Source organism: Callospermophilus lateralis, chromosome 7 (genome assembly GCF_048772815.1).
Source record: "Callospermophilus lateralis isolate mCalLat2 chromosome 7, mCalLat2.hap1, whole genome shotgun sequence".
Lineage (NCBI taxonomy): Eukaryota > Metazoa > Chordata > Mammalia > Rodentia > Sciuridae > Callospermophilus > Callospermophilus lateralis.
This window is the reverse complement of record NC_135311.1, coordinates 70,171,323-70,459,680: the sequence shown is the minus strand read 5'-3', so window position 1 is coordinate 70,459,680 and position 288,358 is coordinate 70,171,323. Positions and strand designations below refer to the sequence as shown.

At 39.2% G+C, this 288,358-nt stretch overlaps 5 protein-coding genes, 1 long non-coding RNA gene and 4 pseudogenes across 23 annotated transcripts in view; 7 read left to right on the top strand and 3 right to left on the bottom strand.

Moving 5' to 3' along the window:
• LOC143405210 (guanylate-binding protein 7-like) overlaps window positions 1–6,836 on the top strand; it is a 30,157-nt gene extending 23,321 nt beyond the window's left edge. The window contains exon 11 of the mRNA XM_076863604.1: window positions 6,304–6,836. Within this exon, the coding sequence (XP_076719719.1) occupies window positions 6,304–6,531 (228 nt within the window). The 3' untranslated portion in view covers window positions 6,532–6,836. The remainder of the gene's footprint in view (window positions 1–6,303) is intronic.
• A 14,480-nt stretch (window positions 6,837–21,316) lies between these two features.
• On the top strand, window positions 21,317–28,085 carry LOC143404417 (guanylate-binding protein 5-like; annotated as a pseudogene).
• A 19,886-nt stretch (window positions 28,086–47,971) lies between these two features.
• On the top strand, window positions 47,972–48,579 carry LOC143641969 (COMM domain-containing protein 2 pseudogene; annotated as a pseudogene).
• Window positions 48,580–63,974: 15,395 nt separating this feature from the next.
• Window positions 63,975–73,534, bottom strand: LOC143403873 (uncharacterized). Its single transcript, XR_013091900.1, has 3 exons — window positions 72,974–73,534; window positions 71,908–72,160; window positions 63,975–64,619 (listed from the first exon to the last, which is right to left on the bottom strand). It is a non-coding gene; the product is annotated as an uncharacterized LOC143403873 (long non-coding RNA).
• Window positions 73,535–91,881: 18,347 nt separating this feature from the next.
• On the top strand, window positions 91,882–111,474 carry LOC143404414 (rho GTPase-activating protein 29-like). Its single transcript, XM_076862564.2, has 10 exons — window positions 91,882–91,960; window positions 98,904–99,043; window positions 99,785–99,973; window positions 100,245–100,382; window positions 103,428–103,660; window positions 106,351–106,666; window positions 106,793–106,901; window positions 109,203–110,049; window positions 111,039–111,163; window positions 111,293–111,474. The coding sequence occupies exons 1-10, from the start codon at window positions 91,882–91,884 to the stop codon at window positions 111,472–111,474; spliced, it is 2,358 nt and encodes a 785-aa protein (XP_076718679.2).
• LOC143405204 (volume-regulated anion channel subunit LRRC8B-like) lies at window positions 94,010–270,903 on the bottom strand. Of its 18 annotated transcripts, none has more exons than XM_076863579.1 (10): window positions 270,647–270,903; window positions 248,331–248,387; window positions 231,929–231,983; window positions 222,146–222,247; window positions 217,250–219,414; window positions 205,050–205,143; window positions 201,897–201,970; window positions 197,420–197,595; window positions 165,968–166,170; window positions 164,580–164,682 (listed from the first exon to the last, which is right to left on the bottom strand). In XM_076863579.1, the coding sequence occupies exons 5-8, from the start codon at window positions 219,386–219,388 to the stop codon at window positions 197,590–197,592; spliced, it is 2,313 nt and encodes a 770-aa protein (XP_076719694.1). In that variant the 5' UTR covers window positions 219,389–219,414; window positions 222,146–222,247; window positions 231,929–231,983; window positions 248,331–248,387; window positions 270,647–270,903; the 3' UTR covers window positions 164,580–164,682; window positions 165,968–166,170; window positions 197,420–197,589. The 18 variants fall into 18 exon arrangements, with proteins under 18 accessions (XP_076719698.1, XP_076719700.1, XP_076719705.1 ...); XM_076863587.1 differs by having other exon boundaries at window positions 270,724–270,903; XM_076863583.1 differs by lacking the exons at window positions 164,580–164,682; window positions 165,968–166,170 and adding an exon at window positions 94,010–94,537.
• LOC143404413 (COMM domain-containing protein 2 pseudogene) lies at window positions 111,537–122,630 on the top strand (annotated as a pseudogene).
• On the bottom strand, window positions 129,010–131,959 carry LOC143404412 (PRELI domain containing protein 3B pseudogene; annotated as a pseudogene).
• LOC143405207 (guanylate-binding protein 7-like) lies at window positions 136,697–166,808 on the top strand. The gene is made up of 11 exons (XM_076863599.1): window positions 136,697–136,791; window positions 147,214–147,409; window positions 148,782–148,909; window positions 150,688–150,797; window positions 150,984–151,180; window positions 152,819–153,064; window positions 155,069–155,349; window positions 156,686–156,898; window positions 158,514–158,616; window positions 158,946–159,139; window positions 166,298–166,808. The coding sequence occupies exons 2-11, from the start codon at window positions 147,220–147,222 to the stop codon at window positions 166,523–166,525; spliced, it is 1,890 nt and encodes a 629-aa protein (XP_076719714.1). The 5' UTR covers window positions 136,697–136,791; window positions 147,214–147,219; the 3' UTR covers window positions 166,526–166,808.
• Window positions 182,897–209,276, top strand: LOC143405208 (guanylate-binding protein 5-like). The gene is given in 8 exon segments (XM_076863600.1): window positions 182,897–183,196; window positions 184,402–184,511; window positions 184,767–184,960; window positions 185,377–185,619; window positions 186,771–187,054; window positions 187,920–188,132; window positions 188,988–189,090; window positions 208,746–209,276. Coding segments are annotated over 8 exon segments (1,680 nt in total). The 3' UTR covers window positions 208,979–209,276.
• Window positions 270,904–288,358: the final 17,455 nt, after the last annotated feature.

The following is a 288,358-nucleotide window of genomic DNA, read 5'->3' as shown; positions in this document are numbered from 1 at the left end:
GGTAAATTCTAAGTTTACTTTAGGGAAACCTCCAAACCATTTTCCATAGTAGCTGTACTAATTCACATTCCTGCCAACCACATGTAAGTGCTCCTATTTCTCCAAATCCGGAACTTGCCATTATTATTAATATTAATAATAATTATTATTTATTTTGACAATTGGCATTCTAATCAGAAGGAGATATAGTCTGAGAGTAGTTTTGATTTGAATTTCCCTGATAACTAAAGATATTAGTACTTTGTAACATATTTATTTGCCATTTGTATTTCTCCTGTTGAGAATTATCTGTTTAGGATATTTGCCCATTTCTAATTGTATTACTTAGGTTTTTTATTGTTGTTGTTAAGATTTTTAAAGTTATTAATCCTATGTCAGAAGAATAGGTGTCAAAGATTTTCATGTAAGGTGCCTCTTTAGTGTTCTTATTTGCTGTGCAGAAATTTTTTAATTTGTTGTAATCTCATTTGTTAATTCTTGCTTTTGTTTCCTTTGTTTTTGTGATCCTATCTAAAACACCATTGCCTGTGCCAATATCTTAAAGTGCTTCTGCTGTTTTCGTCTTGTAGTTCCTGAATTTCAGGTTTTATACTTTAGTCTTTGATCCATTTGGGGTTCTTTAGTGTACAGGGTGAGAGATAGGGGTCATTTTCAGTCTCCTACATGTGGATATTCAGTTTCCCAGTGCCATTTGTTGAAGAGTCTGTCCTTCCTCCGTTGTCTCAGTTTTGGGTACCCTCATTGAGAATCAGTGAGGGGAAGGTGTGTGGATTCATTTCTGGTCCTCTGTTCTATTAACTGGTCTACAAGTTTGTTTACATGCCAATATGGTGTGGTCTTTGTTGCTATGGCTCTGTAGTACCTCTTGAAATCAGGTATTGTGATGCCTCCAGCTTTGCTCTTTTTGCCCAATATTGCTTTGCCTATTCAGGGTCTTTGTGCTATCATATAAATTTAAATTTTTTTATCTGAAGAATGTCATTCATATTTTGATGACCACTGAATCTGTAGATCACTTTGCTTGTCAAAGCATATTAAGTCCTATTACACAAATGCTAAGGTTGCATCACCAGAATGAAGATAAAGCTACAAACACTTCTCTGATTTGGTCAATGGAGGTGATATGGCTAAATTAGTGAAAATAGCTAGTAACCTTTTGGCTGCTATAGAAGGAAGAAATTTTTATAATCCTCAAGTTAATAATACAGTTTGTTTATAGTTTGAGTCAGCAAGGCAGGATAGTATTGATGGTGTGAAGCTATAGGCAATGATTAAGGCTGTGGTTCCTGTAGAATTTCATGATGTTTGAATAAGAATAACTACAATTGTTATTAATACTATATGATTTATAGGTTATTAAGTAATTAATGACTTTTGATCTGATGTAAGAAATAAATTTTGTTATAATTAGACCTCATAAAGATGATATAAAAAATGGATAGGCTAGATGATCTGTTAGTGGATTTAGAACTGTAGTGATTCATATTATACCATAATCTCCTAGTATCCACAATACACCCAAAAGGACCACAGATCTGGTTATTGGAGTCTCTGTTATGCTTTTGATAGTCACAGGTGGAGGCCAGAGTGTGTTTTTATGTAAAAGCTTTTATACACATTAATTACAAAATGTTATTAGATCAGTTGTGTGGATGTGGTTTAGCTTTGCAAATTTAGTCAGCTTTTTGCTGCTATGACTAAAGAGCCTGACCAAAACAATTGTAGAGAAGGAAAGGCTTATTTGAGGGCTCACAGTTTCAGAGGTCTTAGTCCAAAGAAGGCCAATTCCATCCCTCAGGGCTTGAGGTGAGGCAAAATATCAGGGCAGAAGAGTGTGGCAGAGGGAAACATCTCATATGCTGATCAGGAAGCAGAGAGAGGTTTCCACTTTCCAGATACAAATATGTACCCCAAAGCCACACCCCAATTCCCACCTCCTCCAGCCACACCCTACCACTTCAGTTACTACTCAGTTAATCCCTATCAGGGGATTAAGACTCTTACAACCCAGTAATTTCTCCTCTGAACCTTCTTGCATTGTCTCACCTGTGAGCTTTTTGGGGACACCTCACATTCAAATCATAACACTTTGTGATGGTCAGCTAAAAACTTTAGTGATTCTACTGTATTTTGAGTGTAGATTAATGCTATAGGAAGTTGTGGAGAGCAACAGATATGTACAATAGAAAATAAAGTCTTGCATTTAATTGTTCTGTTTGATTTCTTCACTGGATAATATGATTAAAGTTGGGATTAATGTTGCTTTGAAGAGCATACAAAATATAGTGGCTGTGAATGTTACAATTGAAAATATTTCTAAGGAGATTAATATTGCAACATAAAGTTTTTGTAGAATTGATTATTTAGTTGATATTGACATGCTAGAATTATTAGGGATAGAATTCAGGTTGCTACTATTAATAGGGTGAGTGATAATGAGTAAGAAAAATAATTTGGTGAAAAAATTAAATTCTGCAGAATTAATTGAGAAGAAATAAACTCCTGGATATTTTTTGGGGGGTGAGTAGTGTGGATTGAATTCAGGGGCATTCAACCACTAAGCCACATCCCCAGCTCTTTTTTGTATTTTATTTAGAGACAGTGTCTCATTGAGTGGCTTAGCACCTCACCATTGCTGATATATATTTATCCAAAAATTAATAAATAAAACAAATGGGGTGGGGGAATGAGAAGAGAAGGTAGACAAACAACTATGAGATACCAAAGATAGAGAAAAGTATGACCAAAGTACAAGAAGAACCATAGCTCAAATACCTCCAATGAACATGACTATAGATTTAATTTAATTTCCTGGGAGGGGGGTTGTCAATATGCACTGGATACTACTCCTCTATTTTCTTTCAGTATTTTCTTTGCTATTTTGAATGGGATTGTTTTCCTGATTTCTTTCTCATCAAATTCATTATTGATGTATAGAAGAGTTACTGATTTTGCATATTGATTTTGTATCTTACTACCTTCCTGAATTAGTTTATTGGTTACAAAAGTTTTTTTGGTAGAGTCTTTAGGTTTTTGTATGTATAGAATCATATTATTGGTACATAGAGATGCCTTTTTCCTTTCCTGTTTGTACCTTTTATTTCTTCCTCTTGTCTAATTGCAATGGCTAAATTTTCTAGCACTGTATTGAGTGAGAGCACTGAGAGGGTATACCCTTGTCTTGTTCCTGATCTTAGAGGAAATACTTTCAGTTTTCTTCCATTCAGTATGATGTTGGCAATGGATTTGTTACATACGACCTTTATTATGTTGAGGTATGATCCTTCTATATCTCATTTATTCAGAGATGTTATCATGTAGGTGTATTGAATTTTATCAAAGACACTTTCTGCATCTGTTGAGATGATCATGTAATTTTAAAATTTTATTTATGTGATGCATTACATGTATTGATTAGATATGTTGAACCATTCTTGAATCCCTGAAATGAAAGTCAACTTAATCATCATGTATGAACATTTTATTGTGTTGTTGAATTCAGTTTGCAAGTATTTTATTGAAGATTTTGCATGTGTGTTTATCGGGGATAATGATGTATATTTTCTTCTCTTCTTGGTGTGTCCTTGTAGGGTTTGGTAGCAGTGTAATGGTGTTCTCAAAGGATGAGTCTGGAAGGCTCCCTCTTTTCACTACAGTGGAATAATTTTGTGAATCATTGTTGTTAGGTCTTTAAAAGTTTGGTAAAATTCAACAGTGAAACCATGCAGTCTTGAGTTATTATTTTTGGAGAAGTCTTCTAAACTGAATCGGTTTTGTTACTTGTTATTTCTCTATTTAGGTTTTTGTATCTTCTTGTTTTTTGTTTGTTTGTTTTGTTTTGTTTTCACCAGAGATTGAACCCTCGGGCACTTAGCCACTGAGCCACATCCTCAGCCCTTGTTTTTATTTTAAAATTTGAGACAGGCTCTAACTTGCTTAGAACCTTGCTAAGTTGTTGAGGCTGAACTTGAACTTGGAATTCTCCTGCCTCAGCCTCCCAAGCCACTGAAATTATAGGCATGTGCCACATACCCACCTTTGGTTCAATTGTGGCAGATTGCATGTGACCAGAAAGTTCTTCTTTTCTTCTAGATTTTCCCAATTTATTATCTTATATCTATAGGTCTCACAAGAGTGAAGCTATTCTGGTAATTCAGCCAGGAGTTGTGTGGACATAGTGTATGCATTTCTATGTTTTCTATTACAGTGGGATTGATTATTTCTATCAAGTGATGGGGGTTTATATTGGCTCTGTTTTTTTTTTTAATATGATTCTGATACAGATGCTCCAGTCATGGTACAGGGCAGGAAGCTCTTGTCCTCTGATTAAATACTGGTGCATGTCTAGGTGGTTCATGGGGAGAAGTGGGGGCCAGAATCACAGTTCTCCTCTAGTGGCATTCACATCTAGTCTTATCAACAATGCATGTTCTGACAAGTTGCAGGTGCAGCCAATGCAGAAATAATGCATAAGAATGATGTCAGCAAAAGTTCTGTAACTCTTCTCTTCACTATTGTGGAGTGTCTTCCCAGGAGTGGGAACTCAGAGCCTCCCTACCCGTACCCACTTGAAGTGTCTGTCAGGTTTCAAGTCTGTCAAAGCTGGAGCTGGATACAATTCCTCTCAACTGGCCTGAGAATGCAGCTCATCAACCAGGCAGCCATGCAATTTGTGTAAGGCCCTGAGCTTAATCCAAAAATAAAGTAAAATAATAAAAATCACAAAAATAAAGACAAGGAGAACAACAAGGAGAAAAGAGAAAATATTACTTAAATAAAAAATTAAATTTTAATAAAAAATAAAACTAACAAGTTAAAAATAAAACTAACAAGAAAAGTTAAATAAAAGATAAAAATAAATAATACCAAATGAAAAAAAAAAAAACAAAAGAAAAGTTTGTGTTTTTTTTTTTTTTTTGAAAAGAAGAAAACAAATCCTTCCACTTGAGATGCTTGGAAAAGTAAGAAAGGTGTGTTATTGCAGCCTATTTTAAGTCAGCTTCTCTGCTAATCTTAGAGTGTGCTTCCCAGGGGTGGGTTTTTTTCATTCCTCCCCACCATTCTTTCACTTGTGGTAGCCACCAAGGAGCCACAGGCAGTGAGACCCATGAAGCTAACTGAAAATCCTTTTAGCTAGATGCAGGCCAGAGCTAGATGCTGTGTAAGATGGGTTTTGCCAGGCCTAGATTCCCTTTGGCATGTCTCAGGCTGTGTGTCTTGAGGTAGGGCATATTTCCGAGCAAAGTATCTCAGGCAGGTAATTGGGAATGAAGGTGTCAGGGGCAGACTGGACACTAGAACAATACAGTTTTGTGATGGGAAGGGAACAGTGGGATCCACATAATCTGCCGTCGTAATCCTGGCATCTTCAGGCCTGGTAGCCATGAGAGACCACTTGCAACTACTCAGTCCCTTTTTTCAGAGGACAGGTTCCCTGGTCAGAGGATTGTAGAGGGTGACAGCCTCTGCTCCCCTTAGCTTCACAGCCTGCATTCCCACAGAATGGGACTCTTAGTGAGTTTGTGTCAGAGCCAGTCCCCTGAGCCAAGGCCCTCTCAAAAAACAGTCACCCACTGAAGCAATGCAGTGGAAAGTCCATGCAGTCCTAGAGATGGGAATATGCCCCTCCTGAGCAGGGAAAACTCAATGGGACCCTTCTCAAGTTGACTCTTGGCTTCAGCACCCTGAGGGTTTGTTGGGAGATGGAACAAACCTAAAGTGTAGACCTCAGGTCTCTTACTTATTTAAATTGTATGTCTACAACATATTGACCTGTGCACCAGTGGAGCTGGCTGGGACTCTTTCCCCTTTATTCCCATTGAGAGAAGATCCCAATACCTGACCTCAGTGATGGGCAGTAGGTACTGGGGCATTCTGTTTCTCTTGCTATGCTGTTATCCCAAGATTCTGTGTTTTCACCAGGTCCCCATCTCTCTGCTGCTGAACTCTAGCGCTCTCCCAGGGCCACTCACCTCCACATGCAGTTCCACAACTATTGCTTTTTTTCTAGTCCACAGAGGAGAAGGCAAGCACTGGGTGCATCTATTCTGACATCATATGGCTCAGGACAGTCTCTGGGCTTGAACAAAACATCTCTCCAACATAGCCCGGTGGTGCTGAGGAAATCTCACAAATGTATGAACCATGGATTGTCCCATTATCCAAGTCCAAATGTCTAGAGACATCAAAAACATTCTAAGGTGGTAGAGAAATGAACACATGATTAACTGCTGAAGTTGTTCAACACAAAACTCTGTCTGTTAGCAATGGGATTTTCAAAAGTGGATTTCTTCTCTTTCACAGGTCCAAGAAAAACTTCTGACTGAAGGATTTCAAAAGGAAGCTGAGAAGCTAAGAAAAGAGATAGATCGAGTACGAGATGAACTAGATGACATCAACACCAAAAAATCCTCAATTGTCTCACAGATCCTTGATTTTGTTTCCTCTGTGATAAGGGTAGGAACTTCTGCTGAAACACTCTTGGATATAGTGAGGAATATATGTGATCTATTACTAAGGCACTTCTCCTAAGAAAATGATAAAATGAAATTTTAAATTTTAATTACACAACACTGTTGTTCAATATTTAAGTAAACAATATAAAGAAATGGGAAACAAATAAGGAGATAATGAAATTGTTAGTAGAAAAGTTTTGAGTAAAGCAAAGACAAATGCCAAGATGAAGAAAACATTTGCAGTTTGATTTTAGACATGATGATATTATAACTAAAGATGAGCTCTTGTGAGAAGAGACCAACAACTACATTTCTAAATCAGCAGAGATATGATAAAAATTTTTACTTTACTGATAATACAATTTGTGCAAAATGAAATTAGGAAGTTTGTGTTTCACTTCATTTATGGGTAAGAAAGGGTAATTTTTCCAGGACCCTGAGCTAACAAGGGTTTGGTGTAATCAGTGGCCTACATTAAAAATTAGAATACAGATATCTTATATACTTATTTACCCAAGATGAAATGGGCATTGTTAATGATATGCTGTAATGACAAAAGACTGAAAAACAAAACTTTGAAGTCCCTCAGTCACTGATGTTTGATTTTAAATGTCTCCCAAAAGCTCATGTTTGAAATCATGATACCCAAACCAGTACAGTTTGAAGGTGGAGTTTTAGGCAATGATGAGAGAATTAATCCATTTGATGGGTTAATAATTTAAATGAACTCCTATTAACCGTAGGTAGGTTGTGCATGCCTGGAGGAAATAGGTCATTGAGGTTGTGTCCTTAGGGATTATATCTTATCCCTGGCTCCTTGAGTGTCCTCTGTCATTCTCTCTCTTTGTTTCCTGGCTACCATGAGCTGAGCAGCTTTCCTCTGCTATTTCCTTTCCATCATTTCCATCTCAGGCCTAGAGTAATAGAGTTGACTGACCACAGACCGGACCTCTAAAACTCTGACCAAAATAAACTTTCTCTCTCTCTCTAAGTTGTTCTTGTTAGATGTAGCCATAGTGCCATAGAGCTGACTGACACAATCAGGTATTGATAACGTAAACCTTGGGACATACTTTCAGAAGAATACTCTGCATTTTCACTGATATGAAAGGCAAAGCTTTATTGGTATTGATATGAGATCTTCTCCAAGATATATAATAAGTGAAAAACAAGATGCTAAAAGTGTATATACATATTATCACTGAATTAAGAATATAGTGTATGTGCACACATGTTATTGTCTACCTCTGGAAAAACACAAAAGAAACTAGTATCCATGGTCACAATAGATTGGGACTTAGATAGCTGAAGTAAGAAATAAGAAAACAACCAACTTTATATTGTATATTCTTCCACAACTTTAACACTTTAGGTGAATTTGTCACCTATTCAAACAAATAAATACAAATTAAAAGGCTCCCAGGACAGGATGAAAGCTTTTAATACTACTAGAAATAGTATAAGTAGGCCCAACAGGAATAATTTACTCACAAGAACAGGGAACTAGAAAGCCCAAGACCTGCATCTTGATTTTGTTTTCATTATGGCCTTTCAATTGTCCTTAAAAGTTTATTCACCAGTATATGTTCAGATACAACTCCCCTAAGATATTAAACTGGAATGGCCTTTAAATTTCCTCCCAGATTTATAAAGATGGTGAATTAAAAGGGAAAAATTTCTTCAGGTTAACTCAGTATTTCAGGAATTCTTTTCAGCTGTGTAATGCTTAAGACTTCCAGCCAGAATGAATTGTGTGTTAGTCTACAATTTTGCTAAATACCAGGTATTGGCTGATTAATCACATTCGTTTTAATCATTAATCACATATCCAATAGGGCACCAACTGATGAGGTCCTCACCCTGTTCCTCAGTCTCTAGTGCTCTCAAAATGAAGGACACAATTGTAGGAAGTAGTGCTGAAAAAACTCATTGAAGCAAAGGGACCTGTACCCTAGTGTGAAACTGCTGCCTATTTCTCTGATGAACTGGACACCCCATGAGCCCTGAGTTCTTAAAATTTCTCACTCGTAGTAACTACCCAAGAATGGCATAAAAGTAGGATGTTTAAAATAGTAAACAAAGTATTCATGCAAACCTCATTCCTGTCATAGTCCTTCTATCATGCTGAAATAAAACCACACATTTTATATGAGGATCAAATTCTGACAGAGGAATCTGCTTAGTGTCCACAGAGCCACAAGACTGCAACATTGCAAATACTCTTTATTTGTTCCTTCCCTCTAATGTCTTAAGAACACATCTGTGCTTTCTTTAGGATCTTAAAGTAATGGTCAGTCACCTTTCAGTTTCCCCAATAAAAACCACTGATAACAGAAGTTCTATCACTGAACCAGTCCCCAGGAACCTGCTGCTGTCAGTGAAGGGAATACGCTGAATAGTGCACACTGGGATAGTCTGGTGAGGGCAATGAGGGGGTAGGCTAGAGTTCTGGTGTTCCATCACGTCTTCTCAATACACATGACCAGCAAAGGAAAGTGTAACCTCAATAAGGAAATGTTGGCATGAAATTATATCTATTTATATATCATGAAGAAGTCAAAAGGGAGGTGATAAAACAATGAAAGCAGAGAAAAGTGATTCTCTGCCCAGTGTAAATTTAGTCATAAGTCATCACCTGTTGGGTTAATATTTATATACACCACGAATAAGTTTCCAGGGAAAAGATCTCTCACATTCTTGAAAATCAACACATATTTGTTGAAATTTTGAATGTATAATGGATTTATCTCAAGGACCTTCTCGACAACTTTTTTAGGAAGACCAGTGCACAGCCACTCCTCCTCCACATGGTATTTGGGCCACTTCTAAAACTCCTTGTTCCTGTTCTCAGATAGTGTCCACAGCCTGCCTTGCTAGGGCCACCTTCTCACCTATTGGTGCCAAGTCTGAACAACCCAGATTAAATCCGTGTCTTCAGGAAACTCCTCTTGTGGACTAGAAGTTAGGGCTGGGAACTTGGAAATACAAAGAAATGGAGAAGACCTGTGTCCTAGAGAACTGGAAATAACACAAAGAAGCAGGAAAGCTGAGGAGAGAGTTGCAGGGTCTCCTTCTGGCCTCCTCAGTCTCAGATTACATTCTGTCACACAAGCATATATTCCTCAGAGGGAGGAAGTAAGAACATGTAACCAAGCTGCCAGCATCCCAGTGAGAGGCCTCTGGGAAGCAAAGTCTCACTAGGAAGGGGTCACAGGGAGGTACTCAGGGAGGTTTTCCAGCTTGGAATAAAAACCAGAAATAAGATCTCCTGTAGTGAGGGAAGCAGGCAGCATTTCCAGTCCCAGAAACATGGCCTGACTTTTGTGGGTTTCTAGGACTGCCATAGCTTACTATGTCATATTCATGAAGGAGAACAGGAGCCTATTTACTTCTCTTAAACAATCACATCCTTTAAGAACAAATCAACACCAAAAGCAGTAGAACACAGGAAATAATTAAAATCAGAGCTGAAATCAATGAAATCAAAACAAAAGAAACAATTTTAAAAAATTGACAAAACAAAAAGTTGGTTCTTTGAAAAAATAAATGAAATAGATAAACCCATGGCCATGCTAACAAAGAGAAGGAGAAAGAAAACTCAAATTACTAACATACAAGATGAAGAAGGAAATATCAAAATGGACGTGTCTAAAATACAGAAGACAATTAGAAGGTATCTTGAAAATTTATATTACAAAAAAATAGAAAATATCGAAGATGTCAACAAATTTCTAGGGACATGACTTACCCAAACTGAATGAGGAGGTCATACATGATTTAAACAGATCAATTTCAAGCAATAAATAGAAAACACCATTAACAGCCTACCAACCAAGAAAAGCCCAGGACCAGATGGATTCTCAGCAGAGTTCTACAAGACATTCAAAGAAGATTTAACACCAATACTCCTCTAAATATTCTATGAAATAGAAAAGGATGGAACCCTTCTAAACTCATTCTATGAGGCTAATATCACCCTGATACCCAAACCAGACAAAGACACATAAAGGAAAAAATCTTCAGACCAACATCCCTGATGAACATAGATGAAAAATTCTCAATAAAATTCTGGGAAATTGCATACAGAAACATATTAAAAAGATAGTGCACTACAATAAGTGGGCTTTATCCCAGGAATGCAAGATTGGTTCAACATATGGAAATCAATAAAAATAATTCATCAAATTAGTAGAGTTAAAAACAAGAATCATATGGTCATCTCAATAGGTGCAGAAAAAAAACATTTGACAAAATACAGCACACCTTCATGTTCAAAACTTGAAAAAATAGGGATAGTAGGAACATATCTCAACATTGTAAAAGCTATCTGTGCTAAACCCAATGCCAGCATCATTCTAAATGGAGAAATATTGAAAGCATTCCCTCTGAACAAAAATCAACTCAAAGTGGATCAAAGACTTAGCCACTAGAACAGAGACCCTGAACCTAACAGAAGAAAAAGTAGGCCCAAATCGTCACCATGTCAGCCTAGGATCTGACTTCCTTAACAGATTCCTAAAGCACAAGAAGTAAAATCAAGAACCAATTAATGGGATGGCTTCAAATTAAAAATCTTCTCATCAAAGGAAATAATCAATAATGTGAGGATACAGTCTACAGATTGTGAGAAAATCTTTAACACATATACTTCCAATAAAACATTAATCTCTAGGATATAAAAAGAACTCAAAAAACTTAACACCAAAACACACACACACACACACACACACACACACACACACACACAAATAACCCAATCAACAAAATCGCTAAGGAACTGAAAAGACACTTCACAATAGAAGAAATACAATCAATCAACAAACATATGAACAGATTATGCTAAGCAAAGCTAGCCAATCCTTAAAAAACAAATGCCAAATGTCTTCTTTGATATAAAGAGAGCAACTAAGAACATAACAGGAAGGATTAGCATGAGAAAAAGACTAACATTAAACAAAGACGAGAGGGGGGAGAGAAAGGGAGAGAGAAGGGAAAGCATATGGAAAAAGTAGGAGACCTTCAATGTTACACAATATTATAAGAGGTTGTGAGGGGAAAGGAGGAGGGAAAAAGGGAGAGAATTAAACAACAGCAGAGGAGGTAGAGAGGGAAGATGGGAGGGGAGGGGAGGGGAGGGGGGATAATAGGGGATAGGAATGGTAGCAGAACACAACAGTCACTAATATGCCATTATGTAAAAATGTGAGTGTGTAACCAATGTGATTCTGCAATTTGTATTTGGGGAAAAAATGGGAATTCATAAATCGAGTCAAATGTATGAAAGATGATATATCATGAACTCTGTAATGTTTTGAACAATCAATAAAAAAACCCAAACATATGAAAAAGTGTTCAACTTGTCTAGCAATTAGAGAAATGCAAATCAAAATTACACTAAAATTTCATCTCATTCCTGTCAGAATAGCCATCATCAAGAATACAGGCAACACTAAATGTTGGTGAGGATGTGGGGAAAAAGCACACTCATACATTGCTGGTGGGACTGCAAATTGGTGCAACCACTATGGAAAGCAGTATAGAGATTCTCAGAAAACTTGGAATGGAACCACCCTTTGGCCCAACTATACCACTCCTTGGTTTATACACAAAGGCCTTAAAATCAGCATACTACAGTAATGTAGCCATATCAATGTTTATAGCAGCTCAATTAATATATAGATAGCTAAACTATGGAACCAACCTAGGTGTCTTTCAATAGATGAATGGATAAAGAAAATGTGATGTGATATATATATATTATATTTTTTTCCAATGGAATTTTATTCAGCTTTAAAGAAGAATGAAATTATTGCATTTATCAGTTAATGCATGGAGTTGAAGAATATCATGCTAGGTAAAATAAGCCAATTCCAAAAAAAACAAAGGCTGAATGTTTTGTCTAATATGTAGATGCTAATTCACAATAAGGTCGGGGGCACTAGTGTTAGATTAGATATAGAAAAGTGAAAGGAGGGGAGAGTAGGAGATGTGGGGATAGGAAAGATTGTAAAATGTCACAGACATTATTACTGTATGTATATATGTGACTGCATGACCAATATGATTCTACAACATGTACACACAGAAAAATGAGAAATTATATCTCATCTATGTATGCTATATTGAAATGCATAAATACATTCTACTGTCATGTATAACTAATTAAAACTAAAAAAAAGAAATCAATATTATAGCAAGATTATTGTCAGACATAAAACTGCAATGGAGAACTAGGTTTGCTCAGCTGTATCTACAATAGCATAGGCACCAAGGAAATGTGTAACCTTTTAGCTAATGGATAGCTATAACCTCTTCAAAAATAATCACACATTCTAAATAGATCTAGGGTGACTTTCAGTTTATAGTTTTTCAATGTATCTGATATCTGCTGGATTGTCCATTTTTCATTCCCCAGCACATATTTCTCTTTATTCTAACAGATTTATTTATGTGGATGCTATTTAAGTTTACAAATCATCTTAATATGTTGAATTTAGGTGGGTGAATACCTGGAAAAAAAAACATGAGTTTATTAAGTAGAAGGAAATTCTTTAAATAGTTTTTGGTCTTTGGAATTCATAGCAAAAAAATATACACAATTTTATCAAAAGTTTTCTTTAATGAATAAAGTATCATCCGATCCTTGTTAATTGTTGTTCTTATTATCCTTTTTTGTTGCTCCTCTTCATGCAGTGCTATATCAGCAGGCATAAACCAGAGATTGATATATGACCATTAACTAATTAAGTCATTTAGTAAACATCTGTTCTAGCAGTGTGTAACTGTGACCAAAAGACCTTCAATGTAGAGGGGGGGGAAAGTAGCTCTGAGCCTGAGATGAGGCAGAACATCATGGTGGAAGGACTCGGTGAAGGAAAACAGGATATGGCAAAGAGGAAGGAAAGAGAGAGAGAGAGAGAGAGAGAGAGAGAGAGAGAGAGAGAGAGAGAACGAACAAAATTCAAACCCCAAGTACATACCCCAGTGACCTACAACCTCCATCCATACCCTACATGCCTACAGTTACCACTTAGTTATCATACCATTGGTTTGGATTAATCCATTGATTAGGTTATACCTCTCATAATCTAATCATGTCACCTCTGAACATTCTCATGTTGTCTCACACGTGAGCTTTTGTGGGACACCTCATTCTAAACCATAACATCACTTAATAATTCATGAGCGATTCTTGTTTCTATGGATATCAGCTATAAATTTCTTTGCCTTGGAAAATGCTTCCTACTATTTTATTTCCAGAGATACATCATTGCTATGAGTTTGATTTGCACTGAGGCATTGAATGAATTTGTAAAAATAGATCTGTAAGAACAAATAACTCCAAAGAACAAGAATCACCAGTCAAAATTCTATAGCTGCCTTATCCCAAGACTGTGCTCACTGCAACTCCATTTTCTCTCTTTCTCAGGTGAAAGTCCCAAAGCTAAAAATTCCAACATATCTATGGAGAATACCAGGCATATATTTTTTTTCTTTTTTTTTTAAGAGAGAGAGAGAGAGAGAGAGAGAGAGAGAGAGAGAGAGAGAGAATTTTAATATTTATTTTTTTTTTTTTAGTATCGGCGGACACAACATCTTTGTTTGTATGTGGTGCTGAGGATTGAACCTGGGCTGCACGCATGCCAGGCGAGCGCACTACCACTTGAGCCACATCCCCAGCCCCAGGCATATATTTTCAAATTGGATGTTTTATCTTTGACCAGACAAAATATGAAAAGGAGTTCCTATCCCATACTGAGGACATGTTGGAAAAGTAACTAAAATTCCTTAATTCTAGGAACAATAAAAAAATATTTCTGTTCTTAGATCTTCACCAACCCAAGGACCAAGACCCTCAGGGAAGGAGTCAAGGTCACTGGGAATGGTGAGTCTCCACTTCTCATCCTAACCAGTGGGTGGACAGAGACATTAGGGGGCACACAGGTGGCTCTGAGGTGTTCCACCTGCTGGGTGCTGTGCTCCCAATTGCCAGCATCTCTGTTTGGTCCAGAGGTGTCTGTGAGGCCAAATTCTTGCCAAAGCTTAATAAGTGCATAAGTTTAATGCCTTATTTACATAATTAAGAGGACCCATCCAACCATGTGGTTGACACATCTGTTGGGGAGAGGAAGCACTTTACATAAGGGTAGATTTGGTGGTCAGCTATTGTTAACGGTAGGAGTAGGGTAGCTAAGAAAGAGCAATTGTGGTTAAAGCTGTCAGAGGCAGTGACAGGATGTTCTACAGGTCTGACGTTTCCTTCTGACAAATCATGATATTCTCCTCCCTCTTCTCCTTCTCTGAGGCCCTTATGCTGTCTATCTATGGGTGTTCCTGCCTCATGGAGGCAGAGGCACTGCTGTGGGGTTGCCTCTTCCACCTTTCTCCTTCTGTCCTCAGACACCAATTTTGTGATTGTGCCCTGACAGGAATTGAAAAAATAAAAAAGATGTTTCTTAAGGTGCAATTTCCATCTTAAAAAATATTTATTACCTGTTGATTAAAAATAATAGGCTGATTAATTTAAAAAGAATAGAAGAAAGTGGGTGGTGGCTACAATAAAATGAGCAAATGTTGAAAGAAAGTGATTGTTCCTTGTATTAACAACATTCAATACTACATACATTTGATAAAGCTGGTTGTATATGGAATAATTAACTTTCATCTTTCTGATCAACTCTCAAGTATCACTACTAAATGGTCAAAGTTTATTTATCCTGAACTGTTTCTAAATAAATGATCCAAACAATTGAACAAAAAACCGCTACATAAATTACTTTTGAGTTCAGTTTTTTGCTCCATTTTCTTTGTGAGAATGAAACAATATGCCCTCAGTTTGTTTTAAATTTCTTCCCTGAAGTAGCAACAGAAAAGTGGAAAGAGGAAATGGAGCAGACTGGCAGCTTTATCTTGACCACACTGACCTGCACAGGAGCCGGGCAGGAAATGCTCACTTACACTTAATCCCTAGTTTCTGAGCAGAAAACCCTTAGTTTCTGATTCATTGAATCTGAGGGATGGGGAGGCAAGGGAGAAAATAGACTGATAGCCTGATCTGCAGAGTTCAGCTGCTGGCTTTAGTTGTTATTACTTTAAAGCTATCATCATTGTAACTGTGGCTTTTAACTCTGTATTTTATTGTCCACATTATTTAAGAGACAGTGTTGTTTCAAAAAATGATTAGTTCATGTTTTTAGGCACATAAGTTATGAAGGTATAATTTTGTGATATCAATAACTAAAAGGGGTGAGGAAGAACCTCTTGAAGATAAAATCTTTTGTATATTATTAAAATGAAGCTGGTATAAGTTTCTATTAGAGTTTTATGGATTTAAGATATTAAATATAAGCTGAGGGTGGCAGCACATGCCTATAATCCCAGCGGTTCAGGAGGCTGAGGCAGGAGGATCATGAGTTCAAAGCCAGCCTTGACAAAATTGAAGAGCTAAGTAACTCAGGTGAAACCTTGTCTCTAAATAAAATACAAAATAGGGTTAGGGATGTGGCATGGTGGTTGTATGCCCCTGAGTTCCATCCTTGGTACCAAGAAAAAAAAAGATATTAAACATAATCCCTATGGTAAATATTACATGTGAATACTGGTCCTACTATTAGGATTAGTATAGTCACCCTAATATCAACAAAATTCACTTTGAATCAAAAGAAGTAGAAGAGATACAAGAATAATACATACCAATAAATATTCTAATACAGAAAAAAGATATAAAATTATAAACATTTGTATCACTAATAATGGGTGTTCTCAGGTGTTGAAGTCAAAATGGACAAAACTAAAGTGAACATAGGCAGTTCTACAGTAACTGGAGAATTCAGTACCAAGGGATAAATAGACATATTCTCCATGGACTCGATCATGAATTTCTGATCCACTGACAACATCCTATGTTTCTGCTGGAGTATAAGAATGGTTCTTAGGGTAAAGTTAGGCAGCATTTCTCCGAAAGGTCTTAGTAATGTTCCAATACATCTAAATCTACAGCTGTCATCCAATAGATCGCTTGTAAACTTACTATTGAATCATACTGCAAACAATGAGTGAGATTTTTTTTTATTGGCAGACTTAACCAACCATGATTTATGTGAGCAGATAGTACATGATAGGAGGAAGGAAGAGTATGCTTGGTTCTCAAGGATTTATTGGGAGTCTGTTGTTATTTCTGTGGTTGGTTTAAATGTATTGGAAACAAGCACAGACTAACTGAAACAGAAACAGATTTTTTAGGATCCCTTGTAAGTACAAAGGAAGAACTGATGGCTAAGTATGAATAATCTAGAATGGGTAGAAGAGGGGAAGATCTTGAATATCAATTTTGATCATAAAATCCATGGCAATAATGAGGGCTATAGGTTAGACTTTCCTGTTGTGGGTACCTAAAAAAAAAATTATGAGAAGCCATCCATTTGAAGAAGTCTTGAAGAAAGGAGTGGATTTTCTGTGAGATATGAGGGGATCTTGGAAAATAGGAAATGGTTTTCACAGATGCTGTGGGTGCCCCACCCAGCTTCCCTTACCACTTACCCTTTCAGCACATTCCACTGGTGTCTTACAACAAATATTTCAGATCCCAGCAATGCCAGGGAGTCAAGCTGCCAGGATCATGCTGCAGATATTGAAGGAAGCAGGAGGAAAAAGCTCCCATCCTAAGGGCCAGATTCCCAGGCAGATTTTACCTGGTTTCCTGGAGTTAGCTAATGGGACTAACCTCGTGGTTCACACAAAAGGAACCACTGGCTCTTGCCCCATTCCTTGGCTTTATTCCCTTCCAGTTTTTATTCCTTATCTCCTACTCTGCTTTGTAGCATTACCTTCCAAGCAAATCCCTCAGTCTCAAATCCTTGACTCTGGAAGGAAACCTCAGGCAACACAGCCCAAGAACCCCTGTGTTTATTCTAAATTACAGATAAAACCAATGGTCCTATATGACTGTTGTCAGAATAAAAAGAGATCTAATTATGAAAAAGAAGTAATGATGCTGATGGCAATTATGACACAGCACAAACCAGAAGGACTCCAGGAAGTGCTCTGGTTTGAACCTTAAGGTCTGTTTATCAGTAGCTCTGTGGTTTTGAACGGGTTACTGAACTTCTGAGGGCTCTAGCTGTTTTAAAATGGAGGGAATTTTTACTGGGAGAGTTGACATAGGGTACTCCATCTAAACTAGTGAGCCCTGTGCATGGAGTATAGCAAATGTTTAGAAAATAACTTCCTTCTCTGCATTCATTGTGTACTAATGCCAGGACCTTTGTCTTTTCCTATCAATTGAAGTCTCAGTTTCAATTGAACCTACCATAAAAGCAATAAACTAACTACTACATGGGTGCACTTCACATTTCAGTTTACCAGACCTACCAAAGTATGTTCTTCCCAGTTGGAGATAAATATCATCTTATCTCAAGCTACTTCAAATAACACACCCTTGGAAAACTCACAAAAGAGCTCAAATTTCTCCTTCAGTTACACTATCTATCCAAACCTTCCACCAGAGGATGCTCAGAATATCCCTTTTGCTACTACTTAGTCACTAAATGTGTTCTGTGGTTTCAGTTATCTGTAGAGAAGTTTGGTAAACCCCTTCTGACTTTTGGCATGCTTACATTTTATATTCAAGTTATCTTCAGGGAGGTGGGAGCTGGGAAAGAATGGAAATCCCCAGGATTGGGGGAAGAGCTCATCAGAATTCATCACAGCTAAACTAAAGTTCAGCTGTTGGGACTAATCTTACCAAGTGCTCCTGGAAGCAGCTTTTCTACTGGCTCCAAAAGATCTTTGCTCCAGATTTTACAGGTAAGGTAAGGACATGGACAAGGGTGGGAAGAGATTTGCAAGGTTCTGGTAGATCTTAAAACATTTTATCCAGTATAGCGTGGCATTCTGCCTGACATGCTACATAATGGATCTAGTAAAGACTAAATTGTGGTGTAGCCACATAGACAGCAGAATTCATTAAGTGTCTGCTAAGTTTGTTTCCTGCTGAATCAGACACAATAGCAGTGGGGAGTAACTGAGGGTTCAAAATGTCTTAGTACTGTTTTTCTTCTTCTGCCACCTTATGTCCTATCATATAATTGTCACTAAGTGACATTTGTCTTTACTAACACCTGGTTTTGCTGTTTAAACTGTAGCCTGAATATTTTAAGAGGTTTTCATTATTTTCATGAGGGAGCAATAAATGAAAACGTCAACCAACATAAATATTTGCTGGCATTGTTAAGGACAAAAAATGAAAAAAGAAAATAAAAAGAAAAAATTGAAACCCAGAGTGAACAATGAAGCAGTTTCTTGAAAAGAGCAATATATTTTTATCATATTGGCTTGCCCCCTAAACCCCAATGCCATCCATTCCTGCAATCTCCTTAGTCCCTTTTGTGTTGGTTCCTATTTTTTCTACTCCAGTGTCTCTGCTGTTAGGATCACTTAATTCAACAGCTCCATATTGCTGTCCTCTGGGATGCATTCTTTCCAACTGTGGTAGAGGCCCGTGACTTTTATAAATGTACAAGATGCGAGAGTGGATCAAAACACATAGAAAACAAATGCACATTTGGGCTTATGGTGGATTAGATTTAATTTCCAAACTCAATATTGGTCTAGCAATTTTGTCACTCCTTGGAACTCCTTCCTCCTCTCAACTTCTTTCCATAGCACATGCTAATGAGTCTCATGTTTGTTTGATTTCCACATATCTCTTTGATCAGTGCCTTTTCCTTTCCCTCTAAACTTTGAACAAAACTACACAAAATAAATCAAAAGCAAACATAATAAAAACAGCAACAATAAAACATAAAACCCAAGCTAGACTAACATGGATTTAAAAAAGAATTGTTTTCTTCCAGAAAAATCTATCAACAACATTTCTTAGCATGTTCTTTTATTTCTTGGCATTTTTCTTCTTTGAATTTTTTCTCTCTCTCCTGCAAACCTCTTTTTTAAAAATAATAGCTGTACTGATATAAATACAGAGTCATTTACTTCCACTTTAGGAAATATTACTTCCACTTTAGGCTTAAAGAATTGAGTGAAATGCCAATGTGATAGCCAGTTACAGGGCTGAGAGATTGAAAATTAAATTTAACTCACTACAAATCCAAATGTGCATTTGTTTTCTATGTGCTTTTTAAAAATATTTTTTAGTTGTCAATGGACCTTTATTTTTTACTTATTTATGTGTGGTGCTGAGAATCAAACCCAGTGCCTCACACATGCTAGGCAAGTGCTCTACCACTGAGCCACACCCTAAGCCCTGATTTCTATGTGTTTTGGTCCACTCTTACATTGTTTTCATTTATAAAATTCTTGGGCTCTACTAGAGTGGGAGAGAATGCATCCCAGAGGCACACGCAGACTGAGATGTAAATTGCAGAGCAGCAGTTATGAGTGTGGCTTGAACACTATAAATACTCAAAGATGTGCTAGAGATTTGGTCTTCTAAAAGCACTAAAGATGTTATGCAGAGAACACCTGGGAACAATATATAAAGCACTATTATTAATACACATGCTAATGCTATTCACAAGAAAGTCCAAAACCTTAAAGCTGTTAGCTCCCACATTAGTAAATTCACTCGAAAGCATGAGAGTTTGTAAGCTCAGAATATCTGTATACAGATTTAGTTATATAACTTCTGTTTTTATAGCTAATTAGTGTAGATTATAATTGGGAGTTGCCACATTTTTCTAATCTAAATATTATTCTCGCATCTGCTACATGTAAATCAGGCAGCCAGAATTCTACTAATCTAAGGTGCCAATATTGCAATAGCAGTACATTAAAATGGAAAGACACCTGGCATCTGAGCTTCTAAATTCATCATAAAATTGCCCCTTTCTGCAGTACAAGCATTCCCTGACTTCCATGCCCTGGAGCTGTGCCATGTGTGAAGGCAATTTGTGACTTCCTACTATTGTTTCCAAGCAGCAGTTTCTGTTTTGTCTTTCATCTAGAGGATTGACAGGGCTTTGGCTATGAGAAAGGGAGAGAATGGATCTTTATGGTTGTCAACAACAACAACAAAGAAGTTCACAGCTTATATAGTCTGCTACAACAAGAGTCCAGAAGTATTCATTTAAGATGTCCATGAAAATAAAGTCAAACAGATAGTGAATTTTTAGTTTTGTAAAATGGCAGAAAACTCAAGAAGAATTTTAACAGCATGACAAGTCAGAAAAGCAAGAATTTGCTTAAAAATATTTTACCAGAGACTCCTCAGATTACAGGAGCTAAAGAACAGAAGTAGAAATTGGTTAAAATTAATAAAAGAAGTTTTGTCTTCCACTCATATAGCCAGTCATAAAATCATCATGCTTTGAACATTTGTTTCAATAAAGGGATTCATTGACTAAGTTAAAAGCACTTCAAAAGTACAGCTTTAAGAAATAAGCACCTGCAATTTATTTTTAATGCTAGATAATGGCTTAGAATTAATGCAATTCACTTTGGACCTGGACTTAATAAGAGAAATACAAAAATTTATATTTGGCAAATAATCAAGCTAGGGACATTAAAAAAAGGAATATAAGTAAACCAAAATCCAGGGGAAGGAGTTAGATACAAAGAGCCAGTAGGTAAGATTCAGGAAATAAATTTTTCTATGTCCACCAAATATTTAAGAATAAGCAAGGTAACTGATAGCAGGCCTAGGACTGACTGACTTTACCATGGTGCTCTTGATTATCTTTTTTTATATTTTTTTATATTTTGTTTTTTAATGTCTTCAGAAAGAGGCCATGCTGGGGAACAGTTATGTTTTCAGGTTCCGTAAGCAAAATGGCTTTCTCTGCTTAAAGACTAGAAATTGCTGCTCATCCCACCTCTTCCCTTGAAGACTAAGTAATATCCCAGACATGGCCTCAGAGACCTACATGCCCGGCCCTGTGTACCTCATCGAGGACATGGAGGGGCAGCTAGTGGTCAAGCAGGAAGCCCTGCAGATCCTGTCGGCCATCACGCAGCCCATGGTGGTGGTGGCCATCATGGGCGTCTGCAGCACAGGCAAATCCTACCTGATGAACCAGCTGGCTGGGAAGAAAAAGGGTGAGTGCCACCAACAGAGCTCTGCTGAGCCTTCTGTCCACCACACTATGGGCGTCCAGCATGGGGATGGACGGGGAAAAGATAGTGCCAAGGAGGGACAGTGAAAACCAGTGTTTGGGCCACATCTGGGTCTTTTAATTGGAGAGATAAAAGGCAGGTTTCTGTCCCTGACATATAACTTTTTAAAAATGTCGATCTTAATGTCTTTCAGGGAGAAACACAATATATTCCCATCATACAGAATGAGATCAATGAAATAATTTCCATATTTATTTATATATGACAGCGGAATGCATTACAATTCTTATTACACATACAGAGCACAATTTTTCATAGCTCTGGTTGTAGACAATGTACATTCACACCAATTCCTGTCTTCATACGTGTACTTTGGATAATAAGATGGTCCATATGCATAATTATAAACTTTAAAAAATTCACTTGCATATTATTATAAAAACCATAAAAATTTTCCACTTACAGAATTTGACTTTATTTCCCCATTTCTCTATTGTAATGAAGATCGTATTTTCTGCTGTTTCCTTATTATGCTTTCCTTAAACCCTAACTCAATCATCAAGAAAATACAAAAATACACAAATCCCCTTCTCTGTGACAACCCCTGCACTCCCCTCTGCAGGCTTCTCTGTGGGCTCCACGGTGCAGTCTCACACCAAGGGAATCTGGATGTGGTGTCTGCCTCATCCTGAGAAGCCAGGCCACACCTTAGTTCTGCTGGACACCGAAGGCCTGTGTGATGTAGAGAAGGTAAGGACAGAAGATTCTTTTATGATTAAACTCCTTATCACTGAACATGCTTTGTACAAGGAGTTTTTCATTTTGTTTTTATAAATTTGTACTTTTACTTGACTGGACTATATTGCCCCTCATTTTTTTGTTTCTATTTTCAATAGTGTTTGGAAGTCTGAAGTGAGAAAATATATTTATAATGCAGAATGAGTATTAGAACTACATTGATGTTTTTGCTTAGTAGTTCCCAGGTATATAAAAATGGTGCAAATAAACTCACTTTACAAGCTTATATGGTTAGTAGTGGGCACAGGATGAGATGAACTTCTGTTCAAATCAGGGCTCTGGCACTTTTCGCTTTCTGACCTTGACAAGAAGAGTGAGTCTCCCTAAATTTTTAATATTCTTTTTGGTCTTATCCAACTCATCATAGGAGAAGTAGACACATGGATCTTTTTTACTGCATAGGTCTTTTCTAGTTATATTCTAATAAGTATTTAGGAACAAGTTCACAGAAGAAAATGAATTAGATTTGTACAACTTGACCATTCCATAAAGATACCTATCATAACTAATTACAAGCTACTCAAGCAAAGTCACTAAACTCAGACTTGAGAAGAGATGTACATAGTTGACTCTCATGAGCTGGTTTTTGCAACTAACCAAACTTTCTCTTGAACGTCCACTGTTTGCTTTTTATGTTTTGATTTTGATTTTTACATTTGATTTACCTACCAAGATGCAAAGATAGTAATCAAAAATTTCAGCTTCAGTTTCCTTACAAAATGGAGATATTAATAATGAGTTCATCCCACAGCATTAAAATTAGAAAAGATCAGTAATGTGAACTCCCTTGTGGATAATAATTATTTAATAAAATAGATATATGTATTGTTCACATAGGCTGATTTTGTTTTAGTACCAGGAAAACCTTGATTTTAACTATTCTGGTTACCCCATTGACTATTAATTTTGCATTTTTCTATCAGTGACTATAAGTGGGACTCTGGAGTTAGAAATTTATGCTTTAGGGTAAAATTATCAATGAGAAAACTATGGAAGTTCATGTGTTTGATCACTTGTGTTTTCCCTGCTTAACACTTGTATATCAGAATCTTATTTTCAATGATAGTTCATTTGGAAATGCCATTTGACATGACATCTTCAACAAGTCCAAGATCAAGACATTTCCAGGAGGCATCAAGGTCAATGGACCTTGTGAGTATCTCTTTAAGGATTTCCCTTCTATTCAACATAATGTGTAACATGTAACAAGGTCCTTGGGTCAACATTGCATAAACAATTACCACTGTGCAAATCATATGCACCATGTTTACAAAAGCTATAATGAATCCAAAAAGTATTTCTAATATTTGTTTTAGTAATGCCTATAAGGTTACATGAAATAGGAACATGATGAAGTTAGATATTTTATCTTTCAGTCTTCCCCTGTTCATTTAGATTACTCCCTGTAGATTGACAGCATTTGTTCAACAAATAAATTCAATGCATGTGGTGTGTCACAATTTTGGTAGATATAGTGACACATACCTGTTCCCTGTGAAAATGGAACTTGGTTGCTACAAGTATTGAACTAAGGTCCAGTATTGAACTAGACCCTCTAAAGATATCCAATCAGACTTCTTGCTCTACCTTTACCTAACAACTTCAGGTTTCATAACTTTGTAAATGATTGTTGTATTATTGAGGGAAGTAGAACAAATGACAAAGAAGGAAAACCAGGAAGTTCCAACACAGAATAAGGGACAATTGATCTAAATTGTATAATTTGCTTCTTTTCAGAGAATGGTATGATAACTTAAATACTTTTTAAAAAATGAGAGAAGAGGAAATTTTGAAGAAAATGGAAACCCAAGGCAGAGGGAAATAAAAGGAGGATTAAAGAGGCAAAAAAAATCCAATCACATGAATGTGCATGATTTTATAAGATCATCTGCTTATTTCTCTATGGAGAAGGATTAAAATCATACAATCATATATCTTGGGGCTGCGGTTGTGGCTCAGCGGTAGAGAGCTTGCCTAGCATGTGTGTCGCCCTAGGTTCGATTCTCAGCACCACATACAAATAAGTAAAAAAAAAAAAATTATCAACAACTAATAAAAATATTTTTTTTAAAATCATACGATCATATATCATATATCTAGACATTTTCCCTTTTTTCTTCTTTAGCCCCTATTTCTTTTCCCAAAGAAGGAAAAACCTGTCTTCTTAATCTCACGATTTCCTAAAGAAAGTTATCTACTGGTCAGAAAGTTGTTGAATGAATGTTATCAGAATTAATTGACATTAATTAGTCAATTAGTCAATTGTTTCATTTACTTTTAAAGCAAATAACACCAGTATCTCTTCCTCTGGGCAGGTTTAGAGAACCTGGTGCTGACCTATGTCAACGCTATCAACAGTGGAGATCTGCCCTGCATGGAGAACCCATTCCTGACCCTGGCCCAGAGAGAGAATGCAGCTGCAATAAAAAGGGTACTTGCCCACTATGACCAGCTGATGGGCCAGAAAGTGCAGCTGCCCACAGAGACCCTCCAGGAGCTGCTGGACCTGCACAGAGCCAGTGAGAGAGAGGCCATAGAAATCGTCAAAAAGAACTGTTTCAAGGATGAGGACCAAAGTTTCCAGAAGGAATTACAGGTAATTGTGTGTGTTTTATTCTAATTCATGTGCTTTATGGTGAACAGAAGGAAAAATATTATTGTGAATAACACAATAAGACTTTTTTAAGAAAAAAATTCCTATTAGACTAGAAAACAATGATATTTGCCTATGTGTACATATTGTCACTTTTCATTTGTAAACAAAATGTAAATACCTGGGCCCTTTAGAGTCTGAAGTTTTCCTCTATGCACACAGCTCAACTTTACCTTGTTACACCCAAGAGCTAAATTTGAATTGATTTTATTCCTTTAAAACATTGTATTTATAGGGGATAATATTGGCCAAAATATGTTATATTCTTTGCATGTTTAAATACATAAAAACAAATCCCATCATTATATACAACTACAATGCAGCAATAAAAATGTGAAAAGAAAAAAATAATTGTATTTACAAAGTCATGTTTTATCTTTTTATTAAGCAGAGAGAATTATCATTTGGATCTGCTAAAGTATGAGCTATCTACGATTAATAGAGCAATTTGACATCATTCCAGCTAATTATTCACTTCTACTTCTTAAAGGTAGAAAAATACTGAAACCAGAAATGCTAAAAAAAGTAGGCTGCATTTAAAATGAGGATTTGAGTTTAGAGGTCTGTGGACATAAGATCACATCTAAAGCAGAAATGCAAGAGAGGGGTTTCAGGAAATTTCACACCCAAAAGTAAATGCCATATTTTATAGACTATCATTCTTGTAACTATTTCAGGTTTGCTGGGAAGGGTATAGTCTTGCTTATATTCATTGAAGTTTCTTAAATAAATAATCTCTTTAAAAATAAATTTCAGAAAGACTGAGGTGTTGCTAATATCTCCATGGGTTCTTTCCCTTTGAAGACCCTACTAGATGCGAAGCAGAATGACATTTGTAAGCAGTGAGAAAGCCTCTTCGGATTGTTGCTCAGCTTTACTTCAGGATATTTTTGGTCCTCTGGAAGAAGCAGTGAAACAGGGGCTTTATTCTAAGCCAGGAGGCCATAATCTCTACCTTCAGAAGACAAAGGAGCTAATGACAAAGTATCATCAATAGCCCAGGAAAGGAATACAGGTATTTCCCAGGATTCTATCTATTAATTATGTGAAATGCTGAGGTGCCTGTTTAAAAAAGCCATTGAGGACAGGACATGCACACAGGAACAGAGGTGCAGTTTATGTCTCTGCCTCAGAGTTACTCTGTAACTGAATGAGCATGCCTGGGAATTATGTACCTGGTGTTGGTATTTTAGCACAGGATGTGGGTGTGCTAATGATAGCTGCGGAATTAACCTGAACCATCACCATAATCACCAGAAGTCTATTGCAAACATGAGTACTGACTGCAACAAAGGGACCATTTTTGGCTCTACAGAACAGAATTCCAATTATTATTACTTATTTAAGAAAAACTATAATTGGTTTATATATCTAAAATCAGAAGTTTTTAATATGAATACTTTCCAGAGTTCAAACAGTGTCCTCAGTGGTCCTCCTTTCTTTTTCCTTTCCAACCTCTGCTTCATTATTCCGCTTCATTTTCCTGATTATTGGCTTCATTTTCAACTAGACTTGCCCCACATGACTACCAGGAAGATACAACTGATACAATTCCTCTTAGTGCCTCAATCCTCTGGGAACAGAATATGTGTTTCACAGCCTCCTTACCAGTATTTAAAACACTCAAGTTGCAGTATTTTTCCTTCTGTGAATGAGTTCTTTTCATCAAGTGGCCTTGGGTGCTCTGATTGGCCCAGCCAGGTTCTTTTTTTTCTTTTCTTTTCTTTTTTCTTTTTTTTTTTTTTTTAGAGAGAGAGAGAGAGAGAGAGAGAGAGAGAGAAGTTTAATATTTATTTTTTTTTTTAGTTATTGGCGGACACAACATCTTTGTTTGTATGTGGTGCTGAGGATCGAACCCGGGCCACACGCATGCCAGGCAAGCGCGCTACCGCTTGAGCCACATCCCCAGCCCCCCAGCCAGGTTCTGAACCCCACCTATGGAGAGGCTTGATGCACCTCTCCATCAGGTGCAGGCAGAGCGCCTTCTAAGAGGAAAAGATGATTGATAGAACAAGAAATATAATTGTATCACATCGCTAAACACAATTTCTAGATCTTACTGTGTGTTTTTGGGGTTCCTAGGCTGAGGAAGCTCTACAAAAGTATTTAAAGTCCAAAGAGTCTGTGCGTAACGCTGTTCTACAGACAGACCATGCTCTCACAGCCAAGGAAAAGGAGATGGAAGGTGAGAAGAGAACAGAAGTAATGCAAGAAAGACAAGAAATGTTCAGAAATTTGAAATTCATGTGTCCTGGCCTAGCTGAGATCATTCACCTAGAGCAAGACAAAGAGGCTTCTTGTCCCCACAGGTGGTATCTGAGTATGGCAGGATTAGTTGCAGTATGGTTATCTGGAAGGAAAAACAATGGCAGGAATTTTCTGTGTGGGTTGGAACAATAAGGATTGAGAACTGAGAACCGGAGGCCCAAAGGAGGGACAGAGCTGTCCTAGAAGGTTTATCCTTTTCCTTGTTCTCCTCAGAGGCACGTGTGAAAGCAGGGCTGAAGCAGAAAGTGTGGAGGTGATTCGTAGGCAGATGCAACAAATGATGGAGGAGAAGGAGAGACTCCATCAGCAGCAAATAAGTCAAATGGAAATAGAAATAGCAAACATTTTGGCACAGCAACACAGGAATGTGGCACGTCAGCTCCAGGTATTGAATCAGTTGTTTCAGCCTAGGGTTGTGTTTCTGTCCTTTCTCTATAAGAATGAGAGCATGAAACAGTGAGGGGAGATGAAGAGTACTAGGGTGGTTCAGGGCAGGAACTGTGGAATCAGACTGCTGGATGTGCATCCAAGCTCCACTGTTACCAAATACATGGTGTAAGCAAGTTATCTATGTCGTCTGTGCCTGTTTTCCTGTTGCATAGAATAGAAATGGGGGTTAGACATATTTGTGAGGTTATTGTGATAAGCAAGTGCTTTAATATTTGGATTTAGAATGGTGAGTGGAATAGAATAAGAATATAAATTATTAAATCTATAGCAATGCATTTCCGTCCCACATTGATTAGCCTTTTCTGTTAATTTGTTAATGGCTCTGGAAAATCCTTTGCCCTGATTATACCTGTTACATCAATTTCATCTTGCATTTTGTCTTTGCTGTTGTCCTTGCCTCGGTCATCTCTGGTTCTTATGGCCTTGAACTTGCAGTGCTTGTTTCACCAAGTCCTGTAGTTTATCATCACTCAATAAGCAGGAGTTCTCCTCTCCCAAGCACTGTACAAAGCCCTCTGTATGCATTCTCTCATCTATTTACTGTGAAGCAGAACTGTGGTGTCCCCAGTTTTATATGAGGTTAGCGATGCCCCAAGGGGATAACTAAATGTGAGTATCTCACACCCTTGTGAAGCTTTGAAGCTGCCTTTCCCATTAGTGGTATCCTCAGTGTTGATGCTCCCTAGATTCTTTGGCAAATTCCTGTGGGAACACCTCATAAGATAGACAACATCCCAACATTTTCTCTGGCTTACCATGGAACCTGTGGGTACCAGTTTTTCAGTAACTACCCCAGGGTATTTTGGGGATTGTAGCTCTTTTCTGAAAGGCATTATGGGCAAACTCTGGTGTTTGATCCCCTCATTCTTTTCTTGTACTTCTCCCTCCAAAGTTTGGTGACCTGGACCATTTCCCTCATCTAAGGCTCAGACACCTTGCCTGACTGCACATCACCTAGATATTCTGTTTTTGTGTCAGTTTTTTCTCTTACAAACACCGTTAATTTTTCCTAAAAATGGAAAAGAGGATTCGGAAAGAGGATTGAAGTCAAGTTGTGACTAAGATTAATCAAGGAAACTGGGTAGCATAGGTGAAAGGGGAGCCTTGGGATGGAATTCTACAGACCCCAACATTTCAGGGACTGGATGTTTCTGGAACTAGAGAAAGAGGAATGTGACTAACTATAGAAGTAGAATGGACCTACCTAAATGGAAAAGAAAAACATGGAAATGCCTATTGTTTCTGTGCATTAAAGGTAGTAAGGACAAGTCAGTGGTGTAGCAATCAGAATGAAGCTGACCTTGCTTTTTGCTGTTTTATTGTTTTTATTTATTACTTCTCAGGCAAGTGGTGACATGATCCCTCAAGCTCAAATTACCAGGTTTCATGATCAGATCCAGCATCTCCACCGTGCTAGTGATTCATGTATCATTCTCTAACATACTGAAAACATTAGAGCTTCCTCTTCCTATTTCTTTTCACTGAAGATGAGAAACTAGAAAATGTGGGACAATGAACATTTAAACAATCCCAAAGCCTTTTGCCTAATCTTTCAGTTTATCTCTAGGTATGACAAGTTACCTAGGTGTTGTTAAACACAGTCAAATGGACATCTCTAGAGGATGAAAGGAAATACTACTGTAAAATTGTGTCATGTGCTTTAGGGCTAAAGAGAAAGCCTTTTCCTTCGCATTCATCCTCACCTGAGTTAGTTCATACTCAGAGAATTATATAATAGAAAACATTGGTCTTAATATTTGTGTATTATTTGAAATCCTTTAGACCTCATAAATAATAGGCATAAGTAATGTGTAATGTGCCAAAATTCTGATGATGCTCATTTAGTTTTATACTTTCTATATGTGAAAGTTAAATCATCATAACCTTTGCAGTCTTTTGTGAGAGCCTGTTGATTATTTAAAAATATTGATTAAATGAATGTATCTGTTAGTATGTAGTTTTAACTATAAAATATTTTTAAGCCATAAATCTATTATGGTTTTAACTCTTTTTAAAAATGTTTCACAGTATTTAAAATTCTATGGGGAAATCTTCTAAATTTTCATCAGGAGATTAGGAATTTCTTTAAAAACTAGAATTAAAATATACTTTGCTATGCCTTTCTATTTGTTTTGTTTAACTCCAATAAAAGTTTTAAAAATTGTCGGAATACTCCACAAAGTTACATTTCTTTATCCCTTATTACCACTTAATTATATAAAGAATTTCCAGTGGGGAGATATTAGAAGTGCATCATTTATTTTTTAGTTGCTCAAAATGTGTTTTACTTATATACAGAAGAAAAACACATTAGTGTTAATATCTGTACTTTTTCTTCTGTTCTTTGAGAATTTTATTTCTCTAAACTTCTTGTATCAGCAAAAGTCTGTTCAGCTATATTTCTGGACTTGACCTCAACTCCACAAGGTACCAGCACACTGGCTGAGCATTTATTTAGCAATACTCTATAGATACCTTTGTGAGCTATGCAGACCACAAAACAGAAAACAACATATATTTTACACCTGAGGAAATGGCATAGTCGGAAAGAACAACTTTCTATATCATTACTATTTATCTTCAACACACTTTTAAACCTGGGTCATGGCATAATTAATCTACTTATCCAAAGTTCCTACCATTTATATTGTTAGTCTAGACCACACTACAAATAATCTGACATCTAGCTCACTAACTCTTCTCTAGTATCTCCCCACCAAATAAGGGGTCTTCCCCTTACAAAATTCTAGAGGTGCAAGTTGCTTCCACCAGTGGTCCACAAACTTTCCTTCCCACCAGCTTCCTTGGCTCCCATGTGTCCCCACATACTCTGTCATCTAGAACAGAACTGTGTTATTGGATACAAAATGACAAGAAAAGGCACTGAAAGATGAACAGGGACAGTTTTTTAGAACTACTAAGAACTAGACTATGTTTTCTGACCCCACTGATCTTATTATTATGAAATTAAATGACTAAATTATTTAGGTATAATGAGAAGTGAGGAAATAGATTCTCTCCTGGAGTCTCCATATGAATCACAAACCTGCTAATGCCTGAGATTAGCCTCGCAGACTTCTGATTTCCAGAATTGTAGAGTATAAGCTTATATTTTTTAAAATATTATTTTAGTTGTAGATGGATATGATACCTTTATTTATTTATTTTTATGTGGTACTAAGGATCTAACCCAGTGCATCACCCATGCGAGGTGAGGGCCCGACCATTAAGCCACAACCCCGGCCCTTGCTCTTATTGTTTCTTTCTTTCTTTTTGTTGTAACATATTTATTTTTATTTTTTGTAGTTTTAGATGGATACAGTACTTTTATTTTATTTATGTATATTAATGTGATGCTAAGGATCGAACTCAAGGTCTCACAAGTGCTAGGCAAGTGCTCTACCACTGAGCTACAACACCAGCCCTTTCTAGCATATTTTAAGAGATAATTTTACTGAGCATCCTTAGTAAATGTTTATTTCAAACATTTCTCAAGTTCTATGTTGTCATATAATAGAAGCTTCTATACCACATGTGTCATTTTCTCTGAGCATTTTAATTTATTATTACTGAAATGTTTTTTAGAAACTCAGATCTTACTCTTATTGTTTTGAGTCACTTAGTTGGTGGTCATTTGTTACAACAGCAATAGTAAACATGTACAACTTCTTTATTCCTTAGCATGGTAAGTAGTTAGTAATAGCAGCTAATATTTTTTCAGGATTCACCATGTGCCAGTTGTGGTCCTTGTAATAACACATCTATTGCTCACAAAATCTTATGAACATGAAGTATTGCTTTATTGTAATTATCATTACTTAAAACATTTTTATGTTTATTAGTGGGACTATTATTAAAGTTATTAAATTTAAGGCACTGAAGATAATTAAGTCATCTCAAGGCAATACCACAGGAGCCTTTTGAGTCTGGACCCCACATTAATAACCATTTTGGTATTGTCTTTCTTGTCCTGCTTAATAAAACAATAGTAAGTAATATGTTAAAATTTAGAGAGAATTACTGAAAGAATGAAAACCAAAAGCACAGTGTGAAAACAACATAAAAGTACTCAACACAAAAAAGAAGATACATTGTTAAAAATAAAGGTTAAAAATGTGGTAATGACTCTTGAATGTATAGATCACCAATGGAACAGAATAGAAAGTCCAAAATAAACTCTATAGAAAGCATGGAGAGTAAAGGTGGACTTTTAAATAGAAAGAGACAACTGCATGGCAAACTTAGAAAGAGACCAAATCAGAACCAGATCTCACATTCTACACTGAAACAACAACAACAAAAAAGTTTAAAGTGTAACCATATAAACTGTATTTAAGAAAACCAAGGTTGTATTCTTTATGAACCTATAGAAGAGGGCCTTTCTATGAGTCAAAAGTATCTTGAACCTTCTCTTGATCCTATATCTTAATCAGTTATAACACAATGCCTTCATCCTTTTCAAAGCAAGATTCTGATGAACTATATTCCCTTCTCTGTTTTTCAAAATTATGAAATATGACACATTTAGAGGAGTACATTAAATATAAAGCATATAAATTATAAAAAATCACACCCCAGAAACATAAATTGAGCATTGCTAAAACCCCAAAGGAGTGTATTTCAATCTCTGACTACCCTACTAGAGACAACCAGTATCACAACTTTTGAATTCCTCATGGATTATATCATATACAAATGATGTCTGAAATAACATAACTTAGTTTGACCTTCTTTCTAGATAAATCAGATTTTATTGCATGTCTTCTTTTGTACTTTGCTTTATTTGCAAAAAGATATCAATAAGATTCTTCTATTTCATTGTGTGGTTGAAAATGTATATATTGTATATAATAAAATCACTTTGTTTATTATACTATTGATAAATATATAAATTCTCAGGTTTATCTTTTCTGAAATATTATTCAGTTGATTTTGAAATATGTATGTGTGTGTGTGTGTATGTGTGTGTGTGTGTGTATACATGCACAATTCCCTTGTGTAACACCCCTAGGAATGGACTTCCTAGGTTAGAGGAAGTGAATCTTGTCCTTCTACATCAGGTTTGCCATGACTTCAGAGTCTTTGTTGCATAGTATGATGGTTTCCACACCAAAATTGCTCACATTTTGAAGTACAGGGGCTGTACTGTATATGGTAATGTGTTGTATCTTATTGAGACATTAATTTGCATTTCTCTCAAATGAATTAGGTGCAACACTTCTTCATGTTTTTCCACTAGTTCTTTTTCATGTTTTGTGATGTCTTTTTCTATCATAGTCTGTCTTTTTCTTGATTTTTAGGCGTTCCTTAAATACAAAGGATATGAGTTTCCTGTGTGTTATATGATTTGTCAATGTCATTTCTCATTCTGTGATTAGCTTTAACACCTTTTATGGAATTTTTGTGAAAAGAATTTTTGACTGTAGTCAACAACATTTTACTTTATGGTAGGAGGGATATATGTGTGATTGCCTGTGTGTATCTTCACATCTATCGGCATGGTGCTCCTTATCTATTTATTTTTCTAAATGTGTGTCATTTGACCTTTCATATGTATCTGTATAAATTTCTGCAAAAACTTAAGATCTATGTAGTGTGAATTATGGGTTCAAAGTATTTTTCTGAAAAAGGATGATCTATTTTCCCAAAACAATTTAAACAGAAGATAGTCTTTGTCTCCAAACTCATGAAAGAATTGTAAGTTTGATAACAATATATGACTGTTTATTTTGCAACTCTCCCAATTCTTTGGGCCTGTTGACCCACTCAAGCACAAATATAATTATGTATTACAAACTAAAGAATTATAAGAATTATGTCTTATTTCTACTGTGCTCAGTCTTTCTACAATGTTCATCAAAAATTTCTTGGCTGTACTTAAACATTTGCATTTATATATAAATTTTTGGATCATTCTGTACCTCCCTGAAAAAAAATCATATTTTTTTCTTGGATTACATTGAATCCATTAATATTTGTTTTCATTGTTTTTATAATTTGTAAAACTCTGTATTTACAATTAATAGACAAGTAAAACAAAGGCTAGTAGAATAGAGAAAGAGAGGGGAGGGGAAGTGTGAGGGGAGATGGAGATCATGAACTGAAAGGGATTTTCATTCATGTTTGAGTTTATCAGGATGAACCCAGAAACTATGTGTAACCATTAAGCTCTAATAAAAAATAAAATAAACTCTGTATTTACATTTATTTACAAACATTTTCACTAGGTAAAGAATTTGGAATTGCCATTTTCTATTCAATATCTTAGAGATGATTTTCTATTTTATCTCACTTATAGAGTTTCCATAAATAACTGCTCCTATTTTTATTTTTAATTCCTCATATGTAACATTTTCTCTAGTTGCCTCCAAAATGCTTACTTTATATTAGATTTTATTATGTTGTCTATGATGTGCATGAGTGTGTTTTCCTTAAAGTTATTCTGGTCCGGTTCTCTGAACTTGTGGACCTGTGGTTTGTTGTCTTTGAGTAGTTTCAGAAAGCTCTCAGCCATGTTCTCTTCCCTTTCCATTTTGTCTTTTGGAATCTCAATCATATTTACAGTAAACTCTTTGACATTGCTTTTGGGGATGCCCCAAGCTACTGGGAACTCAGCTGTCATTGATTGTACTCCTGAATCTCTTTGTGCTGCTGTTTAGTTAATTTCTATTAACCTTTTTCAAGGGCTCTGATTCTTCTCTCTGTTATGTTCATGTGTAGTATTTTGTTGAGCCCACTGAAGAATTCTTCATCACTAATATTGTGATTTGTGGTTTACAGAGTTTCCACCTGACTGTTAACAATTTCCACTTTCCTGCTGCAAATCCACATCTGTTCATGTATATTGATCACCTTTCTGCTAGAATCCTTAAACATCATACATATATAATTCATCATAATATATAATTCTATATATGTTGCTTGCTTCAGCTCTTTAAAATCAATAGTTTTAACTTCATTTTCCCATGTGTCTCACAATTTTTTAAATCGTTCATTGCTGAAGAAATAGTTGAGAATTGTATGATAATATTTGTAATGGAAATAGAAATACCTCTTTTGTATTAAGATGTTTGGGGCAAGCATGGGTTCAGTGTCATCATACTTCAGTTGGATTTGAGTTTGGTTTTTATGGATAGCTACCTTGAAAGTACCACAAGCCTGAACTTTCATCAGTGACGTTCTGCAAGGACACTGATCTTTATGTAAGGTCTAGTGTGCTAGAAAGTATGTCTCAATATTGCTGTGACATTTCAGTTTTAGCAGACTCTGCATAGCTATCTCACATGGATATCAAAAAAGTGATGCTATTCCTGTCTGAGCATATTCTCCAGACACCAAATTGAGTACATGTAAAAACAACAACAAACAAACAAAGAAAACTACAAATTAAAGCAAAACTGTTTCTAAAGAAGATACTACATTTATTTCGGGGGTTCAACTAATGGAACAGAGAAGAACTTTATTTCAGTTAAATAAAGTCTCATTAAACTATCAGTTTAGGAAACTATTTCAACAAGCTTTCCTTAATCAATATTTTAACTTTTATGAGACTTATTGAATATCATTTTAAGAGATGTTCTTTCTTGCAACAGCTTGAAATCATGGAGCGAGAAGAATGATGCCAAATTTGCTTTTTTCTTCCGTTATCAAATAATGATCATAAATCTTCCTTAAGGTCAGAAAGAACAAATAAACCTGAGTATCTTCTTTTCTAGAGTCATGTTTTCATACCTGCATGAACAAAATGAAAACAAACAAAATATATAAGAGAGAGAGAAAGAGAGACAGACAAAAAGACACTGACATTTTAGATCCCATTAATAGAGAGAGGACTGTTGCTATTTAGGCTTGCAACAATGTGCATGTCTACTAGGTATGTCCCTCTCTGTCTCAGTAACTATAAGGCCACTGTACTTAGCCCAGCTTTGATTCATCTCCAGAAATTGCCAAGTTTAATTTCAGGATTAAAAAATTCTCTATCAGATAAGGATGCAAATATCTCAGAGTTATACTAAACGTTTGCCTTTAAATATTCTGTGACTATATTTTACATGAGGAGTTCATGGCAACCTAGATAGAGGTTATATTTTTTTCTAACTACACTGCAAGCTGGTATGGCCAAAGAGAGTAAATATAGATTATTTGTACATCTGTGTCACAGAATTTGAGTCTGCACTCCACAAATTCCTCTTTCCCCTCTTTCTGTCTGAATCTTGCAGATGAGTAAAATGGCTTCTTGGGAACAGAATCAAGGGATGTCAGGAGCCAGCCTCCCTGGATGGTCCTGTGGTGCAGGGCTTACCCTCAAGCCAAAGGGGAAGGGACATAACATATTTTCCAAGCTGTAGCAACAGCCTCTTGATGAGCTCTCTCTTTCTCCATTATCTCCTCTTTATGCTTTCTTTGCTCCTGCTATCAGAGTGACAGTAGTGAAAAATAAAGGCTGAAGCATGCCTCTGAAAGACAGTCCATAGTCCAGGTGGCCACTGATCTTTCAGCCTCATCTTCAGTAAGCCCACCACCTGCAGTGACACAGGTTAACCTGAACCATTTACTTTTTGTCATTATATACTCTCTCTCATTCCATTTCTTTGCTCTAAAATAAATGTTCTACAATATCTTATATATTATATCTTATATAATATATTATAATATAATCCATGTTTTATATATCATATTAATATTAATTATACTAATATAATAATTGTATTATTATCTTATTAATAATAGAAATTATATTATTATATAATTACATTACAATGATATGCAATATAATATAAATTAATATAAATCTAAATATATTATATGATATATAATAAATATGTTATATATAATAAAATAATATTTATACATTTAATTTATATATTATTTTATTATATGTGTATATAATATATATGTATTTCATATATTATATATAATTTATATTAAATTCATATGAATCATAAACATTTTGATATGTAATATATAATTTATATAATATATATACTTATATATTTATATATTAATATATACAATTTATATATAAATATATAAGTACATTATGTAAATATATTATATAAATTATATATAATATATTATGAATATATAATATATTTATATATTAATATACATAAAATTTATATATATTATATATTTTTATTATATGTATATATGATAAAATAAATGTATTATATATAATATAATATAAATTAGAATGTTATATAAATATATTGTATTTAATTTATATTATATATGTATTATATAATATGCAATATATTTATATAATATTATAATTTAAATTATATAGTTAAATTATGTCTTATTTGACTTTAGATGATTTTAATACATTTGATAGTTTTTAACCCCTTAACTTTTTCTGTGTAAATTTTTATTTTATGACATTTTTAACCTTTTTTATATTTTTTATAATGGTCTTAAAAAAGGCGTGCTTCAGATATTTTTAATTTCAATGCATTTTCTCTTGACATTATGAGGGTTTGGTTAAAACCATTCCTTTGGATGTATGCCTGTAATCCCAGTAACTTGGGAGGCTGAGACAGGTGGGATCTCAAGTAGAAAGTCAGCCTTAGCAATGGCAAAACTCTTAGCAACGCTGTCTTTAAATAAAATTCATAATAAGACTGGGGATGCGGCTCAATGGTTGAGTGTCCCTTAGTTCAATTTCCAGTACCCCCAAAAAATATCCTTTTGTATGAAATGTTTTGACTTATAAATCACTTTACATACTTTTTCTACCTGGAATATCAACCAGTGAAAACGTATATGTCATTAGAATTGAGCAATAATTTATTTAAGTTCATTTTGAGAGTATAGTAAGTCACATTGTTTGCAATTTGAGAGATGTAGATGACTGAATGTGTTTCACTTATAAAATACCCAGTTTTTATAAAATAGTCCATTCCTGTTATTTTCTGGGTTTCATCATCTTGCCTAAAATATGATGTAAAAGGGACAAAAATAAAATAGCATTCTTGGTATGTGTGAACTATATTGTGAGTCAATGTTGTTGTATGATCATATATACTTGATAAAAATTATATGTACAGATTTATACACACATTATTATATGTAAATTATTTCAAGTACAATAAGTTATTGTGGCTTCTCTGAAATTTTTGCCTCTTGGAGTATGATACTTTAAGATTATTAACTATTGACTCAGTGGTCAACACATGGGCTCACCACTTGACTATAATATGAAATGGGTTTTAGGGCATGTTGTCTTATAGTTCTTCATAACATTAAGGACTAAGGAGAAATGAACAAAAGGCCTTTTTAATGCTAAAGCCATTTTTTAGCCTTCTTTATACAAAGTACAAGAATCATATTGGTTTGAAAACTTAAAAATAAAATCAGAGCTAACATTTATTGAGCTTTGTGTATTTAGACTTTACCAAGTTGAAATTTCACAGCAACCTCTAATGGGTAAGTAAGCATTTTATAATTCCTGTGTTACAGATGAGGAAACTGAGGCTTAGCTAAGTGACATGCTTTTAGTTTTCAGAGATGCAGCAAGCAGAATTGAATCTCAAATACAGGGTTGTGAAATTTTGATTAGTGCTTCTTTTTTGGGGTACCAGAGAGCCACATCCACAACCCTATTTTGTTTTTTATTTAGAGTAGGGTCTCACTGAATTTCTTAGCACCTTGCTTTTGCTTTTGCTGAGGCTGGCTTTGAACTTGCAATTCTCCTGCCTCAGCCTCCCAGTGGGATTACAGGCATGAGCCACTGTGCCTGGCTGGTAAGTGCTCTTAATGAATGTGATTACTAAATAATAGCAGGAAACACTGAACAGAATAGAAAATGCATCTTTCGATGTTTTTATTGTAAAATACACTTACAATTTGCCATTTAGACCATTTTGAAGTGTACAGTTAAGTAACACTATGTATATTCACATTGTCCAAGGTGGCGTGTATTGCTGCATCATCAGTTGACAGAAAGCAGAAGGGGGGAAAGGGATGTGAATGATGTGTGAAGCCTCTTATATAAGGGCATTCATTCTGTTAAAAAATATAGAGCTCCATGACCTAATCACACGTTTTGACTTATAAATCACATTACATACTTTTTCTACCTGTACTATCAACCAGTGAAAACGTATATGTCATTAGAATTGAGACATAATTTATTTAAGTTGATTTTGAGAGCATAGTAAGTCTCATTTTCCCTTTTGCTGCTGTCACAATAGTGATTGTCACAACATATACATTTGGGAAGAACATATTCAGACCATAGCAACCATGTTTAATACACTGTAAAGACAAATCCTTCTGGGGAAAGAATGTTGGTTTAAATCATGTGGAAAGTCCTTTCTAACTCTGAACCTAAGACTGTAGGGTAAATAGACCTTGATTCTAGTGGGCTGTTTCCAAATATGTGTCCATACATGGCAGTGCCCTGTGCTGATGCAGTTTGCATCCTGAGGTTTCAGCTACCAGCCAGGGATCACTGCACTGTGGCCCTGGTTCCCATCTCCATCTTGCTACTAACATGAACTGATGTCACTATTGGATTGTAGGATTTAAGGACTGTTGTGTAGTTTAAAGCTTTAGGTTGTTGATATTTAATGACAATAATTAAACAAACATTGAATGACAATTTACTATACACCATCACCATGCTAGATAACAGAGACAAGACAATCTTTAAAAACACTTTCTGGGCTGGAATAAAGCTCAGTTAAGTGCTTGCCTAACATGTGCAAGGCTCTGCATTCAATTTCCAGTACTAACAACAACAAAAAACCTTTCTGTATTTGTGGAACTTACAACTAAATACTATCAGGAATTGGCAGCTAACTCTCAGTGGACTCTATTTTCACATTTGAAAAAGTCAGATTTGTTTAAGTACCATGTTTTCAAGAAAAAAATAGCAGAATGTCCTGTAAATAAAGTCTGAGAATAGGACTAAACTTTTAAATTGAAGCTAAAATTATGTAACTTGTACTATTTCTAAAAGATTATTTCCCATTTGTAAAATTCTTATCTTCCCCTTGGAACTGGAGATTGAACCCTGGGGAGCTTAACCGCTGAGTCACAATCAGAGATCTTATTTTTTTGAGACAGGATCTCACCAATTTATTGAGACTGGCTTTGAGCTTATGATCCTCCTGCCTCACACTCCCAAGCCACTGGGATTAAAGGCATGGACCTCCCATTTCTAAAATTGTAATAATTATATTTGTGCACCCAGCTTTCTTTCAGGAGACTTTAATTGAAAACTCTCCTGAAGGCTGGGATGTGTTTCAGTGGTAAAGCACTTTTCTTGCATGCTGAGGCCCTGGGATTGAGCCCCAGTGCTAGAGAGAAGGAAGAAAAGAAGGAAGGAAGGAAGGAAGGGAGGAAGGAAGGAAGGAAGGAAGGAAGGAAGGAAAAAAGGAAGGAATGAATGGGGGAAGGAGAGAAAGGGAGAAAGAGAAAGGGAAAAGTGAGGGAGGGAGGGAGGAAAAAGGAATGGAAGGAAGGAAGGAACAAAGAATGAAGGCAGGCAAGAAAAAAGATCAGGAAAAGAAAATTATAATGAACACCAATTAAAAGGTCTTCTGCTAACCTACATATTAGTCATTCAATAGAGGAACCAAAGCCCTTGTATGACTATTTAAATTAATTAAATTCTACAAAATCAAATTTCAGTATCTCAGTCCCACTACTTATTTCAAGAACTCAGTAACCACATGGGCTCATGGGCTGGTGGCTATTATACCTGACAGTGCAGTGCAGATACTGTACATTTCTGTCATGGCAGAAAGGTCTATTGGACAACACTGATAAAGAGGAAGCATCACATCAAGATACTGGTATTGTGGATGTGTTAAAGAATATTCAATAAAATTAAACACCATACATGTTAAAAAAAAACACTTAGCAAATTGTGACCTACAAGAGGAAATCCTGAAACTAAAAAAAAAAAAAAAAAAGGACCTTCTTAACAAACCAGTCAAATTGGCAGCATCTCATTCATGATGTTGGCAAAATAACATCATTTGGAAAATAGCCTCTTTGCTGTGTATATACAAAAAAGCATCATAATGAGTTTAAAAGTCCCAAATCTTGTATACAAATCTGGGTTGATTATCAATTGAATGTTACAAATAGAAAACCAACCAGGAAAACAGGTTCATCTAATGCATAATAGCACAGCACTAAAATAACAGACTGAAAATTCTTCCATGAAACAAAACCACTGAGGGGTGTGTTAACACAGTGAAAGTTCTTTCTTGACTAACTGCTCAACAGGAGTGAAACTAGACTTTTGAAATTAATAAGGAATTTTCTAACTTTTTTTGACTGTTGTCTGCCTTTAGTGAATATACATATGTAAATATGCTTTTTTTTAACTATATTTCACTCAATTTTTTCTACTATAATTTTGTTGTAAGAGTTCATACACACTGATTTAAAAAACTACTTCTTGCTACTGCAGCTCTAGATACTAGTAGAGCTTTATTCCAATTGATACATGAAAATAGGGTCCTATATGATATCTTTGACCTTCAATCTGGTATCAGTAATCATAAAGTCTAAAAACCCCTGCACTGAAGTTTAGTAATTCCTATTTATTACATGCTAGGCATTATACAAAGTGCTTAATTCCATTTATTTTATTTACTTCTGTAACAACTGTGTGTTAGGAAGTAGGTAGTATTAATCCTGTAGCCTAACAGGCTGATCTTAGTTTAATAATGTGCTCCAAATTGTGCTCCCAATGAGTCCTTCAGTCAGAATTTGAACCCAGCTAGCTTCCATTAATTTTATTATCCCAAGATCAAGAGCTCCTAATGAAAAATATTAAGAAAAGATAAGTTAAAATTTTTAATTTTGACTGCTTATTACATACCAAGTAATTCTAAGCCTCTTCCTTAGTAGATCATTAAGACCACATGCCAACATATCTCCACATAGGAGTCAGTCTTCACAGAGGAAGGCAGGTAGGGCTAGTGCAATGGACTTGTCCAGGGAACAACTGGAGCAGGAGCTGAGCCAGCACCCAGGCACCTGGCTGCAGAGCCTGCACTCTTCATGGTGCTAGAAGTTCTGCAGGACTGTAAATATGTTCTGGTGTTTACCATCCAACCACAATTGCTCAGCTCCCTTCTATCAATGTGGAGAAGGGCCCAGGACAGCAAATCACATGAGCAGTGCCTGGGAACCAGGGAAGAGAGGCCAGCAGCCTCAGGTGAAGAAGGAGGTCAGATGAGATGATGACCTGCAAATGATCCTGGTGTGCACCTGTCTGCAAACCACTGGCCAAGGATGTGGGAGAAGGAGCAGGTGGCAGGGATGAGGACCATGGGCTATGAACAGGGCCATTGGAAAGCCATCAGACCACTGGCAAGGCACACAGTTCCACTATCTAAGGATATATAGTACACAATAAGAAATGTTGATCTTAACCAGGTGATGGTGAAGTGTACTGAGAATTTATTAGGTGAGTTACTATTCTAAGCACTTTTCATCTCAACAAACTCAAAGGAACTCCTAGTTGATCTACATAAGAGTCGGCCCTTTCTCATTCTATGATTGCAAGAAGAGTTTCTGGTGCTATTTAGTCCAGGGCCAGTGCAGATGGTGTGAACAGTTTGGTCACGTGGGAAAATCCTCAGGGAGTTTAAATTAAAGACACAGACACCATTTTACCTTTAAACCAGCTCTGGGATGGCTTCTTGAACCCTCAGCCTCAAGCCCCCCAGGGAGGCAGTGAGGTTTAACTGAAGAGGAGAGACAGAGTGAGAGAGAGAGAGAGAGAGAGAGAGAGAGAGAGAGAGAGAGAGAGAACACTAAGGATAGGGCTTTTATTGGGGAACAAAAAATTCTGGGGAAAATTTTATCCAATGAAGGTCAAGCGGGGGGCAATGTGGCAAGGTCAGGTGTGATGATTGGGTCTTTGAGGCAGTGGTGAGACATGCCTCCACATCACACGGAAAAGCTCTCAAACCCAAAAAGGGTGGGGAGAGCTCTGCCACATTAAAAGTGTCTGAGCACCTCACACCTAGCCAGGGAGTAAACTCAGTCAGTTCAAGGATGGACTCCCACAGTGCTGCACTTTGAAGGGAAGGGAAACAAAAATATATAATGACTCCTCTCTAGGGAGCAGAGTGGCTCAGCAACTCAGCAGCTTGGGGGTCACCCAGTTCCAGGAATGGGGGTGGGTCCAGAAAACTCACCCAGTTCCAGAACTGCAGGGTTCTGGGAGATCACTCCATTGTAGGGTCTAGGATTCCTATCCAGTTCCAGGACTGCAGAATCTTGGCAGGCCTGCCACCCCCAGCAGCACAGGCATCCAAACTAAAGGTTACTCCAGTGAATTCCCTAGGATACCAAATAAAACACCCAGGACAGCTCCTCTGCCTCAAGCTCTCCAAATGGGAGAGCAAGGAATCTCACGAGGGGCTGGTGAGAGTGAGCATGTCCAAGAGTGGACTTTTACCAGGGAGACCCTCATTCTTTAGAAAATTTCATCCAAATAAGGTCAAGAGGGGCAGGGTTACAAGGACAAGTAAGGTAATTTGACCCCTGGGTTATAGGAAGGCATGCCTAAGCATGAAGACACATTCTGCTACTTCCAGGATCAGGGCAGCCATGTAGGGCCACTTTGAATGTGGCCAGATCACTGCAAGTGACTGACAGAGCTGCAACCAATCAGGGAAGGAAAATGCAACAGCCCCCCACAGAGGCCTATCCAGTTCTAGGAGTGGAAGGTCTAGGAAGATCACACAGTTCCAGCATTGCAGGGTCCTCGGTCTTACCCAGGGTTGTAGGGTTTTCTGACCTGTAGGTGAGGATGCAGCTCAGCCAATGCTGTTTTCTGAACCCACGACACTACATTCATCTCAGTCCTTGCAAGTCTGGCTGCTCTGCTAGGTCCCAAGAAGTGATGTGAAACTTCAGTCAGACGTAGGTTATGACTGCTGTGGGCACTCAGATGCCTCTTCCAGGAGGCAGCCTACAGTCCCAGTCCAGGCCCTGAGGGGCAGGATGCACCAGGGTCTGGGAGCACTGATGTGTGGCTTCACTGCAGGCTGGCCCCATGGGGTAGGCTATGACAGGGGCTGAGCTCAGGAGTGGCAGGCCACCAAGTGTGGGTGGTTTAGCAGTGCTAAGTCTCAGGGAAGGTGGGGTGCCATGGCTGTTTGTCACCTGAGCAAGACACAATCCAGCAGTATTTCCAGTCCCCAGGTGTCATGATCTAATAGCTGTGCTGGCCACAGGAGTGGGGTACACCGTCACCACCTTCTCTTCTGGGAGCTCAGATGTGTGGACTCCAGGCAGTCCCCTCAGGAGAGCTGAGTGGCATGAGAATACAAGAGTCATAGTAGTGAGTATGGAAGGTGTCCAAGGTTTGGGTGGGAGCTTCTGGGGTCCTCTTGCTTGATTAGTCCACACAGGGAGGAAGCTCCCTTGTTCTGAGCTGCTCCTGGCTGTTGATGGCGTGTCAGAAACTAAGTGTGTCCTATACTCTGTGTGAACCTCCCAGGATCCCATGCTCTATCTGGCTTCTGGTGATCCTTAGATGTGCTCTGGGGCTCTCTTCACTTACCCTCACCAAAATGCATTGCTTATTTTGGGAGTTGTCTTTATGGGAGGAAGGATGGTAGGACTTCTAGTCAGACTTCTTGCTAGCATCTCTCCTCCCTAGAAATGTTTATTTAAAATCAGAATAATCATACCCGGTATCACCATGTTTAATCAAATTTGTATTGGAGATCCTCATGAGTAAAATATAATGAGAATAAAAGAAAGTAGAAGAATGGAATACTAAAATATAGAAAGCTTAAACTTGCATTATTTTCAAATGATGACGATTTTTTTAATATATTGTTTATTTTTTAAATAGAAATTGTCAAGGTTCCTGAATAAAAGCTTGAGATATAAAAGCAAAATTAAAGTTTTATATTCCAGTGGCAAATGATTAGAAATCGTGATTGAACAGGATATACTATTTACAATAGTATCAGAGACTGAAATTGCCTAAATAATCAAATAATAGACTTAAGACTTCTGTAGACAAATTATAAAATTTTATTAGGGGATATGCAAAAGAACATAAATACATAAAGGCATATACTACATTTGTCAACATAAGACTTTGTCTAGGTCATTTTTAAAAGTATTTTTAAGGTGTCCAGGTGCAGTGGCACACACATGTAATGACAGCAGCTCAGGAGGCAGAGACAGGAGGATCATGAGTTCAAAGCTAGCCTCAGCAAAAACAGGCACTAAGCAATTCAGTGAGACCGTGTCTCTGAAATAAAATACAAAATAGGGCTGGGGATGTGTGGCTCCATGGTAGAGTGCCCCTAAATTCAATCCCCAGTACATCCTCCCTGCCAAAAAAAAAGTATTTTGAAGGCTAAAACACCATGAAATCTAAAGAGGAACCTGGAGTGGTTCTGGCCTATCAATTAACTATTAAGCTATTATTATTATAAATTAAGCTATTGTCATTATAAAGTTGTTCTGATTAAAATAGTAAAATGCTGGTGCAGATGTAGAAATTACATTAAGTGCAAAACTTTACTTTGATGTAACAGCAACCTCCTATCAATTAGACATTCCATTTTGCATGAAAACACAGAGGCTCACAAAACAACACAGCATTCTAGAATCACAGTCTTTGAAGAATTTAAAAATGTTCAGTAAAATGAAAGGAAATTCATTGCAAAATTACACACTAGGGTAGTGAGCAAGAAGAATGCAGAGTGGAAGCAATATAAAATGTAAATATTTGAATGTTCTATTCCTCATGACATACCCACTCCCATGCACACATTAGGCTTTCTTGGTAACAGTGTAAGAGGTTAGTTGTGAGGACCAGACTGAAGGGAAGCAAGGCTTCTCAGCAGAGGGAGTTTTCTGAGAGCCATGCACTCTTGCTCTTTTGGGAGATGCAGGGGCAACACTATTGGTCAAAGCCACAATTCTCTCTTTTTTAATTTTTAATTTGTTTTAATTAGTTATACATGACAGTAGAATGCACTTTTATACTTTGATATATCATACGTAGATGGGATACAATTTCTCTTTTTCTGAGTGTACATATTGTAGATTCACATTGGTCATACAGTCACATATATATAAAGTAATAATGTCTGTTTCATTCTACTATCTTTCTTATCCCCATATCCCCTGCCTTCCCCTCCTTTCACTTCCCTCTACCTAAGGTAATGCTATATTTTTTTTGTAGAATTACAATTCTTAATACACATATATACCACAATTTTTGTATTTCTTTTTGTATATAAAGTATGTTGACACCCAATTCAAGTCTTCATACATCACATTTCACCATCCTTGCTAATCCCCTGCCCCCTCCCTTTCTCTCCCACCCCTTTACCCTGTTTCCCCCATGCTCTCCCTCCCAACCCCACCATGAGTCAACCTTATTTTATCAGAGGAAACATTCAGTATTTGTTTCTGGGGGATTGACTAACTTCACTTAGTATTATCTTCTCCAGTGCCATCCATTTACATGCAAATGCCATGGTTTGTTCTTTTTTAATACTGAGTAAAATTCCATTGTGTATATATGCCATGTTTTTTTATCCATTCATCCACTGAAGGACATCTAGGTTGACTCACATCTATTTCATTCTACTATATTTCTTATCCCCACATCCCTGCATTTCCCTCCTTTAGCTATTGTGAATTGTGCTGCTATAAACATTAATGTAGTTGTGTCCCTGTAGTATGCTGTTTTTAAGTCCTTTGGATATAGTCCGAGGACAGGAATAGCTGGGTCAAATGGTGGTTCCATACCTCCATACTGTTTTCTATATTGGCTGCATCAATTTCCAGTCCCACCAGCAAGGTATGAGTGTACCTTTCCCCCCACATCCTCACAAACACTTATTGTTGTTTGTCTTCATAATAGCTGCCATTCTGACTGGAGTGAGATGATAACTTAGAGTGGTTTTGATTTGCATTTCTCTGATTGCTAGAGATGATGAGCATTTTTCTTATATTTATTGATTGATTGTATATCCTCTTCTGAGAAGTGTCTGTTCAGGTCCTTAGCCCATTTGTTGATTGGGTTATTTGTTTTTTTGGTGTTTAGCTTTTTGAGTTCTTTATGTACCCTAGAGATTTGTGCACTATCTGATATGTGAGGTGTAAAGATTTGCTCCCAGGATGTAGGCTCTCTGTTCACCTCACAGATTGTTTCTTTTACTGAAAAGAAACTTTTTAGTTTGATTCCATCCCTTTTACTGATTCTTGGTTTTAATTCCTGTACAGTAAGAGTCTTATTAAGGAAATTGGGGCCTAATCCCACATAATAAGATTAAGGCCTATTTTTTCTTCTATTAGACACAGAGTCTCTCACAACTCTCTCTACAATACTGAGTAAGTGGCAATTATTTTACATGGAAGACTTTTCATATGGTAAGAATAGATGTCATGAAAGAAAGAGAGCTGTCCATTGGTAGGGGACAGGTCTCTGCTTCGTGGCTACTTAGTGTTGAGTGGGTTCTATAAGCAGTGTTCTGATACTCCTACATTAAAAAAAATTATGTCCAAAATATATTCTTCCCAAGGAAAGCTATATCACACAGATTACTATTATTACCCTTCTATACAAGTGGATGTCTTATGATTATATTTTTTCTTTTTACTCTGTAGTGGAAGGAAACATTCTCAACCGATGTAGCAAGAATCATGTATCAATACAATAAAAACACAAGTTTATCAACACATTCTTAAGAATCCCAGAAACAGAACTGTCCACATGGACAACTTGGATTCATGATGGAGATGGCATCATAGAGAAGTAGGAAAAAAGAGAATTACTTAACAAAAGGGACTGGAGAACTGACATTCCACAAATAAAATACACACTTGCATTCCTACATCATTCCATATGTATTGTCAACTCTAGATATATTAACCATGTTAATATTTTAAAAGGAAATTTTAAAATGATTAGTGGAAAATATTGTGGGTAGCTTTTAAAACTTGATCTTATAAAATATTTCCTAAGATTGCACACATAAAAACATATGATCACATGAGAAAAGATTAATAATTTGAGCACATAAAATTAAAAACATCTGGGGCTGGGGCTGGGGCTGGAGCTCAGCGGTGGAGTGCTTGCCTACCATGTGCAAGGTGCTGGGTTTGATTCTCAGTACCATATAAAAATAAATAAATAAAATAAAAGTATCGTGTCCAACTATAACTAAAAATATTTTTTTAAAAAATTAAAGACATCTGTATGTCCAAAGATGTCTTAAACAGGAAGACCAGGGTGCTGCTGGGTGGAAAAGGGTGCCCAGCGAAGATGCTGCTGGACTTGTTGGAAGAGCATAAGGAGCACCTGGCCTTCCTGCCAAAGTGGTGGTGGAGTTTGGGTGGATCAGGGTGGAGTTCCTGAGGCAAGGGACCATCCCCAAGGTCTATGAGGGTGCCGCCAGGAAGCTCAACATGAGCAGTAACACTGTCCAGCATGGTGTGGAAGGGTTGACCTACCTGCTCACTGAGAGCTCCAAGCTCATGATTTCTGAAGTGGGTTTCCAAGACTCTGTTTTTGTTCTGGGATTCTCTGAAGAACTGAACAAATTATTGCTTCAGCTTTACCTGGACAACAGAAAAGAGATCAGGACTATTCTGGGTGAATTGGCACCCAGCCTTCCCAGTTATCACAGCCTTGAGTGGCGACTAGATGTACAGCCTGCAAGCAGAAGTCTCAGGCAACAGATAAAGCCAGCAGTGACTATAAAACTACACCTCAATCAGAATGGAGACCACAACAACAAAGTTCTGCAGACAGCCTCAGCCACCCTACTTCATCTAGTTCAGCAACTGTAACAATCCTTGGACGAGATGAAAACCAACCACTGTAGGAGAGTAGTTCACAACTTCAAGTGGTACCAAGTGTTAAGGTCCTAATGCCTTTGACTCATTTGTGAATGGATGACATTCAGGAATTACTTTTCAGAATTAACTTTTATTAATTGGTGTTGATAAATGCATCTAGATTCCATGAAATTCCTTTTCCTATTCCAGGATATTGAGGTCATGATCAGAAGCTAAAGTCAAGTTCCTTTTCTGATGCTAAATGTGGTCAGCTTCTTGACAGATTGAAATGTAATTTTGTATTTTAAATGTGTAAATAGGATTGAATCAACTAGAAATAAATCTATACTGTTCATATCTTCTGTATATATGAGCAATACCCTGTTTTGGGTACATTTTTGTCTGCTTAACTAGTATTTTCCTCTTTATTGATCAATTTTGAGAATAAAATTTACAGCTAATTTCTTTCCTATTCAGAGTATTTCTAAATAGTACAATATTTCTGACTTTTAAAAGCATCTCATGATGTTACTAGCTACAGAATAATGTAAAGTGAGTATGAGTTTTTTTTAAATTATATGCCCATATTGTTATAGGAAGTTCATGAATTTTTCTGTGAATGTAAAGGTCAGTAGTTTTTTACCATATTGCTGAAGTTTGACTTATGATTCATTGACTTAAGTAGTACTCAATTTTGTGTGATTGTTAATAATATTTTCACAAGGATTAATTTTTCCTATATACCAAAAGCAACTAAGAGACACACTGTCATTTACATTTATAAATAATGGATACAAGAATAATGTAATCAATGCTTGATTATCTGGGGTAGAAAGATGTCTTAAACTAAAAATGTTTTGAAATTTAAGAATATATTTTTAATATAACTGATAGAGGTTTCAATATAACTAACACACTTGAAAGTTGAAAATATGTAAAGATAACCTACAAATTGGTAAGAAAAATATAATTAATCTAGTTAAAAATGACCAAAATATATGACCAGAAATTTTACAAAGGAAGACAAATGACTATCAAACACAGAAAAGGAATATAACATTATCAATGACAATAAATATAGACCTCATAATGAAATAGCTTCTGAAGGTTTTATTGCCAACAGCTAAGAGACCATGAGAAAGTGCCTGGACACCTCCAAGGAGACTAGACCAAGGGCATCTCACATGTGACCGACACTTGTGGCAACTGATGCTGCTTCTAGGAAGAGAGCTGGGTGTGATCCCTGGGCTCACCTCTCATATGCCCTGTGACCAGCAGCCACATTCCCTGCACATATACCAGGTACAGTCCCACACAAGGGAGGCCTGTGCCTAAAGCTCGTAGCAATGAGGTTCAGAGCAGCAAAAACCTGGAGATCTCTCAAAAGTGCATAAGCAGGAGAGTGATCAATGCAACCAGGTACATCCACAGGCTGACTCCAGTCAAAACCAGTGAGCACAGTGGGTGAGTTTAAGGACCACCACTCTTTGATGCCTATTTTTATGTGTCCAGCTGGCAAGGTTATGGTCCCCAGTTGTTTGGTTAAGCATCAGTCTAGATGTGGAAAAATACTTCTTAGCTGTGATTGACATTGACTTTGAGTAACATAGGCCACCCTTTATAGTGTAGGTGGGCCTCATCTAATCAGTTGACGGCCTTAAGTGCAAGAACTGAGGTTCCTGAAGCAGAAAGGATTCTTCTCAAGGTAGCAAAATAGAAGACTCATCTGAGTTGTCAACCTGCTAACTTATGGAATTGACTCGAGATTGCAACATCTACTTTTTCCTAAATTTCCGGCCTGCTGACAAGTGCCATGGATTTCTGATTGTCTGTTCCCATAATATGAAACAACACATCAAAACTAATCTCTCTCCCATTCTCTCTCTCCTTATCTCTTCCCAGACTACACAGAATGTAGATACATTCAACAGAATATTTTTGTTAAATTAAAGGATCACTTATATGCTATACATTTATATGCATTTGTACACACAAACAAACACATACACATATAATGTTAGGAATACTAGCAGCTTCCATAAAACTTCAAAGAATGTGAGAGAATAAGGACTCCTAAAGGTGGAAGGAGGCAGGGGAAAGTGTATACTTTCATGAAAGTTGTTACACTTGAATTTTCAAGGTAGGTTTATGGGAAATAACTAAAAACTTAATAAAAGTAGGCCAGTATGGACAATGTAAGTGTGTTATCAATGTGAGTTATGGGCAATTGAATCTTTGCCATCTGAGATCTTTTGAAACATGAGAAAATTAGTAATCAATGTTTCAATGATGTGCATGGATTTCTGGTGGCAGTGGATGGGGGTGGAAGAGGAAAACAAAGGCCACATGCTGAGGAGAGGCACATTCCCACACCTGTGCTCATTTTTCAGTCATCTGACCAGCAAACAGAACTGTGGAATCTTGGCTGTCCCTGGAGTCACCTGGGAAGTTCTTAGTGCCTGGATCTCACCCCCAGACATCCACATTTATTGGCCTTAGAATGAGTTTAGGAAAGGACATATCTGAAGGCTCACCAAGGGGTTCTCAGTGCAGGTCTGAGACTCCCTGCGGGACAGGATGCTCTCAGGCTGCAGGTGTCTGAGCTCTGATTTAAAGTTAGTTTCAAGCAGGTGAAGAGCACAACCAGATCTGCTTTGTACAAAGAGTACAGGGCAGAGGGTAGAGGACAGATGAGCAAGAGGACAGACTGGCAGTCGCAAGGCAGTTTGATGCCCTTTTTGGTGGCTTTGGAGAAAGGTGAGGCATTTGGAAGCAAATGTGCTGACTGTGATGTGTGGAGACCAAGAGGGGAAGCTGCTCAGTGGTGTCTGGTGGGACCCAGGATTTCAAGCTGGTGATTAGGTAGGTTGTGATAAGTAGTGATGGTGAGCAGACTGGAACCCCTGGTCCTTTGATGTGCCAGCTTTGCAGAGCCTGGGAACCCTTTGCTGCAGAAAAATCTTTGTTAATCATTGGATGGCTTGAGAGAAGGTTAAAATCAATGAGTGATTATGGGCATGGTGACATATTCCTGTAATCCCATCAGCTCAGGAGGTTGAGGCAGAAGGATCCTGAGTTCAAAGCCAACCTCAGCAAAAGTGAGATGCTAAGCAACTCAGTGAGACCCTGTCTCTAAATAAAATACAAAAAAGGACAGGAATGTGGCTCAGTGGTTGAGTGACCCTGATTTCAATCCCTGGTACCCTTACTCCAATTTTTTTTTTTTTTTTTTTTTTTTTTTTTTTTTTTTTACAATAAAAGCAATGGGTGATCTGTGCCTTTCCTCCCAGAGGACTGTTCAGGAAACTTTGCTTCTCATTCTCTGGTTCCTTGTGCCATGTCTGTTGGTGGCACAGCTTTTCTAGAGAGCAGGATTGATGGTTACTATGGAACCCACAGACTTCTCATGAGTTGTTCCATGGGGCCAGTTGCACTCACCTCTGTCTTCAAGTTTCCAAAATGCTGGTATAGTCCCATGAACATCTTCTTGGTTTTATTTTATCTGTTTTTAAACAAAAAGTGAGGATCTATTGAATTTCACCTAAAGTAATTAGCAAATAACATTTTTCCCCTTAGTTCACAGTGTCACAGCAAACCATCTAAAAGGTATTCATGAGCAGAGTAATGTTAATATTAATAAACCTAATGATGATTTAAAAGCAAATTGAAAATTTAATCTTTCATTAATTCATGACATAGTTATAGAAAGCCTAGTTATTATGACTTCAATAAAAGTTCTTTTGGAGATTATCACACTTTATTTGGAAAGAAACAGAAGGGCAAAAGTTTCTAAATCTAACTTGCAGTTCAAATCTTCCAATTCCTCCTCCTTTTCTGGAGGCAGGGTGAGGTTAAAGACTTCCTTTCACTCTTTTCTGCTTTCTTGTTATGGACTTCCCATCTCCTCCTGGCTGATGATTTATTTGAGTTTCTTAGGATGGAGGAGGCATAATCCAGGGGGTGGGAAACAACCTTCAAGAGCTGCAGCTTGACTAGACAGCACTGGACAGGTACCCAGGTGAAGAGCTGCAAGTGCTGGGTCAGGGGGCCCCCCGTAGCCCCAGACACAAATGTTTGCAAATTAAGCTCAGAAATACATCAGGAGTTTTTAAGGGAGTAAAAGCATCTCTGGTTTGTGAGATCACATGAGGAGAAGATGGTTGCCTGGGCCACTGCTCTGTCAGGTCACTGGCTCTGGAATAGAGCTCAGAACAGAAAAGGTCAGAGCCCAGTCAGAGGTTGCTAGAAGATATCCATGCATGACCTGCCTTAGATGGAACAAATGCTTGGAAACATTTACAGATAATGCTAGTTTTAGAAAACTCACATTTGCAATAGTTTACATACATAAGAGGTTCTTAAATGCATTGATTTTAATCAGAAAAGTTCGGAAACTATGTAAATGTCACCTACATAAAATTGGTACTATAAATTTTCATATGTGTCAATACTGGAATAGCCAGGAAACAAAATGCCATGGAACTCTAGGTACCCTAATACAAAGGATCTTGAAGATAAATTTTTATGTAAAAACAAAGTCCAAAATAGTATATATGGTTGACCACTATTAAAAGTGAAATTATCATCTGCAAATATACATTATACAAATAAAATGTCTTTTGAAGTTTTAATGAGAAGCTAATGTCATTGGCTCCTTTTGGGAAGAAATGATTGGAATCAGAGCTTCAAGGGACACATACCATTCATTACCTACTCCATCTTTGGAAGATCATAAATAAAGCTTGTATCTCATTCATTTTGAAAAAAATTATAAATTTTAGTGATAGTGATAATAATGAAAGTAGATTTGACCATTATATGATGAAACATCTCATTATTTCTGCAAATAACATCAGCCAGCTCAATTTTTATTCCATCCAAGCCATCATCCTATAGGATGGTGCTGCCCGTGCTTAGGGAGGGTCTTCACTTCAGTTTGATATCCCACATGCCAAACATTCCTAGACACACCCTTATTGACACACCCAGAAGCCTTTTAATTTTTGAGGTCTCTTAATCCAATCAAGTTGACAATTCAAATTAAGCATTACAAATATTAAGTAAATAATTGAACTAAGAATAAAATCTAAAACTCTAGTACATATATGAACAAATCTGAGCAGAATTCTTAAAAAAAGTTGATAATGTAATAAAATTATCTATCTTAAGACATCATTTCTTCTGAATCATAGAAATCTATATGAAAAGCTAACAAAATGATGACAATGGTGATGATTATAGCCAGAAATTTGACACTGACTTAAAGCTCACCTTTATGAGTTTGTGTTCTGATTTGTTTTACACATTCATAATGCAGAGAAAAAAAAACTCATATGAGATCCTGAGTGAGGTCAATACAAGTACTTTTAATCATAATTGCATCTGGTCAGTGAGTAAACAGGTAACTGCATTGACCCTAGCCATGTGCTCCTGGCACTAGGGAAGACTTGGGAAGGTGCTGAGGGAAAGTGGCTACACTTTTGGTGTTCTTGTATGTCTCAGTTCAGAAATAAGACATCAAATGAATTATACCAATAGCAAGAATTTGAATTGCTCCTAAGCATTGTAAAGGATTAGCACAGTGTGCCAGGAGTCAGTGTAGAAACAAAGTGTAGAACCAGTTGAGGCTAATCAGTTGGTGATCTTTCCATCAGGAAATGAGTTAAAATGAATTTTTACTGAGCACAAAATTAGGATGGAAATGAGGGATGTGAATTCCAGACAAAAAAGGGTCTGTGCACAAATTCCTCAGTGGGGAAGAACTTGATGTGTTTGGCCCTGCAGGAAGGGCCAGATGGTGAAGCTGAGACAAAGGAAGATGAGAAGAGGAGCAGGCAGGAGTCCAGCTGGGTAGGGTTTTGCAAGCCTTGACAGGGAGACTCGACTTGATTCTTGCTGTAATGGGAGACTTAAAAATTCATTCTCAAAGACTTTTAAGAATGGTGACATGACTTAATTTGTGTTTTGACAACTCCCCATGACTGCAGCAGGTAGAATGAATTGGAGATGGTAAAAAGTGATAGTTCCTGGCCAGGCCATCAGTGCTTATAAAAATTCCACCAATTTAGCTTATAAAATGACCTGCCTATTTGTAGAAACACTTGAAAGAGTAAATGTCGTATGCTTGTTCTTGAACAACAATAAAGTGTTGGAACTCTTAAACATGTTTTCCCTTTTTCTCCCTCCAAATTGCCCACAGTATTGTTGCACAGAACTGTTCCCTGTGAGGACAAAAGACAGGGTTTTACCCCTCCTCACTCCACCAAAACCTCAGGAGGCAGGGTGGCAGGAAAATAATTTTTATTCAAGCCCCGTTTTGATGGAAGACAGAGGAAACCTTTACATTTCAAATTATCATCTTCAGAAAACTCAAGGGAAAGGGAAGCTTTTATAAGAGAAGTATTGGCAAAGTGGGACACGGCAGTAATAGATTGTAATAGTAATAGAATGTAGATTTAGCTAGGCAGTGTTATGGAACATGTGTATTTGGGGTTGTTTCTGTTCTGAGTCCGAGGAGGTTGGCAAGTTAAAACAACTTGGAGCTTTAATTTTCAGTAAGATAAAGTTGCCCTTACTTTCAGGGAGATATATATATATATATATATATATATATATATATATATATATATATAAAGCAGCCTAAATATGTTTTAATGGGCAACTGTTATATTTATTCATTTTCATGTAACAAGCCATTCAAGCATACATAAACACACAGATGTAAAAAATGTAAAAAATATTGTGTGACAAAAGGATTTTAAAGTGGAATGCATGTAAAAGACAAACTAAGGATTTTCAAATGGGTAATAAACATATGAAAAGATGTTCAATTGTATGATTCATTAATACCATTATATGTTACCACTACACATCTGCTAATAAAAATACAGCTGACTGCGAGAGCTCTCTCTCATCCAGTGAGGAGGTCCACAGAACAGGGTAGAGGAAAGTGTGGCTGCGGAGTCACTAATCAAGACCTCCAGAGACCAAGCATGAAGCAGGTCTGATTTTATCCCACAGTTACCATGTATAAATACTCAGGCAGTAGCTAAGCAGATTACAGGCAGCCACCAATGCAATGTCTGCTAACTATCCTTGCAGTGACCAATCCAGGAGTGGGTGGTGGAGCAAGCTCAAGGACTGCAACACATGGCCTCATGCCCAGGGCTGTGCCTACAGGGTAAGTGGCCAGCCGCTCACATGCCTAGCATGAGGGGAGTGGCCTGCCACTAAGATGCCCTTAACATATGCCATGTATGCAGTACTCCATGCACTTGTCCCCAGAGCTGAAAATGTCAGAGTCTGATGAAGTTTTGGAGAACCTGAAATGCTCACACACTGCTAGTGCAAAGACTAGATAGCACAGCTCTGAAACTCTTTGGAGTATCTGCTTGTACTGAACACGTGCCTTTCTGCAGTGTATATATTAGAAGTATGTGCCTGCCTGCGAACTAAGTAGAAAGTACAGGAATTTTCATAATAGTTTTTTTCCCTTATAATTCTCAAACACTAGATACTACTGAAATGTTTATCAGCACTTGCATGGATAAATATTTTGATATACCCACAGCTGGAGTACTTAATATCAATGGGAGTAAGTGATCCTCTAGCCATGCACAAAAATGTAGACTAATGTCACAAACAGAATATTGAAAAACTCTGAATACTAAAGGGTACATAGTTAGCTATTTTATTTAGATAAGGTGCTAAAGCAGGTAGTGCTGCACTCCCATCAAATCTCTTTAATTTGCATAAGCAGCAATAATGATAATAAATAGTCACATCATTATGTTGACTTGAAGTGATTGTATTTATAAGGATTAAAGGTGAAAAAATGGAAAATAACAGTTCTGTGAGAATTCTTCATGCACTTTGGCTTTGAGTCATAATCTGTCATCTGTTGTAAGCAAGTTCATGTACACCTCAGGATGCATGAGACTCTTGTTAGATCTCCTTAATAATAAAAATTAATTCGTTGAATGATTCAAGAATCAAGTTCTATCTCGTGCATTTCTTCAATTGTAGTGAGGCAATTTCACGCTCATGGTGTTCTGATACAATATAAAGTTCCCTACTTTGGACACTTCTGCAATCCCTTCTCCATTCCCTACTTAGTTTCCAGGATGTCCCTCTGGAATCAATTCTCCATGGTCCCTCTGGGCTTCGATAGTCCTCACAGCATTTCCTTCTTACAGAAACTCTTCAGGACTGGGTGGTAGGTGGGTCTGGGCAGAAACCCATTAAAAGTTCAAAGAATAGAGAGCAAACCTCTCTCCAAAATTACCTAGAATATTAGGGAAGCAGGAGAGTTGACAAGACAGTGTCACATGGTCCCCTCTGGCCTGCTCAAAGTCACAAGGGCAGCAACATGGCGGGAAGGTAACCAACACAGGAGGCTCTGCTACATTTGGGTGATCCTGACACCAGTACAAACAGTACTGACAGCTCCTGAGAGGAACCTGGAATTCTTGGCACTCAACTGCTTTGAGGAAATATGGAGGTTTTCAGAAAAAAAAATGGCTATGCTGAGTTTTCAAATTCCTAATAGTTTTGGCAAGTATTGTTTTTTTAGTTTAGATTGCTTATCATCTGCCTATAACACTTTGCTGTCTCTCCATATTCACAAGCCAGCCCTGAGCGCCAGCACCAGTTTCTTAGGACATTTCCCCTCCTGAGTTAGGCTTGAGAAGACACACCTGAGAGATCATCCCGTGTCTCAGGTGAGCTCCAGCTGTCCATGGCTTGTCAGAGCTTCCACATCTTTCTTGAGCTTGATCCTTGTTTCAGAATTTCTCTTCAGGTAACATGTTTAATATCTGATGCCCTTACAGGCTTGTAACTGCGCCTTGTTAAGTCAGCCTTTCTCCTGGCAATGGGGGTGCAAGTTAGAATCCCTGGGGGAGTGGGGCATGAGTCCTAAGTGCACTGATTGGGCTCCAGACTACTCTGGATTGTTTCCCAGTGTCCCTGACATCTGCCCCTGGGAGCTCTCTAGCTCTTCACCTTAGTCTTTTGTGAAGACATCTGCTGTGCTGAGTAACCTCATGGCCTATTGTGAGATGTTGGGTTCTTGTGGTGATATTTGTAGCTTCTGGTGCTTAGAAGTTAGGGACCTTGGACTCCCGACTCCACAAATTTGACAACCTGGTTTTCAGTCGCAAGAGCTTCAGATTAAATTTTGCCAATGTTGTGTTCATAAAATATGACAGGGAGGCGAAAATGTTCAAACAGTACATCTGTAGCCTAGAGAGGTGCTTCCTATGAAGCAAGACTCAGTTCAGCCTGGGGACTGTGAGACTGTCTATGGTGGGATCCTCTATGGAGTGAGTAGAGATGGGTCAGGGTTTGTAGTTTTGGATTGTGCACAGCTGGCATGATCAGATCTGTGCCTGCCGTGCCTCCTGCCTTTTCACATCATATATATATTTTTGGCCTTGAAACCTTATCAAGTGCTTGGTTTTTGCTCACACCATGAGGGTGAGAACAACTAATCATCTAAGCAGCCTTTCATATCAGCCCATCTCAATGTCAGTAATTCAGATGTACCCAGGTATGACCTGCTGTGTGTCCGAGTATTGAATGTAGCCAGTGTCTATGGAATACTTTTTAGCATATAAATGACCAATTGCATTGCAACATATGATATATAAAACTTGCCCAAAAACTATTACTTGAAAGAAATAACTTTTTTGAATTTTTCTATGAGAAATCTTAAGTTTATTACTTTTCGATTCCATATTCAGACAAAAATTAAAATATATGTCTTCAAGGAACATTATTTCCTTTGGAAATTCAGGTTATCCACTAGTCTTATGAATTCAGTTCTCTAGTAGATTAACACAATAAAGATGCTTTGATTATCTGCTTGTTTCTAATTGTTAGTATAGTAGAAGATTTTCTGAGTCATTTTTATATCCTTTGCATATAAAGATGGCAATTTGTTGCTTCTTTGTGTTTTGTCAATTCCATTAATATTCATCAGACACCAAGATTTTGATGTTTTGATTCTCTCTTTTGCATATTTGTTTTCTTGTTCATTAAAATTTTCTCTCAGATTTAATTTTTTTCTCCTACTTTTGGCCTAGTTTTCATAGTCCTTGATTGATAGTGGCTTTTAGATAGCCTTTTGCTTTAATCCTGTGGAGAGCAGCCTGTGTCCTTCTGTGAGTTCATCCATGATGAACAGAACACGGTTTTCAGGCTGTGCCCAGCTCTGAATCACTCCATTTTGTGCAGTGGTGGTTTGCCATGATGTGTTGTTCCATTTTGAGCCCAAGTGCCAACATAGAATGACTCCTAGTTTTTGCAAGTAAACAACCACAAGTTGCCTAGCACCACTATAAAGTACAAACGTATTTTTTTTGACTTATAAGCTGGAGTGGAGGTGTGTAGTCCATTTGGACTGCTGTTTATTAGCCACCCATAGACTGGCTAATAAACAGATACGTAAGTTCAAGATCAAGTTATCAGCAGACTTCATACTCAACGAGTGCTCACTTCCTCACAGACTGTTGCCTGGTTTCTTTAATATGATTTTGATGCACCCATGAATCCATGTACTTCTGATTTAATTTTATTCAGAATTCTGTATGGAAACTACTTAAAGTCTGTGCTTCTATGGAAGGGCTGTGACATCTGTGGTTTTGTGGTTCCCTCATCAAGCTTTGAGTAGTGTGATAGTAAACAAGAATTCCCACCTGAGAATTTCCACCAAACTCCAAAGCTGAGTACAGGCACTAAGATAAATGAATGAATAAACATAAAGAAAATAAAATTAAAAAAAAATCACAATTTCTAAACAGTGATGTTGGCTAATCTTTTGTAGAGTTGTCTTACTGGACACTGAAACATGAAAAAGTTCATTTCAGTTGTAAGTCTCATTCCATCAATTTAAGAAATCATTTTAACAATTCTGTCCTTCCCCCAATATTATATACTTCTGATAGGCTTACAGAATGTTTTTTTTTAATTTTAATTTTTTATTATTAGTTGTTCAAAACATTACAAAGCTCTTGACATATCATATTTCATACATTTGATTCAAGTGGGTTATGAACTCCTATTTTTACCCCGTATACAGATTGCAGAATCACATCAGTTATACATCCACATTTTAACATAGTGTCTGTTGTATTCTGCTACCTTTCCTATCCTCTACTATTCCCCCTTCCCTCCTCTCCCCTCCCATCTTCTCTTTCTACCCCATCTACTGTAATTCATTTCTCTCCCTTGTTTTTTTCCACTTTCCCCTCACTTCCTCTTATATGTAATTTTGTATAACAATGAGGGTCTCCTTCCATTTTCATGCAATTTCCCTTCTCTCTCCCTTTCCCTCCCACTTCTCATCCCTGTTTAATGTTAATCTTCTTCTCATGCTCTTCCTCCCTGCTCTGTTCTTAGTTGCTCTCCTTATATCAAAGAAGACATTTGGCATTTGTTTTTTAGGGATTGGCTAGCTTCACTTAGCATAATCTGCTCTAGTGCCATTCATTTCCCTGCAAATGCCATGATTTTGTCATTTTCTAGTGCTGAGTAATACTCCATTGTGTGTAAATGCCACATTTTAAAAAATCCATTCATCTATTGAAGGGCATCTAGGTTGGTTCCACAGTCTAGCTATTGTGAATTGTGCTGCTATGAACATTGATGTAGCAGTATCCCTATAGTACGCTCTTTTAAGGTCTTTAGGGAATAGTCCGAGAAGAGGGATAGCTGGGTCAAATGGTGGTTCCATTCCCAGCTTTCCAAGGAATCTCCATACTGCTTTCCAAATTGACCGCACCAATTTGTCCTTTTACCCCTGTGGGAATGATCTGAACTCCCATCTCTGGAGTTAGTACTGTTCTGGCAGAGGCGCAGGTGTCCAATCCTGCGCTTCCTCTGGTTTGTCTAGTGAGGGATTTAATGGACAATGTGTCCTGGGCACTACCCTGATGGGGTTGCTGGGTTCCTCCAGTGCTCTGTATATTTGTGGTCTTGGGCCCCGGAGCACTGGGCCCCCCTGTCCATTTTTTGGCAATGGAGCCTGATGCCTTTCTGCACGATATCGTGGATAGACACCTGGTCCTTCTTCGTTTTTTGATAATGGAGTACCCTCTATGGTGGTTTGAGAATGGCATTCATTAGCCCAATGTCTCCCTCTATGGCATTTTGGGCAAATACCCAGTATTCTACTCCTTTGATACCTAGTTTTGTTAAATCCTCCTCCTATGGGGCAATTCCTTTTAAAATATCCTGTTTGTTCACAATTGTAGCATGTTTTTGGCCTGGCATCTAAAACCTGTTGTACTGCAGCTGCCACGACTTGCCCTTGTTCGTTAATGTCTCTACATAATTTAATATATGTGTTTAATTATCTTCATGTTTCCATGGTCTAATGACTTCTCTGCACTAACGATTCGCTTGCTCATAAGCCAGTTGTTATTAATGGCATTGCTTGTTCTGTATTCCCCAAAACTCTGGTAGCTGTTTGAATAAGCATATCTACAAATTCAGTGTAAGGTTCATTAGCTCCTTGTATTACCTTAGATAATTGACCTTGTAAACTTCCATGTCCTTGTAAAGTCTTCCATGCCCTAACCGCATCTACAGCAATTTATATGTATACGCCAGGATCATATGCAGTTTGTTGCTGCTGATCCTCATAAGGTCCGTTTCCTAACAACATATCTAGATTCTCTGAGGATAACCAGCTGCTGCATTTCGCCTAGCCAACAACTTGCAAAATTCCTCATTGGCAACCTTCCATAACAGGTATTGTCCTCCATTTAGCACAGCTTTACACATATTAGCCCAATCTGCTGGCGTCATGTTCAAGTTGGTAATGGATTCGACCAAGCTTACAGTGAAGGGTGCTTGAGGACCATAGGTTGTTACAGCCTCTTTTAGCTGCTTCACTTTTTTGAAATTTAAAGCATGGTGAATTTGCTGCCCTCCTGCCTGCTCAAATACAGGGCATGTTAATACTTGAGATCCTGTCTCAGGATCCCAACTATCAACTGCGGGGGTTGTTGGGGGCCTCCCAGCATATGGAGGTGGTGCTGTTGGTTGGACACTTATGCCCTCTGGTGATAGGAAGGTGTTAGTAGCAGTCTCCTGTAGAGGTGGCTCTGTTGGTTGGACACTTACATCCTCTGGTGATAGAAAGGTGTTAGTAGCAGTCTCCTGTTGTAACTTTTCCCCTGATGGCATTTTCTGCTCTAAACTATCTTCCTCTGACTAGCTTGAGAGACCTTCTCTTTCACTTGAATCTTTTCCTCTGTCTGACTAACTTGAGAGACCTTCTCTTTTACTTGAATCAATATGTCTTCTCCTTCCTCTACCATTGTCTGAAGGCTTTGGACTAAGCAAACCAGATACGAACGTCCACAATGGCAATGTGCCAACTGGCAGAGTCCCTGGGCTTTTCTTTTCTATTCCTTTTAAATCTTCACCATGATGGTTCCAACTCCTCCTTAAAAAGCCATGGGCTACATTTTTGTATTCTATCAACGTATGCCCTGACTGCTCTTGATTTTACTGGAATGCCTCCTTCCTCTAACAATTTACTTAACACTCTTTCGGTTTGTTTTTTACTAATTTCTGTTTTTTTACATATTTCTACTATAATACAACCCAACAAGATGATGCCAAACAAAACCAAGACAGAATGAAATAAAAATGGAACAACACAAAACCATTATAGCCTTTCTATCCTCCTGACATGTGCATCCATCCTTTCTCCCTATCTGTTCCTCAGACGCAAATAGTTTTTCCTCAGATGTGAGCGGTTTTTCTTCCGTCTCACTCATCTCCAGGGACAGGCAACTTAAAACAAAAGTGAAATAAAACAAAAGAAGAATCTTAAAATGGCTACCCATCCTCTTTCCCTGCCCTCAGGGGCAAACAGTTTACCTTATCACTTACCCTCAGTCGTTCCCTGTGCGGCCCACCAAATGCTGCAGTCTGGCTGAGCACAATTCAGGAGCCACTTGTCAAAAGAAACGAACTTTATTTTTAGAACACACACGCCAAACCACACAGCTCTTCAGGAAAACCTTCAGAGCCCAAGTGCCACCACCGGCTTCCCACAAGCCTCTCAACCTCCCCCACTCCTCCTGCTCTTGAGGCCGATTGGCTGGGTCACATGGGCAGAGCCAAAAAAAGTCCCCCAATGAGCAGCTCCATGGTCTGAAAGGGCAGGGAAACAACCCAATGAGCATCACTGCAGAGGAGCCAATCAGTTGGCAGCTAGAAGTTTGCTGGGGCTGCTGTGAGCCAATCATCAGCTGGCAGCTGGAAGTTTGCTGGGGCCCCTTCAGCTGTGGCTTTCAACATGCATTTCTAGGATTACTGTTTGATTTTTTTTTTAAATCCCTATCTCCTGGTATAGTTGATTTTTTGCTTCTTGAATCTGCTTACGTAATTCATTTTCAAAGTATTCTTTCATTGTTTGGACTTGCTGTCTAATGACTTCTTTAAGATTCCATTCCACCTGAGTCAGGTATGCCTTGAGTTCTTTCTCTGTCCATTTTTCTATGCTCTAGGTTCTCCTGTAAATTTAAGTTGTCCTGCATTGTTTGTAATCCTTTTTCCCTTGTTTTTTCATGGTGTTCACGTTACTTTCCAGCTTTGTTTAACTGCTGTGTTTCTGTTTTCTCCTATAAAATTGTTTTGGTTTTGTATACCTCTGTGGTCTCTCCTTTGTGGTGGGAGACTATGTCTAGAGATGTTGGGCTTTATTGTAATTTAAAGCTGATTCATTTGATTCATAAAAGGCTTATGGATTCTGTAGGCATATAGTGATCTGTTGTTTGGTCTTAGGACTTTATGTTTAGGTTGGGTGCTATGATGGTATGAAGGTTAGTATGTCTTGGCTACTTTGGAAGATTGCTCGACTGAAGGGGGATATTAACAGGTGAATGGATCGGGGTATTTGGTAATACCTAGGTACTTAGGAGACCTATAGACAGCCTCGGAACTTTCACCTATTTGCATTTAGAAAATTACATGTAATGAAAGTCATAAAGCTTGGGATGAAAGTTAGGGGGAAGGGGAAGGAAGGAGTCCTTAGAGAGAAAGAGGGAGAGAAAGATAGGTAGAATAAAGGAGAATGAAAAGAACGATAAAAATTGAAAAGGGGGAAAAAAAAGAAATGAAGTCTTAGAGTTCTATTTTCTTCTCTTTCAGTAGGCAGAGCTGTGCCCTCCGAGCTAAGCTTCTGCCCTCTATATGCTGGCAGCAATCCCTGTAAGGCGGCTCCTCTTCCACTACTGGGTGTGTCTCCAATCCTGTTAGTCCAGAGCTGTTTCTCTTCTCCAGCCTCTCCCCCCTTCCTCCTGCCAGCCAGCCAGGCCCCGCTTACACCCTCAGTTTAATTTGTCCGTACCCCTTTGGTGGCCACACCCCTGGGAACTGGCGGCTAAGGCCTTGGGTGTCGCCGCTGGTGGTAGGGGGAGTTGGGGGTCGGGAGTGAAAGAATTCCCCACACAAAGACACTTTGCCGGGAGAATTCCAATTTTATTGCAAAAGGCTGTGTGCTTATATAGATCTAAGGGGAGATGGCAGGGCTTAGATAAATGTCAGGCCACCCGTTTATTGGCAAGGTCTTCCAGATATCAGCTTCGGAGCCCAGGAATTAGTTCTTATTGGGGCAAAGGTTCCCCGCCAGCGAGATTTGAAACTGGTGCCGGCGGGAGAGTTCACACGGGCGGGAACTTTTCGCGCCACTGCAGAAAAGGGGACGGTAGGAAGAGGAGGTTGTTAGGCGCCATGTTGGGGTTTTTCTCTGGGGTGCGACTGCCGTTTATACTTTTCCCAACATTCCTCCCTTTTTGTTTTCTTAGGAATTGGGGCGTCGTTGGTCAGATCCGGCTGCTTCCTGCTGTGTGGGGGCGGCATGGGGCCTAGAAAGGGAAATGGAGGAATGTTCGGGGGGCAGGTCTGGGGATATCAGGGCAGCCAGAGATAAAACCCAGTGGCTATAGACAGCTACTTCGTAGAGATGAAGTCTATGAAAGTTCCCTGAAGCCACAAGTCATCGATGGCATCGAACCAGTCCTGGATGGAGGAGATTGTTGTTATCAGCCACTGGTCCTGTAACAGAGACTCTAGGAAATACTGGAAGTGTTGCCTTGAAATGGTGTCACCAGCACCTGAAGAAGATAAGAGCAAGTAAAAACAGGATGAAGATAAAAATTAAAGCAAAGGTCAATTTTTGGAAGAAGTTCCATGTCAGGGGACTGACAGAGAAGAGGCCAAGGGCCATGAGGAGGCTTAAAAGGACATAAAGACTCAAGAATCCAGGGTGGCAGATTAAGAGGTTCTCTGGACTCATTGTCTCCTGCTGTCTGATGTCCATTGCATTCCATCATGCCTGGTAGTGAGCTTCAGCACTGAGTGAGCTGTTCTCTTGAAGATGTTGGGGGTTCATTGGTCATCAGAGGCTGGTAGTGCCTAAGCAGAAGCTGGTTGAAAGTTTGATTAGAAATTTTCTGCAACTGGGTTTGAAGGAACTTCATTATGCAGGGCAAGAGAGCGCAAAAAAGGAGCATCCCAATAAGGGGCCCCAAGAGAGGTAGCAAGTACGTGGCGAGAGAGGATTGGAAGAACTCCGTTATGGGATTAGAGGAGGTGGGTGTGAACAATTGGGTTGATAATTCCTGCAATTTAACAACACTCTTTTCTATTAGCCCAGACTCATTAACGTAGTAGCAACTTTCCTCTCTGAGGAACAGGCATGTACCCCATTTTTCTGCAGTGAGAAGATCAATCGCCCATCGTTCTGTAAAGCCACTGGGCCAATGAAGTAACCTTCCGCTGCAAGGAGCCCAGAGACTCAGCAGTGGTATTGAGCGCTTCTTGCAGTTTTTGTTGAAGGTCATGGATGCCCATAGAGCATGACCTATAGCTCCACCAGAGAGTCTGAGACTCGCCACTGTGGTTGTTAAAGTGAGGCCTACCAGAACCAGCAGAAAGACTGTCCTACGGGTGCGGGAAGGTAGGGCCAACTGTCAGAATTCGGTGGGAGTATACAAAGATAGCTGAGGAACTACAGTAACCAAGAAACAGGTGCCAGATACATTGATCATTGAGGTACTTAAAGATCCGTTACACTAGAGGAAATGTCCAGGTTGCATAAATGCAGGGCTCGATGGGGTGCTATAGCTCAAGGAACAAATGGGTAAAGGATTTATTGTTGGCAGGTGGAAACAGATGAAAGGAAATGAAGTATTGGTGGAATAACTTTCCCATAGTGGGATACGTGTCACATGTAGGGGTTGTCCTTTCTTAGAGAAATTGTAGGTTTTTGCTAAAATATTTCCTGCCGCTAATGGGACTGCTGCTAGAAGTGGATGACTAAGTGAAGCACAGAGGAAGCACTGAGAAGTAGGCACAGAAAGAGGGGTGGAGTTTAATAATCGAAGAGTTTGGTGTAGCAAATTGAGCCATGTGGGAGGCGGGCCTGAGGGGGTTGAAGGTTCTGAATCCTCTTTGGATGATCTATGGATAAGATCTCGAAGTTTTGATTCTGATTCCTTGATGTGTTCGACTACCTGGATGGTTGCCTTAGGTGGTGTTATCAGGGAGTGGCCAACAGTCATCCACCCTGTGGGTCTAGCTGAGATTGTTCAAGCATAGACAGCAAATTCAACATAGTCCCAACTTTTGGCCTTGGGGTCAGGTATATCTAAAGTATACCATCCATTGTTATCGGATGAAGAGCCCTTATGCCATTTTAGGTAACTAAAAGTCCATCCTTCAGGGTAGCCAAGTGAGTGGTAAGAATAGCTACTGCATTCATCATGGAGCCTGTATGACCAATAGGGGCATCCATTATATATCTCAGGCCACCAATGGCAATAGTCTTTGGTTTGATCAAAAAGGAAGCAAATGAAAGGCCAGTTCCAGCTACCAGGAATGAAGGTCCTTGGAGGTGACAATTTTAGGGAAATAGAGGTGCAGCTGTGGATGAAGCAAGTAGTTACACCCACTATGCGGACATTCTGCATGCCATGTTCTGAGTATTGTTCCTGAAGAGTGAATTGGTACATGGCAGGAGAGGAGGGTAAAGTCCTGACAGAGCACAGGAAACAAGCAGAGCACAAAAAACAATCAGAGAGAGAAGACTAGGGTGTTGGGAAAGCTCATTGTGCCTTCTTTAAAGGAATTGGGCTGCAGGGAACACCGTGTGAGCCGCAAATTAAAGGGGTGAGATGGGTGTGGAGAGCAGGAGTAAAGGGGAGGTTCAGGAGGTGACTCTTGGAGTTCCTCTGGGGTGGTCCTGTCGTCAGCAGGTGGGGCCTCCTGGTGATATGTCTTCAACCTAGAAATGTGAATCCAGGGAGTGAGATGGTTGTCTGGTACAGCGAGTTTGGTGTGCTGGGGGTACAGAGAATGACAGGATAGGGGCCTTCCCATTTTGGGGCAAGAGGCCCTTTCTCCTCTGGGGTATTATAAATAGACTAAACTCCCAGATGTTAAGAGAGGAGTGTTTGGAGAGGAGACTGGGTCCAGAAGAAGCCAGTCCTGATATTTCCAGAGTTCTGAGTGGAGATGAAACAAGAGAGGCAAAGACAAATCTCCTGTGAGAGATCCTTGTGAAATGACCAACCCAGGTGGTATAAGAGGTCTTCCATACTTTATCTCAAAGGAAGACAGTAAAGATGGTTTCTTATGGAGAGCTCTGATTTGAAGCAAAGCCAAGGGAAGGAGTTTGACCCAGTCTAAGTTTAATTCCATTGTCAATTTGGTAAGGACTTCCTTCAGAGTTCGATTTACCTTTCCACTTTCCCTGAAGCCTGGGGGTGATATGGACAGTGGAAATGCCACTTGAAGGAGAGGGCTTGAGAGACCTTTTGTGTGATCCTAGAAATAAACTCAGGGCCATTATCGGATTGTAAGGAAGTGGGCATACCAAACATGGGGATGATGTCTGTCAGTAAGATTGAAGCTACAGTGGAAGCCTTTTTATTGGAAGTGGGAAATGCCTTAACCCAACCAGAGAAAGTGTCTACAAAGACAAGGAGGTATTTAGTGTGCGCTGTACTGCAGGCATGTTAGTGAAATCTACCTGCCAGTCAGCAGCAGGAATATGTCCCCGGGCTTGGTGGGAGGAAAACGGTTTAGGCCTTAAAAGAGTATGAGGGTTGGTCCGCTGACAGATCTGACAATTAGAGGCTATATTCTGTAGCATGGCTTTGTCAGAGGGGGTGAGGGAGAAGAAGCTCTGTAAAAAGAGGGTCAAAGACTGAGAATTGGAATGGAATAGAGTATGGAGAAACTTGAAAAGATCCTTGTTCTTACTGGAAGAAGTAGGGGCTTCAGATGAGCTGTCTAAAGTGGCCATTATATGTCCCCCAGGGGGGTCATAATTGGAAGTGGTAGCAGCCATCCATGCTGCCTGGTCAGCTTTGGTGTTGCCCTCAGTGATAAGAGAGTCGTCCTTCTGATGGGACCTACAATGGACAACTCCCAAATGGGTGGGTAAGTGGGAGGCCTCTATCAGATTGATTATAAGAGCAGAAATAGTGATTGCATTACCTTTGGTGGTAAGTAGGCCTCGCTCCTTCTATATTGCAGCATGGGATAATGGAATATGGAAGACATATTTTGAGTCAGTATAAAGGGTGAGGGATTTGCCTTGTGCTAGAAGGCAGGCACAAGTGGCCACTACAAGTTTGGCCTGCTCGTTGGTAGTTCCTGAAGGCAGAGCTTTGGCCTCTATAATCTCAGTGGCTGAAACTACATATCCAGAGTAATGAGTGCCGTTTTGGCTAAAGGAGCTGCCGTCAGTGAACCAGATAAGGTCAGGCTTGGTGAGTGGTCCCTCAGAAATGGAAGAATGACAGGGGAGGAAATCATCCAAGGTTTCCAAGCAATTATGAGCTGGTGTGTCAGGTTTGGGGGTCATTGGGAGCAGGGAGGCAGGATTCAGTGCAGGGCAGGGGAGGAACGTAATTATTAGGGTTTTCCAGAAAGGAAGTGAGGAGCGACAGGACTCTGGATGGAGGAAGGGTTTGAAGGCCCTTATAAGCTAAAAGATCCTTCAAATGATGTGGGGAGTGGATAGTTAAAGGGGCCCCAAAAGTCATCTTAGAGGCTTCTTTGTGTAAAATTTGTCCAGCAGCCAGAGCTCTTAAGCAAGGGGCCCACCCACGGATGGTAGGGTATAGTTGCTTGGACAAATATGCCACAGGTACAAATGTAGGCCCATAGTTTTGACCTAAGACCCCAAGTGCTTGCCCCCCTTTTTCATGGACATATAGATGAAATGGTCTTGAAAGGTCGGGAAGGTGAAGGGCAGGTGCCTTTAAGAGGAGTTGCTGAAGCCTGCAGAATTGGTAGCATTGGGAGGAGGCAAGAGATTCACTAGGGGGTCCCTTTGCTAGGTCACACAGGGGTTTGGCTAGAGGAGTGTAATTTTGGATCCAGGCCCTAAAATAACCTGCTAGTCCTAGGAATGATAGTATTTCGGCTTTCGTATGAGGCACTGGAAGATTAGAGAGGAGTTGCCTCCTATCCAGTGTTATTTCCTTTTTCCCAGGTGCCAGGCGAAAACCAAGGTAGGTGACAGTAGACTGGGAAACCTGGGCCTTGTGGGGAGACACCCTATATCCCTTGTCCGATAGGAAATTAAGAAGCTGGGCAGTGTGGGATTGAGAAGAAGGTCATCGACATATTGAAGGAGAGTAGAGTCAGGACAGGTAGAGTGAAAGGATGTGAGGTCTTGGGCAAGAACTTGGCCAAAGAGATGAGGACTATCCCTGAATCCCAGTGGGAGGACGGTCCAGGTAAGATGACGAGAATGGCGGGTGCGAGGATCAGTCCATGTAAAAGCAAAGATGTCCTGAGATTCTGAGGACAAGGGAATAGAAAAGAAGGCATCTTTTAAATCTAGGACTGAGAAGTGGGTAGTAGTGTCAGGGATCTGAGAGAGGAGGGTGTAGGGGTTGGGCACTAGCGGGTGGATGGGGACCACAGAGGAGCTGACGAGGCGAAGGTCTTGAACCAGCCTGTAGGACCCTTTAGGTTTCTTAACTGCCAGAATGGGGGTGTTGAAAGGAGAGTGTGTAGGCCTAAGATACCCTTTTCGTATTAAATTCTGGATGTTGGATTCTAATCCGAGGAGGGCTGTGATTGTGAGTGGATATTGTGGTTGACTAATATATCTTGAAGGGTCCTATAAGACAATATGAATAGGACTGCCTTTAGCCATAGAGGGTGTAGTTGTGTCCCAAACCTCAGGGTTAACTGGTTTAGATAGTTGTGGAAGAATGCGTAAAGGAGGTGTATCTGCCCCTAGAAACATCATGAGGAAATGAGAGGTGGGAGAGATGTGGGGTGACATGTGAATGGTGACTTTCAATAGTGAGAGTATGTCCCTTCCCAGAAGGGGAATGGGGCAATGGCTCATAATTAGAAAGGAGTGTGTGAAGGACAAAAGGGATCCCTGCATATAACATGATAAGGGGGGGGGTCCAAGGGAAAATCTGTTTACCTCCTACCCCAACAATAGGAGTTTTTAAGGGTGTGGTAGGACCCCAATATTCCCTCAAGACCAAAAAAGTGGTACCAGTATCCAAGAGGAAGGTAATGAATTGTCCATCCACCAGGAAGGTGACCCTAGGCTCTTGCTTCTTGATGGTAATAGTCGGAAGGGAAGGCCCAGGGCGCCGTCAATCCTCCTCTGCCAAGCCCAGGAGAGGCTGGGGTTGCGGGGTGGCTGACCAACCCTCCCTCCGGGTTGTTGGGCAGTCTGCCCCCCAGTGCCCCCTTTGATGGCATTTTGGGCAGGGTGTGGAGGGTGTCCTCGGCGAAGGACAAGCCCTGGCCAAATGTCCCTCCTTACCACATTTGAAGCAAGCTCCAGGGGGTGTCTTATTAGGATGGTGTGGTGATGACCTTCTCTGAATGACCTGGGCCAACATTTGGAATTTGGCGTTTTCAGCCCTCTGCCTACAGCATTCGCTTTTGTCCTCTCTACCATGAAAAACCTTGAAAGTGGCCACGAGGATTTCAGTCTGAGGAGTAGCAGGGCCCTGTTCAAGCTTCTTAAGCTTGACTTTAATGTCAGGGTAGCTTTGGGCCAGGAAATATGTCATTAAGAGATGACGGCCATCAGGGGTTTCTGGGTCGAGGTTTGTGTACTGTTGGAGGGCCTTGGTTAGTCTATCCAGGAATTATTAAGGTGTTTCTTCCTTCTTTTGAATGACCTCCTGCACCTTTTGAAAATTAACGGCCTTGCGGGTGGCCTTGTTCAGGCCCGCCAAGAGGCAGGATGCAAAAAGTTCATGAGAGTGTAAGCCTCCAGGGGTGTTGTAATCCGATAGAGGATCCTGCTCTGGGACATCATGAGGGCCCGTGGGGTGGTTGGGATTGGTCCTATGATTTTCATCAGCATGGGCTTGGGGTAACTCCCAAACCCGTCGCCTTTCCTCGGGGAGAAGTATATTGGCCAAGATGTCATGATGAGTGAGGCTATATGCTTGCAGGACCCATTGAAACTCCCGAATGTAAGTGGTAGGGTCGGTGGTGAATGAGCCTGACTTCCTCTCTAGCTGAGTAATGTCTGACATGGAGAAGGGCATGTGGACTCTGATGACACCTTCAGGACCAGCTACCTCATGAAGGGGTACGATTGTCATGGGGGTGGGAATAAGTTCCTTAGACCTGGTAACAGGAGGACTGAAAGAGGCAGTCAGCAGCGGACAGGAAGAAGAGGGAGGGGAAGGGGATGTCTCTGCGGAGGAGGAGATGGAGTGGGCAGAAGAGGGCAGAGGGGAGGGGGATGAAACGGAAGGCTGAGGATCCGTGGAATAAGGCAGAGGAAGAGGAGGGTATAGCGGGAGAGAAGAGGCGGATGGGGCTGGAGGATAAAGTGGGGGTTCATCTGCTGGGTCGAATGAGGAAGAATCTGCCAAGTCAGGAGTAGAAGTAGGGGAAGGGAGGGGTTTGCAAGCAAGGAGGACTTGAGAGGGAGAACAGGAGGAGCAGAGAGCAGGGTGCTGTGCGAGAAGGCTAAAACCTTCAACGCAGGGAATTTCCCTCCACTTTTTCAGGCGCCGGCAATAGTTAAAAAGGTCCCGGAGGATGTTTGGATCTAAGGAGCCTTCTGGAGGCCAATGATTGCCATTATCCAGTGGATATGTAGGCCAATCTTGGGTACAGAATTTGATCAGAAGTTTCGGCTTGATGTCTGGTGTGAGGGAGAGTGTGGCCAGATTTTTTATTAGACATTTGAGAAGTGAGGCTTCAGGTACAGATGAAGAGGCACCCATAGTCACAGGGAGAGATGGAAGAGAGAGAGAGAGAGCGAGAGAGAATAAGAGTAAGCAAGAGAGACAAAGGGAAAACCTGGGCTGGAATGGCTTCCTGGAAGCTCAGGGTGAACGGGGGTCAAGTGGGCATCCCCAAAATGACCGGCCGCCATGAGGGCACTACCTGGTCGTCACCAGTGAAGTGCGATCTGTGAGACCCAATAGGGTCGGAGCCACGGGCAACCTGACGTCAGGAAAGTTTTTGACTGCAGCGAAAAGAGTCAGCAATGAAAGAAGAAACAGAGCTCCAGCTCTGGCAGAACGTAGCTCCGGGCCGGAAGTTCAGCTTCGAGCAGAAAAGCAGCTCAGGCGGGACACAGCAGCTCCGGCAGGATGTAGCTCCCGCAGGACACAGCAGCTTTGGCGGGACGCAGCTCCTGTGGAGGAGAAAAAAACCCAGAGATCCTCTCGTGTAAACCCAGAATCCTCATGCCCCAAAAGGAAGCGGATCGCCAGAGGGTCCACTGCGACTGGTGAAGGTCTTAGTGGGGTGGGTTTCCTCCTCCCTACCAGGCATCAGGAGTGTGCCAGATGATCACGATTACAGTCCCTGCATAAGCCCGAAGGGAGTTGGTGAGCTGGGAAGGGGAAACTTATCTAGACCAGATCAGTGGTGAGTGCAGGGAGCCAGCGTCTGAAAGAGCGGACCAGGGCGGAGTGTCTCAGCGGAGCCGGGTCGGGGCTCTTGTTAGAAAGAGCTCACTCGTATCTGAGTTAGGGCACCAAAAATGAAAGAATTCCTCACACAAAGACACTTCGCTGGGAGAATTCCAATTTTATTGCAAAAGGCTGTGTGCTTATATAGATCCAAGGGGAGATGGCAGGGCTTAGATAAATGGCAGGCCACCTGTTTATTGGCAAGTTCTTCCAGATATCAGCTTCAGAGCCCAGGAATTAGTTCTTATTGGGGCTAAGGTTCCCCGCCAGTGAGATTTGAAATTGGCGCCAGTGGGAGAGTTCACATGGGCGGGAACTTTTCGCACCACTGCAGAAAAGGGGAAGGTAGGAAGAGGAGGTTGTTAGGCGCCATGTTGGGGTTTTTCTCTGGGGTGCAGCTGCCGTTTATACTTTTCCCAACAGGGAGTCCCCTCTGCTTCCCTCGGTCCCTACAGTCACGCCCAGGGAGCTCTGGGGCAAGATTTTTGAGGTTTCCCAGCTGTATGTATCTGGTGGGGGTGGGAGTCACACACCTGCTAAAGCCGATTCCACTGGGAAGGGATCCTGTCTGTGAACTCTGGTGACGTCAGCTCTCTGCTATGGCGGGCCCCAGATTCCTTGCCAGAGTGTCTGATGGGAGGGGTGGGTCTGGCCTGTCTCTGGTCTGTCCCAGTCTCAGTTTCAGTCCTGGTCCGCTGTTTCATGAAGGCTTGGTTAGCAACTTCTTCATAGGTCTCTACGCCACACAGGGTATCCCACAGTGCTGAAATGCCTCCTGTCGCTGCTGGTCACTAGGCAGCGGTGGCTCGGACCTCCTCGCAGAGTGGCCGAGATTCACCCGTCCAGGGCAAGCTGTCACCTCAAATAATCCCAAATTCCCCAGCTAGGTCTCACTTCAGCGAAATTTTGCTGCGAGTTTCTCAGCAGGTGGAATCCGAACGTTCTGATGTGTCTCTCTGTCTGCATGGCTGAGGAGGTACTGAAAGCGCTGCCTCCCTGCCGGCCGCCATGTTGAGTCTTCTCCAGAATGTTTTTTTTAAAGGTATTTTTCCTTGCAAAAGTTACCCACCATAAAATCTAGGAGATAGGCTCCAAATGTGTTTTTCTTCTATATTAAAAAGAGTAATAACTAGACTCTTCCACCAAAATATATCTAATAAATAATAGCTTTAAAATATGATAAATACTAATAAAATAACAATGCTACAAATTTTAATTTAAAGACTAAAATAACAAGTTTTATATTCTTCATTTCTACAATTGTATCTTTTAAAAACTCATGAACAAAATAAAAAAAGAAAAATAAGAGCAAAAGACAGAAGGAGAGAGAGGGAGAGAGAGACAAAGAGAAAGAGAGAAAGACATTTGATCGATTTGCTGAGAGAGAATTTTTTTTCCTCTGGAGTTTGACTTTTTAATCATTGGTCTCATTGTCTCAGGAAGTCCAGGCCACTGAATAGGTCAGCAGGTTCAATTCTACTAATGGTTAATTTCTTTTCAAGATTATAGGAATACCTGGGTTTTTTTTTTTTTTTTTTTTTGTGTGTGTGTGTTGTTCTATATAGAGTTATGACAGAACTTACAGTTTTATATATTGTTTGCCTCTATTTTATGAAATCAGCTTCTGGCAACAAAAGTAGAGAGTATTTTTGTCTAGCTGTTCTTGCACCTAGATGGATTCTGGTGATTAAGTTTATACAGGAGATTTCATCAGAATTACTTTTATGTTACTTTGTAGGTCTTGTTGATAGAACTCGGAGACATTATTCAAGCCTTAGTTGCTCTTTTCCCATCCTACTTATTCAGGATACCAGATGTAGCAGTTGTCAATCTTTGATCTTGCAGATGAATGCAGTGCCTTAGTGTGAGAGTAACAACAGGAAGGCAGGAATCTGAATCTCTGAATGACCATGTGAAGTAATGCTTTCACTCATGTCTAAGGATTGGGGTTAACGTATCTTTCAAGTTGTATCAACAGACCACCAAATGATTTGCATCTCCAGTGCCATCAATTTATTCTATCTCCCTCCCATAAGAGAGAAGGAACTCCAACACAGCTAAGTACCTCTTAGCCTTGATAGTCTCTTTCTGAGTGTGCAACAAACCCATGACTGGGTCCCCAGTGATTTTTCTACTTCATCCTCAGTGAGCCTGTTTCACTGGCTACGTTGGATGGAGGCTTGTTTCCCAGGATTAGCCCCTACTACTCTGTATTTTCTGCTCTAAAATATATTTTCTTCAAGATCTTTTTGCTAAACTCTGAGTAATTTTTCAAGATCCATTTGAAGAATAAAAATGAAAGCTCTACTTAAAGAATGGAAATGTCACTTCTGTGAAGCCACCTATTATATTTACAAGTAAAACTAAGTGTTGCTTGGGTAGGAACCACATACACTGTATTTTTATCATCATTTTGATATCCATTGATTTTTGCTATATTTTATTAGATTGTCCCCATCAATATACAAACTGATTGAAATAATAATCTTGTTTTCTTTCCATCTTTAAACATCCAATAGCAGTGAGCTCCACATTTGTATTATCTGTATGAGTAATTGTACTCCTAAATGTTGCAGGCAAAAGAAATATGGTTCAATTAAAACAAAACAAAACAAAGATTATTTATGAAAACTGATAAAACTCATTTCACAAAATAATAGTATATTTTAACTGTGAAATTAGGAGGTGCTAGTAATAAGCTCATATAAACATAAAATTTTAAATATGTGATTGGTAGCACTTCAGGACACATCAAGGAAAAATGAGAAGATTCAAAATTATCATTTTGAAGTTTATCTTCTGATATTGTATTCAAAGTAACAATGTTGGATAATTGTTATTTTAGATGAAATTATAAAAATAGAGCTGTGACTTCTAGCTATCAGTACTTAGTTTTGTCATGTTATTGTCAAAAAATAAATTCTACACAAATATACTGCTGAAAATGAGAGGGACACTCTTGATGTCTTTTTGAAGAGCTCAGAGCATTCTAGGTAGAGAAATTAGCCAATGAAACACCCACATCTGTTTTAAGAACACAGTGTCTATTTATTTGCACCTAGAACCGTGAAGGCAGCATATATAGGCAAAGAGTAATCTGATTATATAATTTTGTCCTATGGTTTAACACACCAGACTTCCTCCCTTAAGTTAATACATTTTTAGTTGTTTAAATTATTACTCATACTAAAATTTAAATGTGAGAGGAAGTTACTTAATCCAAGATAAATACAACAAACAGATTATATTTGTGGCATTTGTCAGCTTTAGAAAATTGCTTATGGTTATGATTCTTTGCTAATTTTCAATAAATAGACCCCATTTTTCTTTCTTTTTTCTTTTTCTTTTTTTGTTGGAGATTGACCCCAGAGTCTAACACTGCAGCCCTCTACCACTGAACTCTCTTCTCCTATAGACATCACTAATCACTTTTATTTTGTGTTTTTGTCTTTTACTTAAAGCAAAGATCCAAAATATATACATTCTAGGTCTTCAAGACTTAGATCCAATCTAGTGAATACATTGGAAGACTATGTTTCAAAGGAACAGTAATTATATCTGGAATGTGAAGTTGGAGGACATATATCCATCTATCTATGCACACACACTACACATATATAATTTTATTGCTAATGAAGAAATGCTGATACTCATGAGAATACTTAAAAAAACTGAGTGAGAGGGAGAGCAAGTGATGAGGGAGTAAAAATTTAAAACAAACAAAAAATTATTTTCCCTCCCAGAAAAGTACAGCTGAGAGAGAGAGGGTATTAAAATACTCAGTCTCGGGTCACTGTTTTGACTTTCCTGCCTGTTGTTCTACATCTATTGTGGGGCCAATGACACCTAAGCCACCTGGGGAGGAGGGATATGCCTTGGCTTTTGAAGCCAAAGTCCTTGTGTGGAGAAACAGGGCACAGTCTGCCTGGCCTCAGCCACTCACTGAGTTTCCAGCCAGGGGCAAAAATGTATAAAACAGTCAAATCCTTGAAAAGATCTTGTGTTTTGGATTGCAATTCTCTTTGTCTCAAATCAGTCATCCCTTAACTAGCTGGCTATAAATCAGATTTGTTTTCCAGTTTTTGAAAATCCTGGTTTTAGAAATAGCCAGACACAGAACTTGTGGGAATCAGGGTGCCTGAACACTTGTCCCCAGACTTTGTTGCCCTGGCCAAGTAAATCTTCTCCTAAGCTGGCCTTCCATTCATTAACAATATTGAAACCCCAAGTACACATTCAACACTTGGGGTGCAGAGCCCATATTGGAGGGTGGGTGAAGGCAGCTGAAGGACAGCGCAGGTGGCAGGAGGTTGCAGCCTATGTTACACTGAGCTGCACTGGGTTGTGATTCTTGGTTTTGTAAAGAGGTAACTGCATAGTGAAAGCACACGCCCTGCGTTTCCTTCCTGTGCTGCAGCTTCTCTGACATCCACCTTGGACTACCCCAAAGAATTTCTGCATAAACGATTCAGCAGTGCTTCACATCCTCATCTGCGGAAAGATGGGTTTTTTAAAACCAGGGACTGAAATCCAGCAGCCTAGCCTTATTTAATCAATTTATTAAATTAACTTATGAATTTGAATCTTCTCTCTTTTTCTTTTGTTAGTTTGGTAAGGGCTTATGAATCTTGTTTATCTTTTCAAAGAATGAACTCTTTGTTTCATTGATCCTTTTATATTTTTTAAAAACTTTCAATTTCATTTATTGTAGCTCTGATCTTATGTTTTTCTTCCCCTTTACAGATTTTGGAATTGGTGTGTTCTTTTTCAAAGGCCTTAAGGTGCATCATTAAATTGTTTATTTCAGATTTTCTTATGTGGGCACTCATAGCTACAAACTTTTCTCTTAGAATTGCCTTCATATTGTTCCAGAGGTTCTGGTATGTTGTATCAGTATTCTCATTTGCTTCTGAGAACTTTCTAATTTCTTCCTTATTTCTTCTATCACACATTCATCATTCAAAAGTGTATCATTCAAGTCAGTTGCAGTGTATACGCCTGTAATCCCAGTGGCTCAGAAGGCTAAGGCAGGAGGATTGCAAGTTAAAAGCCAGCCTCAGCAATTTAAGAAGGCTCTAAGCAGTTCAGTGAGACCCTATTTCAACATAAAATATTAAAAGGGCTGGGGATGTGGCTCAGTGATAAGCATCACTGAGTTCAATACCAAATCCAGTCTCCCCCAACAACAATAAAAACAACAACAACAACAACAAAAACTAAGTGTATCATAAATAAAATACAAAAAAGGGCTAGGATATGGCTCAGTGGTTGAGTGACCCTGAGTTTAATCCCTGGTACCCTTACTCCAAAAAAATTTTTTTTAAATAAAAGCAATGGGTGACCTGTGCGTTTCCTCTCAGAGGGCTATTCAGGAAACTTTGCTTCTCATTCTCTGGTTCCTTGTGCCATGTCTGTTGGTGGCACAGCTTTTCTAGAGAGCAGGATTGATGGTTACTATGAAACCCACAGACTTCTCATGAGTTGTTCCATGGGGCCAGTTGCACTCATCTCTGTCTTCAGGTTTCCAAAATGCTGGTGCAGTCCCATGAACATCTTCTTGGTTTTATTTTATCTGTTTTTAAACAAAAAGTGAGGATCTATTGAATTGTCACCTAAAGTAATTAGCAAATAACATTTTCCCCTTAGTTCACAGTGTCACAGCAAACCATCTAAAAGGTATTCATGAGCAGAGTAATGTTAATATTAATAAACCTAATGATGATTTAAAAGCAAATTAAAAATTTAATCTTTCATTAATTCATGACATAGTTATAGAAAGCCTAGTTATCATGACTTCAATAAAAGGTCTCTTAGAATTTATCACATTTTATTTGGAAAGAAACTGAAGAGCAAAAGTTTCTAAATCTAACTTGCAGTTCAAATCTTCCAATTCCTCCTCCTTTTCTGGAGGCAGAGTGAGGCTTAAAGACTTCCTTTCACTCTTTTCTGCTTTCTTGTTATGGACTTCCCATCTCCTCCTGGCTGATGATTTATTTGAGTTTCTTAGGATGGAGGAGGAATAATCCAGGGGGTGGAAAACAACCTTCAAGAGCTGCACCTTGACTAGACAGCACATGGACAGGTACCCGGGTGAAGAGCTGCAAGTGCTGGGTTCAGAACCTCCCGCAGCCTCAGGCACAAATGTTTGCCAAATTAAGCTCTGAAATATGTCAGGATTTTTTAAGGGAGTTGGGAGTAGAGGAAAAGCATCTCTGGTTTGTGAGATCACATGAGGAGAAGATGGTTGCCTGGGCCGCTGCTCTGTCAGGTCACTGGCTCTGGAATAGAGCTCAGAACAGAAAAGGTCAGAGCCCAGTCAGAGGTTGCCCTGCCTCTCGCCTCCCTGTAACTGTGCTTTGGCAGCCTGCACCTTCTGATGGACTCAGCGCAAGTATCTGCAGCTGCTCAGTCTGCCAGAAGAGCTGTATGAAGACAGGCCTGTCAGGAGGTGTCAGGAGTAGTAGGGATGAGAGCCTGGGCCTGGCTCCAGCACAGGAGTGAGTCTGAGGTGCACCAGGTTGTAGAGACGGCTGCATGGCAGCCTGGCAAAATTCAACTGTCCTGACCTCTGAAGGTAAGGAGGACCCCACATTGCTTTTGGGACAATGCTACATACCACTTTTAAATATGTTTAAAAGGAACTGGCTTCAGAGTTATCACCAGACCCTGCTCACGATATTCAATGAGAGGCCAGCACATGTTTCCAGAAGGTAAGACAGAAATACCCAATGAGATCCGACTCCTCACACAGCATCCTCCTCACCATCTCTCCTGTACAATAAAAGGTGTGAAGGTCGTTACACCTCTCAGCACTGGGCTGGGGACACATGGTCTGGAATGTTAGAGCGGCATTTATGATCATTAGAAATAATCAAGTCCAGACCAAGGAAAAGGTCTAAGAGAATGTTCAATAATTTATAGCTAAATGACTTTGGGACCTCAAGGTAGAATATCCAGGTGGTTCTTAAAGGACTCATAAATACTCAATTTAAAGGGGGAAATATTAACATGGAGGTTTATGATCAGAGCATTGAAATTACATTGATCATCTCTACTCTGGCTCTAAAAATAAAAATGGAAGAATAATCCAGCTACCTAAGCAAGAAGGCTGCAAGCCATGTCTTGCATGGTAAAGTAACATCTGCCATTGGCACAGCTCAGGGACCTTGCTCCAGGAGACCTTCCTGGAAACGCCCCCAAGGGCTCTCAATCGACCCAGCCTCTAGCCCCAACTCTGCCTGTCAGTGGTGAGTGTGTGCATCATTTGCTGTTATATTCTGTTTCTTTGAGGCAGAGAGGACACATATCAGAGTGAGAGAGGTTGATGGAGACAACTTCTCAGGAAGAGATCTGCCCATGAGCTGGAATGGGACCTTCCAAAGTTCTGGTTGTCCTGGGGCTGGCATGGAGAATGCAAAACAAGAGGTGATCTGAGGGTCTTTGGTGAGGGTTTATAGTACAGAGGGGTGGACCACAATGAGAAACGGAGAAGTGTGAGGCCTTCCTAGGGAAGCAGAGTGCCCAGGCCTCTCCTTAGATACCTGCAGCTCCTGATAGGGTTAAGGAATACCAAGCTGGTTCTGACACCTCCTAGAATGGAAATGACAGAAAAACTCACAATTCCTGCCCTACCTACCTTAGGATCTGTTGGAAAAATGCAGTAAGATCAGTTTTTACTGGAAAGAGATGAATTCTAGATAGGGCAGAGGGGTGGGAGGGAAAGGGAAGGGGCAAGGGATTAACAAGGATGGGGAATGTGATGGACATCATTACCCAAAGTACATGTATGAAGACATGAATTGGTGTCAACATGCTTTATATACAACCAGAGATATGAAAAATTATGCTGTATATGTATAATAAGAATTGTAATGCATTCCACTGTCATTTATTTTTTAAAAAGTCAATAAAAATAAATTTTAAAAAATGAGAAGCTAAAAAGGAGATTAATAATAATGAAATAAAATAAAATAAATAATTATAATAATTTCCCTGAAAAAAAAAAAAAAAAGATCATCCTGGAAACTAAAAAGTGCAGTCCAAATGCAAGCTCCACAAAACACACATGAACCTTGATTAATTACTTCCTGAATGGACAAAGCCAACAAATGGGTGGTGGTGCAGAGGAGAGAAAAATCACTTCCCAGCAACTAAAAAGAATGAATCACTGCCTCTCCTAAGACATTCACTGGCCATATTGGGTGGATTGGTACATTAGTTAAGAATACAGCCTGGGGCTCTCACTTGACTTCACACTCAGCTTTCTTACTCTCTGTGCCTCAGTTTCCTCATCTACAAAATAAGGCGATTGTGATATTTCCTATTGAAGATTTTCTGTCATGATCCTAGGATGTAAAATGCTCCATAAAAGAAACACTGAAAGGAAAAACAGGGCTAGAAAAAGAACCTAGAGGTGGAGTTATTGTTTTAGACAGGGCTTCCAAGGTCAGGAGACTGAACAATGCCTCAGGGAAAGATCTACACAGGGAGCTCAAGAATTGAGCCCCAAGGCAAACTGACTTAGGAGGTTAGGAAAATAGCAAAGAAGTTGCCTTTTACCTAAGATTGCACAGCCAATTGGGTTGGAAAGAAGCAGGACAAGAGTCCTTGCCATTGTGCTGAGCATACTCCTTTGCAAAATGCTTGAGCCTCAGTGGGTGTGGGGCGCCATCAGCCTTCCCCCTCTTCACATGCAGGAAGGCGGCCTTGCCCAGCTTCAGGCGCTGCCATGCAGACAGTGCCTCCATCCTCTTCTTCTGGGTCTCTATGGCCCTGTGCTTCTCCTCCAGCGTCATGTGCAGCTGCACCAGCTCAGATGCCAGGAGGCTGGCAGGATCCCAGCTGTGCCTACCTGGGCTCTGCTCTTTCTTCTTCCACAGCGTCAGAGGGGCTGGGCAGCTTTCGGATGCATCTGCTGTGGTCTTCTGGGAGCTGCTGGTACTGGACTTGCTTTCACAGCTGTTGCGCCTCTGGAGCTTCCTCTGAGCAAAACTCAGAGGAAATTCAGAGCTGACAGCCCATGATCCACAACAACCCTCATCTGCCACTGGCCCTGGTTCCACCCCCATGAGCACTGCGCAGTGGCTGGTCTCTGGGGGACTTGGCAGTGCATGGCGGGGAGGGGCTTCTGTGGCCAGGGTGGTCTTGGAGGTGGCTTGATAGGGCAACCAAGGGCAATGCGTGGGGGATGAAGGAAGCGAGCTCTGGCCCTCTCTTGCCATGCATTTGGCGGGAGTCTGAGTCCTGGACCCTGGAGGAAGCACGGGGATGAGTGTGGGATGGAGGTGGTCGCTCTGGCGCTGCACTGGGCTGGGGACTGCAGAGATGGCTGCTGACCAATTGCCATCCAGGGTCAGAGTAGCCACAGCATCGCGCGGTGGTCCCGGAGGTGTGGCAGCTGCGGGTGGGGCGGGGCCTGAATCAGAGTGCTTCACAGCTGACAGCCTGTGATCCACAACCGCCCTCATCTGCTGCTGGCCCTGGTTCCACCACCATGTGCACTGCACAGTGCCTGGACTCTGGGGGACTTGGTAGTGCATGGCGGGGAGGGGCTTCTGTGGCCAGGGTTTTCTTGGAGGTGGCTTGATAGGGCAACCAAGGGCAATGCGTGGGGGATGGAGGCAGCTAGCTCTGGCCCTCTCTTGCCATGCGTTTGGCGGGAGTCTGAGTCCTGGACACTGGAGGAAGCACGGGGATGAGTGTGGGATGGAGGTGGTCGCTCTGGCGCTGCACTGGGCTGGGGACTGCAGAGATGGCTGCTGACCAATTGCCATCCAGGGTCAGAGCAGCCACAGCATAGCGCAGTGGTCTGGGAGTTGTGACAGCTGCGGGCGGGGCTGGGCCTGAATCAGAGTGCTTCACAGATGACAGCCTGTGATCCACAACCGCCATGTGGGATGGAGGTGGTCGCTCTGGCGCTGCACTGGGCAGGGGACTGCAGAGATGGCTGCTGATCAATTGCCATCCAGGGTCAGAGCATCCACAGTGTCGCGTGGTGGTCCAGGAGGTGTGACAGCTGCGGGCGGGGCGGGGCCTGAAAAGAGTGCTTCACAGCTGACAGCCTGTGATCCACAACCGCCCTCATCTGCTGCTGGCCCTGGTTCCACTCCCATGAGCGCTGCACAGTGCCTGGTCTCTGGGGGACTTGGCAGTGCATGGCGGGGAGGGGCTTCTGTGGCCAGGGTTGTCTTGGAGGTGGCTTGATAGGGCAACCAAGGGCAATGCGTGGGGGATGGAGGCAGCGAGCTCTGGCCCTCTCTTGCCAAGCATTTGGCGGGAGTCTGAGTCCTGGACACTGGAGGAAGCATGGGGATGAGTGTGGGATGGAGGTGGTCGCTCTGGCGTCGTGTGGTGGTCCGAGAGGTATGGCAGCTGTGGGCGGGGCGGGGCCTGAATCAGAGTGCTTCACAGCTGACAGCCTGTGATCCACAACCGCTGTGTGGGATGGAGGTGGTCGCTCTGGCGCTGCACTGGGCTGGGGACTGCAGAGATGGCTCCTGACCAATTGCCATCCAGGGTCAGAGCAGCCACAGCTTAGCGCCCTGGTCCAGGAGGTGTGGCAGCTGCGGGTGGGGCGGGGCCTGAATCAGAGTGCTTCACAGCTGACAGCCTGTGATCCACAACTGCTGTGTGGGATGGAGGTGGTCGCTCTGGCGCTGAACTGGGCTGGGGACTGCAGAGATGGCTGCTGACCAATTGCCATCCAGGGTCAGAGCAGCCACAGCTTAGCGCCCTGGTCCGGGAGGTGTGGCAGCTGCGGGCGGGGCGGGGCCTGAATCAGAGTGCTTCACAGCTGACAGCCTGTGCTCCACAACCGCCCTCATCTGCTGCTGGCCCTGGTTCCACCCCCATGAGTGCTGCACAGTGCCTGGTCTCTGGGGGACTTGGCAGTGCATGGCGGGGAGGGGCTTCTGTGGCCAGGGTGGTCTTGGAGGTGGCTTGATAGGGCAACCAACTGCAATGCGTGGGGGATGGAGGCAGCGAGCTCTGGCCCTCTCTTGCCAAGCATTTGGCGGGAGTCTGAGTCCTGGACACTGGAGGAAGCATGGGGATGAGTGTGGGATGGAGGTGGTAGCTCTGGCATCACGCAGTGGTCCGGGAGGTGTGGCAGCTGCGGGCGGGGCGGGGCCTGAATCAGAGTGCTTCACAGCTGACAGCCTGTGCTCCACAACCGCCCTATCTGCTGCTGGCCCTGGTTCCACCTCCATGAGCGCTGCACAGTGCCTGGTCTCTGGGGGACTTGGCAGTGCATGGCGGGGAGGGGCTTCTGTGGCCAGGGTGGTCTTGGAGGTGGCTTGATAGGGCAACCAAGGGCAATGCGTGGGGGATGGAGGCAGCGAGCTCTGGCCCTCTCTTGCCAAGCATTTGGCGGGAGTCTGAGTCCTGGACACTGGAGGAAGAATGGGGATGAGTGTGGGATGGAGGTGGTCGCTCTGGCATCGCTCCATAGTCCGGGAGGTGTGGCAGCTGCGGGCGGGGCGGGGCCTGAATCAGAGTGCTTCACAGCTGACAACCTGTGCTCCACAACCGCCCTCATCTGCTGCTGGCCCTGGTTCCACCCCCATGAGCGCTGCACAGTACCTGGTCTCTGGGGGATTTGGCAGTGCTTGGCGCGAGGGGCTTCTGTGGCCAGGGTGGTCATGGAGGTGGCTTGATAGGGCAACCAACTGCAATGCGTGGGGGATGGAGGCAGCGAGCTCTGGCCCTCTCTTGCCAAGCATTTGGCGGGAGTCTGAGTCCTGACACTGGAGGAAGCAGGGGGATGAGTGTGGGATGGAGGTGGTCTCTCTGGCGTAGCGCGGTGGTCCGGGAGGTGTGGCAGCTGTGGGCGGGGCGGGGCCTGAATCAGAGTGCTTCACAGCTGACAGCGTGTGATCCACAACCGCCATGTGGGATGGAGGTGGTCGCTCTGGCGCTGCACTGGGCAGGGGACTGCAGAGATGGCTGCTGATCAATTGCCATCCAGGGTCAGAGCAGCCACAGCATCGCGTGGTGGTCCTGGAGGTGTGACAGCTGCGGGCGGGGCGGGGCCTGAGTCAGAGTGCTTCACAGCTGACAGCCTGTGATCCACAACCGCCCTCATCTGCTGCTGGCCCTGGTTCCACTCCCATGAGCGCTGCACAGTGCCTGGTCTCTGGGGGACTTGGCAGTGCATGGCGGGGAGGGGCTTCTGTGGCCAGGGTTGTCTTGGAGGTGGCTTGATAGGGCAACCAAGGGCAATGCGTGGGGGATGGAGGCAGGGAGCTCTGGCCCTCTCTTGCCAAGCATATGGCGCGAGTCTGAGTCCTGGACAGTGGAGGAAGCATGGGGATGAGTGTGGGATGGAGGTGGTCGCTCTGGCGTCCTGTGGTGGTGCGGGAGGTGTGGCAGCTGCGGGCGGGGCGGGGCCTGAACCAGAGAGCTTCACAGCTGACAGCCTGTGATCCACAACCGCTGTGTGGGAATGGAGGTGGTCGCTCTGGCGCTGCACTGGGCTGGGGACTGCAGAGATGGCTCCTGACCAATAGCCGTCCAGGGTCAGAGCAGTCACAGCGTCCCTCAGTGGTCCGGGAGGTGTGGCAGCTGCGGGTGGGGCGGGGCCTGAATCAGAGTGCTTCACAGCTGACAGCCTGTGATCCACAACCGCTGTGTGGGATGGAGGTGGTTGCTCTGGCGCTGCAGTGGGCTGGGGACTGCAGAGATGGCTGCTGACCAATTGCCATCCAGGGTCAGAGCAGCCACAGCTTAGCGCCCTGGTCCCGGAGGTGTGGCAGCTGCGGGCGGGGCGGGGCCTGAATCAGAGTGCTTCACAGCTGACAGCCTGTCATCCACAACTGCCCTCATCTGCTGCTTGCCCTGGTTCCACCCCCATGAGCGCTGCACAGTGCCTGGTCTCTGGGGGACTTGGCAGTGCATGGCGGAGAGGGGCTTCTGTGGCCAGGGTGGTCTTGGAGGTGGCTTGATAGGGCAACCAACTGCAATGCCTGGGGGATGGAGGCAGCGAGCTCTGGCCCTCTCTTGCCAAGCATTTGGCGGGAGTCTGAATCCTGGACACTGGAGGAAGCATGGGGATGAGTGTGGGATGGAGATGGTGGCTCTGGCATCGCGTGGTGGTCCGGGAGGTGTGGCAGCTGCGGGCGGGGCGGGGCCTGAATCAGAGTGCTTCACAGCTGACAGCCTGTGCTCCACAACCGCCATGTGGGATGGAGGTGGTCGCTCTGGCGCTGCACTGGGCAGGGGACTGCAGAGATGGCTGCTGATCAATTGCCATCCAGGGTCAGAGCAGCCACAGCTTCGCGTGGTGGTCCGGAAGGTGTGACAGCTGCGGGCGGGGCGGGGCCTGAATCAGAGTGCTTCACAGCTGACAGCCTGTGATCCATAACCGCTGTGTGGGATGGAGGTGGTAGCTCTGGCGCTGCACTGGGCTGGGGACTGCAGAGATGGCTCCTGACCAATTGCCATCCAGGGTCAGAGCAGCCACAGCTTAGCGCCCTGGTCCAGGAGGTGTGGCAGCTGCGGGTGGGGCGGGGCCTGAATCAGAGTGCTTCACAGCTGACAGCCTGTGATCCACAACTGCTGTGTGGGATGGAGGTGGTCGCTCTGGCGCTGCACTGGGCTGGGGACTGCAGAGATGGCTGCTGACCAATTGCCATCCAGGGTCAGAGCAGCCACAGCTTAGAGCCCTGGTCCAGGAGGTGTGGCAGCTGCGGGCGGGGCGGGGCCTGAATCAGAGTGCTTCACAGCTGACAGCCTGTGCTCCACAACCGCCCTCATCTGCTGCTGGCCCTGGTTCCACCCCCATGAGCGCTGCACAGTGCCTGGTCTCTGGGGGACTTGGCAGTGCATGGTGGGGAGGGGCTTCTGTGGCCAGGGTGGTCTTGGAGGTGGCTTGATAGGGCAACCAACTGCAATGCGTGGGGGATGGAGGCAGCGAGCTCTGGCCCTCTCTTGCCAAGCATTTGGCGGGAGTCTGAGTCCTGGACACTGGAGGAAGCATGGGGATGAGTGTGGGATGGAGGTGGTCGCTCTGGCACCGCGCGGTGGTCCGGGAGGTGTGGCAGCTGCGGGCGGGGCGGGGCCTGAATCAGAGTGCTTCACAGCTGACAGCCTGTGCTCCACAACCGCCCTCATCTGCTGCTGGCCCTGGTTCCACCCCCATGAGCGCTGCGCAGTGCCTGGTCTCCGGGGGATTTGGCAGTGCTTGGCGGGAGGGGCTTCTGTGGCCAGGGTGGTCTTGGAGGTGGCTTGATAGGGCAACCAACTGCAATGCATGGGGGATGGAGGCAGCGAGCTCTGACCCTCTCTTGCCAAGCATTTGGCGGGAGTCTGAGTCCTGACACTGGAGGAAGCAGGGGGATGAGTGTGGGATGGAGGTAGTCTCTCTGGCATTGCGCGGTGGTCCGGGAGGTGTGGCAGCTGTGGGCGGGGCGGGGCCTGAATCAGAGTGCTTCACAGCTGACAGCCTGTGCTCCACAACCGCCATGTGGGATGGAGGTGGTCGCTCTGGCGCTGCACTGGGCAGGGGACTGCAGAGATGGCTGCTGATCAATTGCCATCCAGGGTCAGAGCAGCCACAGCGTCGCGTGGTGGTCCGGGAGGTGTGACAGCTGCGGGCGGGGCGGGGCCTGAATCAGAGTGCTTCACAGCTGACAGCCTGTGATCCACAACCGCCCTCATCTGCTGCTGGCCCTGGTTCCACTCCCATGAGCGCTGCACAGTGCCTGGTCTCTGGGGGACTTGGCAGTGCATGGCGGGGAGGGACTTCTGTGGCCAGGGTTGTCTTGGAGGTGGCTTGATAGGGCAACCAAGGGCAATGCGTGGGGGATGGAGGCAGGGATCTCTGGCCCTCTCTTGCCAAGCATATGGCGCGAGTCTGAGTCCTGGACACTGGAGGAAGCATGGGGATGAGTGTGGGATGGAGGTGGTCGCTCTGGCGTCCTGTGGTGGTCCGGGAGGTGTGGCAGCTGTGGGCGGGGCGGGGCCTGAATCAGAGAGCTTCACAGCTGACAGCCTGTGATCCACAACCGCTGTGTGGGAATGGAGGTGGTCGCTCTGGGGCTGCACTGGGCTGGGGACTGCAGAGTTGGCTGCTGACCAATTGCCATCCAGGGTCAGAGCAGCCACAGCTTAGTGCCCTGGTCCAGGAGGTGTGGCAGCTGCGGGCGGGGCGGGGCCTGAATCAGAGTGCTTCACAGCTGACAGCCTGTGCTCCACAACCGCCCTCATGTGCTGCTGGCCCTGGATCCACCCCCATGAGCACTGCACAGTGCCTGGTCTCTGGGGGACTTGGCAGTGCATGGCGGGGAGGGGCTTCTGTGGCCAGGGTGGTCTTGGAGGTGGCTTTATAGGGCAACCAAGGGCAATGCGTGGGGGATGGAGGCAGTGAGCTCTGGCCCTCTCTTGCCAAGCATTTGGCGGGAGTTTGAGTCCTGGACACTGGAGGAAGCATGGGGATGAGTGTGGGATGGAGGTGGTACCTCTGGCATCACACAGTGGTCCGGGAGGTGTGGCAGCTGCGGGCGGGGCGGGGCCTGAATCAGAGTGCTTCACAGCTGACAGCCTGTGCTCCACAACCGCCCTATCTGCTGCTGGCCCTGGTTCCACCTCCATGAGCGCTGCACAGTGCCTGGTCTCTGGGGGACTTGGCAGTGCATGGCGGGGAGGGGCTTCTGTGGCCAGGGTGGTCTTGGAGGTGGCTTGATAGGGCAACCAAGGGCAATGCGTGGGGGATGGAGGCAGGGATCTCTGGCCCTCTCTTGCCAAGCATATGGCGCGAGTCTGAGTCCTGGACACTGGAGGAAGCATGGGGATGAGTGTGGGATGGAGGTGGTCGCTCTGGCGTCCTGTGGTGGTCCGGGAGGTGTGGCAGCTGTGGGCGGGGCGGGGCCTGAATCAGAGAGCTTCACAGCTGACAGCCTGTGATCCACAACCACTGTGTGGGAATGGAGGTGGTCGCTCTGGCGCTGCACTGGGCTGGGGACTGCAGAGTTGGCTGCTGACCAATTGCCATCCAGGGTCAGAGCAGCCACAGCTTAGTGCCCTGGTCCAGGAGGTGTGGCAGCTGCGGGCGGGGCGGGGCCTGAATCAGAGTGCTTCACAGCTGACAGCCTGTGCTCCACAACCGCCCTCATGTGCTGCTGGCCCTGGATCCACCCCCATGAGCACTGCACAGTGCCTGGTCTCTGGGGGACTTGGCAGTGCATGGCGGGGAGGGGCTTCTGTGGCCAGGGTGGTCTTGGAGGTGGCTTTATAGGGCAACCAAGGGCAATGCGTGGGGGATGGAGGCAGCGAGCTCTGGCCCTCTCTTGCCAAGCATTTGGCGGGAGTCTGAGTCCTGGACACTGGAGGAAGCATGGGATGAGTGTGGGATGGAGGTGGTCGCTCTGGCATCCCGCGGTGGTCCGGGAGGTGTGGCAGCTGCGGGCGGGGCGGGGCCTGAATCAGAGTGCTTCACAGCTGACAGCCTGTGCTCCACAACCGCCATGTGGGATGGAGGTGGTCGCTCTGGCGCTGCACTGGACAGGGGACTGCAGAGATGGCTGCTGATCAATTGCCATCCAGGGTCAGAGCAGCCACAGCTTCGCATGGTGGTCCAGGAGGTGTGACAGCTGCGGGCGGGGCGGGGCCTGAATCAGAGTGCTTCACAGCTGACAGCCTGTGATCCACAACCGCCCTCATCTGCTGCTGGCCCTGGTTCCACTCCCATGAGCGCTGCACAGTGCCTGGTCTCTGGGGGACTTGGCAGTGCATGGCGGGGAGGGGCTTCTGTGGCCAGGGTTGTCTTGGAGGTGGCTTGATAGGGCAACCAAGGGCAATGCGTGGGGGATGGAGGCAGGGAGCTCTGGCCCTCGCTTGCCAAGCATATGGCGCGAGTCTGAGTCCTGGACACTGGAGGAAGCATGGGGATGAGTGTGGGATGGAGGTGGTCGCTCTGGCGTCATGTGGTGGTCCGAGAGGTGAGGCAGCTGTGGGCGGGGCGGGGCCTGAATCAGAGTGCTTCACAGCTGACAGCCTGTGATCCACAACCGCTGTGTGGGATGGAGGTGGTCGCTCTGGCGCTGCACTGGGCTGGGGACTGCAGAGATGGCTGCTGACCAATTGCCATCCAGGGTCAGAGCAGCCACAGCTTAGCGCCCTGGTCCAGGAGGTGTGGCAGCTGCGGGTGGGGCGGGGCCTGAATCAGAGTGCTTCACAGCTGACAGCCTGTGATCCACAACTGCTGTGTGGGATGGAGGTGGTGGCTCTGGCGCTGCACCTGGCTGGGGACTGCAGAGATGGCTGCTGACCAATTGCCATCCAGGGTCAGAGCAGCCACAGCTTAGAGCCCTGGTCCAGGAGGTGTGGCAGCTGCGGGCGGGGCGGGGCCTGAATCAGAGTGCTTCACAGCTGACAGCCTGTGCTCCACAACCGCCCTCATCTGCTGCTGGCCCTGGTTCCACCCCCATGAGCGCTGCACAGTGCCTGGTCTCTGGGGGAATTGGCAGTGCATGGCGGGGAGGGGCTTCTGTGGCCAGGGTGGTCTTGGAGGTGGCTTGATAGGGCAACAAACTGCAATGCGTGGGGGACGGAGGCAGCGAGGTCTGGCCCTCTCGCCAAGCATTTGGCGGGAGTCTGAGTCCTGGACACTGGAGGAAGCATGGGGATGAGTGTGGGATGGAGGTGGTCGCTCTGGCATCGCGCGGTGGTCCGGGAGGTGTGGCAGCTGCGGGCGGGGCGGGGCCTGAATCAGAGTGCTTCACAGCTGACAGCCTGTGATCCACAACCGCCATGTGGGATGGAGGTGGTCGCTCTGGCGCTTCACTGGGCAGGGGACTGCAGAGATGGCTGCTGACCAATTGCCATCCAGGGTCAGAGCAGCCACAGCATCCCACAGTGGTCCAAGAGGTGTGACAGCTGCCGGCGGGGCGGGGCCTGAATCAGAGTGCTTCACAGCTGACAGCCTGTGATCCACAACCGCCCTCATCTGCTGCTGGCCCTGGTTCCACTCCCATGAGCGCTGCACAGTGCCTGGTCTCTGGGGGACTTGGCAGTGCATGGCGGGGAGGGGCTTCTGTGGCCAGGGTTGTCTTGGAGGTGGCTTGATAGGGCAACCAAGGGCAACGCGTGGGGATGGAGGCAGCGAGCTCTGGCCCTCTCTTGCCAAGCATATGGCGCGAGTCTGAGTCCTGGACACTGGAGGAAGCATGGGGATGAGTGTGGGATGGATGTGGTCGCTCTGGCGTCGTGCGGTGGTCCGGGAGGTGTGGAAGCTGTGGGCGGGGCGGGGCCTGAATCAGAGTGCTTCACAGCTGACAGCCTGTGATCCACAACCGCTGTGTGGGATGGAGGTGGTCGCTCTGGCGCTGCACTGGGCTGGGGACTGCAGAGATGGCTCTTGACCAATAGCCATCCAGGGTCAGAGCAGCCACAGCGTCCCTCAGTGGTCCGGGAGGTGTGGCAGCTGCGGGTGGGGCGGGGCCTGAATCAGAGTGCTTCACAGCTGACAGCCTGTGATCCACAACCGCTGTGTGGGATGGAGGTGGTTGCTCTGGCGCTGCAGTGGGCTGGGGACTGCAGAGATGGCTGCTGACCAATTGCCATCCAGGGTCAGAGCAGCCACAGCTTAGCGCCCTGTTCCGGGAGGTGTGTCAGCTGCGGGCGGGGCGGGGCCTGAATCAGAGTGCTTCACAGCTGACAGCCTGTGATCCACAACCGCCCTCATCTGCTGCTGGCCCTGGTTTCACCCCCATGAGCGCTGCACAGTGCCTGGTCTCTGTGGGACTTGGCAGTGCATGGCGGGGAGGGGCTTCTGTGGCCAGGGTGGTCCTGGAGGTGGCTTGATAGGGCAACCAAGGGCAATGCGTGGGGGATGGAGGCAGCGAGCTCTGGCCCTCTCTTGCCATGCATTTGGCGGGAGTCTGAGTCCTGGACACTCGAGGAAGCACGGGGATGAGTGTGGGATGGAGGTGGTCGCTCTGGCGCTGCACTGGGCTGGGGACTGCAGAGATGGCTCCTGACCAATAGCCATCCAGGGTCAGAGCAGCCACAGCGTCCCTCAGTGGTCCGGGAGGTGTGGCTGCTGCGGGTGGGGCGGGGCCTGAATCAGAGTGCTTCACAGCTGACAGCCTGTGATCCACAACCGCCCTCATCTGCTGCTGGCCCTGGTTTCACCCCCATGAGCGCTGCACAGTGCCTGGTCTCTGGGGGACTTGGCAGTGCAGGCGGGGAGGGGCTTCTGTGGCCAGGGTGGTCCTGGAGGTGGCTTGATAGGGCAACCAAGGGCAATGCGTGGGGGATGGAGGCAGCGAGCTCTGGCCCTCTCTTGCCATGCATTTCACGGGAGTCTGAGTCCTGGACTCTGGAGGAAGCACGGGGATGAGTGTGGGATGGAGTTGGTCGCTCTGGCGCTGCACTGGGCTGGGGACTGCAGAGATGGCTGCTGACCAATTGCCTTTCAGGGTCAGAGCGGCCACAGTGGCTCGCGATGGTCCTGGAGGGGAGGCAGCTTCAGGCGGGCGGGGTCTTCCGCGAGGATGGAACATTGAGATGGGCGCCCACGAGAGGTAGACGTCAGGAGTGGGCACTATGGGAACCGGAACACTGTGGTCCTTGGTGATCAGTTAGCAGTTGGAGCAGGATAACGACGCTGAGGCAGCTGAGGACCACAGCGATACTCACGGGTTAACTTGACTTTTCCTTCTTGCTTTTCGGGTCTTCACAATCGTCTTTCCCACTGGGATCTTTTTGTAAGTGTGGGTACATTTCCTGAAATTTCATTCTGATGAGTACCTTGGTAAAGAAACTAACAAGTGCTGTTCCCTTTTTACTTTTTCTTTACACACTTCACCTCATCTAGGCCTTTGTTGATGACTACTTTGAGCAGGGAAGGGGGCCTAAAGTTGCAGGGACTCCGTCTTTGCCTTTCTTTCTGACTGTATCTCTATCCTATCTCTTTTCTGTCCTTCCCTTATTACTGTCCCTTCTGTTTCCATTCACCTTTTTTCAACCATGACCTCAGCACAGAAAGTTAGGGTCTAAATTGGAATTGATAAGCTGGGAGATCCCAACTGCTACAAGGAGGGTATGTCCCTGTGAGTATGTGTCCAGGATTCCCCAAGACCCTGTCGGTGATAAAAATCTGGTGTTCCAGAGGTGGCCCCCCTTCTGAGGAAACCAGTGGACCAGGACTGTCCTTTTCTTTGAGTCAGACAGGTGCTGGTTTATTTGACTTTTTCACTACTGTCCCTGTCTTACAGACCAAGGAGAGGGTTCCACACTGAGTCCTTTGGATCTTTGACATCCACTGAGTTCTTTGGATCTTTTGGGGAAAGGGAGGAGTGTTAGGTGTTTTGTGAATATTCCAAGGCTATTTCTAAACAGCAGGCAGCTTTTTGTTCTAAATCAGTTTTGTTCTTTTCCTCTTTGGGTTCACTTCACCTCCTTATTGAGTTTGGGTGTAGGGGTCTCCCTCTTCATGGAAAAGAATTCAAAATTAGATGTGGAGGTGAGTATTTAGGATGAGTAAATAAATCACAGCACATTATACATATATACATGTGTGTCTTTGAAATTTAGATCCTTTTCCCTGCAGTGAGTTCTTTAATCAGTTTGCCAGAAATGCCTACATAGAAATGCTAACCTATTGTAAGACTTGTGAAAGTGAGGAATAGTGACACTTAAGCCTCATTAGGTTGACAATACCTATAGATCTGGTCTCATGCAGACTGAATTTGAAGAAAGCCCAATGGGCCCCGGTAGAAAAGTTTCAGCCCCCAAGTTGGCAGGATATTGAAGTTTGGCTGAGTTGAAGAATCACTATATTCAGTGAATGTAGGGTAACACCAGACCACTCCACCTCCCCAAAATAGAACAACCTCTCAATTATCATCCCCTTCACCTCCCACCTGTAAAAGCCCTTGACCTAGGAATGTGGGCATTTACAACTGCTCTTTGTCCCAGGGAGTTAGTACTACCATTGAACAAAGATGATTCCCAGAAGGGATTCTGGAAGGATTTTGATTCCTATGTATTTTAATTTATTCAGATTCTGAAAATTAATCAGAATCTCACTTTATGCTAGACAGACTCCCTGTAGAACCTTTCCATTTAATGAGTGGCAGAATACAATAACCAAAAACTAGAGCCAAAAAATGATTATTTTCAATGGAGGGAATGAAGTGGTATTTTTGTGTGAGCTTGAAAGTAAAGGGTAATTTTAATAAGCACAGAAGGGGGGGGGGTCTTCCTGCACAGAATTGCTGGTCATCTCTAATGTCTACCAGGATCTCACTGCTTTGACAGTGCAGCCATTTGCTCAGAGACACTGAGAAATCTGAAAGAGAGCTCTGTAGGTTGCCAGTATGTGCAGGTTCTCAAATCAAGCCAGAACCACTTGATCTGAGACAACAAGTCACAGACAATAGCTCTGCTTTGAAGATTTGAAGAGTAGTTGGTTTGCTGTTTCTTTTAAATTTCCCATTCATTTTCATCATGGTGATGAGACGCACACACAAAAATAATTCATGTGTGTAAAGAATACAGGGGATTGATAAAGGTTGGGAGCATATTTTATTAATTGTCTTTATGATTACATGATAAGGAATTGAGCCACCTTGTTCATAGAGCAGATTTTCGGCAATAATGCCTCCCTTGATAAGAGTTTTATTTTTCTTGAAGAAAGTTTCAGGGTGTATTGCTGAGAAAGTTTTCAAATGTCACAGTCTTCCTTTTTATTTTATTTGTTGTGGTGTTACATATTGAACCAGGGCTTCAGGCACACTAGGCAAGCACTCTACCACTGAACTACACTCTAGCCCCACAGTCTTCCTTTGAAAGGAAGAGGTCGGAGCTATTTAACATGTTTATAGAAGTGTTAGGGAAGGGCAAGTTCAGTTTCAACTTCAGGGTGTATGCAGACAGAACCTTCCATAATTTTACTTATAATATATATTTTCTAATATTCATTGAGTACCACCATGATGTCACATTTGTGCTTAGCATGTTAGAATGAATGGCTGGCTTCCACAGGACATTCAGGGGACTTTAGGATTGGTTGAGCCTTGCTGGAGAGAAATGGGAAGGAGAGTGATGGAGCTTATGGGGATGATCTTGAGATAGCCCAGAGTAGATCTGAAGGTAGACTAAAAAAACAAAAACAAGTTTTCATAATGGGAAATTTCAAGCAGGCATCAAAGTAGGCCAAACAGTATACTCTGTGAATACAACCTCAGTTTCAAAAATTATCAACACCTGAACAGTTATTTATCTCTACTACCATTATATTTAATAATCCTTAAAAGCAATTATACACAATACATCAACATGGCTGTGTTCCCAAAACATCCTTTATTTACAAAAATAGACAGCTGCCCTTCATAACCCTGAATTCAAAGACGGATAGTGTTAGGTTGTATGTTTAGGTGTGTGGTTTCTGTTCATTTTAGAGTTGACTGAAATAAGGTTTGATGTTCATCCCTTGCATTATGGATATCTGTTATTTCAGCACCATTTATTGAAAGACCACGGAATTACTTTGGCATCTCTGACAGAAATCGGTTGACTGGGATCCAAGGTGGCAGAGTAGAGGAGATCCTGCTTCAGGCTGCTCTGTGCCTGAATCAGAGAAAGCTATCAGGTGGCTTCTCCTGCTCGGGGTCTTGCCTTGAGGGAACACAACATCTCAGTTCATGTGACAGGACCCCATCCAGCGGATTTTCACAGAATCCACCAGAGCTGCGAACACCAAGCAGAACTCAGAGCCTCTGTGTTCAGGTGAGACTCCAGGCTTCAGTCCCAAAGCCCACAGTTTGAGCACAGGCGCGACTCTCAAGTGGGGGAGCAGAGACACCAACTAAGCACCTCGGTGGAGTGGCAGAACTCCAGGGGATGCTCTGCTCCCACGCAGGTCCCCAGACCACGCTCTAGGCACAGCACAAGGACATCCCAGCTCCCCCCACCTCACCAGACACCCCGACTGGGAAAAGGACTGACTTGACCTTTCTCACCATCTTTGGTGGGTGTGGTTACCAGCTGGATCTGTGACTGAACAGGTACCTGGGTTCCAAATCCACTCCCCCAGCTGTAATAACTCGGTATAGAAACTATCAGCACAAAATCAGCTCTCAGTTGAACAGGAGTGCAGTGCCACCGGGACACTGCCCACTTGGTGCAATCCTAAGTTGGAGGGTGTGAGGTCCCCCAGATGAGACCTGATAAGCAAGAGAGGGGAGGGGGCTAAAACCTAGGAGCAACTCAGAGAGACCAAGATTAGGGAAGCCCAGACAAGAGAGGGAGAGCTTTAGTCTTCTCACACTGGTTACCTACACCACACTGAGGGCAGAGAACCAAGCTTGGAATAGACAACTCTACCTACTAAAAGAGAAGAAAAGGGAACTCTGAGAGTATTTTGTTGTTTGTTTGTTTTGTTTTTTGTTTTCTTCTCTTCCATATTATCCTCTTTCTTTCTCCTCTACCCCTCCTCCTCTGGTCCCCACAACCCCAACATATAACCAAGAACTTTGCATGAAATAGAACTGAGTCACCAGAATAATATAATATAAAGGAATTGCATAAGCCACCCCTCTTTTTTTTTACTTCTCTCTCTCTCTTTTCTCTTTTTTACTTCCTTTTTATTTTTCTTCCTCCCTCTCTTTCTCTTTCAACCTCCTAATTTTTACTATTTTTACTTCTTGTAATTTTCTAAACACATATACATGTTTGTTTTTATGCATTCTACTGTCCTCCCACATACTTGTCTCCCCTAAATTACCTCCTGTCTATTCCCCTGCTACTAACTCTCTTGATTAGAGTTCTCCTCCAAATTTCTAAGTTTTATTAATCCATTGCCCTCACATCTTTTGCCCTTAACATAAAGTCAGATACCTGACCTCTAGTTCTCTGTCCACCACCAGAAGAAAGTGTACATCTTCTATGAAACTACTGATTATATTTTAAATTATAATTGAATCTAGAATAACTAGACATTGAGACTAACTATGAATGTCTTAATAGCAGTAATTTACACATAGGTGATGTACTGTTTATTTTGGGAATGTCAACATTGTCTCTCCCCACAAAGAAGGGATCTTGGAATATACAAGAGCACTACAAATCTATAGGGTAAAAAGAATAACACACCAGTCCCACAGAGCAGGAACGAAATACCAGCAACATGAAAAGACAAGGGAAGAAAATACCACAAACAATTGAAGACAATGCATCATTAGAAGAATAATTAGAAACAGCAGAAAAAGTGACAGAAAAAGATTTCAGGATTTACATTATTCAGATGTTTTGGAATCTCAAAAAAGACATTAGACAACAAATACAGATAGTGAAAGATCACTTTGACAATGAGCTACATAAACAAATCCAAGAAACAAAAGATGACCTCTACAGGGAGATTGAGGACTGAGGAGATATATATATATATATATATATATATATATATATATATATATATATATATATATATATATATAATTACTTGAAATGAAAGAAATATGAACCAAATTTAAAACACAAATGAGAGCATCACCAGCAGAAATACAACTTAGAAGATAGGACATCACGAAGACAAAGTATATTATCTTGAAAAGAATGTAGACAGCACAGCAAAAATGATAAGAAACCATGAGCAGAAAACCCAAGAAATATGGCATAGCATAAAAAGTCCAAATTTAAGAGTCATTGGGATAGAGGAAGGCACAGAGTTCAAAACCAAAGGAATGTGCAAGCTATTCAATGAAATAATATCAGAAATACTTCCAGACATGAAGGATGAAATGGAAATCCAAATCCAAGAAGCCTGCAGGACACTGAATGTGCAAAATCACAACAGACCCATACCAAGACACATTATAATGAAAATTCTCAATATACAGAAATAGGAGAGAATTTTAAGAGCCACAAGAGAAGTGAATCAGATTACACATAGAAGTAAACCAATTAGGTTAACAGCAGATTTTTCAACATATTCCCTGAGAACTAGAAGATCCTGGAACAACATATTTCAAACTGGAAAGATAATGGGTTCCAACCAAAAATCTTGTATCAGGGAGAGAAATGAATTACAGTAGATGGGGTTCGGAAGAGAAGATGGGAGCTAAACTGTGGAGCCAACCTAGATGTCCTTCAGTGGATGAATGGACAAAAAAATGTGGCATTTATACACAATGTAATACTACTCAGCATGATAAAAGAACAAAATCATGGCATTTGCAGGTAAATGGATGGTGTTGGAGAAGATAATGCTAAATGAAGTCAGCCAATTCCTAAAAAACAATGCCAAATATTTTCTCTGCTATAAGTGGGGTGACTTATAGTTGAGTTGGGAGGAACAGCATGGGAGGATGAGATTAATTCTAGGGAGGGGTGGGAGGGAAAGAGAGGAGGAAGGGGATTAGCAAGGATGGTGGAATGTGTTGGACATCATTTTACAAAGTACATATATGAAGATTTGAAATGGGTGTCAACATACCTTATATACAAACAGAGATATGAAAAATTGTGGCATATATGTGTATTAAGAATTGTAATGCAAAAAATAGAACATATATACTGGCATAAACTGAAGTGAACATACTTTATATCCAGAGATAAAAGAAATTGTGCTCTGTATGTGTAATAAGAATTGAAATGCAATCCAGTGTTGTCATGTATTTAAAAAAATTAAATGAATTTTAAAAAAAGAAATAGCTTCACTAAATACAAGAGAGTCTACTTTGGATTCTATTTTATTCTGTTGATTTGCATGTCTCTTCCTAGGCCAAAAGCACACTGGCTTGAATCCTGTAGCTCTACAGTGAGTTGTAAAGTCAAGCAGTCTAGATTCTCTAAAATTTCTTTGGCTCTCCAATATCTTTAACATTTTCATATAAACTTTAGAATCAACTTGTTAATTTCTGTATAAAAACATGCAGGGTTCTTCCAAAATCCTATGTACTCAGCAATAAAAGAGAATAAAATCATGGCATTTTCAGATAAATGCATGGTGTGGGAGAAGATAATGCTCTGTGAATCTAAGCAAGCCCAAAGAAACAAATGCCAAATGTTCTCTCTGATATAAGGAGGCTGACTCATAGTGGGGTAGGGAGGGGGAACAAGGGAGGACTCTGAAACAGAGGGATGCGAGGGGAAGGGAGAGAACATGGGGTTAGAAATGATGGTGGAATGAGAAGGTCATCATTATGCCAAATACATGTATGAAGACATGAATTGGTATGAATATACTTTGTATATGACCAGAGATGTGAACTATTGTGCTCTACATGTGTAATATGAATTGTAATACATTCCACTGTCATAAGTAAATAAAAAAAGAAAAAAAAATGTGTGTTTTATAAGAGATCAATAAATGAGATGCTTTTTTATGTTAGAAATTCAAAATAATAGCTTTTTGTAATATATAAGTAATCTCAAAGTCTAAAAATTATTCCATGTACAATATCATGTGGTATATGTTTTTGTCATTTTACCCTTCTTACATACTAACATTTCTGTTGTAAGGACCCAGCTCCCTTGGAAGATTTCAGCAATCATTAATGGCAAAAGCAGCTGCCACCCATAAGTTCAAAAAATGGAGATATCCAGCAAGATGTAGATACTGTGAACACATTGTCATATTTCAAGGTCTTAAATGCCAAGAGGTAAGATCTTTTTGGAATCACAATTTTTTCTTTTGCTATATACTTTTTTGTTATGATTTTACTTATTTAGAGATGTGTGTGTCCACACACAAACACACATTTAAATATATATAAATTTGTTGTTTGTACTCCTGGGAACTAAATTTAGGGTCTTGCACATGCCATATTTTTAGAGAGAGAAAAGAGAAAGAGAGAGGAAGAGAGACACACACACACACACACACACACACAGAGAGAGAGAGAGAGAGAGAGAGAGAGGAGAGAGAGAGAGAGAGAGATTTTTAATATTTATTTTTCAGTTTTCGGTGGACACAATATCTTTTTTTAAATTTTATTTTTATGTAGTGCTGAGGATCCAACCCAGCACCCTGCGCACACCAGGGGAGCGCATTACCGCTTGAGCCACATCCCCAGCCCATACACTCTTTCTTAAAATTGTGCTTTGAAATGGGCTCTTGCAAGATTGGTCTGGCCTTTAACTTGTGAAATTCCTGTTTCAACCCCTCAAGTAGCTGGAATCATGGGCACATGCCATCACACCTAGCTTGCCAGTACATGTTTAATAAAGTCCCACAGTTTATTTTTGTAGTTTTCTTATTTGTTTTCCTGTTAAATGTAATTCACAAACCACAAATAGTATTTTTTCACTTATTTTTGTCGTTATTAGTCGGCCTGTATTTTGCTTAGTTGTGAATAATTTTAAGGTGAGTCAATCAGTTTTCAAATATCATTTTCTTATAGTGTCTTCTTATCTGCCATAAAAAATGCATGGCAAACTTAACCATCGTTTGCGGACATCGTAAACTTCGGGGGAAAATACACCTATTTGGAGCAGAATTGTCCTGTGTTGCCAAAAAGGAGCCAGATGGCATTCCTTTCATAATCAAAATGTGTACTTCAGAAATCGAAAGGACTGCCTTGAGTTTACAAGTATGTTGTTTACTCTTAAAACTCTAAAAACATAAATGCCTTTGTGATTTGATTTAATGAAAAAGAGATTTTAAGAAAATCAGCACTCTCCATTTGTAATAACTAAATTTATTCACATTTATTTGGAAAATGTTAATTTATTTGACTTCAACTTGTATTTTTTAAATACTAATAAAAATTGAAGTAGATACATCAACTCTGTCTAGATGTCTGCATTTAGCCCTTTGTACTAAAGTGAAATATTGCATTCTGTTTTTCTTTTCTCTTCAAGGGCATCTATAGAGTCAGTGGCAACAAGGCAAAAATCGCAATCCTGTGTCGAGCTCTGGAAAGTGGAAGGCATTTAGTAGATCTGTCCGAATTTTCTTCACACGATATATGTGAAGTGTTAAAATTTTACCTACAAAAGGTTAAAGTTTTATTCTAAACCTACCATCAAATGCAAAGAGCAAAAATATTTTATATTGAATATTTTTCATTGGTATAGACTATGTCATCACCCCCCTCATTATTCTAAGATTTTATAATGATGTACTTTGATGTGGATATATTTCCATCCAGTATTCTGGCCACTCCATGAGCTCCGTCAGTTGTGAGCACTTTAGTTCTTGGAACTTTTCTTGATTTTTATTGCCATTCTCCCACCCTTGTACTTGAAGCTCTTCTTTGGAGATGTGTGTGTGTACCATACACAAACACACATATAAATATTTATAAATTTGTTATTTGTACTCGTGGGGATTAAAAATTCAGGGTCTTGCACTTGCTTGGCAAGCATACTTGTTCTCCAGTTCCCTTACCTTTTCTTTATTGTTCTTTTTTTCTTCAAAAACTTTCTAAGACATTTCCTTGTCTTTTTCTTCTTGAATAAGTAAATTACTCCATTTGTGAGATCATGTTTTAATATTCAAGAAGTCTGATTTTCTATTCTTTTGATCACATTTTTTAAATGATTATATGATGCTCTTTTATTGTGGATGTTCATAGATTTTTCTCATTAAGGGTTCTTTTCTCTATTTGGCCTCTAACCTCTGTAGAAATACAATCTGACCCTCATATATAACATTAAATTTTCTATAGCAACATAAAAATTAAAAATAAAAAAGTGATTTTTAACATTTCATTTAACATTTTGAATATCTAGTTTTTCAAATTATGAGGTATTTTGTTTATTTATGTATTTGTATTGCAGCTCTTTTTCTTTGAAATCTGGTATCTATTTTTCATTTAGAACACATCTCAATTTAGATCAGTTGCATTTCCAGTACTCTTTCACCATATCTGACTAGTTGCCAGCATATTGACAGCATCATTTTAGAACTTCATTTTGTTCTTTTTCCATCCATTTTGATTTTTGTCTTTCATGGTGGCTAGTTACATGAGTTTGGACTTGAAATCACTTTGGAAGCACTTGAACACATCAAGGCTTTTTAAAAACTTTGAACTTTACTATAAAGTGGTCTAGGTGGACTGTTTGGTATATGCCTAACTACATGTCTCTAGTTCCCTGTTCTGGCACTGGTGTGATCCTCCTGGGAAGGCATTTTTTCTAATTGTAGATGAACACAATACTTTTAATTAATTTATTTATTTTTATGTGGTGCTGAGGATCCAACCTAGTGCCTCACACATGCCAGATGAGTGCCCTACCATGAGGCACAACCCCAGTCCCCCAGGAAAGGGTTTTTTCCTTGCCTAGAGATGCAGTACCAATACTGTGGAAGCCAGGGTTACTAAGACTGTAGGATCTGTGCTTTCAGTGTGCATATAGCCAACATATCCCCGTTTGAAAACAGTTACCTCTGTGGTCCTTATGTTTGGCATTGCCTCGATTCAGAGAGCCTCTGTATCCCATTGCCCAGAGAAAAATTTTCCAGTTTTAGAAAGGAGATTGCCCTAGTACATGGAGTGGAGACAGGATTCTATAGAGAGCTAAGCTTTCTCCGCTGGCCCACCTGCAACCTAAGCCAAGATCAGAGGACCTGGTAGTGATTGTCCACATCCCTTTAGGATTCTGAAAATCATGTTGAGTGACAAAGAGTCAGTTCTCTTGGAAATGCTGCATCAGGACTTATTCATCTGCTCTTCTACTTGTGAATTGTTGCTTTTTGTTTTCTCTATTTTCCTAGTCCTTATGAGCCTACTGTATTTTAGTGGAATTGCAGGAGGGAAAGAAATTAAGTATAAATTGCTGGGTCTACAATGTTAGCCCAGGAAAGCATTGATAACCCTTTAATCACATTCTACAGATTCCTCAACTGAGAAATGGAGGTTGATACCTTTGAATGACTGGAAGTCTCATAATGTGTCATCCTTAACCTTGTTTAGTTAGTCAGGGAAAGGAGATGAATTGGGTCCAATACAATAAACTTGCATTCTGTTGAGGAATTTTATATGTCTAAGACTTTCATTTGGCAAAGTGTGCTCAATTCTTGCAATAGTGTTAGAGAGTAGCCTTTATCTGACTCATTGACCTAAAGCTCCAAGAGGTGATGTGACTTGCTTCAGATCCCAGAGTGGTTGAAGATAGAAACTGATCACAGGGCAACACCTTAACTTCCCACAGATACTATAGGACATCAGGTAGCCAACGATTCACTGAATTTTTTATTGTAGGTCAGTAGAAACATTAAAATTCATTTTGGCAGTGGATATTTGTTGTAAGAACTTCTTTTGACCTATTCATGGCAAATCAGCCTGTTTGAAAGTTTCATGAGATGTTGACAGTCTGTTTTTGTAGGTCATATTATCTTGTGCTGATCTTCATTCTTGCCTAAGTAAAATCTGTGCCCTTTAGCACTTTGATATTTTTACCCCTTACTCATAAAATCCATGGGTTTCTGATTCATTTTATAGATTCTGTTCACTATTCTATGTTTGTTCCAGTAAAACAGCTGAAGATTATATATTTGGGGGGCAGATGTGAATAGAAGAGTTTTAAAATCCCATAATGAAGCTTAAAGCTTAAACTTCATTTAAAGTTTAGAATTTCACTCATTATCCATTAATTTGTTATTAACATAAATATAATTTATAGTCAAGATTTTGATTTGCTTTCTAAGTCACTTCTCTACCAAACATATATATTATATTTAATGGGCAGGGATGAAGCTCAGTACTAGAGTGCTTGCATAGCATGCTTGAGGTCCTAGGTTCAATCCCCAATACTGAAAATGATATCAATAAATACAGATTGACTTTAGAAAATTTTGTTAATCTAAAGGGGACATGCTAAATTATTTGAGTAATTCTCACTTATAGTTGACTTTAACAAAGAAAACAGGCAGAAGATTTTTTCAAAATATTTATTTTTTGGTTGTAGCGGGATGCAATACCTTTATTTTATGTAGTGCTGAGGATCAAACCCAGGCCCCTGCATGTGCTAGGCAAACACTCTACCTCTGAGCCACAACCTCAGCCCAAAGGTATTTTTAATATAATTTTGTTTCTTTAGCTACCAGAGCCATTGGTTTTATTCCAATGGTACCAGGAATTTATGCAGCTTGCAAATGTCATCCAACAAATTAACCAAGAACAGGACACCAAAAGGGACAACTCTGAAGACAATACATCTCCAAATATGTGTACAGATATCAACCAAATTTTTCTCAAAACCAAGGACCTTGTAAGAAAATTGCCACCGTTCAATTTTAACACTCTACATTACCTTATCATCCATCTTAAGAGGTAAGAATTTTTATACCATCTTAGCCATTTTTAATTCAACAGGGCAATAGTATTCAGTACATTTACATTGTTATGATTTTCAAAATGATTTTTAGGATGTTTTTATTATGTTTTGGGAGAGGGAGACATTGAATACATGTTCATGCAGCAAACATGGTTCCCTCAGATGCTTCCTGTGTGCCAGGCTCTGGCTGGGGAAACTAGGGTGGAAATATAGGGTTTCTGCTATTTGTGGGTTTATCCTCTTGGGGTACAGGTCTGTATATAACCACAGTTCACCATCATTCTTTTTCTAGTAGCTTGTAGGCATGCAGAGGAAGTTTTGTGGGTAGGAATAGAGCAGAAGAGGCAAAAGGCCTTGTGTCTGATTTTAAGAACTGAGTGGTGATTTGGTATTGAATGTGCAGAAGAGCATATGAGGCAGAGAGAAATGACATGGAGACACAAGAAAGCATTTTGCATTTAGAAAATTTGATTTCATTAGGCTACAATATAGCAAGCAGTAGCAGGAACTGTGCTAGCCTTCCTAGAGACTTGATAAAAAATCTTACCTACCTGGCAGATTAGTTGACCAAGGTGTTTCTATGCCCACTAAAGACCTTGGAATCAGGAATTTCACATATTCAGATTTGCCTGCTAGACCTTTCTGACAGTAATTAAGATCTCCTTTTTAAATTTCTTTTTAAATTTATTTTTTGTGGCTGGAATTGTGGCTCAGCAGTAGAGATTGTGCAAGGCCCTGGGTTGGAACCTCAGTCCCACATACAAATAAATAAATAAAATAAAAATTTAAAAAAATTTATTAGTTCAAATCAGTTATACATGACAGCAGAATGCTTTTCAATCCATTGTACACAAATGGAGCACAAATTTTCATTTCTCTGTACATGATGTAGAGTCATACCACATGTGCCGTCATACATGTACTTAGGGTAATGATGTTTGTCTCATTCCACCATCTTTCCTACCCCATACCCCTCCTCTTCCTTCCCTCTCCTGAGCCCAATCAATGTTCCTCCATCCCCAGGAACCCAATTATGTATCAACATTTATTTATCAGAGAGAATTTTGGCCTTTGATTTTGGGGGATTGGCTTACTTCATGATATTCACCAACTCCATCCATTTACCTATAAATGCCATTATTTTATTCCCTTGTAATGCTGAGTAATAGTCCATTGTGTATATATACCACAGTTTTTTTTAACTATTCATATCTTGAAGGGCTTCAAATTATTCCATGAAATAGAAAAGGAGGAAACCCTTCCAAACTCATTCTGTGAAGCTAGTATCATCCTGATACCCAAACCAGCCAGAGACACATCAAGGAAAGAAAATTTCAGACCCATATCTACACGATGAACATAGATGCAAAAATTCTTAATAAAATTCTGGCAAATCACATACAAAAACATATGAAAAAAAAAAAACAATGCACCATGATCAAGTTGTGTATTCCAGGGATGAAAGGTTGGTTCAACATACAGAAATCAATAAATGTAATTCATCACATCAATAAACCTAAAGAGAAGAAACCTATGATTATATCAATTGATGCAGAGAAAGCATTTGACAAAATACAGTACCTTTTCATGTTCAAACTATTAGAAAAACTAGGGGTAGTAGGAATATACCTCAACATAGTAAAAGCTCTCTATTTTAAACCTAAGGCTAACATCATTCTAAATGAACAAAAATTGGAAGCATTCCATCTAAAAATTGTTCAACATAATCCTTGCCACTCTAGCCAGAGCAATTAGGTGAAAGAAATTCAAGGGAATACAAATAGGAAAAGAAGAACTTAAATTACCATTTTTGCCAACGACATATTTTATACTTGGAGGATCCAAAAAACTCCACCAGAAAACTTCTAAAATAATAAATGAATTTGGCAAAGTAGCAGGATATAAAATTAATACCCATAAATCAAATGCATTTCTATACATCAGTGGTGAATCCTCTGAAAGACAAATAGCAAAGCTACTTTACCCATAGATGAATCTAGTATCATCCTGATAGCTAAACCAGGCAGAGACAGATTTCTTTGGATAGTCATAGAAATATCAACCTGAGAGTGTTTGAAGTAAAACCAGAACATTGATAGTGGCAATAGAACAGAGAGGTGTTCAGGAGAGAGAACCATCCAGGCTAGAAAACTAGCTGTGGGCAGCTGGGAGTGTGGCTAGTGATAGAACACTTGCCTAGCACATGTGAGACACTGGGTTTGATACTCAGCACTGCATAAAAATAAATAAATAAAATAAAGGTATTGTGTCCATCTCTAGGTAAAAATTATTTTTTTAAAAAAGAAAACTAACTGGGCAGTGAGAGAGAAATTGACAGTGCTGTTTCAGTTTCCAGTTCTTATACTGGAACGGGGAGTATATCCCACATACAATGATGGAGCAATTTTTAGAGGTGTTTTTCTTCCTTCTGCTACTGAGTTCAGTAGTTCCTTCTACTTACATGCATTTTATCCTAATATAGTACTCTGAAACTCAGTTTGGTGTGTGGTAAGTATCATAATGAAACAAAGGATTCTTTCCCTGGACCCACCAAACTTGACCCTTGACAAACGTTTTGTAGTCTTCTATAGCCCGAGTTTTCTCCAACCTTCTCAAGTCATAGTAAAATAACATTAAAGACATCTATTAGGCAAATCTCATACACTTTATGTGTTCTTCTTTTCAGGGTTGCAGACCATTCGGAAGAAAACCTGATGAACTCAAAAAACTTGGGGGTGGTATTTGGACCCTGTGTCATGAGGCCCAGGCCTTCAACCACTCCTGGTACCATCTCCTCCTCTCTTGTTGCATATACCAATCAGGCCCTGTTGGTAGAATTCCTCATTACCAATGCAGAGATGATCTTTGATGGATCCCTAGAGCCACAAAGTGTTTCATCTAGTACTGACGTTGTTGCACCTCGGGTGGATAAAAGCCCTCCTTGCAAACCCGTAATATCAACAGAACATTCCACAAAGTCACAATATTTTTCTATGAAGCAAGTGAGTTTTGACCATTACAGAATTGCATTAAATTTGTGATGTTTATGTTAACAAGTTAATAGTCTTTGAACTGTTTGTTTTGAGATGTGTTTTGCTTTTAGTTTAAAACTTTTCTTGTTTCAATAGGATATTCACACTGCAGATATTGAAATTAAAAATTATGAATTGGCTACATCATTTGAGGAATCAGAACGCAAGCAAAATGCATTGGAAAAATGGGATGCATGTCTCATTGGTGAGTGGTCATGTAACATATATCCTTGCATATTTCAAACCTTGCCAAGAAGTCGTGATTAAAAACCAAGGTGAGGGCTGGGCTTGTAGCTCAGTGGTAAAACGCTTGCCTCGGCATGTGTGTGGCCATGAGTTGGATCCTCAGTACCATATAAAACAAATAAATAAAGATAAAAATATTGTGTCCATCTACAATACTCATCCTTTAAAAAAAACAAGGGGTATTAAGTTGAGGTAAGTTCCAACTTCAAGGTTTTATTAGTTAACTTTTCTAGCCATTGAGAAAGTTTAGTGAATGTCATTTAAATGAATATCATGCTTTGTTTCTCTCTTGTAAAAAGATATCTTGAAATTCATAAATTATTTTTGTTCTCTCTCTGAGATTTGTTTTCACCTTCACTTCTTTGTCATCAATTAAAGTCAAAACAGAAAAAAGCTGGACTCCTGAAACTCAAAAAAAAAAAAAAAATAGACTCCTAAAGTTTTTTGATGTCCCTTTACCTGTGGCCTAACTTTAGCACATTAAGCACACATGTCTTCCATTTTCTTGGCTCCAGTCTTTTTGTTCACTGTTTTTAATCATTTTATTTCAGTGTATCATTTCTGGTAAGGGGGTTGAAAACCTTCCATTCCTTACTGCTCTAGTAGAGCTTAATCTGAATTTTTCAATATATAGTCATAAATGTTAAATTTGATATATAAAATTAATGAAATATCAATAAGTGTAGCCTGAGAAAGTCTGAAAACAAAGAGTCCATTTCCTCTCTGCAAAGAAAAACACTGGACTCACTGATTCCATTTATCTGATTTGATCTTATCAGCACTTCTGTGCTATGAACCTTGGCCTCATTTAAGCCATAGTTAACAGTCTCAGGAAGGGAAATAATGCCAAGGGTCATGTCCTTAAATTATTGTTGATTCAGGATTTGAACCTCATCCTGTCTCATTCCTAAATGTAACCTTGTTTTGCTGTCCAATGAAATTGGATTTCCAGATAGGTATAGTAATAACAATAAATAATTTTAAAATATTTGAAATTTTCATTACATACCAGGTAATTCTGAACCTTTTATTTAGAAGATCATTAACAACACATGCCAACATATCTCCACATAGGAGTTTGTCTTGACAGAAGAAGGCAGGTAGGGCTAGTGCATTAGGCTTGCCCAGGGCAGAACTGGAGCAGGAGCTGAGACAGCACCCAGGCAGCTAGAAGTGGTGCTAGAAGTTCTGCAGGACTGTAAATTTGTTTTGGTGGTTGCCATCCAACCACAATGGCTCAGCTCCCTTCTATCAATGTGGAGAAGGGCCCAGGACAGCAAATCACAGGAGCACTGCCTGAGAACCAGGGAAGAGAGGCCAGCAGCCTCAGGTGAGGAAGGAGGTCAGATGAGATGATGACCTGCGATCATCATCAAGTGATGCTGCTGTGCACCTGTCTTCAAACCACTGCCCAAGGATGTGGGAGAAGGACCAGGTGGCAGGGATGAGGACTGTGGGCTATGAACAGGGCTGTTGGAAAGCCATCAGACCAGTGGCAAGGCACACAATTGTCTGATGTTTCTCAGCAGGGAGAAGAGGATCATGGCCAGAGGGCTGCACCTTTCTAGTAACAGGAGCTTCTAAGGCACATGCAGCAAAGACAGAGTGGGAGATGCTAGGGTTGTAGGTGAGAAAACAGGGACCTTGGGACCAGACTAGAGGAGAAAGAGAAGAAGGTAAGTTTGGAGTCTCCAGAACCAGTAGCACAATGGCAATTCTGACAGCTCTTCAACCTTCCTTTGTGCAGAGGATGTTGCCATGTATTAGTGGATCAGCTGGGAGAGCATCCAAGTTCTCTCTGGTGTGTTGCCCTCAGTATGGACAGAATGTAGCTGGAGAGCAGATTAAGTGACAGGCAAAGTCCTTGGGATTCAGGACATGGAGTTTGTTGGTGTACAGAATAGTGTTACTGTTCTAGAGTTACCATTGTCTGCCTGTTGAAATCAGGAAAGTCTTAACACAGAAAATATTCATTCATGGGTAGTATATTAAAACAAGTAACTACAGGAAGTGTTTTTTTTTATTTTATGTGCTTTGTGACTATTTATACTATTAAGATAAATTTTAAAAAGTAATGCTTTAATTAAAAATGTGCCTTTAATATTGTATGGATTTTTAATTCCTCTGCATAGATGACTGAGAAAATAGTGTTGGAAAAATATGTAAGTCTCTGTTGTTTGAGAGAATGCCCATTCATAATAACCACACTTCCTTATTAACCAAGCTTCATGAAGTTAAAAAAAAATCTCTTCTTTTTCAGATCACAAAGAACTTGAATCATCATCACAAAAGATGGACAATATATGTAAAACCATGAAACCACTTAGTCTGAAATCTGATGTGACAACAAATGATATACAGAGGCCTATGCCAAGCACCAAGATCAGATGTTGCTGTTTGCCTGTAGATAGATTCCATCTTGCAAGCTCTCCTAATGAGAAAAACAGGAGAAATGTGGGAAATGTCAATTCAGACAAGTTTTGCCAGAATCTTACCTTTGAAGGACTTAATATAAAAGATACCTCTACTACTGTTGGCTCCCAAATTAATGGTTTTGATCAGCAGATTTCAGAAAAAACTCAGGAACAACAATGTGAACTAAAGAACTTAATTGGCATGAGTGCAGTGATTGTTCCAAGTGTACTCCAGGAAAAAGTGACAATGAGCATCAATGATAGTGGTGACCATTCCAATGGTGCCACACAGCCCAACACGCCAGCCAGTTCAGCAAGAGAGGCACCAGTGAGACTGTCTTCTCATTCTCACCGTCTTGCTCCTGCAAGAGCACCCAGAATACTGCAGCCCCATCTCGGGACAACATTTTACAAACCACCTATCCTGACCAGCAAAGTCAGGGGGACTGAGGAGAGACCAGCTTCACCTTCAGCAGCAGTGCCTCCTAGCACAGCTCTTACTCCCCTGAGTCATGTGGAGACATCTGTTCCAGAGGCAGACAGCACATCAGCTTATGCTTTGAAACCAGCTGCTGAGCCTAAAGAGAACTGTGAGGAGGTTGGCCTGCCTGACATGAATCCAATGTGCCAGGGACTCAGGCTAAAACAAATGGAAGAGGTACAAGACCTTGAATTTGAAATGCCACAGTTTGTGTAGGTTGTCAAAATTCAGTTTTTCTTTTTCTTGTTTCATTTTATTATTGTGTTTATTTTATGAAAGAATGTTGTAACAGAACCACTTTTGTATAGGATTTTCAAAGTTTATATTTTGCCTTTTGGCCTTGTATTGTGTTTGCTAGTCATATAGAATGATAGTGTTTTAGTCATATAGAATGATAGTGCCTCACTGGTATTGTCTTTAAATTCTGTGTTTTTGAAGTTTTGCATAAAATAAGTATTATAATTTAAAATTTAAAATAATTTTCTCTATAAAATGATTCATGTAAATGCATCTTTAATGTATAATATTGTTCTCAACAAAGAGGGGCAGTAGGGAAAAATGAGCTTTATTTTGGAGCAAACCTGGTGCTGACTCATAAAATGCTTCTGAATGCAAGTGCCTGAAAAATCTTGATTGGGTATGAATATATTTTTTTCCCACATAATGTTCTAGTGCATCTTTGACCACTTGTGTTGTTCACTTAACTTTTTAAATATTTACATAGTGGCCTAAAAGCTTGTGAATCTGTGTTTACTAGAATTCTACTTGTCAATTTTTACATATGGTAATTAATACAATTGTAGAAAGAAAATGCACTTCAATACTAAAAAGTTTGAGACATTGGCAGAGACAACACAGACGAACAGAGTTGAGGCATCTTGAGTTTAAGAGACCTGTAACCTCACTGCTGTCAGCTTCAGCCTATTGCTGGATTGCCTGCGACTTCTGGCTGTCTGCTGACGAGAGCAAGTGGCCAACAGCTAGGGCAAGATAAAGCTCTCTCTGGTGGCTGTGGTTCTGCTGCTGCTCTGCGCAGCATGGCTGAGCAGGATGACAAGAAAAGGACATGGGTACCATGGTCGTCATCGACCTGGGGACCACTTACTCCTGCTTCAGGGCGTTCAAGAATGGCCAGTGGAGATCATCTCCAATGATCAGGGAAAGTGCATCAGGCCTTATTATGTGGCCTTCACCCCTGAAGAAGAACATCTGATCCTCGATACAGTCAAGAATCAGCTCAGAACACTGTGGTACCCACCAAGAAGTCTCAGATCTTTTCTACAGCTTCTGATAATCAACCTACTGTTGCAATCAAGGTCTATGAAGGTAAAGGACCCCTGAAAAAAGACAACCACCTTCTGGGTACATTTGATCTAACTGGAATTCCTCCTGTGGGGTCCCCCAGATTGAAGTCACTTTTGAGATAGATGTGAATGTTATTTTTGGGGGCGACAGCTGAAGACAAAGGTAAAGAGAACAAAAATAAGATTACAATTACCAATGACCAAAATTGCCTGACACCTGAAGAAATTGAAAAGATGGTTAATGATGTTGAGAAGTTTGCTGAGGAAGACAAAAGATGCAAGGAGTGCCTTGATGAATTGGAAATGACTTGGAAAGCTATGCCTACTCTCTAAAGTATCAGATTGGAGATAAAGAAAAGTTGGGAGGCAAACTTTCCTCTGAAAATAAGGAGACCATGGAAAAAGCTGTAGAGGAAAAGATTGAATGGCTGGAAAGCCACCAAGAAGCTGACATTGAAGACTTCAAAACTAAAAAGGAACTAGAAGAAATTGTTCAGCCAATTATCAGCAAATTCTATGGAAGTGTAGGCCCTCCCCCAACTGGTGAAGAGGCTACAGCAGAAAGAGACGAGTTGAAGACACTGATCTGCTAGTGCTGTAATATTGTAAATACTGGTCTCAGAACTTTCCTTAGGAGAAAACCAAGAGAACTTAAGTCTCAAATGTAATTGGAATCTTCACCTCAGAGTGGAGTTGAAAATGCTATAGCCCAAGTGGCTGTTTACTGCTTTCCATTAGCAGTTGCTCACATGTTTTGGGGAAGAGAGAGAGGAGGAATTGGCTATCTTAAAAAACTGGATATAAAAATGTGGGTCAGGATGTGTGTTCACCTCAGAAATGTTCTATTTAACGATTGGGTCATGCACATCTGGTGTAGGAACTTTTTTCTACCATAAGTGACACCAATAAATGTTATTTAAAAATAAAATACTAAAAGTTTGGAACTGTCATAAAATAAAAATTTGTACAGATAAAGCTAAGGGATAAATCACTATCAGAAGCATTAAAACCATCTAAAGCCAAATAACTAAACTATATAATTTAAATTATAATATATTTATATATTATATATTATGTATTATTTATTATATACTACATATCATAGATTTACATATATCTATTTGATATAAGTTGTTTATATATAATTATAATATAATCCATGTTTTATATATCATATTAATATTAATTATACTAATATAATAATTGTATTATTATCTTATTAATAATAGAAATTATATTATTATATAATTACATTACAATGATATGTAATATAATATAAATTAATATAAATCTAAATATATTATATGATATATAATAAATATGTTATATATAATAAAATAATATTTATACATTTAACTTATATATTTTTTTATTATATGTGTATATAATATATATGTATTTCATATTATATAAAATTTATATTAAATACATATGAATCATAAACATTTTGATATGTAATATATAATTTATATAATACATATACTTATATATTTATATATTAATATATATAATTTACATATAAATATATAAGTACATTATGTAAATATATTATATAAATTATATATAATATATTATGAATATATAATATATTTATATATTAATATACATAAAATTTATATATAATATATTTTTATTATATGTATATATGATAAAATAAATGTATTATATATAATATAAATTAGAATGTTATATAAATATATTGTATTTAATTTATATTATATATGTATTATATAATATGCAATATATTTATATAATATTATAATTTAAATTATATAAATTATGTCTTATTTGACTTTAGATGATTTTAATACTTTTGATAGTTTTTAACCCCTTAACTTTATCTGTATAAATTTTTATTTTATGACATTTTTAACCCTTTTTGTATTTTTTACAATGGTCTTAAAAAATGCATGCTTCAGATATTTTTAATTTCAATGCATTTTCTCCTGACATTATGAGGGTTTGGTTAAAACCATTCCTTTGGATGTATGCCTGCAATCCCAGTAGCTTGGGAGGCTGAGACAGGTGGGATCTCAAGTAGAAAGTCAGCCTTAACAATGGCAAAACTCTTAGCAATCCTGTCTTTAAATAAAGTTCATAAAAAGAGTGGGGATGCGGCTCAATGATTGAGTGTCCCTTAGTTCAATTTCCAGTTACCCCCCCCAATCCTTTTGTATGAAATGTTTTGACTTATAAATCACTTTACATACTTTTTCTACCTGGACTATCAACTAGTGAAAACGTATATGTCATTAGAATTGAGCAATAATTTATTTAAGTTCATTTTGAGTGTATAGTAAGTCACATTGTTTGCAATTTCAGAGATGTAGATGACTGAATGTGTTTCACTTATAAAATACCCAGTTTTTATAAACTAGTCCATTCCTGTTATTTTCTGGGTTTCATCATCTTGCCTAAAATATGATGTAAAAGGGACAAAAATAAAAGAGCATTCTTGGTATGTGTGAACTATATTGTGAGTCAATGTTTTTGTATGATCATATTATACTTGATAAAAATTATATGTACAGGTTTATACACACATTATTATATGTAAATTATTTCAAGTACAATAAGTTATTGTGGCTTCTCTGAAATTTTTGCCTCTTGGAGTATGGTACTTTAAGATTATTAACTATTGACTCAGTGGTCAACACATGGGCTCACCACTTAACTATAATATGAAATGTGTTTTAGGGCATGTAATCTTATAGTTCTCCATAACATTAAGGACTAAGGAGAAATGAACAAATGGACTTTTTAATGCTAAAGCCAGTTTTTAGCCTTCTTTATACAAAGTACAAGAATCATATTGGTTTGAAAACTTAAAAATAAAATCAGAGTTAACATTTATTGAGCTTTGTGTATTTAGACTTTACCAAGTTGAAATTTCACAGCAACCTCTAATGGGTAAGTAAGCATTTTATAATTCCTGTGTTACAGATGAGGAAACTGAGGCTTAGCTAAGTGACATGCTTTTAGTTTTCAGAGATGCAGCAAGCAGAATTGAATCTCAAATACAGGCTTGTGAAATTTTGATTAGTGCTTCTTTTTTTGGGTACCAGAGAGCCACATCCACAACCCTATTTTGTTTTTTATTTAGAGTAGGGTCTCACTGAATTTCTTAGCACCTTGCTTTTGCTTTTGCTGAGGCTGGCTTTGAACTTGCAATTCTCCTGCCTCAGCCTCCCAGTGGGATTACAGGCATGAGCCACTGTGCCTGGCTGGTTAGTACTCTTAATGAATGTGATTACTAAATAATAGCAGGAAACACTGAACAATAGAAAATGCATCTTTCGATGTTTTTATTGTAAAATACACTTACAATTTGCCATTTAGACCATTTTGAAGTGTACAGTTAAGTAACACTAAGTATATTCACATTGTCCAAGGTGGAGTGTATTGCTGCGTCATCAGTTGACAGAAAGCAGAAGGGAGGAAAGGGATGTGAATGATGTGTGAAGCCTCTTACATAAGGGCATTCATTCTATTAAAAAATATAGAGCTCCATGACCTAATCACACGTTTTGACTTATAAATCACATTACATACTTTTTCTACCTGTACTATCAACCAGTGAAAACGTATATGTCATTAGAATTGAGAAATAATTTTTTTAAGTTGATTTTGAGAGCATAGTAAGTCTCATTTTCCCTTTTGCTGCTGTCACAATAGTGATTGTCACAACATATACATTTGGGAAGAACATATTCAGACCATAGCAACCATGTATAATACACTGTAAAGAGAAATCCTTCTGGGGAAAGAATGTTGGTTTAAATCATGTGGAAAGTCCTTTCTAACTCTGAACCTAAGACTGTAGGGTAAATAGACCTTGATTCTAGTGGGCTGTTTCCAAATATGTGTCCATACATGGCAGTGCCCTGTGCTGATGCAGCTTGCATCCTGAGGTTTCAGCTACCAGCCAGGGATCACTGCACTGTGGCCCTGGTTCCCATCTCCATCTTGCTACTAACATGAACTGATGTCACTATTGGATTGTAGGATTTAAGGACTGTTGTGTAGTTTAAAGCTTTAGGTTGTTGATATTTAATTACAATAATTAAACATTTAATGACAATTTACTATACACCATCACCATGCTAGATAACAGAGACAAGACAATCTTTAAAAACACTTTCTGGGCTGGAATAAAGCTCAGTTAAGTGCTTGCCTAACATGTGCAAGGCTCTGCGTTCAATTTCCAGTACTAAAAACAAACAAAAAACCTTTTTGTATTTGTGGAACTTACAACTAAATACTATCAGGAATTGGCAGCTAACTCTCAGTGGATTCTATTTTCACATTTGAAAAAGTCAGATTTGTTTAAGTACCATGTTTTCAAGAAAAAAAAAATAGCAGAATGTCCTGTAAATAAAGTCTGAGAATAGGACTAAACTTTTAAATTGAAGCTAAAATATGTAACTTGTACTATTTCAAAAACATTATTTCCCATTTGTAAAATTCTTATCTTCCCCTTGGAACTGCAGAGTGAACCCTGGGGAGCTTAACCGCTGAGTCACATTCAGAGATCTTATTTTTTGAGACAGGATCTCACTAATTTATTGAGACTGGCTTTGAGCTTATGATCCTCCTGCCTCACACTCCCAAGCCACTGGGATTAAAGGCATGGATGGACCTCCCATTACTAAAATTGTAATTATTATATTTGTGCACCCAGCTTTCTTTCAGGAGACTTCAATTGAAAATTCTCCTGAAGGCTGGGATGTGTTTAAGTGGTAAAGCACTTTCCTTGCATGCTGAGGCCCTGGGATTGAGCTCCAGTGCTAGAGAGAAGGAAGGAAGGAAGGAAGGAAGGAAGGAAGGAAGGAAGGAAGGAAGGAAAAAAGGAAGGAAGAAATGGGGGAAGGAGAGAAAGGAGAAAAAGGGAAAAGTGAGGGAGAGAGGGAGGAAAAAGGAATGGAAGGAAGGAAGGAACAAAGAAAGGAAGGCAGGCAAGGAAAAAGATCAGGAAAAGAAAATTATAATGAACACCAATTAAAAGGTCTTCTGCTAACCTACATATTAGTCATTCAATACAGGAACCAAAGCCCTTGTATGACTATTTGAATTAATTAAAATTCTACAAAATCAAATTTCACTATCTCAGTCCCACCACTTATTTCAAGAACTCAGTAACCACATGGGCTCATGGGCTGGTGGCTATTATACCTGACAGTGCAGTGCAGATACTGTACACTTCTGTCATGGCAGAAAGGTCTATTGGACAACACTGATAAAGAGGAAGCATCACATCAAGATACTGGTATTGTGGATGTGTTAAAGAATATTCAATAAAATTAAACACCATACATTTAAAAAAAAAAAAACACTTAGCAAATTGTGACCTACAAGAGGAAATCCTGAAACTAAAAAAAAAAAAAGGACCTTCTTAACAAACCAGTCAAATTGGCAGCATCTCATTCATGATGTTGGCAAAATAACATCATTTGGAAAATAGCCTCTTTGTTGTGTATATACAAAAAAGCATCGTAATGAGTTTAAAAGTCCCAAATCTTGTATACAAATCTGGGTTGATTATCAATTGAATGTTACAAATAGAAAACCAACCAGGAAAACTAGTTCATCTAATGCATAATAGCACAGCACTAAAATAACAGACTGGAAATTCTTCCATGAAACAAAGCCACTGTGTTAACATAGTGAAAGTTCTTTCTTGACTAACTGCTCAACAGGGGTCAAACTAGACTTTTGAAATTCATAAGGAATTTTCTAACTTTTTTTGACGTTGTCTGCCTTTAGTGAATATACATATGTGAATATGCTTTTTTAAACTATATTTCACTCAATTTTTTCTAGTATAATTTTGTTGTAAGAGTTCATAAACACTGATTTAAAAAACTACTTCTTGCTACTGCAGTTCTAGATACTAGTAGAGCTAAATTCCAATTGATACATTAAAATAGGGTCCTATATGATATCTTTGATCTTAAATCTGGTATCAGTAATCATAAAGTCTAAAAACCCCTGCACTGAAGTTTAGTAATTCCTATTTATTACATGCTAGGCATTATACAAAGTGCTTAATTCCATTTATTTTATTTACTTCTGTAATAACTGTGTGTTAGGAAGTAGGTAGTATTAATCCTATAGCCTAACAGGCTGATCTTAGTTTAATAATGTGCTCCAAATTGTGCTCCCAATGAGTCCTTCAGTCAGAATTTGAACCCAGCTAGCTTCCATTAATTTTACTATCCCAAGATCTAGAACTCCTAATGAGGAATATTAAGAAAAGATAAGTTAAAATTTTTAATTTTGACTACTTATTACATACCAAGTAATTCTAAGCCTCTTCCTTAGTAGATCATTAAGACCACATGCCAACATATCTCCACATAGGAATCAGTCTTCACAGAGGAAGGCAGGTAGGGCTAGTGCAATGGACTTGTCCAGGGAAGAACTGGAGCAGGAGCTGAGCCAGCACCCAGGCAGCTGGCTGCAGAGCCTGCACTCTTCATGGTGCTAGAAGTTCTGCAGGACTGTAAATATGTTCTGGTGTTTACCATCCAACCACAATGGCTCAGCTCCTTTCTATCAATGTGGAGAAGGGCCCAGGACAGCAAATCACATGAGCAGTGCCTGGGAACCAGAAAAGAGAGGCCAGCAGCCTCAGGTGAAGAAGGAGGTCAGATGAGATGATGACCTGCAAATGATCCTGGTGTGCACCTGTCTGCAAACCACTGCCCAAGGATGTGGGAGAAGGAGCAGGTGGCAGGGATGAGGACCATGGGCTATGAACAGGGCCATTGGAAAGCCATCAGACCACTGGCAAGGCACACAGTTCCACTATCTAAGGATATATAGTACACAATAAGAAATGTTGATCTTAACCAGGTGATGGTGAAGTGTACTGAGAATTTATTAGGTGAGTTACTGTTCTAAGCACTTTTCATCTCAACAAACTCAAAGGAACTCCTAGTTGACCTACCTAAGAGTCGGCCCTTACTCATTCTATGATTGCAAGAAGAGTTTGTGGTGCTATTTAGTCCAGGGCCAGTGCAGATGGTGTGAACAGTTTGGTCACGTGGGAAAATCCTCAGGGAGTTTAAATTAAAGACACAGACACCATTTACCTTTAAACCAGCTCTGGGATGGCTCCTTGAACCCTCAGCCTCAAGCCCCCCAGGGAGGCAGTGAGGTTTAACTGAAGAGGAGAGAGAGAGAGAGAGAGAGAGAGAGAGAGTGAGTGAGAGAGAGAGAGAGAGAGAGAGAGAGAGAGAGAGAGAACACTAGGGATAGGGCTTTTATTGGGGAACGAAAAATTCTGGGGAAAATTTCATCCATTGAAGGTCAAGCGGGGGGTGGGGCAATGTGGCAATGTCAGGTGCGATGATTGGGTCTTTGATGCAGTGGTGAGACATGCCTCCACACCACACGGAAAAGCTCTCAAACCCAAGAAGGGTGGAGAGAGCTCTGCCACACTAAAAGTGTCTGAGCACCTCACACCTAGCCAGGGAGTAAACTCAGTTCAAGGATGGACTCCCACAGTGCTGCACTTTGAAGGGAAGGGAAACAAAAATATATAATGACTCCTCTCTAGGGAGCGGAGTGGCTCAGCAGCTCAGCAGCTTGGGGGTCACCCAGTTCCAGGAATGGGGGAGGGTCCAGAAAACTCACCCAGTTCCTGAACTGCAGGGTTCTGGGAGATCACTCCATTGTAGGGTCTAGGATTCCTATCCAGTTCCAGGACTGCAGAATCTTGGGAGGCCTGCCGCCCCCAGCAGCACAGGCATCCAAACTAAAGGTTACTCCAGTGAATTCCCTAGGATACCAAATAAAACACCCAGGACAGCTCCTCTGCCTCAAGCTCTCCAAATGGGAGAGCAAGGAATCTCACGAGGGGCTGGTGAGAGTGAGCATGTCCAAGAGTGGACTTTTACCAGGGAGACCCTCATTCTTTAGAAAATTCCATCCAAATAAGGTCAAGAGGGGCAGGGTTACAAGGACAAGTAAGGTAATTTGACCCCTGGGGTTATAGGAAGGCATGCCTAAGCATGAAGACACATTCTGCTACTTCCAGGATCAGGGCAGCCATGTAGGGCCACTTTGAATGTGGCCAGATCACTGCAAGTGACTGACAGAGCTGCAACCAATCAGGGAAGGAAAATGCAACAGCCCCCCACAGAGGCCTATCTAGTTCTAGGAGTGGAAGGTCTAGGAAGATCACACAGTTCCAGCATTGCAGGGTCCTCGGTCTTACCCAGGGTTGTAGGGTTTTCTGACCTGTAGGGTGAGGATGCAGCTCAGCCAATGCTGTTTTCTGAACCCATGGCACTACGTTCATCTCAGCCCTTGCAAGTCTGGCTGCTCTGCTAGGTCCCAAGAAGTGATGTGGAACTTCAGTCAGATGTAGGTTATGACTGCTGTGGGCACTCAGATGCCTCTTCCAGGAGGCAGCCTACAGTCCCAGTCCAGGCCCTGAGGGGCAGGATGCACCAGGGTCTGGGAGCACTGATGTGTGGCTTCACTGCAGGCTGGCCCCATGGGGTAGGCTATGACAGGGGCTGAGCTCAGGAGTGGCAGGCCACCAAGTGTGGGTGGTTTAGCAGTGCTAAGTCTCAGGGAAGGTGGGGTGCCATGGCTGTTTTTCCCCTGAGCAAGACACAATCCAGCAGTATTTCCAGTCCCCAGGTGTCATGGTCTAATAGCTGTGCTGGCCACAGGAGTGGGGTACACCGTCACCTCCTTCTCTTCTGGGAGCTCAGATGTGTGGACTCCAGGCAGTCCCCTCAGGAGAGCTGAGTGGCATGAGAATACAAGAGTCCTAGTAGTGAGTATGGAAGGTGTCCAAGGTTTGGGTGGGAGCTGCTGGGGTCCTCTTGCTTGATTAGTCCACACAGGGAGAAGGCTCCCTTGTTCTGAGCTGCTCCTGGCTGTTGATGGTGTGTCAGACACTAAGTCTGTCCTATATTCTGTGTGAACATCCCAGGATCCCATGCTCTATCTGGCTTCTGGTGATCCTTAGATGTGCTCTGGGGCTCTCTTCACTTACCCTCACCAAAATGCATTGCTTATTTTGGGAGTTGTCTTTGTGGGAGGAAGGATGGTAGGACTTCTAGTCAGACTTCTTGCTAGCATCTCTGCTCCCTAGAAATGTTTACTTTAAAATCAGAATAATCATACCCGTTATCACCATGTTTAATCAAATTTGTATTGGAGATCCTCATGAGTAAAATATAATGAGAATAAAAGAAAGTAGAAGAATGGAATACTAAAATATAGAAAGCTTAAACTTGCATTATTTTCAAATGATGACGATTTTTTAAATATATTTTTTGTTTTTTAAATTTTAGATGGACCCAATATCTTTATTTTATTTTTTTAATGTGGTGCTGAGGATCGAACCCAGTGCCTCCCGCATGCCAGGTGAGCGCACTACCACTTGAGCCACATCCCCAGTCCAAACTATTTATATTTTGAAAAAAAAAAAGGAATCTCCAGAAAGATTATTGGAAATACCTATAGAAATTGTCAGGGATTTTTTCTTATATTTATTGATTGATTGTATATCCTCTTCTGAGAAGTGTCTGTTCAGGTTCTTAGCCCATTTGTTGGTTGGGTTATTTATTTATTTATTTATTTATTTATTTATTTATTTATTTATTTATTTTTTGGTGTTTAGCTTTTTGAGTTCTTTATGTACCCTACAGATTAGTGCACTATCTGATATGTGAGGTGTAAAGATTTGCTCCCAGGGAGTAGGCTTTCTGTTCACCTCACAGATTGTTTTTTTTTTTTTGCTGAAAAGAAACTTTTTAGTTTGATTCCATCCCATTTATTGATTCTTGGTTTTAATTCTTATACAGTAAGACTCTTATTAAGGAAGTTGGGGCCTAATCCCACATGATGAAGATTAAGGCCTATATTTTCTTCTGTTAGATGCAGAGTCTCTCACAACTCTCTTTACAATACTGAGTAAGTGGCAATTATTTTAATTGGGTAGGCTTTTCATAGGGTCAGAATAGATGTCATGAAAAAGAGAGAGCTGTCCATCAGTAGGGGACAGGTCTCTGCTTCATGACTACTTAGTGTTGAGTGGGTTCTATAAGCAGTGTTCTGATACTTCCACATTAAAAAAAAATTTATGTCCAACATACATTCTTCCCAAGGAAAGCTCTATCACACAGATTACTATATTACCCTTCTATACAAGTAGATGTCTTATGATCATATTTTTTCTTATTACTCTGTAGTGGAAGGAAACATTCTCAACTAATCTAGCAAGAATCATTTATCAATAGAATAAAAACACAAGTTTATCAACACATTCTTAAGAATCCCAGAAACAGAACTGTCCATATGGACAACTTGGATTCATGATGGAGATGGCATCATAGAGAAGTAGGAAAAGAGAGTATTACTTAACAAATGGGACTGGAGAACTGACATTCCACAAATAAAATACACACTTGCATTCCTACATCATTCCATATGCATGGTCAACTCTAGATATATTAACCATGCTAATATTTTAAAAGGAAATTTAAAAATGATTAGTGGAAAATATTGTGGATAGCTTTTAAAACTTGGTCTTAAAAATACTTTCTAAGAACGCACGCACACATGAAAACACATGATCAGAAAGGATTGAGCAGAAAGGATTCTTCTCAAGATTGCAACATAAAAGATTAGCAATTTGAGCACATAAAATTAAAAACATCTGGGGCTGGGGAGCTCAGCGGTGGAGTGCTTGCCTACCATGTGCAAGGCGCTGGGTTTGATACTCAGCACCACATAAAAATAAATAAATAAAAAAAATTATTGTGTCCAACTATAACTAAAAAATACTTTTTAAAAAAATTAAAGACATCTGTATGTCCAAAGACGTCTTAAACAGGAAGACCAGGGTGCTGCTGGGTGAAAAAGGGTGCCCAGCGAAGATGCTGCTGGACTTTGTCAGAAGAGCATAAGGAGCACCTGGCCTTCCTGACGAAGTGGTGGTGGAGTTTGGGTGGATCGGGCTGGAGTTCCTGAGGCGAGGGACCATCTCCAAGGTCTATGAGGGTGCCGCCAGGAAGCTCAACGTGAGCAGCAACACTGTCCAGCATGCTGTGGAAGGGTTGACCTACCTGCTCACCGAGAGCTCCAAGCTCATGATTTCTGAAGTGGATTTCCAAGACTCTGTTTTTGTTCTGGGATTCTCTGAAGAACTGAACAAATTATTGCTTCAGCTTTACCTGGACAACAGAAAAGAGATCAGGACTAATCTGGGTGAATTGGCACCCAGCCTTCCCAGTTACCACAGCCTTGAGTGGCGACTACATGTACAGCTTGCAAGCAGAAGTCTCAGGCAACAGATAAAGCCAGCAGTGACTATAAAACTACACCTAAATCAGAATGGAGACCACAACAACAAAGTTCTGCAGACAGCCTCAGCCACCCTACTTCATTTAGTTCAGCAACTGTAACAATCCTTGGACTAGATGAAAACCAAGCACTGTAGGAGAGTAGTTCACAACTTCAAGTAGTACCAAGTGATAAGGTCCTAATGCCTTTGACTCATTCGTGAATGGATGACATTCAGGAATTACTTTTCAGAATTAATTTTTATTAATCAGTGTTGATAAATGCATCTAGATTCCAGAAATTCCTTTTCCTATTCCAGGATATTGAGGTCATGATCAGAAGCTAAAGTCAAGTTCCTTTTCTGGTGCTAAATGTGGTCAGCTTCTTGACAGATTGAAAAGTAATTTTGTATTTTAAATGTGTAAATAGGATTTAATCAACCAGAAATGAATCTATACTGTTCATATCTTCTGTATATATGAGCAATACCCTGTTTTTTGGTACATTTTTGCCTGCTCAACTAGTATTTTCCTCGTTGTTGATCAATTTTGAGAATAAACTTTACAGCTAATTCCTTTCCTATTCAGAGTATTTCTAAATAGTACAATATTTCTGACTTTTAAAAGCATCTCATGATGTTACTAGCTACAGAATAATGTAAAGTGAGTATGAGTTTTTTAAATTATATGCCCATATTGTCATAGGAAGTTCATACATTTATCTTTGAATGTAAAGATAAGTAGTTTTTAACCATATTGCTGAAGTTTGACTTATGGTTCATTGACTTAAGTAGTACTCAATGTTGTGTGATTGTTAGTAATATTTTCGCATGGATTATTTTTTCCCATATACCCAAAGCAACTAAGACACACACTGTCCTTTACATTTATAAATAATGGATATAAAAATAATGCAATCAATGCTTGATTATCTGGGGAAAAAAAGATGTCTTAAACTAAAAATGTTTAGAAATTTAAGAATATATTTTCAATATAACTGATAGAGTTTCAATATAACTAACACACTTGAAAATTAAAAATATGTAAAGATAACCTACAAATTGGCAAGAAAAATATAATTAATCTAGTTAAAAATGACCAAAATATATGACCAGAAATTTTACAAAGGAATACAAATGACAATCAAACACAGAAAAGGAATGTAACATTATCAATGACAATAAATATAGACCTCATAATGAAATAGCTTCTGAAGGTTTTATTGCCAACAGCTAAGAGACCATGAGAAAGTGCCTGGACACCTCCAAGGAGACTAGACCAAGGGCATCTCACATGTGATTGACACTTGTGGCAACTGATGCTGCTTCTAGGAAGAGAGCTGGGTGTGATCCCTGGGCTGACCTCTCATATGCCCTGTGACCAGCAGCCACATTCCCAGCACATATAACAGGGACAGTCCCACACTGTCCACAGGGAGGCCTGTGCCTAAAGCTCGTAGCAATGAGGTTCAGAGCAGCAAAAACCTAGAGACGTCTCAAAAGTGCATAAGCAGGAGAGTGAGAAAGGCAACCAGGTATATCCACAGGCTGACTCCAGTCAAAACCAGTGAGCACAGTGGGTGAGTTTAAGGACCACCACTCTTTGATGGCTATTTTTATGTGTCCAGCTGGCAAGGTTATGGTCTCCAGTTGTTTGGTTAAGCATCAGTCTAGATGTGGAAAAATACTTCTTAGCTGTGATTGACATTGACTTTGAGTAACATAGGCCACCCTTTATAGTGTGGGTAGGCCTCATCTAATCAGTTGACAGCCTTAAGAGCAAGAACTGAGGTTCCTGAAGCAGAAAGGATTCTTCTCAAGGCTGCAACAAAGAAGACTCACCTGAGTTTCCAACCTGCTAACTTATGGAATTGACTTGAGATTGCAGCATTTACTTTTTCCTAAATTTCCAGCCTGCTGACAAGTGCCATGGATTTCAGATTGTCTGCTCCCATAATATGAAACAACACATCAAAACTAATCTCTCTCCCATTCTCTCTCTCCTTATCTCTTCCAAGACTACACAGCATGCAGATACATTCAACAGAATATTTTTGTTAAATTAAAGGATCACTAAAATGTTATACATTTATATGCATTTGTACACACACACACAAACACATACACATACACATATAATGTTAGGAATACTAACAGTTGCAATAAAACTTCAAAGAAAGTGAGAGAATAAGGACTCCTAAAGGTGAAAGGAGGCAGGGGAAAGCATATACTTCCATGAAAGTTGTTCCACTTGAATTTTTAAGGTAGGTATATGAGAAATAACTAAAAACTTAATAAAAGCAGGCCAGTATGGACAATGTAAGTGTGTTATCAATGTGAGTTATGGGAAATTGAATCTTTGGCATCTGAGATCTTTTGAAACATGATAAAATTAGCAATGGATGTTTCAATGATATGCATGGATTTCTGGTGGCAGTGGATGGAGGTGGAAGAGGAAAACAAAGGCCACATGCTGAGGAGAGGCACTTTCCCTGTGCTCATTTTTTAGTCCTCTGACCAGCAAACAGGACTGTGGAATCTTGGCTGGCCCTGGAGTCACCTGGGAAGTTCTTAGTGCCTGGATCTCACCCCCAGACGTCCACATTTATTGGCCTTAGAATGAGTTTAGGCAAGGACATATCTGAAGGCTCACCAAGGGGTTCTCGGTGCAGGTCTGGGACTCCCTGTGGGACAGGATGCTCTCAGGCTGCAGGTGTCTGAGCTCTGATTTAAAGTTAGTTTCAAGCAAGTGAAGAGCACAAACAGATCTCCTTTGTACAAAGAGTACAGGGCAGAGAGTAGAGGACAGATGAGCAAGACGACAGGCTGGCAGTCGCAAGGCAGTTGGACGCCCTTCTTTTTGGCTTTGGAAAAAGGTGAGGCATTTGGAAGCAAATGTGCTGACTATGGTATGTGGAGACCAAGAGGGGAAGCTGCTCAGTGGTGTCTGGTGGGACCCAGGATTTCAAGCCGGTGATTAGGTAGGTTGTGATAAGTAGTGATGGTGAGCAGACTGGAACCCCTGGCCCTTTGATGTGCCAGCTTTGCAGTGCCTGGGAACTCTTTGCTGCAGAAAAATATTTGTTAATCATTGGATGGCTTGAGAGAAGGTTAAAAGCAATGAGTGATTATGGGCATGGTGACATATTCCTGTAATCCCATCGGCTCAGGAGTTGAGGCAGAAGGATCCTGAGTTCAAAGCCAGCCTCAGCAAAAGTGATATGCTAAGCAACTCAGTGAGAGCCTGTGTCTAAATACGTTCAATATCCATGCATTTATATAGTTTCCCAAGGTTTTTCAGTGTAGATTTTAATTTCATTCTACTATGATCAAAAAAAAAGATGCAAGGAATTATATAATTTTTTTGTATTTTATAAGTGTTTCTTTGTAGTATCAAATATGGTGTATTTTTGGAGAAATTTCCTTGAGCTACTGAGAAGAAAATGAATTCAGCTGTTGTTGGATGAAATACTCTATAGATGTCTGTTAAGTCCATTTGTTTTATAATTTTTTCAAATTCAAAGTGTCATTACTGAGCACATGTCTGGATGACCTATTTATTGGTGAGAAAGGTGTGTTGAAATCATTCTATATTTTTGTACTGGAGTCTATGTGAAGCTTCAATTTGAGTTGTGTCTCATTCATGTAATTGGCTGCATCCATATTTGGAGCATAAATATTTATTATTGTTATATCATCTTGTTGGATTGTTCTCTTTACCAGCACAAAGTGACCTTCCTTGCCTTTTCTGATTAACTATGGCTTGAATTCAGCTTTGCCAGATATGAGAGTAGCTACTACTCCTTGTTTTCATATTCCATGTGCATGATATATAAATTTCAACCCTTTCACTTTCAGCTTATGACTGTCTTTGCCAGTAAAGTGGATGTCTTGCAAAAAAACATAGTTGTGTCCTCTTTTTATATCCATTCTGCAAGCCTATGTCTTTTAGTGTGATAGTTAAGATTATTTATAGTCAATGAAATTATAGAGAGTTGTTTATTGACTCCTGCCTCTTTGATTTATTTCTAGTGTTTAATGTGATCCTGTTTCTCATGTACTTGGCTGTTTTTGAAATTATATTTGTTCACTTGTGAGCTCTGGAGTTTGCTTTCTATTTGAGTGGAGTATTTTCTTTCTTTTTTCCAGTTCATTTCCCTGTTTTTTTTTTTTAATTTTACCATCTTTCTTTTGTTCTATTTTGGATATATGTAACTGCAGAGTATATTTTAACATAGTATACATTCATGAAGTATAACTTATTCTTCACTAGGATTCCATCCTTGTGGTTATACACAATGTGGAATTTCACTGGTCGTATATTCATATATATAACATAGGAAAGCTATGTCCAGTTTATTCTACTGTCTTTCCTCTTCCCAGCCCACTCCCTCGCTTCATTCTTCTTTGTCTAATCCAATGAACTTCTATTCCTGACTCCCCCCCTCACCCCACTACCCCTGTCCCCGCCTTTGTATTATTCAACATCCACATATCAGAGAGAAAATTTAGCCTTTGGTTTTTTGGGGATTGTCTTATTTCACTGAGCATGAGAGTCTCCCGATCCACCCATTTATCTGCAAAAGTCATAAAGTAATTCTTTTTATGGCTGAGTAATATTTCATTGTATATAGATACCATATTTTCTTTATCCAATTATCTACTGAAGGGCATCTAGGTTGGTTCCACAGTTTAGCTAATGTGAATTGAGCTGGTATAAACTTTGATGTGGCTACATCACTGTTGTATGGAATTCTTCTTCTTCTTCTTCTCCTTCTCCTCCTCCTCCTCCTCCTCCTCCTCCTCCTCCTCCTCCTCCTCCTTCTTCTTCTTCGTGCTGGAAATTGAACTCAGGACCTTGTGAATGCTAGACAAGTACTCTACCAACTGAACTATATCCCAGCCCCTATATGCTATTTTTAAGTACTTTGGGTATATACCAAGGAGTGGGATAATTGGGTCAAATGGTGGTTCCATTCCAAGTTTTCTGAGCAATCTCCATACTGCTTCCAGAGTGGTTGCAACAATTTGCAGTCCCACCAGCAATATATGAGTGTACCTTTTCTCCCACATCCCTGACAATATTTATTGTTACTTGTATTCTTGATAATTGCCATTCTGACTGAATTGAAAAGAAATCTCAATCTAGTTTTAATTTGCATTTCTCTAATTGCTAAAATGTTGAACATTTTTTCATATATTTGTTGACCTACTATATTTCTTCTTCTGTGAAGTGTCTGCCAGTTTCTTTGCCCACTTTTTGATTGGGTAATTTTTTTGTGTGTGTGTTAGGTTTTTTGAATTATTTATATATCCTGGAGATTAATGCTCTATCTGAGGGGCAGGGGGCCATTTTGTAGACTCTCTCTTCACATTCTTGATTGTTTCTTTTGCTATGAAGAGGCTTTTTAGTTTGATACCATACCATTTATTGATTCTTGATTTTACATCTTGGGTTTTAGGAGTCTTGTTGAACAAGTTGGTTTCTAAGCTGACATGATGGAGATTTGGGCCTACGTTTTTTTTTTTTTCTAGTAAGCACAGGGTCTCTGGCCTAATGCCTGGTTCTTAATCCACTTTGAGTTGAGTTTTGTGTAGGGTGAGAGATTGGGGTTTTGTTTTATTCTGCTACATATAAATTTACAGTTTCTAAAGACACCATTAAAAGCCTACCAACAAAGAAAAACCCAGGGTCAGTCAAATTTTCAGCTGAGTCCTACCATCTTCCAAGAACTAATACAAATTCTCCTCAAATTCCAAGAACTAATACAAATTCTCCTCAAATTATTCTATGAAATAGAAAAGGAGGGAACTCTTCCAAACTCATTCTGTAATGTTAGCCTCACCCTTATACCCAAACCAAACTGACACATCAAGGAAAGAAAACTTCAGACTAATATCCTGATGAACATAAATGCAAAAATTCCCAATAAAATTCTGACATATCACATACAAAAACATATTAAAAAGACAGTGCACTATGATTAAGTGGGGTTCATCCCAGGGATGCAAGGTTGCTTCAATATATGGAAATCAATAAATGTAATTAAACACATTAATAGACTTAAAGACAGGAGTCACATGTTTATCTCAATAGATGCAGAAAAAGCACTTGACAAAATACAGCATTCATTCATGTTAAAAAAAGTAGAAAAACTTGGATAGTAGGATATATCTCAATATTGTAAAAGCTATACCTGTTAAAACCAAGGCCATCATTATTCTAAACTGAGAAAAATTGAAAGCATTCCCTCTGAAAACTGGAACAAGACTGAGATGACCTCTTATATCACTTCTTTTTTTTTTCAGGTAATGACTTTATTTTTTTAGTTAACATAACCAGCCCACGGTACAGCATGCTAAATCATAAAGTACAAGTCCAAGGAAGGTATTACCTTTACTAAGTTACAAAACTTTGGCAAATCAACACAGTACTGTATAATACAATAAAATATTATTTATGCTGGAGTCATATATTAGACTTAGTGATGGTTTTTACTCCAAAAACATCATTTAAATACCAAATCAAAACACTGTGGTTTTTAGCAGAGCACATTATTTTATACAATTTAATGTCTTTTAAAACTACACAAATTCTCATTTTAGAGTCAGTTCCCCCATGCAGTCTGTGCTAGTCTGTATTAGCAAGGTGAGTGTGTGTGTATGAGGAGAGGCTCTGTTTGCTTGGCTCTGGGGTTGGTCCAAAGTCAGGTACAGTTCCAATGCCTGAAAAGTGTTAAAATTCTATTTTAAGGAGACTCAATGTCAATACCCATTTCTCCGGAGTACTTTAAAAAAAAATTGTTAAATTTCACATAAATACTAGAACTCTAGAAATTAGTCATTTCAAGCCACAATAACCTCAGATGATCCCTTGGATTTTAAAAGTCCTGTATCTTTTAGTTTTGATCAAAAGTCACATAGCCTTACTCCAGATTATTAGAAAAAAAAAATTCTACCTAAAATACAGTTGTACTTTTTAAATAACAAATAAATACACTGTCTGCTTGGAGAGACCTGGGGATTTGATATTCTATACTGACTTTATCATTTTTCTACAAATGCTGCCCCTGCCATTGGTGTCCTTATGCTTCCTCTTTCTGAAGCTGTCAACTCTTCAATCTCAGCATTTAATTTGTGTATTACCCATTCCATTGCTTCTCGGCCTTTACTAGCATTAGAAGATATTGTGGTCGCCATCAGTCCTTCCAAGTAACTGCTAAGGCTAACTCCCTGCACAGAGATGATGGCTTCCTGAGTCAAAATAGTCTTTTCTGGGTCTTGAGGATGTGGTTTGTAGATAAGTCTCTCATCCACTGAAACCATATTTGTAAAGGAAATATTAGTCGATTTAAGTTCCATTGTTTTCTCTACAGGATCAACTACAGAATGTTCTTGCACATATGTTTTGGTTCTTGCTGAACCAATAAGAGACTTCACGATGGAAGGCAGTCCCCACTCTGTGCTAAGAAGTCTGTGGCTGTGCAGCTTTCCAGAGGGATCTATATGTCTGTCCAGCACATCAACTCCAACCACACTCGGGTTCATAGGGTTTGGGTATCTGCATTGCAGCTGTTGTAACAGTTTCCCATGGGTGGCTGAAAATAACAATGGGAAGTTCCTGAGAGGCTGGAGATCAAGGTACAGATCTGGTCGCCATGAACGTGTATCAGCTGGCACCTTGACTGAGCAGCTCAGACTATTTGGAGAAGAGGCAGAGCAGAGCTGCTTGCTGCTCCTCCTCCTGGAACATGGAGAGCATTTATTTGAGTATGCCTATCTTCTAGAAGGTAGGTCCCAGAACTTTCATCTAATCTTTAAGAGGTTCGAAGACGTGCTCCGAGGTCCAGATCTTCATGGTGCCAGCGGCCTGAGTCCTGTCCGGGAGACTCTAGGGGACAATGAGGCCACACTACCCAGCCCCACCCACCCCCAGTGGCCGCGCAGCGCGCAGGCGCCGTGGGGCCGGCGGGAGGACGTCCCAATGCAGGGCCCCGTGCCTTATCCCCTTTATATCACTTCTATTCAACAGAGTCCTTGAAATTCTAGGCAAAGTAATTATACAGAAGAAAGAAGTTAAAGGGGTATGATTAGGAAAAGAAAAGCTCAAACTGTCTCTATTAACTGATGACATGATTCTATATTTAGAACCCCTCCACACACCAAAAAAACAATCTCCACCAGAAAATGTCTAGAACTCATAAATGAATCCAGCAAAGTAGTAGGATATAAAATTAACACCCACAAAGCAATTGCATTCCTATACTAATGATGAATCAGTTTAAAAAGAAATTAGAAATGTTATTTCATTCACAATAACCCAAAATCAAACCAAACCAAAAAAAAAAAAAAAAAAAAAAAAAAAAAAAAACCCTTGGGTATCACTCTAACCAAAGAAGTGAAAGATCTGTACAATGAAATCTACAAAAGACCAAAGAAAGAAATTGAAGAAGAATTTAGAAGATGAATTTAGAAGATGTTCTTGGATAGGCAGAATTGATATTATCAAAATGGCATATTATCAACAGTGCTATACAGATTCAATGCAATTCTCTTTAAGGTTCTGATGACATTCATCACAGAAATAGAAAAAGCAGTCATGATATTCATTTGGAAAAATAAGTGGACTATCTCCTTATAAAAGTTCTGTAGTACTGAGTTAGTAGCCATGAATTCTTTTAGCTTCTTCTTATCTTGGAAAGTGTTTATTTTTCTTTAGTTTTTGAAGAATTGCTTTGTTTTATGTAACAGTCTAGGCTGACAGTTATTTTCTTCCAGGACTTAGAACACATCCTTCCAAATCTACCTGTTGAGTTTGCTGAGGAATCAGATGGCTTGATTCTAAAAGTGACCTGATGTTTTTATTTTGAAGTTGAAAAATTCTATTCTTGTTCAGTATATTTTATCATAATGTATTGTGGAAAAGTTATTTTCTTTCTTTGTTTCTTTCTTTCCTTCCTTCCTATCTTCCTTCCTTCCTTCCTTCCTTCCTTCCTTCCTTCTTTCTTTCTTTCTTTCTTTCCATATCATGGAATTTTACCCAGGGATGCTTAACTTCTGAGTCCATCTCCAGCTCTTTATGTTTATTTTTTAAATTTTGAGACAGGGTCTTGCTAAGTTACATAGGGACTTACTAAGTTGCTGAGGCTGTCTTTGAACTTGTGATCCTCTTTCCTCAGCCTCCCGAGCCACTGGGATTATACGTGTGTGCCACAAGTGAGAGCTTCTTTTTATGATCTTATATATTTGTGGTTCTCAAGTATCTGGCTGTTCATCTCATTTCCAAGATTTGGAACATTTTCTGTTAGTATCTTCCTGAAGAGGTTGACCTTTCTATTCACCTATATCTCACACCCCAATTCAATTCCAAATATTCTTAAATCTGATCTCATAATGTGCTTAAGAGTTCTTTTGAATTATTATCATGGTGACTTATTTTCCTTTCTTTAATACTGTCTGAATGTTCAATGCTGTCCACTTTACCTTCCAGCTTTGAGATGTTGTCTTCAGCATGATCTACTCTCACTCAGTTGTTTTTTGTTTTCTTAGAATTTATTGATCATTTTAATAATTATTCTTTTGAATTCTTTATCGGGTACTTCATCCACTTCAATACCTTTGTAGTCAGTTGCTGGTGAATTGTGACCTTTAGAAGTTATCATTTTACCTTGTTTTTTTTTTTCATGTTTCTTGTATACCTGTATTGTGTTTTATGCATCTTTTGTGATGAATTTCTTCTCTATTATTCTATGTGGACCTTTTTAGGTCACAGACTTTTCCTAATAAAATGTCCAAGAGTGATCTAGTTTGAGACCCTCTCATAGGTATGGTATCTACAACTTTTGTGTTACTTCTTTTCTGTTTTTGTTGTAAGAGTGGATGTCCATTCATACCTGAGGCCTAGTCATTAGTTTGTATTTTTGTTTTTTCTATCCTTTTAAATAAGATATAGCTGAATCTTGAGTGCTTTTAATTTGTGTGTAGAGCAAGATCCAATGATTTTTTTTTTTTGGCTGAATTCAATTCAGAAGCAGAGTCTGTACCCTATGAACTTGTAGTGTTCCTTTAGATTCCTAGGACCTTACATAAAAGGGGAAAACCAACAGTATGAACATCCAAAGCAAATAATAAACATCCAAAGCAAATAATAAACAGCATTAAAATAAATACCCAACATGTATGGTGACTTCTACAACACTAGCTACCACCAGAACAGGAATAATGAAGCCAGCAGTTGTCAACAGTAAAATAAATAAGAAACTGTGAACTAAATCTGGTATTAAAGTGAACAGCAGGCTTCAATTGCAACAACTTGAATGCTGGGGGCAGGAGTTATGTAATACTAATCATTCTGAAAAATGGTGAAAACACACTTCAAAACAAAATTGCACGTGGCTGGATACATTTCCAGGAGAGGATGAAAGCATTTAATACTACTAGCAATAGCATAAGTCAGATCAACAGGAAAAGTCTGCTCACGAGAATAGGAAACTAGAAAGCATGAGACTTGCACCCCAATACCTACACATTAGTGGAAAATTTCTGCCTGTTATCTCTGAGGGACTGGACACTCATGTGCTTTGTATTCTTCAAGCTTCCCACTTACAGTAGCTACCCAGGAATGACATCACTATCGTTAGTTCTTAGCAAAACTATGAGGTTTACCATAGGAAATACATGCCATAATCATGCAAACCTCACTTCTACCAGAGTTCTTCTCTCAGTCCAGGCTAGTTCTGAAATACAGCTTTTCAATTTTTTATTATTATTATTCCTAGAGCTACGAAGTTGGGTTCCTCCTGACAAACTCATGCATGCATGGAAATCTGTTTCAGTTCTTTCCCTCCTCTTTCCCTTCCTGTCCTCACTTCCCTCTCCCATTCTCTTTTCTCTACTAGGCTTTCTTTTGCTCATCTATTAATTTGTATTTGTGTTATCTTTCTCTTCCCCTTTCCTTTATTTTACTCTGGCTTCCACATATGAGAGAAAAATTAAGACTTTCGAATTTCTGAGCTTGGCAAATTTCACTTAGCATAAAATTCTCCATTCCTATCCATTTACCAGCAAATGCTATTATTTCATTCATTTTCTTTTGGCTGAGTAGAACTCAGTTGCATATATATACCAGTATTCCTTAATATATACCAGTATTCCTTAATATATACCAGTATTCCTTAATCCATTCATCTATCAAGAGGCATCTGGATGAATTCCATAATTTAGCTATCATGAATTGTGCTGCTATAAACAGTGATGTGGCTGTGTTGCTGTAGTATGCAGATAAACCATACACTTTATATGAGGATCAAATTCTCACTGAGAAGGATAGCTACAGTGTAAGAGGGATCTGCATGTTGTCCACAGAGTCACAAGACGACAACATTGTGAACTCTCCTTATTTCCTCCTTCCACTGAGGTCCTAAAAGCATGCCTCTGCTTTCCTCAGGATTTTAAAGTAATGTTTAGTTGCCTTCTAGTTTTCCCACCCCAAAAGCACTGGCAAGGACTGGAGTGTTGCTACATTGAAAGAGAGCATGACTGGCATATGCGTGTTCTGTTTCCAGCATCACAAAAGGGAAAATCAAACAAACAACTCTCTCTCTCTCTCTCTCTCTCTTCACTGGCAACAGAAAGCCTGTGGATAACCAGTCACCAAGAACCTGCTTCTGTCAATCAGAAAAATGCCCTGAATACTGCACATCTGGATGCTCTGTTAAGGGCAAAGAGCACCAAGAGTGCCCTATCACCTCTCCCCAACATACATGACCATCAGTGGAATATGAAACCATCAATAAGGAAAAGTTGGTATGAAATTGTAGCTATTTCATGATACAATAATGAAGGACTCAGGAGTGAGGTAAATAACAATAAAAGCAAAGTAATTTTTCTCCCCTCAGTTAAGTTAGGGCATAAGTTATCATCTGGTTTGTGTGTGTGTGTGTGTGTGTGTGTGTGTGTGTGTGTGTGTGTGTTTGTGTGTGTGTGTGTGTGTGTATGAATACTTACATGTGTTTGTATGTATGTATCTATCTCAAATAGTTTTCCAAGCAAAATGATCTCCCCTGCATTTGAAGATTAATAAATAGTTGTTGAATTTTTGAAGGTACAACAGATCTATTTCAAATACCTTCTCAACAATTTTGTAGGAAGAAAAATGCACACCCAATCCTCTATATGGTATTTAGCCATTTCTAAAACCCCTTGTGCATGTTCTCAGACCATATCCACAGCTAAACTCGCTAGTGCCACCTTCTCATGTGTTGGGCTGAGTTTGAACAATCCAGAATAAACCAGTCCTTTGGGAAACTCTCCTGTTGTGGAGTAGAAGTTAGGGCTGGGAAATCATTAAAAATATAAAGCAATGTAGCTGACCTCTGTCCCAGAGAACTGGAAATAATGTGAGGAAACAGGTTAGTTGAGGAGACAGTTGCACGGTTGCTAAGAGCCATAGCCAAGTAGTATGATGCATGGCATTTTTGGTTGACAGGTGAAACCAGCAAGCCATTGAGATGATATGATTATGTTAAGATCTGCATTCTTATGGATATTAGACCCCTGCTAAGGGACTCCTAGAGAGTTCCCATTGGTTGGGGAAGTGCGGTAGGAGGAAATTCCGGAGGAGGGACTTCCTGTTGGGGTCGGGAGAACGCTGCGTGTGTCGGTTGGCAATTTTCCCAGGAGTGTACGGGGCATTGGTGGCAGTTTCAAAAATAAAGTTTGTTCCTGCTTGAGTGGCTCATGATTTTGTGTCCAGCCAGACTGTGGCACACGGTCTCCTTCTGGACTCCTCAGTCTCAGATTACATTCTGTCACAGAAGTATACATCCTTCAGAGGGAGGAACTAAGAACATATAACCAAGCTGCCTAATCCCAGTGAGAGCCCTCTGTGAAGCAAAGCCTCACTCAAGGGGGATTTAGGAAGGTTCTAAGGCAAGTTCTCTGCCTCAAAGTGAGATCAAGAGCTGCCTCCTTTCTGGAGAGAGGAAGTGGGCAGCAGCTCTAAACCCTGGAACATGGCACAACTACACAGGCTTGTAAGTCATGGTCATGAAAGTGAACAGGCACCTGCTTGCTTCTCATAAACAACCATGTCCTTTCAAGCTGATTGGTGTCATTGCTTCTATCATATCCTTTGCAAATTCTTCAAGCCTTTCTCGTTTTTTACAGAGAGCAATGATTCCTGTGCTAAATCATCTGCTATTAAGGTGATCACTTCAGATCAGGCCAATTCATCTGCTCATTGACCACCTCATCCCTGTAGTTTGAATCAGTTGTTAACAGCTATAGCACAGCACTTATTCTGTGCAATGGACTGACTGTTTACGTTGCTCCAAATGCACATGTTGAAACCTGATCCCCAGTGTGATGGTACTAGGAAGGGAGGCCATGGGAAGTGTTCAAAACATGAGTGTGGTGCAATCAAGAATGAGATTTAGTGCCCTCCTGAAGGCACTAATTCTGTACCCAAGACAACAGAGTTTTTTCCTTCCACCATATGAGGATGTAGCTAGGAGCCACCATCTGTGGACCTGAAGGTGAGCCCCATCAGACACTGCATCTGCCAATGAGTTGATCTTGAACTTCCTGGACTCTAGAACTATGAGAAAGAATTACCTATTGCACAAACAAACCAAGACACTCTATGGTATTTTGTTCTAGCCACCAGAAAGGAAGGACTAAGGTCCCTCAAAATAATTTAAAGTATATTTTCACATGGACAAAATAAGAATTTAGGCTTATCTTATTTGCTCACCAGGAAGACAAAACCCAAAAACATCTTTATTGTCTCCCACAACTATACCAAATGAGTCTAGATTCTTTCTATATGGAGGGAATGAATATAATTTATCTTTCCAGAGTACACTTTCCTATGGGATCCGAGACACTCTGTGTGTATAGAAGTTTATTTATGAATATTATTGTTGCAAGCAGTCTCTTCCAATTGGAAGGTTCTAGTTCAGAAATTGTGTCAAATCTTCCTCTCAGTGATTGCTTTCATGATTGTTGAGCAAATGCTTCGAATTCAGTACTTTCAGTTTCCTCTTCCTAGATTTTTGCATAGTTTGCTTTATTATTTAAACGTTTTCTCATTGGGCCACTGGAAGAATTGGAATTCAGTACTTTCAGTTTCCTATTCCTAGTTTTTTTGCATAGTTTGCTTTATTATTTAAGTGTTTCCTCATTGGGTCACTGGAAGAAGTCTATAAAGTCCCAGGAAGTCAGCGCAGTAGGTTATAAAGCAAAGTAACAGGTGAAACAGAAGGGAAGGAGCTCATCAGCACTCATCACCTCCTGAAAGTAGCCTTCTTCCCAAAGTATCCTTCTCTAAAGGATCCTTGCTCCAGGTGAGACTGGGACACAGTTTACGAGGTGAATTCCTTCTTTCTGAAATGAGCATCTCCCAAGAGAGGCTGCTCCTGAGCCAGATGTGGGATAGGAGCTCACTTATAATCCTGGGGATATCAGGAGGCACCTGTCCATTAAGTGCCCACTGCTCTTCCTGTGTTGAATCTGGCTCCAGCAAAGGTGGAGCCCACAGAGGGAACTGGGAAGGTTTTAAGATTGTCATTTCTTTCTTGACACTTAAATTATCTAATAAAATTAAAATGAAATCTTGCTTTATTGATTATTTTCATAGCTCTAGGTAGATAAAATTTAACAACTTGGAATTTGCCTAAAGAGGCCATTGTCCCAAATTTGGGAACTTTTAAAATCTTGTGCAGACATTTTTTCTGGGCCAGTCACTGACTGGTTCTCATTTTGTGGTGTAGTGCCTTATGCTATATAATTGATTAGACTATCAGCTTCGTGGTAATCTCGGTGGGGAATTGTAAGAGGAAATGGGTTCTGATCAGAGAAAAATTAATGGCTTTTTTGTGGTGGGGCTGGGGGGAAGACTTGGGAAGCTAGACTGAGGCAGAACTGGCATCATATTGATTAAAATGGAACAAGTCAGAAGTAACCAACATTTTCAAGTTAAAGAATGAAAACTTGGGTGCTTATGCTAAATATTTGTTTGTATCTCAAAGAATTTACTCATTTCATTGGGAACTCTTTGAGTAACAGGGATTGTGATGCTGACAAAAAAATAAGTAAGTTAATTCATTAATAATGGAAAAAAAATTAATTTCTAATATATTTTAGATGTATTAAAATTTATAAATACATTCTAGATGTAATTTTTAATACATTCTCAATGTATTCCCATGAATGGGAATACAGTGGTAAGATGAAGTGACATTTTTTCCAACTAAATCTTTTTGAAAACTCTGATTTCCCCTCTCCTTTTTTGGTACTGGGGATTGAATCTGGGAAGTTTTACCAGTGAGCTACATCCCCAGTCCTTTTTGACTTTTATTTTGAGACAGCGTCTCACTATGCTTAAAGCTCTGACTTATAGAACCGTGGTGTTTCACGTAGTCCAAAAATAAACACATACTGAAAATTAATGAATACACCAACATATGAAGAAGGCCCAAATGAAACAGAAACAGTAATGAGTGAATCTGAGTGTGCTACAAATGAATTGAGCACACCTCAGAAAGTGAAAAAGTGGAAGAAATTGTCTAAGCAACTTTGGAATATAGTGTTCTGACCATGTGCGTAAGTCTAAAGACAAAAAAAGAACTGTCTGCTAAAAAATGCATTCTAGTTAGTAAATGTATGTTTTTTTGTAGAGTTCTGAATCATCAACTTTAAAATTACTTTCCGTGTGTGCTAGATTGGAGCAAATAGGTAAATTTATTGTGTATAAAGATAAGCAGCCCTCTCATAGTCAGAAAAATGAGTTGAAAATGAAGAAGGGGAAAGGTTGAATGAATTCAGTTCTCTTTCTCTTGGAGAAGAAATCTAAATAAAAACACATTATCCCCACATGAGCTTAAGAACTTAGGCTTCTTTCACCATTCTGAGACAGGAATTTGGGAATAAAGGGTGAGATACCAAGTCTCAAATGAACTACTGAGATGCAAAAAGTGCCCAGGAAAAATCATAAGTCCTGAACACATGCCCTTGGCTCATGCCATTGAGCCATGCCCTTGTACCATGAGGGCAGAGAAAACTGGCACAAATGTATATAGATCACGCTGGTTTCAGCTCTAATCCAGTCTCTAGAACTGGGCCTCTAAAAATATTAGCACCCCACACCCACTAAAAATATTAGCACTCCCCTCTGGAGAGAGCCTTCACTCTCCCTTGAATGTGCATTCCTTCCTTTACCCCAAAGGCCTCTCTCTTGAGATTGTCCCCATTCTCCCTTGAATATTGATCTACACTGGCAGGGACTGAAATAAATAGATAAATTTTTTTCCCATTTAAAAATGTTTTAAATCCAACAAGATAGTAATTAAAATAATAAATGATAAATTAATAATAGATGTTAAAATATAATAAATACTAGCAAAATAACAATAATAAAAATTTAAAGGCAAAAGAATTAACTAGTCTTATATTTTATTTCTCTAGAATTAAATCTTTTTAAGCTTGTGAAAAAAATATAAAAGTAAAATAAGAGCAGAGCGAGGGGGAAAGAGAGAAAGAGAGTTAGAGAGAGAGAGAGAGAGAGAGAGAGAGAGAGAGAGAGAGAGACAGACACTTTGATCCATTTGTTGGGTGCCCATATCTCACTTTACATCACCAATCTTTGCATCTGAGGAAGTTAAGGCCACTTTATTAGGTCAGCAGTTTCAATTCCTTTCAGGATTTTAAAAATATCTTTTTCTGATACTGTTGTGCATACTTGACAGTTATGACAGAATATTCAGCTTTAAATATTGTATGGTTCTATTTTATAAGATGAGCCCAGGCAGAAATTGGATTTTTTCTAGCTGCTCTTGCAACTGAGTTGTCCTGGTGATTATATTTATACATGAGATTTCATCAGAATTACTTTTATGTTACTCTGTAGGTCTTATCTAGAGAACTCTGAGCCATTATTTAAGCAGTATCTCTTTTCTGTTCCTGTTTACTCAGGATACCAGATGTTGGTAGAAGTCAATCTTTGATCTTGCAGATGAATGCAGTGCTTTAGTATGTAGGAAACAAGGGGGAGGCAGGAATCTGAATCTCTGAATGACCATGTGAAGCAAAGCTTCCACTCATGTCTAAGGTGGAAGGGTTAAACATATCTTTCAAGTTGTATCAATAGCTCTTTAAGCAATCTGTGTCACCAATGCCATAACCTTATTCTCTGTTTCTTCCTCCTATCAGAAAGAAGGAACTCCAACACAGCTGAGTACCTAGTAGTCTTGAAAGTCTCTTCCTGTGTGTGCAACAAAGCCCAAGACTGGGGTCCCCAATGATTTTTCTACTTTATCCTCAGTAAGACTGTTCCACTGGCTGCATTGGACCCAGGCTGTTTCCCAGCCTTTAGCTCCTACCATGGTGTATCTCCTGTTCTAAAATATATTTTCTCCAAAATCGTTTTGCAGAACTCCAATTTTTAGATCCAATAGAAATGTCTCTTCTGTGAAGCCAGCTATAATGCTTACAAATAAAACTATTACTTGGGTAGAGACCACACCTTATTTGAATCAACATTTTAACATCCATTGCTTCTTGCTATATTTCACAATTTTTTTTCCTATCAAGACAGACTGGCTGAAGGAAGAAACTTGTTTTGTTCATCATTAAGTATTCAATAGCAATAGGCCCCACATTGCTATTGACTGAATGATTATATGTCATTTAAGTATTGAAGAAAAAAATAGCATTGCTCATTTAAAAATAAAAAAAACAAGTAAAGACAATTGATGAAAATTGACCAACTAATTTCACAAACAATAGTAAATTTTAACTGGGAAGTTAGGAAGTGCTAGAAATGAGCCATAAAACCACAAGTATTCCAATAAAAACACTATCTATAGCGTTGCATAACATAGTGAAGAAAATGAGGGGTTTTGAAAAATTCACTTTGAAATTTATTCTTGTACTGTATTCAAGCAATAGTTGTGAATAACTGTTATTTTAGCAATTTATTTTGATGATGCTATACAAATGGACATCTAGCTGTTGGTACTTAGTTTCTGTCATGTTATTGTCAAAGATTCCATTCTATTCAAATATGAAAATGGGGTGGATACTCTTGATGACTTTTCTAGCAACATAAAACTTTCTAGGCAAAGAAAAATACCCAATGAAACTAAGTTGACAGCAATTCTAATAACCCAGTGCCTAGTTATATGCATTCAGAAGGCAGCATGTATAGCAAAAGATGTAATGTAATGTAATATATAATCTTATATATTTTGATTACATATGATTTTTTTCCTATAGTTTAACATAGTGGAATGATTTAAATTACTACATTGTTTTCTGAATGATTGCTCATACTGAAACTTAAATACGAGAGGAAGTGCCTTAATTAAAGATCAAAAACAATAAGTAGAGATGATATTTGCAGCATTTGTCAGCATTTTTTTTTCTGTACTGGAGATTGAGCTCAGGAGCACTTAATCACTGAGCCACATTCCCAACCCTTTTTATTTTTTGAGATAGGGTCTCACTAAGTTGCTTAGGACTTGCTTAATTGCTGAGGCTGACTTCAAACTTGTGATCTTTCTGTGTCAGTCTCCCAAGCCACTGGGATTACAGATGTGTACCACCACATCTGGTGCATTTGTTAGCTTTTAATTGTTCATGGTTCTGAATCTATTAATTTTCAATAGATAATCACTTTTGTGTGTTCAATAGATAATCACTTTTTGTGTGTGTGTGCTAAGAATTGAACCCAGAGCCTAACACTCTAGTCCTCTAACAATGAACCAACACCCACAGCCCCAGTAATCACTTTTGAATTAATATTTTGTCATGTTTACTTAAATAAAACACCCCAAATATATGAATTCCAGGTTCCCGTTGTCTAGATTTACTCTAGTGAAAAAATTGGTAGAATAAGCTTGGAAATAATAGGAATGAATTTGGAATGTAAAGTTGGAGACAACATACACATGTATGATTTTAGTCTTAATGAAAAGTACTGATAACACTAGATAATAATAACAAGAAGAGAGAGAGAGAGAGAGAGAGAGAGAGAGAGAGAGAGAGAGAGATGAGCAAGAGATGAGCAAGTAAAAATTTAAAATAAACATCAATCCTTACCCTACTAAAATAGTACCACTGAGGTAGGATGTTGAAATGCTCTAGTCTTTGGTCACTGTGGTGACATTCCTGCCTGCTGTTCTATATCTATTGTGGAGATCAAGGATCCCTAGGCCAACTGGGGAGAAGGGACACACCCAGGGTGTTGAAATCAAAGTCCAGGTGTGCAGCAACAGAGGATGGTTCACTTGGCTTCAGCCATTCACTCCAATTTCCATTTTGGTTAAAAATGCAATGAAAAGCCCCCCAAACAGTTGTATCCTTGAACAAAATCACATACTTTTGATTTTGATTCTCTTCACCCTGACCTTAACTAGAGACCAAAATCCAGCACTCTGGTAGACAGGTGGCTGTGGAGTAGCTTCCTCCTGTCCACTCCCATTCTCTAATGTTTCCTGACTGTACTCTGTTGACCACTGGGAAAACAGTGAGAAAGATGATCTTTAAGAGAAAATACTGATCTGAAGAGATTGTAATTATCTGTCTTTTAATCAACAGTTAAACTAATTATTATTAAGGTTTGGATTATATGTGTCCCCTAAAAGCTCATGTGTGAGATAATACAAGAAAGGTTAGAGGTAAATGATTAGGTTATGAGAGCTCTAACCTAATTGGGGCATTAATACAATTGAATGGATTAACTGAGTGGTATCTGTATGCAGGTAGGGTGTGGCTGAAGAAGTCAGGTCTCTTGGGATGTGCCTGTGGGTTTGTTGCTGGTGAGCAGAGGTTGCTCTTTGCTACCTGGTATCATGACCTGAGCTGCTTTCCTCCTCACACCTTTCTGCTATGATGTTCTGTTCCAGGTGTCTATGGACTGAGACCTTTTGAAAGTGTGAATGTCAAACAAACTTTTCCTCCTCTAAAGTTGTTTTTGTCAGGTCTTTTGGTCACAGTGGTGAAAAAGCTGATGAAAACAATTACTAAATGATTTAAACCTGTGGTTTCTCTCAATGTGTCATCCAAGCAACCAAACAGACACAAAAATTACTTTCACTTTCAAGTTCAGTTTTTCACTCTGTTTTCCTTTGTGAGAATGAAAAATAATCCTCAGTATGTTTTCATCTTCTATAAAATAACATCAGAAAATAGGATGGAGGAAAGAGAACAAGATGAGTGGACAACAATTGGTAGCCTTTTTGGATCACACTGCCCTGAACAGAGATAGAGCAGAAATGCTTATTCAAGGACTTTCTTTTACATATAATTTAGTCTTGAGCTTAAGTTCCTTAATTTCTGACTTAAAGTGGCATATGAGAAATGGGGAGGTGAGGGAGAAGATAGTCTGATGGCCTGGATTGCAGGGTGCAGTTGCTAGATTTAGTTGTTGTTAGTCTAAAAGCTAGTCTCACTGCTAGTTTGGAAGTAACAGTGAGATGGGAGGCTCCTCCCCTAAGATCAGGAACAAAACAAGGATGCTCTCTTTTTTCACTTCTTTCCAACATAGTACTGGAAAGAACTAGCTAGAGAAAATAAGCAAGAAAAAGAAAGAAAAGACATCCAAATTGGAAAGGAAAAATTAAACTTTTCTGTTCCTAAGTAATGAGATGTAGAAAACTCTGGTAATTTCATAAAAATTTCTGCAAAGTGGCAGCCTCTAAAATCAACACTCAAATATTAGATGCACTCCTATATATTAACAATGAATATTCTGCACAAGGAAATTTTAGAAATACAATTTCATTTACAATAGCTTAAAAAATTGAAATAAAAAACAGAACAAAATATTGCTGAAAGAAATAAAAGAAGACATAAGATAATAGGCAACCTAGAGAATGGGAAACAATATTTGTAAATCGTATATCTAATTAAGGATTAATATTCAAACTATACAGTGAACTTCTAAATCCAGCAGTGCAAAACTAACCTGAAGCAAAAATGGCAGTGGATTTGAATTAACATTTCTCCAAAGACAATATATAAATATACAATGAGAACATGAAAAGAGACCCAGGATAACAAATTATTATGAAAACATAAATCAATACTACCATGAGAAACCACCTTATACTCAGTAGGAAGGTTATTCACATAGAATATAAGGATTAGGGATGTAGCTCAATGATAGAGCACTTGCCTATCATGAGTGAGGTCCTGGGTACAATCCCCACCCCCCACCCCTCACCCCGTTAATGAAATAAGTAAGTTAATAATAAAAGTTAATAAAGGGAGACAAACACACATATACACAATAACCAGTGTTGAGAGGAATATGGAGAAACTGAAATGCTTCTGAGCTCTTGGTGGGAATGTGAAAGGATATAACTGCTGTGAATAATGATAATGATGGTTCCTTAGAAAATTAAAAAATGTAATTATCATATAATTTATCAATTCCACTTGTGACTATATTCCCACAAGTATTGAAAGCAGGGTCTCAAAGAGACATTTGTTCACCAATGTTCGGAGCAGAATTATTTGTAATGTGTAAAACACAGAAGCCACTAGTTATTCATAATTATGCATGAATCAATAAGCAAATCGTGGTATATGTATTTGATAGAATATTATTTAGTCTTTTAAATGAAGAATATTCTGACATATATTACAAATATGAATAAGGTCATTGTGCCAAGTGGCTTATTTGCCAGTCACAAAAAGATAGTTGGTGATTCCTTATTTGAACTATTTTGAAACTTCAAGTATTATAAAATCATAGAAACAGAAAATAGAATGTAGTAGCCTAGGGATGGGTAACAGAGATGTGGGATTATATTGTTTAATGGATACAGAGTATTAGTTGTGCAAAATGAAAACCATCTTGTAGATGGATAGTGGTTTTGGTGCAAAAACGGCATAAAGATATTTGAAACCACCGAGCTGTACATTTAACAAGGTTTTATGTTGTTAATTCTACCACAATTGAGAAAATGGAAAAAAGGAAAATTTTAGTTTTCCTCAAGGACCTTCCTGATCAAATAGGACCTCACAAAGATGGTGGTTTGCAAATACAGAGAAAAAAGAGTTTGTCCCTAGTATTTTATCACTATTATCATTGGAAAAGATTGTTTCTTATTTATACTGGTGGAAAAATTAAGTACCTACATCTATTCCCTTTAGGTCAAAGTAGTCAAAACTGAGGTTTTTCTTTTTCTTTTCCATAGATTTATTTTCTTTAGGGATATCAGGATTAATCTAAGGTAATCCAATGTGTATCAATGTGTATGTACCCCATGTGTGGTGACTTTTTTACACACATTGATTCTTTTTTGGGCGTGGGAATGGAGAATCAAATTCAGGGCACTCACTCAACCACTGAGGCACATCCCCTCCCTTTCTTATATTTTATTTAGAGGCAGGGTCTCACGGAATTGCTTAGTGCCTTGGTGTTGCTGAAGTTGGCTTTGAACTCATGATCCTCCTGCCTCACCCTACCAAGCTACTGGGATTACAGGTGTGTGCCACCATGCCTGACCACACATTGATTCTTAAGTTTGGGAATCTGGGTTTTACAACCACTCTGAGTGATACTCTTATGTCTTACATTTTGAAAAAGACTTTCTGAGCAAGAGTGAAAAACATTATTCTGATAATGTGAAGCTACAATTTGTGGTTCTTTAATAATAGAGGCATGACAGGCCTGGTTTTTATAAATAAATTCTGCTATCAAATTCATATCATTTTGCAGTCCCCTTAATCTGCTCCTTGAAAAAAGGAAAGCAAATCCAGAATTCTAATGTGGCCAAAAGGAGTTCTTATTTTCCATATGCACAGAGCCTAAAGGTTCTAACAAAATAAACATAAACAAAAACAATGTTTTCAGCCTACTAATGTCTCATTCCAATGAAAATTTTTTTTACACTGTATGTCTCTTTAACTTACATTTACAGAATATTTTGAAATACATTATCTGGTAGATCAATCTTCATGGTAGATTTTACAGATTCATCTTTTTTAAAATTAATTAATTAATTAAATTTACAATAGAATGCATTTTGACATATTGTGCACAAATGGAGATTAATTTTATCAAAACCAACAATCTGTTGATTAAATAATGTTACAATAAAGGTTACATCATTCCGTTTAAATCTCAAAACAAACTTGAGGTAGGAAGAATTTTTTTTTTTAACCTGTAACCCTCATAAAATGACGAATGTGTTTTGTTTTCATTCCTTGACACCCAGCTAGCTTAAGCTCTTTGCTCAAGTTATATGGGTAGATGTGTTAGTCAGTTTTCCAGTACTATAACACAAATCTGCGATGATCAGCACACAAGAGAAAAGGTTTCTTTTGGCTCACAGTTTTGGAGTTTCCAGTCAATGTCAATTGGTTTCATTTATTTGGGTCTATGATGACACTAGCATAACACATCATAGCAAGAGTGTGTGGCAGAGCAATACTATCCTCCTTGTGGCCAAGAAGCAGTAGAGAAAAAAGAGGAAGTGGCTGAAATCTGCAGTTATTTTCAAAAGCACTCCCCCAGTGACTTGAAGACCTACCATGAGGCATCACATGTTCAAGGTTCTACCATCTACCCACAGTGCTACCTTGGGGACCAAGCTTTAACACATGGGCCTTTGAGGCACATTCAACATACAAACTGTAGCAGTAGTAAACTGTAGAGCTGAAAAATTTTGAAAGTCATAGATACATGCTGAATATTTAGCATTTAAAATATAAATATATTTGAGTGACTTCAACAGAATGTTCTTACATATTATTACAATAAAAAATTGGTTATATCATAGAAAGCCACTGATATACAAAGCTAAATAAATGCTTGCCAAGAGATTCATGCAATAATAGAACTTTTAATGCTTAATAAGCTCTAATTAAATCTTTGTTTTAAAAAAATAATTCTGAATTATAGAGAAAGTTTAAGACTACTGAAAGTTCAGATATTCCTTCTCTTAGATTCATTCCTGGTGATATTTTGGACATCATTTATATACTTTTGTTTTACAAATGGAAGCATAGTTTTTCTATTTTCATTCCTATTCCAATTTTTAGTTGACAAATAGCAGAGAACAAGACCTCTCATGTGTGCAGGCCTGTTTCTGGTATGCAGGCCTGACTCTACAGGAATAAGTGGAGTTCATTCCATCACACTAATGGATCAGAGCATCATGCTGTTGGTAAATGAGTGTCAATGGAAAGCCCCTGTATGTTACTGATTAAGGAGCACAGGAAGCAATGTTGTTGAGAAAGATCATTCTGCCAGATGAGTGGTCACAAAGCATGGTGTAGGGAAGTGACATTCCTGGCTTCAAACGTTGGGACTCCCACTATTCACTAGATATGACGAAGCAAACTCCTCAGTCTTTTTGAACTTCATCTTGTACATATGCAAACTGAGTATAAATAGCATTAACTTTCAAAATTCCTGTAAACATCAATGAGCTCAGGTATGTAAAACATATGTGACAGCTTTGTATAGACTGTCAATGCATGATAAACATTGCTTGAATTTTATTTTTATTATGGAAGTAAAACCTTGGACTGGTATCTAACTACTTCATTACTTCAAATTTTTTTATTCATTACTTTTAACTTCAGATTTCTAGTAGAGGAAGCCCTATGCAAATGATATCCTACATTTTGTGCCATAGAAAAATATGGAAATCCTCTGAGCTTCCTCCTGTCATAACATGTTTGATTAAACTTCAGGGGTTGGGGGAACTAATTTGCGATCTTATTTCTACAGTGAGGCCCTTTTATTTTTGTAGATCACCATGACGTCTGGACCAATTATGTTGGTCCCAGTGTGTCTGGTAGAAAACAACAATGAGCAGCTAAGAGTGAACCAGAAAGCCTTGAAGATTCTTCGCAAGATTTCTCAGCCTGTGGTGGTTGTGGCTATTGTAGGGCCTTATCGCACAGGAAAGTCCTACTTGATGAACCGTCTTGCTGGAGAAAACCTTGGTGAGTGAGGTCCCTCGGCAGGGCTGTTTACTTCAATCCAGCTCTATCTCAGTTTGTCACTGCATCTTCAGGATAACAAGGAGGGAGATTCTGAATCTCCTCTCCAACAAATCTAATTCTTTCCAGCAAAATTGCAGCCTTGTCAATGTATCCAATGCTTTTATTTACATCTGTCATTTCAGCTTCCTGTAAAAGGGATATCCTTCATTTCTAGCAGCTTAGGACCTGAGCTCTTACAATGACCTTCACCCATCCATGGTTTTCCTTTTTCTGATATCTTATTCTTATTAACTTGATGCTCTCTCTGAATTATGTATCTCATCATGGCTGCCATATCACTGTTTTTTTTTAAAACTCTATCTCAAGCAAAATTATATTGTCTCAATTTCCTTTTTATACTTTCTTCCCACTTTTCAATCAACTCCTCTCTTTTCTTAAAACCCAACATTCCACTGAATTGCTCTTTCTCTTTCAATATATACCAATGACCCTGTCTTTTCTGATTCAAATTATGTTTCTTTTTATCCATCCTGGACCCTTGCTTAGCATCACTTCTCCTGTTTCACCAGCTTGCTCCTAAAAACTCTTTCCTTTCTTATTATCTCTATACCACACACTCTTGGTTTCTTTCTATCTCTGAGTCTCCATCTCCATCTTTTCAAGGTACTCACAGGGTTTAGCCTCCGAAGGGCAGGTATTTCAGCCTCATTCAGTCCTATTGTATCTCCTGGAGCTTTAACTTATCTATAGTACCTGGAAAATAATAGTTACTTAATAAGTAATTGTTGACTAAATTTCTTTGTTTATTCCTCAGATGATTAAAAGGACTTGATCTAATTACAATACCATCACTAGCTTAACTTCCTTTTGAAGTCAGGGTGGTTGGACAGCTAAGAATCAAAGCATCTTTGTGTGTAGTGTAACTTCTTTCATCCAGTGCACTGGTGGGCCACACCAACAGGAAGGCACATTTTCTTACAATGGGAAGAGGAATTAGAAATTATGAACAAACCAAACTTTAAAATGTGGGAGAAGCTTACAGAGAAAAATATGAGGTGTTTATGTGACACTAAGTTGGATATCCTCAAAGAACAGAGAAGCATCATCTTTTTTTTTCATTGCAATAAGTATTATCATTGTAAAATAAAACATAAATATACTATATGCAACAACATATCCACACCCACTAAAAACAAATATTCACACACACATATACATATGGATATACATGCTTATACTTTATAAATATATGAAACGTACATGTAAATATATAAAATCAGAGAAGTAGTATCTCGTATCACCGGCTCTTATGATCCTACAAGTGCGATTCTGTAGTTCAGGAGGTTCCTGAATATCTGCTCTTCTCTTGCAGGCTTTCCTCTGGGATCCACAGTACAATCTGAAACCAAGGGCATCTGGATGTGGTGTATGCCCCACCCCAAAAAGCCAAACCACAGTCTGGTTCTTTTGGACACTGAGGGCCTGGGAGATGTGCAAAAGGTGAGGCAGAATCTCAGACAGATCTTTTTTATTCTGGTATTTTTTCTTAGCTTTCCATGGTACTTTTTACTTCAACTTCTGTATTTCATTCCTGAAATCCCCAAATGCTACTCTATGGAATGAGACTTACTTCGATCTCTTTGAATTTATACCATATAATGTGATACGTTAGGTAAAATTGTATTCCTGAGAAGTGAATTGAAGAGTTTCATCTATTTTAGTAAGCCTTTATGGAGAAGCTGAGATATAGGGTCTTGGGCAAGTACTGTTGATGAGGTAAAGGTCCTGCTCTCTCAGAACCTTCAACTCTGTTGAGGAGATGGTGTGTATAAGTCAGCTAGAATACCATGTGATCACTGCTTGGGTGTGAGTGAACCAGGTGAATTTCCTAGAAAGCACACTAAGAGACACCAACAGGCAGGAGGTCTTTTAATTCAGGTTTTAGTTTGCCGAATCTTACATTAGAGTGCAATTAAGACACCATGTCTATTTCTGTATCTGTCTCTCCCTCTTTTCCTCCTTCCCTATTTAGAGATTAAATTGGAAACAAGATCTATATTTCTGTAGGGTTCATTTGCTCCCAAGTTTAAGCAGATATTCTGTTCTTACTTATAAAACAACATACCAAAGATACGGTCTTGGTGCCAAAACCTATTGTTGTTTCTCTAAGTCCAACTTGTTCTGATCTCAGTCAATTTACTTCTTAAATAATTAGAATTTGGGAAATGCAGTATATTCATAATATTTTTTTTCCAAATTCCCATATTCTGGATTTGAATTTCAGGATTTTCATTTCCTCAAGCAGGTAATAAAACATATCAGAGTTTTACTACAACTGACTGCTGGCTTCTTCAGTGATTCAGTCAACACAAAAGCAGCTTTGCCTCTTCAAGGCTCTCACCATCTCGCCACAGAGCTAGCTTTGAAGTCACATCTTCTGTATCTTCCCTTGGCTCTGAGACAGTCAGACCTAAGAACTCTATGCTTATTTAATTCTAATGTTGATTTGGCTTCTGCAAGTATTTCTATTTTGCATACCCCTTTGTTAAGTCCACATTTTACAAAAACTTCAGCACTCAGATGTAATTTCCAGTTATATTGTATGTCACATACAGTCATTTCCTACTTTCAGTAACTTTTGTTCTCATTGACACTTTCATTATTTTTATTCAATATAATAACTGTTCTTTTTACTTTAGATTCATTACTAATATGTAAACACTTTAATTATGTTATTATCCTTGTTTGTCGTTGTTTTTAAATTAATGTATTATTAGATAATCATGTAGATTGTAAAAATTGCTGTGCTTAAGTATGTTTTTCACCAAATAAACAAGGTGAGCAACATTTTTTAGTAGCTCACACATATATATGCTTTGTGGATTTGACTTAAGTGCTCAGTGGTGATTAGCACAGCATGTATTATGTGGTCCTCTTATTGTTAAGTGAGACTTGGTCTCTTACTACTAAGCAACTAGTTGCATACTGGACCCTGTTTTTTCAACCTGTATTTTCTTATTTCATCTCATTCAGAAAAAGAAGGATCATTTGAAGAAAGTATTGTTAGAATCCTTCCATAGATGAGGAAACAGGGGTCACAGAAGTTTCATTGCCAAAGCTGAGATTTAATTTTGTTTTCATGTTTTATTTTCTTTGTGTCAACACTGTGCTGTCTGTAATAACAAATGAAAAATAACTGAACAACAACAACAAGAACAAAACCTGAATGAACATTGAAGGAAAAGGTCATTCAGTGCTTGTTTTAACATGTTTTCCAGGGTGACCCTAAGAATGACACGTGGATCTTTGCCCTGGCTGTGCTTCTGAGCAGCATGTTGGTGTACAACAGCATGGGCACCATCAACAATGATGCCTTGGAGAAGATGCAGTATCCGTTCTAGTTTATTGAGAAATTGTGGAGGGAATGGAGACCAAGCTGAATCCTTCCCCCAGTGGCTGAGTTGCCTTTGGTAGGGCAGAGAGGACCCAGGGGAAGGGAGAGCATTCGTAATAATTTTTTAAGGGGAACAAGGAAATTGTGCTTGGCCACTCCTTTTCCTTAGCCAAGTCCTAGTTATGTGACAGAACTCACAGAACTAATCAGGGTGAAGTTTTCCCCGAGACTTGATGGAGTAGAAGATTCCACAGAATTTGTGAGTTTCTTTCCAGACTTTGTTTGGACTATTCGGGATTTCACTCCGGAGCTGAACCTACGTGGTCACCCCATCACGGAAGACGAGTACCTGGAGAATGCCTTGAGGATGATTCCAGGTATATGAGCATGATCTGGGTGGGGTGCTGACTAGTAAGGGCTGATATTTGATGAACATTGTCCATCATCTCTGGGGTTGCCTTGTACTTCACACTAGCTCAGGTCTACAGAAATGACTGGGTTCTGGGTTATTACTCTTTGATAAGTTCTAATGACTAGAGTTAACTCACCCAGTGAGAGTAGGGCATGAATGTGTACAAAGTGATTCCAAACCAATTTTCACTTAAAATAATTTGTACTTTAGCATTTAGCTTATGTCAGGCACTAAACCTTTCCAGATACCTGACATTGCTCTTTCTTATGCTTCTCCTTTTTTTGTGGAAAAACAATGAGAAAAACAATGTACTAGTTAATTGTTAGTCATAGAATTACAAGGCAGAACCTACTTTGTTCAGTTTTATTCATTCTCCTTTCAGACATTGTTTTAGTCAGCTTTTTCACTGCAGTGACTAAAGGTCCTGACCAGAATAACTATAAATGAGGAAAAGTTTATTTAAGGACTCACGGTTTCAGAGGTCTAAGTCTATAGAAGGTCAGCTTCATTCCTCGGGGCTTGCGGTGAAGCAGAACATCATGGCAGAAGAGTGTGGAAGAGGGACGCAGCTTACATGATGATCAGAAAGCAGAGAGAGAGACTCCACTCTCCAGATACAAATATATACCCCAAAGTCACACCCACAATGCCTACTTCCTCCAGCCACACACCACCTGCCTTCAGCCACATAACGCCTGCCTCAACTCCATTAGGTGATTAAGTCACTGATAGATTAAGGCTCTTATAAACCAATCTTTTCTCCTCTGAACCTTATTGCATTGTCTCACTCATGAATTTTTGGGGGACACCTCACATCCAAACCATAACAGACATGTATTAACTTTTCAGGGAGTGGCTAGTTATGTCTTCCATAAAAGCAACTTTACACTCCAAATAGACCTAAACAGTCCCTTCCAAACTTTTTCAATACTTCTGCTGCCTGCCAGAGCCTTCATTTGTGTTTCCCTACCATATCATTCTCTTCATATTAGCACCTATGATGATACTGTTCTCAGTTAATAAATTATTCTAATGTATTGCATTTAGGTGGGTGAGTGTCTGATAAAACCCATAAGTTTATTATGTAGAGACAAATTATATAGCTTCCATTTTGAGAGTTTATATTCTTTAGAGTTTATACCCAAACTACATAATCCTATTTGTTGTGTGAATAACAGTGATTACAGTTTTCCTTAACAATGTGTCATCTGTCTTATTTTAGTTATTGCTCCACTATCTTTATTTGTGGCTCCTCTTCATTCAGTCTTACAGTTGGACTTCCACTATCAGTACTATCAGACCAGAAATTGATATGTAACCATCTACCAATCAAATCACTCCTGAAAATATTATAAGACAGGTGCTGATCTTGGTTCAGTGGATACCAACCCCAATTTTTTTTTTCCTGGGCACATGCCTCCCACAATTCATTTACAGAGATGCATCACTGATATGAGTTTGATTTGCACTAAGCCATTGAATGAATATATAAAATTGGATCTTTAAGAAGATTCCAATGAATAATAATTCCAAGTCATGATATGCTTGAGATGCCTTGTCCCTAGTTTGTGCTCAGGGTGACTCTGTTTTTCCTCTTCCTCAGGTGATAATGATAAAGCGAAAAATACTAACACATCAAGGGATTGTATTAGACGTTTCTTTCCCAACCGGAAGTGTTTTGTTTTTGACCGACCAAAATATGAAAAGGAGCTCCTAGCTCATATTGAGGATGTGTTGGAAAATCAACTAAATCCTGAATTCCAGGAACAATCAAAAAATTTCCGTTCTCACATCTTAACCCACGCAAAGATCAAGACCCTCAGGGAAGGAGTCAAAGTCACTGGGAATCGTGAGTTTACTTTTCTTAAATGATACTTCTGTGTGGTCTAATATTTGTTGAATCATAGTACATGGTATTCAGTTTTTTATTTCTTTTTATACAGAAGAGTATAGACTATTTATCAATATTCATATACCACAAGAAAATGTGTAAGTGTTCATGTCACAGGATTTACAAAATCCTATTATTAATTTTATTTTCCAAAACTTCAAACATCACTGGTATGGACAGTTCCTACATATATGAAGGGACCCATCTTGGATGAAATAGAAGTGATAGGGTTAAAAAGACTGCATTGTCTTTTCACGGGAGGTCCTGTGAAAAGGGAGACTATCTGGCAGTTTAAACCAGTCCAAAATAAATGTTAGCTTATGAGGCCCTGAAAATCTCTTGAATGCTTAATAATTAGAAATAAATGATTTTTGGATTCCCCTACCTCCTTAGTCTATCTGTTTATCCTACTTTTCTCTTCAGTTAACAAAAAATAGTTTCTTTTTTTCCTGAACAACCATGATTATTTTATTTTATTTTTATCTTTCAAAAGAGAAAGAAGAATCACAATATTATGATATTTGTAAATGACCACAATTCCTTACTAATGGGATGTGGGCTTGAGGAACCTGCCTAGATCCTACCTCCTTTAGTCCCTTGTCCACACTGATTTTCATGGTTCAATTGCTTTCATCACCGTAACCATTTAAAACTCAGCTTTGTAAAGATCTCAGACCATATCTTTAAAACTTTTTAGAACATTATAGTTAGTATAGTAGTTGGGTTCCTCCCAACAAAATCACACATGCATGGAGTTCAATTTCAGTTCATGTCTGCCCTTCTTCTCTTCCCTCCTCTTTCCCCCCATTCTTCCTTTTCTCCACTGATCTTCCTATCACTCACCTATTTATTTATATTTGATTAATTCTTTCTATTTATATATAAAAGTGAGATTCCTTGTGGTATATTTATGAATGTACTTAACATGATTTAAAAAAAATTCATTCCACATTTCTCTGTTTCCCATCTCTTTCCTCTCCCTCTCAATTTCCTTCTTCTATTCCATGATCTTCTCTATATTTTTATGTATTTAATACTCCCTCTTTTATTTCTTTATTTTTTCCTAGCTTCCCCATATAAAAGAAAACATTTGACTCTTGATTTTATGAGACTGACTTATTTCAGTTAGCATGATGTTTTCCATTTCCATGAATTTACCAACAAATGATATAATTTTATTTATTTTTTGTGGCCAAATACAACTCCATTGTATATATGGAGTTGTATTTAGCCACAATAGGTATATATATATACTATAATTTCTTAACCCATTTATTAATTGAAGGATACCTGGTTTGATTCCATAATTTGGGTGTTGTGGATTTTGCTACTATAAATATTGAGGTGGCTGTATTGCTATAATATGCTGATTTTAGTACTCTTGGATTAACACCAAGAAGTGGGATAGCTGGATCATAATCATCTAAATCAGATTTTAGATGAAGGTTGGTATTCAATATTTTAAACTGTTAAGTCCCAGTGAGTAATAGAATGAAGAAAAGGTGTGAAATTGTATGTGCTGATAGAAAAAGTATGCAAGGCGTGTGTTAGTTTATCTTTGTCCTTTGGACTATTATTTAAAAATACCTTAAACTGGGAGTATGAAACAACATACATTTTTTTCTCCAGGTTTTGTAGGCTGGAACTCCAAGATCAGGGTGCCAACATGGTAGAGTTTTTGAGAACTCTTCCAGGTTGCAGACTGCTGAGTTCTTGCTGTTACCTCACATGGTAGAAGGGGCAATTTAGCTCTCTGGGGTCTCCTGTAACATACTAATTCTGAACTGTTCCCCCATTGTCTCTAATCACTTCACAGAAGGCACCACCTCCTACTTCCATCACCTTCATGGTGAGAATTAATCAGTCCATGGTGTTATGTGTGATTTTAAAAACACAGTCTCAGACTCTTGTATCCTATTGAGTGAGAACTTGACATGCATACCTATTCTCGGCCTTATTCAGGGTTGGGGAGTTTGGTGGAGACCTATGTGAATGCCATCAACAGCGGAATGGTGCCTTGTTTGGAGAATGCAGTGACCACTCTGGCCCAGCGTGAGAACTCAGCAGCTGTGCAGAAGGCAGCCCACCACTACAGTGAGCAGATGGCCCAGCGGGTGCAGTTCCCCACAGACACACTCCAGGAGCTGCTGGAGGTGCACACAGCCTGTGAGAGGGAAGCCATCGAAGTCTTCATGGAGCTCTCCTTCAAGGATGACAAGCTGGAGTTCCAGAAGAAGCTGGTGGTAATTAACCTTAGCTTATACCTTTCCTGATCTTGTCCTGGAATAAGGTTGATAGTCTTTTTTTTTTTTTTTTTTTGTGGTGCCAAGGATCAAATCCAGGACCTTAAACATGCTAGGCAATCACTCCACCACTGAGCCACATCCCAAACCCCTAGGCCTAACATTTTTATTCCAGGGTTTGTATCCTTCTTATCTCAGAAATAACCTAGATTTTTGTGGGTAACAAGACTCTGCAGGCTACAAGTGCTCTCTTTATCTAAAAGATGACACTTTGTTTTCTATTGCTGCAAAACAAATGGTCATGTACTCAACAGCCTAAAAGAGCATGCATTCATTAGCTCACAGTAAGGTTAGATCCCAGCATAGGATATGTGGGGGTTCTGCTCAGTGCCTCACAAGCTGAAAACAAGATATAAAATGGGCTTAGTTCTCATCTGGACACCTGGGAACCCTTTTCATCTTCAACATACCAGTGATGCATCCCATCTTTCCTTCCTTTCTAGTCTCTCTGTTTTCCCTTCTGCCACAGCTGGAAAAAACTGTTCTAATGTGCAGATGTGGTTAGGTTCAATAGGGTACTGTTTATTTATTATATTTATCCTGTGTAATGCCACATATTGTAATCATAGGATTACTAACCATCATATTCACAGACCCGGGGGCGAGGCAGGAAGTGGACACAGAGGAGAGAACTCTCAGGTGACAACTTAGTTTGGCTGATCAGATGCACCTTCACAGAAAGTTTTTCTTTCAGACTATTTAGGACAGATCTTAATTTGACAAAATTCTCATATTTCATATTGAGGAAAATCCAGCTGGATTGTAATTTCCAAATAGAAACAAACAAACAAATGCACCTATTCTTATATCCTCACACACTGAAACTGTCATGGAAAGAACTTGCAAAGCAGTCAAAACTCTGCTCAGAATATACTTAACTTGTTTCTGGTGGGTAGATGTGCCATGCATATATTTTCATCTGTAGCAACCCGCATTCTCTGAGGGGAATTTTACTTCAACCAGAATTAAACATTAAACATTTTATTAGTGATTGTTAGGGTTTCAGTTGCTGTTAATCATACTATTACTAAATAAACTATAAAGTTTATGTCTTCCAACTCCATCATTTCACATATATTGAGACTGACATTGAGGTAAGAGACTTTTCAGAGTCACACAATGAATTGTCCAGACCTGGGACTGAAGCATGTCTCCTGACTCCTTCTATGTTCCAGTCCTCTCTAAGGCGGTCAGACTGCTTTTTCTGAGAGGATACCAGTTGGGCCTTCCTTCTAACAACTTCTTTGTATTTTACTTCCCTACATTTCCCTTCCAGGACACCATAGAGAGAGAGAAAAAAGCTCTCCTGCTGCAGAATGAAGAGGTATCTGTCAACTGCTGCGAGGCTCGGCTCAAGCAGCTTTCAGGGCCCCTGATGCGAAGCATCTCAAGAGGAGCGTTCTCTGTTCCTGGAGGCCATAGGCTCTACTTAGAAGCAAAGAAGAAGGTAGAACTTCAGTACAATCTAGGGTCCAGGAAAGGAGTGAAGGTGAGGAGTAAGGGGAGGGGAGAGGGCCAGTATGTGGTCAGAGGGTCTGTGCTGCTCCTTCTAAAACTAAGCTCCCACCATTATTTGTGAAACAAAAGCAGAGAATGGCTATGTGTTGACATTTATATGATTTTATATCCCCTGTTAGTAAGATCCTCTTAAGTAAACCAGAAACAGTTCTTCCCAGAGAGGGTTTAGAACCAGGAATTCAGGTGAAACCAACCATTTCTTTTACTTATCAAAAAAGCGGTTTTAATTTTTTTCTGCTAAAACACAGAAGGTACAATATGAAAGAAATGACTTTGTTCTTGTGAGGCTTAACATATTTCAGTTGGACAAATAACAGTCAATGGTATATGAAGTGATATAACTTATGATAACGGTAACTGGTGTGTACTCATAGTAGCAGAGAATGATGATGGACATGGTTGTAGGAAATATTGAACATTCTCTTCCTACATCAGGTACAGGTTTTGGTGATTTCCTTACATTACCTATTTAATTCTCAGAATACACAAAGTACATATTACTATCTTCCATATTAATACCCTTAAGAAAGGTAGTGCACAGAAGGCCTAATACGTGACCTAAGATCATAACAGTCTGTCAGGGACAGAGCTCATGGGCAGCCATTTTAAACTCAGAATTTATTTTTAAGGCGGGGGGATGGGGGGGATCCTCCTACTGCACCACTTCAGATTCTTCCAGCTATTCTACAAGGTTCCCTTTTTTTCATATCCTCAGAAACATCTCTTGTCCTTTGACTAATTGATAATAGGCATCCTCACAGATGTGCTAAGATCTCATTGTAGTTTTCATTTGTGTTTCACTGGTATTAGTGATGTTGAGCACTTTTACAAATATCTGATTGACATTTGAATTTCTTCTTTGAAAAATGTTTATTCAGGTTCTTTGTCCATTTTGTAATCAGGTTATTTATTTTTTTTACTGTTGAGTTATGATTTTCTAATATGCTTTGTATATTACCTCTTATCAGATATATGGCTTACAAATATTGTGTACCTTAATGTTACTAAGATAGTAGGCCTTGTGCATTCTCATGACAATGGAAAATGTAACTGTGTGATGTGATCAATATGAAAACTGGCTTGATTGTAGGAACCATTCAACAACGCAGTCATATATGAAACATCATGTTATATAACTTCAAAGTATACAATTTTTATTTGTTAATCTCAACAAAGCTGAAAAGAAACTCAGAAGGCAGCCTAGAAACGCTTTCTAGTATCGGAGGTGGAAGACACAAGTCAAACAAACTGTAGATATGATGCTAGTTAAGGAAGGCTAGAACAGATCCAGAAAAAGGATGTGCACATACCACAAACAATGGAGAGGGTACGTGTTTGTAGAACTGCTCTTACATATGACTGGGGTGGCTGGTGGGCAGCACTCAAGGAAGAGGAGTCTGCTGTAGAGAGTTTTCATGTCTCACCAGAGCACGGACTTTTGTTGTGTCCTTAGAAGGACAGGAATCCCTATGGGATCCTAACTAAGAATGATGCAAAATAAAGTCAGTCTATTGAATAATAACTTCCTTATCAGAAGACTAGATCTTTGATGCCTAAAATGTTTTTGTTCCTTCTTGGTTCCCCAGGCAAAGGAGGTCCTTCAGAGCTTCCTGCAGTCACAATTTGCCATAGAAAAATCCATCCTGCAGTCAGATAAAGCCCTCACTGCTCAAAAGAAGGCCATAGCAGGTACAGGGGAGGTCACAGCTCTCAGAGAGTAGGGAGGTTCCTGCATAGACTGACTGACTGGACAGGAAAACCTTCCTGAAACCAGAAAATTCTTCCTGCTGTGGAACACATGCTCTGCTAAATCTGAGGAGCAACAGGGGAGTACAGCAAATCAGTTTTTAATCACATTTGGAAACATACTGTGGCTATCATGGCTAAAGGGAGGATTCAGATATCCCTCTTGCCTTTTCTGAAATAAGTTTGGCTTGTGAAGCTAGGATAGTAGAGCTCAGACCTAACTTTTTTTTGTTTGTTTGTTTGTTTTCCTCCCTAAAATGTTTGTGGAACAGTTGAACGGCTCAAGAGGGAGGCAGCTGAGAAGGAACAGGAGCTGCTAAGACAGCAACAGCAAGAGCAACAGGAAATGTTGGAAGCACAAAAGGGAAGCTTAAAAGAACACATTGCTCAGCTGGAGAAGAAGTTGGACAGGAAAATGGAGAACCTTCTGAGAAGGTTGGAAAGTAATCTGGACCATAAGCTAAAGGTGAGCCTGGACAGGGCCTGGCAGTGCCTGACAGACAGTGCCCTGGTTCCTCAGGAAGGGAAGTACCAACATGTTAAGCATGGACATGATTTCAAAGGGAAACTCAAAAGGTGCATGTTTCACTAACTCCTCATGTATACCTGCATCCTCCTGAAGTCTATAAACCTCTGAGACTCCAGCACCTTGTATATTGATAGAATTCAGAGTATACAGTGTTTCCCAGGGTGATGGATTAAGGTTTGTTGAGATTATAGGGTGGTCTTACTGTGTCCCAGTTGAATAGTGTTTTAGTCCATTGGTCTTTTTAGGACTCTTGGCACAACCATCAAAGAGATCAAAATTAGATCCATCTGAACTGCATGTATCACCTTTGACCTTATATAAAATGGAGGATCTTTGAAAGCTCTGAATTTGCTCCATTTATTTCCATAGCCTGATTCTTTCTACAACAAAAATAAATTAAAGTCTTTGTCCCAACCAGAAGCTTGATAACTAGTGTTCTCTACTAGGTATTTCCTATTATTTGTTAGAAGATGCTACTTCAGTGGAACTGATAATTCATTAGATCTCAATCTCTGTGCTAAGAGGAATTATTTTTTGGGGGGATTTTAAATTCATGAACAATGGCATATATTAATTGTACAAGTTAATGGAATTTACCATGATATTTCCATACATGCATATACTGTGCATTGATCAGGTCCATAGATCCTTCTTCTACCCTTTTCCTCTCTCCCTTCCTCTCTCCCAGCCCCAATCCTGGTCCCTAATATTCCCTCTTCTACTTTCTAGTCACTTTTGTTGTTGTTGTTATTGTTTCCACATATGAGATATTTGCCCAGGAGTGGGATAGCTGGATCACATGGTAAATTCTAAGTTTACTTTAGGGAAACCTCCAAACCATTTTCCATAGTAGCTGTACTAATTCACATTCCTGCCAACCACATGTAAGTGCTCCTATTTCTCCAAATCCGGAACTTGCCATTATTATTAATATTAATAATAATTATTATTTATTTTGACAATTGCCATTCTAATCAGAAGGAGATATAGTCTGAGAGTAGTTTTGATTTGAATTTCCCTGATAACTAAAGATATTAGTACTTTGTAACATATTTATTTGCCATTTGTATTTCTCCTGTTGAGAATTATCTGTTTAGGATATTTGCCCATTTCTAATTGTATTACTTAGGTTTTTTATTGTTGTTGTTAAGATTTTTAAAGTTATTAATCCTATGTCAGAAGAATAGGTGTCAAAGATTTTCATGTAAGGTGCCTCTTTAGTGTTCTTACTTTGCTGTGCAGAAATTTTTTAATTTGTTGTAATCTCATTTGTTAATTCTTGCTTTTGTTTCCTTTGTTTTTGTGATCCTATCTAAAACACCATTGCCTGTGCCAATATCTTAAAGTGCTTCTGCTGTTTTCGTCTTGTAGTTCCTGAATTTCAGGTTTTATACTTTAGTCTTTGATCCATTTGGGGTTCTTTAGTGTACAGGGTGAGAGATAGGGGTCATTTTCAGTCTCCTACGTGTGGATATTCAGTTTCCCAGTGCCATTTGTTGAAGAGTCTGTCCTTCCTCCGTTGTCTCAGTTTTGGGTACCCTCATTGAGAATCAGTGAGTGGAAGGTGTGTGGATTCATTTCTGGTCCTCTGTTCTATTAACTGGTCTACAAGTTTGTTTACATGCCAATATGGTGTGGTCTTTGTTGCTATGGCTCTGTAGTACCTCTTGAAATCAGGTATTGTGATGCCTCCAGCTTTGCTCTTTTTGCCCAATATTGCTTTGCCTATTCAGGGTCTTTGTGCTATCATATAAATTTAAATTTTTTTTATCTGAAGAATGTCATTCATATTTTGATGACCACTGAATCTGTAGATCACTTTGCTTGTCAAAGCATATTAAGTCCTATTACACAAATGCTAAGGTTGCATCACCAGAATGAGGATAAAACTACAAACACCTCTCTGATTTGGTCAATGGAGGTGATATGGCTAAATTAGTGAAAATAGCTAGTAACCTTTTGGCTGCTATAGAAGGAAGAAATTTTTATAATCCTCAAGTTAATAATACAGTTTGTTTATAGTTTGAGTCAGCAAGGCAGGATAGTATTGATGGTGTGAAGCTATAGGCAATGATTAAGGCTGTGGTTCCTGTAGAATTTCATGATGTTTGAATAAGAATAACTACAATTGTTATTAATACTATATGATTTATAGGTTATTAAGTAATTAATGACTTTTGATCTGATGTAAGAAATAAATTTTGTTATAATTATACCTCATAAAGATGATATAAAAATGGATAGGCTAGATGATCTGTTAGTGGATTTAGAACTGTAGTGATTCATATTATACCATAATCTCCTAGTATCCACAATACACCCAAAAGGACCACAGATCTGGTTATTGGAGTCTCTGTTATGCTTTTGATAGTCATAGGTGGAGGCCAGAGTGTGTTTTTATGTAAAAGCTTTTATACACATTAATCACAAAATGTTATTAGATCAGTTGTGTGGATGTGGTTTAGCTTTGCAAATTTAGTCAGCTTTTTGCTGCTATGACTAAAGAGCCTGACCAAAACAATTGTAGAGAAGGAAAGGCTTATTTGAGGGCTCACAGTTTCAGAGGTCTTAGTCCAAAGAAGGCCAATTCCATCCCTCAGGGCTTGAGGTGAGGCAAAATATCAGGCCAGAAGAGTGTGGCAGAGGGAAACATCTCATATGCTGATCAGGAAGCAGAGAGAGGTTTCCACTTTCCAGATACAAATATGTACCCCAAAGCCACACCCCAATTCCCACCTCCTCCAGCCACACCCTACCACTTCATTTACTACTCAGTTAATCCCTATCAGGGGATTAAGACTCTTACAACCCAGTAATTTCTCCTCTGAACCTTCTTGCATTGTCCCACCTGTGAGCTTTTTGGGGACACCTCACATTCAAATCATAACACTTTGTGATGGTCAGCTAAAAACTTTAGTGATTCTACTGTATTTTGAGTGTAGATTAATGCTATAGGAAGTTGTGGAGAGCAACAGATATGTACAATAGAAAATAAAGTCTTGCATTTAATTGTTCTGTTTGATTTCTTCACTGGATAATATGATTAAAGTTGGGATTAATGTTGCTTTGAAGAGCATACAAAATATAGTGGCTGTGAATGTTACAATTGAAAATATTTCTAAGGAGATTAATATTGCAACATAAAGTTTTTGTAGAATTGATTATTTAGTTGATATTGACATGCTAGAATTATTAGGGATAGAATTCAGGTTGCTACTATTAATAGGGTGAGGGATAATGAGTAAGAAAAATAATTTGGTGAAAAAATTAAATTCTGCAGAATTAATTGAGAAGAAATAAACTCCTGGATATTTTTTGGGGGGTGAGTAGTGTGGATTGAATTCAGGGGCATTCAACCACTAAGCCACATCCCCAGCTCTTTTTTGTATTTTATTTAGAGACAGTGTCTCATTGAGTGGCTTAGCACCTCACCATTGCTGATATATATTTATCCAAAAATTAATAAATAAAACAAATGGGGTGGGGGAATGAGAAGAGAAGGTAGACAAACAACTATGAGATACCAAAAATAGAGAAAAGTATGACCAAAGTACAAGAAGAACCATAGCTCAAATACCTCCAATGAACATGACTATAGATTTAATTTAATTTCCTGGGAGGGGGGTTGTCAATATGCACTGGATACTACTCCTCTATTTTCTTTCAGTATTTTCTTGCTATTTTGAATGGGATTGTTTTCCTGATTTCTTTCTCATCAAATTCACTATTGATGTATAGAAGAGTTACTGATTTTGCATATTGATTTTGTATCTTACTACCTTCCTGAATTAGTTTATTGGTTACAAAAGTTTTTTTGGTAGAGTCTTTAGGTTTTTGTATGTATAGAATCATATTATTGGTACATAGAGATGCCTTTTTCCTTTCCTGTTTGTACCTTTTATTTCTTCCTCTTGTCTAATTGCAATGGCTAAATTTTCTAGCACTGTATTGAGTGAGAGCACTGAGAGTGTATACCCTTGTCTTGTTCCTGATCTTAGAGGAAATACTTTCAGTTTTCTTCCATTCAGTATGATGTTGGCAATGGATTTGTTACATACGACCTTTATTATGTTGAGGTATGATCCCTCTATATCTCATTTATTCAGAGATGTTATCATGTAGGTGTATTGAATTTTATCAAAGACACTTTCTGCATCTGTTGAGATGATCATGTAATTTTAAAATTTTATTTATGTGATGCATTACATGTATTGATTAGATATGTTGAACCATTCTTGAATCCCTGAAATGAAAGTCAACTTAATCATCATGTATGAACATTTTATTGTGTTGTTGAATTCAGTTTGCAAGTATTTTATTGAAGATTTTGCATGGGTGTTTATCGGGGATAATGATGTATATTTTCTTCTCTTCTTGGTGTGTCCTTGTAGGGTTTGGTAGCAGTGTAATGGTGTTCTCAAAGGATGAGTCTGGAAGGCTCCCTCTTTTCACTACAGTGGAATAATTTTGTGAATCATTGTTGTTAGGTCTTTAAAAGTTTGGTAAAATTCAACAGTGAAACCATGCAGTCTTGAGTTGTTATTTTTGGAGAAGTCTTCTAAACTGAATCGGTTTTGTTACTTGTTATTTCTCTATTTAGGTTTTTGTATCTTCTTGTTTTTTGTTTGTTTGTTTTGTTTTGTTTTCACCAGAGATTGAACCCTCGGGCACTTAGCCACTGAGCCACATCCTCAGCCCTTGTTTTTATTTTAAAATTTGAGACAGGCTCTAACTTGCTTAGAACCTTGCTAAGTTGTTGAGGCTGAACTTGAACTTGGAATTCTCCTGCCTCAGCCTCCCAAGCCACTGAAATTATAGGCATGTGCCACATACCCACCTTTGGTTCAATTGTGGCAGATTGCATGTGACCAGAAAGTTCTTCTTTTCTTCTAGATTTTCCAATTTATTATCTTATATCTATAGGTCTCACAAGAGTGAAGCTATTCTGGTAATTCAGCCAGGAGTTGTGTGGACATAGTGTATGCATTTCTATGTTTTCTATTACAGTGGGATTGAATATTTCTATAAAGTGATGGGGGTTGATATTGGCTCTGTTTTTTTTTAATATGATTCTGATGCAGATGTTCCAGTCATGGTACAGGGCAGGAAGCTCTTGTCCTCTGATTAAATACTGGTGCATGTCTAGGTGGTTCATGGGGAGAAGTGGGGGCCAGAATCACAGTTCTCCTCTAGTGGCATTCACATCTAGTCTTATCAACAATGCGTGTTCTGACAAGTTGCAGGTGCAGCCAATGCAGAAATAATGCATAAGAATGATGTCAGCAAAAGTTCTGTAACTCTTCTCTTCACTATTGTGGAGTGTCTTCCCAGGAGTGGGAACTCAGAGCCTCCCTACCCGTACCCACCTGAAGTGTCTGTCAGGTTTCAAGTCTGTCAAAGCTGGAGCTGGATACAATTCCTCTCAACTGGCCTGAGAATGCAGCTCATCAACCAGGCAGCCATGCAATTTGTGTAAGGCCCTGAGCTCAATCCAAAAATAAAGTAAAATAATAAAAATCACAAAAATAAAGACAAGGAGAACAACAAGGAGAAAAGAGAAAATATTACTTAAATAAAAAATTAAATTTTAATAAAAAATAAAACTAACAAGTTAAAAATAAAACTAACAAGAAAAGTTAAATAAAAGATAAAAATAAATAATAGCAAATGAAAAAAAAACAAAAGAAAAGTTTGTGTTTTTTTTTTTTTTTGAAAAGAAGAAAACAAATCCTTCCACTTGAGATGCTTGGAAAAGTAAGAAAGGTGTGTTATTGCAGCCTATTTTAAGTCAGCTTCTCTGCTAATCTTAGAGTGTGCTTCCCAGGGCTGGGTTTTTTTCATTCCTCCCCACCATTCTTTCACTTGTGGTAGCCACCAAGGAGCCACAGGCAGTGAGACCCATGAAGCTAACTGAAAATCCTTTTAGCTAGATGCAGGCCAGAGCTAGATCCTGTGTAAGATGGGTTTTGCCAGGCCTAGATTCCCTTTGGCATGTCTTAGGCTGTGTGTCCTGAGGCAGGGCATATTTCCGAGCAAAGTATCTCAGGCAGGTAATTGGGAATGAAGGTGTCAGGGGCAGACTGGACACTAGAACAATACAGTTTTGTGATGGGAAGGGAACAGTGGGATCCACATAATCTGCCGTTGTAATCCTGGCATCTTCAGGCCTGGTAGCCATGAGAGACCACTTGCAACTACTCAGTCCCTTTTTTCAGAGGACAGGTTCCCTGGTGAGATGATTGTAGAGGGTGACAGCCTCTGCTCCCCTTAGCTTCACAGCCTGCATTCCCACAGAATGGGACTCTTAGTGAGTTTGTGTCAGAGCCAGTCCCCTGAGCCAAGGCCCTCTCAAAAAACAGTCACCCACTGAAGCAATGCAGTGGAAAGTCCATGCAGTCCTAGAGATGGGAATATGCCCCTCCTGAGCAGGGAAAACTCAATGGGACCCTTCTCAAGTTGACTCTTGGCTTCAGCACCCTGAGGGTTTGTTGGGAGATGGAACAAACCTAAAGTGTAGACCTCAGGTCTCTCACTTATTTAAATTGTATGTCTGCAACATATTGACCTGTGCACCAGTGGAGCTGGCTGGGACTCTTTCCCCTTTATTCCCATTGAGAGAAGATCCCAATACCTGACCTCAGTGATGGGCAGTAGGTACTGGGGCATTCTGTTTCTCTTGCTATGCTGTTATCCCAAGATTCTGTGTTTTCACCAGGTCCCCATCTCTCTGCTGCTGAACTCTAGCGCTCTCCCAGGGCCACTCACCTCCACATGCAGTTCCACAACTATTGCTTTGTTTCTAGTCCACAGAGGAGAAGGCAAGCACTGGGTGCATCTATTCTGACATCATATGGCTCAGAACAGTCTCTGGGCTTGAACAAAAAATCTCTCCAACATAGCCCGGTGGTGCTGAGAAAATCTCACAAATGTATGAACCATGGATTGTCCCATTATCCAAGTCCAAATATCTAGAGACATCAAAAAACATTCTAAGGTGGTAGGGAAATGAACACATGATTAACTGCTGAAGTTGTTCAACACAAAACTCTGTCTGTTAGCAATGGGATTTTCAAAAATGGACTTCTTCTCTTTTAGGTCCAAGAAAAACTTCTGACTGAAGGATTTCAAAAGGAAGCTGAGAAGCTAAGAAAAGAGATAGATCGACTACGAGATGAACTAGATGACATCAACACCAAAAAATCCTCAATTGTCTCACAGATCCTTGATTTTGTTTCCTCTGTGATAAGGGTAGGAACTTCTGCTGAAACACTCTTGGATATAGTGAGGAATATATGTGATCTATTACTAAGGCACTTCTCCTAAGAAAATGATAAAATGAAATTTTAAATTTTAATTACACAACACTGTTGTTCAATATTTAAGTAAACAATATAAAGAAATGGGAAACAAATAAGGAGATAATGAAATTGTTAGTAGAAAAGTTTTGAGTAAAGCAAAGACAAATGCCAAGATGAAGAAAACATTTGCAGTTTGATTTTAGACATATGATGATATTATAACTAATGATGAGCTCTTGTGAGAAGAGACAAACAACTACATTTCTAAATCAGCAGAGACATGATAAAAATTTTTACTTTACTGATAATAAAATTTGTGCAAAATGAAATTAGGAAGTTTGTGTTTCACTTCATTTATGGGTAAGAAAGGGTAATTTTTCCAGGACCCTGAGCTAACAAGGGTTTGGTGTAATCAGTGGCCTACATTAAAAATTAGAATACAGATATCTTATATACTTATTTACCCAAGATGAAATGGGCATTGTTAATGGTATGCTGTAATGACAAAAGACTGAAAAACAAAACTTTGAAGTCCCTCAGTCACTGATGTTTTGATCTTAAATGTCTCCCAAAAGCTCATGTTTGAAATCATGATACCCAAACCAGTACAGTTTGAAGGTGGAGTTTTAGGCAATGATGAGAGAATTAATCCATTTGATGGGTTAATAATTTAAATGAACTCCTATTAACTGTAGGTAGGTTGTGCATGCCTGGAGGAAATAGGTCATTGAGGTTGTGTCCTTAGGGATTATATCTTATCCCTGGCTCCTTGAGTGTCCTCTGTCATTCTCTCTCTTTGTTTCCTGGCTACCATGAGCTGAGCAGCTTTCCTCTGCTATTTCCTTTCCACCATTTCCATCTCAGGCCTAGAGTAATAGAGTTGACTGACCACAGACCGGACCTCTAAAACTCTGACCAAAATAAACTTTCTCTCTCTCTCTAAGTTGTTCTTGTTAGATGTAGCCATAGTGCCATAGAGCTGACTGACACAATCAGGTATTGATAATGTAAACCTTGGGACATACTTTCAGAAGAATACTCTGCATTTTCACTGATATGAAAGGCAAAGCTTTATTGGTATTGATACGAGATCTTCTCCAAGATATATAATAAGTGAAAAACAAGATGCTGAAAGTGTATATACATATTATCACTGAATTAAGAATATAGTGTATGTGCACACATGTTATTGTCTACCTCTGGAAAAACACAAAAGAAACTAGTATCCATGGTCACAATAGATTGGGACTTAGATAGCTGAAGTAAGAAATAAGAAAACAACCAACTTTATATTGTATATTCTTCCACAACTTTAACACTTTAGGTGAATTTGTCACCTATTCAAACAAATAAATACAAATTAAAAGGCTCCCAGGACAGGATGAAAGCTTTTAATACTACTAGAAATAGTATAAGTAGGCCCAACAGGAATAATTTACTCACAAGAACAGGGAACTAGAAAGCCCAAGACCTGCATCTTGATTTTGTTTTCATTATGGCCTTTTAATTGTCCTTAAAAGTTTATTCACCAGTATATGTTCAGATACAACTCCCCTAAGATATTAAACTGGAATGGTCTTTAAATTTCCTCCCAGATTTATAAAGATGGTAAATTAGAAGGGAAAATTTTCTTCAGGTTAACTCAGTATTTCAGGAATTCTTTTCAGCTGTGTAATGCTTAAGACTTCCAGCCAGAATGAATTGTGTGTTAGTCTACAATTTTGCTAAATACCAGGTATTGGCTGATTAATCACATTCGTTTTAATCACATTAATCACATATCCAATAGGGCACCAACTGATGAGGTCCTCACCCTGTTCCTCAGTCTCTAGTGCTCTCAAAATGAAGGACACAATTGTAGGAAGTAGTGCTGAAAAAACTCATTGAAGCAAAGGGACCTGTACCCTAGTGTGAAACTGCTGCCTATTTCTCTGATGAACTGGACACCCCATGAGCCCTGAGTTCTTAAAATTTCTCACTCGTAGTAACTACCCAAGAATGGCATAAAAGTAGGATGTTTAAAATAGTAAACAAAGTATTCATGCAAACCTCATTCCTGTCATAGTCCTTCTATCATGCTGAAATAAAACCACACATTTTATATGAGGATCAAATTCTGACAGAGGAATCTGCTTAGTGTCCACAGAGCCACAAGACTGCAACATTGCAAATACTCTTTATTTGTTCCTTCCCTCTAATGTCTTAAGAACACATCTGTGCTTTCTTTAGGATCTTAAAGTAATGGTCAGTCACCTTTCAGTTTCCCCAATAAAAACCACTGATAACAGAAGTTCTATCATTGAACCAGTCCCCAGGAACCTGCTGCTGTCAGTGAAGGGAATATGCTGAATTGTGCACACTGGGATACTCTGGTGAAGGGCAATGGGGGGGTAGGCTAGAGTTCTGGTGTTCCATCACGTCTTCTCAATACACATGACCAGCAAAGGAAAGTGTAACCTCAATAAGGAAATGTTGGCATGAAATTATATCTATTTATATATCATGAAGAAGTCAAAAGGGAGGTGATAAAACAATGAAAGCAGAGAAAAGTGATTCTCTGCCCAGTGTAAATTTAGTCATAAGTCATCACCTGTTGGGTTAATATTTATATACACCACGAATAAGTTTCCAGGGAAAAGATCTCTCACATTCTTGAAAATCAACACATATTTGTTGAAATTTTGAATGTATAATGGATTTATCTCAAGGACCTTCTCGACAACTTTTTTAGGAAGACCAGTGCACAGCCACTCCTCCTCCACATGGTATTTGGGCCACTTCTAAAACTCCTTGTTCCTGTTCTCAGATAGTGTCCACAGCCTGCCTTGCTAGGGCCACCTTCTCACCTATTGGTGCCAAGTCTGAACAACCCAGATTAAATCCGTGTCTTCAGGAAACTCCTCTTGTGGACTAGAAGTTAGGGCTGGGAACTTGGAAATACAAAGAAATGGAGAAGACCTGTGTCCTAGAGAACTGGAAATAACACAAAGAAGCAGGAAAGCTGAGGAGAGAGTTGCAGGGTCTCCTTCTGGCCTCCTCAGTCTCAGATTACATTCTATTGAAAGGCCCCATTGTGAAACCATCAGGGCATGTTGCTAACCCACGTAAAGAGAGGTCTCTCTGTTAATCAGTTAAGGGTAGTCTATTGTGAGGGGACAGGATGGTTGAGGAAGAACAGAAAAGCAGATCCCAAGGCATGCCTGAACAAACAGGAACTGATAATGATAAGCAGGAGCAGAAAAACCAGAGTGTTAATATGTAACTGTCATGAGGTTTATCCAGGAACATAAAGTGAAAAACAACTTTGCCCTTTAGGTAATCTATATGTTGGGTTCAAAATAACCAATAAGAAACCTGTCACTTCCCACGCACGCGAAACCTGCCCCATTATCCTATAAAAGACCTGTACCCCAAAGCCTGGTGTGCCAGTTCACCAAAGCTCCGGCTGAGGTTTTGCTGAGCACCCACAGGCGTCTGTGTCTGAATAAACCTCTTGCGTTTGCAGCCAGTGCCTCGTGCGTCTTTCTTGGACAGGGAATCGGTGGGTCTTTCACTATCACACAAGCATATATTCCTCAGAGGGAGGAAGTAAGAACATGTAACCAAGCTGCCAGCATCCCAGTGAGAGGCCTCTGGGAAGCAAAGTCTCACTAGGAAGGGGTCACAGGGAGGTACTCAGGGAGGTTTTCCAGCTTGGAATAAAAACCAGAAATAAGATCTCCTGTAGTGAGGGAAGCAGGCAGCATTTCCAGTCCCAGAAACATGGCCTGACTTTTGTGGGTTTCTAGGACTGCCATAGCTTACTATGTCATATTCATGAAGGAGAACAGGAGCCTATTTACTTTTCTTAAACAATCACATCCTTTAAGAACAAATCAACACCAAAAGCAGTAGAACACAGGAAATAATTAAAATCAGAGCTGAAATCAATGAAATCAAAACAAAAGAAACAATTTTAAAAAATTGACAAAACAAAAAGTTGGTTCTTTGAAAAAATAAATGAAATAGGAGAAAGAAAACTCAAATTACTAACATACAAGATGAAGAAGGAAATATCAAAATGGACGTGTGTAAAATACAGAAGACAATTAGAAGGTATCTTGAAAATTTATATTACAAAAAAATAGAAAATATCGAAGATGTCAACAAATTTCTAGGGACATGACTTACCCAAACTGAATGAGGAGGTCATACATGATTTAAACAGATCAATTTCAAGCAATAAATAGAAAACACCATTAACAGCCTACCAACCAAGAAAAGCCCAGGACCAGATGGATTCTCAGCAGAGTTCTACAAGACATTCAAAGAAGATTTAACACCAATACTCCTCTAAATATTCTATGAAATAGAAAAGGATGGAACCCTTCTAAACTCATTCTATGAGGCTAATATCACCCTGATACCCAAACCAGACAAAGACACATAAAGGAAAAAATCTTCAGACCAACATCCCTGATGAACATAGATGAAAAATTCTCAATAAAATTCTGGGAAATTGCATACAGAAACATATTAAAAAGATAGTGCACTACAATAAGTGGGCTTTATCCCAGGAATGCAAGATTGGTTCAACATACGGAAATCAATAAAAATAATTCATCAAATTAGTAGAGTTAAAAACAAGAATCATATGGTCATCTCAATAGGTGCAGAAAAAAAACATTTGACAAAATACAGCACAACTTCATGTTCTAAACTTGAAAAACTAGGGATAGTAGGAACATACCTCCACGTTGTAAAAGCTATCTATGCTAAACCCAAGGCCAGCATCATTCTAAATGGAGAAATACTGAAAGCATTCCCTCTAAAAACTGGAACAAGAAAAAGATGTCCTGTTTCACCACTTCTATTCAACATCATCCTTGAAACTCTAGCCAGAACAATTAGACAAAAGAAAGAAATTCAAAGGATACAAATAAGCAAGGAAGAACTTAAACTATCACTATTTGCCAATGACATAATTATGTTAGGAAGATCCAAAAAAAATGCCACCAGAAAACTTCTATAACTAATATATGAATTCAGCAAAGTAGCAGTATATAAAATCAACACCTGCAAATCAAACATATTCCTATACATCAGTGATGAATCCACTGAAAGAGAAATTAGGAAAACTACCCCATTCACAGTAGCCTCAGAAAAAATAACATAGGTGAAAGACTTCTACAATGAAAACTACAGAACACTAAAGAAAGAAATTGAAGGAAACCTCGGAAGATAGAAAGATCTCTCATATTCCTGGATAGGCAGAATTAATAAAAATGACAATACTACCAAAAGCATTCTACAGATTTAATGCAATTCCTATTAAAATCCCAATGACAATCCTCATAGAACTAGAAAAAGCAATCATAAAATGTATTTGAAAAAATAAGAAACCCAGAATAGCTAAAGCAATCCTTAGCAAGAAAAGTGAAGCAGGAGGCATCACAATTCCAGACTTTAAACTATACTACAGAGCTATAGTAACAAAAATGGCATAGTATTGGCACCAAAATAGACATGTAGACCAATGGTACAGATTAGAGGACACAGAGACAAACCCACAAAAATACACTTATGTCATACTAGACAAAGGTGCCAAAACATTCACTTGAGAAAAGATAGCATATTCAACAAACAGTGCTGGCAAATCTGGAAATCCATATGTAGCAAAATGAAATTAAGCCTCTATCTCTCACTCTGCACAAAAATCAACTCAAAGTGAATCAAAGACTTAGCCACTAGAACAGAGACCCTGAACCTAATAGAAGAAAAACTAGGCCCAAATCGTCACCATGTCAGCCTAGGATCTGACTTCCTTAACAGATTCCTAAAGCACAAGAAGTAAAATCAAGAACCAATAAATGGGAAGGATTCAAATTTAAAAGCTTCTTCTCAGCAAAGGAAATAATCAATAATGTGAGGATACAGTCTACAGATTTTGAGAAAATCTTTAACACATACACTTCCAATAAAACATTAATCTCCAGGATATAAAAAGAACTCAAAAAACTTAACACCAAAAAAGAAAACACACACACACACACAAATAACCCAATCAACAAAATCGCTAAGGAACAGAAAAGACACTTCACAATACAACAAACATATGAAAAAGTGTTCAACATCTCTAGCAATTAGAGAAATGTAAATCAAAATTACACTAAAATTTCATCTCACTCCTGTCAGAATAGCCATCATCAAGAATACAACACTAAATGTTGGTGAGGACGTGGGGAAAAAGTACACTCATGCATTGCTGGTGGGACTGCAAATTGGTGCAACCACTATGGAAAGCAGTATAGAGATTCTCAGAAAACTTGGAATGGAACCACCCTTTGGCCCAACTATATCACTCCTCGGTTTATACAAAAAGGACTTAAAATCAGCATACTACAGTAATGTAGCCATGTCAATGTTTATAGCAGCTCAATAATTTTTTTTCCAATGGAATTTTACTCAGCTTTAAAGAAGAATGAAATTATGGCATTTGTCAGTTAATGCATGGAGTTGAAGAATATCATGCTAGGTAAAATAAGCCAATTCCAAAAAAACCAAAGGCTGAATGTTTTGTCTAATATGTAGATGCTAATTTACAATAAGGTGGGGGGCACTAGTGTTAGATTAGATATAGAAAAGTGAAAGGAGGGGAGAGTAGGAGATGTGGGGATAGGAAAGATTGTAGAATTCCACAGACATTATTACTGTATGTATATATGTGACTGCATGACCAATATGATTCTACAACATGTACACACAGAAAAATGAGAAATTATATCTCATCTATGTATGCTATATTGAAATGCATAAATACATTCTACTATCATGTATAACTAATTAAAACTAATAAAAAAGAAATTAATGAGCAAGATTATTGTTAGACATAAATTTGCAATGGAGAACTAGGTTTGCTCAGCGATATCTACAATAGCATAGGCACCAAGGAAAGGTATAACCTTTTAGCTAATGGATAGTTATAACCTCTTCAAAAATAATCATACATTCTAAATAGATCTAGAGTGACTTTCAGTCTATAGTTTTTCAACGTATCTGATATCTGCTGGATTGTTCATTTTTCATTCCCCATCACATATTTCTCTTTATTCTAACAGATTTATTTATGTGGATGCTATTTAAGTTTACAAATCATCTTAATATGTTGAATTTAGGTGGGTGAATACCTGGGAAAAAACATGAGTTTATTAAATAGAAGGAAATTCTTTAAATTACATTTAGGTAGTGTTTGGTCTTTGGAATTCATAGCAAAAAAAATTATACACAATTTTATCAAAAGTTTCTTTAATGAATAAAGTGTCATCTGATCCTTGTTAATTGTTGTTCTTATTATCCTTTTTTGTTGCTCCTCTTCATGCAGTGCTATATCAGCAGGCATAAACCAGAGATTGATATATGACCATTAACTAATTAAGTCATTTAGTAAACATCTGTTTAGCAATGTGTCACTGTGACCGAAAGACCTGGCAATATAGAGGGGGGGAAAGTAGCTCTGAGCCTGAGATGAGGCAGAACATCATGGTGGAAGGACTTGGTGGAGGAAAACAGGATATGGCAAAGAGAAAGGAGAGAGAGAGAGAGAGAGAGACAGAGAGAACAAAATTCAAACCCCAAGTACATACCCCAGTGACCTACAACCTCCATCCATACCCTACATGCCTATAGTTACCACTTAGTTATCATACCATTGGTTTGGATTAATCCACTGATTAGGTTACACCTCTCATAATCTAATCATGTCACCTCTGAACATTCTCATGTTGTCTCACACGTGAGCTTTTGTGGGACACCTCATTCTAAACCATAACATCACTTAATAATCCATGAGCGATTCTTGTTTCTATGGATATCAGCTATAAATTTCTTTGCCTTGGAAAATGCTTCCTACTATTTTATTTCCAGAGATACATCATTGGTATGAGTTTGATTTGTACTGAGGCATTGAATGAATTTGTAAAAATAGATCTGTAAGAACAAATAACTCCAAAGAACAAGAATCACCAGTCAAAATTCTAGAGCTGCCTTATCCCAAGACTGTGTTCACCGTAACTCCATTTTCTCTCTTTCTCAGGTGAATGTCCCAAAGCTAAAAATTCCAACATATCTATGAAGGATACTAGGCATATCTTTTCAAATTGGATGTTTTATCTTTGACCAGACAAAATATGAAAAGGAGTTCCTATCCCATACTGAGGACATGTTGGAAAAGTAACTAAAATTCCTTAATTCTAGGAACAATAAAAAAAATTTCTATTCTTAGTTCTTCACCAACACAAGGACCAAGACCCTCAGGGAAGGAGTCAAGGTCACTGGGAATGGCGAGGCTCCACTTCTCATCCTAACCGGTGGTTGGACAGAGACATTAGAGGGCACACAGGTGGCTCTGAGGTGTTCCACCTGCTGGGTGCTGTGTTCCCAATTGCCAGCATCTCTGTTTGGTCCAGAGATGTCTGTGAGGCCAAATTCTTGCCAAAGTGCTTGCCCTATTTCTGAGGATGTGCTGCTTCTCCTGGGGTATCTACCAGAGAATGGCAGAAAGGAGCCCTGCATGAGAAACTGAGGAGTGCTTTCCACGTTCCTCTGAGGAAGGAGAACTGAAGTCCTTTCCCTGAGAGACCAACATCCAGGTTCCTGGTGTTACATGGAGCATAAATGTCAAGTAGATTGTTGTCTCGAAAATTCAAGGAATGAAATCTGTGGACACAGGGTGACAGCAAAGTAACTGGATTTATTAGAGTAATAGAAAGCACAGCTCCCAAAATGGGAGGGGGTTTCAAGAGACAGATGCCAATAGGTGTCTGTTGTCTAGAGATTTTTAAAACCATAACTGATGGTCCAGTGCAGGTGACTGGTAGGGTGTGGGACAAATCAAGCTCTTCATGTTCAGAGCTTAAAAAGTGCATAAGTTTAATGCCTTATTTACATAATTAAGAGGACCCATCCAACCTTGTGGTTTGACATGTCTGTTGGGGAGAGGAAACACTTTACCTAAGGGTAGATTTGGTGGTCAGCTATTGTTAACGGTAGGAGTAGGGTAGCTAAAATAGAGCCATTGTGGTTAAAGCTGTCAGGGGCAGTGACAGGATGTTCTATAGGTCTGACGTTTCCTTCGGACAAATCATGATATTCTCCTCCCCCTTCACCTTCTCTGAGGCCCTTATGCTGTCTGTCTATGGGTGTTCCTGCCTCATGGAGGCAGAGGCACTGCTGTGGGGTTGCCTCTTCCACCTTTCTCCTTCTGTCCTCAGACACTGATTTTGTGATTGTGCCCTGACAGGAAATGAAAAAATAGAAAAAATGTTTCTTAAGGTGCAATTTCCATCTTAAAAAATTATTTATTACCTGTTGATTAAAAATACTAGGTTGATTAATTAAAAAAGAATAGAAGAAAGTGGGTAGTGACTACAATAAAATGAGCAATGTTGAAAGAAAGTGATTGTTCCTTGTATTAACAACATCCAATACTACATACATTTGATAAAGCTGGTTTTATATGGAATAATTAACTTTCAGTCTCTCTGATCAACTATCAAGTATCACTACTAAATGGTCAAAGTTTATTTATCCTGAACTGTTTCTAAATAAATGATCCAAATATTGGATCATCCAAACATTGGAAAGTTAACTAAAAATCCTTAATTCTAGGAACAATAAAAAATATTTCTATTCTTAGATCAAACAAAAAAACCACTACATAAATTACTTTTGAGTTCAGTTTTTTGCTCCATTTTCTTTGTGAGAATGAAACAATACACCCTCAGTTTGTTTTAAATTTCTTCCCTAAAGTAGCAACAGAAAAGTGGAAAGAGGAAATGGAGCGGACTGGCAGCTTTATCTTGACCACATTGACCTGCACAGGAATCCGGCAGGAGATGCTCACTCACAGCTTAATCCCTAGTTTCTGAGCAGAAAACCCTTAGTTTCTGATTCATTGAATCTGAGGGATGGGGAGGCAAGGGAGAAAGTAGACTGATAGCCTGATCTGAAGAGTTCAGCTGCTGGCTTTAGTTGTTATTACTTTAAAGCTATCATCATTGTAACTATTGCTTTTAACTCTGTATTTCATTGTCCACATGATTTAAGAGACAGTGTTGTTCCAAAAAATGATTAGTTCATGTTTTTTGGCATATAACGTATGAAGGTATAATTTCATCATATCAATGACTAAAAGGGGTGAGGAAGAACCTCTTGAAGATTAAGTCTTTTGTATGTTATTGAAATGAAGCTGGCATAAATTTCTATTAGAGTTTTATGGCTTTAAGATATTAAATACAAGCTGGGGGTAGCAGCACATGCCTATAATTCCAGCAGCTCAGGAGGTTGAGGCAGGAAGATCACGAGTTCAAAGCCAGCCTTGGCAAAATTGAGGAGCTAAGTAACTCAGGTGAGACCCTGTCTCTAAATAAAATACAAAAGGGTTAGGGATGTGGCTTGGTGGTTGGGTGCCCCTGAGTTCCATTCTTGGTACCAAGAAGAAAAAGATATTAAATATAATCCCCATGGTAAATATTACATGTGAATACTGTCCCTGCTATTAGGATTAGTATAGTCACCCTAATATTAAACAAAATTCACTTTGAATCAAAAGAGGTAGAAGAGATAGAAGAATAATACATACTAATAAATATTCTAATACAGAAAGAAGATATAAAATTATAAACATTTATATCACTAATAATGGGTGTTCTCAGGTGTTGAAGTCAAAATGGACAAAACTGAAGTGAATATATGCAGTTCTACAGTAACTGAAGAATTCAGTACCAAGGGATATATAGACATATTCTCCATGGACTCGATCATGAATTTCTGATCCACTGACAACATCCTATGTTTCTGCTGGAGTATAAGAATGGTTCTTAGGGTAAAGTTAGGTAGCATTTCTCCGAAGAGTCTTAGTTATGTTCCAATACATCTAAATCTACTGTAAGAGTAAAAGAAATTGAAGTTAAAATGTAAAAGACTGGGTATTGTAAAGCTGCTTCTAAGCTGCAAAGCCTGAGTTAAAAAGTAAAGGACCAGGTATTGTTACGTTCCTCTGCTACACCCCAAAACCTGAAATTCCTGTAGCTGTTAGGACAATACCCGAACTGCCCAGTAAATATTCCCCCTGACCCTCTGGTTGTTTAATAACTTAGGACCCTGTGTGGCTTGGCACGTAGGCATCGCAGGACCTAAACCAATCAGTTTGAATGTGTACCCCGATTTAGAACTGACCTTTCACCCCGCATGGCCTGTTCCCACCAATGAATGTACTAATCATGTTCAGGAATTGTTGTTTGATTTTCCCGTGGTGTATGGTGATTTGTTAAAAGAGACTGTGATGCATGTAAAATCCCCGCCCTCCCCCAAAAAGTGGACTTAAACACTGCTCAACTCCTGCTCAGGGCTCTGGGCTGCTCTCCCTTCTTGAGTGAGCATGGAGCCCCAGTGCGCTGGATTGGATCCTCAATAAACCCCTTCTGCGAATTGCATGAGTTGGTCACTTGGTGGTCTCTTCCTCCGACGTTCGCCGGACCCTTACACTACAGCTGTCATCCAATAGATCTCTTGTAAACTTACTATTGAATCATACTGCAAACAATGAGTGAGATTTTTTTTTTATTGGCAGACTTAACCAACCATGATTTATGTGAGCAGATAGTACATGATAGAAGGAAGGAAGAGTATGTCTGGTTCTCAAGGATTCATTGGGAGTCTGTTGTTATTTCTGTGGTTGGTTTAAATGTATTGGAAACAAGCACAGCCTAACTGGAACAGAAACAGATTTTTTAGGATCCCTTGTAAGTACAAAGGAAGAACTGATGGCTAAGTATGAATAATCTAGAATGGGTAGAAGAGGGGAAGATCTTGAATATCAATTTTGATCATAAAATACATGGCAATAATGAGGGCTATAGGTTAGACTTTCCTGTTGTGGGTACCTAAAAAAAAATACGAGAAGCCATCCATTTGAAGAAGTCTTGAAGAAAGGAGTGGATTTTCTGTGAAATATGAAAGGATCTTGGCAAATAGGAAATGGTTTTCACAGATGCTGTGGGTGCCCCACCCAGCTTCCCTTACCACTTACCCTTTCAGCACATTCCACTGGTGTCTTACAACAGATATTTCAGATCCCAGCAATGCCAGGGAGTCAGGCTGCCAGGATCATGCTGCAGATATTGAAGGAAGCAGGAGGAAAAAGCTCCCATCCTAAGGGCCAGATTCCCAGGCAGATTTTACCTGGTTTCCTGGAGTTAGCTAATGGGACTAACCTCGTGGTTCACACAAAAGGAACCACTGGCTCTTGCCCCATTCCTTGGCTTCATTCCCTTCCAGTTTTCATTCCTTATCTCCTACTCTGCTTTGTAGCATTACCTTCCGAGCAAATCCCTCCGTCTCAAATCCTTGACTCTGGAAGGAAACCTCAGGCAACACAGCCCAAGAACCCCTGTGTTTATTCTAAATTACAGATAAAACCAATGGTCCTATATGACTGTTGTCAGAATAAAAAGAGATCTAATTATGAAAAAGAAGTAATGATGCTGATGGCAATTATGACACAGCACAAACCAGAAGGACTCCAGGAAGTGCTCTGGTTTGAACCTTAAGATCTGTTTATCAGTAGCTCTGTGGTTTTGAATGGGTTACTGAACTTCTGAGGGCTCTAGCTGTTTTAAAATGGATGGAATTTTTATTGGGAGAGTTAACATAGGGTACTCCATCTAAACTAGTGAGCCCTGTGCATGGAGTATAGCAAATGTTTAGAAAATAACTTCCTTGTCTGCAATCATTGTGTACTAATGTCAGGACCTTTGTCTTTTCCTATCAATTGAATTCTCAGCTTCTGAACCTACCATAAAAGCAGTAAACTAACTACTACATGGGTGCACTTAACATTTCAGTTTACCAGACCTACTAAAGTATGTTCTTCCCAGTTGGAGATAAATATCATCTTATCTCAAGCTAGTTCAATAACACACCCTTGGAAAACTCACAAAAGAGCTCAAAGTTCTCCTTCAGTTACACTATCTATCCAAACCTTCCACCAGAGGATGCTCAAAATATCCCCTTTGCTACTACTTAGTCATTGAATGTGCTCTGTGGTTTCAGATATTTGTAGAGAAGTTTGGTAAACCCCTTCTGACTTTTGGCATGCTTACATATATAAATTCACGTTGTCTTCAGGGAGGTGGGAGCTGGGAAAGAATGGAAATCCCCAGGACTGGGGGAAGAGCTCATCAGAATTCTAAACTAAAGTTTAGCTGTTGGGACTAATCTTACCAAGTACTCCTGGAAGCTGCTTTTCTACTGGCTCCAAAAGATCCTTGCTCCAGATTTTACAGGTAAGGTAAGGACATGGGCAAGGGTGGGAAGAGATTTGCAAAGTTCTGGTAGATCTTAAAATATTTTATCCAGTATAGTGTGGCATTCTGCCTGACATGCTACATAATGGATCTAGTAAAGACTAAATTGTGGTGTAGCCACATAGACAGCAGAATTCATTAAGTGTCTGCTAAGTTTGTTTCCTGCTGAATCAGACACAATATCAGTGGGGAGTAACTGAAGGTTCAAAATGTCTTAATACTGTTTTTCTTCTTCTGCCACCTTATGTCCCATCATATACTTGTCACTAAGTGACATTTGTCTTTACTAACACCTGGTTTTGCTGTTTAAACTGTAGCCTGAATATTTTAAGAAGTTTTCATTATTTTCATGAGGGAGCAATAAATGAAAACGTCAACCAACATAAATATTTGCTGGCATTGTTAAGGACAAAAAAAGAAAAGAGAAAATAGAAAAGAAAAAGGAAAAGTTGAAACCCAGAATGAACAATGAAGCGGTTTCTTGAAAACAGCAATATATTATTATCATATTGGCTTGCCCCCTAAACCCCAATGCCATCCACTCCTGCAATCTCCTTAGTCCCTTTTGTGTTGGTTCCTATTTTTTCTACTCCAGTGTCTCTGCTGTTAGGATCACTTAATTCAACAGCTCCATATTGCTGTCCTTTGGGATGCATTCTTTCCAACTGTGGTAGAGGCCCATGACTTTTATAAATGTACAAGATGAGAGAGTGGATCAAAACACATAGAAAACAAATGCACATTTGGGCTTATTGTGGATTAGATTTAATTTCCAAACTCAATATTGGTCTAGCAATTTTGTCACTCCTTGGAAATCCTTCCTCCTCTCAACTTCTTTCCATAGCACATGCTAATGAGTCTCATGATTGTTTGATTTCCACATATCTCTTTGATCAGTGCCTTTTCCTTTCCCTCTAAACTTTGAACAAAACTACACAAAATAAATCAAAAGCAAACATAATAAAAACAACAAAAATAAAAACATAAAACCCAAGCTAGACTAACATGGATTTAAAAGAGAATTGTTTTCTTCCAGAAAAATCTATCACCAACATTTCTTAGCATTTTCTTCTATTTCTTAGCATTTTTCTTCTTTGTACTTTTCCTCTCTCTCCTGCAAACCTCTCTTTTTAAATAGTAGCTGTAATGATATAAATACAGAGTCATTTACTTCCACTTTAGGAAACATTACTTCCACTTTAGGCTTAAAGAATTGAGCGAAATGCCAATGTGATAGCCAGTTACAAGGCTGAGAGATTGAAAATTAAATTTAACTCACTACAAATCCAAATGTGCATTTGTTTTCTATGTGCTTTTTAAAAATATTTTTTCAGTGGTCAATGAACCTTTATTTTTTACTTATTTATGTGTGGTATTGAGAATCAAACCAATCCAGTGCCTCACACATGCTAGGCAAGTGCTCTACCACTGAGCCACATTCCCAGCCCTGTTTTCTATGTGTTTTGATCCACTCTTACATTGTTTTCATTTATAAAAGTCATGGGCTCTACTAGAGTGGGAAAGAATGCATCCCAGAGGCACACACAAGCTGAGATGTAAATTGCAGAGCAGCAGTTATGAGTATGGCTCAAACACTGTAAATACTCAAAGATATGCTAGAGGTTTGGTCTTCTAAAAGCACTAAAGATGTTACGCAGAGACCACCTGGGAACAATATATAAAGCACTATTATTAATACACATGCTAATGCTATTCACGAGAAAGTCCAAAACCTTAAAGCTGTTAGCTCCCACATTAGTAAATTCACTCGAAAGCACGAGAGTTTGTAAGCTCAGAATATCTGTATACAGATTTAGTTATATAACTTCTGTTTTTATAGCTAATTAGTGTAGATTATAATTGGGAGTTGCCACATTTTTCTAATCTAAATATGATTCTCACCTCTGCTACATGTAAGTCAGGCAGCCAAAATTCTACTAATCTAATATGCCAATATTGCATTAGCAGTACATTAAAAAAAAAGACACCTGACATCTGAGCTTTTAAATTCATCATAAAATTGCCCCTGTCTACAGTACAAGCATTCCCTGACTTCCATGCCCTGGAGCTGTGCCATTTGTGAAGGCAATTTGTGACTTCCTACTATTGTTTCCAAGCAGCAGTTTCTGTTTTTTTCTTTCATCTAGAGGATTGACAGGGCTTTGGCTATGAGAAAGGGAGAGAATGGATCTTTATGGTTGTCAACAACAACAACAACAAAGAAATCCACAGCTTATATAGTCTACTACAACAAGAGTCCAGAAGTAATAATTTTAAGATGTCCATGAAAATAAAGTCAAACAGATAGTGAATTTTTTGTTTTGTAAAATGGCAGAAAACTCTTCTTAATAGCATGACAAGTCAGAAAAGCAAGGATTTGCTTATGTCTCTATAGCTTAAACATATTTTACCAGAGACTCCTCAGATTACAGGAGCTAAAGAACAGAAGTAGAAAGTGGTTAAACATTAATAAAAGAAGATTTGTCTTCCGCTCATATAGCCAGTCATAAAATCATCATGCTTTGAACATTTGTTTCAATAAAGGGATTTATTAACTAAGCAAAAAAGCACTTCAAAAGTACAGCTTTAAGAAATAAGCATCTGCAATTTATTTTTAATGCTAGATAATGGCTTAGAATTAATGCAATTCACTTTGGACGTGGACCTAAACAAGAGAAATACAAAAGTTTATATTTGGCAAATAATCAAGCTAGGGACATAAAAAAAAGGAATATAAGTAAACCAAAATCCAGGGGAAGGAGTTAGATACAAAGATCCAGTAAGTAGGTAAGATTCAGGAAATAAATTTTTCTATGTCCACCAAATATTTAAGAATAAGCAAGGTAACTGATAGCAGGCGTAGGACCGACTTTACCATGGTGTTCTTGATTATCTTTTTTTTATATTTTGTTTTTTAATGTCTTCAGAAAGAGGCCATGCTGGGGAACAGTTATGTTTTCAGGTTCCATAAGCAAAATGGCTTTCTCTGCTTAAAGACTAGAAATTGCTGCTCATCCCACCTCTTCCCTTGAAGACTAATTAACACCCCAGACATGGCCTCAGAGACCTACATGCCAGGCCCTGTGTGCCTCATCCAGAACATGGAGGGGCAGCTAGTGGTCAAGCAGGAAGCCCTGCAGATCCTGTCGGCCATCACACAGCCCATGGTGGTGGTGGCCATTGTGGGCGTCTGCAGCACAGGGAAATCCTTCCTGATGAACCAGCTGGCTGGGAAGAAAAAGGGTGAGTGCCACCAACGGAGCTCTGCTGAGCCTTCTGTCCACCACACTATGGGCGTCCAGCATGGGGATGGAGGGGAAAAAGATAGTGCCAAGGAGGGACAGTGAGAACCAGTGTTTGGGCCACACCTGGGTCTTTTAACTTGGGGAAGTAGACACATGGATCTTTTTTACTGCATGGGTCTTCTCTAGTTATATTCTAATAAGTGTTTAGTAACAAGTTCACAGAAGAAAATGAATTGGATTTGTATAACTTGACCATTCCATAAAGATTCCTATCATAACTAATTACAAGCTACTCAAGCGAAGTCATTAAACTCAGACTTGAGAAGAGACGTACACAGTTGACTCTCATGAGCTGGTTTTTGCAACTAACCAAAGTTTCTCTTGAATGTCCACTGTTTGTTTTTTATGTTTTGATTTTGATTTTTACATTTGATTTACCTACCAAGATGCAAAGATAGTAATCCAAAATTTCAGCTTTAGATTCCTTACAAAATGGCGATATTAATTATGAGTTCATCCCACAGCATTAAAATTAGATAAGATCAGTAATGTGTGTTAGGTAGGTGGTGGCGACTTGGTGGCGACTTAGTGGCAACTTAGAACAAAGCAGCCTGCGCTGGAAAAGATGCTGGCGGAAATGCCTGTCCATCATCCAGATCTCCTGACTAACACCTGTCAATCAGCAGGACCCCCCTGGACAATCCTGGAGTTCAGCCAACTCCCCTGACCAACTCCAAGGGGGCAAGGGACCCTAGAAACACATTTTCCTGTTCTGAGCCCGTCCCTTCCTGCTGTAAGCCCCATAAAAGTCCAGTCCGGTCAAGCTTCCACACGGTTTCTCCTCAGACCCTTCCCCTGTCCCCTCTGTGGGTCTGATCGAGTTCTGCCCGGGAGTGATATCTCAATAAAACCTGTTCAGCGGCCCTTTTAAATCTGCCTCCTTTGGTCCCTGCCTGCCCCGCCTGATCTGACAATGTGAACTCCCTTGTGGATAATAACTATTTGATAAAATAGATATATGGATTGTTCACATAGGTTGATTTTGTTTTAGTACCTGGAAAACCTTGATTTTAACTATTCTGGTTATCCCATTGACTATTAATTTTGCAATTATCTATCAGTGGCTATAAGTGGGACTCTGGAGTTAGAAATGTATGCTTTAGGGTAAAATTATCAATGAGAAAACTATGGAAGTTCATGTGTTTGATCACTTGTGTTTTCCCAGCTTAACACTTGTATATCAGAATCTTATTTTCAATGATAGTTCATTTGGAAATGCCATTTGACATGACTTAAATTTGTTTGACTTCTAGGATGATGATAAGAATGATACCCAGATCTTTGCTCTGGCAATCCTTCTAAGCAGCACCTTTGTATACAATACCATGAACAAAATTGACCAGGGGGCTATTGACCTACTGCAGTATCCTTGTGAGGTTCAGGATGGCACCAAAGCCACAGAGAACGCCATTCATCAGCTGCAAGTCTGTGAAACTTTGTAAATCCCCCAAATGAAAATGGGTAGACACTGAATGTACAGTCAAGAGCCCTCATATTCACTGATAATGAAATGTTGATTTGTTAGTTGCCAAGTGGAAAATGCAGGTTTGGGGAACATGAAATCAAATATGGGCTTAGATGCTATGCTATTTCTTCTACTTTTCCTTAATCATCTCAGCAATGTGACAGAACTGACAGATCTACTCAGGGCAAGGACATTGCCTGAAATTGGAGTGAAAGATGCTGATGACATTGGAAACTTCTTTCCAGACTTGGTGTGGACTCTAAGAGACTTCTACCTAAGCCTGGAAAGAGATGGACAACTCATGACAGCAGATGAATATCTGCAGAATTCACTGAAGATGAAGAAAGGTAAATAAATGCTTTGGTTTTGGAAAGAAGAAGGAAAATAACCCAAGAAATGATCTCTGGGTATCATTCTTATCATCATCCTAGAAGTCAAACAAAATGATCTCTTTTTGGGTAGAAGGCTAAATGTATAATTTTCCCTATTTATCCACCTAGCTGTTTTAAAAAATAAATAATGAATATTATTGATTTAAAATGAAGTAATATGTTCAATATCAAAATTTATTACTCCCTTGTTCTTGGGAAAAATTCTTTCCTTTTTTCTTTCCCCTGATTAGTTATCCTTAATATTTTTCTAACGGTATATGAAGACATAATAAGTTGAGTAACACCAGGGAAAGGGCATATATTTGAGGAGAATAGATTAAAGTGAATGTAAATTCTAGAGAAAATAAATACTGTTTTTTTTTCTTCTCCAGGTAGTGATCAAATAACTCAAAGTTTCAATTTGCCTCATCTGTGTATTCAGAAGTTCTTTCCAACAAGGAAATGCTTTGTCTTTGACTCACCCACTCACCAGAAGAAGGTCTCCCAGCTAGAGACACTGAAGGAGGATGAGCTGAGTTTTCAGTTTGTGCAAGAAATGGCAGAATTCTCTTCCCACATCTTCAACAAGTCCAAGATCAAGACACTTCCTGGAGGCATCAAGGTCAATGGACCTTGTGAGTATCTCTTTAAGGATTTCCCTTCTATTCAACATAATGTGTAACATGTAACAAGGTCCTTGGGTCAACATTGCATAAACAATTACCACTGTGCAAATCATATGCACCATGTTTACAAAAGCTATAATGAATACAAAAAGTATTTCTAATATTTGTTTTAGTAATGCCTATAAGGTTACATGAAATAGGAACATGATGAAGTTAGATATTTTATCTTTCAGTCTTCCCCTGTTCATTTAGATTACTCCCCGTAGATTGACAGCATTTGTTCAACAAATAAATTAGATGCATGTGGTGTGTCACAATTTTGGTAGATATAGTGACACATACCTGTTCCCTGTGAAAATGGAACTTGGTTGCTACAACTATTGAACTAAGGTCCAGTATTGAACTAGACCCTCTAAAGATATCCAATCAGACTTCTTGCTCTACCTTTACCTAACAACTTCAGGTTTCATAACTTTGTAAATATTGTTGTATTATTGAGGGAAGTAGAACAAATGACAAAGAAGGAAAACCAGGAAGTTCCAACACAGAATAAGGGACAATTGATCTAAATTGTATAATTTGCTTCTTTTCAGAGAATGGTATGATAACTTAAATACTTTAAAAAAAAATGAGAGACGAAGAAATTTTGAAGAAAATGGAAATCCAAGGCAGAGGGAAATAAAAGGATTAAAGAGGCAAAAAAAATCCAATCACATGAATGTGCATGATTTTATAAGATCATCTGCTTATTTCTCTATGGAGAAGGATTAAAATCATACAATCATATATCTTGGGGCTGGGGTTGTGGCTCAGCAGTAGAGCGCTTGCCTAGCATGTGTGTTGCCCTAGGTTCCATTCTCAGCACCACATACAAATAAGTAAAAAAAAAAATTATCAAGAACTAATAAAAATATTTTTTCAAAAATCATACAATCATATATCTAGACATTTTCCCTATTTTCTTCTTTAGCCCCTATTTCTTTTCCCAAAGAAGGAAAAACCTGTCTTCTTAATCTCATGATTTCCTAAAGAAAGTTATCTACTGATCAGAAAGTTGTTGAATGAATGTTATCAGAATTAATTGACATTAATTAATCAATTAGTCAATTGTTTCATTTACTTTTAAAGCAAATAACACCAGTATCTCTTCCTCTGTGCAGGTTTAGAGAACCTGGTGCTGACCTATGTCAACTCTATCAACAGTGGAGATCTGCCCTGCATGGAGAACCCATTCCTGACCCTGGCCCAGAGAGAGAATGCAGCTGCAATAAAAAGGGCACTTGCCCACTATGACCAGCTGATGGGCCAGAAAGTGCAGCTGCCCACAGAGACCCTCCAGGAGCTAGCTGCTGGACCTGCACAAGCCAGTGAGAGAGAGGCCATAGAAATCTTCAAAAAGAACTGTTTCAAGGATGAGGACCAAAGTTTCCAGAAGGAATTACAGGTAATTGTGTGTGTTTTATTCTAATTCATGTGCTTTACGGTGAACAGAAGGAAAAATATTACTGTGAATAAAACAATAAGACTTTTTTAAGGAAAAAATTCCTATTAGACTAGAAAATAATGATATTTGCCTATGTGTACATATTGTCACTTTTCATTTGTAAACAAAATGTAAATACCTGGGCCCTTTAGGGTCTGAAGTTTTCCTCTATGCACACAGCTCAACTTTACCTTGTTACACCCAAGAGCTAAATTTGAATTGATTTCATTCCTTTAAAACATTGTATTTATAGGGGATAATATTGGCCAAAATATATTGTTATATTCTTTGCTTGTTTAAATACATAAAAACAAATCCCATCATTATATACAATTACAAGGCACCAATAAAAATGTGAAAAGAAAAAAATACTTGTATTTACAAAGTCATGTTTTATCTTTTTATTAAGCAGAGAGAATTACCATTTGGATCTGCTAAAGTATGAGCTATCTAGGATTAATAGAGCAATTTGACATCATTCCAGCTAATTATTCACTTCTACTTTTTAAAGGTAGAAAAATACTGAAACCAGAAATGCTAAAAAAGAGTAGGCTGCATATAAAATGAGGATTTGAGTTTAGAGGTCTGTGAACATAAGATCACATCTAAAGCAGAAATGCAAGAGAGGGGTTTCAGGAAATTTCACACCCAAAAGTAAATGCCATATTTTATAGACTATCATTCTTGTAACTATTTCAGGTTTGCTGGGAAGGGTATAGTCTTGCTTATATTCTTTGAAGTTTCTTAAATAAATAATCTCTTTAAAAATAAATTTCAGAAAGACTGAGGTGTTGCTAATATCTCCGTGGGTTCTTTCCCTTTGAAGACCCTACTAGATGCAAAGCAGAATGACATTTGTAAGCAGAATGAGAAAGCCTCTTCTGATTGTTGCTCAGCTTTACTTCAGGATTTTTTTGGTCCTCTGGAAGAAGCAGTGAAACAGGGACTTTATTCTAAGCCAGGAGGCCATAATCTCTACCTTCAGAAGACAAAGGAGATAATGACCAAGTATCATCAACAGCCCAGGAAAGGAATACAGGTATTTCCCAGGATTCTATCTATTAATTATGTGAAATGCTGAGGTGCCTGTTTAAAAAAGCCATTGAGGACAGGGCATGCACACAGGAACAGAGGTGCAGTTTATGTCTCTGCCTCAGAGTTACTCTGTAACTGAATGAGCATGCCTGGGAATTATCTACCTGGTGTTGGTATTTTAGCACAGGATGTGGGTGTGCTAATGATAGCTGTGGAATTAACCTGAACCATCACCATAATCACCAGAATTCTATTGCAAACATGAGTACTGACTGCAACAAAGGGACCATTTTTGGCTATACAGAACAGAATTCCAATTATTATTATTTATTTAAGAAAAACTATAATTGGTTTATATATCTAAAATCAAAAAGTTTTTAATATGAATACTTTCCAGAGTTCAAACAGTGTCCTCAGTGGTCCTCCTTTCTTTTTCCTTTCCAACCCCTGCTTCATTATTCTGCTTCATTTTCCTGATTATTGGCTTCACTTTCAACTAGACTTGCCCCACATGACTACCAAGAAGATACAACTGAATAAAAGTTCAATTCCTCTTAGTGCCTCAATCCTCTGGGAACAGAATATGTGTTTCCCAGCCTCCTTACCAGTATTTAAAACACTCAAGTTGCAGTATTTTTCCTTCTGTGAATGAGTTCTTTTCATCAAGTGGCCTTGGGTGCTCTGATTGGCCCAGCCAGGTTCTGAACCCCACCTGTGGAGAGGTTTGATGGACATTTCCATCAGGTGCAGGGAGAACGCCTTCTAAGAGGAAAAGATGATTGATAGAACAAGAAATATAATTGTATCACATCTCTAAACACAATTTCTAGATCTTACTGTGTGTTTTTGGGGTTCCTAGGCTGAGGAAGCTCTACAAAAGTATTTAAAGTCCAAAGAGTCTGTGCATAAAGCTGTTCTACAGACAGACCATGCTCTCACAGCCAAGGAAAAGGAGATGGAAGGTGAGAAGAGAACAGAAGTAATGCAAGAAAGACAAGAAATGTCCAGAAATTTGAAATTCATGTGTCCTGGCCTAGCTGAGATCATTCACCTAGAGCAAGACAGACAAAGAGGCTTCTTATCCCCACAGGTGGTATCTGATTATGGCAGGATTAGTTGCAGCATGGTTATCTGGAAGGAAAAACAATGGCAGGAATTTTCTGTGTGGGTTGGAACAATAAGGATTGAGAACTGAGAACCGGAGGCCCAAAGGAGGGACAGAGCTGTCCTAGAAGGTTTATCCTTTTCCTTGTTCTCCTCAGAGGCACCTGTGAAAGCAGAGGCTGCCAAGGCTGAAGCAGAAAGTGTGGAGGTGATTCGTAGGCAGATGCAGCAAATGATAGAGGAGAAGGAGAGACTCCATCAGCAGCAAATAAGTCAAATGGAAATAGAAATAGCAAACATTTTGGCACAGCAACACAGGAATGTGGCACGTCAGCTCCAGGTATTGAATCAGTTGTTTCAGCCTAGGCTTGTGTTTCTGTCCTTTCTCTATAAGGATGAGAGCATGAAAGAGTGAGGGGAGATGAAGAGTACTAGGGTGGTTCAGGGCAGGAACTGTGGAATCAGACTGCTGGATGTGCATCCAAGCTCCACTGTTACCAAATACATGGTGTAAGCAAGTTATCTATGTCCTCTGTGCCTGTTTTCCTCTTGCATAGAATAGAAATGGGGGTTAGACATATTTGTGAGGTTATTGTGATAAGCAAGTGCTTTAATATTTGGATTTAGAATGGTGAGTGGAATAGAATAAGAATATAAATTATTAAATCTATAGCAAGGCATTTCCATCCCACAATGATTAGCCTTTTCTGTTAATTTGTTAATGGCTCTGGAAAATCCTTTGCCCTGATTATACCTTGCATTTTGCATTTTGTCTTTGCATTTTGTCTTTGCTGTTGTCCTTGCCTCGGTCATCTCTGGTTCTTATGGCCTTGAACTTACAGTGCTTGTTTCACCAAGTCCTGTAGTTTATCATCACTCAATAAGCAGGAGTTCTTCTCTCCCAAGCACTGTACAAAACCCTCTGCATGCATTCTCTCATCTATTTACTGTGAAGCAGAACTGTTGTGTCCCCAGTTTTATATGAGGTTAGCGATGCCCCAAGGGGATAACTAAATGTGAGTATCTCACACCTTTGTGAGGCATTGAAGCTGCCTTTCCCATTAGTGGTATCCTCAGTGTTGATGCTCCCTAGATTCTTTGGCAAATTCCTGTGGGAACACCTCATAAGATAGACAACATCCCAACATTTTCTCTGGCTTACCATGGAACCTGTGGGTACAGTTTTTCAGTAACTACCCCAGGGTATTTTGGGGATTGTAGCTCTTTTCTGAAAGGCATTATGTGCAAACTCTGGTGTTTGATCCCCTCATTCTTTTCTTGTACTTCTCCCTCCAAAGTTTGGTGACCTGGACCATTTCCCTCATCTAAGGCTCAGACACCTCGCCTGACTGCACATCACCTAGATATTCTGTTTTTGTGTCAGTTTTTTCTCTTACAAACACCGTTAATATTTTCCTAAAAATGGAAAAGAGGATTGGGAAAGAGGATTGAAGTCAAGTTGTGACTAAGATTAATCAAGGAAACCGGGTAGCATAGGTGAAAAGGGAGCCTTGGGATGGAATTCTACAGACCCCAACATTTCAGGGACTGGATGTTTCTGGAACTAGAGAAAGAGGAATGTGACTAACTATAGAAGTAGAATGGACTTACCTAAATGGAAAAGAAAAATATGGAAATGCCTACTGTTTCTGTGCATTAAAGGTAGTAAGGACAAGTCAGTGGTGTAGCAATAGAATGAGGCTGACCTTGCTTTTTGCTAAGTTTTATTGTTTGTATTTATTACTTCTCAGGCAAGTGGTGACATGATTCCTCAAGCTCAAATCACCAGGTTTCATGATCAGATCCAGTATCTCCACCGTGCTAGTGATTCATGTATCATACTCTAACGTACTGAAAACATCAGAGCTTCCTCTTCCTATTTCTTTTCACTGAAGATGAGAAACTAGAAAATGTGGGACAATGAACATTTAAACAATCCCAAAGCCTTTTGCCTAATCTTTCAGTTTGTCTCTAGGTATGACAAGTTACCTAGGTGTTGTAAACCACAGTCAAATGGAAATTGTTCTAAGTTTTGGCCTCTGTTCAGCATCACTCCTGCTGCTGGCCCAGTGCTAGATGCCATCAAAAGGAGGCCCCAATGGTAAAGTTAAAACAATGTGCCCTTCTCAACTGGGTGAAGGCTGCTCTTCTATGAGCAATGGTGCAAATCATCAGCATTATCAGTTGACCTCTGCATGGAGAAATTCCGAGCTTAAAGCAAATAATGTTATGATGAGATGGACATCTCTAGAGGATGAAAGGAAATACTACTGTAAAATTGTGTCATGTGCTTTAGGGCTAAAGAGAAAGCCTTTTCCTTTGCATTCATCCTCACCTGAGTTAGTTCATACTCAGAGAATTATATAATAGAAAACATTGGTCTTAATATTTATGTATTATTTAAAATCCTTTAGACCTCATAAATAATAGGCATAAGTAATGTGTAATGTGCCAAAATTCTGATGATGCTCATTTAGTTTTATACTTTCTATATGTGAAAGTTAAATCATCATAACCTTTGCAGTCTTTTGTGAGAGCCTGTTGATTATTTAAAAATATTGATTAAATGAATGTATCTGTTAGTATGTAGTTTTAACTATAAAATATTTTTAAGCCATAAATCTATTATGGTTTTAACTCTTTTTAAAAATGTTTCACAGTATTTAAAATTCTATGGGGAAATCTTCTAAATTTTCATCAGGAGATTAGGAATTTCTTTAAAAACTAGAATTAAAATACACTTTGCTATGCCTTTCTATTTGTTTTGTTTAACTCCAATAAAAGTTTTAAAAATTGTCGGAATACTCCACAAAGTTACATTTCTTTATCCCTTATTACCACTTAATTATGTAAAGAATTTCCAGTGGGGAGATATTAGAAGTGCATCATTTATTTTTTAGTTGCTCAAAATGTGTTTTACTTATATACAGAAGAAAAGCACATTAGTGTTAATATCTGTACTTTTTCTTCTGTTCTTTGAGAATTTTATTTCTCTATAACTTCTTGTATCAGCAAAAGTCTGCTCAGCTATATTTCTGGACTTGACCTCAACTCCACAAGGTACCAGCACACTGGCTGAGCATTTATTTAGCAATACTCTATAGATACCTTTGTGAGCTATGCAGACCACAAAACAGAAAATAACACATATTTTACACCTGAGGAAATGGCATAGTCGGAAAGAACAACTTTCTATATCATTACTATTTATCTTCAACACACTTTTAAACCTGGGTCATGGCATAATTAGTCTACTTATCCAAAGTTCCTCCCATTTATACTGTTAGTCTAGACCACACTACAAATAATCTGACATCTAGCTCACTAACTCTTCTCTAGTATCTCCCCACCAAATAAGGGGTCTTCCCCTTACAAAATTCTAGAGGAGCAAGTTGCTTCCACCAGTGGTCCACAAACTTTCCTTCCCACCAGCTTCCTTGACTCCCATATGTCCCCACATACTCTGTCATCTAGAACAGAACTGTGTTATTGGATACAAAATGACAAGAAAAGGCACTGAAAGATGAACAGGGACAGTTTTTTAGAACTACTAAGAACTAGAATATGTTTTCTGACCCCACTGATCTTATTATTATGAGATTAAATGACTAAATTATTTAGGTATAATGAGAAGTGAGGAAATAGATTCTCTCCTGGAGTCTCCATATGAATCACAAACCTGCTAATGCCTGAGATTAGACTTGCAGACTTCTGATTTCCAGAATTGTAGAGTATAAGCTTATATTTTTTAAAATATTATTTTAGTTGTAGATGGATATGATACCTTTATTTATTTATTTTATGTGGTACTAAGGATCTAACCCAGTGCATCACCCATGCAAGGTGAGGGCCCGACCATTAAGCCACAACCCCGGCCCTTGCTCTTATTGTTTCTTTCTTTCTTTTTGTTGTAACATATTTATTTTTATTTTTGTAGTTTTAGATGGATACAGTACTTTTATTTTATTTATGTATCTTAATGTGATGCTAAGGATCAAACTCAAGGTCTCACAAGTGCTAGGCAAGTGCTCTACCACTGAGCTACAACACCAGCACTTTCTAGCATATTTCAAGAGATAATTTTACTGAGCGTCCTTAGTAAATGTTTATTTCGAACATTTCTCAAGTTCTATGTTGTCATATAATAGAAGCTTCTATACCACATGTGCCATTTTTCTCTGAGCATTTTAATTTATTATTACTGAAATGTTTTTTAGAAACTCAAATCTCACTCTTATTGTTTTGAGTCACTTAGTTGGTGGTCATTTGTTACAACAGCAATAGTAAACATGTACAACTTCTTTATTCCTTAGCATCGTAAGTAGTTAGTAATAGCAGCTAATATTTTTTCAGGATTCACCATGTACCAGTTGTGGTCCTTGTAATAACACATCTATTGCTCACAAAATCCTATGAACATGAAGTATTGCTTTATTGTAATTATCATTACTTAAAACATTTTTATGTTTATTAGTGGGACTATTATTAAAGTTATTAAATTTAAGGCACTGAAGATAATTAAGTCATCTCAAGGCAATACCACAGGAGCCTTTTGAATCTGGACCCCACATTAATAACCATTTTGATATTGTCTTTCTTGTTGTGCTTAATAAAACAATAGTAAGTAATATGTTAAAATTCAGAGAGAATTACTGAAAGAATGAAAACCAAAAGTACAGTGTGAAAACAACATAAAAATACTCAACACAAAAAAGAAGATACATTGTTAAAAATAAAGGTTAAAAATGTGGTAATGAATCTTGAATGTATAGATCACCAATGGAACAGAATAGAAAGTCCAAAATAAACTCTATAGGAAGTATGGAGAGCAAAGGTGGACTTCTAAATAGAAAGAGACAATTGCATGGCAAACTTAGAAAGAGACCAAATCAGAACCAGATCTCACATTCTACACTGAAACAACAACAACAACAAAGTTTAAAGTGTAACAATATAAACTGTATTTAAGAAAACCAAGGTTGTATTCTTTATGAACCTATAGGAGAGGGCCTTTCTATGAGTCAAAAGTATCTTGAACCTTCTCTTGATCCTATATCTCAATCAGTTATAACACAATGTCTTCATCCTTTTCAAAGCAGATTCTGACGAATTATATCCCCTTCTGTTTTTCAAAATTATGAAATATGACACATTCAGAGGAGTACATTAAATATAAAGCATATAAATTATAAAAAATCACACCCCAGAAACATAAATTGAGCATTGCTAAAACCCCAAAGGAGTGTATTTCATCCTCTGACTACCCCACTAGAGACAACCAGTATCACAACTTTTGAATTCCTCATGGATTATATCATATTCAAATGATGTCTGAAATAACGTAACTTAGTTTGACCTTCTTTCTAGATAAATCAGATTTTATTGCATGTCTTCTTTTGTACTTTGCTTCATTTGCAAAAAGATATCAATAAGATTCTTGTATTTCATTGTGTAGTTGGAAATGTATATATTGTATATAATAAAATCACTTTGTTTTTTATACTATTGATAAACATATAAATTCTCAGGTTTATCTTTTCTGAAATATTATTCAGTTGATTTTGAAATATGTATGTGTGTGTGTGTGTGTGTGTGTATGTGTGTGTGTGTATATATGCACAAAAATTCCCTTGTGTAACACCCCTAGGAATGGACTTCCTAGGTTAGAGGAAGTGAATCTTGTCCTTCTACATCAGGTTTGCCATGACTTCAGAGTCTTTGTTGCATAATATGATGGTTTCCACACCAACATTGCTCACATTTTGAAGTACAGGGGCTGTACTGTATATGGTAATGTGTTGTATCTTATTGAGACATTAATTTGCATTTTTCTCAAATAAATTAGGTGCAACACTTCTTCATGTGTTTGTACACTAGTTCTTTTTCATGTTTTGTGATGTCTTTTTTTATCATATTCTATCTTTTTCTTGATTTTTAGGCATTCCTTAAATATAAAGGATATGAGTTTCCTGTGTGTTATATGATTTGTCAATGTCATTTCTCATTCTGTGATTAGCTTTAACACCTTTTATGGAATTTTTGTGAAAAGAATTTTTGACTGTAGTTAACAACATTTTACTTTATGGTAGGAGGGATGTATGTGTGATTGCCTGTGTGTATCTTCACATCTATCGACATGGTGCTCCTTATCTATTTATTTTTCTAAATGTGTGTCATTTGACCTTTCATATGTATCTGTATAAATTTCTGCAAAAACTTAAGATCTATGTAGTGTGAATTATGGGTTCAAAGTATTTTTCTGAAAAAGGATGATCTATTTTCCCAAAACAATTTAAACAGAAGACAGTCTTTGTCTCCAAACTCATGAAAGAATTATAAGTTTGATAACAATATATGACTGTTTATTTTGCAACTCTCCCAATTCTTTGGGCCTGTTGACCCACTCAAGCACAAATATAATTATGTATTACAAACTAAAGAATCATAAGAATTATGTCTTATTTCTACTGTGCTCAGTCTTTCTATAATGTTCATCAAAAAATTTCTTGGCTGTACTTAAACATTTGCATTTATATATAAATTTTTGGATCATTCTGTACCTCCCTGAAAAAAATCATATTTTTTCTTGGATTACATTGAATCCATTAATATTTGTTTTCATTGTTTTTATAATTTGTAAAACTCTGTATTTACAATTAATAGACAAGTAAAACGAAGGCTAGTAGAATAGAGGAAGAGAGGGGAGGGGAAGTGTGAGGGGAGATGGAGATCATGAACTGAAATGGATTTTCATTCATGTTTGAGTTTATCAGGATGAACCCAGAAACTATGTGTAACCATTAAGCTCTAATAAAAAATAAAATAAACTCTGTATTTACATTTATTTACAAACATTGTCACTAGGTAAAGAATTTGGAATTGCTATTTTCTATTCAATATCTTAGAGATGATTTTCTATTTTATCTCACTTGTAGAGTTTCCATAAATATCTGCTCCTATTTTTATTTTTAATTCCTCATATGTAACATTTTCTCTAGTTGCCTCCAAAATGCTTACTTTAGGTTTTATTATGTTGTCTATGATGTGCATGAGTGTGTTTTCCTTGCATTTATTCTGCTTGGGTTCTCTGAACTTGTGGATCTGTGGTTTGTTGTCTTCGAGTAGTTTCAGAAAGCTCTCAGCCATGTTCTCTTCCCTTTCCATTTTGTCTTTTGGAATCCCAATCATATTTACAGTAAACTCTTTGACATTGCTTTTGGGGATGCCCCAAGCTACTGGGAACTCAGCTATCATTGATTGTACTCATGAATCTCTTTGTGCTGCTGTTTAGTTAATTTCTATTGACCTTTTTCAAGGGCTCTGATTCTTCTCTCTGTTAGGTTCATGTGTAGTATTTTGTTGAGCCCACTGAAGAATTCTTCATCACTAATATTGTGATTTGTGGTTTACAGAGTTTCCACCTGACTGTTAACAATTTCCACTTTCCTGCTGCAAATCCACATCTGTTCATGTATATTGATCACCTTTCTGCTAGAATCCTTAAACATCATACATATATAATTCATCATAATATATAATTCTATATATGTTGCTTGCTTTAGCTCTTTAAAATCAATAGTTTTAACTTCATTTTCTCATGTGTCTCACAATTTTTTTAATCATTCATTGCTGAAGAAATAGTTGAGAATTGTATGATAATATTTGTGTTGGAAATAGAAATACCTCTTTTGTATTAAGTTGTTTGGGGCAAGCATGGGTTCAGTGTCATCATACTTCAGTTGGATTTGAGTTTGGTTTTTATGGATAGCTACCTTGAAAGTACCACAAGCCTGAACTTTCATCAGTGATGTTCTGCAAGGACACTGATCTTTATGTAAGGTCTAGTGTGCTAGAAAGTCTGTCTCAATATTGCTGTGACATTTCAGTTTTAGCAGACTCTGCATAGCTATCTCACATGGATATCAAAAAAGTGATACTATTCCTGTCTGAGCATATTCTCCAGACCCCAAATTGAGTACATGTAAAAACAACAACAAACAAACAAAGAAAACTACAAATTAAAGCAAAACTGTTTCTAAAGAAGATACTACATTTATTTCGGGGGTTCAACTAATGGGACAGAGAAAAACTTTATTTCAGTTAAATAAAGTCTCATCAAACTATCAGTTTAGGAAACAATTTCAACAAGCTTTCCTTAATCAATATTTTAACTTTTATGAGACTTACCGAATATCATTTTAAGAGATGTTCTTTCTTGCAACAGCTTGAAATCATGGAGTGAGAAGAATGATGCCAAATTTGCTTTTTTCTTCCGTTATCAAATAATGATCATAAATCTTCCTTATGGTCAGAAAGAACAAATAAGCCTGAGTATCTTTTTATCTAGAGTCATGTCTTCATACCTGCATGAACAAAATGAAAACAAACAAAATATATAAGAGAGAGAGAAAGAGAGACAGACAAAAAGACACTGACATTTTAGATCCCATTAATAGAGAAAGGACTGTTGCTATTTAGGCTTGCAACAATGTGCATGTCTACTAGGTATGTCCCTCTCTGTCTCAGTAACTATAAGGCCACTGTACTTAGCCCAGCTTGGATTCATCTCCAGAAATTGCAAAATTTAATTTCAGGATTAAAAAATTCTCTATCAGATAAGGATGCAAATATCTCAGAGTTATACTAAACGTTTGCCTTTAAATATTCTGTGACTATATTTTACATGAGGAGTTCATGGCAACCTAGATAGAGGTTATATTTTTTTCTAACTACACTGCAAGCTGGTATGGCCAAAGAGAGTAAATGTAGATTATTTGTACATCTGTGTCACAGAATTTGAGTCTGCACTCCACAAATTCCTCTTTCCCCTCTTTCTGTCTGAATCTTGAAGATGAGTAAAATGGTTTCTTGGGAACAGAATCAAGGGATGTCAGGAGCCAGCCTCACTGGATGGTCCTGTGGTACAGGGCTTACCCTCAAGCCAAAGGGGAAGGGACATAACATATTTTCCAAGCTGTAGCAACAGCCTCTTGATGAGCTCTCTCTTTCTCCATTATCTCCTCTTTATGCTTTCTTTGCTCCTGCTATCAGAGTGACAGTAGTGAAAAATAAAGGCTGAAGCATGCCTCTGAAAGACAGTCCATAGTCCAGGTGGCCACTGATCTTTCAGCCTCATCTTCAGTAAGCCCACCAACTGCAGTGACACAGGTTAACCTGAACCATTTACTTTTTGTCATTATATACTCTCTCTCATTCCATTTCTTTGCTCTGAAATAAATGTTCTACAATATCTCCTTGCTAAATTTGAGGCATCCTTCAATATTCTAAAGAAATGGAGCCGTCTGCAACTTATCAAATATAGTTTATCATTGTTGATAGAGATATCAAACACTTTGTAACAATAACACAGATCCCTTCTCACTTTGTTTTATAATTCATGCCCTCTTCAAGATAAAGTTTTCTAAGAATTGAGAAAGTTGCTCTTTCTTTACATATTCAGTGGTTATCACATTGGGTTACATTTTAGCAGTATAATATGCCCTCAAGAGTTGAAGGAAAAAATAGCATTTTTCTATTTTATGTAAAGATAATTGAAAAACTTGATCATGAAATTTTACTGTACAAGAATAGTACAATTAAAAAGTTGTGTTAGGAATGAGTGTTTATACATCCTCTTTAAAGGTGAACTTTCCAATAAAAGTGTTTTATCACCGCCTTAGACATTGAAACTAGGATTGCTTTACAGTTCTCATGATCTATAATCATTTACCTCTGATAATTCCTACATTAACACAGGACCCTTTGGAGTTTACCTCATATCCAAACCATAATATTCTGTTCCTGATTCTCAAAAGCTTATGTCCATCTCACAATGTAAAATGCATTCAGTCCATTACTAATAGTATCATTTTCTTAACAGTTTCAGATTGCCCAAATATCCACATCCAAAGTCTCTTTTGACACTTCTGGGAAATTATTGGCTATCACACTCTATAAAAACTAAAAGCACGTTACATATATCTAATAAGTAATGGCACAGAGTCAACCTTTCCATTCTAAAAGGGAGGAATTGAGGCATAGAAAAAAGGGATGGGATCAAAACAAGATCAAAACCTCACCAGGCAAACAGATCCTATATCTTCACATACAGCATCTAGGACCCATGGTAGCAAGAGGTGCACAAAAAAAAGACTTAGGCAGCTGTGTTAGAGCCATTCATTTCCACTGGAATATTTTGAGGAACGGTACAAAAGCATTTCAGAACTCCGACCCCAAGAAGTCAAGAAAGAAAAGCATTTATTCATCAACTTCCATCCCTTTGGGATGACGACTGATCCCACAGGCTTATCTTCTAGTTTGTAGGAATGATTTTAAGTGTGTTCTAATGAGAGATCCAGTCTGAGCATAAGAGAAGTCTTAGGGCAGGAAAAATAGTGTAGGTATAGGCCTGAAGCAGAGTGCTCACCAGCATAAAGCTTGTTCCAGCCCAGGTAGAACTGGATGCAGTAACATAATCTGGAGTATAAGTTGGACTATAAGGAATATAATTTAGTTTCCCTCTTCTCCAGTAGAACCAGTCCATGATAGAGTCTTTTCAGAAAGTGTATCTGTATGGGTTATGGTCATTTATGAGACCAAAACACCTGACCAGAACAACTTAGAGGGGGGGAAAAGTTGACTTTTTTTTGAGATCCTGGTTTCAGAGGTTCAGTCCACTGATGGCCAGCTTCATATCTCTAGGCCCAAGATGAGGTGGAACATCATGAAAGAAGAGTACAGTGGAAGGTAACTGCTTAATTCATGGTAGCCATGAAGGAGAGAGAGATGTGGTAGTGATGATGGAGAGAGACAGAGACAGAAAGAGGGAGCGAGAGTAAGCAAAACATATACTTCAAAGAAATGACCTCAGTGACCCACCTCTACCAGCCATGCCTACCTTGAATTATGCCCCAGGACAGAAGTCCTTTCAAATATTAATCCATTGAATAAATTAATTTATTGATTATATTACCGCTCTCATAATATAATTATTTCATCTTATGTATTAACACAAGAGCTTTGGAGGACACCTCATATCTAAGGTGTAAAAATTCATTGTCACCAGGAAACTCTGCAAGGATTTATTAAAGAACGATTAGTGGAAAACTAACTTCCTGTTTACAATGGCTGTTTTTAAAACCATATCTGATATTCTTCATCTGCCTCTTCCCACTTGCCTTGGTCCATGCCAGTTGCTCTAACATTACCATAGACTTGAAAGTTATAAATAATAGAAATTTATTTCCCTCAATTCTGGACCCTGGAGAGTCCAAGATTGAGTTGCTGCTCAGGGCTCACTTTCTGCATCCAACATTGCCCCTAGCTGCTATGTCCTGACATGGGGGAATGGTAAAATGATTTGTTTGTCCCTTTTGACATCTGTTGTAATAACAAACACCATTCATGAGGGCAGAACATTCATGATTTGATTATTTATCCAAAGCTCCCACCTCTAATACTGTCACCTTGGGGACATATGAATGTTGGAGTGACACATATACTCAGATTATAGTACTGTTTAGTAGGTTTCCTTATTCTCAGGGACACTTCAGATGTTCTATGTTCTATGTTCTTTGTGAGGTGAACCAAATCATCACCTTAAGAAGTCTGAATTCTCAGTGACATTGATTTTGAACTGTGGTTGCTGGTTCTGTCAGTTCAACATGGACCACAGGAAAGCCATGTCGTGCCCTGTATTCCAAATAAACTCCTTATACCTCTACTGTGAAGAAGTAACTATGGTTCCTCATTGTAATCAAGGTAAATTATAACTACCAGTGTTTAAGTAGTGGCGCATTGCTGCTTAAAATTAATTCAGAAAGATAGTGACTTACAAAAAATATTTTAGCATAGTGATTTAATCAGTATTTTGGTCAGAAATTTGGGTCAAGTTTGGTTGTGAGATACTTCTGCTCCAAGTGGTTCCAACTGAAAATACTCTGTTGTATTCAGACGATAAGTGCACTGATCTAGAGGTCTACAGTGACCTCATTCACAATCTGTGGCCTGGTTGAGGATAGTTAGAGACATGGGCCTGTCCTTCATGGTCTCAGACACTGAAAACAGATTCAGGATTTTGGCAGGTGAAAGAACATGCTAGGTGCAGTAGTGATAGTGGACATACTTTTTTGGAGGCAGCAATATCTTCCCTCACCCCAGTCATTCCAGAGGCCTTTTTATATGCCAGCCAAAAAAAGGCATATTGCTAACAGAAAATAAGAAGGCATATTGCTAACAGATTAAATAAGTGAGGCCATGCCCACAAGCACATGTTTATGACTCTGAATACATATGCTGAATCAAGGTGTTTGTGACCTTGGCTACATACTAAAAATAGCCCACCAGAAAGCTTGATGAGAGAGCCTAACTATAATCATCTTGGGCCAACCCTACAGATCCCATTTATAAATGTCATTTGAAGTTCCTACATATTTCTAATCCAAATTTCCAACACATAGAGCTGCTTGTTAGGATGTCCATTACTGTTGGCCATAGCCTGGGATCCCCCCCAGTTCAAAGCCCGAGAGAAAGGTCTGAATGAAAAGAGTTTTCTTTTTAAAAAAGTGATGAACAGATTAAATATAAGGGATCTGGATAGAGGAGCAGCAAGTCAAGCAAGGAAGGAACAAAGGTTAATAACAAACTAATTTATTGAGTTGATTACCACTGTGAGTAACTGCAAATCCACCTGAAGAGTTCTCTCTGAAATACTGTATGCAAGGCATCTCAGAGGGGCACCTACAGGAAATAATATGGAAAAAAAATTTATTGGCTCCCATCCTCATGGATATCAACACCCTTACAATTCTGGGAAGAAAATGATCATATATGTAAGACTGTCAGATGAATCTTTGTTGGGCCCCACATTACTGAAGCAGTGAAGACATAAAGCACCATTCCAGGAGAAAAATACCCCTAGTGATAGCTCTACAAAGTCACAGACATTATAAAACATGGAACAAAAAGAAACTTGAAACTGTGTACAAGAAGTCCAACACATGCGACAACCTCCACTCAGGGTATGACATTACCAATTCTAGTGTTTGAGTTTTCCTTTTTATAGAAACTAAAGGGAAAATATGTTGCTTTGGCAGCTAGAGATGGACCCCAAAGACACCTACATTTAGATTTATTGTCTATGAACAGATGTTAAGCAGTTCAACTGGTCATCAATTTTGCACAAAAGGAGAGTAAACTGAAGTAAGGCTCTACAGAGTCTTGAGCAGTGGTGAATGATTTCTCTGGTTATTCTTGGCTTATAAGAAGCACAAGTGAATGATCAGTAATAAAGAGGTGAGTGCACAGGAGTGGGTTTGTTAATATGTAGACACTTATTTCTTAGGTCAATGGTGACCAGACAGTATATACTTTAAAGAAAAAAATGACCCATCTGGTGGTTACCTTAGATTTGACCCAAGTTGGTCCTCACTTACCCAGTGATTGTACAGAGTAGACATGATAGCTGTAATGGAATCTTTGCAATTACCTACAGCCTGGGATCGATCTCAACAAAGTTCATTTCACCAAATATTTAATGTTGTCCTGAAGGCAACAAAGATTGACACTGATGTTTCAACACTATCCATTTCTTCAGTGAGATCAACCAGCTATTAGATAGCATGATGGTCACACCAGGACCTTTGTACCCTGGAAATGGCAGCAATTTTGTTATTGGAATTGATATGAATTCTGATTATGCATTGGCCTTCCCTGCTTAGAGAATTATGGGCAGCAGATATTGAAGGATTCATAGTATCTGACCCTGCTACATATCACTTTAAACAAGTTTCTGACTTACAGAAAAGAGGCATAACAATGTGAGTATAGCCCAAGGATGCACTAGTACTGATACATCATGGAGAAGCTGTCAGGCTTATAGAAATATGGAATATCCACTTAGTGATGTAGCTAAGACACACTGTGGGATTGTTCATTGGCATTCATGGTGTAGCATATAATTGATGAACGAAAGCTCTTGCATGCTGGCTAAAATATATAGGCCTGGGAACCAAGGGATTAAAGTAGAAATGTTGCCCATGGACTCATTCGTGAACCTCTGATCCTCTAAACACTTCTTGAGTTCCTACTGGACTAGAGAGCTGATTATCAGGGTGGAGTTGAGCAGTATTTCTCCCAAGAGTCTTAGTAAAGTTGCACTAAATTTAAATCTATAGCTGCCATGTGGCCATGTTGTAAACTTCCTATTAGACTAACCAGCAGGCAATGAATGAGGTTGTTTTACTGGCAGACTTAACTGACCATGATTTAATTGAGGAGACTGTGCTAGATAGAAACAGTCTGGTACTCAAGGATTCATTGGGAGTCTTGTGTTATTTCTGAGGTCTGTTCAAATGTATTGGAAGCAAGCATAGCCTAACTAGAACATAGAATCAATTTTTTTTTTTTTGTTGTTCCTTCATGAATGCATGAGAAGAACTTCTGGCTAAGTATAAACAATCTAGAATGGGTAGAAGAGGGAAAGATCTTGAGTTGTCAGAATAAATTGAGATCTAGGGGCTGGGAATGTAGTCAGTGGTAGAGCACTTGCCTGGCCTGCATGAAGCCCTGGGTTCAATCCCCAGTACTGCCCCCTTCTCCAAAGAACCAAAGACAGAATAAACTGACATTTAATCATTAAAAAGAATCACGGTACTGGTGACAATCATGAGAATACACACCACAAACCAGAGGACTTCAAGGAGTGCTTGGGTTTGAAACTTAAGATCAGTTAATTGGTAGCTCTATAATTTTGAACAAGCTACAAAATCTCTCAGGGCCCTAGCTCTTTTAAATTGGGAGGAAATATTTGTGGAATATTTACTCCACATAAACTAGTGAACACTGTGCTTGGAATATAGCAGATGTTTAGAAAATAATTTCCTTGCCTGCATTCATTGTGTACTAAGTGCCAAGACCTTTTGTCATTTCCTGTAAATTAAAATTCTCAACTATGGAACCTACCGTAAAAGCAACAAACTCACTCCTATGTGACTGCATTTACCTTTTCAGAAAACCAGACCTCAAAAAATATGTTCTTCCCAACTGGAGGTAAATATCATATTTCAAACGAGGTAAAATAAAACACACTTGGAAAACTTGCAAAAGCTCTCCTTGGTAACATTTCTCCTTCAGGAACGCTTTGCAATTTCTGGAAAATTAGGCCAAATATATCCAAACCTTCCACAAGAGGCGCTCAGAATATCCCCTGGGGGACCATCTAGTAACTGAATTGACTCTGTGGTTTCCATTTCCTGTGGAGAAGTTTGAAAACCTCTTCTGACTTTTGGCGTGCTTATACTCCATATCCAAGGGTCTGCTGGGAGGTGGGAGCTGGAGAAGAAGGAAAATCCCCAGGACTGTGGGAAGATGCTCATCAGAACTCATCACAGCTAAACTAAAGGACAACTGTTGGTACTGACCCTGACCAAGTCCTCCTTAAAGCAGCTTCTCTGCCTGTTCTAAAAGATCTCTGCTCCGGATTTTACGTAGATAAGGTAAGATCGCGGGCAGCGGGTGGGAAGAGATTTACCAAGGTTCAGTTAGTTTTTAAAATATCCAGGAAGTTGAGGGAACCAACAGCTCAGGAGGAAGGTGCAGGTTGTGGTGAGAAAGAAGCCGCTGCCTCCTTCGCCCCCTTCCCTCCTGCGGCTGCGCAGGCGCTCTCGCCCCGCGGGTCCCGCCGGGCCGGCCTGCGCCACGCCCCCGCTGTCCAGGCTAGTCCTCTGGATACCGCGCCCCCGGCCCTTAAAACTGGGGGAATGAACCGATCTAGGGTATTTTTGTGTGTGTGTCACTCCGCGTTTCTGGAGTTTTGTACCTTCCAATATGGCGCCTCCGCCAGCCGCACGGTGGATTCCGGGGAGGGGAAAGAAACATCTATCAGGACTGGGTGCAGCTTTGCCTGAAGGGCCCTAGGAAACACAGCAGGACTAAAGTGAACTTTGGTGTTCAGACAGGCGGCAGACTTCATTTGTTGTGCGGTAAAGGTTTTTTTTTTTTTTCTTCCCCTCCTCCTTTTCCCTGCTGAATTAGACACAATACTAGCGGGAACTAACAGAGAGTTTGAAATGCCTTAGTTCTCTTTTTCTTCCTTTGCCATCCAAGGTTCTACCAGGGTTCATATTTGCAATTTAAGTTATCTTTGTCTTCGCTGACACCTGTTTAATCTGGTTTCACCTGCAATCTGACAGTTTGAAGAATTTATCAATGTTTTCACGAGAAAGAGCAAGAATGAGATACTATGGAAATAGATTATTAACAATGATAAATAAAAATAAAGAAAATTGAAAAAACAAAATGAACAGTGAAGAAGTTTCTTGAAAACAGCAATATAGTTTTCGTCATTTTCTTATATTCTGAAGTTAGATTTCTTCCTCTAAATATAATATTTACTTATTTTTTCCCCCTTGGCACACTCACTTGTTAACCCTTTTTGGGTTGGTTTTCTATTTCTTCTATTCTATTGTCTCTGCTGTTAGTGAAGTGGGCACCCCCTTTCTCCATACAAAAGCCCTCTTTCACCATGGCTGATTTTGGGAGTGTCAGCAAAAGAGACTCTGCAAAAGAGTCCAATGTAGATAAATTTCCTATTTTCGTGTCGCCCTGTTTACTTGGCCACTGACCCAGAAGATACCAGCACTCAAGGTGCTGGACACCCCCTTACTAGTACTGAACCACTGAGCCACATCCCCAGCCCTTTTTTATATTTTTATAAAAAATACATTGAGACAGGGTTTTGCTGAGTTGCTCAGGGCCTTATTATGTTGCTGAGGTTGACTTTTAACTCAATCCTCCTACCTCAACCTCTCAAGCCACTGGGATTACAGATGTGCATCACTGCAACTGGCTGTTCTCAGAATTAAATGGCATAGATAATAAAGTGTCTCTCTAATAACACAAACATCTCTTCCTTGCTAAAGTCACCTGGTGCTGACCTACATAAATGCTATCAACAGTGGGGATTTGCCCTTCATGGAGAACAAAGTCCTGGCCCTGCCCAGACAGAGCATGCAGCTGCAATAAAAAAAGGTCCTTGCCCACTATGACAGGCTGATGGGCCAGAAGGTGCAGCTGCCCACAGAGACCCTCCAGGAGCTGCTGGACCTGCACAGGGCCAGTGAGAGAGCGGTCATAGAAATCTTCACAAAGAACTGTTTCAAGGATGAGGACCAAAGTTTCCAGAAGCAATTATAGGTAACTGTTTTTCTAGTTCATGGGCATTAGGGTTAATAGAAAAGAAAGCTTTGCTCTGAAAGGTATAATAAAACCTGTTTAAGAAAAGCAATTCTTATTAGACTATAAACTGATGGTCACTTATGTGGCCACATTATCACTCTCATTCTGAAAACAAACAAATGTATAAAAGTACTCTGGACTTTTAGCATCTGAAATTTTCAAATGTGCACACAACCTTTCCCATGTTACACCAATTGACTAATTTGAATTGATTTAATTCCTTCAAAACATTGTATTTACAAAATATTAAACACATTGCATTTACAAAGTATTGAGTACATCCCTTTATATTATTATATTTACAAAGTATTTTTTATTAATAAAGCAGAAAGAATTTCCCTTTGGATCAACTAAAGTATAATGTATTCAGGATTAATTTAGTCATCTGGCATCATTCCAGCTAATTATTCACTTCTACCTTCTCCTTGAGGGTGGAAAACACTGAAGTCAGAAATGATGGAAAAGTAGTCTGCATTTAAAATGAGGGCTTGAGGTTAGAGGTCTATGGTCATAAGATCACCTCCAAAGGAGAAATTGAAATAGAGGGGTTTCAGAAAATTTCACACCCGAAAGTAAATGTCATTTTTCTTTTTTCTTTTTTTTGGGAGGTGGGGGTGGGTGGGTGGGTACTGGGAATTGAACACAAGGGCACTCCACCACTGAGCCACATCCCCAGCCCTATTTTGTGTTTTATTTAGAGACAGGGTCTCATTGAGTTGCATAGTGTCTCGCTTTTGCTGAGGCTGGCTTTGAACTCCCTAACCTCCTGCCTCAGCCTCCCAAGCCACTGGCACACAGGCATGTGCCACTGTACCCAGCTAAATGTCATTTTTCATAGACTCTCAAGTCCTTGAAACTTTTTCAGGAAGGGCACAGTCTTGCTTATATTCCTTGAAGTTTCTTAAAAAAAAAAAAAAAAAATAGAGATTTGCTTTAACATAAATTCCATAAATACTGAGGTGTGTGGCTAATATCTCTGAGGGTTCCTGTCCCCTTGAAGACCCTATTAGATGCAAAGCAGAAAGACATTTGTAAGTGAATGAAGAAGCCTCTTCAGATCATTGCTCAGCTTTCTTCAGGATATTTTTGTTCCTCTGGAAGAAGTAGTGAAACAGGGGCTTTATTCTAAACCAGGAGGCCATAACCTCTTGCTTCAGAAGACAGAGAAGCTGAAGACAAAGTACCACAAGCAATTCAGGAAAGGAATACAGGTATTCCTGGTTTTACCTATTAATTATGATAAATCCTGGGGCCCCTCTTTAACAAAAACCATTGAGAACAGAAGAAAGGACATGTGTATAGGAACAGAGATGAGATTGATGTCTCATCTGGCTCAGACTTACTCTGTCACTGAGCATGCCTGGGAATTAATGTGCCTGGTATTTAGTTTCAAGTGTTTAAGAAAAGCAATTCCAACTAGACTATAAAATGATGGTCACATTTCAGTGTTCAAACAGCATCAGCAGTTGTCTGCTTCCTTTTTTATTTCCAAATCCTACTTCATTAGTGTGCTCCATTCTCCTGACTATTGGCTTTATTTTCAAGTAAACTCACCCCATATGGCTACAAAGAGATACCGCTGGGTCTAAGTCTAACCCAAGTTTATAGCCCTGGTGACAGAACAGGTGTCTTTGCCAGCACCCATATCAGCCTTTATAACATTAAATTCATAGTATTATTCCTCCTGTGAACAAGTGGCCTTGGGTGCTCTGATTGGCCCAGCCAGGTTTGGGACCCCACCTGTGGAGAAGCTTGATGGACATCTCCATCAGGTGCAGGCGAAGCACCTTCTAACAGGAAAAGATGTTTGATGGAAAAGGAATCATGATTTTATCATATTGCCAATCACCATTGCCAGGTTCTAACTGCATGTTTTTGGGGTTCCTAGGCTGAGGAAGTTCTGCAAAAGTATTTAAAGTCCAAAGAGTCTGTGAGTAAAGCTGTTCTACAGACAGACCAGGCTCACAGCCAAGGAAAAGGAGATGGAAGGTGAGAAGAGAACAGAAGTAATGCAAAAAAGACAAGAAATGTCCAGAAATTTGAAATTCATGTGTCCTGGCCTAGCTGAGATCATTCACCTGAAGTAAGACAAAGAAGCTTGTTATCACCTCAGGTGGATTCTGAATATGGCAGGATCAGCTGCAGATGGTTATCTGGAAGGAAAAACAATGGCAGGGAATTTTCTCTATGGGTTAGAACAATAATGAATGAGAACAGGAGGCCCAAGGGAGGGACAGAGCTGTCCTAGAAGGTTTATCTCTTTTTTCTTACTCTTCAGAGGCACGTGCAAAAGCAGAGGCTGCCAAGGCTGAAGCAGAAAGTGTGCATATGCGGCAAATGATGGAAGAAAAGGAGAGACTCCATCAGCAGCAACTAAGACAAATAGAGATAGAAAGAGCAAAGTGTCTGGCACAGCAACAGTTGGAGCAGGAACGTCCTCTGGGGGTATTGATCAATTGTTGCATCTCAGGACTGTGTTTCTGTCCCTTCCCTATAAGGATAAGACCGTGAAAGAGTAGCCATGGGGGAGATTCAGACTACTAGGGTGGCTAAGGGCAGGGACTGTGTATCCAGACAGCTGGGTGTGCATTCCTCTGTGCCTTTTCTTCTTGTCTAGAATAGAAATGGTGTTTACACATATTTTCTAAGGGTATTGTCATAACGAAATGAATTAGTATTTGCATTTAGAATGGTTTTAAGTATAAACCATGGTATTTCTGTCCCACAGTAACTAGCTCTTTCTATTAATTTGTTAATTACTCTGGACAATTCTTTGCTCTGATCATACTTTTTTTATGTCAATTTCATATTTCAGTGTCTTTGCTCTTGTCCTTGCATCAATCATACCTGGTTCTGATGGCCTTGAACTCAGTGCTTATTTCACCAAGTCCTTTAATTTATCATCACTCAGTAAGCAGCAGTTCTTATTTCCCATGCACTGTACAAAGCCCTCTGCATGCATCGCTCAAGGTAATCTGTTTACTGTGAAGCAGAACTGTTCTGTCCCCAGTTTATATGTGGTAGATGAAGCCCCAAGGAGATAACTAAAGGCCATTATCTCATAGTCTTCTGAGTGCCTTTCCAGTGAGTGGGATCTACAGTGTTGCTGCTACCGAAATCCTTTAGGGAATTCCTATGTGAGCCTCTGATGAGACAGACAACACCCCAACCTTCCCTCTGGCTTATTGGGGAAGCTGCAGGTACCTGTTTTTCAGTAACTGCCCTAGAGTGTTTGGGAGATTGCAGCTCTCTCCTGAAGGCCATTATGGGCAAACTCTGGTGTTTGATCTCCTCAGTATTTTCTTGTATTTTTCCCTCCAAAGTGTGGTGACCTGGAACGCGTCCTCATCTAAGGCTCAGATGCCTCCTGGCTGCATATCACCTAAACATTCTGTTTTTGTGTCAATTTTTTCTCTTGCAAACACAGTTAATATTTTTCTAAAAATGAAAAAGTTGGGAAAGAGGATTGAGGTCAAGATGTACTAAGATTACTCAAAGAACTTGTGTAGTGTAAATGGGAAGGGAGCCTTAGGATGGAATTCTAGGGACAGCAATATTTCAGGGACTGAAACAATGTTTCTGGATGTAGATGAAGAGTAGTAGTGTGAATAACTTTAGAAGTAAGCTGGAGTAAGTGAACGGAGCGGGGAGATTCAGGGATGTTTACTGTTCCTGTGGATTCAAGGAAATAAGGACAAATCAATAGTTTAGACAATCAGAATGAAGCAGACCTTACTTTTTGCTAAGTATTAGTGTGTCTATTTTTCACATAGGAAGAAGCCGAAAAACTCAAGTTGATGCATCAAGCTGAAATGTCAAGGTTTCAAGATCAGATCCAGCATATCCACAGAACAATGTCTGAGCCACAAGCTGCTCGATGTATCATACTCTAAAGTGCATCAAAGCTTCCTTATTTCTTTTCACTAAAGACACAAAGAAACAAGAAACTAAAGAACTTGGGACACTCAACATTTAAATAATCCCAAAGCCTTCTGCCTAGTCTTCTAATTTGTCTCTAGATACTGCAAGTCACCCAGGCATCTGGTATTGCAAGTTATCACATGGGCTCAGTCAAATGGAACTGTACCCTGTTCAGCATCACTACTGCTTATGGTCATGTGCTGGATGCCATCACAGGGAGTCACCAGTGGTACCATGGAACAATCCACAGTTCTTACCTGGTTGGAGACTGCTATACTATGGGCAGTGGTGCAAACCATCAGCACTCTCAGTTGGCCTTCTGCAGAGAGAAATTCCAAGTTCAAAGGAAATAATGTTAACATGAAATGGAGATCTTTAGAGGATGAAAGGAAATAGTACTATGGAAATTGTGTCATAAGCTTAAGGACTAAACAAAAAGCTTTTTCCTTTTCTCTAATCCTCACTAATTCATAACTTATAATAGGTAGCAACTTAAATGTGACAATATTTTTGCATTACATATTTATAATCCTTTAGAGTTTGTAAATAGGAATCATAAGTAATAATGTATAATGAGCCCAAGTTCTGATGGTGCTCATAGAATGAGTTTGGAAGGGTTCCTTCCTTTTCTATTTCATGCAATTCTTTGAGGAGTACTGGCTTTAATTTTTCTTTGAAGATCTCATGGAACTCGGCTGAGAATCCATCTGGACCTGGGCTTTCTTAATTGGTTGGCTTTTGATGGTGTTTTCTATTTCATTACTTAAAATTGATCTGTTTAAATCATGTATGACCTCCTAATTCAGTTTGAGTAGGTCATATGCCACTGCAAATTTGTCAATGTCTTTGATATTTTCTATTTTATTGGAGTATAAATTTTCAAAATAGTTTCTAATTATCTTCTGTATTTTAGATGTGCCATTGTGATATTTCCTTTTTCATCACATATTTTAGTAATTTGAATTTTTCTCTTTTTCTTTTTGTTAGCATGGCTTATCTATTTTGTTTATTTTTTCAAAGAACCAACTTTTGGTTTGGTCAATTTTTTCAGCTGTTCCTTTGTTTCAATAACATTGATTTCAGCTCTGATTTTAATTATTTCTTATCTTCTACTGCTTTTGGTGTTGATTTGTTCTTTTTCTAGGACTTTGAGATGTGATGTTAAGTCATTTATTTGTTGACTTTTTATTCTGTTAATGAGTGAGCTCAATGCAATAAACTTTCCTCTTAGTAATACCTTCATAGTGTCCCAGAGATTTTGATATGTTGGTAATGTCTCTTGAATATACATATCACCAATGGAAGAGAATAGAAAGTGAAATAAAAAGACTATATAGGAAGAATGGAAGGTAAAGATGGACTTTTAAATAGGAAGAGACAACTACATGGCCACTTAGAAAAAGATCAAATCAGAAGTAGCCTTTACATCATTCACTAATAACAACAACAACAAAAGGTTTGAAGTGTAAAGATATAAAACACATTTTTAAAAACAAGGGGTTTTTTTATGAACCTATAGGAGAGGGCCTTTTTGTGAGTCAAATCTATTTTGAAATGTCTCTCGATCTCAACTTAATCAGTTACAACAAAAATCTCTTGATCCTTTCAAAGCAAGATTTTAACAAATTACATCCCCTTCCTGTTTTTCAAAATTATGAAATATGGCACATTCAGAGGAGTGCATCAAATCTAAAGCATATACATAATATAAATTACAAAACCACACCCTAGACATAAATTCACCATTGCCAAAAACCTCAAAGGAGTATGTTAACAACCTATGACAGCCCTGCTAGAGACAACCAGTATCACAACTTTTGAATTCCTGCTGGATTTTATTATATACATTTGATGTCTGAAATAAGATAATTTAGTTTGACTCCTTCCATATGAATCTGATTTTGTTGGTGAGATTTCCACAGAAGATTTCTCCAATAAAGCAGAAGGAGTCCTTTAAAATTACATGTTAAGTCTCTAGCAAGAGCTATAATAGAGAGGAAGAGAACTGATGCCTGACCAACCATGTATTTGGTTTCCCAGATTCACAGTTGGAGAGGAATTTCTACCCAGGATGAATCACACCTGCAATCTTACTCCCTCCCACCTGGTTTAGATGATATTCAGATGATGTTTTGGATTTAGAGTTGATGCTAGGATGCGTTAATACTTTTGGGAATGTTGGGATGGGATGAATGTATTTTGCATGTGAGAAGGACATGAGCTTTGGGGACCCAAAGGGAGAATGGTAGAATTCTTTTTTTTTTTTTTTTTTTTTGACAATTCTAGAAAGCTTGTTTGCCATAATTCGTTGAATTTTTTTCTCATTATATGATGATGAGAAAGTTTTCATATGATGCAGTTCAAAATGTTACCAGAAGTCTCCTGTTATTGTTTTGATTTTTCTATTGACAATAATATTAAGAAAATAGCTGATATTAGACTAGAGTCCTAGAATCCAGTACAATCACTAATATTGTAAAGGAAGCCTAAGTGAAACCCCTGAGCTCCCCTTGCTCTTTGTGCAATTTATCTATCTTGGAGATATAGGTGTTGTTTTAGGGTTACGGAATCTTTAAAGCAAAAGCTAAGGATAGGATGATGCTCATGATGATGGCAATGATAAGATACATAACATTAACATGAGCCCTCATCCATGAGTTCATGTTTTGAGCTTGTGAACAGAATTTCTTTATTTTATCTATAAGGCTGAAAGGTGAGGATGCAAAGAGCAAAGTTCATACATTACTGAAAAGAGAGTGGGCATTTTTAAACATGATTGTATTTACTCACTGGAAAATATGTATTGGACTGTGTGCCAAACCCTGGTGAAGGTATTGAGGATACAGTGATTAGCAGAAGAACAGCCATGGTTCTTCAGTTTTAGTAGTTTACAAGTAAGATATTAATAAATGTAAAATTTCAATTTCTGCTAAGCATTGTAAGTGAACAATTCAGGGTGTTATGAGTAAGTATAGAAAGGAGACCCAATTAAGATTAGTTGGTCAGAAATATTTCCCTGAGGAAAAGAGACTTATGGAGAATTTTTAATGAGTACAATGTGTTCAGGAAAGAAATGAGGAAAACAAGTTCCAGGCATGGTTGGTCAGGATGAAAGTCCATGTGGTGAAAGATAGACTGGATATATATGGAAAGAGACAAGTAAGATAGTTCTAACCATAGAATGGTATAAAACAGGAAGCTTTAATCTATTCAGCAAAAAAAAGTGACAAGACACAGTTTTTGTTTTTAAGTTATCATGTTTATTGCATGGAGGTGAGTTATAAGTTATGATAGCCCTGGCAATGGGCCCAAACTTCTTCAAAAACTTTCTAAGACATTTCCTTGTCTTTTTCTTCTTGAATAAGTAAATTACTCCATTTGTGAGATCATGTTTTAATATTCAAGAAGTCTGATTTTCTATTCTTTTGATAACATTTTTTAAATGATTATATGATGCTCTTTTATTGTGGATGTTCATAGATTTTTCTCATTAAGGGCTCTTTTCTCTATTTGGCCTCTAACCTCTGTAGAAATACAATGTGACCCTCATATATAACATTAAATTTTCTATAGCAACATAAAAATTAAAAATAAAGTGAAGTGAATTTTAACATATCATTTAACATTTTGAATATCTAGTTTTTCAAATTATGAGGTATTTTGTTTATTTATGTATTTGTATTGCAGCTCTTTTTCTTTGAAATCTGGTATCTATTTTTCATTTAGAACACATCTCAATTTAGATCAGTTGCATTTCCAGTACTCTTTCATCCTATCTGACTAGTTGCCAGCATATCGACAGCATCATTTTAGACCTTCATTTTGTTCTTTTTCCACCCATTTTGATTTTTGTCTTTCATGGTGTCTAGTTACATAAGTTTGGACTTGAAATCACTTTGGAAGCACTTGAACACATCAAGGCTTTTTAAAAACTTTATGGTCAATGCCATATACTACCTCAGGACATGTTCTTGTTTTCTTCTATTCTTCTGTGGTGCTGGGAATTAAACCCAGGGCCTTGCACATGCTAGGCAGGTGCTCTACCACTGAGCCTCACCTCCCAGCCCAGCACATAGTAACAAAACCGATAAACTCAATCATTTCAAGAAATAAGGCTCAACATTTCCAGTTTTAAGTAGTGATGTCAAAACAACAAGAAGCACTGTCACACTGTACTATAGAGAATTTCTATGTGATTTGCTTTCTGATTAGAGTTTTGAGTTCATAAAAGGTGCATAAATGTGGAAGTTGAAAGACCTGGGTGTAAACTTCAGTGGTTTCTAAGATTGAGCACATCTAGTTAAATCCCTCTCCCCATCTTGTGTTTCTCCAACACTATTGATGCCACAATAACCTGGTACTTCTGTCACTGGGAGAGGGATGGATCCTGCCTCTTCCTCTCTCACCTCACACTACCACACACACACACTGTTGTTGCCCATAAGGCATCTTTGAGGTAGATATACTTGAGACATAAGCTCAGGGAAACAAGAACTGGAACACCTGGGCTCAACACCAGCTCCATCCTGGAAGCGTCAGGCCTCATGTCAATCAGTCTGAGTCTGTCGCCATGTTGGCGAAATAAGGGCAGTGGCCTAGAGTAGGGGTTGGCAAAAGTTTTCTTTAAAGGACCAGAAGAATAAATATCCTAGGCTTTGTGGACCAAGAGGAAAACCTAAAGACATTATGTAGGTACTTATGTAACAAGAGAGAAGAAAAAATTATATGCATTTTTAAGTAATAAAATTCAAAGTATAACAATTATGCATATATTTTTTTGTAATATAGGCCCAATAATGAAAAGAATTGGATTTATTTCTGGGCACTAAAATTTGAATTTCACATAATTTTCATGTGTCATGAAATATTATTCTTTTTAGACAATGTAAAAACAGGTTATGTGCAGATTTGACACTCAGGCCATAGGCGGCCAATCTCTAGACTAGATCAACAGTGTTCCTTTTAATATATGAATCTTTGTCTCATTTTAAAATCTGCATTCCTACTTCTAAATCATAACTGGTTAAGCCTTTCCATGGGGTTTTGCTTCTTGGTTGCCCTCTCCCAGCCTTTTCAAGTACACAATCAAAGCCTCCTTTGAAGGAACCAGTTCAGACTAACTAGCACTTTCAAGTGTCACCCTAGTGACTGTCAGATGAATCAAACATGAACTAGGCGGGCAGACTCCCAGGTACTCCCCATTCTGACCCACTCCGCTATATGCTCTTATCTCTTATTACGTCTGGGCATCCTATTGCAATCCCCTGTGTATGACCTTTATCTTTCTACATAGCCCCCATCCAGCTTTTCAGGGTGTGTTTCATAGAACACTCCTCCCACAAGTTACTAGGAGAAAGGTGTCTTGCTCAAACACATTTGGCAGATGTTACACACCATCTCTCCCTCTTGGAGAAGCATAATGCATTTCACATGTTAAAGGTACTGAGAAACACTGCAGCAAAAATATGATTAAGGAAGGAAACATTTAATGTTTTTTTGTAATTTTGTTTTGTTGTTGTTTGTGGTAACAACTATTACATCCTGTAACCCTGGCTTGCCCTGTCAATGAATACCTATCACCAGGGCCACCTGGAGGACTGCCCAACACTGTTCTGTGTCTAAAGAACTCCCTGAGACTTGGCAGAAATCAGAGCTTACTTCCCACTGGAGAAACCAACACCACCAGATTCTCATGTCCCCAGCTCTCTTACAGCTAGTATGGGTGTTCAGAAACCATGCCAATCAAGTGTTCAGACTTGAATCCTGAATTAGCTTCAAAGCCTTGTAATTTAAAGATCTCTCACTTATCTTAATGGACTCTTTACTTATAAGTAAAGTCTCTGAGTTCTAAAAAATCAGCATGAATTTTCTTCTCATCTCCCCATTTTGCTAACAACTACAGTTTTCAAAACCAACGTCTGATGATTATGATGTTCACTAGCCAACTCCATGCTCATAGCTATTTTTAGCAAAAAGAAAATGTGAATTACAAAAAGACTAGAAGATAATACATTTTGGGGTGGGTTAGAAGAAAATAGCAGTGCCCATTTTTCAAGCAGAGGAAGATCGGTTTCATCTCTTGGCAGGCCTGATTTAAGTTCCCCTTCCCCCCATATGGACATTACCCTCACTCCCTTGCCCTTTAGAGTAGCAGGGATTTTTTTTTTCCTTCCTCCTTCACATTTTAACCTAGGAAACTACTCATTTATTTTGTTTTTTCTTGTTTCAGTGAAGTTACATTTTCCTTAACTTGGCTGTACTCTTGCAAATTATGGTTCATTTTTATACATGGATGCTGGAAAAAGCTTCCAAGAAGCCCCAGTATTGCATTATAGAGCCAGGCCTTTCATTTTGAATTGTCTTTCTAGATATTCATACAGATCTTGAGTCTTTTTTAACTGCCTCTCCAGAAGGATTTATGAATAATTCATAATCTTAGCATTTTTAAACAAAAAGTTACTTGGATGGCAGATTTGGAAGGCTGAAAATTAAACTTTTCTGTGTGCTCAAGACAAAAAGTAAGCTCTATCACAATTAGTAAGTTTAAAACACTGTAACTATGATGCTTCTATAGAAAATGGAGAAAAAGAATAAAGAGAATTAACATTTGTCAAGCAACTATCATGTGCTAGAAACTGGGCCAATGTGTATATTTTATCATATAATCTGCATGACAAATCAAAAGTTATATTAGAAACCGATGTTCAGTGTTTTCATAAATTGTCTAAGATCACATGGGCTGGGGCTCAAGCTCACAGAATGTTTACTATGTCATAAAGTCCATTTTCTTTTTCTATGTTTCAAATTGCAAGCACAGCAGAGCCTCAAAAGACTGGCTGAATAAAGGATGTATTTACTTACATTGTTGTTGGTCACAGCAAAGTACTGCAAATTACTCAGATACTGGATTTCTTCTGGAATGAAGGTCAGGTGATTATAGCTTACATCCAAATAATATAGTTTGGTGCATAGAAAAAGCTGCAAGGGCAGATTCTCAATATTATTATGATCCAAAGAGAGCTGCTCTAGGTTAGATAATGCTCCGATCTGGGCAGGAATATAAGCAATGTTATTGTGCCACAGTTTTAAGCAGGAAAGATTCTGAAGATGCTGAAAGCTAATGATCGCTTCCACAGTTTTAAGGTTATTTTCCTTTAGGTCCAACTCATGCAAATTGTTCAGACTAAAAATGGAGTGTGGAATGCATTCCAGGTCACAGCTGATCAGTTCTAGGCTTTTCAAATTGACCATCTTTTTCAAGTTGTTCAGCACAACCAGTTTGCTTCCTTCATTGTCAAGGGACAGCTTCTGCAGCGAAGGCAGGAGGTCTGTGACCACCTGGGGGATCCGAGACAGGCTACTCTTCAAGTAGAGGGTCCTCAGGTTTTTTAGGTTCTGAAAGCCCTCCAGCTGCATGGTACTCAACTGCTCTGGGAGAACACAGCCTGACAGGTAAAGTTCCTTGAGATTCTTCAGGTGAAATACCCAGCGTGGGATTTTTCCCATTTCAGTAAATTTCAGGTGGAGGATTTTAAAATTCTCCTCTAAAAAGGCCAGGGCAGGATGGTCTACCACCAGAGATGAATGGTACACATGAAGCTCCTTGAGGTTGACCAACTGCGAGACTGCAGAGGGCAGTTTGACCTCAGGGATAAGCTCTAGGCTGAGCACTTCCATTTCCGTTAACTTAAACACATTGTCAGGAAGACCACTGAGCATGAAGAGATGCAGCTCTATCTTGTCCTGGGAGTTTTTCACAAGCTTACTTTTCAGTTTCTCAACCGTCCATTCGTTGTTAAGGTTGATGTGCTTCAGTTTGTTCTCACTGACCTCTGACAGGAATATGGAGAAGCGTTTGGAATAAAGAGGATCATACTGGTCAGCAAGATATAGGATGAAGGCAAAGTCATTCTTAATGTCCGGGATATCGCTGTAGTTGCTTTTTTCTCTTAACGCCTCAAAGGAATATTGCTTCAGGGAACTCCTCAGCATCCACCATAAGCTATAGGAGGAGGTGAGACCATGTAGTATTACCAAAATAACATAAAATGAAGCCAGGACTTTAAATATTTCTGCCAAGGAGTAGACACACTGGTAGCGCTTATATCCTATAAAAGCCTGCACGTCGATTGAACAGTCAATTTCAAGAGTAATGTAGGTTAAAAAATATGGAACGTAAGTTATGATGAGGACAAACAAAATGACTTTGACTATTATCTGCTTCAGATACACCCGGTAAATGATGTCCTTCTGCTCCACGTGCAGACGGAACCTTTTCACTTTCTCAAAGATGGCTTTTGCCTGTTCCCCTTCCTTCTTGTCCAGGACACTGGAAGTTGGGCTTTCTATGCTGGCTGACTCCAACCCTGCCTGTGGGTAAGGCAGGGACTGCTTGCTGGAGTCTACCTCAGCTGAACACCCTGAGGACGAAAGCAAAGTCTTGGACTTGGAGACCTTCAGGGGCCTCACTGACTGTTCAGCCACTGTTTCTGACAGGGCGCGGGTGGTCCATGGAGAATCGAAGCACTTGTGAAGGATGGCCACAAAATGCTCCAGCCTGGAACTGGTGCTGGGGTAGTGAAGCCAAAAGTTGCTGCAGGCTGCAAAGATAAGTGTGTGCAAGAGCACCAGGTAGGGGAAAACCTTCGCAAACCAATGGAGCTGTTTCTCGTAACAGACTGCGTCGATGTAGGAGTACTGCTGTCGATGGAGATCATTCTGGATTCGGAGGGGGAGCGGAAGCGGCTTCTCAGAATTATAGGATGTGTTCACGCTGGCTTTCAGGAGGTCCCAAGGCACAGCGCAGTGATTGTCAAATTCCACTTTGCATGGAAGACAGCACAGGACCCTGCTCTGAGTGAGCTGGAGAGCTCCAGCCAGCACAGCCACCAACAGCATGATGAGGGTGATGTAATACCAGAAGACGTCCCACCATGGCTTTAAGATGTGATAAGATGACTGGGCGTCTGCCAAGCATTTTAGCTCTGTTAGTGTAATCATGACTCTCCTTTGCACGAGTACAGAAACTGGTGAGGAAAAGAAAAGAAACACTACTGAAACAAGTACTCACATGTACATTTCATTCTAATGCCTGTATGTACATTCCCTACCCAAGTAGATTTTTAGCTCAGGGCTGATCATGGGGCACATGAACCTTCTGGTTTCATTTGAAAACACGGCCATGCCAACCCTGCACTGTAAAGTCCCTGACATGGGGGCTCATTTGGTGATAGGTAGAGTGGATCTGTAAAGAAATTTGGGGGTAGTTCTTGAGGCAATTATTTAATTACCTCCCTGGTTTAAACTCCAGGTTGGGTTACTAAAAACCAGGAGCCATTTTTTTCTTGTTTTCTTTTTTTTTAAGTGATGTGGAACAAATTTTCTTGTGCTACCAATTTCTAATGGTAACATTCCATGTTCTCTAAAAGGTCTAAGTAAGCTCCTCTCTGCATGGCACCTCATGTCTGGAATATCATTTATAACCTAAGTGTTGTTCGAAACACAAAAAGGAACCTTTTTTTGTGCAAGGTTGGCTTTATAAGGGTTTCCCCCTTTGGCTTACAGGAATTTACCCATTTCTTCCCAAACTGTCACCGAATGTATCATCTCCTTTCCTCGGCTCTTGCTTTACAATTTAAGTATATGAGTATTTAAAAACAGCATATTTGGGCTGGTGATTTGGCTAGTGGTAGTGCACTTGACCAGCATGTGTGAAGCCCTGGGTTTGATACTCAGCACTGTCCCCACCCCACCCCGTCTCCCTAAAAGAAAGAAAGGAAAACTGAGTATTTAAAGTTGGGAAATAAGAATAATGATTGAAAAAGGAACAGGGAAGAAAAACCCTGTTAGAATACTCAATCCTTGGGATTCAATACATTTTCTACTTTATAGTCAGAACAGATTCAACTTCCTCGGCTTGATAATGTGGCATGTTTAATGTCGTAATGGCACAGTGCTAACAGATAAGTGATTAAGGCACACTCTATTATTATTTTTGCCTTTAGAAAAACAAGACACATTTTATATCTGTACCTTGGGAAGGATTCAGACAGTTCTCCTGAGAATTTCTGTTTAGCCACATTTGTATAAATTGTTTAAACAATTACTAATTAGTGAAATCCAGACCACCTATAAGTTGGTGCAGAATAAGATAAAAGGAAACATATGGAGCTTATGAAGTGTCTGATAAGAAAAAGAAAAAAAGAGACCATGGTAGCACTGTTGCTGTTTGCTGGAGAGTCCAGCTCTAATTGTGCTCAGGGGCTGCTCTTGGCTTTCTTTTTTTTAAATATTTATTTTTCAATTTTTGGTGGACACAACATCTTTATTTATTTTTATGTGGTGTTGAGGATCGAACCCAGCGCCCCGCGCATGGCAGGTGAGCACGCTACCGCTTGAGCCACATCCCCAGCCCTGCTCTTGGCTTTCCTGAGTCTGATGTTTCTTTCCGGGGCCTGAGTTTCTTGTTAGATAACCTTTTACCTGTAGCACCCTCAAAAGAAACCTTTCTTGGTCTCATGGGAGACCAGTTCCTGCCTTGAACCTTAGAATCCCATCACAAAGGCATGCTGTTAATAAGCATCTTCTCTTTTGCAGGTCTGAACATATTCCTGACCATCTGACTCTGAGCCCTATTCCTTCATGCTCTACTACCTTTTGCTAGAAATCCCATGATCCCTGATTTTAATTTCTGAACTGCAGTGCCACTTTCTGCCTATATTCTTTCTGGGCATTTATCGAATATATGTATACCACTTCCTCCTAAGCCCTGTGGCTTGATTATATAACTTCTCCAGGGCTTCCCTCCCTTACTCTAGGTTAGTGGGTCTGACTCTCAATTCCTCCCATTCTGCATTGCCCCCACCGTGGTTAACCATAATTGCATGTCAAGACAAGACAAAAACCAAAAACAAGAGGATTACATGAGATAAATATGTAGTTGTGGACTTAGACCCCAAAATATCATAAGCATGATGGGTGGGTAGAATAGTAGAAATATTGCTGGATGAAAGAACATGTTAAGAATATCTATGAATTTTAACTGTCTTGTGTGCATAATTTCAGCTAATTGTATAATAGCTATTATGCTAAAACAGTGACTTATAGCCTTTGGCCACATTAATTTGTGAACCCAGATAAAAGGGTGACAGGTCTTTTGTGCCTGTCTGGTGAAATCACACCTGGAACTTAATGCTCAGTTACGGGCTGAAGACAGAAAGGGCAACAAAATCATCAGGAGCTGCCATCTAAAACCATTCTCGGCAGAGGGATACAGGGAATCAGTGACATTCAGCAGAGATAAAGGATGACTAGGGAAAGATGAGAACTTATCTTTACATTTTTGTGCAATTACCTCATGAGTAAAAGAATTAATGGATTTGTTTCAGATGCAAACTAGGTGGGTAGAAGATTTAGAGAGTTGTTTCAATTTGTTGGTGGAAACAGTTTAGCTCCCTGTCATTAGCTGGGGCTAGATGAATAAAATGACCATCCCTCAGGGATGCTGTAAAGGAATTTCTTGTAATATATAAAGAGAGTGAACCAGATAATCTCTAAGGGCTTTTCCAGCTCTGAGTTTATGGTGACATATTTGTCCTCCAAGGACCCTGAGAATTAAATTCTTTTATGCAACTGAAACTGTGGAAGAATGAAACAAATAGTTCAAACAATGATAAAGGTATTTGGCAGACAACAGAGATTTACTCAACAAGGAATACTAGCCAACACTGACCAAAATAATTAAGTATTTATACTTACTAAAATGGAAAAAATGAATCAAATAAATCAGCTATGCTTCAATCAGGGGGTCTACACCTTTTGAAGTTTCTTAGACACACCATCTCTGAGTTTGTCTTCATTCTATGAGAAAGCATAAGTATCTTGAAAGACATATGTTCATTCAAATGAACAAAAACATTGCAGAAACTGTCTTTCCAGACCCTCTCCATCAGGAGACATGATATGGCCAATAGATCATCATAGGTTAGTTTACTTTCAACTCAGAGGCACAACCTGGCAAAGCTGTATATACCAGTCCCCACCCATACCCATCAGACCATGTTCATACCCTGAACTCCCTTTTCAATTAACAGAGTAGTTTCTACAGAAATTTAGGTCCAACATGTTTTAAAATTCTGTATCTGTAACACTTAGCTATTCCCAAATAGTTTGCGTATGTTAATTTCTCTCACTAAGCCTCATACACAGTTGGTCTTATTTGCATTTCTCAGATGGCTTGTTAAACCATGTAATTTCTGCACTCTAATTTAAAACCACACTTCTATCCAAATATATATGCTCCAAAAATTTAGTCTACCAGTTTCATTAGAAAAAGTCACAAAGCAAGAAGACTTTCTCATACATAACTCAGAAATATGGCTGAAATTCCCTGAATTTGTCATTACATATATTAGTATGTACATAGCTTTTTTTTTTTTTAATTTGGTAGGTTAACAAAAGCCATTCTCTGCATATACTACAATCACTTGTGACAGTTGAACTGCAGGAAAACTCTGAAATGCTATATTAAAAAAAATTGAGTCTGAAAAAATATATTTTTAGTGTCTGTGGAAACTCAAAAAAGTTGCTGGGAAGGGTTTTATTTTCCCTTAAGATACTATATAGATATTGTAAAATAAAATATTATGTATTTGAATTCTAACAAAGAGTATTTGCCCCAAATTGTATTGGGTTAGAAAGCTCTATTAGAATATCAGACAACCTATCTGTGCACTAACTCAGCACTACTGGAGAATAAATTTACAACATAACAGCATTTAGAAGCAGACAGCAGGATAAAGACTTATGGAGCACTAACATGGAGTTCAGAGGTAGAATGTGTGCTCAGTATGCATGAGCCTTAGGGCTCAATAGCCAGCACACACATATGCACACTCTGATTGTGACACACTTTACATATTCTTCCACAGCACTACATCTATAATTTCCAGAATGCTACTCCCTCATCATGATGCTCCTTACACAAGTTTTCCTTTAATATTACAAATACATTTCCTACTTTAAAGGCAGTATATGTTTATGAAAGAGAGAGATCAACCTCCAACTAAGAGTAACAATTTTAAATTATCATAATAAGAAACTACTATCAATCTACCATTGAACCACTCCTGAACATATTTGCTATATTCATTCCATCTGAAAATGATTTGGAAAGGACTTTCCTGTTTGCCTTTTTAAAAATTATGTACTTTTCCTATAATCACCTAATTCAGATTTCCTTTGATGAGTTCCTTGTCAATAAGAGCAAATAAGAATTTATTGTTAGTGGAAAATACCTTGCTCAAAGCAACAAAACCATCAAGAAACAACTTCAATTGGAACTTAGGAACTCCAACCCTGAGCCTTGTCAATGCCATATCACAATGTAATATCTCAGTAAATCCAATGAGCTGTGTTGAGGTCTGTTTCTCAAAAGCTGGAGAAAAAGTTATAGAGCTCTTTCCCCCAACATCCACATTGTAACTGAGTTCTATCATCATCTTGAAAAACAAGGATGCAAATATAGTTTACTGCAAGGTCTCAGTTTTATGGATACATACCATGTAACCTATTCTCTTAGCATAAATATTTTTCTACTAAATATTTTTACTGAATTATCTAAGACCTAATATTTAAATACATAGCAACTTGATTAAAGGATACATGAAAACTTTCAAGCATTCTTGCCTATCAAATGCTGCTAATTTTTGTAACTGAAGTACTTAATTGGAATTAGAGCCATTATACCTTTTAATACAGTTTGCATGTGCCCTAAACATTTTCCAAACCATATTTTGGCAAAGAATGAGGATTCAATCCAAATGAAATCCCTATATCTAATACACAAATGCACTAAATTAGTTCAAAGAAATTATGTTAAGAGTACCAGATTTTATGGTCTTAATCGCATTTCTTTAGCTTTTAAATCTCATTAAAAAAATCATAAAAGCTTTTCAAAACACATGAATTCATCTGACAATCTCATCCTAAAGTCTCTAAGATTGGAACAACACCACTCAACTTAGGCATCTTTATTTCCCAGTAGACCTTATTTTACTTTGAAAGCATTTCCAAAATAACCAGTGAAAAAATAAACAAATGAAGATCAGATGGTATTTAGAGTCATTGTATGCTGAGAACGACATGCTTTTTCAAAGATCTGTCCTTTGATCTCAGAAAGCTGGGGTTCTCTACACTACTCTCACTGAAACTTGATTTAAAAATACCTTACATTCTGTCAAAATGTACTGTCAATCAGTACTAACCTATATTTAACTATAATTTAAATTTGCCTCTTTTTATTTATCTCCTTAGAAAATAATGTATCTGTACCTCTGAATTATTTGCCCCTCTTCTTTATACTAAAATAACCCATTTAACTACACTTCAGAAATCTGAAGCCCAGCATTTAGCATTTTGCCTGTATTTATGTGGTCACTAGTAGCAAGGATACTTGATATATCTGTTCCCTTATGTCCCTTACCAGTTCCTTCAGATCTTGTCAGTACATAGACTTTCAGATAACAAACATCCTTTCCAAACTTGGTCATAGTTTGGAGACCTAGAAAGAAACTAAGAGAGAGATTTATCTGGTAGAATGTTTCTTTAATATTAATGTCCATAAAAATTGCCGAGAGCTTATTAAAACAAAAAGTGAGCTTGCCATGGTGCCAATGATCTCAGCTACTCAGGAGGCTGAGGCCGGAGGATAGCAAGTCCAAGGCCAGCCTTGGCAACTTAGCAAGACCCTGTCTGGCAAACAAAACACATAAAGTGATAATAGGATCCTACCTTCAGAGTTTCTGGTTCATAAGGTAGTTCTAACAAATTCTAAATTGGATGCTACTGGTCCAGGGATCACCTTTTGAGAATCACAGTTTTGAGAGAGCAGTTTTCAAAACTTTGGCTTCACATTGGAACTGTCTGGGGGCACTTTTAAAAGAAACCTAATCACAAGCCCTATCCCCACAGAACAATCCAAGTGGTCTAGGTGAGGCAAAAATTTTCCTCAGGAGGAGAAAACTTGTAAAATAGATTGGCAATAAATTATCTGGGGAAAAAATGCATATCTTTTAAATCTTCTTGGCAATTACACTAGATGTCTACAATGCTCCATTCTCTCCACGCTATAGTTAGAGCTACACGAGACTCGGGTATGTGAGGAGTAGAACAATGGGTCACTGGCAGGACAGACTGAAGGAGGAGGGACTAAAATGTCTGAAAATCTGTTTCAATATGGGGTAAAGAAATAATATGTGTAAATTTTATAATATGCTTGAAAAGAAAGCAAAGAATGAAATAGTCACTGCTATATTTTGGATCTTAAAAATCTTCCAAAGGCCCTGTGTCAGAAGTTAGATCCCCCACCTTGGGAGGTGGTAGAACCTTTAAAAAGTGGCTCCTAGGGCTCAATGGTAGAGTGATTGCTGAGCATGTGTGAGGTACTGTGTTTGATCCTCAGCACCATATTAAAAAAATAAACAAGTCTCCATCTATAACTATGGGAAAAAAAAAGCACACCTAGAGAAAGTCAGTCAGGTGAGTGGGTGGGGGGAATGAGCTTCAAGGGATAATGGGATCCTGGACCCTTTGCTCTTTCTTGTGGAGAGCCATCCATGGGCTGTGCATGAACTACATCAGTATCATAGCCTAGTGAATAGGAGAATCTGGTGTCTGGGAACTTCCAGTGGAAATTTCCTTTGGCCAGGACCACCCAAACACATGTGATCCTATTCAAGCTCTGCCCCAGGTCCCACACAGCACAGAACATGGGGTGTCCTGCTGCAGCCACACAGCCTCTCAGAGATGGGTGTAACCTGCCAAGATGCCAATCAACCTGTTGCTGGAAGACATCAAGAAGCAAGACTCCACCCATGAAGCCTTATCCCTGCCTTTGTTGTACCCTCTTTAAATAAATGAAGGGGCCATTTTCTAACTGTCCAGCTTCAGCTCCTGTGTGGGCTGGGCCTATCAGATGCTCTCCTTTAAAACTATTTTTCTGACTCTGTCTTTTGTTCTCCACCAATTATTTGTGACTTATTTTCTCTCATGGTCCTTTTTCCCTCCTACACAGGAAAAAAGACACCCTGGTGAGGCGCTGGCAGCTTCCCCATAGTTTCTCTCTTTCACTTCCTGGCCATGATACCATGAGCAGTTTCCTCTGCCACATGCTCTAGCCATGATGTACTTCCTTGCAATAAGGCCAACTGATCAAGGACTGAAACCTCCAAAACCGCAAACCAAAATACTCTTCTTTTTTAATTGATTATCTCATATGCTCTGTCACAGTAACAGGAAGCTCACTAAAATACTTATTATAAATTAAAATTCAACACCATGTAACAACACTGGACATCTGATGGAGGTCCAGAGTGGGAGTCAAATGAATTCCAATTTTGTTCCTCTGCTAATATAATACCTTACAGTTTGTAGCATGTGGTGCATAGTAAATACTTATACAATAAATATAATGTACAAAAATGCAAATTATATGAAAAATTTCAGATATTTATACATAATGTATTCTAAGATGATAAAAACTTTGAGCTGGCCCAAGTGGAGAAGGAGTGGCTAGAACTCAGTAGTATATAGATGGAAGGACTTTTGATTAACTGTTCAGCATATTCTGTAATTTAATGATTTTAAAAAAACATTAAGGTTTTATTTCTTGAGATTTTGTTGGGGATTCTTGTATTTCATGGTGTTGGCCAGCACAAAGATGGCTGGAAGGTCCAAAATGACCTCATTTGTTCATTATACTGCTGGCTCATAACTTCTTCATATGAGAGTCAGTGTGGTGCTTTGAGTGTCCTCAATGAACATGGTGGCTGGGTTCTAAGAGTGTTATAAGCACAAAAATTAAAGCTGTGGACCTTTTAGGGCATAGCATTTGAAGTTACACAGTGCTGTGTCCATGAAAATCTATTAGTCAAGGGAGATACAAGGCGAGCTCAGATTCAAGGGGATGGGATGCAGAGAACACCTCTCAGTAGTGAGATGATGAAGAATTCGCAGCTATGGTTAATATACTACTGTCCATAAATAATTCCATAAATCTTCCATAAATAACTTACATCTCTTCTCCACAGAAAGCACAGTAGCTCTCTTCCCAAACATTCACACACCATTACATCAAATTCAGGCTTAAAGGCCAGGCTTGTGTCTTATATATCAGGGCAGCATCCTTAAGATTTTCAGAAGCCGCTCCATGCAGCAGAGATACCTAGGAGGTTATCATATAGGGTTTTATAGCTGTGTCCTTGCTTTTATTTTCACCTTGAGATCAAGTTTTGCTGGTAATAGTGCTCTGGATCTGATCTTTGGACCTGAGACCATTTTCCTTCTTTGAGTATCTTTTGTTGAGTAGAGAAAGTTGCTAGAAATAAGAAACAGTTTTATTTCCATACCTAGACAATTCTGGATTGGAAATATTTCCTCTAAAGTCTGCTTACAATTTGGACAGTTTGTTCTTTAATGCATCTCTTTATTGCAAAACTTTGATCATAGGTGGTTAAAAAATGAAGTTATTAGTTGATGCTTTCAATATTCTGCTGAAAAATCTCCTACCCTAGATCCACAAGGTTATTAGGTTCATTTTCTGTATTCTGTGTGATTTGTAGGTGATGGTTTAGCCTATTTTTCTGCCAATAAAACATAAGAGTGCTATTTTATATCCTCCAATAGCAATTTCCTCACTGACCTTTATACACCATTAATACTAGTTTTACTACCCTTCAGACCTTCACTGCTTCCTTTTCCCAAAGCCAATGCCAGATGTTTTGTTATGGTAGTACCTCACTTCTAGGTACCAATTTTTGGTTTTGCTTATTTATTTTGTGTAACAAGCCATACCAAAACTTAGTGATTAAAATAATGATTTGCTATATCTGATAATTCTGTAGGATGATGAGGCAATCTCATTTCGCTTGGTATTCATTGGGATGCTGGGGTGCCTAGAAGGTCCAACATGCCTCTATGCCACACTGGTACCTGGGCTGCCTGCTTGTTGCGGGGCTCAACTTGTGCTATTGACTGGGCCCTTGGCAGTCTCCACATTGATTCTTTAGGCTACCTCACAGCAAAGGGGATGTTTTGAGAGGGAATGTTCTATGCAGACAAATTCAGAATTTGCAAGTCTCTTAAGGCCCAGTCTTAGAAATTACTACACCCCCACTTCTGCCACATCCTGTTGATCCAAAAATATAACAGAGCCAGTAGAGAGTCAAAGGCAGGGAAACAGATGGGAGGAATTACTAAGTACTTGCAGTCACTCTTAATTCATCATAGGATGCCATAAACATTTAAGTAGCCAATGGTTCCTCAGTAAAGGAGTCTTTGAGGAAAATAATTTAATGAGTGAAAACCAAATCCCTTGTCCATATGAGGAAGGATCATCAGATGAAGAAGAGTAAAAAAGGATAGAGAAGCAGGATTAATGAGGTAAAGGAAAAACATAAATCTGAGTTTCATGGAAAGAAACTGACATTATAGTCAAATTATAGAGGGAAGGCAAAAAATAGAAATGTGTCACTACTATTTAGCAATTTACTACCCAAACTGTAAAGTAGTTATGGGTCTATGAAATAATCATACACAATATTCTAAAGAGTATGAAACTCTCTGAAGCCCTAGGAGAAAGTTATTGAACAAATGATAATAAACTGCAGAAAAAATAAATAAATAAAATAAATAAATAAGTTACAGAATGAATTAAGACCATAGGAACAACTCTAGAAATCCTAGTGGAATCTGAGTTCTTCTGAACTTTAAGGAATGCCATTTCACTTTTCTTGGTTTCTGGTGATAATAGAATACATCATATATCAAATTTAGGTGATAATTTTCTTTTTAGGAAAAGACCTCAATTCTTTGATGCTTTTAGTGGCCTACATTATTATCCAAGTTACATTTAAGATGAAAAAAGTAACAGTTACAAATTGAAATATTTATACCAGAACATAGCTTTCAGTAGCTGGATAATTCTTAGAAGGGGTTGTGGCTCAGTGGTAGAGTGCTTGCCTAGCATGTGTGAGGCACAGGGTTAGAGATTCTCAGCACCACACATAAATAAGTAAAATAAAGGTCCATTGACAATTAAAATAAATAAATAAGTAAATATTCTTAGAATGTATAAACAGAAGCCAACAACAAATCCTCCAACTTTCATGGTTTTTAAAAATACTTTCCGACACCCCACTCAAGTAAGCAGGCCATAATAAAGTAGGGCCAAACCTAGATACTCTGCAGTCTCTGATAAACCACACCATAGCATTCCATTTCTTCTCTTCAGACTTCCACAGGTGACCTACCCGTCCCAAGAGCAGAATTATATGTCCTATTTAATCCAGGAAGACCCCATTGAAAACAGGGTTCATTTTCTATAAATAAATAAACAATTTCAGACGCATTTTAGTGACTTCACTATGATCATGGGCTTAGAACTAAGGGTCCTAATTTGAAAAGATCTGGGAGCTTAGTGGCATACATTCTGGATACCTAGCCTAATTAGTAACAGGTCTTCCCATAAAACAAATGTGAAGTTGTAAATAGTTGGAGAAATTTTCATTAAACTATAAATTTAAATGAAAGACATATTTTAGCTTTTGTCAGATCTAATAATACTTAAAAACATAATATTTATTAATTGCAGAGGCTAGATACCACGAAGGCATACGAAAAGAATATTGTCTCAAGTCATCTGTAAGCTGTGTGTAGACTGTGCTGCACATTGTATCCTAGCGGATAGGATAATCTGGTGTCTAGGAACTTCCAGTGGACATTTCCTCTGGTGGACTGCCCAGAGATATTGTGAATTTCTATTCCATTCTGCCATGTCCCATACAGCCTCTTTGAGATGGGTGTGACCTGCCAAGATGTCAATTAACCTGCTGACTGCAAGACATCAGGAAGCAAGACTCCACCCTTGAAACCTTACCCCGTCTTTAATGTACTCCCTTAAATAAACTACAGGAGCCATTTTCTAGTTGTCTAGCTCCTGTTCCTGTACCGATTGGACCTATCAGGGAAGTCTTTAAAACTATCCTTTCTGACTTTGTCTTTTGTTCTTTACTAATTATTCTAGACTTTAATTTCTTAGGAGGCTTATCCCTCTGAGCAGACAAGAATTCCCTGGTGAGGTGCTGGACACCCTGCGACAGAATATGAGGGCTTCTCTCTCCTTTCCCAGGATCATGATCCCACTGTAGAGAAGAAATGCAGAGTTGAATGTGGCATATCACCTAATACTGTCATTTCAGTGCCCTCAAATGAGTGGGATGATGGGGTAAATCTAATAAATATTACATTTGGTTCTACTCAAATGCCCAGAGAATAGCTGGAACATCACTGAACGGCATCATCAACCAAAAACAGAGATTTTAGTCTGTTCATGCAATAAATACTTAGAAAGCCTGTTATGTACCAGGAGTTCTAAGAGTTAGAAAAATAAAGCTGTGCAAGACAGACCAACTCTCTGCTCTTTTGGATTTCACTATTGTGAGGGAAGAGACAATAACTAGTGTACCGCACAATACAGATCAGAAATGCTATAAAGACTAGAAAGCTGCTGTAGACAGAGGTCTAGAAAGCCTCTTTAGAGGAACTACTGTAGATGGAGAATGAAACAAAGCCAATCACAGGACAAGTAGAAGAGGCTCATAGATGAGTACGAATTAGAACAGAAGCTACTCTGGCTGGGATGTCAGGAGCCTGGGGAAAGGAGGAGAGTGATAGGCTTCAGCCTAGGGAAAGAGTCTGTATAACAAATCCAGGAGTGATGGAAGAGCCACAGAGGGTCCGTCAAGTAGAGGGTCAAGTAGAGGGATGGCAAGAGATGTTATCAGCTTTAAAAATTTTACAGTCAATTTGAAGAATCAGCATGGAAATATGGACATACCCCAAAATTCAAAGGATTTTTACCTGCATCTATAAAAAGAAGAGTGTTCAAAATGTAGTAGGTAACAGACCCACTATCCTCACCGCTGTTCACCTGGGCTATATGTCCACAACTGGGGGGTGCTATCTAACACCAAGCACACTCATCATTCATCCTGTCAAGGTCAAGAGCCCTGCCACAGAGCTAACTTAAAGTTAATCTTGCACAAGAAGAGTGTCTGCAGGAAGCACAGAAGATAGGGCTTGTTTATTTCTGATTTTGCCTACCCAAGGAAAGAACAGCCACTCTTTATTCACAGAAAAATGATGTGTTGATTCTATGCACTAAAAATGTTACCTCAGACAAAACTCAGGAGACAGGGACTTAATTCCTCAGACCTTTAATGTCAAGAAAGTGACAAATACCCCCCCACACACACACACGTATACTTTCCTGCTTGCAAAACCCACAAAGGACAGGAAAATGACATTTTTATTAAAATACATTCTGATTTCAATTTTAGCTTCACTGGTTTAAAAACACTAAAATGATTTTACTCATAACATCTGTAAGAATATCAATCTCTTTCTGTACTTACTTGCCCCAAGCTACCAACCTAATTGTAATTATTTTTACCATGTGTTCACAATTCAGGATGTTAATCTTACCCTATGAATGCTGGTCAACCAGAAACTCTGCAATTAGTTTCAATTTGAGGAATTCCTAAAGAGAAATCATAAACATATTGTCATATTTTATGTATCAGAGGACTACAAGATAATTTATCCACTTATATGGTTCTAAAATTTCTAACATGTATTATAATTTTATGAAACAAAGATGAAAAAGACAACTTCTTTAAAAAGTTTGGGGTGTTAAAGACATCACCTTCGGGTCCTCTCACAAAAGTTGTCAACTGATACCCAGGGAGAGAAATCACATCCCAAGTTACACATTTAATCTCAGCACAACAGTAATTCACAAAGCATCCAGTTTTTAGTGGAGAATGAAATGGGTATTATTGCTGAAGCACCAGTCACTTTACTATAGGAAACTTTACTGAAAACATGTGTACTTCTTAGGATACACAGAGGATATGGCAGAAAAAGACTGGGTGTCTAAGACAGTTTTCTCCATCCAGCTTTGACGTTGATTTTGTTGTTTGCTTACACACTATTTTTTTGCAGTTACACCATTGTTCAATCCAGTGGCACAACACTTAGGTCTGTGTTTGTCTCCTATTATATATTATGGGCTTTCCTGTTGTTTAAGTTTCTCTTAAACATCATTTTTGATAGAAGCGTGATAGTTTGTACATGGATATGACATAGTTTACAAACTCTCTTCCCTACTGGATCATAGATTCTCTTTCTAAAATTACTAACAATACTGTCAACATCTCCATACTCTGTTCATGTGATTTCTTTTACACAGAATTCCAAAACAAGAGCACTGAGTCAAAGAGCATGAACCTTTTAAGCCTCAAATTACAACAACTTGTTTTCCCAAGAAAGTTATACTGATTATCTTTCTTGCAAACAATATATCACAGCATTCTCAATAGATTTGAGTTATCACTTAATACTCCTCACCAAAACACACACACACACACACACTCAAAAGAAAACAAACAAACAAACAAAAAACCTTTGCCAATTCCACACATGAAAAAAACGACCTTACTGTTGTTTTATTTTGCATTTCTTTGAGTTAGGCTGATCGTTTTCCATCATGTTAATAAATGAGTGTCAGTCCTCTTTTCTGTTTAGATTTAAGCCCGAGGAATATTTTGCTGAGAAGATATAAATGTAGAACTTAAAGAAAGTGCTCATAATGACTACTTGTCATCTCAGGGGGAAGCCATGGCTGTCAAGCAAGAGGAACAACACAATGTGGCTCTGTTTCTTTATACAGGCAAAAAATGAAATCATTCAAACTAATTTTAGAAACTGTAGCAAAAGTTATCCTCTTTCTTCCTCCTCAGAAGAACACAAAAGTACCAAGCTGGAAGAATGAAATGTAAAAATACTAAATGGCAAGGCTTCTCAGAATAGAATAAATCATCCGTATTAGGCAGGATAAAAGAGGACAAAGACTGTCTCAGCAATTCTGACAGACCCAGCTGCTGAGACAGGCGGCTGCTTCAGTGGCTCTCCAACATGCTATGCTAATGAGTGTTACCAAACTAGCTTCCTCTACCCCCTCACAGAGGCATTTTCTCCCCAGGGGCAGGACACATGACATGTGCATTTTAACTTAAAAAGTCAATTCTAAGGTAACCTAAAAATGGGTTCTGGAAGGTTTACGCATAAGAAGCATAACACTGAAAATTTCCTTCTTTTTTTAAAGAGCTCCTTTCCTGAATTCCCAATAAGGAAATCTCCTAAGTGACTGAAGATTAAGGATAGCAGGTGACAATCTGCTTTCTGATAGAAAAACAAAAGGGCCCAAGGTTTTCACTGTGAGAGCAAATGAGTTTAGATGTTCATACTTCCTTCTGGTAAATAGAGATAGAGGAGGTGGACCAAACTTAGGGCTGATAGAGAGCAAACAATTACTGGAATCTGAGACGGGGTTTCCATTTGTGTGTTTGTCTTACTGTGAGGTTACATAAAATCTTAGGAAAGATCTAGCAAGATGTCAAGAATATTTTTTTGTTTTTGTTCATTTTGAGGTGCTGGGGATGGAAACCCAGGGCCTCCCACATACTAGATAAGGGCTCTACCATTGAGTTACCACCAGACTGAAGTCCAATGACCAGTAATGGGTAAATGTGAGGTCCTACAACATCACTTTGCAAGTCTGTTCTGCCAGGAGTCATCGCAATATCATACTCATTCACTCTGCTTTGTGCTACCTATAAGTTTTAGGCTTTAAGTTACGTAAAATCTAAGTCTCCCCTATCATCAATTTGAAAAATTTAAAATCAAGAACTTAAAAGAGGGACTTTCTACTTCATCATCTGTTCTATTCTGGAATTGCCTCCACAAGCCACTCTGACCATCACAGACTGAATTCATGGCTCCCCTTTCTCAGTTCCAGGGACACATTTACAAATACTTCTCCCACACTACTTTATGGTAGTTGTTAAGCTATTGCCTCAAATCCTTGAGAGCTGGGGCAGTGACTTTCTTATCTATATTCCAGGGATCTATCCCAGTGTGTATTTCCAGAGCTCGATTAAAGAGAGTATTGAAAGTGACTGGTGGGCAAGATAAGGAATCTGGCTATTTTCTTAGGGTCAGTTGAGATCCTGGGAACTGGTGAAAGAGGGGCTCTTTTGCTAGCCTCTTTCCATACAATGTGTGTTTTTTTCTCTTTTTAAAATATTGTGAATAGCTGGGCGTGGTGGTGCACACCAGTAATCCGAGTGGCTTGGGAAGGTGAGGCATGAGGATGGTAAATTCAAGGTCAGCCTTAGCAAATTAGTGAAGCCCCCCTCTCAAAATAAAAAATAAAAAAAGGGCTGGAGATGTAGCTCAGTGTTTAAGCACTCCTGGTTTTCATCTCTGGTAATAAATAAATAAATAAATGTTGTGAACAAATATTTAAAGTATAATGGTCTAAAGTGACATTGAATCTTTAGCTGGCCCAGAGTAACAAAAGATTAGCTTACCTAGGGAGCTCCCATATCTGATTTTGCTCATGTCAGCACCATGTATATTCAGTAAGTCCTGTTGAGTGAATACATGACCCAGACCAGGTTTCATTACCCAGTTAGAAACCAGGAGTATGGAAGAGGACTAGCTTTCAGATCTGTGAACAGAATTGGTGCCTACAGACTGTGGGTCTGGAAGGGTGACAAAAAAAGTGTTAGGGACAGAGCCTCAGGTGTTTTCATGACCCATGGCAGGTGCAGAGATCAGCAGCCGAGGTTAAGCCTTCATAGTTTGGGAAGAAGAAAAATTCATACTTGCCAATTTATACACCAAACATGACATCTCACATATCTGAATGTAGGACTGCTGTCAAATTCAGCATGACTGGCTGCTTTATAATGACTGCCAGTCATTTTGAATTAGTAATGGACCACTGGATAAATGCCACAGCATTTCTAAGTGACCTTAATATCTTAGTAATTTATGATTTCAAAACTACTTTTTGCAACAGCTAGTCTTATAATGAAACAGTTATAAGGCTAAGATAGAATTAGCAAGTTATCACGCAAATGAGAATGTTATACATTGTACTGTTCTATGCTTGCTTTTTGTCCTGTTTGCTCCTCCTGAGATCATAAGCTCTGGGAAGGCAAGGATATTTCTTATCTTCTAAGGCCTGCCACATATTAGATGCCCCATAAATATTATAATTCCACCATGCCATGAGCTATGACCAAGCTGACAATACTGCAACATATTCTCAATAATTACCTGTGCATGACAAGGGGTGGTGGGAAACAGAGAGGGGAAGGCTAATATTTACTGTGTACTAGGTAGGTGAGGTCGGTATTATGATCTCAGCTATGAAGGAGAGAAAGCTGATGAGGATCAGAGGAACTAAGAAACTTGCTCAAGCTCATAAGCAAACTCAGAATTCACACCAGTTCTGACTAAGAGCCATCTGCTACATGGCCTCTCCAAAAGCTATATAAAACTGAGTTTTTATATAGATTGTGGCATCTCTCTTCTTTCAAATCTACAATCCATCTTTTAGAGAAAAACAGGAGACAATTTAAAAATGAGATTTACGCTGTTTTCCTAGTCATTGCTCAGTATAGTGAAACAGAATGAACAAGAGCTTCCTCACCCTGCCTGCCTATTAAATAATTAAGATTGATGTGATATTTAATGTGGGCAAGGATGCATCCTGCTACACAATCTCACAGAGAAACATTTACCCACCAATTTAATAACAAGATGAATAACTTGAATTTAATCTGTATTTAAATGATAATGTTTTACATGGCTTTTCTTTCTGGTTTCCACCAGGAAGTTAAAATAAATTAACACAATATCACCAAAACATGACTGTATTTTTGAAGAGCTTAATGAAGGAGCATACCTTCAGTATGTTAGTTACTTTGTTAGGATTAGATTTTATTCTGAATAGCATTTGAGAGACCTGGAAGAGAGGTCAGTTGAATGGATAAAGGCAGAATTCTGTTTCTGTCATTTACCACCTGTGTTTGATTCTAGCTATGATAAGTATCAACTTCCTCATCTGTAAAATAGTAATAATGATGGCTTTTACCAAGTGGAACTGTTTTAAGAATAAGGGAATTATAAATCAAATGATTAGCACAGGAGCAGTTTCTAAATAAGCACTTGAAAACAGTAACTTATTAACAGAATTGTGTCATTATCTAAAGTTGGTCCTTTAAAGGTTAGCTTTCAAGTGTTATCATGTGAACAGAAATCAGACTTGATATTAAGGAGTTTGGTTGTCCACGTAACTTAGTGATTTCCAACCTTGGTTTGCAATATATTTGAGTTCAGTTACGAGAAAGTGCTGTGAAATATGTCAGTTTTCTCAATTGTTTACTCTATGGACCATAGAGAAGATAAAGTGTTGTGAAACTAAAACAATACACCAATCCAACATTTAAAGAGAGCTAACCTGTACAACGCATCACTTTTGGATACAATATCTGCCAGCCCAGTCAAGACTTCTATCACAGACAAGTCAGACTTGACTAGTACCAACCCAAAACAGGGCTATTTCAAAAATTTATAATCTCAGTTGCATAACAATATGAATGCGCTTAATGCCACTGAATTGTACACTTACGAATGGTTAAAACAGTAAAATTTGTGTTATATCTATTTTATCACAAAAATCTATAATCACAGAAAATTAGGAAAATTTTATCGCTTTTAAATAAACAAACTGAATTATACAAATCAAATAGTCAGTGGGTCTCAGTGTCCTAGAAGAGAGGCTAACACATTAAAAGACTATTTTAGTGTGTCAAATTTGCTGTGTGCATGAATCATAGGTTACTAAATAATAAATATTTAATTATCAATTTTATTTCCAACCTTCAATTAGAAGGATTTGATTAGAAGAGATTAGATGATTCTCCAAATTTGTCCAGAAAAGGTTTAGATCTTCTTTATTGGATAAATAGATATATATGAAGCTAAGACATTAAGAAATCTTCTAATGACTATTCAGATCAGCACACATGCAAGGTATTTTCTTCCTTCACCACTGAAGGACCCATGTTTACCAAATTTAATAACTTTAGAGGGATTTGAAAAGTAGATGATGCTCTGGTTTAATCTTTTTCTTCTTAAGAGGTCAATCTTCTGGAAGGCATCATGGACAGTGTGTGAAGGGTAGAGGAGCAGCAGCTGGTGATGATGCAGACTGTGTGTGTGTGTGTGTGTGTGTGTGTGTGTGTGTGTGTGTTAGGAAATGGTAAAGAGAGCAACCATACTCCTTGGCTTTGGCCTTAGTCACAGCACACCTACTTATTGGGTGCTTACATGAAATGAAAAGATCAGGCAGTCAATTCCCGAGACTTTCATAATAGAACACTAATTTTTGTAGGATTGCCTGGTTATTTCCTTGCTCTCTGGATACGTGGGGTAAAAACACCCACCCAACACAGGAGTAGATAAAGGTAGTGAGAAATATCAGATGAAATGGCTGCTTCACCTCCCTGTGGAGCTGTTGGAGAGTTATGGGGATGTAGCAATGTGGTCAGAAGTTCACATGAAGTAACCATCCCTGAGGCACAAGACCATGCCTCTTTAAGACCTCGCCTCCAGATGTGTTGTTAGGAGACATGACAACATCAAGTGATGGGCAAGGGGCTCCTAGCCTCTCCTGCTCTCTGCTTCATTGGGTTTTGGCACCTCTTTCCCAGAAATGCTAGCGTTTGACACTGGAGGGCCGGACAGGGTGGATTATGTATTTTGTGACCACAGTGATCACTGAATAGGAAAACAGGATGCTTCACCTGGTGGCCTGCTGTGGGCTCTCACTCAACCTCACAAATTAGGCCGTGGTCACCTCCCGCCTCATCATGCTACCTGAGCCACAGATTTTGATACAGTTTGAACTATTGCTGCGAGGGGAAGAATCCAGGTGTTTAAAGCTTCTGGTTCTCTTTCCATTTCATGTCACTGGAGTCTGTGCTTGGGGCATCTTTACAGAAGTTTTCTTTACTTCTTGGTCTAAAGCAGTCATTGCTATGATAAGTTATTTCTGGGTATATGTAGAGATTGCTCTACTTGCTGATCTGTTGCTCTATAAATGTTTTGGAGCTGCTTTAGGTAAATGCAAACTGCTCAATTTTTATTTACTTATTTTCATATATTTTGTTCCTAAGCCTCAGAGGCAAAGTGCTGACTGAATTCAGTCTTTGCTTCTCCAGGTCTCCCCCACATCCCCCTACTAGTGACTGGCTTTCTATGGTAGCAGTAAAAATGTACACTGGAGTGAATCCCAGGTCTTCCTCCCCCACCATCTGCATGGGCTTAAGTCCAGGATTCTAAATTCTCAGAAACACAATCATATTGGCCTACCAGTTGATATTAATGGTAGAACAAATATTGTGGAAACACTTTGAAATCATTAGAGTAGAAAACGTAAAGGGGAGCTTTTGTAAAGAAAGCTAATTCTTTTGCTGGTAAAGTGATTTTATTGGACATTGTTTAGAATGAAGCAAAGTAACCCAGGAAATGAGCTTTATTTATATCACTTTGGTTCCAAGGAAACAAAACAGTGTTACAAGGTCACTGACATTCATCGCATTTAAGACCTCAAAGAAGTCAAAAGGAACTCCACCCCACCCTCCAAGCCTTCCTTATGTTACACCTAGTGCTCTATCACTGAGCTACACCCCCAGCCCTTTTTATTATTTTGAGCCAGGGTCTCACTGAGCTGCCCAGGCTGGCTTGAACTTGTGGTCACCTTACCTCACCTCCCTCCTTACTGGAATTACAGGTGTGCCCCACCATGCCCTGCCTAAAGGAACTTTTTAAAAAGGCTCAGGGGTCCAGGTAGAAGAAATACATGGCCCCAAACCAGAGAATGAGTCATCTCTTTCACTGTGATAAAACACCATGAGAACACTCTTCTCTGGAACTGTCTACCTTTCAGTAATGGACTACTTACAATCCTACAAATAGGGCCTGAAAAAGAAAAGATCAACACCCACAATCTCTGGCTCAAAGGGCCAGTGACGTGGCCGTGCCTACCTACCCAACCCAGAGAAGGCCTTTTAAAACATTCCAGTGAGCCAATACTGCTTATCTCTTCCAGCTCCTATTTTCCTTAGAAGCAAGTGTGGGAAGTGAAACATTAGGTAAGAGCATTAAGAGAGAAACAGGTCAGTTTTGAAAGAGTAAGGAATTATGCCACTTGTGTTTCTGGTAAAATGTCCACTTTCATGTTGGTGTTATACCATTGCCTCATATTTTCAACTCGATTAAAAGCTGTAGGTGATCAAAATCATGGGCTGCCATTTGCTCCTTAGCTGGAATGGAAAAAACGTTGGCTTTTATTTTAGGGTAAACAGCACGCAAGCTTTTCTTTCTTTCTTTCTTTCTTTCTTTCTGATACCATTCTCTTTGATGACGACTAGGTTTCTTACAATTCAATCATATTCTATACTAACTACTCAGAGTAAGCACCAGACTCCACAAGTTTAAGGGCTCAGTTCCACAAGGCTGTTCATGCTTCTGGTGCCAGTCACAAGTCTTGGGTGTCCAAGCTATGTGCAATTCTGTCTGACTGTTCTACAAATATGGAATTGCCATAATCCTCTCTTCAAGTCTGATAATTCACTAGAATAACACAAAATTCAGGAAAACACTTTTGTTACCATCACCAGTTTGTTATAAAGGATGTAACTCAGGAAGAGCCCAATGGAAGAAATGCAAAGGCAAGATGCAGGTGCTGGGAGGAGTAGTTTTTCTACCAGCTCCAAGTGTGCTAACCTCTGGGCACTTTCATGTAGACCCAAACCTGGAAGCTACTTGAATCCTGTTGGTTAGGGATTTTTATGGAGATTCCATTACACACAGGCATCACCGATTAAGTCAGTGACCACTGTGATTGGAACTCTCCAGTTCCTCTCTTCTTCCCAGAGATCAGGATGAGACTGAAAAGTTCCAATCTTGGAATCTCATAGTCAACTCTGTCTAGGGGTCCAGCACAAACTCAGGTATGGTTGAAAGGGACTCACTATGAATAAGGAAAAAAGCTCCTATCAGGAAATTCCAAGGATTTTAGGAGCTCTGTGCAATGGAACTGGGAATAAAAAACAGAAGTGTATTTCTGGTTTCACTACATCACAGTAAGATCTGCATAAGAAGAGTCCACTGGAGGGCTTACAATTCAAAATGGTGAAAGAGGTTCCAGGAGGTTCACTTTGAAGGTCAAACTCACATTCAAGGTCATTGATGTCTGAGTCAATGACTTACAAAGTACTTCTTATGGGATGCTTCCTTGATCTCTGTCCAAGGCCCTTCACAATATACCTTTGAAGCTGCCTCTCCTTCCTTCTGTAGCACTTATCAACCACATATAAGCAATTGCTCAATTAGAAGTTTCTTTCTCTCCCATTGAGCAATAAACTGTCTAAGGTCTAGTTTGTGTGTATTATACTCATCATTGTATCCCAGGGCTTAAAATAAATTAACACAATATCACCAAAACATGACTGTATTTTTGAAGAGCTTAATGAAGGAGCATACCTTCAGTATGTTAGTTACTTTGTTAGGATTAGATTTTATTCTGAATAGCATTTGAGAGACCTGGAAGAGAGGTCAGTTGAATGGATAAAGGCAGAATTCTGTTTCTGTCATTTACCACCTGTGTTTGATTCTAGCTATGATAAGTATCAACTTCTAAGTTACCTTGTGGTGCAATCATCTCTTCTACAGAACTGTTTGATTAGGCACCAGTTGTGAAATAAAATGAAATGTTGGTCCATAATTAGAAGAATTATAATTTGATTTTAAACAGAGGCTTGATTGCATGGTGAGTGACATAATGCCTAATTATTTTTCCAATGATTAAGGGCCCAGTGTACTCTTAAGTTGATGGTTTAGTTACAGTGTGTTTAACATGGTCAGTAATAGCTCTGGTGCCATTTTGTGCATATTTTTTCATGACTATTCTTGTTTGTTATAACACTGCATGAAACATATGGCTATTGACCCTAAAGTGAATATTTTTACCATAAAAACATTTAATTCCACCCAAGTGCTCAGTTATATTCTAGTCTCGAAAGCACAAATCAAATCCATTTCTCTTTTGAAAAAGTTGGTTCAAACTCAGGAAAAGCCTGCTGCCTCAAAATCTAATTGCTTTGTCCAGTTGCAATTTTAGTGGCCAATCTGGAGTTTTTATTTTTGTTTTGTTCTTGTTGTTGTCATAGTATGACTGTATTTCTACTTTAGATTTTTATTTTGAAGTTCATTTATTTTTTATTTCTCAAGGTATTCAGATATACTAGGCTTACTGCTTTCAATCTTAAAACTACTTCCCATATCCCACTTGAATCAAAGTGTGAAATATGATATATCAAGAACTATGTAATGTTTTGAACAACCTACAATAAAAATTAATTAAAAAAAACATAAAAAAACTACTTCCAATAAATTATTCTTGATGTAATAATATGTCCCTAAATGTATTTTTCCATTATTCCCTTGTTCAGATACCTTCAGTGATTTTTTACTTTATATATGATCAAGTCTGAATTCTTTTATGCTCATAAAAAACTTGTTTAGTACTAAAAGTGACATTTTTACCCCCCACACAATAATTTTTTTCAGGTGCCTATTATGTTCCGGGCCTGGATTATATCCTGAAAAATTCTTAAATTGACATTTGAGACTTTAGTATTCTACCCTAATCTACTTTACATTCTTATCTTCGTCATTTCTGTCTCAAAAATTCTACTTCCCCATATGTATGTATGTTAATTCCTTTCAATTTTCCTTGGTTTCTCCTACTGTATTAGTTGTTTCATTCTTTCACATAAAGTATTGTATGCTGCATTACTAACCAAGTGATCTATTCTTTATCTCTTTATACATGCATACACACCACCACCAACACCACCACCACCTTTACAAATCCTATATACCTCTCTTGGTTCAATTCATGACTCCTATACAGGGATTGTCATTCCTTTCCTTAAGATATGATGATATTATCTATAATTGTTTTCCCCAAAGGATAGGTTACTTTGGGGGCTCAGGCTCAGTCTAACATTTTGCCATTCCCTTCATCACCTGGAATTTTGCCTTGCTCCCAGAAGAATCATGACCATGGCTCTTGAGTACAGCCAATGTCACAACAGATGCAACATGCAGCATCTCTGCCTCACCTTGGTGATACCTGGGGCCCTCTTCATTTCTACCTTCTTTCAACTAAAGGGGGCTGAGTTGTTGCCATTCCTGAGTGGATACAACTCTCCACAATAAAAACAAATGGTGTTGTCAAATATAAATAGGAAAATATTTCTTGTGTGTTGGTGAGGGGTGGGGAAAAAGAAAACAGGAAAAAACATACCATTAGCTTTCTTGGCACAGTCTTTCTGCCTTTCGGATTTTGGTTGCTAAGAAATAGTCTTAAATTCAACTGCTGCACACAAAGAAGAAACTTAGGTCACTCACAGGAGATGATGCATGTTGTGTAGCTGAATTTGTCACTGAGCCCATGACAAAGCCCCACCCTGATTTAGAAGTCATGTGTTAAAACTATCAGATGGAGACTGTGGCTTCTACTTTTGGAAAGCCATCAAAACTCTTTAAATTCCCAGAGAGGACATAGGTTCTTTTCTCACTAGCACCAAGTGAAGCTACAGAGTCCTGTTGATCTCTGAAGCAACAGAAAGCCAACCTGTCACCTTGTTTGGTAGATGGGCCTTGCAAGATGATGTAAAGATCATAAGAAGTTACTATGTTTTGCTCCAAGAAAGAGGGATTTAATTTTAACCCTTGTAGGTTCATTAATTGTGCAATAGCAGCTTTTGCATGATAAGCATCCCAAGTTTGAGGTCAGCCTGGGTAACTCAGTGAAACCTTGTTTCAAAATGAGATAAAAGAAACTCCCTGGCAGAGTGAAGGAGTCAGAGTCTGATATCCACGGGCAATTGCAGCAGCAATCAACCCATTTATAAGAAAGGAACTTGCATCTGCTGCAGCTTCCTTGTTCCTCCAATTTATCCATCCAAGTCACCACCCTATTGGATGGTGCTCAGGGAGAGTCTCCACTCCAGTTTGCTATCCCACATGCCAATCATTCTAGACACACCCTCACTGACACACCCAGAAGCCTCTTAATCTTCTGCATCTTAATCCAGTCAAGCTTTCAATTCAAATTAGCCATTAGACCAAGTTCACCCCTGGTCAAGCTGATATTCAAATACGACTCTTTACATCATACTTAGTATCCAAATAAACACAGTAGCAAAGTCATAATTCTGCCTAACATATAACAATCCTCTATAAAACTGAAAATGTACTAGTTCTTTTCACAGAATAGAAGGAAAAACAAAAACATTAAGTACTGCTGTTAAGTCAATCCATATTACAGGATGAACAACAGGACAGTAACAAACATGTTCTCTTAGTACATGTGTAAATGTGCACAAACATATTCTTAATGGAATCTGGAAGAAATATCAATGGCAATTACATTTCTGTAATTGGTCACTGTGGCCACAGTTGGTATTTATGACTACCTTCTTCTACTATCCATTCTGTATTCCCTCTACTTTCAGCAAGCACCTCAGCAGGTCTTGGCTCTTTACCTAGAGGTGTGACCCACACCTTTATTCCTGGAGGGTCTGAAATGCCTGGATTGGGTTGTTATAGTTTTTCAATGACCTTAATAAAAGGACAGGGTAATATAAGAGAATTTAGGAGGAGCTATGAAAAGTCAGTATTGGTTGTTGGAAGAGATGAGAAAAGGAGTATGCTTCCTTACCTCCATTGTGGAGTAACAGTCCAATGTCCCCTTGGTAATCTGGATCAATCACCCCTACCAGGACCATAACTCCTTTCTTAGCCTGTTGACTCAAAGGCATGAGGAGACCAATGTGGCCAGAGGGAAGTTTTAACTTCTAGTTTAATGAAATCATTGTTGTATCTCTCAGCAGAAGCATTCCTCCTTCTGGAAGTAAGACTTATAGGCCAGAAGAACATAAGGTTTCAGGGACAAGCAGCAAAAACTTTGCTAGTGAATTACTCGGAGTAGAAACCGAGGGCATTTGGGCCAGTTCTTCATGCAATCTCCTTGTTCCTTTGGATCCTGCCTGTGCCTGACTAAGTAGCTACCACTTTCACTTGATAGAGTGCTGCTATGCACGTCCAACTTTATGGCTTGGTGGGTCAGATAACACCCAGTTCATGATAGGCAGTTCAGGTCACATAGTAACCTGGTAGCCAATGGTCAAGTGTTCAGTTTCCACTAAGGCCCAATTGCAGGCCAATAAATGTTTCTCAGAGGGAGAGTAGTTGTCTGAAGCTGATGGCAGGGCCTAGCTCCAAAATTCCAATGGCTTCCTCTGTGATTACCCATGGGGGCCTGCCTAAGGCTCCAGACAGCGTCCCTATCTGCCTCTGACACTTCAAGTACTATTGGGTCTGCCAGGTCATATGGCCCAAATGGCAGAGCAGCCTGCACAGCAGCCTGGACCTGTTGCAGAGCTTTCTCCTGTTCTGGACCCCACTCAGATCAAGCTTTTCTAGTCACTTGGTAGATGGGCTGAAGTAACACACCCAAGTGAAGAATGTGCTGCTTCCAAAATCCAAATAGGCCCACCAGGTGTTGAGCTTCTCTCTTACTTGGAGGAGGGGCCAGATGCAACAACTTATCGTTTACTTTGGAAGGGATATCTCAGCAGGCCCCATACCACTGAACTTCTAGAAACTTTAAAGAAGTTGAAGTTCCTTGAATTTTAGTGAGATTTATTTCCCATCCTTTGATATGCAAAATATTCCACACCCAGCAAGTTAAGAGTGGTAGCTGTCTCTTTCTCAGCAGGTCCAATCAACATAATGCCATCAATATAATGGACCAGTGTAATACCTTGTGGAGGAAGAAAGTGATCAGATCTCTGTGAACTAAGCTATCATGCAGTGTGGGAGAGCTGACATACCCCTGAGGAAGGACAGTGAAAGTATATTGCTGACCTTGACAGCTGAAAGCAAATTGCTTATGGTGGTCCTTATGCACAGGGATGGAGAAAAAAAAAAAAAAAAAAGCATTTGCCAAATCAATAGCTGCATACCAGGCACCAGGAGATGTATCAATCCACCCAAGCAAAGAGACCACATCTGGTACAGCAGCTGCAATTGGAATCACCACCTGATTTAGCTTATGATAATCAGCCCTCATTCTCCAAGACTTGCTTCTGCACAGGCCAAACAGGAGAGTTAAATTGGGATGTTGTGGGAATCACCACCCCTGTATCCTTCAAGTCCTTGATGGCACACTAATCTCTAATCCTTTCAGGGATGCGGTATTGCTTTTGATTCACTATTTTCCCAGGTATAGGCAACTCCAGAGGCTTCTATTTAGCCTTTCCCACCATAATGTCCCTCACTCCACAGGTTAGAAAGCCATTGTGGGAGTTTTGCCAAGTGTTAAATATTTCTATATCGATTATACATTCTAGGACTGGAGAAATAACCACAGGGATGAGTTTGAGGGCCCACTGAACCCACTGTTAGTTGGATCTTGACCAAAACCCCATTGATCGCCTGATCTCCACAAGCCCCTTTTTAAAGAGAGCCACAATGACATTTTGGGTCTCTCAGAATCAATGTGAATTCAGAGCCTATGTCTAGTATTCCCTGAAAGTTCTGATCATTGCCTTTTCCCCAATGCACAGTTACCCTGGTAAGACATTTTAGGTCCCTTTGGGGAAGGATGGGAGAAAAATTAACAGTAAAGATTTTGAATATTGTACCAAGGTCCTTCCTCAAGGGGACTGTCCTCCCCTTCATTCAAAGGGTTCCAGATCTGTAAACTGACTCAAATCTGGGACGTAGTTGAGGGCCCATGATTCTCTGCTGTTATGATCTAGCACAGACTTTTGTACATTTGCCCTGGAATTTTTCTGGTTATATAAATAAGAGTTTGGGGGTTTCCCACCTATGTGGCTTCTGGAAACACCAAGATTAATTAGCCAACACCACAGATCTACATGAGTCGGGACATTTTGTCCATTTCTTTCCGTTTGCTGTCCATTATGATAACTATGACCACCCTGTCTTTGGCAACTGAGGGTTGCCATTTGGCTCCTTCTTCCCCAAGGTCAAATTACTCCCATCATATCTCCCAACTGATTGACCATAGTTCCCACAGTAAGGTCTTGCATATAAAGAAGAGCAATGATAGAGCTCTTCAAGGATGCTGGTGCTCCCCTTGCAAATTTGTTTCTTATAGTTTTGGTGAAGAGCACATCTTCTGGACCTTCCCAATATGGAGGAGAAGACTGTACATGACGGATCCACTCTACCATTTCAATCTCTCTGAGCTTCTGAATTCCTTCATCAATAGTAAAACAAGGGGTTGTCAGGCATTTCCAGCTTGTCACCGTGGGCCATCCTTGGATTTGTACTTCAGCCAACCATCCAAACTATTAATACCTTTTTTTTGTTTTTTAAATACAGTGAGCTGTTACATTAAATCTAGAATCTATGCTTAATAGGGCAACATTAATAAATTCATCCTAATCTAATTTTATGTTTCTTCTACCATTCTCCCACACCCTTTAAATCCATTCCCACACATGTTCCCCAGACCTCTGCGTGCATGAATTAGAAAACTCAAGAAGTTCCTTCAGAGTGTAGCTTAAAACCTCATGCGTCACACTCTGTTCCTCACCTTTAGGGTTCTGCTTAGATGTGGATCCAGTTATAGGCCTGGAGGCAAAAGTGGGTAGTGAGGGTGGGTCCCAAGGACAATCAACATTTTCATGCTGAGCAAATGAATCAGGCACAAAGCAGGATTAGTTCCCTCCAGAGAGGATAGAAAAGCCAATTCCACAGAGGGTGGGGTAGGGATGCCTCAGTCAAGACTAAGGGTGGGGACTCAACAACTTTTGGCAAAATAAACTCATCAGAGAATGGGAGTTCAATGATCCCAGCCCCTTCAGGCTCCTCCCAGACTTCATTATCCCATTTGCAGGATTTCATTCTTTTTTTAATATTATTTTAGTTGTAGATGGATAATCTCTTTATTTAAAATATATTTATTTATCTTTATTTTTTAAATAAATAAAGGTAAATAAAGATATTTATTTATTTATTACGTGGTGCAGCAGATCAAACCCAGTGCCTCACACATGAGAGGGAAGTGTTCAACCACTGAGCTACAACCCCAGCCCAGGATCCCATTGTTTTCCAAGTAGCACTTCACTTTAATGGCAGACACCTTTTGAGGCTGAGAGTTAAACTTGCATCTTAACTCAGGCAATTGCAGGATAAGGGTTTGTGTTTGGTTTTCAACAATCTCAGCCCCATGACTGTGAGAGAGAGGTTTCTCCTTCAGAACACACTAAGCAGCTTTCAGATCAGTTATGCGCATCTGCAGCTGAAACTAAATTTCTGAGCTCATCAATCTTCTTTGTTACTTAGTCCAGTGAAGCCAGAATCAATCAACATCCATCATAATATTTCTTAGTTTTCCAGAAATGTTCAAAGATATCACATAGAGTCACTAAACTCCTTGCTTTTTACAAGTGGCAAACTACGAGTATCAAATGCATTTTCTTTACATACTTCTTTCAACAGTTCACACAATGGATTATCATTGCTCTCCATAGTACCAGTAGGAGAGACTCTGGCAACCTGAGGTCTAACCAATTCAGATAGTCAAATCCAGAAACCACAAAACCAACTAAGGAAACTCATCCTTACAATTCTATTTCTCTACAACCACTCCTGGTATCAATTTCTGTATTAGTCATGGTTTTCTAGAAGAACAGAATCAACAGGAAGTATGATTATAAAAAGGGGATTTCTTAGATTGGCTTGCATGATCTGAAGTTGGTCAGTTCACCTGGATGTTTGCAAGTTAGAGAACTGGAGGAACCTGTAGCTGTGCAGTCCAAGAGGCAAAAGCCTCAGAACAAGAGGGATCAGTGGTACTTACCCAAGTCCAAGACTGAATGCTTCTGGAAACTCCCTGAAGAATCACTGGCAGAGTCCCCTTCGGAAGAGTGGAGGAGGAAGAGTCTGATATCACCAGGCAATCACAGCAGCAACCAAGAACCCATTTGTATTACTTCCTAATTATTTTACTATAATTTTCTTGCATCTATAATTTTGGTGTTAATTGTATCTAATGCATCTGTGAAATGGAGGAGCTTGCATTTGCTGCAGCTTCCTTATTCCTCCAACTTTTATTCCATCCAAACCACCATCCTATTGGATGGTGCTGCCCATGCTTAGGGAGGGTCTCCACTTCAGTTTGCTCTCCCACATGCCAATCATTCTAGACACACCCTCACTGGCACACCCAGAAGCCACTTAATCTTTGGCATCTCTTAATCCAATAATTCAAATTGACCATTACCTCTACCAAGGCCACTTTCAAACTACTAAGCTGATATCACTGAACATGGTGTTAAAAAGAGATGCACAACAACCATTATATAATAGTGCTTTCATTCCACAGATGCATTAGACACAATTAACACCAAAAGTTTAGATGCAAGCAAATTATAGTAAAATAATTAGGAAGTAACACATTTGAGTATTTTAATACTGTAATTTTAAGTTTTTATAATTTATTAATGATTGTGTTTAACACCTGGCTTGCAAATTTTCTAAAAATATAGCCGTTTTCATAAGTCTATGTGTATTAGCTTTAGCACATTAATGATTAATTAACAGTTTCTTACTGTTATTAACTATCCAAATTTCTCTGGCATGTCTCTCTCCCCCCCCCCCCTTTTCCCCCCCCTGCTAAGCAGGAGAGAAACATTTAAGCAGGAAGGGAGAGGGAACTTCATGACAGAAAGCTGCACCAAAATGTTAGGATTTCCAAATGGTTCAGTGCTGTTTTCTGTGTATAACTCAGTCTGCCGTGAAGGTCTGTTTCCAGGTTAACTTAGACGCCCTCGTACATATGTACCTTCATGGCATCAGGGAATCATAGTAATGCTTTTATTGCCCATTATGAGGCTCCCAAGAGGAAAAGTTTAGAAAAAATAAAAACCAGGAGAGGGATGTGGAAGAAGGAAAAATCATGCCTGTTCTAGGTGGAAAACCATAAGCTGATGGAGTCTAAGGGAAAGAAGATGGCCAAGATGTAAGATGATCCTCTGTACCTGATATACTGGTGGTACCCACCAATGAAGCACAGTTTGCAAAATGTCCTCTTTAAATGTGCTTCCAGAACTGAACACAGTACACCAGATGTGGGAGGGCCTGAGTAGATAGATGGTACAATGGGTGTGGCCATCTTTGATGAGGCCATGCTGGACTGCAGCTCCACCTTGAGCTCAAGGTCAAGCAAAACTCTCAGGTTGGACCAATACATTTGTGAACTGCCTCCTGTCAAATCTGGTTTCGGACTCTTTACAACATCATTTCCCACCTATGCCTTTGAGCACCATCTACCCACTATCCACAAAATATACAATATGCCATTTTTATTTTTAAAAACTGTATTGGGAAAAATTCCTAACACATAAACAACAGCATGAGAATCCCCCACTTGCCCTTCATCCAGCTCCAACAATAAGCAACTCATGCCACACCTGTACTCCATTTGTTTTGAAGTGAATCTTGAATGGATCATTTCAACCAGGATTATTTCAGTACTGCACACATCCTTTCCTGCTCTAAATATTTCCTCTGCTCTAAATACTTCCCTTCGACTACTTTCTTTACCTTTCAAATCCTATCTCATCCTGCAAGGGCCAGCTCCTTCATTTTCTACTTCATTGCTATTCTTGTGTTCTTAAGACACTCACAATGTGATTGGCCTGGAAAGCAGGGACCTCTCTGCTCACTCACTGTACATACAGTGCAATAATTCATGCTTAGCAAGAAAGGAAACTAATGGATGACAACTTGATTTTATAAAGTTTGTTAAAATGTGGCACAAAATTTTAAGCATAATGATCAAATTCCTTATGTGGAAATGTTTTAGGAAATGACACAAGACAGGGTATGCAACAGTGTGATGGGGTAGAAAGAACACTGAACAAAGAGCTCAAAGGCCTGGGCTCTTGTCCTGCCCTTCTCTTTACATGCTATTTGGGGTATATCATGTGGCTTCTCTGGGCCTACTTGTAAAATAGTAATGAACTGCAGCCATGCTCTCTCAGTAAATTATCAGAATCAAATGTGATTATTTATGTAAAGATGGTTTTGTAACTGATGTACCCCATTACTTGAAGAAATAATTGGCTGTATCACTAGACAACAAGGAATCCCATGGCTCTGGATGCTAAATGTATGAAGAAAATAAATTAAACTTCACAAATGAAAAAAGGGACTGTGACAGATAATACAGAGATCACATGGGATTCATGGCAAAGTAAATCCACAGGAGTATAAAAGCATACCCAGTGTCTTTCTCAGACTCAAAACAACTAAGTTATAATAACAGACAACTGAGGGATCCTTAACAAGAGAATACAAAGGAAGTGATGCATATTTTTCAACTATGTAAGACAAAATCTTGTTATATTAAATAAATAAATTGAAAGGCAAGGCAAAATTCAACTTGTGATTTCTTCCCCAAGTAAAATGGCAGAATCATCCAATAAAATGGTTAGAATTCTGAGTTTATGCTCTCCCAGGACATTCTCAAAGACTTTCATTTCTCAACTTTGCATTCTGCTGTGCTACACACAATCATTAACATTAAACTGCAAATGCCTAGTGCAATACACCAACACCACTAAAATTACAAAGGAATTGAGGTCTCTTCTTCCTCCGGCAGAAAAAGAGAATGGATGAATTTACAGAGTGTCTATTTGCAAACAGCACTGCTGGCTTCAGAACCACTCTGTGAGAGATCTGCACAGGCTTAGCCTATCTAAAACACCTTCCTGGGATTTTATCAACATTATTCTAGGTTTTCTTATAAGTAAATTAAAAACTACAAACATTGGAGAAAGGCTTAAATTTTATAAAACTCTGAATAATCTAGGCCAACATAGGAGAAAGGGTTTTTCAATTTTGGACCTTAATACGACTTAGCAATAGTCGATAAAAACAACAACAACAGCTGCTGAGCCTGGTAAATCCAAATGAGATTATGAGGTCAGAATCAGAAATACACAGAGAACATTTCAAAATTCCCAGCACACTGACAATAAAATACCAAAACAAAATCTCATTAGGGAAGGAAACATTTTGTTTAGAATTTTTTTTTTTTTTTTTTTTTTTTTTTTTCAAATAAGGCTTCATCGTGGGTAACATTGCTGAGAAGTTTCTGGAAAGGAGAAACACAAAAGAATCAAACACACTATGTAACAGTTTTCTTTCTCTGATCTCCTTCATACAAGGTAACTGTGTATCCTTATAAATTTAGACATTTAAAACACCATGGCTTGTTTTTCAAAAACTAGATCATATTGGCATCATCTGCAGGGATGTGGACGCGTCACTCGCGTCACTCAGGCCCTTTGATCTCAGAGCCTTCATCTGTGAATGGCAGAGAAATGTTCATATTTACTTTTCTCTGCTCAGGACCTAAAAATTACCCTCTGCACACTCATAAAATCATTGACTCTGATAGCTTGCTGAGGATCAAACACTCTCAGGGCATTTTAAAATACAAAAGTAACACAAATGACAATGTCACATTATCCTTCTCAGGGGCTACCTAATGCTGCCCTGGAGGTCTGTGATGAGAATTATTAGTGGAAGATTTCTGATTAAAGTGGCACAAGGGGCAGCTGGAATCAGCAACAGTCGACTGGGCTAGTCAGCTTCTCTGTTGGGATAATAGTATCCTAGAGGTAGAGAAAAGAATGGCTGTACCAGAGGCTGGGAGGGTGGAGGACTTGGGGAGATGCAGGTTTGGGATACAAAGTACAGACAGACAGGAGGAAGTCAAGGGGTCTATTATTCAGCATGCTGACTCTAGTTAATGTTGATACATTGTATTCTGGGGGAAAAAGAAAAAAAGAAAAGAAAAACCTGACTGAGAGTGGATGCTAAAAGTTCTCACCACAAAAGTGGCAACTATGTGAGATGCTGCATATTTGAATTAGCTAGTTTCACCCATTCCACAGTCCATATAAGTGGGACAACTCTAATGTAAACAGTGCAGATGCACAGTGACATGTCTGTCATCCAAATGTCCTACACAAGAGGAGTTTACTACACGAAAATTCCTGGGCACTCTACCTGTTCTTTCCTTGCTTCACTACAGCCCCTAGAGACCTCTGATCTGACTGCCCCTATGCCTTCTTTCTAGAGTCATGTGTCAGTGTCATTCATTATGTAGTCAGTGTCATTCATTATGTAGATACTCCAGGATGGGATTCTTTCACTGAGCAAATGTGCAGTTGCAATTCTACCATGTCTTTTTGCAGCTTCATAGCTGATTTCTTTTTGGTGCTATATAATACTCCATGTGTGGATGTACCACAGTTGTTTACCAGTTTTAATGTTTAAAATTCTTTTCCTTCTCTTTCAATGTCAGGTTTTCTCAATATTGCTTTCCCTTTTCTGATAGCCATGAGAATGTCATTCAGACTTCCTGTGAAAGGGAGGTTTTAAAAAATATAGTTAAAATGTGCAATTTTACAAAAAAAAAAAAATCTGTATTTTCCTAGTAGCAAGTAGTGTTGTATTTTTAATCGGTTTGGTTAAAGTTAATTATTGGCAATCATAAAGAAATCCAAGAAGAAAAAAAAATTAGATCATATTATTATAATAAACTTTCTCTTCTATAGATTGCTTTAAGGAAATTGCCAGTGTTATTGATTTTGTTATCATCATGTACAAGTTTTAAAACCTCTAACAAATAAAGAGTTGTACCTTCTTTGAGAACTTTGAGTACTATTATCCCATGGGTAATCAATTAGTATAAAAGACTTCTAGGTTATTGTCTACATATCTCAAAGTATGCAGGGAAATTATAAAGGACCATAAGGGGTTTTCCCCTACTCCTTATCTCATTGCTGAACAAGGTTAAATTTCAGAAACTTTACTGCTCTCATCCTGGGACAGCTACATTTCTTCCAATTTGCCTGCAGTGTTCCTATTTGATCAACAGCTATACAAATCTATTTTTTTCTGTATTAAATTATTTCACTCTACTTTAACAAAGAAAAGGTTAATTTAAGCATAGTTAGCTGAACTGGGAAATTATAAAATGTTAAAAGATAAAACAGGTAGAAATTTTCCTACTATTTCCTTTCCCTAATAGTTCTCTAGCTTCCTGGAAGCTAATGAGCTGTCCTGCATAGAGGGATTCCCAGGTTTTAGCAGACTTTACCTATGCAAAACCAGACTTGATTTTTCCATAGAGCAAGCACAATTTCTCCCAAATCTCTTTTTTCATTTCCAGCTAAAAATATTTACAAGTCCAGAGTAAGGACCCAAAAGAAGTTCTCCATTTTACTGATAAAGCAAATGAGACTGAATTATATGACTTATACCTATCAGAGTTTACACAACTAGTAAACTTGAAATAATAAAACTGGCATCAATGTGAATAATCCTCAGACAAAACTGAGGGAGTTAAAAAAAAGGTAGCCTGGCTGGATGGAATGAACAACAAACTAAACATGCATGCATTTATTCAATGATTCACTCTGTCATTAATTAGTGGCCATTACATGGTGAATGGCACTGGAGAATCAACAGTGGCAAACAAAATGAATAACTTCACCAAAGAGCTGCTACCCCTTCTCCTCACAGAATTTACAGACTGGTAATAGAAACAAAGATTAATCAAATAGCTAGTCGATTATTTTATTGCAATCATACATGTTACAGATGAAGAAGGGCAGACAGAGGGACCATCTTGCAACCCTGAAGTTCAGAGAAGCTACAAAGAAGGCAGAGGCTGGGCCACTGTGAAAGCCACACCAGAGAATTCAAAACCTTAGTCCTAACAGATCAAACTCCTTCACTAGGTCCTCATCTAAAGGTGGGTGAAAGTTCAGCAAATAAAACACAACTAGAAAGTCACAAAAGCAAGATACATTTAGGGCCAGGAGGTCTCTGTCTCAGTCCTTCTTCCTGGTACATGAGAATGGCCTTGGGTTAAGTTCAAGTTCAAATGTAACCAGAATTTTAATCCCTTTAAAAGTAAAATCCAAGGGCTGGGGTTGTGGCTCGTCTAGCATGCGTGAGGCACTGGGCTTGATCCTCAGCACCACATAAAATAAAGATATTGTGTCCACTTATAACTAAAAAATAAATATTAAAAAAAGTAAAATCCATGTATCACATTAGAAAAAAAAACTAAACCACAAACAAATTATGTGATGGTCAGTATCAAGAGAGCAGCTGTTAAAATGGTCAGTAAAAGCTTATTCTTCGTATTGTCAGTCCTTTCTACTCTCATGAGTGTCCAAAGTTGGCTACTTCAGTCACATGATGTAGTAGATACCTACACAAAGAGACTGAGTCTGCTGAGTCTGCTGGCCATCCTTTGCCTCTACTTCAGTCAAGTTACACAATCTCCCAAAATGCTAACTTCTGAATTGGTAAAAAGCTCAATCTACCTGGCCTATTTTCTACCTTCACATTGATGATAACATCAAAAGCAATGGAAACTACCTCCGCCCAGGAGGTGTTCAGAGAATAGTAGTCCACAGAAGAGGAAACTCCTCACAAACACAACCTCTGTTCTCCCAGCCTGAAACCTATCCAGCACATCCACAGTTTTCTAGCTTCCTGGAAGATAATGAGCTGCCCAGAGGGACTACCTGGTTTCAGTACACCTTGCCTGTGCAAAAGGAGCCTTCACTTTTTCAAAGATCAAACCACTATTTCTCCAAATCCTGTTTCATTTCCTGTCAGAAAACATTCACATTTAGGAGTGATGGTATTTAAGGTTGTGGTTAATGCCATCTATTCTCACTCTGGTAAACTGATACACAAATGAGGATTTCGTGGAGAACAAAATCTATTCCTTCCCTGAAAAAGGACTTGAAGATCAGAAGTTATACTAAAATTAGTAAAATCTCAGTAAACACAGTTGACTTAATTATCATAGGATAAAAGGAAATATTTAATCCTATGACATTTTCCCCCTCAAATTTCTTTTATATTACTCTCCTCTATTCCATCTCATGGCCCCCAACATGATCTCCCTCACCTCCATCATATCCTTCATACAGCTGCCATTTTTATTGTCCCTAAACAAATGTGTCACCACCCTCTACTTCAAAAACTTCCTGGACCATTCCCAGTCAAGCCCTATGCTGTTTACTGGTCTAAAACTGTACCTCCAAGCCCACCCCAGGCAGAGGCTGAGCCAAAGTCAATACGTGTGTCCCAAATCCCACTCCTGTGCTCTCCTTCATTCATGCCACCAAGAGGAAAAACTGACCTGGGCAGGGAGAAGTACTCCATGTGGGTATTTTTTTTTTTTTTTTAATTCTAAGCGTGGCATTCATTCCAAGTATAATTCAAATCAGTGATAGAGCCACCACGGCAAATAACAAAGTTGACAGATATGGGTTCATCAGGTAAAAAGAAGCCAAATGGGTAAAAGATAGAAGAATTTAGACCTGGAAGGAAGTTTAGGACCTCATAACATAATACAATAGGCCAATGAATCAATCAGCCTGTTTAGGTCTAAAAATTTGTTTTGTGGACAATGACTTTATATTCTAAAATATACTTGTTATTTTAGATTATATATTCAATCTACACAGAAAAATATAAGCAATACAAAACTTAAAAATAATGATAAGTTTCAAAATAATTATACAGAAAGTAGAATTGAGTAACTGAGATGTTTTATTTAATCTTTGGGAAGTTCACTAGGGATATCTAGGAATATGATAAAGAGCTAATATATGAAAGAATAAATATACATGTAGAAGGTTAAACACTGGGCAATTCCTGTATCTTATGGATGTCATTAATTTTTTACAATATTTTAATGTAATTCTAAAGCAAATACAAAATAAGCATGCATTAATTGACTACTTATTTTTTAAAATTAAAAGAAAATCTACCACAAGTTAAATGCCTTGAAAAGGGGGAACTTCTAAGGTGGCAAATCTTCTCTAGTGAAAGATTAAGTTGAATGGTGCAAACTCAAGCAATATAATTAATGATTGGTAGCCAGGCAAGATGGCACATGAATGTAATCCCAGTGAATTATGAGGCTGAGGCAGTGGATCATAAGTTCAAAGCTAACCTCAACACTTAGGTGAGACCAAGTTTCAAAAGAAAAAGAACTGGAGATGTAGCTCGGTGGTAGAGTGCCCCTGGAGATCAATCCCCAGTACCAAAAATAAAAATAGGAGAGGGAAGGGAGGAAGGGAAAGAGGGGGGAAGGGGGAGGGAGGGAGGAGGGAGGGAGGGAGAGAGAGAGAGAGAGAGAGGGGATTGATACGCTTTAAAAATGTCCAATATACCCTTTTATGTAATATGCTTCAGCAGAAGCATTGGTTCTTTGCAGTGTGTTGACTATTATTATGGTGCTAATTTTTCTACCACATCCTCTTCATATGCTCCTATTGATCTTTCTTCACCTTCATGATTCCTGGGTCTCAGAGAAAAGAGTGGTGAAGTGTAGGAAAACGGGAATAGCAGGATCCAAATCAGCCCATAGTTCCAGTGCCCCTCCCAGTTGGGCTGGTCTGGTTCTGCCACCAATAAAGAATGCCTGAAAGAGCTAGATCCCTTTTCAGCATTATAAACCATGCAGGAGATGCTTACTACATCTGCTTTGTTCTCTATTTCTGTGCTGCCTATTACCATAGTAACGAGGCACACAGATGAAAAAGTAGGGTAGAAATTCCAAAAAAATGGGGGTGGGGAGAGAAATATTGGGGAAAGGGAATTTCACTGATTGAGAGAAAAGGTAAAAATTTCTTCAATTAGAGTCATCAGTGAATTAAGGGGGGGAAAAAGAAGAAAAAAGAAAAAAAATATGAGGTTTTCTTTGCATTTATAAGAATAACAACAAAAAAATCAGTCTAAAAGCTCAATAAATATCAATGTCTAGAGGAAGTAGACTTGCTAGAATTCTGAGATTTTAAAATTAGAAGTATTTTACTAGAAAATGTTGAAGATGCAAATTAAAAATCTTTGAATAGCAGCTACTTTGGGAAATCATGTTCTAATTCCACAGTGTGGATAATTCCTACTCAACAATTTGAGTTATTTTATAATAGGAAGAGTTGAGACATCTTTAGGAAGTCTGGTTGGAAAGATAAGTTGCTATAATGAATATTTTCCTGACAGTGACTAAGTTTATCTCCAAGTTGTATCAAATGTCTCCAGAGGAAACTGCTGGGTAGGGAGGATTTTTTATTCACTTTAAGAAAATCACTGCCTCTGTTGAAAGAGGGACAACACTTTTCCCATCTCTTGTCATTCTGCTATCTGTACAAAGACCTTGAAAGTCATAGCATTCGTTATCCATTCTTTAAAACCATGGAGTGCCAAGTTTCAGCCATGAGGAAAGAAAAGTATCCCCACTTCCAGTTCTCCATTTCTTGGCATTTCTCTTTCTTGCCATTAGTCTGATATTTTGTTTATATTTTAGTAAATGGGAAAAGAGCCACCCAAACCATCCCCCACTTGGGGGAGTTTTACTCTACATAAAATGATGCACATCCCAGGCCATTTAGGCTGCTACAGCAAAATGTCATAAATGGGGTAGTCTGTAAACAACAAATGTTCATTTCTCACAGTCCTAGGACCTGGGAAGTCCATGTCAAATTCCTGGCAGATTTGGTGTCTGGTGAGGGCTCACTCCTTACAGTGATTCCTCACTGTTTCTTCACATGGAGGAAGGGGCAAACATGCTCCTTTGGATCTTGCTATGATTTGGAAATGATCTGGGTGCTCCCCTAAGGCCCCCATGGTAAAGGCTTGGTCCACAGGGTGGCAGTATTGGGAAGTGGTGGAACCTTGAAGAGGTATGGCCTGGTGGAGACCATTAGGTCACTGGGGGTGTGAAGTAGATCTTATGCCACCCTTTGGTAGTTCAGTAGAAAGTCTGGCTCCTTCTGCTCCTTCTGCCTCCAGGCTGGAGTTGTGATCCTTTCTTTGTACATGTTCCACCATCCAAAATGGAGCCAAAGCCTGGGCTATGTTGTGTGAAGAGCCAATCAAGAGCAATCACTTCCCAAGGCCTCACCTCTCAACATTTTTTTTTTTTTTTTTAGGAAAATACCTGCTTCAGGTATTTTGTTGTAGTGATGAAAAACTGGCTAATGCAAGCCTTTGTTTTATATGGCACCAGTATCATTCATGAGGACTCCACCCTCAAGAGCCAGTCACTTCCCAAGGCCTCACCTCTCAACATTATCACTTCAGGGGTTAGGTTCCCACACATAAATCTTGAGAAGGACACAGACATTCAGACTATAACAGAACATAAGAAATAGGAGCTGCTTTAGAGACTATAATTGTTTTAATTTCTGTCAACAAAGGTCAAATTCGCTGACCCCCAATCTTTACAGAATGTAATGCTTCAGCTACTTACACATTTTAATGAACAAAGCAGTGGAAAACTCTCTGGAAATCTTAGGTCCTTGATTTAACCAGTAAATAGTCATGACATTGTAGACAATTTTTACTTTGCCTTTCTCAACCTTAATGTCTTATCAGTAAAAAGAAATGACAGAACTAGAACAGAGGCATGAATGTGGAGAGGGTTTCTAAGGATGATTTCAAGGCATGTTAAAACTGTATGCACGTGATTACATGTACATTCTGGAAAAGATCCTCAAGGATACCTAATAGAAATACTACTTAAAAATCCATCTACTCTGTCGGATCTCTTCCACATAACTCCAGCATACCATGACTTGAATCAACTTACCCGACCCAAAGTCTTAGAGTCAGAATCAGGTGAGCATCACATGAAGGACTTCTCACAAATGTCCCCCAGGAATGCTGTCCCTGGCCACCCAGCTAATTCTTACCACTAACCACTCTCCAGTCCTTCACGCTGCTTTATTTTTCTTCATACCATCTATTATATGACATTATCCCTTGCATTTGCTTATTGCCTAGCTTCCCTCCTCTAGGATGTTCAGTGCATGAACAAAGGATTTTTTCTCTTCCTGATCATTGGATTTAGTCCCAGTACCTGACGATGCCTGGCACATATTAAGTGTTCAAAAACAAAAACTATTGAATAATTTTTAAAAATTATATATATATAATTAAAATATATATATATATATATATATATAAACACATCAGAACAAAGACTCAAATATAATTATTTTTCTTTTTAAAAAATCTAGGGTCTGCTATGAGCCACACTTTCTACTAGGCATTTTACAAGTATATCTATTTCACTTCATTTTCATATTATTTTTCAGTCAAGTATCCCAATTGTGAGAGCCTTTTATAAAATAATACATCTGTGAAAAGGAGTCAGGCACTATATTGTAGAAAAAGCTGCTTTATCTAGATTTGAATACCAGATCTGCCACTAAGTGTGAGGTTTGCTAAGCAAAGCTACATGTCCCCTACGGAACGTGATTTCCACATTTGTATCATAGGGGTATAATACTTGCTCCATGTACTACAAGTTACCATGAGCATAAATGTGAGAAACAAAAAACTTGAGTGTGTTAGAAGTGACACGATGTAATAGAGGATGTCGTGTAGGTTCCTATTAAGTGTTTCAGGAAAGACTTGCTGTAAGCTGTTGAGAGAAAGCAAAAGAGCAGGGACAGTTGCACCATGTCCTCTCATGGAGGGCCAGAGCCTCCAGAAACCCTTGGAGTAACTGGGAGGTTTCCAAAGAAAGGCTTTCCACTCAACAGGACAACAACCAGGTCAACTGCAAACTATGCTCAACTCCTCTCAGACTGCATTTTTCCACCAAGAAAAATAAATGTCTCGTCTAACCTGGAGCCAAATATTTTTACATGTTACAATTTATAGACTCCTTTTGGGAAGAAATTAGCATTCTTAATAAAATCTTAAGCATTTTTCCCAATAGGATTAATAATTGTTCTTTAAAAAACCAGTTATCTGTTAACCTAGCTATCAGTTAAGAGTTTGGTGATTTTTTTTGGTGGGGGGAGAGTACCGGGGATTGAAACTCAGGGTACTCAACCTCTAAGCCACATCCCCACCCCTATTTCATATTTTATTTAGAGACAGAGTCTCACTGAGTTGCTTAGTGCCTCAAAGTTGCTGAGGCTGGCTTTGAACTTGTGACTCTCCTGTCTCAGCCTCCCAAGCCACTGGGATTACAGGTGTGCACCACCACACCTGGCATGTTTGATGATCTTTAACTGAAGTTCTTTTTCTCTAACAGTGAGTATCAAAAATATGTACAGAATAATTTCTGACTGTTCTAGGAGAGTTTGTACATGTGTTCTTAAAATGGATGATGGTGATAAATCACTTTGTTATCCATTGCATATATTGAAAAGAGTTACGTAATCTAACCATGCTTTTTCCCTACTGAATGTCCCTGACTACCAAAAGGAAATACTTAAATTGACATATATGGGGGGACATTTTACCTTTTAGAGTTGATAGATAGGTTGACAAGTGTTATTTTTTTTGTTGTTGTTTTAGCATTCAAATGAGCAATCTTTAAATGAGGGTAAGAGATTTGGAGGTATATTGTAGTAGGAAAATGTAATACAATGGAACATGCTTTCAAATCATCAACACTTGTCTAACAGCATCTCCTTCAAAATACCTGATGCATGGTCTTCCTTTTTCCCCTTTCAAATTCATTCTTTTCCCACATTACAAAAGGGCAAACCCTCACTTCTCAGTAGTTGGTTTATAGTGTACTGTCTTGTGGGGATTACAAATTTCAAGCCACAAGCAAAGGATCATTTTGAAAGACCCATAGGGTTATAGATGTTGAGAAAGTGAAAGACTTCCATGACAGAGAAGCAAATTCTTTCGGGAGTGAGAAGAAAAGTTTCCATTTCTTTCCTTAGAGCAACAATGAAGGAGGACCTAATCAAGTCATCAGTCAGTAGAACACTGAAAACCATTTTTCTGATCAGTCACTAGATTGATTTCATTGTGGTGTAAATGTGAAGTGTCCCCCAAAAGCTCATGTGCTGAAGTCTTAGTTCTCAATGCAGCAATGTTCGGAGGTGGAGATTTGGGGAAGTGATCATGAGAGCTCTCACCTCATGGATGGATTCATCCATTGAGGGATTCATGGCTGAATGGACTATTGGAGGATGGTGGAAGTTGCAGAGGTGGGGTCTAGTTGGAAGGAGTCAGGTTCTTGGGGGTGTGCCGTTAGGAATTATATCTTGTCCCTGGCACCATTCTCTTTGCTTCTCAGCTGCCTTGACGTAAGCAGCTTTCCCCCACCATGCCCTTCTGCAGTGATGTTCTGCCGTACCTCATGCTCAAATCTCCCTTAAGTTGTTTTTCTCAGGTATTTTGAAATAGCAATAAAGCTGACTAATAACATATGATTAGGAGTTGAATTTCACTGTTTTCATTCCCAAAACTTATTGATGAGGCAAGATTTCTTAAGCACTCCAGTTTTTTTTTTCTTACAAAAGCATTTGTTTAGGAAGTCTATCTTATTCTCACAACCAATATTTACTTATGCATAAATAAACTGTTTAACTCCTTAATAACTCATTAAATAATGAGACATTTTTCCAGTAAAATTTCACCTATGAGTAATAAGCATAAACATTTTAAAATACTTGTCATGGTCAGCTGTATACTAGTAAAAATCATAATGCAATCCAAAAGAAATTTTATTTACTATTTAGGGCTTTATTGTCACAAGCACTTAAAAAAATAAACTCTGTGCATATGTGTATGTGTGTGACAAGAGTATAAAAAGATAATCAAGAGAAAACTTTTAAACAAAAGAATCATATATTGGATTAAGTTTTGAAGATGATGAGGAATAAATTAGTTCTATGAACAAAATGAACTATATAAAGCTGCTGAGTTTTGTAGAAAAGCTTGTTGTTGTTTTTTACATAGATGATGTAAGTAGCAAATCATTTTGACATTTAATTTAGTTTCCACTGGGTTCATTTAAGAGTTTTTTTAAAAATCAATATTTATATTATCAGAAATGTCACCTGCTGGGAGCCATCAGCCAAGTAGGTATGACAAATTCCTTGCCAGCTTACTCCCATGCTGTCTAGTGGAAGGACTTCTGAAAGGTGACCTTGCTCAAGGACCAGGGCAGGATCGTGTTTAGGGTGTTCCCCCTTTAGAATAGGGCGTATCCTGCTGCTGAGTTCCTCTTGAGTGCTTAGGGTCAGACAGTATATTTTGGGAGACAGAAGCCCATGCAGAGTGGATTTGGGCAGAGTAGTGGATTTGGGAGAAGTGGATTTGGGCAGAGAACGTGGATTCCCCCAGAACGTGTTTGTAGACGGCCGGTGTGAGTTCGGGAATAAAGAATTGCTGTTTGAACCTACAAGCTGTGTGGAGACTCGTGATTTGTGCCCAGCCGGAGACTGCGGCAGTCACCATTTACAAATATTTAAACTAATGATGAAAAACTTTAGCTATTAACTTAGAAAATTAGTATAGCACACAGCTTTTCACAATTCTCTAAAGGGTTCTCAAAGGAAAATGGAGGTACTGTTGTAAACTCCCTGTAAGCCAAGAAATAACCATCTAAAATTCTGACTTCTAATGGAAAGACAAAGACACAAATTATTTCAGAAAAGTGCAAAAGTTGCCCCAAGCATCCCTTCCAAGTTGCTAAATCTGGAACTCTGAGCCCAGTAAATGTTCAAGAAACACTATCTCACTGATACCTATTAACAGCAGGTATAATATATCTTATTAATTCTAACCTTCCAGGGGATATTCTTTCAAGTCTTGGTCAAATAGGAGTCAAAAGTATGTTATTGAAATAAAGCCCTGGAGTGAGTAATATTTATGCTGAATTTCATTCCTAATTCTCTCTAGATATCCACTTATTGCATATGTCCACAGTACATTAGGTCTGAAGCCCAGTCCAGGAAGCCCAGCAGATGAACAAAATATATTCTTTACCTTGAAGGAACACTCAGGAGGAAATGGAGGTGTTCTCTGGCATAGGCTCAAGGATTGGGAAACATGGCTCAAGGCAGCACAGAGGCAAGAGTGAGGGGCTCTCGGGAAGAACAGGCAGAAGGCAGAGTCAGAAATGGACTTTCAGAAGAAGGATGTTTGAACTCAGTCTTGTAAGATGGGCACAGGTTTGACAAGAGGATCCCTGATAAAGGAAGGAATACAACAACCAGGGAGTGAAGCCATTTGGCTACCTAGTACCTTTTCCCTTGTACTGCAATTAGTTCAGGATGGCTCAGTATGGGGCTATAACTGTATCCATGGTATATGCACTGGGGATGAAGAAATGACAGAGTAGCAAAAGGTGAAAGCGAGGAGTTACTGAAGCCATATGGAGAGACTTCATTAAATGATATACTGCTGCACTTGGGCTTGCTCCTTGTAGCAAAGGGCACCATCCCAAAGCATGACTTTAGGATGAGATTTGCCTTTTAGAGATTACTGCAGTGTGGACAACAATTTTATGGTTGGAAGAAGGAAGATAGGCAAGACTACAAACTACACTATCAGCTAAAAGACAATTATTCATGTTCCTAGAAAAGCCTCAGGCAGCAAAAAAGAGGTTGGGTGGTGAAGGGAGGACCTGAGGGATGTGTCTCTAGACTCATTAGTTACCAATAATATAAAGCAGGGGTATAGAAGAGAAGAGGCGAGGAGAAGCCCAGGGTGAGCTAGTTCTGGGTAGATAATTAGATAATTGAGTAAATAGAATTGCTATTTGCAAAAATACAGCACCTCCAGGAGAACAGCCAATTACCAGCAAAGAATGATACAGCTCTCTTTCTCACATGTTTCTACTTGGTGTATAAAAAAAGTATCTGTATTTAAAGTTTGCCAGTATAGCACAAATACATTGTAAGAGAATTCAATTATTCCTGAATTATGTAGCTCTTTCCACAGTATGATACTGCAAAGTTATATATTAGATACACTCATTTTAAAGTGGCTCCAAACATTATGAAATGCTTCCTTTGGAACAGTGGGTCCCCTGCCTGGGGGCAGGCTCATCTCATGTCTTAGTTCATTTTAAACCACATTCCTCATTTATTCGGTGAAGTAGATGGCACAGGTATTAACATCCTCATTTTATGCCCTGTGAGGTAAAATTAATTGCACCTTATTACATGTAGTAGTTTGTAAGCCCCACTGCAGAGCAGGTCAACAAAAGGGACCAAGTCTTTGTTTTCTTGGAACTTATATGCTGATGGAGGTGAGAGGAAATGAACATTGAAAACAAACAATCAAACCAACCTTACACCCAAGTGTGAGAGATTGATGAAGACAGGGGAAGGTGTGGTTATATTACCTAAGGTAGCCAGGAAAGGGACAGCTGAGATCACATTTGAGTAGGCACTTCATCAAGGAGAAGGAAGTAGTAGGCACATACCTAAGAGAAGAGCTTTCCAGGCAAAGGGAACTGCATCTGAGAAGTTCCCAGGTAGGAGCAAGCTTGATGTACCATTGGGGAGGAATTCCAAATGCTGGGACAAATGCAGAACAAGAAGTCCAAGGTACAAGGGCATTCCTGGGAGGGTGAAGAAGGGAACTCAGGCTGTGCCAGTGCAGTCCTAAGATGCCAGAAGTCTCTCAAAACCGACCACTGTGCACAACATGGTGCCTTTGAGAAACTGCATGATGACTCACATTTGGAAGACAAGTCACAGCTCAGTTGAGGACTGCCTATTTCGGTATTGAAATGGGGCCAGGAACAAACTCATTTAGTTTTGCCTAGAGAGATAAACTTTAAAAATCTTTAGATGAACAGAATTCATCTTAAATGCATCCACTCTGATCAAGAACTAACCTGCAGTCTGAGGGCTGATTGCTCTGTCCCAAAGGTTCAGTCACACCATACCACCATTGGTGGGAGACATGGAAGAAGAGCTTCCTCCAAGGCTGTTATAGGGATTTAGAGATGCCACATTTCCCCACAGCCTCCCCCCCCCCATTAGCTCAGCTGGACAGGGCAAGGGGAAATGACACCCCCCCTGCCAATGGTACTCCCCTGCCAAGCTGAGTTCCTATTTACACAAACCTGAAAATTATAGAGGGATGGGGTGTTAGGGCTCCTCATTGGCTTTGAGAAAGGCCATCCTAGGCATAGTAGTCCAGCTGACCCTCTGAAAACATTGCCCATACCTCCCACCCTGGGGTCATTTTCCATTGCTGCTTTATGGGCTCCCTATTCTTCTGCAAACTGTCTCTTAACAGTTTTTCCCCATTTGGCTACATGGCTTCAAAATAAATTTGTGAACAGTGATGCAGATCAACTACTTGATTCTCTCAGTGTGGCACAAACAACACTGTAACAGAACTAAATCATTCCTGAGTTATATAGCCCTTTTCACAGTATCACATTGCAAAATTATATATTATATATACTTATTTTAAAGGTGACTCCAAACATTATGATTGCCTCCTTTGGAATAGTGCTATAAACCTGCAGGCCCCTGCCTGGGGTCAGCTCATCTCATGTCTAAGTTCCTTTTAAACCACAAAACTCTTCATTTAGTCATTGCAGTCACTGGCCAATATTTTGTTCCTTAACTCACCATTTCCACATGCTTTAACAGCACTTGTATGTCTCCTTCCTAACAACTTTCACAGTGGCAACTTCCATGTGTATGCAGTGATAAATTCTCCTGTCTCTCTCAATATCTTGCAGCCTCCATAAGGGTAGTGATCGCATATTCTTGCCTACTGTTGCATCTCTAGAATTTAGCATAATGTCTGACACATAGTCAGTGCTTAATAAATAACTGCTAAAAATACTATGAAACATACTCAATAGTGGTAATGGTTAGTGTCTGGATATATTAGCCAAAAATCACTCAAATCAAAGATGAGGAAGGTGAAATCTTGGCTATTCTTGTTTTTATCAAAGGTATAGAACAATTTTGCTACTATTGGGGTCATAAACTGATTTTGGAGACAATTCTAAAAAGTTTGACTAGAAAGTCAAATACATTCATTTGACTGCGCACAAAAATGACCAATTTTAAAATGTAATAAAAAATAGAGTAAGAGTTGATTTTTTAAAAGTTTCACACAGGTTAGGCCAAATTAAAAAGGAAAAGCAACCACTTCTTTTATCAGGTGTGATATTAAGTACTCCATTTTCCCCCCACTTAATCCCATCCCAGTTCACAGATAAGGAGATTGTGAATGCACAATGAGTAAGTGACAGAGCCAGGATTTGCATCTAGGTCTGTTTTATTTCACAAGACATGCTTTTAATCTGAGCCATATTTTAAAAGGATTTGAATGTCAATGATGTTTCAGCAGGAAAACAAGATAATTTATGAAAAATCGATGGGAGAAATATGAACTAGTATTTTGTGTTTGTTAGTTTTTTGTTGCTGAGACCAAAATACCTGACATGAACAACTCAAAGAAGGAAACATTTATTTGGGGCTCACAGTTTCAGTGGTTCAGTCAATGGTTAGCAGATTCCTTGCTCTGGGCCTGAGGTGGAGCAGAACATCATGGCAGAAGTGTATGGCGGAGGAAAGCTGCTTACCTCACAGTAGCTAGGAAGCAGATAGAGCAAGAAAGGAGCCAGGGACAAGATACAGTGCAAGGGCATCCACCACCCACAGGACCCACTTCCTCCAGCTATGCTCCATCTGCATACAGTTGCCTCCCAGCAGTTCATTCAAACTACTTATCTATCAAATGGAATAATCCAGTGATGAGGCTATAGCTCCCATAACCTAAATCAATCCACTCAGAACATTATTGTATTGTCTAACTCATGAATCTTTTGGGTACCTCAAGTCAAGAAAAGAGAGATTTAGAATAACTGTGGTGTTTGACTACCCCCAAATTCATTTTATCCTAAGCTTGTGACCTCCACACCATGTTTTTAGTTAGGAATAAGACTGTATGAGTAAAGGACAACATTTCCCAGACTCTGATTCAGGAAGTGAGAAGAGGCACTAGGCACTACATAATGAGATATAACAAGAATATGATGGTTTCTAGGAAATTTCCTTAAGAGACCATAGGTTCTTGCCTTTCCCCTCTTCTCCACTTTCTTATTTCCTTCTTCCACTATTGAGAACTTGGATGTGATGGCTAAAACTTCACCTTGGATCATGAGGTGGGGGCTCATCTTATGAATGAAAGATCCAATAAAAGAGAATACAGAACTAGGACCCATCTCTAGATCATCTGTTTATAACTTTTACTTTTAATGTGAAAGAGAAACACACATCACTTGAATTAAACCATTGTTCTTTGAGGTCTTGGTAACTGGTAGTTAAAGCTAACTAATCTAGCAACTAACCCAAAGTGAGGACAGTTCTAGTGCAAACCCATCAGATTGCAAAGTTCAAGCCCTTAGGTAAAAGCCTGAAGAATTCCTGGTTCTAAATTAGAATAGTTTTATTTATTTATTTTTTAAAGTATTTTGAAATGCTGAAAATAATTTGACAGAAGAAAATAAAGAAAGTTTGAATATGCTCTCAATTTTGCATATGTGAGAAAGAATCCAAAGGAACATGCTACTTGGCCTTAAAGAATTTGGTCTCCATCAGAGATGCTTAGAGGAAGCTCTCAGTCCTCTGCATGGAGCTGGAAACAGAGGAAAAAGAGAAGCTGTGCACTGGCAGTTTCCATTAAAGTCCTACTGCAGAAGAGTGGGCATTGCAGAAGGAAGCTGTGCAAACAACACAAGATGAGACAGAGAAGAAGAATTACAAAGGACTCTGAAATTGAAGCAGGAGATGAAGTTCAAATATACACAGCCTGGAAAGGGACAAGCAGAATCATGTGACCCATATCAAAGATAGCATAAAGGCCAAAAAGGCAAAAAGGAAAGGTCAAGGTTGAAGCCCTGACAACTCATTTTTTATTCATTTCCTTTACTCTGTTCACAATAGCATTGAAGGAGTAAATTTAAATTGTGTTGCAATTGAGTAGAATCCTAAATGAAAGGAAGTCATAGAACAGGGAGTTTATTATTACCCTTTCTTTGATTGTTCTCAGTGATCCGCAGTGATAAGAATTTAGGAGAAAGATTCAGTGATTGGAGTTAGGCCTAATTTTATTAAAGCTCAATCTTAATGATCCAAAAAAGAAGAATAGCCTATCATGTCTACCAAAGGCATTATTTTACTCCCCAGCTAAAACTAAGTCACAATAAAGCCATGTAGGAAGTTTAGAGAATAGAGATGAGAAATAAAAATGAAAGAAGGCTATAGCAATAAAGGAAGTCAGCAACATGAAAACAGACATGACACAAATTAGCTTTGGTTTCCAAAAATTCCTTTTGGGTAGGCACAAGTCGAAGTTGTTTGCTGGTACCTCCAGTGCTCTGGAAGTGGATACAGCAGTGAGGGACGTTATACTGAAGGCAATGCAAACCATTCCACCAACTGGGGAGTAACATGACATAATCGGAATGTATTAATTTCTAATAACATCACTGGATACTAGAAAGAAGCTGGGGTGGAGAAATAACAATAAAATTTGAAAATTCAACTTGAAAGAGACTAAATGAAAATCAGGCACTGGATTAAATAGGCTATTTTTTTGGTATGGATTGTAGAGAAAAGAGGAACATACATATTTGAAAATTTTAAAAACTTGCTTATATATAAAACTGGTTAAAGTCAGCATCTTCTAAATTTTAAAATATTTCCCCCTTCAACTTCAGAAAGCAAAACACAAAATGACAAATCTCAGGCTCCTACCAGAAAATACCAAAATAGATCAGTCTAAAAAACTCTGGACAAACTAGTATTCTTTTAAAGTTGTATTCATCAGGGCCTTTTATTTTAATTGATGTTGCTGTTTTCATTCTATAGATTACAGTAAACTTAATTCTAATACACACTTTTTTTTAAAAGTGGGTATTAAGAAAAGTGCTACAACTCAACTGTGCACTCAATGACAACTTTATCCACTTCACTCCCTGAACCAAGGGCCCTCTTTTAAGCTTAGAACAGTATCAGACATGTTAGGGCTTATAATCTTAAATCATACAGGCCTAATTACCTGGGGGATTAACTGTCATTTACATTCTCTTCAATAGTGGAGCTGCTGACTAGGAAAGCCAGGGGCCAAGGAAAGTCACCTTGACATCCACAACTCAGACCATTTTGGGTTCTCAGGAGGAGTAACCTGTGCACAGATGGGTACTAGACTTATTAATTAATTATACTGTTCTTTTCTGTATTTTAGCTGTACACCTAGACTTAGGAGTCAGCAGTCTGGTAAAGGCAGATGCCACTTAATTATTAGTAGTAGAAGCCATAGACAGTTGAAGCACTGGGACTGGACCCAGGGCCTTGCCAACGCTAAGCGTGGTGCTCTACCACTGAGCTACACTCTCAGCTTCTAATTCTTTTCAATACACGCTGAACAAATAACCTATTTTAAATTGATTACATGTTTACAAATTAAAATTTTTTATGCAAATATGTTTACAATAGAGGTTTTATGTGTGTGTGTGTGTGTGTGCACGCACACTGTTTTAGGCAGGGTGGATCATTCAAGAAAAAACAAAAACACAATGGTTTTTGTTTTTAAATTTAGGTTTGTCCTTTTGGGGGTGTGGGGGACAGGCGGTGGAGTATTGAGAGAGAGCCTTTCTGACACAGAGAAAAGTCTTTCACAAATGACATCTGATTAAGGGCAACCTATGGACTTTGGGAAGTCAGTTGAGGACGCAGATTAATGAGCCAACTCTCAGCCTCCTCCCTTCTGCCCTCTCAGCACCTGTTCCAACTACAGCTCAGGAGAAAGAAACTCTGAACCTCTCTCTAAATGGGCATCAGTTGCCCCCTACTCCTTCAAACGGAAGAATCACGAAAATCACCAAATTACAGAGGAATACCAAGTATCCAAGAGCATAAAATGTTTGCCAACAAGCAGCGCCAAGGCAGGGGCAAGTGAAAACAACCAAATGTAGACCCCTTGAGGGAGTTTCACTCATGTGGGGAGAGACCCCTGCCTAAGAAAGCAGAACCTTTTCCCCGGGCGCCCCGACGACTCACACACAGGTGCAGAGCCCAAGTGCTGGGGCAGAGAGGGGATCGCCTTGGGCGGCTGCCCACTCCTCCTGCCCCAAGAGACCCCAGCATCCAGGAGAGGTCCTTTCAGGGGTAACGCTCCCCTCTCTCTCAAAGGCAAGGGAGCAGTGAAGCCCCCACTCATCTCTCCGGCCGCGCCACCTGCCCATAGCCTCACTTGCAGGTGAGGCTTGGACAGGTAACCGCACCTGCTCAGCCAACCCCACCTGCTGCGTCCCCTTACCCTGTCCTCCTCCGCCTTCACCACCTGGGTCGACTCGGCTCCTCCTTAGCCAGCCCGGGTGTCACGCTCCGACCTACCTGCGCGACTCCAGCCCCGGGCGCCGGCGCTCTCCGCAGCGTGCGCCCCGCGCCTCTCCGGGCGCGCCGGCGGCGGCCCAGCGCCCGCACTTTCCCGGCTGCCCGGGGCTGCGGACTCAGCGGGAAGCCCCGGCGCTGCCCGGCTCGCCGCCTCCGACCGGCTCCATTGTGACGCGTCGCGTTCCGCCGGCCAATAGGCGCGCGGAGGCGCGAACCGCTAAGTTCGCGGGCGGAGGAGGAGGGGACGGGGCGGAGGCTGGGAGGAGGCAGGGTGGAGGCGTGCGGCCACGGCGGTGGCAGTGGCAGCGGCGGCGGAGGAGAAGAAGGAGGAGGAAGAGACTGCGGCCGCTTGGGTAGCCGCTCCTGCTACAAATTTTTCAGCTGCCTGAACCTGAGTGTTTGCCCGGCTTTGGGACTGCGGGGGCCGGTGACTCACCCTAGCTGCTGGAAACAAAGCGCAGCTGCCATCTCCTCAAGCGCGCCATGTGGCGGCCCCGGCCCCCTCACCCAGCCTCGGGTCCGCAGGCAGCTGGGAACAGCCACACGTTTGGCTGCAGAGCTGGAAAGATCGGGGTGTAGAGGCTGGAGGGAGAGGGGCTTAGGGCTGTCCCCTAGGCGCGCCTAGCAACTCTGGTAGTACACCTTGTGTCGGGCCCCGCCTTCTCACGTGTACCTCTCGGAGTAACTTGTTATTTACATAACGCTTGTTGGGCCCTGGGGGAAAGGTTGGGTGCAGCTAGTTGCAAGCCTTGGTCTTAACTCACAGAAGTCCCTTGATGGTTCTGGGTTCCCTGCGGGCTTGGAAAGGTTGCAGGGCAGAGCGCTTGGTAGAGAAGGTTTCCACTTGGACCAAACTAAGAGGCTAAATTAAGTTAAATTCTGGGCCTCAGGTATCAGTTACCTCTTTCCAATGTCCTTTCCTCAGGATGAGGAGGGGACAACATGGTAGAGGGACCATCCCTATGCTCATAACCAGTATTTTACTGCTTATCAACTGCAGGTCCACCCTATCTACCGCCCTACCTGCTTCCTTTACAGTTTGATGGCCTTCAATTTGAAGAATAACCATGTACCTTTAAAATTTTGGGTTTAATATTTTTATCTCAACCACTCCTTACTCTATTCTCCTTCTACTCCTTTTAACCCAGACTCTGCCCAGACTGACTTCCAGTATAATGATTCAATAAGACAAGTTTTATATCTGTTAGTTGATATGGTGATCACATTACTATTTTAAAAAGAAAATGTACAAGGATCTTCCAAAGAAAAAAATTGAAAAAAAAAAAAAAATACAGCATTGGGACCATCTGATCAGTTTGTCTAAATGGGGATAAGAAGATACTCTACTTAGTTATCTGAGACTGAATTGCGTCCCATAGAGATGAACTACAATTTGAAAGGTAATAAGAAAGCTGTCTTTGTATTGCTTCTCTGTTCTTTCCTTGTCCACCCTATTCTAGGTTAGCAGCTGTCTTTTTCCTGAATCCTGGAGGAAACCCTGAAAGAACAAGTTTTTATGGAGTTGTGTGTATGAGAGACTGTATACCCAGATTTTTCAGTCTAATTTAGATTTGGGTGTGATCCTCAAACTGTTTGCCACCTGGAAAAAGAAAAAAATACGTACTTATAGTTATTAAACCAGGGAAAAATTGCCATAAGAGATGCAGATTGTAAAACCATATCATTAAAACTTGAAAACATCAAATTCTGCATCTATATCTTTGAATGGAAAGGGACCAAACATAAATGGATAATCCCCTTACAGATCCGTAAACAGATAATCCATCCTTCTATCACAGCAATATAATTACTTATGTGAGTTAAATAGTTACTTAGCTTATTTGGAGTCAGTCCCCTCATCTATACAATAAGAGATTATAAACTACATGATCTGTTCTAATGATAATATGAATAAAAAGTGACTACTAAGCTTGCTAATCCAAGTTATTATTAGCTGGAAGTTAAAGTGGCAGAGTTCATTCAAATTGTATTAGCTCTGGGTAAACCTCAGATATGTAGCTTTTATTTTTATTTTTTAAAATATTTTTTAGTTGTAGATGAACACAATATCTTTATTTTTATGTGGTGCTGAGGATCAAACCCAGTGTGCTAGGCAAGTGCTCTACCACTGAGCCACAACACCAACCCCAGAAATGTAGCTTTTAAATGTGATTTCTTTATTTTATTCTAGTTTTCATTAACAAAATTACTTTCCATAATGACACCATTTATTACTGACACTGCAGATAGGATTTATGAATTTGTGATGTTGCATTCGGGCATACTCTTCTGAAATTTGAGCATCAAATTGATGTTTTTCTTTTTTTTTTTCATTTTATGATATGTTTATAAGCTTCTGCTTGTATTACAGTGAAAAGAATAACCTCAAACTTTAAAAAATACAATGCGTATAATATGAGCCCATAAAGAAAGCATATTTGGAAACCCAGGGTAGATTTTGTAATGAGAATGTAATTGTTTGACTGTTTGACTTCTTATGCCTGTGCCCAAGTTTCCCATTACATTGTAATCTCTTTGAAAACAGAATTTGTGGAACCTTGGAATATGTTCAGTCCTTACAAGAGTATCTGAAATTCTCTGAGGGACTATGATCAATTTATTTTGGTAAACAAAAATCCCCAAAGACTCAGATGCTATTTCCACAGCCAAGTTTGTCCAAGTCTAAAATAGTGATTTAAATTAGTGATTAAAAATTGCACCATGGATACGAAGCCCTTATTATGTGCCTAGTGGGTGGTAGACAGCATGGGCAGTACCCAGGGAGCTAACCTTGATATCCTACAACCTAGATGAGCACAGAAAACAAATGCTTCTTGTGGTCAATGAGACAGAGCAGGGAGAAAGGGAGTAGCAAGAGAGAACCTCCTGAAGGAAGGGAAACTAAGTTTTGGAGGAAGAGAAGGTTTGAGAAGTAACTCATCCTGTACTTTTGACTTATCTGCAATGGATCTGGATCTTTAGGGCTTTTTTTTTTTTTTTTTTTTTTTTTTGGCATGCTGAGAATCTGAAGAAGAAACCTAAATAAAATTACTCTGCTTTCTTCAGTATCTCAAGAATAGTTGGTAGGGTTTTTACTTTCACTTGATAAATGAGAGGAGTAGAAACAACTAATGCCCTCAGTTCTCCTGTACAATGACACCAGCAAAGTCACCAGTGATAGAAATGTAATGATTACTGCATTTGTAATTTTGTAGCTGAATTCTATGACCCACAAGAAGTGATCACATAACTTCTGGGATTGGCAAGTCTCTCCTGGGTGGATTCCCTAGAAAAAAAGAAAAAGTCTTCGAGTGATATCAGTATTAAGCTATGCTGCATGTGGCTGCCCTGATAAGAGTTTAGTTTTCTCTTAATCTTGAGAAATTTTTATAATTAATAGGAGATAGAATATTAAGAGTTCTTATCCATTTCACTATTCTACAAATTTTTTATAATGAAAACTCCCATTTTTTTAATATTAAACATTGAATGTCCACAAAGTATATAAGAAATCTGGGGATCTGAGAGATGTGAGGGAGAATACCAAGATAAAGAGAATCATTTATTAAAAAAAAAAAAGCTATAATACTCTGGTATGAAAGTATATCCAGTGTGCATATAGCATCCTAAAGTGAAGGTGAGGTTGGGTGGTACCCTAGGGTTAAGGAGGGATTGTACTAATAATTGTAATATTACTTTTAAATCTTGTTTCAGCCTCAAGGTTCTTATTTCTACTGTGTCAGGTCAGAAAAAGAGCAAAATTTAGACTACTTTTGCATTCTCAGCAACTTTCACAGATTCCCCAGGTTCAGTTGTATATGACTGAGCACATTGTCATTGATGAAGCATTATTTATTTATTTATTTTTGATGAAAGAGTTCACCATATTTTTTCTGACTTTTTCCATCTCTTGGTTACAGTGGTTTAAAATGAGTTTTCCTTGGGCCTGAGGTGAATTCTGAGAATAATCCCTGGGAATGAGCTCAATGATGAGAATTTTGCAATAGGCAGGACAAACTGAATATTGCACATATGTTTGGAGTAAGGTAGCTAGACCTAGAAGTCCAGACTGCAATTGTGCAAGGCAGGCTGTACACTTCTGAATTGGTCCCCTATCATGGTCCTAGCCTGAAACAGTCACAGCTACTCTGTTCTCACTACCCACTGTGATGAGTTACCCCATCTGCCCCTTCCTTATCAGATCAGTGCGTGAAAGTGACCCTCCTTTGAATCCTTTTCCTTAAAAGAAAACATCAGACCAACCTAGATGTCCTTCAGTAGATGAATGGATAGGAAAACTTTGGTATGTACACACACACAGACACACACACACACACACACACACACACAATGGAACATTACTCAGCATTAAAAGAAAAAAATCATGGCATTTGCAGGTAAATGGATGAAGTTGGAGAATATAATGCTAAGGGAAGCAAGCCGAATGTTTTCTTTGATATGAGGAAGCTTACTTATAATGGTGGTGGTGGGGAGCCGAATGGAGGAACTTTAGGTAGGGCAAAGGGGAAGGAGAGGAAAAGAAGGGTCAAGAGAGTAGGAAAGATGGTGCAATGAGTTAGACATCATTACTCCTAAGTACATGTATGAAGACACGAATGGTGTGAAAATACTCTGTGTACAATCAATGACTTGAACAATTGTGCTCTATATGTGTAATATGAAATGAATTGCATTTTGCCATCATGTATAACAAATTAGAATAAATAAATTAATTAAAAAAAGAAAACATCAGTTCCTGCAGTATGATGCCTGACATCCTCAGTTGATCTGTCTTCTGGGAATTTGTCCAAATATTTCTTTGAAAGTTTCCCATGCATCCCATTTAAAGAAAACCGACTATCATCTGGGTCACATATTGGAATCCACCACAGAGCAGGCAGGCAGTGGTTGATTCTGTCCTTTTCTAATCCATAAAAAGGAGGTGACTTCTAAGAAAATATGTGCAAATGAAGCCAGGCAGAAAGCCCAGAATTAAAGAAGCACTGGTGCTCCTGTGCTCTGTGGCTGCAAATAGCCCCAAGGAGTCCTGCAAGTGACTGCAACAGGACTTGCTGGCATCCCTGCAAGGCATCACTGTGTTCCCCAGATCTTGAAATCTGTGCAAGAGGTTTCTTGGTGCCATGAAACTGATTGTCCCTTGAAGTTCCTCATAGTGAACCTTTCTGTCTCTCAGATTTTAAGTAGCCCCATTTTTATTTCCCCTTTTTTCTCCTCAGCAGCTGTGCTTTGTTTTTGTGGCCTAATATAAGAACATCTGTCAACTAGAAACCACATTAAATACCGGGCTTCATGCTCAACTAAGTTGATTCCCAAAGAATAGGAACTGGTACATCTCTGGTAATTTATTAAGGATTTAAAAAATAGCTGGGAAAATAACAAGTTCCAGAATATTTCTAAAGATGGAGAAGAAAAAGATGTGTGCTAGAAAGAAAATTGGACTTGGGGTTTCCTGGTGGCTCTTCTGGTCATGTGATTTAGGGTAGGTCACTAGCAGTCTAAGCAGAACTTTCTGTTTTCCAGAGTGATTTTGTACACCCATACTGGGCTATGTAAGGAGACGCTTGACTGTGGCTTGCTCATGTCCTCTGGAGAATGCTGTGAAACTGTGTTTCAGGAGGGTGAAGCCACATCTATCACAGGGATAAGTGGGTCTTCAGAAACTGGACTGGTGTTTTACACCTAGTAGATATTTGGTCCATACTGAATGAATGAAATTAAATGAGGTCTGGGACTTCTGGAGCACATCTTTCCCATCATGTGTATTCTGAAGTCATCTCAGGATTTAACTCCCAGCTCTGTCCCCATTAATTATCATGGATGTAGACTTGTTCTTACTAAATTGAAGTAAAAGACCAAGGCTTTGGAGTTGGGAGGGAGGACAGGACACAATGATAGATGACAAGAGAGTGATATATAAGTACCAAATTTGCAAAAGTAATGCTTAAAATGTACTTGTTAAAAATTACAATGTTTGTCATGACTTTGGATATATTCATCTTTTTCTAGTAATATCCATAACCACATTGGCATTGGACTGTCCTTTTCATCTTGGATGTCTTGTGACTTTGAAGCACTGCAATATTTTAATATCTCATTGATAATTGTATTTTGCTTTCAGGGTATTATTTTCAGGTATTATTGACTAGTGGATTGGGTTTGGAATCCCAATCTGGAAACTAAGATGACTAGTTTATATAATTTAGATTAGCTAATCTAAGATAATAAGCAAGTCTAAGGAAGTGTCTAAAAATCACAACTACCTTTGGCAATAGCGCCTATATTTGGCATGGATTCTAAAGTGAGATTATCTGATTTTAAACCTTGGTATTCCCTTAGTGAGTTGTTTGGTATTTGTCAAATTACTTAATTCCTCTGTGCCTTAGTTTCTTCTTGAAGAATCTAGGTAGGGTGTTCCCAGGCACTCAATAAGTCAGTTATGTGTAATATCAACTGTGAATACCATCTTGGGTAAATCACTCCTCCTGGGTTTACAATTTCCATCTATAAAATGAAAGTCTTTCACTAGATTATCTCTAAGGCCCTTCTAAGCCACAGTTTTCAAACAAGACAGCCATGTATTTTTCTAAATGTATGCCTGTGGTTAGAGATAAAGAAGTGGACAATTAGTTAATAAAATCCTTCTTTGATTGATGGCAGAAGGGGGCAATTGGTAGATTGAGGCAAGCTCCTTCACCAGATTCTAAATTCTTTAAGAAAGTCTTTTCCCTAGTATCCCAAGGTCTGACACGGTGTGTGGGGACTGTGGGTGGTCAATAAATGGTTAGTTAAAGAGGAACAATGTTCCAAGATATGTGGGGACGTGAAGGGTGGTAATTGCTTTCTAGGTCTTTTGTAGCTTCAAAGTAACTAACATAAAATATTTAAAAAACATTAGTGCTCCCTGCTGGAGATCTTGATACTGCAGAAATTCTTAATTGATTCCTTCCTTCCTTCCTTCCTTCCTTCCTTCCTTCCTTCCTTCCTTCCTTCCTTCCTTCCTTCCTTTCCCTCTTTCTTTTTGGTACTGGGGCTTGAACCCAGAGGAATTTTACTACTGAGCCACATCCCCAGCCTTTTTTTAAAAATTTTGAGACAGGGTCTCATTAAGTGGCTTAGGGCTTTGCTAAGTTGTTGAAGCTGGCTTCACACCTGCAATTCTCCTGCCTCAGCCTAAGTTGCTAGGATTACAGTTGTGCGCCACCATGCCCAGCTAGTTGATTAATTTCTTTATGGAAGATTCTGATTTGTGTTTAGAATTTCTGAATTTTAGAAATAACTTATGGCAGATAGATTTATTATGCTGTGTTGCAGGTACAAAGTTGGTGTTTTATCATTAAGAATAACATGATTTACATGCCCAGTCTCATTTCTTTATCTCATATTTCTGTCCTTCCTTCAGAACTAGTGTTTGTCCGTTTCTGCAAGTGTGGTATTCTTTCTTCTCATGTAAACAAATTGAGAGAGACAATATTATAATAAAACATCAATGTTAAGAAAAGGAAAGGACATGCCTCAGAATGGTAGAAAACATTTTCAGATCATGTATCTGATGATGTAATTGTACCCAGAATGTATAACAACAATAAAAGGATGAATATGGCAATTAAAAATGGGAAAGGGAGAGGATTCTTGGAAGACAGTGAAATGGGAAGCATCAGGTATCCTTTTTCCCTCTGTCTCCAATTGCATGGAATTCTGGAATCGTCTGAAGGTTTTCAGCTACCTTGAATAAAAATTTGGGGTCATTTCTACTCTTAGTACAGTGTCAGCTACACCATTCCCATTGCCACCCCTCCTCCCTCATGGCAGGCAGCTGTGCCTGTGTTCCTAGAAAGCTTACCCACAGCCTGTGGGTGCACTGTTCTCTAATTACTAGGGATTTGTGCTGTGGTTCCTGATTGATGCTTCTGATGACAAAAGTACAAAGAGTTGGGTGGCCATTGATGTTATACCTCCCCACATTGCTGCTAGTCCCTAGACCTTTGGTGGAGGATAGTTGCAGGAGTCTCAAAGGACCAGTGCCCCTTCATTTTTTTTTTTTTTTTTTGCTTTGCCTCTTTTGTGAAATAATCACTAAAGGACAGTGCTGCAACCTGCATGGTTGAATCCTAGAAACTAGTGAGGGGCAGTGGGGGATTAAGAAAGACAAACAAAAACGGTTAGAGAAAGCTGGGACCAAGTGGGATACTGATCTCTGATGGAGGAACAGTGACCCAGAGCTAGCTCAGAACATTCATTACATAAGGCCTCACAATCCAAAATTAAAACTATAAGGATATTGTTCTTTGTGTACTAAAAAAGTTACAGAACTACACACATATTTGTACCCAGTCTTCTGTTGCAGTGTTAGGAACATCCTGTTATTATCCTGTTGTACCCAGGAAGCCCATAGTCCAGAGTTTGCAAAGCAGGCAGGCTTGAAGATTTCAGCACTTGCAAGATATTGTGGTTATCTTGTTATGCTCAGAATTATCTATCGCCAATACCTGATGTCTGAACTCAAGGTCAAGATTGTTATTGTTCCATACCTTTGCAAAGAACTTGCTAAGGCAAGGCTTGACCATAGCTCCTGAGCAATCTTGTCCTGCATCTTTACATACAAAGTTCCCACAGCAAAATGCAGCCACAGCTCTGAGGCAAAGACCATGATTCAAGTTACCACTCTTCACAGAACAGGTCATTCAAAAGCAACTGCATTTATAGAGAAAATTAGAAAGCAATCACATATAATTGGGGGAAGTCACAGGCTCAGAAAAGACCTGAGAAGACATTGAGGGTGATTCTAGACAGTCCACAATGACAACAACCAAAAGGTTGAACAAAAACAAAACTAGCGAAGCCTGAGGAAGGGTGAAAATCTGATTTACAGAGTGTTCACATTGTTAGAATCAAATGCCTAGTTTTAATAATAACAAAAAATTCACATGATACAAAGAAATATGGCCCATTCAAGGGAAAAAATACACCAACAAAAACTGTTCCTGAAAAAGTCCTGATGGCAGATCTACTAAACAAATTCTTCAAAAACTATAGGAAGATGTGGAAGAAGAAAAAAATGTACAAACAAAATGGAAATATTAATAATGAGATAGAAAATCTAAAACAACAACAACAACAACAACAAAAAAAAACAAAAGGGGCTGGGGTTGTGGCCCAAGTGGTAGAGCGCTTGCCTAGCACATGTGAAGCACTGAGTTTGATCCTCAGCACCACATAAAAATAAAATAAAGATATTGTGTCCATCTAAAACTAAAAAATAAAAAATCAAGAAATCTTAGACCTGAAAATATAATAACTGAAATGAAAAATTCACTAGAGGGATTTAAAAACGTATTTGAGCAGGCAAAAGTAATCTTGAAGTCATAACAATGGGAATAACTAAGCCTGTAGAACAGAAAGAAGAATGACTGAATAAGTGAACAGAGCCTCAGAGATCTGTGAGACAGCATTACATGGAGTGATTTTATGGATGTAACACCAATGACACTGGCAACAAAAGAAAAAATAGACAAGTGGGACTTTATGAAAATTAAATAATTTTGTGCATCAAAAAGATACTATCAATAGAGTAAAAGCATAACTCACAGAAAGGGAGAAAAATGTTTGTAAACCATGTATCTGATAAGAGATTAACATTCAGAATAGGGAAGATTTCTAAATTTCAAAAACAAAAGTTAACCCAATTCAAAAACTGGCAATGGAATTGAAAGAAAATCTATAAGTAGCCAAAAAGTACCTGAAAAGATGCTCAAAATCACTAATCATTGGGAAAATCAAATCAAAACTACAATGAGATACTACCTCACAAGTCTTGAAATGTCTACTATCACAAAACAATAATAAATGTTAAAGTAAGAAACTGGAACTCATGTGCACTCTTGGTTGGAATGTAAAATGGTAGGGCCACGGAAGAAAACAGTATGACAGTTCCTTAAAATATTAAAAATGGCATTACCATAAGATCCAGCTCTTCTACTTCTGAGGATATAACCGAAAGAATTGAAAGCAGGGTCTCAAAAATGATATTTGCATACCCATGTTTCTAGTAGTATGATTCACAATAACTAAAATGTGGGAGCAACCCAAGTATCCATTGATGGGTGAATGGATAAGCAACAATGTAATACATGCCAAGAGTGGAGTATTATTCAGCCTAAAGAGAAAGGAAATTCTGAGGAATGTTATGACGTGCAGGTATCTTGAGCACATTACACTATGTGGAATAAGCTAGTCACACAAAGACCAACAATGTAGGACTCCTCTTATAGGAGGTACTTAGCACAGTGAAAATGATGGGGACACAAAGCAGCATTCAGGATGCCACTGCAGAGATAGGGGGGTGGGGCATATTGTTCAATGAATACAGCTTTCAGTTTCACTTGATTAGAATCTTAGAATTGTGGAGACGGAAGGTAGTGATGGCTGCAAAACATTGTGAGTATATTTAATACTACTGAAGAACACCACAAAGTGATTAATATGGTAAATTTTATGTCATATGTAGTTTAGCACAATAAAATATTGGGGAAGGATAGGGAATGTATTTGAATATTCCCCTATAAAGATCTGAAAAAGGACAATAAACACATGAATATATGTTCAACATCGTTAGTCATTAGGGAAATGTAAATGAAAACCCTAACAAGATACTACTTCAAACTCACGAGGATGGTTAAAATAAAAAGATAATGATAAGTCTCAATGAGGATGTGGAGAAATCAAAACCCTTATCCATTGTGGGAGGGATTGTAAATGATGCATACACTTTGGAAAACAGGTTAGCAGCTTCACAACATATTGAATATAGAGTTTCCATATGACCCAAAAATTCTAATCCTAAGTATGTTAGCCAGTATGTTACATTGACTACATATGGCCTCACAAAAACCTGCGCATGAATGCTCATAGCAGAGTGGAAAAAGCCCAAATGTCTATTAACTGATGAACAAATGACAAATTTGACTTATTCATATAATGGAGTATTGCTTAGTCCTAAAAAACAACTAAATATTGTTACATGCCACAATATACACAAACTTTGAAAATATTATGCTAAATGAAATAAATTGGTCACAAAAGGCCACATAATACATAATTCAGTTTGTAAGAAATGTCCAAAGCTGAGCATGGTTGTGTGTTCCTATAATTCCAGCTATTTGGGAGTTTGAGTGTAGGAATTGGTAGATTAGCTGGGCAACACAGAAGGACTCTATCTTAAAAACAAAAACAGAAAATCAAAAAAATGAAATGTTCAAAATAGGCCAATCCACAAGAGAAATAAAATAGACTTGTGGTTACAAAGGATTGTGGGTAGAGGGATAGAAAGGAACTTCTAGTGGGTAAAAGGTTTCTTTTGGGGGTGTTAAAATGTTCTCATACTGGATAGTGATTGCATAACTCTTGAATATGCTAAAATAAAAACACAAAACACTGAAATGTACTCTTTTTTTAAAAAAGTTGAACTTGAGATAAAGCAAGTGCTTAGTATTTTGAGGTCCTGGGGGTCCAATACCTGACACACACACACACACACACACACACACAAATAAAAAGTGAAGAGCTTAATTTGAGGTATGTGAATTAAATCGCACTATTATCTAAAAACAATTTCAACAACCCTAAGAATCAGGTTTCAGGCTTAATGGATATTGTAAACCTGAAATTTCACAAATAAAAAGAGCCCTTAGAGAGTTAAAGATTTTTTTTCCACTTAAGTAACAGCCTGAGCTATATTTGTATAATGCCATAATAACTGACAAAGAAGTAAATTTAAAAAAAAATCAATTTAACTTGTTATTTGGTTTTTGTTTATTTCCATTGTGTGAATTGAACCCAGGGTCACTCTACCACTGGGCTATATCCTCAGCCTTTTTTTGTTGTGTTTTAATTTTTATATTTTGAGGCAGGATCTTGCTAAGTTACTAAGGCAGGTCTAGAACTAGTGATTCTCCTGCCTCAGCCTTTAGGATTAGAGGTGTGCACCATAGAACCTGGCTTATTTGATTTTATTGAATTTTAAAATTTTGCCTTTTACTCAAGGTAAACCATTAGGTATATTAATTTTTTTTCAATTAATAGTATAAAAGAATGAATTCTATTTCAAATATCCTCCATTTGTATACTTAAAATAGGCATTGGCCAGAGTTTAATGATGATAAGGAGTAAGGCCTTTAAACCCAGAATTCTGTAGGTACCACCCCTCTGATTGTCATCAGCTCCAGCCCTAAACAACACTAATCTACTTTTTGTGTCTAAAGGTTTGCATTTTCTGTATATTTCACATAAATGGAACTATATAGCTTATTTTGTGTCCAGCTTCTTTTATTTTTAGCCCAATTTTTCCAAGATTCATTCCTATTGTTGCATATATCAGTACTTAATTCCTACTTTAAATTGAATAATATTCCATTATACCAATATACCACCTTTGTTGATCCATTCACCAGCTGATGAACATTGGGTTGTTTCTACCTCTTAGTTATTATAAAAAAAAAATGCTGCTATAAACATTCATGTATTGGGCTGGGTTTGTGGCTCAGTGGTAGAGCGCTTGCTTAGCATGCATGAGGCACTGGGTTTGATCCTCAGTACCACATAAATATAAAATAAAGGTATTGTGTCCACTTAAAAACTAAAAAATAAATATTAAAAAAATTCATGTATAACTTTTGTGTTGATATCTATTTTCCTTTCTGTGGGGTGTATAACTGTGAGTGAAATTGCTGGTCAAATGGTAATACTCTTTTTAACCATTTGAGAAACTGCCCAAGTATTTTCCAAAACAGTTGCAACATTTTACATTCCTTTATAAGAGTATGAGTATTCCAATTTCTCAACATTTCTGCTAACACTTGTTAATTCTTCCCTCTACTGTACCTGATCTTTTTTTTTTTTTTTATTTTAGCAGTCCTGGTGGGTGTGAGGTGGTTTCTTGTTGTGGTTTTGATTTGCATTCCCTGAAGACTAATAATGTTGAGCAGCTTTTGATGTGCTTATTGTTAATTTCTGTGTTTTCTTTGGAGAAATATATGAATCTTCTGTCATAATTATTTGCCTTTTAATAATGGAGTTGTGATCCTTATATATCTAGATACAAGTCCCTTATAGATATTTTCTTCTATTTTGAGGTTTTCTTTTCACAGAATTATAGTATCCTTTGAAATATAGAATTTCTAAATTTTGATGAAGTTGAATTTGTCTATTTCTTCCTTTGCTCATGCTTTGGCATCCTCTAAGACTTCATTGCCAAAATATAAAGTCACATACATAAACACTTAAGTTTTTTAAAAAAGATTTTAATAGTTTTAGGCCTCAAAAATAGGTTGTACATTATGTTTGAGTTAATTTTTGTATATGGTGTGAGATACAGTCCAGCTTCATTTTTTTTTTTTTGGCATGTGGCTACCCATTTGTTCCAGCATCATGTATTGAAAACACTGTTTTCCCTCATCAGAAGATTTGACATTCTTTTAGAATATCAGTTGACCAGAGACAATATGGATTTAATTTTTACTCTCAATTCTATTTCGTTGATCCATATGTCTATACATATGCTAGTGACTTCATTACTGTTGCTTTATAGTAAGTCTTGTAATTGGAAAATGTGAGTCTTCCCACTTTGTTCTTTTTCAAGATTCTATTCTGGGTCCCTTAGAATTCCATATAAATGATAGAATTATCTTGCCAATTTCTAAGAAGAAACAAGATGGGATTCTGATAAGGAATGTGTAGAATATGTAGTTCACTTTAGGAAGCATTACCTCCTGAACAGTTTTATGATCTATAAATATACAATGTTTTCATTTTCACTTGATCCTCTTTAATTTCATTAAGTAATTTTATAGTTTTCAGAGAATAACTTTTGAACTTCTCTTGTTAAATGTATTCCTAAATATTATATTCTTTTTGATTAGATTGTGGGATTGCCTTCTTAATTTCCTTTAAGATTGCTCACCACAGTTGGGTGGAAATACATTCACTCTTTCTTGATCTGGTGTAGTGACTGGTCGGATTATTTTTGTGATGTCTATCTACATCCCCTCCCCATTATACACACAGCTCCCTGAACTCTAGGGTACGCTGCGTGGAGCCTCTTAGATTGTTTCTCAGGGTCAAGTTGGGTATGTCTGTAGGCATGCTGGGAGAACATTGGTTTTATCAGGCCTCTTTGTGTCTGGTTACCTAATCGTATCCATTTGTGAAGCTCTACCAATTGCTGACTGGTTGCTTTTAATACTAAGGGGCTTATATTGCTACACAAGAATTCAATTAAATTCAGGATCTTTTGAAGGGATATTTCCTGTGACCAGTGTTTGAGGTGCAATTAGTCTAGAAGGGCTCTTCCAGCTGTTTCTTTCCTCCCATTTCTCTAATAATTAGTGGGCTTAGAGTTAAGCGAATACCTTCAACAATTTTCAATAGTCTTTCATCAAAATGTCTACTATTTTTGAGAACACCCTAGTCTGAACTTTATATACACTTGCCAAGCCAATTTTTCTAGGGAGGGATTTTGAGCTCTCTATTTTATGACTGCTTTTCCTCACTGGCCAAATATTGACCCACAACTCTGGCTGTTGGTGAGAAAATCATGGACTTCTCTCTGAAGGAAAATCAGTTTTAGGAACCGAGTACTCTGTGGAGGTGAGTATCCTTGGCTTTTCTCTTCAGAAGAGAACCACTACCTCATTAGTTGGATCAAGGGCAGTTGGGAACCTACTGATTTAAGTAGCACTACCTGGTACTCCAGGTATAGCCTTCATCACATGAGCAGGAGTTGGGGAGGGATGAAGGGGGCAGAACCTTGTGTATTGGCTCTACCTGTTTGAGGTGGGGTTTCCATCATGAGGAGCCAGAGTTTGGAGGGTGGGTTTAAATAACACAGACTCTGATTTATAGAGTTTTAGCAGATATATGGAGTTTAGCAGATATTTCCTTATTTGTTGCATAGAGCTATTTCTAGAGACTTTAAATGGTAGTTTAAAAATTAATTTTCATCTGCTTTCCTGAGGAATAAGTCCAGCATGCCAGAAATGGAAATGGAAGAGGAAATTTTGACCAGTTGTATATTGGCATTGTCTTCAGCTGAGTGCTTGAAGTATCTTTGGTTGCTAGTGGAAGGCTAAGGTGTATTTGTAATGATAATAATAATAGCATCAGAGGATTGGTGACATTGGGGACATGAGTTGCCAAACATCTCTTGAGGGAGGTAGCACACGTCTATAGGATACAACATCTGTGGCAGTTAACGATGGACACTCTAGCCTGGTAATAGACTCAGAGTGAATTGCAATAGCAGTTGCTATGAAAATCAAAATTTACCTCACAATAAAAATCAAACTAACGATAACCAAAATAATGAGTTACTTTTGTTAGCCAATTTGTAGAAATTGCTTAAGAAATTTTTACACTTATTGTGTCTAATGCTTATGACCATATTGTATATTATAAGTCAGATATTATCCCTTTGATTGTGTAATGAGATGAAGATGTTACCTTACTTGGTCCAGGTCACCCAGTTTGGTCCTAAAGTTTAGTCTCTGATGCATCCTGTCTGACTCTAAGGCCTTCTCCTACAGAATGTACACTTATGCAAAACATTTCAGGAAAAAGTAAAAGAGAGAAAAATGAAGAGAGAATCAAGGAAAGGAAACAGAAAAGAGAAGTGGTGGGCAACAAGCAGGGGCAGCATGTGAATGCCAGGGCAGAACCAACAACTGTCCTTGGGCCATTAAGTTGCATAAATGCCCTTGGCCTGGACTTTCTGAGGTCAGCCTTTCCTGACATCTCTTGTGGAACATCATCCAAAGAGTGGGAATTTGGGGAGCAATGTAGATGATTCAATTGCCAACTGTATATGCTTAAATTACTTGATATAGAAAGGAGTAGGGGCTGTTTTCTCAAAGCAGGAACCCTGCCCAATAAATATTCCCTTTCAAGTCAAGTGGCAGTGGAGAGACTTCAAGTGGTGCTCCATACCCTTGAGCCCCACTGTGGTTCAATAGCTAAACATTTAGGTGTTATACAAACATCCATTCAAACTGAAGACTGCAGTGATTCCTTCAGAAGAAGCTGTATTTTGTGAGTAAAGCATGAAGCTCCTCTCTCTTTAATAAGTGACACTGTGATATAATAATTATCAGGAAGAGAGTGGAGGAGAACTTACAGACCCGGCTAGACTGGTTGTAAAGTGTGATAAGCATTAACTTCTGTCACTGAAAATATTTGGTGAGGTAGATGGAGCCTAAAGACCATTTCAAAATCTTTGCTTGTTTGGATTAGGTTAAAGGGAAATTGCTATCCAGTAAAACACAAGGCTCCACTCAGATGAGAAGTTAGGCGCCAAGCTGAGTTGGTAATTTGTCAGTGAGCATGCAGTTTGAGTTAGAAATCACTTTCTCACTTTATCTTGTGTATTCAAAATACATTAACAAATAAGTAACTCTCAAAATAACCTTCAAGAAAGAGCACTGCAACTCCAAATGGTGTACCATTTGAACATCAGAAACATTTCAAAGTGTTGATTTTCACCGTGAAACAGTAACTCATCTCTTCTAAAGCAGAAGCTATGATATCAGACCCAGAAAAACCACTGCAATCTGTCAAGTTAATAACTCCACCACAAAATCACAAAGACCCCCTTGGCATATGAATATTGTGGAAGCTACAACAAAGCATTTGGAGAAAATTAAGCTCTATCGTATTCAAAAGGAATGCTTTCTAAACTTTCCTCTAACTTCTGCTTTCTCAATGCCAGCCAAAGAGTATAATAGGATTAAACCACATTTTTAATCTCTTGGGTTTCACATTGTTTAAATTTGTTATGCCAGAATATTTTTTTTTTAGCAGATGGTATTTCGATCTTTGTTTAATATTTCTTAGAACAGTTTCTAGGAGATCTTAGAACTAAATTTTCCCTAGGAAGTAATTCTGTATGTGTATCAGTGGAAAAAGATTCAGAAATTATAGCTGGCTTCACTACACTTGGGAAGCACTGGTGCTAATGATTGCTATGTGCTGCTAGATGATTGCTTATTTCATTTAATTTCTTATGAAACCACATTAGTATGTAGTTTACTGTTATTATTTTGATTTTGTACTATAACTAGAACAATCTAACCTCTACTTTGCATATAATTTTAATATTGAAGTATTAAACATTTAAAGTATTATGATATATTTTTGCAATTTTTCTAATAGTTCTATGTATTTGCTTTCTGGTGTATTACATTTGCAGTGAACTTTCTTGTCAGTGACTCTCCTCCTTCCTCCCTCTCAATCTCCTTCTTCTACTCTACTAGCCTTCCTTTACTGTCCCAACCACTTGACACAAAGTCAACTCTCAGTGAAAGGTATTTGCTCTCTCCATGCTTTCAACCTTATTTCTCCTCTTACTGACACTTAGTTAATTCAAGAAGTGTCAGTGGCTGGTGATAGTTTGATATTTTCTACAATCAACAAACAGCCATAAAAAGTCATTAAACAACTACTATGTGCTAGATAGAATATGTGCTTGTATCCTATGGCACATATGTATGCATGTATGCAAACATACACATATGTATACTCTCACACCCCTAAATGCTTAGGCCTGTCCTTGGAAGATTGAAATCTAATA

What these genes read in the sequence shown, in the direction of transcription:
- LOC143405207 (XM_076863599.1), top strand. Translation starts at nt 147,220, where the DNA reads ATGACGTCTGGACCAATTATGTTGGTCCCAGTGTGTCTGGTAGAAAAC. An exon ending in AGTCAAAGTCACTGGGAATC is followed by an intron (nt 153,065 to 155,068) that starts GTGAGTTTACTT and finishes GGCCTTATTCAG; the next exon opens with GGTTGGGGAGTTTGGTGGAG. An exon ending in GGTCCAGGAAAGGAGTGAAG is followed by an intron (nt 156,899 to 158,513) that starts GTGAGGAGTAAG and finishes TTGGTTCCCCAG; the next exon opens with GCAAAGGAGGTCCTTCAGAG.
- LOC143405204 (XM_076863583.1), bottom strand. Translation starts at nt 219,388, where the DNA reads ATGATTACACTAACAGAGCTAAAATGCTTGGCAGACGCCCAGTCATCT. An exon ending in TTGCTGTGACCAACAACAAT is followed by an intron (nt 205,144 to 217,249) that starts GTAAGTAAATAC and finishes TGTGTTTCCTAG; the next exon opens with GGCCCTTCAGGCAAAGCTGC. An exon ending in CGGAGGCGCCATATTGGAAG is followed by an intron (nt 201,971 to 205,049) that starts GTACAAAACTCC and finishes TATTTCCTGTAG; the next exon opens with GTGCCCCTCTGAGATGCCTT.
- LOC143404414 (XM_076862564.2), top strand. Translation starts at nt 91,882, where the DNA reads ATGGTCCTGGAGGGGAGGCAGCTTCAGGCGGGCGGGGTCTTCCGCGAG. An exon ending in AAGGTCTTAAATGCCAAGAG is followed by an intron (nt 99,044 to 99,784) that starts GTAAGATCTTTT and finishes ATTTTCTTATAG; the next exon opens with TGTCTTCTTATCTGCCATAA. An exon ending in TGCAATCAAGGTCTATGAAG is followed by an intron (nt 111,164 to 111,292) that starts GTAAAGGACCCC and finishes TGGGGGCGACAG; the next exon opens with CTGAAGACAAAGGTAAAGAG.